Source organism: Myotis nattereri (genome assembly GCF_964212035.1).
Source record: "Myotis nattereri genome assembly, chromosome: 9".
Classification (NCBI taxonomy): domain Eukaryota; kingdom Metazoa; phylum Chordata; class Mammalia; order Chiroptera; family Vespertilionidae; genus Myotis; species Myotis nattereri.
The window spans coordinates 54,899,662-55,188,019 of NC_138084.1; the positions used below are offsets into that span (position 1 = coordinate 54,899,662).

A 288,358-nucleotide genomic window follows, 5' to 3' on the forward strand; every position below is an offset into this window, starting at 1 on the left:
AACAGTTAAGGCACATGCCAGAATTTTGGGATCCATCCCCAATAGGGGGAGTGCAGGAGGCAGCCAATCAATGCTTCTCTCTCATTGATGTTTCTACCTCTCTATCCCTCTCCCTTCCTCTCTCTCTGAAAATCAATCAAAACATATATTTTTTTTAAAAAAGAATGATCAGGTTAGGTTTAGTCCTAATAGATCAAAATTTACATTAACCCAAATGTCCTGGAATGAAAAAAATTGTGCTGTGTTCATACATGTATTACATAGCTATAAAAAAGAATGAATTACAGTTATACACACTAACATGCACAAACTCTTGAGTGAGAGAAGCCAGACATAAAGAAAATATTAATGTACTAGAGGCCCAGTGCAAGAAATTTGTGCATGGGTAGGGTCCCTAGGCCTGGCTGGTGATCAGGGCCGATTGGGGCCTTCCGGCTGCCAGCCAGGGCCTTCCTTCATTCTGTGCTGCCCCCTGGTGGTCAGTGCACATCATAGTGAGTGGTTGAACTCCCAGTCTGTCCAACTCCTGAGGGGACAATTTGCATATTAGCCTTTTATTATATAGGATGCTTTCATTAATGTAAATGTGAGAAAAAGGCAAAATGAAGCTATGGTGATAGGAGTCAGGATAAAGGCTATCTCTGTTCACAGGTATATTCACTGGGAAGGGGCACAGAGAACTTCCTGGCATGGTAGAAAACTCTTTTCTGGATAGTTGTCTCAGAAGTGAAGGTAAATGCAAAACATTCATAAAGCTGTACACTTAAATTTCTTGTATGTTACTATGTGCAACAACTAAAAATTATGCATAAAATAATCAAATAAGGAGGGAAAGCAACCACTGAAGGCCCAATAAAGATGGTATAGCTCAGTGGTCGGCAAACTCATTAGTCAACAGAGCCAAATATCAATAGTACAACGACTGAAATTTCTTTTGAAAGCCAAATTTTTTAAACTTAAACTATATAGGTAGGTACATTGTTATTAACTTAATTAGGGTACTCCTAAGGCTTAGGAAGAGCCACACTCAAGGGGCCAAAGAGCTGCATGTGGCTCGCGAGCCGCAGTTTGCTGACCACTGGTATAGCTTAACTTTCTTGGCTAATACCCACAAACTGCCAATGTCAGAAACCAGGTTTTGTCAGCACACCAAGGGAGGCTCTGTCACAAAACAAGGCTAAGCGACACAAAACAAGCTTATAAATGAACATATAAATCAAAATTCCCATTTATTAAATGACAGGGAGAGTAAAAAGAAGCCCTCTCATACAAACTAGGGTGTTGATGTTGCTATGATCAAGCCCTTTCTCTCCCTCGAGACAGGCCTGCATGGGAAATCAAGCCAGAATCAAAGTTGGTTTGGAGCACGTGTTCTCAGTAAAAGGACATTTGTTAGATGGATCACATGCTTAGTGACATCCTTCCAACAGAGCTTGCTTGTGTATCCACGTCATCGTATAGATGGTGTTGTCAGTGCGAGGTCCTTGCGCTGCAGTTTTCACTCCCCTAAGCATATGCCTGAATTGCCTCAGCAGCTGTCCCTTTTTGTGCTTCCATTCCTATCAACTTTTCTTTTAGGCATGTTATTGACGCAGTCTATTTTTTAGACAGACGTGACTGGCTTGTGAGGCATTACTTTTAGATATTTGTTTCTAACTATTCTATGTGGATTTTGTACTTTTCATCTCAGAGAATAATCATAAATCTTTTACTTTCAAATTCTGTGGTGGGACAGTAGGAGTTTGAAGTGGGGGAGGCTGGTATTCTCCAAGTGCTGATAACATCATCAAACTAATCCAGACGCTGGGAATTCTAAGGACAGTGTGCCTGGATATTTTGTAAGGTTATTCGAGAGCATTTTGTAGACTTCTTGAAGGCTTGGAGGACAGTGAGAAAATTCTTATCAGAGGATGGAGAAAAAGGGACCCTTGTTATGTAGTGGAGAAAAATTTGGCAACACTTTTGCCTGCTGAATTGTGGAAAATAAAAAATATCTCTGACACACTGGTGCATTTGGTGAAGGAAAGTTCCAGGCAGAATGTTAAAAGTATCAGTCGATTTTTAAAAATTATGTGTGATAACACATAGGTAGAGATAAGAATAAAGAATTATTTAATTTTTAAGAATTTAGAGGCAATATAAAAAACCTAGTAAAAAATAAAACTTGTTTTTCATTCCCAGTTTATTCAGATGCTAAAAAAAATAAAATAATAATAATGATAAAAAAATCTGAAAGTAAAGATTGCTTTAAAGCAAAGATTCAATCCAGGGTGCAGCTGTAAGACTCTTCTTTAAGACTAGAGATATTTAAGACTATTCTCCTTAGACTCCGTCAGCTTGATAAGAGGGCTTCTAAATATTTCAAGGGCTTTTTCCAACAGTTTGCTGACTCTCAGCTTGAGATGGAAAATATCTTCCTCAAAGAGATTTGTGGGTATGGTCTTTTAAAAATAGAGTGGTTATAATTTGATATATAGGAATCCCCCCAACTTTTAAAGAGCATTATATTGGCAGAAGCACTACCTGCTTGGACCAAAAGAGTATAAGAATCTCACAATACAAAAACTTTCAATGTTTATATGGCAAAAATTTACATTTACATCCTAAAATGGAATATAATATTTAAAATAAAATAGCGTAAAGAAAAATGTGAAGTTACGTTGCATCCAAAATTAGCAGCAAAATCAGAATTATATGCAGCTATTTTGAAAAGCTTGCCTAGTATCAACAAAGAGAATGTGTATCTGAATGCTGCTGGAATCGAGGTGCCCCCGTGGCTTTGTCATTGTGCTCATGCCTGATACACATTTTGTCAATGACTGCATGTAAAACTGCATGTTCTTTGGTGTTGTTAAGTCCTCTGCATGAGATTCTTTCCCATCGATATCTTCAAACCAGAATCTTTCAAGGGCAACAATTTTCAGCTTGGCAGATCTTCAAAGCCTTTGAATTCAGCCACAAATTGCCAAATTAGTTTCCTTCATTTGCTGTGTATCTTCTTTGAAGAAACTCTTTGCTGCACCTTGTTGATGAACCCCAAAGCTTTTTTTTTTCTTATTTTTTTTAATGAAGAGAAGCAACATTGAAGTCCCAAGAGAGTATCTAGTCAAGCTACTGGTCATAGGCACATCGGCAGCCTAAAAGAATAAATGGCCCATGCAGACACAGTCTGTAACATCACCATTAAATGTGGTGGCAACTTGATGAGGAACCTTTCTTTTTAAAAAAAACAAACAGCCTGCCCTAAACGAGTTGGCTCAGTGGATAGAGCGTCGGCCTGCAGACTGAAGGGTCCCAGGTTCGATTCCAGTCAAGGGCATGTACCTTGGTTGCGGGCATATCCCCAGTAAGGGGTGTGCAGGAGGCAGCTGATTGATGTTTCTCTCTCATCGATGTTTCTAACTCTCTATCCCTCTACCCTCCTCTCTGTAAAAAATCAATAAAATATATATTTTTAAAAACAGCCTGATAAGTCTTATATATAATACCATATAAAGCAATATACAAATGTAAACTACTGGTTTACAAACTGCCCCATTTTGCAATTTTTTTTTCCTCCCCAATCTAAAAGCACAGATAATCTTCCCTGAGACCTGTATCAATGCCTTCCCATTCTGGAGTCTCTACAGCAGCGACAGCAAAGATACAGAGTACCCTTTCAATTTCTTTGAATCTGAAAGTTGGTCTGAAATTGTCTCTTTGCCATCCAACTCATTAGCACTGTCATCTAACACCTGTGGCAACAATAACTGTGTCCTTCCCTTCTCAAATATCTTTAAGCTTCAAGTCTCCATTTAACAGTTAATTAAAATTAATTGCCTGCTTGTAATTGTGTATAAAAATTTTCCTTAGTTTTTGGTATTTTCTGTGCCACATGGTAAACATTATAATGTTTATTATCATGCACACAAACTACATGAGCTATTGCATTCAAAAGCAACTGATAGCAGCCATATTAATTGTTTGGTGATGAAAATGCTATTCTTTAAGTTTTATACATCTTAACATGTTAGTTTGTTATGTATATTTGGCATTTTACTTTATTTTAAACATGTTAGCAATTTTGGGGTTGCTGTGTAACGCATTTTATCTTTTTCCTTTTAAAAACAGGCTCCCATTTAGAAATTTCTTGCAGAACATCGGATTTTCACAGATGGATTATTGAAATTAGGTAGGATAATTGCTCTTCCTGTAATTTCTGAGGACAAATTCATGCTGTATTTCTGATTCACATCTTCATTGGAGAATTTTAAAAAAATCATTGTAATTATCTGCTCCTATCCTACCATTGTGTATTAGGTGTGCTACAGGGCGGGGGGAGAAGAACTTGAGCATGAGAGCTGTATTAGGTCCTGAGGAAGTTGCTGGAATAACCAGGGTAACTGCACAGGACTTCAGGTTGTCCCCTTGGGAAGGGGAAGGTATATTTATCTGTGGGAAGCAGGATGTGCTCTGATATTTGGGTAGCCAGAGGCATTGAACTGTGTAGGGCAATGCTGGCTGCCCCCAGCATCTGTTCTTACTTTGCTCAGTAATGAAACCTGAAAAGTTAGCTTGTGTTCCAACCAATAAACAAAGACTACATTTCCCAGCCTCTCTTGCAACCAAGTGTGGCCATGTGACTAAGCTTGGGCCAATCAGATGTAAAGAGAAGTACTTTGCATACATCTTTTGGGAAGTTTTCTTAAAGAGAAGTATGTCCTCTTTTGCTGGTTTTCCTGCCTAGCATGTGGATGTCATGGCTTGAGGTGAAGCAGCCCTCTTATAAGTCAGCGTGGAAATCACAGGTAACAGCAGAGCAACATGTCAGGACGAGTCTGGGATCCCTGATGGTTATGGAGCCACTGTCTTAGCCTAAGTCAGTTTATATTTACCCGAGTGAGAAATCTGTATGTCTTCACCACTGTTATTTTGGGCTTTCCATCTAATGACTTCCTCTTTCGTTTCCTTTAAACGACTATCTTGTATTATCTTATTGACTTTCTGCTATCTTATATTATTATTACATCTAGCTTATATTATCTTGTTTAGATTTCTTGTTTATATTCCATCTTCCCTCTCTAGAATGCTAGCGGTAGGGAACTCAATTAGCTTACCCTTTGCAGTATCCTAAGCCATCCACCTTGACAACCATATTCATTGTAATGCTTGCTGCAAGAGAGGCATATAACCAGTTGTTTTGGTTAAAATATGATAGAAAAGCATTTCTTGAGTTTTACGTTAAAGTAACAGTATTACTGTTAACAGTTTAATGGCAATCACTGATAGGTTGCTCAGATTAATATTTCCTTCATTCATTGTTTTAGAAGGGACTACTATTGGGAAGGGGAAAAAACCAAACCAAACCTAATACTATTCCAATGACTGAGCGGAAGAAGTGGGAGTTTCTTAACATTCAGATGGCATTTGACGGTCACTTAATAAAGGATTTTCCTTAAGCAAGGATACTACATGGCCTCCCCATTTCTTTCCAAGTGATGAACATCCTTAATATCATCCAAGCCAATCATGTTTACTACCGGCAATTTATTTTTAAATGGCATATTTAGAGCTAGCATAAATCACCATGCTTTTCAAAGGTGTACTTTCAGAAGCCCAGAATATAAACATTAGATCTTCTTTCTTAGACTTTAGTTTTGTGTGTCCCATCTTACAAAGCAAATCGACAGTCATTCAGAGGCAGCAACTTCACAAAAGATGTGTAGGGTTTCTCTACAGTGTCATCCACCAAGATCTACTCCACTTTCTCTGCGATGATTTGTCTTTTGTCGCTGCTTGAAGAGAAGAGAACTGCTTTCTTTCTTGTTTTGATCTCCTCTTATGTAAAAGATATTCTCAATTGCATATTGTGGATCCTAAGAAAAAAGATACCTACTGAGAAGGACTTGCCTGGGCTCAATTGAAACAAACAAACAAAAAAACAGAGCCTACAGCCATTTCTACACAGGGGCCTCTCATGCAAACCACACTTCAGGGAGAATCCTGCACTAAGGTGTCCGCCTTCTGCACTAGCTGGCTGCCTGCACTGGGTTCCTGTTATCTGAGCCAGCTCTTATAAGGAAGTTCCTGGAGTAGCATGCCAGCCAAAAGGACTGAGGCTTTCCCTGCCTAACTGGACCTGTGCAGCTATATATTATCATCCTCACCAATCACTCAAAGAGTCTCCATTCTGACTAACCAATAAAACTTAAACGATTTGGAGTCCTCATTTGCATGCGGACAAACTAATCAGGTACTTCTGTCTACATAAGTCAGCTCCTCTCTGCACCTTTCCTATTCGTGGAAGACTGAAGACTGTGTTCCCTGGCCCGGGAAGACCAGCACAGGGCAGAGCAGTGCAGACCAGAGCAGGGTGGAACTGCCCGGCAGGAGAGGGGCCTGGTCCCAGGGCCCCCTGCAGCAGTGCTGTTCCACAGGTAGTGAGTGCTGCTTTGTAATTGAGCTGTCACACTATTGAGCTGTTTCACAGCTGTGCTGTATCACAGTGGAGCTGTTTGCACTCAATAAAGTTTCCTTCTTCACCGCACACTAAACTGGGAATTCCTGTTGGTGTTGAATTGACACCGACAACCATCAGTTGACAATATCATTAAAAACTTTAGTGACTTCACCATTCATTGCAACTCCATAAGCCACAGCACAGTGCCTATGGCTGTAGTGGCAGCTCTGGCTCTGTGGCACTGGAAGGAGGAGGAGGGGTGGGTGGAAAACTTGTCTCTCTTGTTCACATGTGAACCTACGGTTCCTGTAAAATAGAATGTGCTCAGTAAATATTTGTAGAATGAATGAAGGAAGACTAGATTAAAACAGGGTTCTTAATGTTAACGTAAAAACCATTGAAACCTGTAAAGAATTTTTGTGAGTTTATTTGAGCCAAACTGTCCACAGATGCCGGGAAGCAGAACCTCAACGAATTGAGATAATGCTCCGGAGAATGGCGGGGTTACATTTGTATTTATACATTTGCAATCAAAGGAGGGACATAGGTGGGTTACATGAAATTCATTGGTGATAGATTAAGGAGGAGGGATAAAGCAAAGCAGGGAAACCCCTGGGATTGGATAAAAAGTAAAATGATGGATACATACTTAGGTGGGTGCAGGATCAATTAACATGATAATGAAGGAATTTGTGGTATCTGTCCTGGCGCCCAGTACATTTGGTTGTGCCCCAGGGGCTCCAGAAAAAGGAAAGTTACAAGTTTCCCAGACATTTCAAGGCCGGGTTATCATAGATGCAAAAAGACAGATAGGCTCAGTTATGGTAAAGCTTGACCTTGTCAGTGAAGATACTGGCCTAGGACGTAACTGCCCACCGTCACTGCTTTTAGTTAAAGTTTAATTTCAGACCATCCTTTGTGGTTACTTTAGGTCTCTGAGTTTGCAAGACTGCCATGCAGGCCTTCCCTGAGCTTGTCAGGTCAGCATGCGGCCCCTTCCGTTCACAATCTAAAGCAGTGGTTCTCAACCTTGGCTGCACATTAGAATCACCTGGGAATCTTTTCAAAATTCTGATTTCTGGGCCTCATCCTCCAGAAATTCTGTTTGTTACTAATGTTGTGGCTCCATCCCATAACAAAGAAACAATTTCTGGAGGGTGAGGCCCAGAAATCAGGATTTTATAAAGATTCCCAGGTGATTCTAATGTGCAGCCAAGGTTGAGAACCACTGATCTAAAGGTAAGAAGCTCCTGCATTAAGAAACTATAGAATTTAGAATTCCAAGGAAACCAGGAGGTTATTGTAGGTGAGGAAACTGACATGTAGAGTGGTTGTATGACTCGTAGGACACACAGCTCCCTTGTGTAATGCCAGTTGTTGGCAAAGCTCTCTAGTCAGGTGTGTACTAATTGGATGGTGAGCACTTGCCCTGGGTGCAACAGACAGGACTGCTCAGTGTCCCAGGGATTGTACAGGATGACCTATACAATCCCCACGCAGGAAGTGCATGGAGAGAGCAAACATTTCTCAAGCCCTCTCAGGCCCCACAGAGCTTAGAAAGCCCAGCAATTGGGAGCAGTGCGGTTGCAACCAGCAGGCCGCCTTAGCTAGCCATTACCTGGCACTCTAGAGAAGGGGAGCTGCCCAGAGTAGTTGTCAGGCTCCCCCCTGGCACCCAGCTTCCCTCCCCAGCTCCCAACAAAAACTTGTAATCCCTTTCTTCCACTGCCCTTAGTTCTACTTGGCCGTGCTTGGAGAGGACAGGGACTGTAGTGCAATGTGACCCAAGTCACCAACACTGCACATCCAACCCAGCCTTCTGTTTCCAGGGCGGGGCCGAGGGAGGCAGGCGCGCCCCAGAGCAGCGCGCGCACACCTTCGGCGCCGCGCGCCGGGCCGGACTTGGAGAGGCGGGCGCGCGCCTCCGCCGGAGGCCCCGCTGGCGGGAGCGCGCACGCTCCGCCTCTCCCCGCCTCCCGGTGCGCGCCCCGCCCCCTCGAGCTGCGATACGCCGACTGCTCAACATCCGAGGACTTCGGCCCCGAGTAACCCCGCTCGCGTGACCTTTCCCCTCCATCCCCCACCTCCCGGGGCCCGCCCCCGGCGCCCGCGGTGGTTGGGCGCGCTCGCCCGTCCTCCTTCCCACCTCCCTCCCAACTTCGGCTCACCCCTTGGCGTCCCCTCCGCGCTTCTCCTCGTCATGGCGGCGCTCAGCAAGTCCATCCCTCATAACTGCTACGAGATCGGCCACACTTGGCACCCGTCCTGCGGGGTTTCCTTCCTGCAGATCACGGGGGGCGCCCTGGAGGAGTCCCTGAGGATCTATATCCCTCTGTACTTGGTGAGACCCGGCAGCCCCTCCCCCGGGGCGAGCTTAGTGTGGAGGGGTGGGCCGGGGGTGCAGTCCTGCTCCCGAGAGGCTTGGGGGGACTCGCCCTGTGTCTGTTTCTCACTTGGAGGGGTCAGAGTGTTGGTTGTTGTTTTTTGGGGGGGGCGGGGGGAGGGTACTGGGGTAGGGGAGGTCCCAAGGGGGCAGATGTCCCAAATCCTACTCCGGGGGGGAGAAGGGGGAGGGGAATTAGAGGTTGAGCTGTCATCTAAATGCCTGTTTTGGGGGGAGAGGATGGGCTCCCAAGTCTGGGATTAAGTTTAGAACACTTAAAATTGTGACTACAGGGACCTGCGTAATTTTTGCTCGCTCCTGCCTGGAGGTGGAGAGGTCAGCGAGGCGACGAGAAATGGCCCGCAATCTTTCCTCATATAAAATCCCTCTGTTTCCCCCATCCTCATTTTTTTTTTTTTTAAGGACATATTTGACAGCAAGTCCATGTGACCACAGATCTTATCTCAGTTTGGAATGGCAGGATTGTGGCTTGAGGCTTTTGCACGTTTTTTGCAAGCTCACAGAGCAGACACCTGGTTGAGATTTTTTGCGTGGTGATTTAAAGGGTGTTTCCAATCTTAGAGTCAGTGAAGGTGATTAGAGTTAGTGAAGTTTATGTCAACTAGGTCCTCTAATTTATTCAGCTTTACATGCAGGGCAATCCGAGTTTGGAGTTTTTAATAGAGGATATTTGAAAATATGTGTATGTATCACTGAGAAATGGTAAGGAAGTTTGTTCTTAAATGCTCTCACCAGGATCGTTTTTGTTTTTTAATGCCCTGGTCCTTGGTATTAAAGATTTATTACTTTGGTTATTGAAGTTCAGTCTCTTTATTTTGTCGCCCAATAGCGTCTGTGTCCTAAGATGACAGAGGTCATGTTGTTTGTGTTTCCTGAAAGTTTCATTCAGTATTCAATGGGTAGTTAATTCTTACCTCTCATTCAGTAATAATTTGAATTTATACCCTACTGTGCCTAGAAATGTGTCAGCCATACTTGTAGTACTTTAACAGTTTGATTATTCATTACAGAGATAACACAGGAGAAGATGGTAACTATCTCTGAGATTTCAGAAGCCAGTTTTATTTTTATCATTATAGACTGATGCTTTTCAAACTTGACCATATTAGGAATCTCCTGGGCAAGCATGTTAAGATAGGGGTTCTGATTTAGCAGGTCTGGGTGGGGCCCTGGGATTTTGCATGCCTAACAAATTCCCAGGTAATACAGATGCTGCTAGACTAAGAGCCATACTTTGAATAGTAAGGATTGAGCATGGAGGCCAATAATAATAAACTTGTTATTGGAGCTGGAAATTTACCCCTTGATTTTCTTTGGCAAAGACTCTTGTTTATCTGCTTTTCCACATGAATGTGGTCAGTCTGTAGTTCAGTGTTTATTTGTTTGTTTTTTTTTCTTAATAGAACACCTACAAACATTTTTGAGCTCTTGGTATGTTTAATAATACAAAAAGGTTGTTTCTACACCCCTATAATGTAGGTGGGGAGAGAGCTTATGCTATGTAATTTCTCTTCTGGAAATCCATAATACTTTTATGCTACCCAACTCATTCATTTGACAACTGTTTGCTGAGTGTTTGACTGTTGTCATATCTACAGCCTAGACAATTTATTGGTATCTTCTATGATAGGGAAGTTCAGGGGAGCAACAGGTATTTCTGTTCTTCTATTCCAGCAGTTGAGGTGGGGGCAGGAAAGGTTTTGGGGAGAGGAAAGGTTTGTGTTTTACTGTTATGTCTTCAACTTAAGTAAATATTCTTGAGGGTAAATTCTCCATCTTATTTGGCCTGTATCCCTTATAGTTGTGTATTTCAAACTTTGGGTTGCTACTCAGAAGTGGTTGTGAAATAAAGTTAGTTGGAATTGACCAGTATTTTATTTTAAGTGAAATAGAAGAGAAGAGAAAATAATTAGAGGCCATTGCCGGCACTAAGCAGAAACATTATTTCAAGACAGTTTTATTTTAGATATATTTGTATGTGTGGCTGGGGCTACTTAGAGCATATATAGCAACACTTTGCTCTTTATCAGTGCTGGGTAGTTGTTGATTACATGTGTAACATCAGGTGTCATGATACAGGTTGGTAGGGGAAGAAGTGGCCTTTTAAAAGGGATTAGAGACGTGAATTTGAATCTCTGCTCCATCAGTTACTAGTTGTTTGACTTTTTGCATGTTACTTTGACTTTCTCTGTAAGAATTGAAGACATATCATTCATATATATATATATATATATATATATATTATAACTATTTATATATATAGTTAATCCTTACCGGAGGATATTTTCCCATTGATTTTTAGAGAGAGTGGAGGTAGGGGGAGAGGCACAGAAAGAGAAACAGTGAATTGATTGCCTTCAGCATCAGGGCTGGTACATGCCCTTGACCTAAATCGAACCCAGTATTCTTCAGTCCTCAGGCTGACACTCTATTCACTGAGCCAAACCAGCTAGGGCTGTATCACATATTTTCTAGTTCATAATAGGTCTTGAATAATTAGGCCATTTTTTTTTTTTTTTGCAGAAGATTATTATAACCATGTTTTAGGGTTACTGTGAGGACATAAATGGGGTAATAGTGTGTAGGAATAGCAGCTATCACATAGTAGGGCCCTAATAAAGTGTTGGAATGATTAAAATAGTGCATTCAACATAATCAATGTCTCTATCTCCTGTTAGAATGGTGGTTTGTATTCAGTGCTAGCACAGTCCCTCAGTGAGTGCTTAATAAGTGTCTGAATGAGTACACGAGTGAATGAAGGAGTAGCTCAGGAGTGAAGAGATAGTCCACAGTTCTAAAGTAGTGCAGAGAGAATGGAAGGACAGTCTTAGAGACATTTGACAAGAGGTATTTCACAGAAAGAATGAACAGGACTTACAGACCGACAATATTAGGGGTAGTGTGCTGACTGGTTTATGCTTCTAGGATTTCAAGTCATTGATGCTGTTGCCATCATTGATAGAAGTTTTGAAGGCAAACTGATTTAGGGGGAAAATTTTAATTGTGTGTTTTCTGGAGCTTATGAAAATGGGTCTTGTATATTGGCTTTTTGTTTGAAATATTAACCTTATGTTTTGTACGAAACTGATTGCTTCTGTTCCTTTTATATTTCTTCTTTTGTTCAGTGCACCTACTCTCATGCTTCTTTTTCATTTTGGCACCCACAGCTGTTCTTAGTATTTACCTTATAATGCTTAAGCCATGTTGAAATGTAGATGCACTAAATCCTTTTAATAGTGAACCTTTGTGTTTTCACCATTTGTAAAAAACATCCATCTTCATCATCAATTCATTTCATGTAGTTTTTTTTTTTTTAAATCCTACATATGTTGTAAAATATGCTAACATTTTATGCGTGTACCAAAAATGTATCTCAGGAAGTTATATTTTGTTTCTTGAATGTTAGTTATTGCCACATACTCACATATGAAACAGTTGTTAAAGTGTTTAAACTCTAGCCTATCACTAAAATTAATGAAAGCATAGTGCCCTTCGTAATTTGTGGCAAATTTAGAGTACACAATTGCCCATTTAGGGGGATTCTATGCTGTTCAAGTTCTTAGGTGCCTTCTCTAGGAAGGAAAACTTGTCCACTCATCTCAGGTTGTTTTAAGGCCTTTCTTACTTTTGCTATCCCTAGGTGACTTAACTCAGGACCACCAGATAAGGATATTGGCATTTACCTTTAGCTAACTCCAAAGTAGAGCCTTCTGCACTTCTGGGAAGGAATGAATTAAAAACCTGTTTTTAAAATTGACCTTTAGATGTTTGTTTACACCCTTCTTCAGAATATGAATATGTTTTCTTATTATTTACTTCCTTTGAACCTTTTAATCTAACAATTATGTTATATTATAGAGGTTCAATTAATCATCTCCAGACTGAATTAAAACTTAAATAAGAGCTGGAATTTTTAGGATTAAAAAATGATTTATGGACAGTCTTTAGTTGCTAAAGACTTGAAAAACATTTACTGAAGAAGTCAGTTCAGTGATATTGAATATGGTGTTGTTTTTTTAAATGTTCTCACGGTTTTATTTTATGGGAAAAATGGCAATTCTACAAAACTTCTAAAACTTAACTACACTTTCAAGAGACTGTTCAGATTTCTGTACTTCAATATGGCTTAGGTGGCAGGATCCTGGATTCTGGGATCAAATTGCCTGTTAGAATTCTAGCTTACCACTTACTCGCTGGGTAACCTCAGACAAATGATCTAACCATTCTTAGCCTCAATTTCTGTGTCTGTAGTATTGGAGGGAAGGCAAATTTTCACTCCAGATATCTTTGTGAGGATTTAATGAGTTATAATATGTAAAGTGCTTCTGGCACTTAGTATGGACTGAGTTTTTAAAGGCAGTGGATTAGCAGGATTTTTTTTTAGAGAAAATGAGATCAGCAATGAGACTTTTTAGATTTTGGTAATAAGCAGGACTTTTGTAGGCCATATGGAGAGAGAGAGAGAAGAAGATCATTAAGGAATACTAACTGCTGAGAATATCTGTCTGGATTATTTGACCTTTGGAAATCATGGAATTTTTAAATAATGTGGACTATTCCCCTTGAGATTTTTGCCTGAAGCCTACTTTAGGGGGTGGAATTGAGGGACACTTTTATCTTTCTAGTCAATGAGTAAATGATGATTATTATACTATTTGTTATTCCTTTGGAGATGTAACAGTCATTTGGTCTTTTTCTTTTAAATGAGCAATTAAATGATGAATTTTCCTGTTCATTAATGTGACATTTTGAGTTTGTTGAACTTGTTTTTATTTATTTTTTAAAAGATTTGTGTATTTATTTATTTATTTATTTATTTTGCTGCTGTTGTTAATCCTCACTGGAGGATGTTTTTCCATTGATTTTTTTAGAGAGAGTGGAAGGAAAGGGGAGAGACAGAGAAAGAGGGAAACATCCAGGTGAGAGAGACACATTGATTGGTTGCCTCTACCCCTACTGGGGCCAGGGCCAGGGCTGGAAATCGAGCCGGCAGCTAAGGTAATCTCAGACAAATGATCTAACCATTTTTACAATTCCTTGACCGGAATTGAACCTGGAACCGTTCATTCTGCAGGCCAGCGCTCTATCCACTGAGCCACATAGGCTAGGGCTGAACTTGTTTTTATATGTGACTTGTTTGTTATTCTTTCGCTGATCTCTTGAGTGCAAAGAACAGTTCGAGTACATCATTCACAGTTGGAAGTTGAAGATTTACTATTGCACTAAACACTTTCTCAACCTCTTTCTGTAGCAACTATCTCTGAGTATAGCTGGCCCAATCTGGCTTACTTTTGTTTGACCCTTTAGTTATCATAGATCAGGAAAAAACATTAATTAACATTGGAATATAGGATTTCAATAATTATGATTCATTACTGTTCATATTTCTGAGTTAGTAGATTCTTTTTTCCCCCAGCTTACTTTATTTTTAATTTTTTAAAAATTGCTTATTGTTGAAAGTATTACATATGTCTCCTTTTCCCCCCTTGACCTCTCCCGCCCACTCTTGCTCCCCCCCCACCACCCCTCCCAGCACAGGCCCTCACCCCCCCTACTGTCTGTGTCCATTGGTTATGCTTATATGCATGCATACAAGTCCTTTGGTTTATCTCTTACCCTCTCCCCCCCAAAAACAGATATTTGGTTGATTAAAAAAAATTAAAAAGCCCTCAAATTCTTAAGTATTTTTCAATGCCAACATTATTTCCTTTTGCCTGCTCATTAGAAAATTCTCTTCAAATCAAAAGGAGTGCTCCTCTGTCTGGGACCGTTTATCCTCTTCAATAAAATAATACGTTTTGGTAGAGAGAGAAACCCGCCTGGAGGAATGAGGGAGCCAAGTTCACACTGGTACTCCCTGTTGTAACAGATTTTCCATCAGGTTGTCTTTGTACCCAACTCTCTAGTTGGCTCACTGTGATACAGATTATTTTGATAACCAAACCTCTTATTTACTATTTAGGAAATTATATTTGTCATGAATTTTTGACTCTTTAAAACATAGTTTTGATTATCTGCTGATAAATATTGATGAAAAAAATAGACATTAATGGAGGAGGACTAAGATTTGATGATTAGGTTTAGTAATAGCTGAACCTGTACTATTAGTATTGGAATATTTGTTTCCTATTCAGTTACCACTTATTTAATGAGTCTGCTATTTTTAAGGTGCTGTGTATAGCACCTATGTGCTGTGTTGTATGGTGGAGAATAAGAAAATGCACCGGAGCCCTCACTGGTTTGGCTTAGTGGATATATAGCGTTGGCCTGCAGACCGAAGGGTCCCGAGTTCAATTCTGGTCATGGGCATGTACCTACCTCGGTTGCAGGCTCCTCTCCAGCCCAGGCCCTGGTCCAATCGTTGTGTTTCTCTCACATCAATATTTCTCTCTGTCTATCCCTCTCTCTCCCACTCTCTGTAAAAATAAATGGAAAAATATCCTCCGGTGAGAATTAATTAGGAAAAAGAGAAAAAGAAAATGCACCGGACATACTTCTTTTGTTGAGAGTTTACAGTCTAGGTGGGAAGATTAAGCATGTATTATCCTGTCATAAAAAGTCACGAGTTAAATACTGTATGCTATAGATAAAGTGGCGTGAGAGATCATAGGTAGAAGATCACATTTGACTGAGAGATAAGGGGAAACTTAATGGGAGAGGTGGCAGTTTAATACCGAACCTTGAAGGAAAAGTAAAATTTGGAAAGGTAGAAATGGTGGTGGAGTGGCTTGAGCAAAGACGTTCAGGTAGAATAGAATATGGTATGCTTTGAGGAATGGCAGATGAAATTTAGGCTTTACTTGATGTAGTAAACAGTCAATAAAGGTTGCCAACAGGGGGTAGTATGCTTGAAGTTGTTTCATAAAGTTAATGTGGCAGTGGTATATAGACCTGTGAGATTTAGTGGCTCAGATGTAAAGTAGGGGCAGAGTCAAATGAAGCTAGGAGATTTTAAGCCTTGTTGTTAGGATGGTGGAAGGTAGTGCCTTGGGGAAAGGTGCATATTTTCAGTGAAATATGTTGATTGCTTGCGGGCCTGTTGAGTTTTATCTACTAGTGCAGTATATGAGTGGAGAATGACCAGGAGGCATTGAGAAACTCAGAGCTGCCCTTTTAGAGAGAAGGTGGGGCTAGAGATTTAGGTTTAGATATCCTAAGAAAGTTGAAGCTCTGGTAGGTCAGCAAGGAAGAGAGGTCCTTCCTTAGGTCAACTGAATGTTTAGAAAGAGAAGACAACCGAGGAATGCTCAGTGTGGAGTAGAAGAGGAAGAAAGGAAGAGAGCAGCAGTTACATACGAAGTTGAGAAGAGAGCGTTTCAGAGCTGTCTTGAGCAGGGAGTCTTGGGAGGTATTGTTAAGAGGTGGGAAGAGCATGGACTTGAATCTAGGTCCTGCCACTTACTAACGTTGTAACCTTGAGCAAGGTTCTTAACATATGGGAATGTCAGTATTCCCATCGATAAAATGGGAGTAATATACCTATCTCATATCCTTTAAAAATATAAATCAGCTCTTGTTATTCTTCTGCTCAGAACTCTCAAGTGTCTTTCCATCTCAATAAAATGGGAAAATCTTTACCTCAGTAAAATGAGAGCCTTATGCAATCTGGCCGTTGCTTGTTTGATTGCATTTCAGACCATTTTCCCCTTTGCGTGCTCACTTCTAATAGACATAATCACACTATTTATGTTTTTTTTTGCAATCTGTTTTGTTATTTAGGGTAGATCTCTTGATTTCTGAGGAATATCTTAAATTGGACAACAAGTTGTCAAAAAAGCACACGAAAATCTCTAAGGAGTGAATGACTAGAGAAAAAGTATCTTGCCTCATCTTTGTGCATAAGCAATATAAGTAATACTGCCTTTATTGATTATGAAAGACGACCTGGGTTGAAAGTCTGAAACACAAACTTATGTTCCATAAACTTATCTGTATAAGCTTTACTGCTGTTAAAAATATGATAAAACTTTGATATAGATTTATAATTTATTCATGAAATATCTACCAGGCATTATGCTAGGTGATAATTAGGAAAGGGGAGTTAATTCAAGTGACTGCTTAACAAAGAACTAAATAAAAAGTCTTGGAAAGTCTTTTCAAATGTGTTGGTACAGTTTCTTGTATTACTTGTATAGTGAATGTGAAATAAGTTTACATCCCCAAGGACTATACTAGGTACATAGTAATTCATAATATTATTTGATGCTTTGATAATTAAGAGTCTTAAAATATTTTATCATAACGTGGTATTGTATTGAAGATTTGTTTGAATCTCTATTGACCCTAGGCCTGTGGTTAGCCAACTGCAGCTCGCAAGCCACATGCGGCTCTTTGGCCCCTTGAGTGTGGCTCTTCCACAAAATACCGACTTCTGCGCATGGGCCACGAAGTTTCAATCGCACTGTACGTGCACGCCCGCAGGTGGTATTTTGTGGAAGAGCCACACTCAAGGGGCCAAAGAGCCGCATGTGGCTCACGAGCCGTGGTTTGCCAAGCTGCAGTTTGCCGACCACTGCGCCTAGGCCAAACTTTTAAATTGTCTTTTGATTAATCACCAACCCTAGCTTCCTGTCTACTAATGGATCTCTTCTAAAAGAGTGTTGTGATTTAAGATATTTTTTTATTATTCATGCTTAATATGAGATGAATCTGTTTTATCTTGGGAAACTAGGAGTATAGTTAATAAGTATTTGTTAATGGACCTTATTTGTTATTCAAATTAGTATTGTGAATTGATAATGCAAATCACATGAGGCTCTCATAATTATATTTGAGGAGAATCAATAATTCAAGTGAATGAATACAGATTTTAAGTAATTTTGTTTTCAATAGTATCGAAAAATATTCAGTAAAATTAATTTATGTATGAAATTATGAAAAGAAGGAAGAATGCTAGATCAAGTGTCATCAGATTAGAGCAGGTTCCTTTCTAAGAATGCTGAATTTACAGTGTTTTCAGCTTATTACCACTTATTTTGTATAGTCTTTTGACTCATTACAGGTGTCAGGTTGCTTTTGTTTCTTGATTCCAACTAGATCTTTAGAGTTTGGATTGTGATTAGTCCGGTTTGGGAGTTGTTTTGAAGGATTCTGTATCTGTTGGCAGTGACAGAGGGAGGCTTGTTTGGATCGTTCTTGATTTCTAAACCTTGAAGAAAGTAGACCTGTATCTCAGAAACTTGCAAGCCCAGAAGACATTGAATTAATCAGGATCAGACTGAGTTTCAGACTGTGCTTACAGTTCCATTTGGAGCGCATGGAGTGTTACAGTAACTATTTACTTTGAATCTGCATTTCCTCTCACTCCCTCTTTTCTACCCTCATTTTATTGTTTTAATATTACAGATTGCCTACAATGTGTCAGAAATACCAGGGCATGGGAATGAGATGAGATATATGTGGACATTTATAGTTAAGGGAAAGATGTATACTGTGTGTGTGTGTGTGTGTGTGTGTGTGTATGTATGTGTGTATATATATATATATATATATATATATATATAAATTCAACTGTGATAAGTGCTATTGAAAAGTACAGGTTTTATATGAGAGAGTTACAAGAGGACCCATTCTAGTGTGGTGGGTTTGGGAAGGCTTTCCCAATGAAGTGACATAGTGAGTATATGAATATACAGTATATGAAGGAATATGTACTTGGCCAGTCAGAAAGAGGGGTTATTTGATGATTTCTTAAATCCAGTACCCTGACCAAGAATTTGATTTCTTCCCTTTAGACTTTGGGGTTTACTTAAACTTGAAGCTAATGGCAGTAATAAAGCATTTCAGACCATACAAATACCTTAACAGATTCTCTGAAATTGAACCTCTATTCTAATAAAATCTGTATTTTAAGTTAAGGTAGTCAGAAAATTTTAGTTACAAATGTTAGACAAACTGTCTTAATAAGTTTGTCTTCACCCCTTTAAAGGTTGTTGTAGACAAAATTGTGAGGTCTGGGTAGATAAGCATGTTTATAACGTCCGCCTGTCCCCCCCCCCCCTTTTTTTTTCTTATGGTTAAGTTTGTGGTTAAATTTATCTGTGGTTTAGGTAGGTGGTCAGGGTTCTCCATATCAAAAAATAGTGAGTGATTTTGTGCCTGTCAAATAATTGATGGCCTAATTTTTAGTCTTCAGTATAGTGAGTTTTAGCAAATGTGTGAGTACAACTGCAGTTTAAACCTTTTGAGAATGGCTTCTCTTCTGTTAATGTATTGAATATATCAGCAAATGGTGAAGCAGTTTGGTATTTTTCAGTCAGCATAGTCCCCTGATATCTGTGACTTATCTTGATCAAATTGTCTCTACTTCTCTGACTTGAATTCTTAGTTTGCTTGAGTTCTGTTTAGAGGATTCGATTCAGTACACCTAATATTCTTATTGGAGAGACTGGAATATTTGAAAGTGCCTTCTGTCTTTCATATGAATAAAGTTCTTCATTAAGATGTATATTATTAGAATTTTTCTTCATTAATAAAGGTATTTCTTTTTAGAGCTCATGATATTTGTACTTATGTCTGCAGAAGATAGTAAGGTATAAAAATGTTTTGGATTAAGATTATTGTATTGCATGGTGAGTTATATCAGCATGTTGAAGTAACAATTGTGTATTTCTAAGACTATCCCTACATTATGTAAAATATTAATATTGCTCAATTTAGAACATGGCTATAATGTATGCAGGACTCAATCTGAGTCATGTTTTTGATCATATTTTTTCTCAATATTATATCTAAAGTAGATTTTCAGATTTATCTTTAAAGTCTGTGTCAACTGCCATATCAGTTTGAAAGTGGCTCCTTTTAGAGAGTAAGGATACTATAAGGCTTATTTTGATGGTCATCACTAAAACTTAACTGCATGATTTTCATTATAGGGAGGCTTTATAGTAAGTAGCTAAAGAAAACTTTTGAAGATTTTCTTGTATTCTCTGGTATATAATATTAACAAAGTTGCCCTAGGTTTTTTGGTTTTTTTTTTTTGGGGCGGGGATTGTTTTTAATAATCTGGTTGTATACCATGAGACAGCATGTAGTGCATTGGATATAAGTTATAAGATCTGAGCCTTTTTTTGCGCTCAAATTTATAGTATGACTCAGTGTCCTTATCTATAAACAGATGACAATCTATATTTTCTAACTCATTTTATGAAGTCAACATTACTCTGATATCAAAACCTGGCAAGGATCACACACACACACACACACACACACACACACACACACACACACACTTACAGACCAATATCTGATGAATATAGGTGCAAAAATCCTAAACAAAATACTAGCAAATTGAATACAGTACATTGAAATGAGAACACATCACGATCAAGTGGGGTTTATTCTAGGGGTGCAAGGATGGTTCAAATACACAAATCGATCAATGCAATATACCACATTAACAATATAAATGATAAAAAACATATGCTTCTATCAATATATGCAGAAAAGCACCTGACAGTATACAACATTCTTTTATGATTAAAACATTCAATAAAATGGGTATAAAAGGAAAGTACCTCAACATAATAAAGACCAGATATGACAGATCCTCAGCTAATATCATACTCAGTGGTGAGAACTGAAAGCTTTTCCTCTGAGATCTGGGAGAAGACAAGGATGCCCACTCTTACCACTACTATTCAGCGTAGTACTAGATGTCCTACCCAGAGCAATCAGGCAAGAGAAAGAAGGAAAAGGAATCCAGGTTGGTAATGAAGAAGTAAAATTATCACTTTTTGCAGATGACATGATTCTTTATACAGAAAACCTTAAAGGTTCCACAAAGCCTTATTGTTTCTAATTGCTATTACAGTAAGCACATACAGTAAGGTTGCAGAGTATAAAATCAATGTACAAAAATATATTGGGTTTCTATATACTTAAAATGAAATTTCAGAAAAAGAAATGAAAAAAACAAAGAACAAACAAAAAACAACTCCATTTGCAATTGCAATAACAACAACAATATACCCAGGAAGAAGCAACAAAGGATGTGAAGGACCTATACACTGATAAATACAAGACGGTATTGAATGAAATTAAAGAAGGCACAAAGAAATGGAAAGATTAAAATAAATGGAAGAAGATACAAAAAATGGAAAGATATTCTGTGTTCATGGATTGAAAGAATTAGCATAGTTAAAAATGTTTATGTTACCCAAAGCAATTTACAAATTTAATGCAATCCCCATCACAATCCCAATGGTATTTTTCAAAGAAATAGGACCAAAAAAATTATCAAATTGGTGGGGAACCATAGAAGACTCCAAATAGCCAAAGCAATGCTGAGAAAAAAGAACAAAGTTGTAGGCATCACACTCCCTGACTTCACATTATACTACAAGGCTACAGTAATCAAAACAGTGGGTACCCTGACCAGGTGGCTCAGTTGGTTGGAGCATTGTCCCCTACACCAAAAGGTTGCAGGTTCCATTCCTGGTCAGGGCACATATCTAGGTTGTGGGTTCAATCCCCAGTCGAGGCATGTATGGCTGGCAACTTATTGAGGTTTCCCTCTCACATCAATGTTTTTCTCTCTCTCCCTTCCTCTCTCTCTCTCTCTAAAAAAAAAAAAAAAATCAATAAAAACATCCTTGGGTGAGGATTAAAAACACCACCAATGTTTTTTCCCCTAAGTAATTGGGTGGATGTGATGCTATTACTGGAGGTAGAAAACCCAGTAATAAAAGCATTTTTGGGAAATATAACAAGTTCTACTTTGGACATGCTGATTTTTTTTTTATGCCTATGGCATATTCTTATTGACATGCCAAAGACATTTAAAATATGGGGTAAGAATTTAGGAGAGGGGTTGGAGTTATAATAGGAATTCCTGCTTTTTGAAATAATAGATGATGCTGCAAGAGAGAGCATATGTAGAATGAGTAGAGATCTGAGGAAGATTATTAACAAGGAAATAGCATTTTGAGATATAATGGGAGAATGAAAAAAATGCACTGTCATAGAAGCCATAGAAACTTCTCTTCTGTCAAAATTCTACCTACTTGTCAAGATTCATCTTAGAAGGTTTAGTGACATCTTCCATACATCAGCATCTGCCCAGTCCCATCTCTTTTAAGTCATTCTCTAAATGTGTTTCTATAGCAGTTTCTTCTTCCTCTTAACTTAGCATTTACCACACTGCCATATTGTAGATTATTGTTTATGATTTTATATTCCTTGAAGGAAAGGGTTAGATTTTATTCATCATTATTTTTCCCGTGTATGGCATAATTCTTAGTAACAATTTAATTGCATAAAATTGGGGATAGAGTAGGAAATAACTCAAGAGGTTATTGGATTGGTTGGTCATACTGACCTTAGGGAAAGTGTTATCTCTAGACTTAGGGGAGAGTGAATAGAGAGTTCTCTAGTCTTCTCTCAAGTCAGTCTTGCTTTTTTCTATACTCTGTTCCTCATTCCCCAATTATGTCTTTTAAATGTTTGTTCCTTTGATACTACTATTTCATCATGATGGATAAGTATTCATTCATGGTGACCTGTAAGAATTCCACAATTTTTCCAATTTAGTTTGTATTCCCTTCTCAGTGCACTAATGCCTACAGTCACTGTTTACTAAACGTCCAAGGCTCTTTGTATTACATTGCTAACATTTAATCCTTCTTCAATTTCTCTATCCATTTCTTATCATATGTTATGATTGATAAGATTTTTACTTCCTAAACATTAAATTGTTTTGTTTTAATTTAGAAACCTTTCTTTTAAATTCAGAGTTCACATACAAAAATGTTTAAACACAACTATGTTTTCAATTTCAATTTAAAAGGTAAGTCAATGAAGACTCAAAGGTTGATAATCTTTATAAAATATTTCTGTGAGGATAGTATCCCTGATGAACATAAATGCTAAAATCCTCAACAAAATATTAACAAATTGGACCCAGCAATAGGGGATGCAAGGCTGGTACAATATTTGCAAATCAGTAAATGCGATCACATAAACAGATTGCAAGACAAAAATCACATGATGATATCAATTGATGCAGAAAAAGCATTCAACAAAATCCAACACCCTTTTTACTCTCAGTAAAGTGGGATTAGAGGGATCATACCTCAACATAACAAAAGCCATATATGACAAACCTACAGCCAACATCATACTCAATGGGCAAAAACTAAAACTATTTCTCCTAAGAACAAGCTAGGGATGCCCACTTTCACCACTCTTGTTTAACATAGTACTGGAAGTCCTAGCCATAGTTGTCAGACAAGAAGAAAATAAAAGAGATACAAATTAGAAAGGAGGAAAAACTGTCATTATTCACAGATGACATGATATTGTACATAGAAAACCCTAAAGACTCCATCAAAAAACTACTAGATTTAATAAATGAATTTGGCAGGATACAAAAGTAACACCCAGAAATCTATAACATTTTTATACACCAACTAGAGGCCCAGTGCACGAAATTCTTGTGTGTGTGTGTGGGGGGGGGTGTCCCTCAGCCCAGCCTGCACCCTCTTGCAATCGGGACCTCTCAGGTAGTGTCCCTAGGTCTGGCCGGAGATCAGGGCCTATTGGGGCTTTCCTTCCCCTGGCTGCCGGCAACTGACCCCACCCCTGCCGCTGCCACTGCTTGCCATCTGTGCAGCACTACCCCCTCTCCTCCACCACTGATTGCCTCCCTCTGCAGGTGACAGGTGTGGGGTGCAATCGCTTGACTGTCCTGGTCCTCCCTCTGCAGAGTGAACGCTGGCCAGCCCCGCGCACCCGCCACAGCGTTGCTGGCTGGTGGCCTCTGCCTCCCTCTATGGGGCGATCGATCATGGGGCCCCCAGACTGATCGCCCCACAGAGGGAGGCCCCGCCCACCTGGCCGAGGCTCTGTGATCAATTGCCGCGCAGAGGGTGGCCTGGGCTTCCCTCTTTGGGGCGATCAATCGCGGAGTCCCTCCTCCTCTCCAATTGATCGCCCCACTGGCTGGCTGGTGGAGCCCCGCCATCAATCGCCCTGCAGAGCATGGCCTGGGCCTCCCTGTGCAGGGCAATTGTGGGGTGATGGTGGGCCTCCCCGACCAATCATATCACACCCTCCTTGGCTGGCCTGGTGCAAATGCATGTCATAGCATGGTCATCTGGAAGGTCGTCTAGACTCATTCTGCTGTTTGGTTGTTTGGTCTATTTGCATATTATGCTTTTATTATTATAGATAATGAACTCTCAGAAAGAGAAACTAAAAAGAAATATTCCACTTACCATTGCAACAAAAAATTAAGATACTTAGGAATAAATTTAACCAAGGAGGTAAAAGACCTGTATTCTGAAAACTAAAGGACTTTGAAAACAGATATACTAGTAGAGGAGGATATAAACAAGGAAGAATATACCATGTTCATGGATTGGTAGAATCAACAATAAAAGATAAAAAAATAAAAGTGTTATTCTTAACAAAATAATTTCTGTGAAACTTCTGCAATCCTCTGTACAGGAACTTGTGCCCGTTTCTGTTTTGTAGCATATACCAACATATATTATGCTAGATTCTTAATATGTATTTATTTTTCAGGTCATTTTTTTCTTTTATGCCTTCGGTAGACCAAAATCATTCATTTTATTTTACTTTTCATACTTTTTTTTTTTTTAGTATCTAGCATGGTTTTTGTCAGACAATAACCATGTTTGAATAACTGAATGAATTTCTCTGGTTTCTGTCCTTGAGTTTCTCTAATATCCAGGCTGATAAGATCTGTAATGTATTTTTATTTTAGCATTCAACTTCAATTTGAGTTAACTTTATTTTTCCCCCTTAAAATATATTTAATTTTCTTATCTTGTCTTTCTTTTTTTAAAAAATATATTTTATTGATTTTTTACAGAGAGGAAGGGAGAGGGATAGAGAGTTAGAAACATCGATGAGAGAGAAACATCGATCAGCTGCCTCCTGCACCCCCCCCCCCCCCCCCCACTGGGGATGTGCTCGAAACCAAGGCACACGCCCCTGACCGGAATCGAACCTGGGACCCTTGAGTCCGCAGGCCGACGCTCTATCCACCGCGCCAAACCGGCTAGGGCTTAATTTTCTTTTTAAATATTCTTTTATTTTATTGAATTCAGAGAGAGGAAGAGAGAGGGAGAGAGAGATAGAAACACCAATGATGAAAGAGAATCATGGATTGGCTGCTTCCTGCATGCCCCCTACTGGGGATCAAGTCCACAACCTGGGCATGTGCCCTGACTGGGAATCAAACCGCGACCTCTTGGTTCATAGGTCGACGCTCAACCACTGAGCCACACCGGCCGGGCTATATTCTATTTTTCGTTTAAAACTTTTTTCTTATTAATCCTCACTTGATATTTTTCCATTTATATTTTTTTTTACTTTAAAAATATATATTTTTATTGATTTCAGAGGGAGGAAGGGAGAGGGAGAGAGAGAAATATCAATGATGAGAGAGCATCATCGATGAACTGCCTCCTGCAAGCCCCCCGGGGATCTGTCCCAAAACTGGGGCACCCTGACCAGAATTGAAACCTAACTTCCTGGTTCATTGGTTGATTCTCAACCACTGAGCAACAGGCTCCATTGAGAATGAAAGGGAGGGAGGGGGAGACAGATAGAAACATGGATGTGATAGAGGCACATCGATTGGTTCTTCCCACTAACACCCTGACCATCTGAGGGATGGACCTGCAACCCAGCTACATGCCCTTGACTTGGAATTGAACCATGATCCTTAGGTGGGCTGGCTGACATTCTACCACTAAGCAACACTGGCCAGGGCTAAAACTGTTTTTTAAGGCATCATAAGTATTTACCTCAACATTTGGTGGCTACTCATTATATGACCCATGTCATAATTTCTTTGTGTATTTTTTACCCATTATACCTTCAATAAATTAAAGTGTTTTCTGTTCCTGAAATTATATTTTTATAGAGGTGCCAGTAAAATACCAGTTTTCACTTTAATTTAAAAATATATGCTGTTATTCAGTAGCTTCCATCTAATTTAAGTGGAAAAGTTGGTTGGATTAAAGAAAAACTTTCTCTTTTCAGATTGCAGCAATTCTCCGGAAACGAAAATTAGACTATTATTTACACAGACTACTCCCTGAGATCCTGCAATCTGCTTCATTTCTGACTGCTAATGGGGCCTTATATATGGCCTTCTTTTGCATTTTAAGGTTGGTACTCATAATCGCTACTGGAGGTTAATGCAAATTCTTGTGTTGAAACGGAAATGAACAGATGTTTATATAAATGTTGTGCAGGTCACTGCTTGTATATTTTTTTCTCTTTGTGAAGTGACATTTATTTATCCCAAGGAAAGCTTGTAAAACCGGGAGTTGTGGGCCTCTTGGTCTAAAGATGTAACATAAACTTCAAATTATTGCTGTGATTAAATAGCAAAAGTATTTTACTTTATCACACATTTTCTGAGTGCTACTGTGTTTACCAAGTTGTTGAGGATTTCTTAACTTTTCAATTTCATAAATGATGAATTCAAAGCAGTTGTCCATGATAGAGGTTTAAGTCCACATGCAGTGAACAACTTCAAAAGGACTATAAACTGTCCGTGTTTAAATATAAAATAGTAAGTTAACTTCTGGCATATCCTACTGATGAAACTTTTGGTCCTGATTCAATCTTATGCACATTGCTTGGAGACATGCTTCAAACAATGTAGATGTAGTTGGAATTCAGTTTTTAGTCCTGTGATATGCCTAACATATTTATTAAATATTTACTTTTTATCTTTCCCCCCACTGAATATTGAAAACCCAAATTAGTGTGTTTTTAATCTGTCAAGTTTAAAATACTAACTTTATATTGCCCTCATATTATTGTGATCCAATTTAATGTCGTTCAAAGTTCTGCAGGTATATTAGCAGAAATTAAAAATATTTCCAAATGTCTTTTAGAGATATTTCCCTTAAAACATTAATATTTATAGATGTTCAGATTATGCATAAAATAATTGATAAGGTTTATACTATTGTGAGGACGTCATGTCTTTAAATTGACCTGGAAATCTGTGTAAGAAACTCTTTATCAGGTGGTCTCTGGAAAGTTTCTAACATTTGTTAAAACTCTAAAAATAAAGTTATAAGATAACTAGGTTTTTAAAAAATTACAGTAATAATAAATTGCTGTTGTAGCATATTTCTTTAGGTTCCATGAATCCATGAACCTGTTTGGTTAAGTTGTAGAAACATAAACTACTTACTTATAATAAGGTAACATCTGTATTTCTCCAGTAATTGAATCATTGAGTTATTTTCCTTTAATTTTTACATTCAGTAAGTTCTTAAGTTCCTTGTGGATTTTATATTGGATGGGGGACTACTAATAGTTTTCTCAGGCAGAAGGTTTCTGATGTCTGTTTCGGAAATATCCATGTTATATATGCTTAGTAGGTTTTCTAATTTTTTAAAGCTAAGCTTCATTTCAAAAGATCATTTCATCTTTATTCTTAGCCTTATCTGTGTATATCTCAGGAACATACTGTCTTTGAAAGGAAAAAAAAAGTCTTTCCAACATCTCCATTTTTTTTTCTCTTTAAAAATCTAAGCATCTAATGGTTTTATATAATGTGTGAGACAGTATGCAGAGTCTTACTTTCAAGGCACATATTGTAGTAAGTGAAAAATTATATAAACATATAACTAAGAGTAGGAAACATTTTTTTTAGTAAGTGCTGTAAGAAAGAGTTATCAAGGGTGATAGAAGCAAAGAGGGAGAGACATTTGTTGAATATTATGTGTAAAAAATAGTAATTATTGTAATAACAGTTAACATTTTCTTTGTATTTTCTATATGCTGTGTATGGTGCTAGGAAATATTTCATGTAGTCCTCATAACAATATGAGATCGGTAATATTTTTCTCATTTGATAGATAAGGAAGTTGAGAACGCAGAGGGTTTGTATAGTGAGTGATGTTGGATCCAGGAATCTCTAAATGAATATGATTGGCTAAATTATTAGAGGGAGAGAATATCTGTTAGTTTGCTATTGTCGTCTGGTGAGAGACGGTGAGGGTCTTATCTAAGACTAGGGGCAGTAGGTTGGAGAGGAATTTGAGAGGATAATTGCATATGAAATGATTTTTAATGTATGGGGTAAGGGAGAAGGAGAAGCCAAGGATGTCTCCAAGTGTCACATATGCGTGGATAGGTAGTTGTTGCCAGTAACCTAGGAAAATAGGGGAGAGAGAACAAGTTCATGAGGAAGGAGAGAGAGATCAGTTTGTCTTTGGATATGTTGAGTTGGAGGTGCTGTGGACATTTTGATAGAGTGTGGACTGAGAAGGGGAGCTTCCATTTGTAATAACTGAAATGACAAACCAGAAATTTCATATGAACATTCCAAATTTGAATTTCAGGAGGATACTTGGAAAATTCTACTCATGGAGTCCTGGTTTTGGTGCCGCTTTGCCAGCATCTTATGTGGCCATTCTAATTGAAAGAAAAAGCAGGTAAAAATTTTACATATCTACATATTTAATTGAACTGATTTACTGTCCCCCATGTCAACTAGATTTTTTTTTCTAGTTGCTTATCGTTTATTGTAGTCCAGGTATGAAAAATATTTCCACATATCTTTTTCAATCTTGCAGATATATTATGGCAAATTTAATTTTATACTGTCATTATTTATGTTTATTAAGCCTAAAAATATAAAGATTAACATTATAGAGCAATAATACCAGTTAGTCTTTATTTACTAAAAAATTAGAGAATTCTTTGGTGAACCTAACTAAAACATGGGATGCACAAATTGTAATTAAAAATCTTCTCCATGCCCTAACCGGTTTGACTCAGCGGATGGTGCATCGGCCTGTGGACTGAGGAGTCCCAGGTTCGATTCCGGTCAAGGGCATGTACCTTGGTTGCGGGCACATCCCCAGTACGGGGTGTGCAGGAGGCAGCTGATCAGCGTTTCTCTTTCATTGATGTTTCTAACTCTGTATCCCTCTTCCTTCCTCTCTGTAAAAAATAAATAAAATATGTGTGAATTCTGGAGCTGTTCTATTTACAGCTTAGCTAGCTCTGCCACCTATTATGTGACTTCTGTGGCTTATTCCTTACCTGAAAAATGGATAGTGATAATTTACTCAGATAGTTATCCAGAGAATTAAATAAGTTAATGTAGGTAAAAGTGCTTAGAACGGTGCTTAACACACGGTGTTATGTTAAGTGTTAAGTATTCTTATTGCTTTTTGCTCATGAGTAATGACAGTTATTCTGGTGGTTCCTGATCAATTTAAAAATGTGAATATTGGTTTTGGAAATATGATTTAAAAATATGTTACTCATACTTAGGTCTTATTTTTATAATTTTAGATTAAAGTAATTAAACGTTTCAGTGAAGAACATAATTTGTTTAACTATAACACCAAAGTAAAATTGTGCTATTGATATTAAAAGCTGTAACTATAACTTCTTAAGGTATAAGGAGGTTTCTTGTAAGTGATGTGATTACTTGGATTTTGGTTACTAATTTATTTTCTATTATTTTTTTTACTTTTGATAGGGAACTTTATTTAAAAAAAAAAAGCTTTCTGCTTTTATTACCTTTAAGTGAGCTACTGCCCTAGTGTTTTGTTTGCAGACACTAAGTATTCACAAAAATTTATAAACCTGTTTTAAATATTAATTGGAGTGGTTTTACTGTTTTAAAAACTTAATAAAAAATTTAAGTCTAGCTTCTCTGTAAGTACTATACCTTGGTTGCTGAAGAGAAATTGACCCTTACCTTAATGTGATTGTTACGTAGTTGAACTCTGTGATATATGTTGATTTACTTCTGTTTATTAGGTAATGCAATAAATGCCTGGAAATAGTTCTTTAGTTTTTTTTGTTGAGAGTTATATATGTATATGTATGTATCAACCACAAATCCTAGTTTGGGGTCTAATTAAAACTTTAAATTTTAGATTTTTAGTATTGGTCAGGAGCTAGTGACTCTTTTTATAAAGCAGGTTTTAAAAATGTTTTTGGGATTAACCTTAAAACATAACAAAGCAAGTCTTTTTGCTCTATTTTAAGGAAGCCTGGTTTGTGTTTATCTGGAATTGTGTAAAAGTTAACTTAGACTTTTTTTTGGTTTTGAAAAATTATTTTTTACTTATCACAAAATTTAAATATTTTAATAAATTAAGTAAGCATCTATATCCTTTAATAGATTATAACTAATTTATAAAGGTTGAAATTACTTATATTTTAAAATTATTATAGCTAGTGCCTAAAATGAAGCATATTAATGTTATAGTTTTTACTTTAGGGAAAAGAAGTTTATAATTATTAAAGAACTTACAAGGAAAATCAATGATATGTTGGTGCGGATAGCCAGGAGGCAGCTTGAAATGTGAGTGTAGATTTAGGAGAAGCATGGTAGTTATAAAAATAAAATTGGGGAGTTTTTTCTTATAAGTGGTCATTGAAGCTATGAGAGAAGATCACAGTACGAAAGCCCAGAATACGAGGTCTGAGGTTAGAAGTTGGTAAACAACAACATTTAAGGAGTTAGTTGTCAATTGAAACATTCTGTCTCTTTTAAAATAAATATTAGTAATATACATTGAGTGGCCAAATTATTATGACCACCTGACGTTTGTAGGCAAATTAGCTGTACATTGCATCGTATGGGATATGGAAGCCGAAGGCCTTTTCGAACACCTTTGCTGTCTGCAGTTACCAAGATAAAACGTCTCCAATTCGCACAGGAACACAAGGATTGGACAGTCGAGCATTGGAAAAAAAGTCACGTGGTCCGATGAATCACGTTTCCAGTTGCATCATGCAGGTGGCAGAGTGAGAATTTGGTGGAAACGGCATGAAAGCATGTACCCCACATGCATGAGTATAACCCTTCAAGCTGGTGGGGCAGTGTTATGGTTTGGGGCATGTTTTCCTGGCATGATTTGGGCCCTTTAATTCATGTAGAACAACGTCTGAATAGCACAACATACCTAAGTATCGTTGCTGATCAGGTTCATCCTATCATGTTGATGGTGATCCAAATGGAGATGGCTTCTTCCAACAAGACAATACGCCATGCCACGGTGCTCGTATTGTACAGGAGTGGTTTCAAGAACATGAGGGAGGCTTTACCTTGCTTAGGTGGCCCCCCAATCACCAGATCTCAATCCAATTGAGCATTTGTGGGACGAAGTTAAAAGAGCCATCAGGCAGCTGGTTCCACAGCAATCAAATCTCACAGAACTGGACAGTGCTATTCATCAGGCATGGTGTCAGAATCCTCGCATCACCTTTCAACATCTCATGGAGTCAATGCCAAGAAGAATCGCCACAGTATTGAAGGCAAATTGTGGCCCAACGAAGTACTGATGGGGTGGTCATTATAATCTGGCCACTCAGTGTATATGAAAGAGTGGAAGAAATATTATGTGGGGGGTTAGCATTATTTTCCAATTAGCAGCAATAATTCTAATTTTTAAATCTCTAAAGATTTTATTTAATAGTGAAATCATTACTATGAGATTATACATTTTGGACTCAGTTGTATAATTTTTAAAAAAAAATATTTAATGAAGTAAGAACATACAATGTGATTATACACACATATACACACATGTACACATGGCAGATATATATGTATACATATATACATATATATATATTCATAAATATATCTTCATCTATATTGGTTTAACTTATTTCCTCTCCATCCATCCATCCATCCATCCATCCATCCATCCATCCATCCATTTTTTCCAGTCTCCCTCTCTCCCTTTATGGAATTAAGCATGCTTTGCCAGCTAGCTCTTGACACTTTGTAAGAGGGCAGCTTACTTAAATCTTAATCACATCACGGTAGGGTTCTGAGAAGCTTTGAAGTTGTTTCCAGGGTTGCTTAAAAAATTTGTGCCACAGTGAACTGATCATAGTACCTCAGCAGGAAGCACTGGTAACATCTAGCTTATCTCTAGGTGGGCTGTTGAGAACTAGTCTTCTCTTTCTTTTTCTAGGAAGTGCTTTGTTTGTGGTTCAGAAAGAAGTTGTTCTGATGGATTTTGTTTTGTGGAATTGCTTTGGAATTTGCTTTGATTTTTAGTACTAGTTTAGGTAAATTAAAACTACAGGGTGCTCAAGAAATGGACATGGATTAAAATATCAAAAACTGCATATTTATTCTAAGCTTACTCAAGGGTTAGTTGTTAAATTTCACTGTTGTAGTTATGAAATTCCTAAAGTAATTATGACCAAAATGAATGGATTAAATATAAATATAAAAGAATACCATATATTTTGTCTATAAATTTTTGCTATCTTCAAGTTTCATGTCATGTTATTTGTCACGCTATCTTCATAGGAAGAAAATTAATTTACCTTGCAGCCTTCTGAAAAATTTAACGTATTATCTAATATATATATATATATATATATATATATATATATATATAATAATAGATTATGACAGGGGTCCTCAAACTTTTTAAACAGGGGGTCAGTTCACTGTCCCTCAGACCGTTGGAGGGCCGGACTATAGTTTAAAAAAAAACTATGAACAAATTCCTATGCACACTGCACATATCTTATTTTGAAGTAAAGAAACAAAATGGGAACAAATACAGTATTTGTATTTGCATGTGGCCTGTGGGCCGTAGTTTGAGGACCCCTGGATTATGATCTCTGACTCTTGCTCTAGACTATAAGTCTATCTTTTATACCATAAGAAAGTAATTTTATACTCTTCTAAAACATTCTGACAGATGAAAATCTATTTTATCTTGGAAGACTGAGATGATTAGATAGCATCTTCAGTAAACCGTTACAGTGTTTAGGAACTTTCACTGTTTCTTCTTTTTTTTTGTTTGTTAGGATTCTAGCACCACCAGAGGCTGATGCTATATAAAACTGTTCTCATTTCTAACCCCAATCAGTATATTGTTAGCTAGCTTAAAGTTTCATTTTTGCATCTTTGAAGTCTTTGTCATGTTAGATTGGATATGGAAGGTTCATTATGTTTTTCTTTAATCTCTAATTTCTCCTCATATGTAGATCACAAATATTTTTATAAGTATGTGTATATATGTATATATAATAAAAATATTTATAATTTAGAAGTTATTCCATTTCTACTGTACTCCCTAGTAACTTTAGTTATGAAATGTGTTACAAACAGTGTAACTGAGAAGTTTGAGAAGGTTAGTTAAAGCAATACATATATATGTATATATGTACATATATGTACATATATACATATATACACACACACACATATACATATACTAGAGTTCCCCCCCCCAAAAAAAAAATCCCAAAACATTATTATTCATCTGATTTGGTACAAGAATGTTATTCAAAGGTAATAATACCTGGAATTTCTGCATAATGGGAGGATACCTTTTAATCTAAGATGTTAAGAAAATTTAATTATTTAAATATTTTCTCACAGGAATAAAGATATTTTGATTATACATAGTTCCTGCAGCAGTGGTTCTTAATACTTTTGTAGGTAGTACCACTTTATGCACATACCAACTGAAATATTTCATGCAAATTTAAGAGATTTATCTCTTTCTCTCACCAAAAAAAAAAAAAAAAGAATCTTCTTTGTGGTTTAAAGAAATACTTGACTAACTAAGGTTCACCAATCTTTTGATCTAGTGGTTCTCAGTAGAATAGGAGTATTTGTGTATCAGAATCTCCTGTGAAATGTAAAGTTGTTGTCCTTGGCCCCAGCCCGTCCTCTTTAGCCTACACTACCTTTTGTTCTAGTTGGCAGCATTCCCTTTCCCATATTTGTTGGTGTGACATTTTAATATGTAACTTAATTTCCAGAGAAAATTTACTGCGGAGAGAGTGACCTGTTTGTCGTCAGACTTAGGTTAGATATAGTCAAGTGTTAAATAATAGAATAGCATTTACTTACCTTATTAGTTTCTTAAGATACGAACATCTCTAAAGATGTGATTAAACAAATTACTGTTCTGATGTTCTACCCCTACCAAACTGACATTGGAGAGGAGGCTGGAGACACTGCACCAGGGACACCTACCAGAGGCTACTGGCTATATCATGAGCATATCATGCCCTTCACAGATACTGTCCTCTCTTTCGTGAGGCTACAAGCTCTGGTTGGAATTTAGATAAAGCTGGAAAGGAGATAATTTTCATTATTTGGGAACAATAAATTGAAACCCGAGACCAGAAAAGACATAATCTAGTCACACTACATCATCTGCTTTTTCCCAATAGTAAGAGTATGTCCAAGGCTTTATTCTTTCTCAGAGCATAGAAGCCTGTTAGGATACAGAATTGCAGAACTTAAAGGCAGTTTAGTAAAGATTTTCTGCTTTAGAAGCAGTGCACTAGAAAGAACACAAAATGAGTTAGGTGAACTGACTCCTAACTCCAATTTGTCTTTTTTCAACTTTAATATTTTTAAGGAAACCACTTCTCTGATTCTTGGCTTTTGGTACAGTGAGGATAATAGTATCTGCATTACACTTCAGAGGACTATTTTTCTTTGCTTTCAAAAAATTTTTTTTAAATTACAGTTTACATTCAATATTATTTTATATTAGTTTCAGATGTACAGCATAGTATTAGAGGATCATATACCACTACAGAACTATTGAGAGGATAAAATCTGATTTCAAAAAAATCTATATATTGTAAATTGGTAAATATTATGCAAATGTCAGATAATTTGAGTGAGTCTGTGCTTGCTAATACGCTGTCTTTTGTGATTACCCAAATAATAAAAGGTTAATATGCAAATCAACCGAACGGCAGAACAACTGGTTGCTATGACGCGCACTGACCACCAGAGGGCAGACGCTCAATGCAGGAGCTGCCCCCTGGTGGTTAGTGCACTCCCACAGGGGGAGTGCTGCTCAGCCAGAAGCCGGGCTTATGGCTAGTGAGCGCAGGGGCGGTGGCGGGAGTCTCTCCTGCCTCCGCGGCAGCGCTAAGGCTGTCCGACTAACGGCTTAGGCCAGGAGCGGGGAGCGGGCCTAAGCCATCAGTCGGACATTCCCCAAGGGCTCCTGGACTGCGAGAGGGCGCAGGCCGGGCTGAGGGACCTTCCCCCCTCCCTGAGTGCATGAATTTCGTGCACTGGGCCTTTAGTATTTCTATATCTGTCTATAATGTGTTCCTCTTTATAAGGCTGGGTTCCTCGTAATATCTTGTTTAGTAATTTCACACTATTTGTTTAGTGCCCATTAGATGCCAAGTGAAAATGTTGAAGGTTGTGAAAATGTAAACAAGATAATATATATCCAGTAAAGACGAACAGTTATATTATCAGATAGTTGGAAGCTAGTGGTTGATACTGTATCTGGATTGAGTATTAGAGACAGAATTAGATTAGTGGAATAAATGTTTTTACAGATAGCATCAGACATTATTTCACTTAATGAGGACATGAATTATCAGGCAGTGCCACTGAAATTACAGAAATATTTTTATTTTGGTTTTATAATTAAGAATATTATCTTATTTGTATATAATTCTTTTAGTAAGAGTGGATATCACTACTCTTACTAAAGAGAGGGATTTAACTTTTCTGCTTGTGTGTGACTCTTAGATATTGATGTCACCCTAATTTTTCTTTATATAATTTATTTAAATATTATTAGAACATCTTTGATTTAGAATTTTTGGTAGGAGTTGGTAAGATTGGTAAAGACTAGTAGCAAACATTTCAATTCATATGTACAAATCATAGAGAAGAAGAGCTGAAAGGGACCTTACAGGTCATCTTATCAGTGATTTTTAAATTCTCTGTAGAGGAGCAGTATAATTCAGTTGTTCTGCTGAGGTGCTTTAGCACCTACTGCACAGGGACATTCGGGTGGGCTGGGAGAGGGTTGTGGCTCAGTGGCTATGCCCTTTCAACCAGAGTAGGTCCGATATGATGTTTATATATTGGTGATATATGAAAGTTTTTTTTCTTTAAATAGTTTTTATATTTAAAAATCTAAATTAGAAAACTAGACTTACTCCCTATTTTAATGACAGAGTACTGGAGAAATAAAGTTAACTGGAACCCTGATTTTCCAACTTCATTTCAATGCTGTTCACTTAAATCATACTGCCTCTATGTGGCTTTAGTAATAATAAAAATCTTATTAAGCCATTTTAAATAATGAACTATCAAGACTCTGTGTGACTGGATCTGACATCAAGAGGATTTCATTGACAGTGTTAATATCAAGACCTGGACAATTGGTACTTGTTTTATATACAAAGTTGTTGTTTTTTAATACTAAAAATGTTTATAATTGAAATTCATGTAAGTTTCAGGGTTTGTTATTTGAACTCTGCCCTTAAACTCTTAAAACACCTATTTCCTAGAGAATAGCATGTTTCATTCATGGTCTCATGCAAGATAAGTTAAATAAAGTAACTAAAGGCATAGAATTGTCCCTATTTTTGAGTTTCTAGCTGAATTCTTATTAAGTAAACTTGGTAAATATGCATTTTTTTTTTTTTTTGTAGAGTGTGTTTGAGCTTTTGTTTGTACTTTGGCATTAGAAAGTTTATTTAGTGCCTGACTTCTCACTTAACAGTGCAGGTAGAACCAAGGTGACTTAGTATGATTTGTAATCATATCTAATGAACAATTGTATTTTCTGTGAAACAAATAGAAGTCCTGATTTTTTTGAATAAATTTGTACTAAGTTAGAATTGTTTTGGCTTTCACTTTTTGGCAAGATGAATTCATTAGGATTCTTTATTAAATTTAGAATTCTCTAGTATACTGTAGAACAGCAATTTACAACTAATTACTAAAATTCTGCAGCATACCAAAACATATATTTTTCATCAGTCTGACAAAAGGTATAATTTTGATTCATTCACAAAAAATTTCTATATGTGACATGGCACCAGAGTGAAGTTAGGGTTTTTCAAAATGCTGACACGCCGACCTCAAAAGGTGCGCCATCATTGACCTATAGCCATGTATTAGTTTCAGGTATACAATATAATGATTTGATATTGCTATATACTTTGAAATATTCTCCACAATAAGCTTATTTAACAATTACTAGGCAATTAAAATTTTAAAGAATTTAAATTAATAAACATTAAACAGAATGACTTGTAGAATCTATTTAGATCCAATTATTGGGGTATTGAAAACTTAGCTCAGCATAATCTACCCCTTTTTCTCAACTCCTGATAATTATTTTGATATATTTTTCAAAAATGATAAAGTGATTATTAAGTCAAATTAATTCTTAATCTCTTTTTAAAATTATTTTCAGGAGAGGGCTGCTCACAATTTATATGGCCAACTTGGTAAGTAATTTTTTTTTTTTTTTTTGGTTTTGAGGGTTTTCCATGTGTTTTTAAATCTTTTTAAATATTAAGTTCCCTTAAAAAATAAAAATAAAGCTGCTAAAATTTGAGAATATTTTTTTCCCCTCTATTTTTAAAGGATATATACAAACATTTAAAAGAATCTTGATGCTATCTGGTTTATTCCTGTCACATATGACTGGATTTCACCTATTTCCCGGGGAAAGTGATTCACAGACCTGTGCCCTTTATGACATTTTTAAAAAGCGTAGACCTTCATCTTTGATAGGATCTATATCTATATCTGTGTATCTCTATACATCTTTATTTAAATGTTTCTGTTGCCATTTATTATGGGAAAAAATGGTGTAAGGGTGAACTCTTACGAGTTCTTCTTAGACATCAGCACGGCATTGATTCTGTCTTTAAACACTCAGCATAGCTATATAATAAAAGCCTAATATGCTAAGTGTCCGGTCGTCCGTTCAACCAATCAAAGTGTAACATGCTATTGATATGCTAAGGCCACTCAACTGCTGACTGTGATGTGCACTGACCACTAGGGGGCAGACAATCGACTGGTTGACCAGTCGCTACAACGTACACTGACCACGAGGGTACAGACAGTCGACCAGTTGACATGATTTGCACTGATCACCAGAGGGCAGACGCTCTCACCTGTAGGTTAGTTTGCTGCTGGGGTCTGGCTGGTTGGGACTGAGCGAGATAGGCCGGACATGCCCTGGAGGCCTCCCGCAGTCCCTCTCTTGTTGGCCAAGCTCCCACACCCCTCCCCGGCTCTAATTGTGCACCGGGGGGGTCTCTCAGCCTGGCCTGTGCCCTCTTACAATCTGGGACCCCTCAGGGGATGTCGGAGAGCCGGTTTCGGCCCGATCCCGCAGGCCAGGCCGAGGGACCGCACTGGTGCACAAATTTGTGCACCGGACCGCTAGTGTAATAAAATAATTAGCTAGGCTTCTAAATTTCTAAGTTTACAGAAGTGAAATTAATGTTAACTAGTCTGGTATTCTTTATGGAAAATATATAATCAAAATTATGTAATTTTCACTGTCAACTTCAGATTTAAATAAATATTTATATGAAAATCTTTTAATATTTAGAATTAAAAGGAAACATTGGAAAATTTAACTAAAAGATAAATAAATATTTACTTAATGATAAGTTCTTGAATTCTGTAACAAGGGACTATAATTCAGAGTTATATTTACCAATTCATTTCAGTTACAGACTATGTAATTTTTGCTCTGAATTTACCATATGTCAGTTGCTGTGTTCGTATGCTCATAGGCAACAAAGGGACAGTCCTTGTACTTATGGAGTTGGCTGTCCAATGGAGAAGTCACATATATAATAATAAAAGCGTAATATACTAATTAGACTGGACATCCTTCCGGACGACCTTCCGGACAGAAAGCCTGGGTCCTGGATGCCAGAGGGAAGCTGGTGCTGGCAGCCAGGGGGAAGGAAGACCTACTCTTGCACGCATGTCATGCATCGTGCCTCAAGTAGAAATAATAATGTTTGAAAAAGACTGAAAGAGGAATAAAAAGGTGCTGGGGGAACCATATTAGTAGCACCAAGTCATTCTGGGTGCTACTTTCCTTTCTTATTAAAAAACAACAACACTTAAAAATATTATGCTTGCATACTAGAATGGATTTGATTTTAATGTGTGTTTTTTTCCGTTTAGCCATGCTCATGCTTCTCTATACGACCACATGGTAGATACTTTAGTACCCAAATAAGTGATAGTTTAGTATCACTTATCTTTAAAGTCTAAGTAAACTTTCATGAACTTTTTTTGTATTGCCTGGTTAAGTTGTAAATTCCTGAAGGGAAGATCTTTGACTTCGATCTAATCATTATTGGAAAGTGCCCTTAAAATAATTGTATTTTTTAAAAGATTAAACTTTTTATTTTGAAATAATCCTAGATTCATCCGTGGTTCAAGAAATAATAGATTTGTACTCTTTACCTAGTTTCCTTCAATAGTGATATCTTATGGTAGCATCAAAATCAGGATATTTCCACAGATATTTATTGTAGCCAAGAGAGAGAACAGTTCTTTCACTGCAAGGATCCCTCCTGCTGCTCTTTGGTAATGATGTTCAATTTCCCCTTATTCTTACCCTCCTCCTCCCAGTTAACCTCTGGCAATCTCTCATTTATTCTTTACTCCTATAATTCTGTAATACCTGTAGTCATTTCAGGAGTGATATATCAATAGAATCATATAGTGTAGACTATTTGTGGTTAGCTGTTCACTCAGCATAATTTCCTGAAGATTTATTAAGTTGCACATACCACTAGTTCATTCCTCTTTATTGCTGACTACTGTTTAATGGTGTGGCTATATTCATTTAACCATTCACCCATTGGAGGACAGCTGGCTCATTTCAGGTTTTTTGGCTATTACAAATAAACCTGCTATAAATATTCTGATGCAGCTTTTTGTGTGAGTGTGAGTTTTCATTTTTCTAGGATAATTGCCCAGGAGTGTGATTGCCAGGTCCTATGGTAGTTGCTGTTTGGTTTTTACAGAAACTTTTTAACTGTTTTCCAGAGTGACCGTACCATGTTGTTTTGATAGTTTCCAGTTTAGAATAACCTTTGAATATCTAGTTCTTTCTAAATGAAAAACTTTTTTGGGGGAGGGGCATTTGTCTGTTAAGTAGATTTGTACTCTCTGTCCAGATTAATAAAATTCAGTATTAGAAAAGTTTTTCAGAAAATGAAAAATATGTTTTGGTCTTTTATTCTTTGTCAGTCAGTTATAAAGAGTCTGTTATTCAAAAATTTAATGAGACCAAAGGCTTTACACATAGATTTTGACTATGTCTAAGGGAAAGTGAATCTAATCTGTACATAATATATTCTGGGTACTAATTATCCTATAATAAAAGGGTAATATGCAAATTGACCCTAACAGCAGAATGACTGCGAATCACTGGTCACTATGACACACACTGACCACCAGGGGGCAGATGCTCAATGCAGGAGTTGCCCCCTGGTGGTCAGTGAGCTCCCACAGGGGGAGCTCTGCTCAGCCACAAGCCAGGCTGATGGCTGCCAGCTCTAAGGATGTCCGACTGCAGCATAGGCCTGCTCCCTGCTGGCAAGTGGACATCCCCTGAGGGCTCCTGGGCTGCCAGAGCGATGTCTGACTGCCAGCTTAGGCCTGATCCCCCAGGGAGCAGGCCTAAGCCAGCAGGTGGACATCCCCTGAAGGGTCCCAGACTGAGAGAGGGCACAGGCCGGGCTGAGGGACCCCTCTGAGTGCACAAATTTTTGTGCACTGGGCATCTAGTAATCTAATAAGCTTCATCTTCCCTTTATTTAAAGAGCCTTTTATTTATATTGATATTATGTAACTGTTACTTTTAGTAATAGGTTGATAGTTTCAGAATAGGTAAGAATGTAAATATTTTTAGAGGTACTGAATTTAGCTTTAAGAATTAACTTTGTTTTATAACTTGATATTGCTTAGTAGACTAAATTGAAATTGTTGATTTAAAACATCAACAATAAAATTACTAAATGTTGGGAGGTTTTATCTAAAAAAATTTTTTTTATCGTATTTAAAAAAAACACAATAAAAAAATGTGTTTGTGTTTCTGATTTGGAAAGCATAAAGAAGAAAGTAAAAGTTTATAATTTTACCATGTAGTAATTACTAACATTTTAGTGTTTGTTTTTTCTTATTTCTTTCCTTTTCCTCCAGTGTATCTCATAAATGCACGGACATAGATGCATACTCACATTTATACACTATATGCCTATTTTCTAAAATTGGGGACATATTGTTTTGTGACATTTTTGTTACTGTGCCATATAGTTATTTTTTTAATTGTATTGTTTTATTTAATTTATTGGGGTGACATTGGCTAATAACAACTATACAGGTTTCAAGTTATAATTCTATTACACATCACCTTTATTGCTCATGATGATAATATTTGGAGAGTTGTCTCCTACCTTTTCACTTCTTGACTATGTCTTCATTATGAGTTGATTCTATACATACACACATACACAGCCCCACTCAAAATGTTGGGAACAGTGAAATAATAACTATTTGGTTAGTAATAATATAATTTTGTTAGATTTGGTTGTGACATTTATTCTTTAGTTACCCTGCTATGCCTTTGAATAATATGAAATACACAGAACTGACTTCATATATTTTTATCATCTTTGTCTTTATTTTTATCTGTGAACATTTATTTATTAAGTACAAAGCACTTTGGTAGGTGTTGGGCACAAGTATAAGCCATTAATTCGTCCTTAAATTTAATTTAGTTGAGGGAACAATGTATAACTAGATGTGGATTTAAAATGAATAAGTAATTACTCATCCAAGATAACATATTTATGTCAAATATATGGTTAACAGTACATTTCTTAGGACTTTAGAAAAGGGAGTTAGCTTTTGGCTGGGGCAATCAGAGAAGGTTTTATGATTTACTTGGGACTTGGAGGAAGGAGAGGACTTGGAGGAAGCTCCATCTTAGAGATGTCATTGGTGACTACAACACAAAATTCTTGCCTTTCCAAGGATTGCCAAGTTGGGCCAAGGTTTAGGAAGAACTGCAAACAAAGGATAAGAAGTATTTATTGAGCATATATTGTGTTAGGTACCGTAGGTGAAACTGGAGTTACGAAAATAATAGTCTCTGCTTCCGAGGACCTTAAATATTACTGGGGGAGAGAAATAGTAAATCAGTGGGAGTAAAGCACATTTCTCTCTTTTTTTAGTGTTGATAGTTATCTAAAAATAGAAAACAGTACACTGTTTATACTGTGTAATTATGAATATAAATTTTGCTAGTTATGTTTGTGTTGTTGGGTCAGGTATATACTTTAAATAAGGGATATCTCTATGAATGCTTCTTTTTATTACAAAAATATCTTCCCTTGGGCTCCCCTGTAGTTACTCTTATTACTCATAATTACCTTTCAGTTAGCCTTGTTAAGTCTCAGTTATTAGACCAGTGGTATATAGTTGTAATAATTAACACTTTTAAAAATTAAAAACATAAGGCAGTTGAATTAATACCCATCTGAAAATGCTGTTTTTTTGTTATATGTTAGTAAACACATTTTGGAAGAAAAAGTATACAGTTTTTCAACCAGTATGGTTTTTTAGTTTTTAGAATTGTTAGAGAATTAATTGTTAAGGTGCAAAATGTATAAAAGGTATGTAGAAAAGGTATAAAATAAAGAATTAAACATTTTATGTGGCTTCTTCCCAAGATATTGCTATAAAATGATGGAAACGTTCCTGGAGCTAATGTCCCAGAACCAATTACCCATAAGCACACCAGCTGCTAGGATGCCACAGTGTGATTTAAGTGAGAGCACATAGCCTTGGCCAGTGTGGCTCAGTTGGTTGGGTCATGGGTTCGATTCCCGGTCAGAGCACATGCTCAGGTTGTGGGTTCAATCCCCAGTGGAGGCGCCTATGGGAGGCAACCGATTGATGTTTCTCTCTCACATTGATGTTTCTCTCTCTCCCCTTCCTTCCTCTCTCTCTAAAATAAATGAAAACATATCCTCTTTGAGAATTAAATAAATAAATAAAAGAAAAGAGAATACATAAATTTTACGTTCACATGATTTCCTTTTATTTTGTTGGTTGTTACAATGACTGAGGATTTCAGTCTTTCAAAATTCATTATATGCTGCCTGTAATTATTTAAAATGTAATGTCAAGTGTAGTTTATTTATGTTTATTTTAATTATAATTTATGACATTTAAAAGTCGTTCTATTTAAGTCCTTCTGAAAACTTCTCTCTGCAATTTCTTTTATGCCACTAACCACCCAACAATGCATGCATTTTAAGATTGTAAACATATATCTAGTAGGTTTGTTGCTAGCATTTGTTTTTTAATTTTAAACATGCACTGCCTTTGAATAAAACATCTGTACTTGATTTTTTCAAACATAGGGCTTGAAAATGTTGATTCAAATGTGTTCTTATAAGGCTACTTCAATTTAATTAGATTCAGCAGGCATATATTAAATCAGTGCTGTGCTAGGCACGTTAGGATACAAAAGAAATACAAAATGGATTGTAAACTAGTTGGAGAAATTTGACAGATGAAATAGAAAGATATAAACTGAAAGTATTAAATTTAAAAACAGTTATAAACACCCTCTCTCAAATCGCTCCGCTAAGTCTTTCCTATGCAGCAAATGGTATCAACCATCCATCCAATTGCTCAGGCTGGAAACTTAGGAGCTTTAACTCTTTTCTTCTCCTTATACTCCTAGTCCAATCCATTAGGAAATCTTATTCCACTCCTAAAATATATTCTGGATCATAGAGTGACTGACAACCTCCACAGTTAGTCCTGAGGCCTCCCATAGCCTGAGCCCTACCATCTCCTGTCTGAGCTATCTCTAGAACCTAACTGGTTTACATCTTCCCATTCTTGTTGTCCTATAATCTGTCTTCCAGATAGGAGTCAGAGTTTTGGAAATACAAGGTAGAACATGTCTGTCTTTTGCTTAAACTCAGAAAATCCTTCCCTTCCCACTACACCCCAAATAAAATTCAAGTGACTCACTGTGGCTTTTAGGGCTCTGTATAAGCAGCTTCCCCACACCTCTCTAATCTGTAATGCATAATCTTCTATTTTTCATGGCACTTATAAGTACTGAAATTGTCTTATTTGTTTATTGTCTTTCTTCTCTCACTGTCTATTAGCTGCTTAAGGGCAATGACGCTTGCTTGTTCACTGACATATCCCTAGAACCTACAAAGAGTACTTAGCATATATGCTAAGTGAGTAATTTTGAATGAATGTAGATTGGGAACAAATACTCGTGAAAATGGCAAGGAAGAGAGAGAATGATCCTTCTAAGTTGGTGAACATAAAATGCCTATTTTTCTCCTCTCCTTCCATTAGCTCCAAGACCCAAGTTCTTTAAGCCAACCAAATGACCATGTTTTCCCACACAGAGGTAAACAAAGGAAAAGTGAATCTGTCTTCAGCTGAGTAACTGAACTAGTAGATTACTATGTTGGAAGCTTTCTTAGAAGTTCCAGAATTAAGAATGATATTTCTCTCTCTGTTCTTACTCTAATTCTCTCAGTCACTTTGAGGAGAGTGTTTCTGATACCCATTATAACATTAGGAAATGTTGAGCTCTTATCCTTGCTTTGCAGAAGGTGAGATATTGCTGTCTAAGAATAGGCTCCTTAAAGTTTCCATGGCTCACTTGATCACAAAGGTGGGCATAGAGGGACTTTCCCAGAGACTACAGCCAACCTTGTGAGCATGAAAAGAGGAATTGTTAGAGACTCCTTTTTACTTTCTTTTGTTGGGTAATTTAATAACATGTTTTCAAGATATATCCATATTGTTGTATTTACTTTGAACTTGACACTGTTTTCAAGACCTGTGTGTGTTACTTTATATGCTTCCAATGCATTGCTTCTGATTGTGGCATAGTGCACCAGAATATCCATGCCCTGTTATCCTTTATAGTAGCTTTATTGAGATATAAATAACAAACCATAAAATTTACTCCTTAAAGTTTACAATCCAGCTGTTTTTAGTATACTTACAGAGCTGTGCACCCATCACTATTATCTAATTTTATGATATTTCATCTGCTACATTTTACTTGTTCATTCTTCCAGCGATGGATATTCAGATTACTTCCTTTTCTCAACATCGCAAACAATGTGGTGATGAATATATTTACACAACCATTTTATGAGTTTCTCTAGGTATGCATGGATACAGGCTAAGAAGATGGATTTTTAGAGTACGTACTTTCTGGTAAAAGGACAGAATAACTTGGGATGTGAGAAAATATTATTCTAGTTCTTTTGGAAGTAGATTTATTGTTACTTTCAGAGAGAATTTTGTCTTGTGTTACTTTGACTTCTATTTCTATTTGAATAATTTGACTATTCATCTTAGGAACTTTAGGGTTGTATGTTGAACTTTGAAACTAATAGGGACTCTGATATAAGTGGCTTGCAGGACTACTACAGGGCCAAAAAGACCAAAGGAAAAAAAGGTGTAATTTCTTTTTGGGCATGGATTATTATCATTATTCAACTAGTCTTTATGTACCTTTGCTTTCTGTTTGTCTTGTAAAGATAATATAAGATACCAGTATATATTAAAAAATTGAAAGAGACAAATGTAAAGGAAAATGTTAAATATAAAAAAGCAGATATAAAGAAGCAGAATTTTACAAAGGAATATAAATAAAAGAGATATAAGAAGGGAAAATACAAAATACAAAACAACCCATATAATCAGCATTTGGCTTTAATTGACACCTGAAGGTAGGGTGTGGCTCTTCTTTACTGCTGGGTAGGAGTGGTCTCTACTGACACCCTTGGTTGGGAGTAGTTACCAGCTGGTTGGGATGAAAGTCTCAGCTCTCTACCTGGTTTTCTCTGAACTTTCCCCGTTGGGGGTGATAGGGCACTTTGTTTACAGCCTTGTGAAAGTAGAAGTCTAGGCTCTCCACTTGGTCATAGCTTTTTTTTTTTTTTTTTTTCTATTGTGTTTGGCTGGAGTATAATGGTTATTGTCTAAAAGTTTCTGTTTTGATAAGCTGCCATTTTACTGGTCTTTTACTAAGACAGAGCAGGTTTTTGTCTGTGCTTATTAGGATTTCCAGTTTGTGGGCTTCTTCAGCTCCAAGTCTGGGATACATAAGGCAAAAAAACCCCTAGGTATTTACCATTGTGCCATTCTTTGGATTGTAAGATCTCTAGATGGTCTATCTTCTTCTTTCTACCTTTTAGCCTTTTAATATTTGTTTTATACATAATGCCTAGGATTTTTAGTTGTAATTAATGGGAGGACTAGGGAAAATATGTATACCTGATTTTCCCTGAAGCAGAAGTCCTATTTCACATAGAAATTTTATAAGGTAATCAAAAATAATCAAGCACACAAGGAAACAAGGCACCAAACAAGATCTGGCAAAAACAACAAAAGAAAAATAGACTTTCAGAGAGTACATGTATTGGAATTATCTGCAAATGTTATAAAACAAGTGTGTTTATTATGTTTAAAGTAAAAGATGACTTTTGATTCAGGCCAAATCGGAGTAATGGGGAACAGATTTACCTTTCTGCCTGAAACAACAAAATAAATGAAATAACAGTTTTCAAGACATTGTACATTAAGCTGTGAAGGATGATGATACCTTAGAGATTGGAAACTAGTGGGATGAGACCTTTGATTTCCTTGGTTTACTACCCAGACAGCATTTCTAGGCCGTGTAGCAGAGGAAGAGCCTGGCTATATTCCAGAGTTGATGAGACATAGCTAGGAGTCCAGAAAGACTCCTAGATTTTGCAGGTAGGAGATGAGAAAGGTAGAAAGCTTCAGAGATGTGCACAAGGTCCCATTAAGTACTCAGCTGAATTATGATCATTGCACACAAGTGAAGGAACTACCTGAGACTGCGCGAAGAACCAGCCAAATGCATCAAAGGGAAAAATCCTCTGAGCTCATGCAGGGCTAGGAATAGTTTCTGTTCCCATCATTGGGAATAGAAAATTTCATAATTCATGGGGTAGTGAATTTGGAGCCATAGCAATAGAAACTATCCACAATGAAATACCAAGAGAAAATAAAAAATATGAACAGAATATTAGTGATCTAATAGGACAACTTGAATTGCTCAATCTGTATTGAATTAGAGTCTCTGAAAGAGAGAGAGGGAGGGTCAGAGAAAATAGATGGAGAAATAATGGCTGAAAATGTCTCAAACTTGATGAAAACTCTAAACTCTCATATCCAAGAAGCATAATGAACCTCAAGAATAGGAACATGGGAACCTCTTCTGTTCTCTGTACTTCAATATATTTTGACTTTTAGTTTAGATTTCTAAGACATTTGTATGTGGTAGGAATTAAGAGACAGAGGGTAGCTAGGCAATCAGGAATTGGGACCATGTGGGAGGGAAGAAATAAAACCAGGAAACACAACTAGGTGGAGTGACTAAGGCACCTCAACTGAGCGGGGAAGGAAGGGCACACATGAAGGACATGAACTTTAAAATCCTATTTAATAAAGAGGTGATATGCAAATTGACCATCACTCTAACACACAAGATGGCCGCCCCCATGTGATCAAAGATGGTCAGCAGGGGAGGGCAGTTGGGGGTGACCAGGCTGGCAGGGGAGGGCAGTTAGGGGCAATCAGGCTGACAGGGGAGCAGTTACGCATCAATCAGGCTGGGAGGGGAGTGGTTTGTGGGTGATCAGGCAGGCAGGCAGGCAAGCATTTGGGAGCCAGCAGTCATGGATTGTGAGAGGGATGTCTGAATGCCCATTTAGGCCCGATCCAGGTGGGCCTCTAGTGTATGGATATTGCTAAGACAGGCAGCATGCAGATAACCAATCAAAAGGCAGTAAGGCTTATAAACCAATCTGAAGGATGTTGCTAAGGAAGAATTCTTTAAAAAGACCAATCAGGAGCTAGCATCACTGTATCCACCCCCTAAATTAAAAAGTGCACACGTCCTCTTCTGCTCTCTCTTCTCCTGGCATGCAAGGGGTTCCTGAGGTTTCTGTGGCAGGGAAGCACATCCCTGTGCCCACGTGGCTTATGGCCATGTGGGACTCTACCCATGGACTAATAAACTTTAATTCGCATGGATGCTCTCAATAAACTTTGGTTCTGCTAAAAAAAAAAAAAAAAAAAAAAGAAACATGGGAGAAACTAATCATGACAAAGTCAATTAAACTAATGACAAGACGAAAATATTTAAAGCAGCCAGAGAAAAGAGCAACATTTTATATAGAGAAACAAAATTGGTTACAGCAAATTTCTTGTTCAGAGTAATACAAACCAGAAGATAATTAAGCAGTATCTTTAAAGAACTGAAGAAGAATTGTCAATCTAGAATTGTATATCCAGCAAATCTACACTAATAAAAGAGAAACATGGTAATTGGTGTACGACCGCTACCCTTCCCATTGGCTAATCAGCGAGATATGCAAATTAACTGACAGCCAAGATGGCGACTGGCAGCCAGGCAGCTTAAACTGAACATGAGGCTTGCTTGCTTCAGTGATGGCGGACTCCAACCTTCCCCGCCTGCCGCTGCAGGCCTCTGAGCAGGCAGTTTGAAACATAGCAACATAGAGAAGCTAAAAAAAACTCCAGAAACCTGCTTTCAGCGAGCTGGGATCTCAGAGCTGGAGTTGATACAGAGTTTCGATTGTAGAACACAAACAAGTCTGGGCCTGAGGGTTTCCGCTTTCCCAGCAGCAGAGGCCGCAGAGCTGGAGCCACAGCTAAAGCTGGCCCAGAATAAAAAAAGAAAAGAAAAAAAGGAGCAGTTGGGAGCTTCAGTCACCCGACAGCCTGAAAACAGCCCTCAGCCCCTCACCCAGACTGACCAGGCACCCCAGTGGGGATCCCCACCCTGAAGGGTGTGTGACCAGCTGCAAACAGCCATCATCCCCTCACCCAGGCTGGCCAGGCACCTCAGTGGGGACCCCCACCCTGATCCAGGACACCCTTCAGGGCAAACCACTGGCCCCCACCCATGCACCAGGCCTCTACCCTATATAGTAAAAGGGTAATATGCCTCCCAGCACCAGGATCAGCGGAGCCGAGAGGCCTCCTGGCACCGGGATCAGCGTGACGGGGCAGCACCCAAACCCCCTGATCGGCCTTGTTCTGTGTGTGACAGGGTGCGGCACCCCCCCCCCCCCCCACGGGCCCTGCTCTGTGTGTGACGGGGTAGAGCCATAACCTCCCCATCAGCCCTGCCCTGAGTGTGACAGTGGCGGCGCCCCAACCCCCTGATCGGCCCTGCTCTGTGGGTGATAGGGGGCGGTGCCCCAACTCCCCCCCACCCCCCCCCAATGGGCCCTGCTCTGTGTGTGACGGGGTAGAGCCATAACCTCCCCATCAGCCCTGCCCTGAGTGTGACAGTGGCGGCGCCCCAACCCCCTGATCGGCCCTGCTCTGTGGGTGATAGAGGGCGGTGCCCCAACCCCTCCCCCCCGCCCCCCCAACGGGCCCTGCTCTGTGTGTGAAGGGGTAGAGCCATAACCTCCCCATCAGCCCTGCTCTGTGTGTGACAGGGGACAGTGCCACAACTCCCCTATCGGCCTTACTCTGTGATTGACACGGGGGAGCTCCCCAACCCCATGATGGGCCCTGCTCTGTGCGTGACATGGGGCAGCGCCCCAACCCCCTGATTGGTTCTGCTCTGTGCGTGACGGGGATGGCGCCGCAACCTCCCCATCGACCCTGCCTTGAGTGTGACAGGGGGCGGTGCCCCAACCCCCCAATCAGCCCTAGCCTGAGCGTGACTGAGGGTGGCATCGCAACCTCCCAATCCACCCTGCTCTGTGCATGACAGGGGGCAGCGCCCCAGCTTCCCAATCAGCCCTGCTCTGAGCCCTACCAGGGGCTGCACCTAGGGATTGGGCCTGCCCTCTGCCACCCGGGAGCAGGCCTAAGCCAGCAGGTCGTTATCTCCCGAGGTGTCCCAGACTGCGAGAGGGCACAGCTGGGCTGAGGGACCCCCCCTCACCCCCCCCCCCAGTGCACAAATTTTTGTGCACCGGGCCTCTAGTTTATTTATAAAAGTCAAAGGTGAAATACTTTTTCATAACTTCCAACTAAGAATACTTTACCCAGCAAAATTGTCCTTTAGAAAGGAAGGAGAGATAGATTGTGCAAAACAAAGCTTTGGGAGTTCATAACCATTGGACCTGCTTTACAAGACATGCAGAAAGGAGTTCTGTAAGCTGAAAAGAAAGGACACTAATTAGTAATGTGAAAACATATGAAAATAAACATCACAGTGGTAAAGGTAAATAGTTCAATTCAGAATACTGTAATTTTGTAATATGGTGTTTTGTCAACAACTTTAGCATAAAGGTTAAAGGATAAAGGTATTGAAATAGCTATATTTGTTAGTGGATATACAATATAAAAAAGATGTACATTATAACATCAAAACAAAATGTGTGGGGGGAGTAAAAGGGTAGAGTGTTTGTATGCAATAGAAGTTAAGTTTTTACCAATATAAAAAGACTATTTTACATGCAAAATATTTTATGTAAGCCTCATGCTTACCACAAAGCAAAAATTTACAGTTGATGCATAAAAGATGAAAAGAAGGAAATCAAAGAAAAACAGTGTGGAAAATAACCAATTTGGAAAGGAAGACAGCCAAGAGAGGAAGAAAGGTACAAAGAAACTACAAAATAGCCAGAGAACAATGAATAAGATGGCGTTATGTAAGTCCTTACCTATCAATAATTATATTAAATGTACTGAGTTCTCCAAAAGGCATGGATTAGTTAAATAGATAAAAAATTAAGACATAGCTATATGCTACTTACAAGAGACTCATTTTAGCTTTAAAGACACATACAGTATTTGTTTAAAGTGAATGGATGGAAAAAGATATTCTATGTAGATGGTAACCAAAACAGAGCAGGAGTAGTTACTCTTATATTGGACAAAATAAACTTTAGTCAAAAGCTGTAACAAGAGACAACAAAGTTTATTATATAATGATAAAGGGGTCAGTTCATCAAGAGATATAATAATTATAAATGTTAATGCATCAACATTGTAGCACATCAATACATTAAGCAAATACATACTGACTGAAAAAGAAAAACAATACAATATTAGTAGGGTTGTTCAGTATTCAACTTCAGCAATAGATAGAAAATCAATAAAGAAACAGACTAGAGACAAAATAGACACACCATTATAGACAAAATGGACTTGACAGACATCTTCAGAATAATTTATCCAGCAGCAGGATGCACTTTCTTTTCAAGCACACCTGGAACATTCTTCAAGACAGACCAAATGTTAGGTCATAAAACAAGTCTTAGCAAATTTAAGAAGATTGAAATCATATAAAATATATTTGCTGACCACAATGGTATGAAACTAGTAATCAATAACAGGAGAAAAACTGGAAAATACACAAATATATGGAAATTAAGTAATATGCTCCTGAAAAAAACAATGGATCAGAGAACAAATCAAAAGGGAAATTAGAAAATATCTTAAGATAGAAGATGGCGTCATAAGGTATAAACCTGTGCATGCTGCCTCCCACAACAACATTGAAACTACAACTATAAGACAAAACAGCTATCATCCAGAACCACGTGAAAGCTGGCCAAGTGGAAGTTCTACAACTAGAAGGAAAGAAAGGAGCACATTGAGACTGGGTAGGAGGTGCAGAGGCACCAAGAACAGAGGTACAAAGGCGTGCATGAGGCGGGCTGCACCTGGATGCGTGGTTTTTTCAATTGGATGGGGATACAGTTTGTCCAATGCATTGAGCTCGTTTAAAAAGAGATTCTGTGGTTCCAGACTCCTATGGGGAGAAACTGGACTGTCTTGCAGCGGGTCGGAAAGCGAGGGTGGCTTTCTCGCAGAGCTGCTTGTAAGGATCATTGTTGCTGTGGGGGCGCGGGACTCGGGCCACAGAGGGACTCAGGGACGCAGAGACTGTGGAGTTGCGGAGACACTGATGACAGCCATTGCTATTTGCTCCGCCCTGGTGATTCTCTGAGACCCCGCCCCACTCAGTTTACACCCCACCCAAACTGTGCACAGCGGCGCAACGGAATTACCTGCACTTTTGCACCCTAACCTAACAAACTACAGCTGGGTCAAAGAGCTCCAAAACTTCCAAACCCCAAACAAAGAGGAGAAATCTGCTGGTATCGCTGTAGCTCCTAATGGGTGGACTCACACAGTGGTTGACTTGGAGATCCAGGAGCCAGGGTACCCCTGGTCAGATACCAGATTTCAACTCCTCACATTCATAAGGGACACACTCAAGAAGCAGACTCAGTGAGCACCAAAGCCCCACTGAAGCAAGTCCTATCCAAAAAGGGTGTCTCCAGCACAGCAGTTCTTCTTATAGACACATTGGGTCCTTGCAGTCAGCCAAAAATGCGAAGACAAAGAAACATGTCACAAATGAAAGAAATGGAGGAAAGCAAACTAATGGAGGACATAGAGTTCAAAACCACAGTTATAAGGTTACTCAAGAATCTTCTACGAACTTCCGAGGAACTTAGTGAGACCTTCAAGGATCTTAATGAGAATGCCAAAAAAATGGAAAAGGACCAGTCAGAAATTAAACATGCACTGACTGACATTAAAAATAATATACAGAGATCCAACAGCAGACTAGAGGATCCCAAGAATCAAGTCAAAGATTTAAAATATGAAGAAGCAAAAAACACCCATTTGGAAAAGCAAAATTAAAAAAGAATCCAAAAATATGAAGATAGTGTAAGGATCCTCGGGACAACTTCAAATGTACCAACATCCGAATTATCGGGTTGCCAGAAGGAGAGAGAGAGCAAGATACTGAAAGCCTTTAGAAGAAATCATGACAGAAAACTTCCCCTACCTGATGAAAGAAATAGACTTACAAGTCCTGGAAGCGAAGAGAACCCCAAACAAGAGGAATCCAAAGAGGACCACACCAAGACACATCATAATTAACATGCCAAGGGCTAAAGACAAAGAGAGAATCTTAAAAGCAGCAAGAGAAAAACAGTTAATTACCTACAAGGGAGTAACCATATGACTGTCAGCTGATTTCTCAACAGAAACCATGCAGGCCAGAAGGGAGTGGCAAGAAATATTCAAAGTGATGAATAGCAAGAACCTACAACCAAGATTACTCTACCCAGCAAAGCTGTCATTCAGAATTGAAGGTCAGATAAAGAGCTTCACAGATAAGAAAAAGCTAAAGGAGTTCATCACCACCAAACCAGGATTTTATGAAATGCTGAAGGATATTCTTTAAGAAGAGGAAGAAAAAGAAAAAGGTAAAGATAAAATTTATGAACAGCAAAGTGACAACAAATAAATACATATCAACAAGTGAACCTAAAAATTAAGTTAGAATAAACTGGTGAATATAATAGAAGCAGGGGCATAGAAAGGGAGTGGACTGACAATTCTTGGGGGGAAGAGGGAGTGGGGTGTGCGGGAAGAAATTGGATAAAATTCTTACACCTATGGATAAGGACAGTGGCAGGGGGTAAGGGCATGGGGTGGGGTGGGAACCAGGTGGAGGGAAGCTATGGGGGAAAAAAGAGGAACATCTGTAAAAATCTGAACAATAAAGACTTATTAATTAAAAAAAAGGAACTATCTTAAGACAAACAAAAATAGAAAAAAAAATATGCCAAAACATCTAACTACAATAAAAAGAGTTCTAAGAGGGAAGTTTATAGTGATAAACACCTACATGAAGTAAAAAAGAAAGATCTCAAATAAAACCTAACTTTACAACTCAAACTAATAAAGGAACAAATTAAGGGCAAAGTTAGCTGAGTGAAGGGAATAAAGTGGAAATGAAATAGAAAATAGAAAAACAGTAGAAAAGATGAAAGAAGAGCTGGAAAAAAATAATTGACAAATCTTTAGCTAGACTAATGAAGAACAAATACAGAAGACTCAAATAAATAAAATCAGAGACAAATTGGATAACCTAGAAGAAATGGATATATTCCTAGAAACCATGTAAATTGACAAGACTGAATCATGAAGAAATGGAAAATCTGAATGTACTAATAATAAGTAAGGAGATTGAATCAGTAATCAAAAAGCCCAGAAACAGTTGGTGTCACAGATTGGTGAATTCTACTAACCATTTAAAGAAGAATTAATTCCAACCTTTCTCAGACTCTTTCAAAATATTTAAGAGAGAACACTCCCAAAGTTATTTCACAAAGCCAGCATTATCCTGATGCCAAAGCCAGATAGTGGCACTACAGAAAAAGAAAACCACAAGCCAATATCCCTTGTGAATAAAAAATTTTCAAAAAACAAAAAATAAAGTAATCAAATTTATCAGCACAGTAAAAGAATTGTTCACTATAACCCTGTGGGATTTATCCCATTGGAATACAAGGATGGTTCAACATACCACATCAATAGAATGAAAGATAAAAATCATATGATCACCTCAATAGATATAGAAAAGTTATTTGACAAAATTCAACATCCTTTTATGATAAAATTTTTAGCAAATTGGGTGTTGAAGGATTGTACCCCACTGTAATAAAGGGCACATATGAGAAACCTACATCTAAAATACTCATTGGTGAAAAGCTGAAAGCTTTTGCTCTAAGATCAGGACAAGACAAGTTTGCCTACTCTCCCTACTACTATTCAATATAGTCTTGGTAGTCCTAGCTAGAGTAATGGGGCAAGATAAAAAAAAAAAAAAAAGAAAGGCATGTATATCTGAAAGTAGAAGTAACATTGTCTCTGTTTGCAGATGATAATGGTCTTATTTATGTAAAACTCTAAAGACTGCACCAAAAAAACTGTTAGAACTAATGAATTCAATACAGTCTCAGGATACCAAATCAATATACCAAAAACAGTTGCATTTTTATACACTGACAACAAAATATCTGAAAAAGATATTAGAAAACCAATTCCATTTACAGTAGCATAAAAATAATTAAAAATTTAGGAATGAATTTAATTAAGACGGTGAGAGATTTGTACACTGAAATCTATAATACTTTGATGAAAGACATTGAAGAAGATGCAAATCGATGAAAACATACCTGATATTCATGGATTGGAATAATTAATATTGTTGAAATGTCTGTATTACTTAATACCATTTATGGATTCAGTACAATCCCTATCAAAATTTCAATGACGTTTTTCACAGAAATAGAAAAACAACCCTAAAATGAGTATGGAACCACAAGAGACCTCTTATAGCCATAGCAATCCTGAGAAGTGATAACAAAGCTGGAAGTATCACATTTCCTGATTTCAGACTGTATTACAAAGCTATAGTAATCAAATCAGTATAGTAATTAATTAACTCATATATAACACCTGAAACTATAAAACTCCTTGTAGAAAACACGGAAAATGCTCCTTGACATTGGTCTTGGTGATGATTTTTGGATATGACTCCCAAAACACAAGCAACAAAAGCGAAAATAAATAAATGGGTCTACATTAAAGCTTTTGCACAGCAAAAGATACATTAAAATGAAAAGGCACCCAAGAAATGGGAGAAAATATTTGCAAACCATACACCTGATGATAAGGGATTTATATTTAAAAAAATGTAAGGAACCCCTACAACTCAGTAGCAAGAAAATATTCTGATTAAAAATGGGCAGAGGATTTTTCCACAGGTACATGAAATGATGCTCAACATCTGTAATCATTAGAGAAATGCAAAGTAAAACCACAGTTAGATATTACCTCACACCTCTTAGAATGGCCATTATGAAAAATAAAAGAGATAAGTGTTGACAATGCTGCAGTGAAAAGGGAATCCTTTTGTACTGTCTTAAAATAAAAATTGGTACAGCCACTATGAAAAATGATATGGATGCGCCTCAAAAAATTGAAAATAGAACTACAGTTTTATCCAGCAATTGCTCCTTTGAGTATCAGGTATGTGAAAAAAATGGTATCACTATCTCAGAGATACCTCCATTACCATGCTCAGTGTAGCATTAATCACAATAGTCAAGACATTTAAAGAATGCTAGAGGCCTGGTGCACGAAATTCATACACCAGGGGTGTGGGGGGGGGGGGCGGTCCCCAAGCGTAGCCTGTGCCCTCTCACAGTGTGGGAGCCCTGTGATCAATTGCCCGAAAGAGGTAGACCCCTCCCACCCATCTGGGACTCCTCGATGGATTGCCCCAAAGAGGTAGGCCAGAGCCGCGGGACCCGCCTCTGCGCCACACACACAGCGTCGAGCCCCCGGCTACCTGTGCATGCCTGCTGCGCATGCAGCCTCCTGGTGATCACTCCTTATGGCGTGAGGGCGTCATGACCACATAGGCTTTTTTAATAGGATGTGTGTCTCTTGATGTATGAATGAAGAAAAGATCACACACACACACACACACACACACACACACACGCACACGCACACACGCACACACGCACACAAATGTTAGCCATAAAAGAAGGAAATTCTATTTGGGACTACTAGGTTGGTTATTGAGAACATTATGCATGCTAAGTGAAATGAGGTAGGGAACAATGAGTACTGTGTAATCTCACTTATCTGTAGATTCTAGACAAGTAGAAAATTATAGAACCAGAGTAGAATAGCAGTTGTAATGGGCTGTCCTAGTAGTTTTGGCAAAATTGGGAGATCTGGTCATAGGGTAAAAACTTACAGTTATAAGAAATAAGTTCTGAGGATTTATTGTACAGTATTTTGACTGTAGTTAACAATATTGTATTATATACTTGAAAGTTGTGAAGGTAGTAGATATTCAATGTTCTCATAAAAAAGTTTATTATGCTAGGTTATGGAGGTGTTAACAAACATTATTGTGGTAATCATTTTTGCATTGTATACATGTATGAAATCATCGCATCATATACCTTAAATTACATATTATTATATCTCTCTAAAGTTGGCCCCCCAAAAATAAATGTACAAGCAGATAGTGTAGATTTATGGTGATAAATCCACTGACTAGCTGAAGTCCTATAGTTAAAACAAATTTTGGGTTGCTAATTAGACTGGGACTAGAAAGATTCACTTTTATTTTTATTGTCTCTCTGCTTTTATCTATTTTTGTCTCTCTTCTTTATTGTTTTTATTTTTTTACCCAGGTATGGTTATAGGTTGGGAGTTCTCAGTATCAATGTCCCTGCTATTAGGATTATATAGATGAGCCAAAATTAGAATAACAAAATACTCACTAATTCTTACTCAAGCATCTTTCTTAGGTTAACACTCTCATTGTCCTTGTCAGTCTCAGATGATGTTGGATATTGCAGATATTTGACAATTCAATGAAGATTCATTCCAAATCATTGAAAAATGAAATTGCAGGTCTTGTAAAAGGGCATTTCATGTAGCCCTTAAAAGTTTATATTTCTGAACAAATTAAATCACAGAGAAATGTGGACCTGGCATTTAATGGCTAAAGAAACTTTTTGAAATTTATTTTTAAAATTGAGGTTCCAGTTAGACCATTTCCTCACTATTTACTCTGAAATCTTACTTCTTGCTTTAAGTTGACCAAAATTCTCTTTGTGGGTTTTTAAAAAGATTGTTCTTAGGTAATGTGGACCTTCTAAAGTCCTTTTTAAAAAATTAAGTTACATCAAGGAAAAAAAGAACTTAGATTATAGCTTAGGAGCCCAGCCATCTATATATATATAACACCCTAAGCGACTGGTCAACCATTCGACTGGTCAACCGTTTGGTCACTATGATGCACACTGACAACCAGGGGGGCAGACGCTCAATGCAGAAGCTGCCCCCTGGTGGTCGGTACACTCCCACAGCGGGAGTACCACTCAGCTTACCGAGCTGTGGCGGCTGAGGCCATATGCACATCGGGCCGGGGGCCAGCATGAGCGGAAGGCGTAGTGCTGGCCTGGTCTTGGCTCCTTGGCCACCTGCTGCTTCACTTTGCGCACTACTACATCCCTCGGGGTTGTCGGACTGCCCATTTCAGCCCCCGAGGGGTGCCAGATTGCGAGAGGGGGCAGGCCAGGCTGAGGGACCCCACCGGTCCTCTAGTAAGAATATAAAATCCGTGCACCAGGCCTCTATTAAGAATATATAATCATTATTCTGTTTTCTTTGAACACAAGAAAAGCAGCATTTACAAAGAATTTTTGAGTGACCTTGAATGTGCAGCTCTGTAAGTGAAGCCCTGATAATTAGTCAGCGATGGGGACTGATTATGTACTTAATGATTTAACTTATATTGTAGTTTAAAAAATATACTAAAGAAATTTGTTTTATTTTAAGAACTCTTATAAGCCAGATTTTAAGGAACATTTGTGTACTGTCTATATTGTATTAGTAAAATTGTAATATGATCAAGGCTTTCGACATTTTGTTGATACCTTCTTAAGAATTAAACCTAAATTCTAGATCATTTTAGTTTACGGATTTTTTGGAAGTGATTTTATTTTTAAAGATTTCTCTCTATATTTCAAGTTGAACATTTTTAAATGTAATAAAAAGTGATTTTATTTGTTGTGAGAGCTGTGGTTTATCTCTACCTTACCTCATTACAGTCCCTCTTTATTTCAGTAAACACTTTAGTCACCTTCACTTTTATACTTATGCAATTGACTTAACTAACTTTGAGGTCTACAAATTGTGTAATTTAACGGCTTAGCTGGCATGACTTTTCTGTTTTTTTTACATCTAGGTGATATTAGGTAGATAGCTAAATTTAGAAATATTCACTCTTGAGTACTTAAATTTAGAAATATTAACTCTTAATTCAGCTTTTTTAAAAAAAATACTATTTATAACAGGTTTTCTTGTAACTAATTTTTTTTAAAACAAAAGATAGTTTTATAATAGCATTTTGAGTTTCATGTTATAAATGAAAAAGAAAAAGAGTAAAGCACGTAGTATTTAAATTCATAATTGGGCTGGTCATTTTTGAATTCAATCTAGGAAGGTGTTTGGGAAACTTGTAGCATAATCTTAGAAACTTATTAAACTGATTTGTGTAGATTTTGGTTTATTTAACACATCAGCAAAATAAATAAAAATATCAATCTGTTGTTTACTTTTCATTTATATGAGTATAGATTAAAGATAATTTTAGTTACTTTAGTAAGTCTAAAGATTAAAAATAGGTTTATAAAATCATTGTTCAATTTTTACTCTTGAAGAAAATCAAATAAGATTAATTCTGTTATTGTTTTATAGTTTTGACTTCCCTCTGGCCATTGATGTTTATCTTAGCTGTTAATTCATGTGTTACAATTGAATATATTGACATAGTTTACAATGAAAAATTGCACATTTTCTAGATCTAGAATTGACAGAATTCATCTGAATAATTGCTAGTCTTTGTAGACATACTTGTGCTTAAAGTCAGAAAACAATGACGTTTAAAAACCTATGCGTTTCTAACATATGGCTTCAATTTGCATTCTAATCAGAATATGGAAGTCATTACTCTGACATCTGAAACTGAGGTAGCAATAAAAAATTCTCACTAACAGGACAGCAGACACAATTTAAGTTTTGTTTATTACTGGGTGGCCTTTTTGCAACTTTCCTGAATGTAATTGATTCCAGATATTAGAAAATTGCAGTTATGAAATTTACTTTGGATGCATTTAAGATAGACTGTCTTAATAGGATTTGTATAAATTAGTGATCAATATCTAGTACATAGGTGCACATATTAATATTAAAATTTATAGCATATGTGTATAAACAAACATAAATATATATATTCATGTGGGTGTATATAAATGTATAGATGAAGAACCAAAAAGATTACTTTGAAAATGCTAAATGGCTTACTTATAGTTAATATCTCTGAAATGGGAATGTTGATGAAAAAAGAATTTCAGGTTTTATCCTAAAATATTATTTTAAGTCATATAGTGGGGATATAGTCTATAATAAAGTAATTTATAACATGAGATTAACTTTTATTAATTTCTAAATTTTACTTGAACTAAAGTTTATCACAGTTATTTAAAGCACTGGTCAATAAATTATTAAAACAAATTGATCAAGAAAATAAATGCACATTGTTCTATGATCTAGAATGTTGTTGTCTTAAATTTTTAAGATAATCTTAATTTATGCATTCAGCAAGTATATTTTGACCACTCACATGTTCCATACATTGGGCTAAGTGTTGGGGGAAAATGATGAGTTTATCCTTGAGAAACTTGAGGTTTAATGAAGAGATAGTACCACCAAATATACATTACAATATAATGCGGTCAATAGTATTTTAGCAATGTGGAGGAAAGGCAGAACAACTTGATAGGTAATGTAAAGAAAGCTATTACTGAGGAGGCTATATTTGAAGGATTAGTAAAGATTTTCCAGGTAGATAAGCAAGACAAAAGGAATTCTCAATAAAGGGAGCATTCTGTGCAAAAAACTAGAATCCTGAGTTGCCTTGGCATATTTAGTAATCCTTTGCTCATTTATTCATTCTTTATTCAGTTATATTTATTGTGCGCCTATGTACCAGACACTGTGTTGAGTGCTGTGGATGTCATAGTGAACTTGATAGACATGCATCATAAAATTCACTTCAGTGTGGAAGAATAAAAAAGTAATTAAAGTCATAATGGGTGTTACGAAGGAAAGCATAGATTGTTATAAGGTGTACTAGTATGTGTAAGTACAACTATCGAAGAAACTTCTGGAATATTGTGAAGTGGTATAAAATGAGACTGAATAGGGGTTGGGGTCTATTGTGAAAGGCAGTATACTGAGCATAGGAGTTTAAATACTGTCTCATAAAAAATGAACTATAGATGTACTATAGCATGATGAAACTTTCCATTTTAAGATAAACATTCCGAAAGTACCAGAATGGCTTAGAATAGGAATACATTTATGCCATGGCCAATTGGGATGTTTTTAGTGTTTAGTCAGTAAAATGTTTTAATTGCTTAGATTTGGCATTTAGATTGGAAAGAGAAGATTAGGGAGTATCAATCTATGTCTGGATTTTTAAATTATGTTTTCAATTCCAGTTGATACTATTTTCAGGAGACTTCTGGATATTTTCTGCCTAACATAAGTGACTTATAAAGTGAATTAATCCTTCCTCTGTACCCAGCTTCTCCATAATGATTAATGTTATCTAACTTATTTCAAAAAATAAGACATATCAGACTATTCTTGATGAACACCTTTGCATTTTGCTAGTCTTTTGCCAAATTTTGATTTACATTAAAATATTAAACCATTTTGCCATGATAAAAATCCCTGTTTTTTTTTTTTTTTTTTGGGGGGGGGGCTTTTGTTTAGACTTTTATTTACTATCTGGCTACTGCTTGATCGTCTCTCACTGGTGCAAATCTGTTTTAGAGCTCTGTTATTTGTGACTTGGGCTAATGTTTAAGAACAGGGATTGGCCAGCTTGTTCCATGTAGAGCCAGATAGTAAATATTTCCAGTTGGGGAGGGGGGCATGTGGTCTCTGTGGTAACTATTCAGCTTTGAAAATGTAAGACAAAAGCAGCCACAAACAATATGTAAACAAATACTGTGACTGTACTCCAATAAAACTTCATTTATAGATACTGAAATTTGCATTTTATATAATTTTTACATGTCAGGAAAGACACTTCTTTTGTTTGAAAAAAAACCTATTTGTATTATTTGCCTAGGAGTGCTGCAACCAGTTCTCACAAAGTAGGGGGTTGAAGACAACAGAAATATATTTTCATAAAGTTCTGGAGGCCACAAACCTGGGTCTGCAGGGCCATGCTCCCTCCGAAGTTTCTTGAAAAAGAGTCCTTCCTTACCTCTTCCAGCTTCAGGTGGCTCCTGGCAATCCTCGGATTCCTTGGTTTTAAGCTGCATTGTTCCAATCCCTGCCTTTGTTGTCGCATGGCTTTCTTCTTTGTTTCTGTATCCAATCTCCTTTTCCCTTCTCTTGTAGACGCCAGTCATTGGATTAAGAGTTCACCCTAATACTATATGACTTCACCTTGCTTCCATTTGCAAAGGCCCTATTTCAAAATAAGGTTACATTCACAGGTACTGGGGGTTACAATTTCAACATATCTTTTAGAGGGCCAATATTTGCCCTACATTGCTATTTAAAAATATAAAAAACATTCTTAGCTGGTGGGCCATGTTAACTAGGTGGTGGGATGAATTTGGCCCATGACTGTATTTGTTAACTCCTGCTCGAGTCAGAGTTGGCTTTTCATTTATTCTCTGATTAAACCTCTTATCCTTATTGGGAAACAAGATGAGAATTAGCATTTATTGAGCCCCTACTTTCTTCCAGACATTTTGCATTGTGTCTTGACATTTATTATTACACTGGTAAGCTCTTCCAGACTTGAGATTTTATTTTAATCACCTTTTTATTCTACAGAAATAGATCTTGAGAAGATCTTGTGAAAGAGTATTCAGGGAGAGTGAACATTAAGTAAATAGACCACTTGATGCATTTGATTTGTAGCCAAGAAGACTATTATGGTCAGACAGAATGATGTGAAATGAGGTTGGAAAGATAGGCAGAGGACAGTTCATAATAGGACATTGTTGGCTGTGATGAGGAGTTCAGATTTTATTTTACGTCTACAAAAAACCATTGAAGACTTAAACAGAGTGATAGGATGTGATTTGCCTGTTACAACAGTTACTCTAGCTGATTTGGGAAGAAATAATTGTAGGGGAGATGGGCAGCAGTATAGGAAGCCTGGGCCAGCTCTCAGACTATTGGAGAGATTATAAGAGCTCCTGAAAAGTTTAGTGTCAGGTAAAATTGTTTCAATTAAACTTTACAGATAGTTTTTGTAAGTACAGATAAATTTTGGTTAGCTTTGAAAATTTATGTGAATTTGTTTGACTCGTTTACTAAAGACAAATTTGCAGTCAGTATGTGGACTATGTGTCTTCTCACTCAGCACCTCACCTCCCACCCATTCTCTTAGTGCGGAGAAAGAGTATTGTGTTGAGATCTGCTATGGCCATGCTCTAGTACCGTGGTCAGCAAACTGTGGCTCGTGAGCCACATGAGGCTTTTTGGCCCCTTGAGTGTGGCTCTTCGACAAAATACCACATGCAGGTGCACGTACAGTGCAATTGAAACTTGGTGGCCCATGCACAGAAGTCGGTTTTCGGCCTAGGCAAGTCTATTTTGAAGAAGTACTGTTGATATTTGGCTCTGTTGACTAATGAGTTTGCCAACCACTGCTCTAGTACATTTTTACTTGTAACAGTGAAATATACATAGATATATATATATAAAAGCCTAAGTGACCAAACAACCAGATGACTGAATGATTGGTCGCTATGATGTGCACTGACCACCAGGGGGCAGACGCTCAACGCAGGAGCTGCCCCCTGGTGGTCAGTGCACTCCCACAGCCAACCTCCCGCAGCCCCTCCTCCTGGCTGGCCAGCCCCAATGACCCTGATCAGACCAGCTGGCCAACCTCCCGCGGCTCCTCCCCTCTGGCCGGCTGGCCCAACATCCTCAATCCGGGCAGCCAACCTCCTACAGCCCCTCCCCCTGGCCAGCCTCCTGCGGCCCTTCCCTCCTTCGCTGTCTGATGGCCCTGATTGGGGCAGCCAACCTCCCGCAGCCCCTCCTCCTGCAGCCCCTTCCCTCAGCCAACCTCCCACCGCCTTGATCAGCTCTGATCGCCCGCCAGGCCAAGCACCCCTGCATAAATTCGGTGAGGTCCTGCACGAATTCGTGCACCTTTCCTTGAATTGCATCCTGATATCTTGAGCCAGGGATAAAGGGGTGAATTCTAGTTAGCATGATATTAATTATCCATAATCTTGGGAATACCCATGGAAGTATTGTTAAGTCAGCCATCTTAGCAGTTGTGATGCAAAAAAGGTTAAAACCCCTATTCCAGGTGAAAGGTAACCTTTTTGTTTATATATTGATAATTTTATTTTTATTATAGACAATTTATCTTTTAAATTAGAGCATTTACTAGTACATAAAAGTGATTTTTTAATTTTAAAGTGCTATACAAATATAGAGTACTAGAGGCCCGGTACAGATTTGTGCACTGGTGGGGTCCCTCGGCCTGGCCTGTGGGGATTGGGCCAAAATCAGCAGTCCGACATCCCCCAAGGGGTCCAAGAGTGTGAGAGGGCACTCTGCAAAGTTGCTCTCGTTCAGCAGCTACTGCATTGAGCGTCTGCCCCCTGGTGGTCAGTGTGCATCATAGCTACTGGCCAATTGGCTGGTTGGCCGGTCGCTTAGGCTTTTATCCTATCTAATAAAAGACAAAAAGGGTAATTAACCGTACCTCCTCTATGCTTCCCATTGGCTAATCAGGGCGATATGCAAATTAACTGCCAACAAAGATGGCGGCTGGCAGCCATGCAGCTGAAGCTTGTAGGAGGCTAGCTTGCTCCAGTGATGGAGGAAGCCAAGGTTCCCCGCCGGCCGCGGCCTGGCTCTGAGCTCCGAAAGCAACAATGTTTCAATTATAGAAGCTAAACAAACCCCAGATACCTGCTTTCAGCTGGCTGCGGCTTCAGAGCTGGGAGCGCCAGTGACGGCAACAATGTTTCAATTATAGAAGGTAAATAAATCCCAGAAAAGAAAAAAGAAAAAAGGAGAGGCTGGGGGCTTCAGTCCCAGCCAGCCTGAAAACGGCCCTCAGCCCCTCACCCAGACTGGCCAGGCATCCCAGTCTGCTCAGCCACAAGCCAGGCTGATGGCTGCCAGTACAGCGGTGGTGGTGGGAGCCTCTCCTGCCTCCTCAGCAGTGCTAAGGATGTCTGACTGCAGCTTAGGTCTGCTCCTCGCTGGCAAGTGGACATCCCCCGAGGGCTCCCGGGCTGCCAGAGGGTTGTCTGACTGCCATCTTAGGCCCAATCCCCTGGGGAAGCAGGCCTAAGCCAGCAGGTGGTCATCCCTTGAGGGGTCCCAGATTGCGAGAGGGCACAGGCCAGGCTGAGGGACTCCCCCCCCCCCCCAGAGTGCACAGATTTTTGTGCACTGGGCCTCTATTTTACATATATATATATATATATATATATATATATATATATATAAAATTCACAGGATTAATATAAATCTTCATTGATCACTTTGAAAAATAATATAATTCACATTTTTATCAGTAGGTTTGAAACAAATTTTTGTAGCTGTGTCTTTATAATTCTGGACTATTGCGCCTATGTATATAAGTGTATATTTTTACATATATAGTAGCACCAAAATTTTTAATCTTAATTTCACTTTTTATCAAATATTTAAAAATATTTCATCTAATAATTGTTGATAATTATTCTTTCATTAACAATGAGTTTAAGTGATCATAATAAAAATTACATTACTTAACTTGCTAGGAAAATTTAGTATACTGTATTCCTTTTTTTGTTTGTTTGTTTGGGTAGGAAATTTAGTCCTTGCTAACAGTGTACAGATTTAGAAGTGCTATAGATTTTTTTTATCATATAGCACACTATTTATATGTATACATACTTGTGAGAGAAAGGGACTCATTGATTGAACCTTTAAGAACCTGATATTTTTAAAGAAACATGTTTTCCATTTTTTTGTGTTAAAAATTGCTAATAAAGTTTCTGTTAAGTATAGTCTATGCATATTTGGAAGTACTAGAATGGCAGTATTACATTTAAAGAAGGCTAAGTAAGCGTTTAGTTTCTAAGTAGGCATAGACACTATGTGTTTACCAAATTTATGTTAGGATTCTGAATTCTTATTGGTGTAACTTATGATGGAAATAAAAGTCAACAGCAGAAGCAAACTAGTACAGGAAATAGTGAGAAATAGTGGAATTAAGGGGAAGGATTAAGAATTGGAGTCTATTACATTCTTTTTAAGAACACACATACAAGTGTAGATAAAAAAAAGGCTTAAGTTTATTTACAATGTATTTTTTATTAACAGCCCAAACCTAGTAGAAGCCAGCATTGATTGAGAAGTTTTGGATTTTTTCCAATTTCTGTTTACTTTGTTCAACCCCTAACAAGGTAATCTGGTTTCTTTTGACTTAAATAAGACAAAGAATTCCATATTGAGTCACTGTTTATAGGTTGTTAAATATTTTCGTTTGGTGTCTGAGGATAATGTTCAGCATTGTGTTCAATTAGTGTGAACTAACCAGTTGAAGTGCCAGATTCTTAAATGTTTTACTGCAATTAATACAAAATTCTAAGGGCTCCATTCATTACAAGTCACTTGCTCCATGGGTGCCAGCCGCACAGTCTCCGTAAGCAGGCTTTTCTGGAGAATAATCAAGGCTCATGGCCTCCAGGTTTGTGGCACCGGCATTTCACTATCTGACACATCACTGTTCCTTTTTATGAGCTTCTCCGTTTTCATTCCTAGTTCTTTCTCCTGTTTTAAATTATGTATGGAATTGAATTTGTATGATATTCCCATGGAATTAGACATGAGTGTAATTTGGTAGAGCATACTGGAAAGGTATAACAATAAACAAACAAACAAATAAAACTTTTATGCAATTTAGGATACTTATGCGTCTTCAGTAGACGAAATTTTCAGTCAATTAACTATAGCAGTAATGTTTCTTCCTATTGATGTTAAGGTCAGATGTCTGTAAAATGATGAAATAGGCAGACTTTTTGTTTGGTTCTTTCCAACTTCTTTTTCAGTATCTCTGTTCCTATTTTGTTTTTCTTCAGGTGCCTATCCATGTCAGCTAATTTTTCATAAGTTTCCTGTGTCCAGAGATATTTGCAATTTAATGCAGATATTTGTTAATGAATAAAAAATCCTGAGTGTCCAACAGAATACAATAATGCAAATGTGGTTTCAGGCACTGTGGGAGGAAATGAAGATCTGTTTTGGAGGTGAGAGGGACTTTCAACATCTTTTACATCCTAATAGGCAATTAAGTGCTCTGACTGTCTGATCATGCTGGATCTAAGGTTCACTTGAGTGTTATTGTGTCCAGCTCCAGTTACTCTCTGAATTTGTTACACAGAGAAATTGCTCTATAGTTGTATAGTCTAGTAAAACTCTTGGCTTTTAACCTTTCATAATTTCCCATTAAGAATATTAGAGCTTGCCCTAACCGGTTTGGCTCAATGGATAGAGCGTCGGCCTGCGGACTGAAGGGTCCCAGGTTCGATTCCGGTTAAGGTTATGTACCTTGGTTGTAGGCACAGCCCCGGTAGGGGGTGTGCAGGAGGCAGCTGATCGATGTTTCTCTCTCATCAATGTTTCTAACTCTCTATCCCTCTCCCTTCCTCTCTGTAAAAAAATCAATAAAATATATTAAAAAAAAAAGAATATTAGAGCTGGAAAACACATCTATAGCCCTTCTACACTTTGATGACACCTTTTATCCTGGTTTTGATTGCATGCATGTGCATGCATGTTAGCATGTATGATTGCACATGTGTATATGCATGTACAGAGATACTTTAATCCTTCTAATCCTTTGAGTAGGTCTTTGCTCCAGCTGTTCCAACTCTCTGAATTCTCTCTCTCCCTCTCTCTCTCTCTCTCTCTCTCTCTCTTTCTCTCTCTCTCTCTCCCTCTCCCCCTCCCTCTCTCAATTTTTTACCCCTTGAATGTTTCTTTTTAAGTATGAGAATCTTTAGCAGAACAAGTATCTGTGAGTTTCTTGCTATCAAGAGAAGGTTAAGGAAATGCATTTGATTACTGAGTTACCACTGTACCATTTTTGGTAACATTAAGTAGGTAGTAAAAAATATTTATTGATGAAATGAATAAGTTTGCTTCATAGTTTCTTAAGATATTTTCACGATACTTGATGAACTTTTTATGTTAAACCTGACAAAAAATATTACTAGGAAATAATGAAAACTGTTATCTGTTGTTGGTAGGAGTACAAATTAGTACAACAACTTTGGAAAACACTTTGGCTCTTTTTTCCTTTTCTTTTTTTTAATCCTCACCCAAGGATATTTTTTCTATTGATTTTCAGAGAGAGTGTAAGGGAGAGGGAGAGCCAGAGAGAAACACAGAGATGAGATAGCCACATTGATTGGTTGCTTCCTGTATGCCCGGGCAGGGAGCCTGCAACCGAGGTATGTGCCCTTGACTGGAATTGAACCCTGTACCTTTCAGTTTGCAGGCTGACACTCTATCCACTGGCCAGGGCCACTTCGGCTCTTTTTGATAAAATTGAACATACACACATTTTACAATTCATCGATCTGTTCCTTAAGTATGTACTGGAAACATTTTAACCATGTGTACCAGGAGAAAACAACAAGAATGTTAGAGCAGCAAGTTCATAATTATAAAATTTCATCTCAAGGATCCATCAGCAGTTGATAAGTAAATTATGTATTCATATACTTAATGGCTTAGAAGCCTGAGGTTGATTTTAAGAAACAGTAATTAACTATTTCTTCCAAATGCCCAAGCAATTTCCTTTTTGAAAATTAAACAGCTTTAAGTTTATTTTTCTTAGGTTTATAGCTTAACACTGTGAATATCTGAAGCTTTGGCATCTTCTTAGTTTCTCATTTTGTAATTTATAACCTCTGTTTCCCTTTAAAAAAGTATTAGTGCTATGGCTGTAGTTGAAAGGAACAGCGAAGTTTGTATGATCAACAGAGTTTGTGTGTGTGTGTGTGTGTGTGTGTGTGTGTGTGTGTGTGTGTGATGCATGTTCCTTACTGTTTTGTAAATAATCTAAAACTGTTTACATCTTCTTTTTGGACATAATGAGCCCCAACTTACTAAAATATAAGTATTTAGGAAACTATTTCATAATTCTCCAGAAATCTAGAACCCAGAATACTTAAGGACTAATAAATAAATGTGGAGTTCTACACCATGATAAAGATTTTATTTTAACAAATTCTGAGGCAGATTCTTCACTGGATTTATAAATACAAAACATTGGGTGAGATTAGATGACTCCAGCGATACGAATTTAGCTAATTTAAAACATGTAATAGCTACTTATTTCACACTTCTTTCATACTTGGATGCAAGTAGCTGGGTAACTGACTACTAGTGACGTAGTTTAAGTACATTTACTTTTTAAAAGTACGTTACAGGGAGTCTTAAGAGTAGCGGTGATGCCATCAAAAACTCAGGCTTTTAAAATAAATTCCATGATAATAGTGATGGTAGTGAAGAATATACAATTACTATTTTTTTTTCTGGGAGCACTTGGGTGAATAGATTAGAACTTAGGACATAACTCCTTGAAAGTAATGTTCTATTGATATTTTGGAAACCATGTGACTGACATTCTGACATCATAGAAAAGGAGTGGCCTTCAGTTCCCCAGTTCCTCCTCCTGTTTTGCCCTCTCCTTAGTGTCCTTTTCATGGTCTCTAGAGATTAGACTGTGCGTCTGGAAATTATAGTCTTTATTAATGTACTCTTGCTACCCTAGTGTGAAATGAGTAGCTGTTACATGTCTTAAATTAATAAATTCATATTGTTAGAGTCATCTAATCTCACCCAATTTTTTGTATTTGTTAAATCAATTTGGTTGTATAATAGGTGCCATTTTAAAAAATAAGTATTTTTATTTATTTCAGAGACGAAGGGAGGAGAGATAGAAACATCAATGATGAGAGAGAATCATTGATTGGCTGCCTCTTGCACTCCCCCTACTGGGGATTAAGCCCATGACCCTGACTAGGAATCCAGCAGTGACCTCCTGGTTCACAGTTTGATGCACAATCACAGAGCCACACTGGCCAGACGGTGTTATTTCTCATTTATGGGTTTTGTGAAAGTTTTTTTTCTTTTTCTTTTTTACCTTGGTATATGAACTTCTATTTTCTTTTTCTTTTTAGGTCGTATGTACAGGGGTGGATAAAAGTAGGTTTACAGTTCATATGGAAAATAATCCTATATAATAAAAACTTAATATGCTAAGTGTCCGGTTGTCTGGTCTGCCATTCAACCAATCAAAGCGTAATATGCTAATGATATGCTAAGGCCGCTCAAACACTTGTTATAATGTGCACTGACCACCAGGGGGCAGACGCTTTGACTGGTAGGTTAGGTTGCTGCTGGGGTCTGGCCGATCGGGACTGAGCAAGATGGGCCAGACATACCCTGGAGCCCTCCCATGGTCCCGCCCCGCTGGCCAACCTCCCGTGTCCCTCCCCGGCCCTCATCATACCCTGGTGGGGTCCCTCAGCCTGGCCTGCACCCTCTCGCAATCCGGGCTTGGGGACCGCCCCCCCCGCCCACATAGTGCATGAATTTTGTGCACCGGCCCTCTAGTACAATAATAATAATATAGCAATAAAATAAACCCTGTGTTTCATGGACTCACAACTGTAAACCTATTTTTTGCCCATCCCTGTATATACTTTTTAAAACTAGACTTAATTTTCAGAGCAATTGTAGCTTTATAGAAAAATTGAGCAGAAAGTATAGATAGTTCCTATATTTTCTCTTCCCCCTTTCCCTATTATTAACAATTTGCATTGATGTGGGACATTTATTACATTTGTTAATGGTTATTTGACAAACCTATATTGATACATTATTATTAACTAAAACTTGTAGTTGACATTAGGGTACTCTCTTTGTTTTGTACAGGTCTATGGATTTTGACAAATGCATAATGTCATATCTATCATTATAGTACCACTAGAGGCCTGATGCACAAAATTCGTGCAAGGGACTTGGCCCTTGCAGCCCTGATTTCGTCCAGAAGGTCATTTGGCTGTCCGGTCTAATTAGCATATTACACTTTTATTATTATAGATGGGATAGTTGTATTGCACTAAAAATCCCATGTTTTATCTATTCATCAGTCCTTGGCAACCACTGATCTTTTCACTGTCTTCATATTTTTTGCCTCTTTTAGAATGGAAAAGTTGTTTATTATTATTATTAGAATGTCATATGAAAAAAGAAATCATTTTACTTCTTTTTAATCTGGATGCCTTTATTTATTTTCCTTGTATAATTGCATTTGCTTGGACTTTCACTACAATATTGTATACAAATTGAGCTGACATTTTTTCCATTGAGAAAGTACCCCTCTATTTCTAGTTTGTTTGTTTGCTTTTTAAAGTCCTCACCTGAGGATGTTTTTCCATTGATTTTTAGAGAGAGTGGAAGAGAGAGGGAAAAACAGAGAGAAATATCGATGTGAGAGAAAGACATCGATTGGTTGCCTCCTGCACGCTCCCTCATCAGGGCCCAGGCTGGGGAGGAGCTTACAGCCGAGGTAAGTGCCCTTGACTGGAATTGAACCCGGGACCCTTTGGTCCTCAAGCCGATGGCTGAGCCAAACCAGTTAGGGCTCTATTCCTAGTTTTTTATGAAAGTTTTTATTATCAGGAATAGATGTCAGATTATGTCAAATGTTTTTTCCATATCTATAGAGATGATCATGTGGTTTTCTTTTTTAGTTTAGTAGTGAGAGTTACATATTTCAATGCTTGAATTTAAATTAACCTAGAATAAAGCTCACTTGATATATAATTCTTTTTATATGTTGTTGGATTCAATCTACTCAAATTTTAAGCATATTTATATCTGTGTTTATGGGGGTTTTCTTGTAATGTTTTTGACTGATTTGGCTAGAATAAGTAAGATGTGGAATTATTTCTTCTTTAAATGTTTGTAAGAATGTATTAGTGAAGCCATTTGGACTGGGAAATTTTTTTGTGAGTAGGTGCTTAATTACTATTTCATTTTTAAAAATAGATACAGAGTTACTTAGATTTCAATTTTCAAAATTCACTATATTGGGTAACATTGGTTAATAACATTGTATAAATTTCAGGTGTACAACTTTATAATATCATGTCTGTATATTCCATTATGTGCTCTCTACCTAGTATTTTTCTTTTTGTGTAAGCTTTGATAATTTGTGTCTTCTAAGCAATTTGTCCATTTCATTTAAACTGTCAAGTTAATTGGCATAAAATTGTTTATGTATTCCCTGATTATTTTTTTTTAATTTCTGAAGAATTTTAGTGATGTTACCTCATTCCTGATAATAGTAATTCATGCCTTCTCTCCTTTTTTCTAGATTATAGTGTAGCTTGAGAAATGTTTTGTATGGATCTGGAAATAATGTTTTTGCTTTTGTTTTTAGTGCTCTATAAACATAAATTAAGTTGATTGGTAAGTCTTCCAGACTCATACCTTTATTGATTTTTCTCTCTACTATCTTATCATTTATTGTAAAATCTCTGACTGTAATTGTGGATTTGTCTTATTTGTCCATGTGGTTGTATCAATTTTTGACTCGTGTGTTTTGGATCTCTGTTTTTAAATTCACAAATATTTAAATTCGTGTCCTCTTAATGAATTGACTCTTTTATTCTTATGAAATGGCCTCCTTTACCTCTGGTTCCATAATCCTGTATCTAAAAAAATCAATTGCAAGAGGAATGACATCAACATTATTAGTATTTTTTAAATATATTTTATTGATTTTTTACAGAGAGGAAGGGAGAGGGATAGAGAATTAGAAACATCGATGAGAGAGAAACATCCATCAGTGCCTCCTGCACACCTCCTACTGGGGATGTGCCCGCAACCAAGGTACATGTCCTTGACCGGAATGGAACTTGGGACCCTTCAGTCCACAGGCCGACGCTCTATCCACTGAGCCAAACCAGTTAGGGCAACATTATTGATTTAGTTAAGCCAGTAGCCTTGTAAAAGAACGTAGAAGGTAGATTACCTAACAAAATCAGCATTTTGTTGGAAGGAAGTGAATGAAGGGGCAGGTATGTTGTATAGTCATCTAACTATTACTTACTACATATGCTGATTAAATGAAAGATCATATTTATTTTCTTCTATGCTGTAAAATTTTTTATTGAATTTATTGGGATGGCATTGGTTAATAAAATTATATGGGTTTCAGGTGTACAATTCTATAATACATCATCTGTATTTTGTATTGCGTGTTCACCACCCTAAGTCAGGTCTCATTCCATCACCATTTTTCTCCTCTACTCTCTTCTACCTCCCCAGACCTCCCTTTCTCTCTGGTAATCATCATACTGTTGTCTGTGTCTATGAGGTTTTTTTTCTTTGCTTAAATTAATCCCTTCACTTTTTTCACCAACACCCCCACCTCCCATGAATGGTCAAATTTAGATATAATTTTTTATACCCCACTTTTGAATTTGAAGTTAAGCAGACTCTCAGTTATTATATAATGTATTATAATATTTGATATTATCATCATTCATTGATTAAGAAAATTCAGTTGAAAGGAAGAGTGACTCAATTCTATTATTTTGTTTTGAAACCAAATTGAAGCATAATTCTAAATTTCAACATTTGTATTTTTGTTTCTTGTTATTCTTTCTTAGTTTGAGTCTAAGTCCAAGAAGATGACTGTGGGAGAAAAATACGCCTTGCTTTTCTTAAGTTTTATCATGTTCAAAGAAAAAAAGTAGAACATAACACAGTACGCTCTTCCACCCTGTCACATTGGATAGAACATGACAGGACATTATTTACAAAAGTACTTTCCTTTAGAGCCAGATGACTGCTGTCAGTTTGAAAGCAAACCATCTGCTTATTGTTTAAATTCCTGGATAACTTACCAACCCACATCTGTAAACAGAAGTAACATTCTTTATAGCCTTAAAACTGCTGCTAAGGTCTGTTGTCGTCATATACAATGCATATTTGCTGTGCACTGAAGGAAAACAGATTTTGACATGTATGATGTCCAAAAAGATCAAATTGATTTCATTAACATGAAAGGCTAGTGAATTTTACCTTCAGCATTTACAATTGCTATAATAAAGCTTGGGACATATTTGTTCACACCCCACAGACCCCAAAACTGTCAATCAATAAGTGCTCAATTGACGTATTCCGAACAACTACTTATTCATTAGCTCTTAATTCTTGCATTCATTAAACATTTATTGTTTCTAGGTGTTAAGTGCTAGGAGTATAATGGTGAGTGAAATACAGCCTACAGTCTAGTGAGAATTTTAGGTGAATAAGAAATTATTATAATAGGATATTGTAATAAGTGTAATGTTGTAAGTATTAATTGTACATGTTATTGAGAGAAATGAAAGATTCAGAGATGACAAGTTTTTGCTTGGGCAAATGGGTGGATAGAAACACAGGTACAAGAACTGTGTATAAGAACAATTGGTCAGTTTTATATATAGTATTTTATATATACTTATTTTTCTTAATTATCAAGTTAAGTATATAGGAGAGCAATGGTGCTTAAATGGTAATATGTACAGAATTTTGAATGGAATGCAGAGTTTTCCTAATAGTTTACCCTTCTGGGATCCCTAAGTCTTCCTATGAGTGTGACAAGCCTACTCTATTGTCCTATCCATCCTAGATTATTCATCTCTCGCATTTATTGTTGACTTTAGTATTACTGCTAATTTTTTCCTACCTTGGTCACTCTCTACCTCTGCCTAAATTGATATGAATTTAAGATGAAAGGTAAATATATCTTATTTCTAAAGAAATTTTCATTAGGGTAATACCAGGTTTTTCCTAATGATTGGTGAGAATTAAATTTCCAATTAATTGAGAATTGCTTTGGTGAGGGGGACAGGTGTACATGCTTCTTAAAGACAGCTTTATTTATATTTAGTTAACATCACCTGTTTTAAGTACACAGTTTGATGAATTTTGACAGATGTTTATAGTTATGTGACTACAACCACAATCATGATGTAGAATATTTCTCTCTTCCCTAAAAAGTCCCTCTTTCTCCTTTGCAGTCAGTTCCCTCCCCCATATCCCTAGTCCCAACCAATCACTAATCTACTGTCTGTCAGTATAATTTTGGCTTTTCTGCAGTTCATACAAATGGACATATGTTTTTATTTCTCTTGGGTAGATACCTAGGGATAGAATTGCTGGGTCTTATGGTAAAGTGTATGTTTAACTTTATAGAAAACTGCCCAACTTTTTCCCAAAGTGACTGTATCATTTTTTATTTCCACTAGAAACATGAGGGGTCCAGTAGCTCTATATTCCCATTGTCACTTGGTATTGTCATTCTTTTTACTTTTAGCCATTCTGGTGCATGTTTAGTGATATCTCATTGTGGTTTTAATTTGCATTTCCCTAAAGATTAATAATGTTGGACATTTTTTGTTGACTTTTTGCCCATTTATATATATACTAGAGGCCCGGTGCACAAAAATTTGTGCACTCGGGGGGGAAGTGGGGGTACCTCAGCCTGGCCTGTGCCCTCTCGCAGTCTGGGACCCCTCGGGAGATAATGCCCTGCTGGCTTAGGCCTGCTCCCGGGTGGCAGAGGGCAGGCCCAATCCCTAGGTGCAGCCCCTGGTCGGGCTCAGAGCAGGGCCAATTGGGGAGTTGGGGTGCCGCCCCATCATGCACAGAGCAGGGCGGATTGGGAGGTTGCGATGCCACCCTCAGTCACGCTCAGGGTAGGGCCGATTGGGGGATTGGGGCACCGCCCCTTGTCACACTCAAGGCAGGGTCGATGGGGAGGTTGTGGCGCCACCCCCTGTCACGCACAGAGCAGGGCCAATCTGGGGGTTGGGATGCTGCCCCCTGTCACGCACAGAGCAGGGCCGATCAGGGGGTTGGGGTGCCGCACCCTGTCACACACACAGCCGCAGGGCTATCAGGGGTTTGGGGAGCTCCCCCGTATCAGGCACAGAGCAGGGATGATCAGGAGGTTGGAGCGCCTTCCCTTGTCAGGAACAGAGCAGGGCGGATAGGGAGGTTGTGGCCTTGCCCCCTGTCACACACAGAGCCGCAGGGCAATCAGGGGGTTTGGGCACTGCCCCCTGTCACGCTGATCCCGGTGCCGGGAGGCCTCTCGGCTCCGCTGATCCCGGTGCTGGGAGGCCTCGTGGCTCCGCTGATCCCGGTGCTGGGAGGCATATTACCCTTTTGCTATATAGGATAGAGGCCTGGTGCACGGGTGGGGGCCGGCTGGTTTGCCCTGAAGGGTGTCCTGGATCAGGGTGGGGGTCCCCACTGGGGTGCCTGGCCCGTCTGGGTGAGGGGCTGAGGGCTGAAGCTCCCAACTGCTCCTTTTTTTCCTTTTTTAAAAAATTCTGTGCCAGCTTTAGCTCTGGCTCCAGCTCTGAGGCCTCTGCTGCTGAAAGCAGGTATCTGGTTTGTTTGGGTTCTATAATCGAAACAATGTATAACTCCAGCTCTGAGATCCCGGCTCGCTGAAAGCAGGTTTCTGGGGTTTTGTTTAGCTTCTATATTTGTTACAATGTTTCAAACTGTAGGCTCAGAGGCCGGCTAGGCAGGCGGGGAACGTTGGTTTCCTTCGTCACTGAAGCAAGCAAGCCTCATGTTAGTTTCAAGCTGCCTGGCTGCCGGCCGCCATCTTGGCTGGCAGTTAATTTGCATATCGCCCTGATTAGTCAATGGGAAGGGTAGCGGTCGTACACTAATTACCATGTTTCTCTTTTATTAGATAGGATGTATATATGCATGTATGTATGTATGTATATATACATAATCCTAAGTGACCGAATAACCGAATGACTGATTGACCAGTCGACATGACATGCACTGACCACCAGGGGGTAAACACTCAACACAGGAGCTGCCCCCTGTGGTCATTGTGCTCCCATAGTGGGAGTGCCACTCAGCTGACCGATCCGTCCCAGCAGCCCACGAGCCTGGCAGCAGCCACTCACTTCCTCAGTAGTCTTGCAGGTCCAATCTCCAGAGAATGGGCCAGGCACTGACGGACAGGTGCCACAGGCACAAATCCGACAGTGCCGCAGGCCTCCTGGAAGTCAGCCTTGGGCACCATGGCTGCTTCTCTTCCCTTGGTGCCCTGTAAGGAAGAAACAATATGAAAGCGGCCACCAGGTGGCTCCCAACAACTGGCATGAACGTCAGTGGGCCGGATCTAGATCCTGGGCCGTTAGGGGTGTCCCACTGCCTTCTGGGAAAGCTGATTGCGTCCCGGCCCCCCTACCACCCTTGGGACAGATGCCAGATGTAGGGCTTGGGTGCAAGCCCACAGCAGGTGCAGCGGGGTCGGAATGAGCGGGAGCGGCAGGCAGGAGCAGCAGGTGGTTTTGGACAGCCAGTTTCGGCCCAATCCCTGCAGGCCATGCTGAGGGACCCCACCCATGCACAAATCCGTGCACTGGGCCTCTAATTTTGTGTGTGTATGTGTGTGTGTGTGTGTATGTATGTATGTATGTATATATCCTATATAATAAAAGGGTAATATGCAAATCAACCAAACGGCGGAACAACTGGTCACTATGACCCGCACTGACCACCAGGGGGCAGATGCTTAATTCAGGAGCTGCCCCCTCGTGGTCAGTGTGCTCAGGGCAGCACTGCTCAGCCAGGAGCTGGGCGAGCACAGCTGCGGTGGTGGGAGCCTCTCCTGCCTCCACAACAGTGCTAAGGATGTCCGGCTGATGGCTTAGGCCCACTCCCCACTTGCCTATTGTCTGTGTCTGTGGGGAGCAGGCCTAAGCCATCAGTTGGATATCCCCTGAGGGCTCCCAGACTGCAAGAGGGCGCAGGCCGGGCTGAGGGAACCTCCTTCCAAGTGCACGAATTTCATTCACCGGACCTCTAGTGTGTGTGTGTGTGTGTGTGTGTGTGTGTGTGTGTGTGTGTATTTGTTAGTGTATCTGTATATACGCACCTATGTATATTGAAATCTTTTGCTCTCTAATTTATTTAGTTGTATGTCTTATTTTTGAGTTGTAAGAGTTATTTATATATTCTGAATGCAAGTGGTTTGTCAGATATATATTTGCAGATATTTCCTGTGAGTCTGTAACTTGCTTTTTCATTTTCTCAATTGAGTGTTTCAAAGAACAAAGGGCTTTTAATTTCAGTGAAGCACTTTTATCAATATATGGTTATCTGATGCTGCATAAGAACACTCAACATTTAGTGGCTAAAAATAGCAGCAGTATTTACTTTGTATGGATCTGCAGTCTGGGAAGGGCTTGCCCAGAATAGACCATTGCTGCTCTACTTGACATCAGCTGGTGCAGCTTGGAAGCTAAGGGCAGGAATCATTTGAAGACTCACTCACATGAATGGCATCTGGGTTTGGAGTACTTGAATAGATGTATGTTGGAATAGCTGTGGCACCTCTCTATTTCTATGTAGTTTTTCTAGCATGCCAGTTTTCAATCTTTTTCATTTCATGGTCTACATGAACTAATCACTGAAATTCTGTGGCAGACCAAAAAATATATTTTTGCCAGTTTGCCAAAAAATAGGAATAATTTTGATTCATTCACACTGGATGACTATTGTTGTATTGGCTGTTGTCATTTTTGTTGTTGTTAATCCTCACCTGAGGATAATTTTTCTATTGATTTTTTTCTTTCTTTAGAGAGAATGGAAGGGAGGGAGGGGGAAAAAGAGAGAGAGAGAGCGAGAGAGAGAGAGGAGAGAAAGAAACATTAATGTGAGGGAGACACATCTATTGGTTGCCTTATACATGCACCCCAACTGGGGATGGGGATCAAACCTGTAACCTAGTTGTGTACCCTTGACCAGGAATTTAACCCAGGCACGGGCAAATGCTCTAACTACTGAGCAACAGTGGCCAGGGCTGTTGTCACTTTTTTATTTGACAATATAAGGGAAAAGAGGTCAGTGTCCTGACTAAATAGTCAGGTATTGCATGTTTTAAAAATTCTTGTGGCACACCAGTTGAAAATCTCTGCTCTAGCATGAGCATGCTGGCTTCAAGGGAGTTAGATTTGTTACATGGTGGTTCCTGGCTCCTAAGGCACATGTCCTAAGAAAGTGAGAACAGCCGTTAGAAGTCATTTTGCCATTAAAATCAGCATCATTTCTGCCTCATTATGTTTGTTACAGTTATAAAGACAGTTTCAAGTAACCTCTGTTTATGAGATATGGGAGAGGATGTATATTAGTGTGGCCATTTTTGAACAATACAATCTGCTATAATCAATTGCTTTTTTAAATGTTTTGTTCTATGTAACATATCTATGTAACATATCTTTGCCTAAGTGAAGATTATTAAATATTTTTCTATGTATTCTTTCAGTAGTTTTATGGTTTGAGTTCCACCATTAAAAATCTGTGTTCCATTTTGAGTTAGTTTTTGTATATGGAGTAAAGGATGAACTGAGGTTCATATATTTCTGTTTGGAAATACAGTTACTTCATTTCCGTTGGGTGACAAGACTATTCTTTCTCCAGTACCTTGGTACCTTTATAGAAAATCAGTTGAACAACACAGTGTGGGTCTATTTCTGGGTTGTAACCTTATGCTAATACCACACTGTATTGATTGCTGAAGCCTTCAAATCACATGGGATAGGTCTGCCAACTTTGTTCATTTTTCAACATTGTTTTGGCTATATTGTATTGTGGGGTTGTTGTTTGTTTTTTTGCATTTCTGTATAAATTTTAGAGTCAGATTGTCAGTTTGTACAGAAATGTCAGGATTTGGCTTACAGGCCATACTTTGATGATCCCTGGTGTAAAGAAATCTATTTCTTTTATGATGAATGTTTGGCCACGTAAACTACTATTTCTTAACCATGTGGGATTAATCTAAATGTCAATTTTTTCATGAGGAGGAAAGTATTACTTTCAACTTTCTAGTTTGAAGTAAACATTGGAATCCAGTCTATCTAACCCTGTCTTTGGGGCACACATTTTACCAGGTGTTCTTCAGTTGCTCTGTATAGTATTAGTGTAGTTTGAAAATGAATATATAAGCATAACATCCTCATCTACTGATGCAGTCATTCCAACATCAGTTCTGTGTTTGATGCTACTTTGGGTCTGTCCCATTTATGTGCCACTCATGAGTCATTCTAGGACTTGGTTGGTAGTTTTTTTTGTTTGTTTTTTAATCCTCACCCGAGGATATTTTTCCACTGATTTTAGAGAGAGTGGAAGAGAGAAGGAAAGACAGAGAGAAACATCGATGTGAAAGATACACATCGACTGGTTGCCTCCTGCACACGCCTTCACCAGTGACCGGGCCAGGGAGGAGCCTGCAACTGAGGTATGTGCCCTCGACCAGAATCAAGGCTCATGCTCTATCCACTGAGTCCAATCAGTCAGCTAGGGCTTGATTGGTAGTTTTAACTGCAGTTTTGTTCTCAAAGCCTTTGCTTTGCTGCTTGGGACTGTTCTGTGCCTACGCTCATTCGGGGTGAACCCTGTACTTGTGCCAGTTCAAACAGATTTAGGGTAACTCCTTTTCTAGCTGTCCTTCTTGGGATTACCCCTATGTTCTCTGACTCATTGGCTCTCCTTTTCCTCGTGTCTGGCCAGAACGATGGCGTTTCTCTTAGTTTTAGTGGCCTGCACTGCTGTCATAGTTGCAGAAACTCAACAAGCCTGCCATTGAGACAAAGTGGCTACAGAAAAAAGAGACTGAAATAGATAATGGGCAGTCTTCCTCTTTTCTTTCAGTTGCTAAGGTCCTCTTTCCTTGTACCTTTGGCCAGAAAAACAGCATATTTTTTCCAGTTTTAACTACTGGCACTGCTGCTTCTTGAGACCTATCCTTGGGGCTGAATTAAGAAAAAAAAGAAAAGAAAAGAAAAGAAAGAAGAGAAAAGAAAAGAGAAGAAAGGAAAAGAAAAAAGGAAAAGAAAAGAAAAGAAAAGAAAAGAAAAGAAAAGAGTCCCAACAACCAGGGATTAATTTCCTACATATTATCTGACCCTGACCCTTTCCCCTGTTTTCTGCCCAGAAAGATAGAGTTTCTCTCAGAGGGTTTTTCTATAGGCAGCCATTTGGAGAAAAGAGAATGATCATGGTTTGGGGACATCACAAAGGTCTTGGTTGCTGTGACAATGTGTTTATGTAATTTGAGGCATGTTATTAGATTTCTATCGTGCACTGCTTCTTGTGGGAGAAGCCGATAGCTAATGCTCAGTTTTCTTATTTTGTATTTTTATCATCATAAGGAAGGAAAGCAGCTGGTGTTTAAAAGCCTCAGTATTTAAAATTTTTTTCTATGGTCAGGAAAAAAAGCTAAGGAATGAACTTTGCATATGATTTCTGATGACTTTTGCTAAATCTTATTGAAATAATATAAGTTTTCTATTTTTTTCTGATTGACTTGTCATGAATTTTAGTAATAATGGCCATATAGCATTACTTGGTAATTGTAGTTGACTGTTTTATATACTATCCTTTAAATTGCCAATAGATGCAATTTTTAATTGCAATCTGATGACTGACTTTTAAAGTAGAATTGGAATTCTGCATTTTCTTTGAGATATTAATAGTAATATTATTATCATTTTTTGAGCATTTACAGTTTCCTTTGAGTTACGTACTTTTATTATCCTTATTTTGCTAACGATTACTTTGAGCTCAAAGAAGTGAAGTTGTTGCCCTGACCAGTTTCGCTCAGTGGGTAGAGCATTGGCCTGTGGACCGAAGGGTCCCAGGTTCGATTCTGGTCAAGGGCATGTACCTTGGTTGCGGGCACATCCCCAGTAGGGGGTGTGCAGGAGGCAGCTGATGGATGTTTCTCTTTCATGGATGTTTCTAACTCTCTATCCCTCTCCCTTCCTTTCTGTAAAAAATCAATAAAATATATATTTAAAAAAAAAAAGAAGTGAAGTTGTTTGGCTGAGGTCACACGTCTCACAAATGGCAAAGGTGGCATTTGAACCCAACAGTCTGTTTCCAAAACCTTCTCTCTTACTCTTCATGCTGTATATTGTTATATATTTCTCAAGGTACGGAACTCCTATATAATAAAAGAGAAACATGCAAATTACCCATCCCTCCGCTACGCTGAAGCCACGCCCACCAGCCAATAGAGTGACTATGTAAATTATCTGACAAAGATGGCGGTTAATTTGCATACGCAGGTGTCAAGTGCCCCAGGAGGTGATGGCGGCCGTGGCCGCAGGCTCCTGGGACTTTTGCTTGCCCCGGAGGCAAGGCCATAGCCATGCCCACGGGCTCCTGGGACTTTCATTAACCATCACTCCGCGACAAAGATGGCGGCACCCATAGTGGCCGGGGGGATGCTGGTGGCATTGCCCTGGCAACCGAGCTGGCATTGCCCCGGCAACGCGAGCCCAGCATCTGGCCCAGCTGTGTGGAGGGTGGGGAAGGGAGTGGCCTCCGGCTGGAGTCTGTGCTGAAAGAGGGGAGGGGAGGGGCCTGGGGCCAGAGTCCCTGGTGAGGAATGCTGGACTTGGAGACGTGCTCAGCTTTAGAAGTTTTTTACTAACCATCAGTAAGTAAATAACTTCTAAAGCTGAATATGTGTGCTTGGCCCAGTGAAGAGAGGGGGAGGGCAGGGGCCTCGGGCTGGAGTCTGTGGCGAGGGATGCTGGCATCGTTGCTGGCCCGGCTGAGGTACCCCCCCCCCCCAACCCCCCGCATGAATTTCGTGCATCGGGCTAATAGTACATAAATAAAAGATGTGATTCATGCCCTTCATGACCTCACTGTTTAACTGGTGAACTAAACAATAGAGAGTCATAAAACGGGGTAAAGTGCTGTGACTCTGTGACATAGATTTTGTTTTTCAGATTCACAGCTGTGATTAAGACTCATTTGTTTTTGATCTTTCATTAGTCCATTTCTTAGTTTTACATTTGAAAAATCAAAAGTAGCATTTCTCATACAACTTTGCATCTCCAGAAAGTGCTGTCCTAAACTAAGCCTTGGATTCATTATTTTACACATATCTAGCTCTTTAGAGAGCTTTTTATATACCTTGACACCTGCATTTACCACAGTGGGAAGAGAGGTTGGTATTAGGAGGTCAGAGCTTAGAGAGTTTAAATGCTCTGCCTAAGGTTGCCCAGATAGTAGATAGTGGAAATAAGATAACTAGAAATTTATTGCTTGATTAATAAACAAATATTTGCTAAATACAACAACTTCATGTTAAATTAACCCACTGAAATCTTTCTTAATATGATGCTTTACGTTATTACAATTATACTGCTTTTCAAGGTAAAAGTATATCAAGTATATATTTCTTCACGTTAATTTTACTTATTTTGTGTTGGTTTAATGAATTAAAAAGTATTATACTGTAGGAGCATGAGTCTCTATTGAATTTGGATTATTTTCACTCTGGGAGCTACTCAAGGTAGTACTGGCTGGTGGTATAACATTTTCCCGAAATGTTTTAAATCTGTTTTATCTTTTAGTATAACAAAAATTGATACTTTTAATTTTTTGCATCTTATTATTACCAAATAGTACATGTGCATGGTAGCACATTAGAATAGAAGAAGAAAAATACCCAGAGATTACTGCTCATATGAACTCATATATTTCTGCATATCTTTTTTGATTTGCAAACATACACAGACACAAGGATCCGGCCCAGAATCTTGCATTTGTTACAGCTAGATTTCATGCCTAAGTCTTTTATCTAGCATTCTTCTTAAAAAGTCTCTTTTGATAACCTGTTTTTAAACAAAGATATGCCCCCCGCCCTCCCCCTGCCATCACTGACAGAAAATGTTTAATGAATGTTTTTAGTATTTGTAGTATTAATCACTTTAGTTGTTAACAAAACTCAAGGAGAGAGAAATTTCAGTCAAGAATTTGCTGGTGGTAAACTTACAAAGGTTGAAAATTTGCCCTGTGTCTCATTGTTTTTGACATTTGTTAGTCATTGTTTGGGTACAAGTAAATTAAAAGCAATCTTTTTAGTGGAGGTCAAAAGGATGCTGTACACTCCAGTGCTTCCCTATAGAATCAAAGGAAGCTGAGCTCAGTTGACCAAGTGCTATTAGAATGAGACATCCTTAAAAATGTTGGTGATGAAATACATCAATTTAGTTGGAAACAAAAGATTGAATTTAGTGTTCTTCTTCTACTGGAGAAAGTGCAGAAAAAGAATTAGATCTTCAAACAGCCTGGGTTTTTGACACACAAAAATGTAAGTTATTTGATCTGGTTTAGTTGTTGCATACTTTATCCCAAGTGTTTGCTGCCTCTGCCTTTTCCCTTTTGCTCCTCAAATATACACAGTAACTAATCTGACTTAGGTGAGTACTGTTAACAGTCACATCACTAGATCAGATAAGGTCTAAAAAGGAACAGGAAGATGGAAGATATAATTTAATATTCATATCATTAGGAATAGAAAAAAAAATCATTGGTGAGATTTTCTTTCTTTTAATAACATTTCCATAAATAGTTCTTTCAAGTTTTGTGTGCTTTAGTAAAATCTGTTATAGCAAAGTCGTTCATTTATAATTTGATTTTTATTTGGGAATGTGCATAACCCCTTTCTCTTCCCATTACTAACCTGTGTAACTCTCAGTAAATTATGGGTTGGAATTATATTTATATTGTGCTACAATCACAAAATTTAATGTAGTGTTTGCCCTAAAATATTTTATTTTCTCTTTTGTTTTCTTTATTTTTCCTCCCTATAACCTCTTCCACCCCTCTCCCCCAGCAATCACCACACTGTTGTCCCTGTTTTCTCATTTAAAAAATTTTCTAACTTAGCATTTAGACACTAACTTCATACCACCGTGTGTGTGTGTGTGTGTGTGTGTGTGTTTTAAAGATTACTACCCCTCACAGCTAAGAGTGTGATTGTGTTACAGAAACTATGGGTGATTAATTTTCATCCAAAAATCTTTGGAGTTCCAGACCCAAGAGTAATTTTAAGTACAAGATTAGTGACATTTGGGGAGTTTTTCCCCCTTTCGGTTTTAAAGATAAAGTTGATTTATTTAATTTGAAGAGTTTCCTGAGTCTGAGATTGTCTCCACATTTTGAGTATAAAACAATTGTGACACTGTGTTGTTAACATTGACGTTGTTTTATTCATTTATTTATTTTTTATCTTTTTTGAAAATCTGAACTTTAATAAATAAATTCTGACCTGTGGGAAAAATGTTAGAAAAATTTGCTTTTATTTCTAAGTTATTGCTGTATTTTACCAATGAAGTTGAATTAAAAGGAGTTACCTTTTAATCCATATCCTCTCTAGCCTTGCTCATTTTTCCTTGACAATTCTTAAACATTGAATTTTGCAAAACATGATTTGCAATAACGAAGACTTATGATTTTCAACCTTAGCTGGGCTTTTAGTAATGCTTGGTAGTTAGTTCTGTGTTCCTTTCCCTTATGTTTTCCTTTTATATGCATGCCATACTCTCACCCTTGTCCTTAAGTTAGTATCTTTGTCATTCTCAGAAGATTATCCTGTCTCCTATTTCAGATGGGAAGGAAGGGGAGTGGAGAGGGATAAGAGGAGAATAGGGGTAAAGGCAGAGAGAGGGAGAGAATTTACCTACTATATTTGCCCTTTTTTCTCCTCTGCAGGAATCTCAGTCAATATTCATTTTCATCCTGTGTCTATAAATTCTCCCACCTTACTGAGTACTTAGTCATTAAGAACATGTTTACATCTCATCTATCCTAAAAATTACCCTGTTATCAATTTTCTCTCAACTCTGCTCTTTCTAGCAACAACTCCATCTCATTTATTGCCAATCTTTTGAGTTTACTTACACTGTTTGCCTTTATATCCTTCTATTCAGACCTCAACTATATTCTTTAAAAATTTTTTTAAATTGAATTTATTGGGATGACATTAGTTAATAAAATTATGTAGGTTTTAGGTGCACAGCTCTATAATAGCATCATCTGTATATTGTATTGTGTGTTCACCACCCCAAGTCAAGTCCCCTTCCATTACCATTTATCCCCCTTTCACTTACTCTCTTCCACCTCCTCCCACTCCTCTTTTCTTTACCTAATCACCAGACTATTGTCTGTGTCTCTGAGTTTTGTTTTTTTCTTAGTCTCTTCATCTTTTATCCATATATATAAAAGCCTAATCGGCCGTTCGACCAGTAGCTATGACGTGCACTGACCACCAGGGGGCAGACACTCAACGCACAGGCGTGGAAATGTGGAACAGACTGATGAATCTCAGAGGAATGTGGGGAGGAGGGAGGCTGGGAAGAGATTAACCAATGATCTTATATACATAGTAGAGACCCTGTGCACGGATTTGTGCACTAGTGGGGTCCCTCGGCCTGGCCTGCGGGGATCGGGCCGAAACTAGCAGTCTGACATCTCCCAAGGAGTCCTGGATTGCCAGAGGGCGCAGGCCAGGCCAAGGGACCTCATGCCCTGGGCCTCCACTATTCTTATAAACACCAGTCTGTGTGTGAAGTATTTGATTTCTTTGTAAGATTATACATTGATTTCTTACTCCTTTAGTAGATAAAAAAAGTTTTGATCAAGAATTTACAAGTAGTTTAAACAGTCAAACAGTATGCTGCAAAGCTAGTAGAAAAAGAGTACCCTTCTTCACGCCTTCCAGTGCCTGATCTCCACAATCCAGAGGCGGCCACTTGCAACCCCTTTTATCATTTCTTCTGTTACTGACTTTCTTATATCCAAATTAACATTTTACACTGACTTTTGTATACATACATCAATTTCCTTACAGTTTCCTCCAATTTTCCATCTCCTGGATTTCTTAAAATTTTAAATTTAAAATTTTCTCTTTTTTTTGTTCATATACTAATTCTTAAAATTGATGTTTAGTAGAGCATTCTTTGAATTTTATTTTCAATTATTAAAGGATGGTAATGCATTTCTCTTATGCCAGATTAAAAAATAATAGCACATATTGAACAGAGGAACTTACATCCTATCCTCTCTTTTCCAACAAAATTCTCATGCAATCTTTTCCTTTTAGCCTCATTGGTATCTTACTCATCTTTGATTATGCGAAGCATGATTCTACCTACTGGCCTCTGAACTTGCCCCTTCTGAATGGAACAACCCTGTTATGGACTGAATATTTGTGTTCCCCTCAAATTCATTTTGAAACCTTACCTCCCACTGTGATGCTATCAGGAGTGTGGCCTTTGGGAGGGGATTAGGGTTAGATGAGGTCATAAGGGCTTTGCCCTCACGAATGGGGTTTGTCACCCCTGGAAAAGCACAGAGAGAGCTTGCTTCTGTTTGCTCCCTGCCACCTGAGGATGCAACAAGAAGGTAGCCACCTGGGAGCCGGGAAGCATGTCCTTTCCAGACCTTGAATCATGAAGCTTATCCCTTATATTTTTTCTAAGAGTTTTATAGTTTTAGCTGTTACATTTAGTCTTTTCATCCCTTTTGAATGAATTTTTGCATATGGTATAAGGTAGGGGTTCAGTCTCACTCTTTTGCATGTGGATATCTAGTTTTCCCAGCAGCATTTGTTAAAAAGACTGTCCTTTCCCCGTTTGAAAGGTCTTGATACCCTTTACTGAATATTATCAGGCCATATATATTTAAGGGTTTATTTTGGGGCTCTATTCTATATCATTGTCCTATATTTCTGTCTTATGACAATATCACACTACTGTTTGATTACCAAAGCTGAATGTAGTAAGTTTTGAAATTAGGAAGTGTGACTTCTCCAAGTTTCTTCCTCCTTTTCAAAATTGTTTTTGCTATTTAGGTTCCTTATAAAATTTAGGATGGATTTTTGTATTTCTGCAAAAAACACAAAAGAAGAATCACACTGAATCTTTATATCACTTTATATCACTTATATCTTAGTGATATTAAATCTTCTAATTTGTGAACATAGGATGCTTTAACATTTGTTTATGTGTTCTTTAATCTTTTTCAGCAGTGTTTTGTAGTTTTCAGTGAACAAGTCTTTTTTTAGTTAAGTTTATTCTAAAGGTACTTTTTTATGCTATTGTAAATAGAATTCTTAATTTCCTTTTAGGGTTATTCATTATTAGTGTATAGAAACCAATAAGTCTTTTTGTGTTATTTAATATATTACATTACTGAATTATTTCATCTTTTGTCAGTATTTCACTGGCAGTCAAGTGATTTGAACTAAACTCAAATGGAAACTAAAAATCAGAACAAACAATTTCTTATTTGAGTGCAAGTATTGAATTTTTATTTTATTAAAACAATTTTTAAAATATTTTAATTGATTTTAGAGAGGAAGGGAGAGGGAGAGAGTGATAAAAACATGAGTGATGAGAGAGAGTCATTGATTGGGCTGCCTCCTGCATGCCCCCCCACTGGGTATCAAGCCTGAGACCTGGGCATGTACCCTATCAGGGAATTGAACTGTGATCCTCTGGTTCATAAGTCGACACTCAAACACTGAGTCATGCCAGCTAGGCTAAATTTTTATTTAATCTTTGTTAATCAAACTAAGGTTTTAGCTTATCTAAGTGTACTAATTTGGACTATAGATCTGGAAAAATACTAGCAAATCAAAATTACCTTAAAAATATTTAGTTTTAGCTCCTGATGTCATTAAAAGCTTCTAGAAATGATATTTTGGGAGTATAAGTTAGAGCTTATAGCTTTTACTGTGCCTTATTGATGTTTCTCTAGAACAGTGGTTCTCAACCTGTGGGTCGCTACCCCTTTGGGGGTCGAATGACCCTTTCACAGGGATTGCCTAAGACCATCAGAAAACACATATATAATTACATATTGTTTTTGTGATTAATCACTATGCTTTAATTATGTTCAATTTGTAACAATGAAAATACATCCTGCTTATCAGATATTTACATTATGATTCATTACAGTAGCAAAATTACAGTTATGAAGTAGCAACGAAAATAATTTTATGGTTGGGGGTCACTACAACATGAGGAACTGTATTAAAGGGTCGCGGCATTAGGAAGGTTGAAAACCACTGCTCTAGAAGTTACTGGAAATGTCTTTTACAATTTGGAGGTGGGATATACAGTTGAATCATTCTAGATTTTTTTTTTTTTTACAGGCCACAGAAACATTATTTAGAATGGGCGTAGCAAGAGGAACCATCACAACGTTAAGAAATGGAGAAGTAAGATGATAATTTTGATATAATTATTACTTCTTACAGATATATACATATTTTTAAAAATATGGTTTTATTTTAGAGAGAGAAGGGAGAGGGAGAGATAAATAGAAATATCAGTGATGAGAGAGAATCATCGATTGGCTGCCTTCTACATGCCACCTGCATCTCAGGCCCTGACCAGGAATGAAACTGCGACCTCCTGGTTCATGGCTCAACCACTGACCCACACTGGCCGGTCTAAGTATTAGTACTTAATTCATAGAATGACATTTAAAAATGTGAATTTTATGATGCTTTATGTAACAAATTGAGGAAAACCTGTTGTATCTCTGACCTAATAATCTATTTTAAATAATCCAGTCATATTGGAACCTGATCTTGGGCTGAAAATGAATTGCTGAGCCTTTTATTCTTTACTTGCCAATTGTTTTTATGCTTAAAAGAAAATGATATTTTGTTTAATAACAACTTCTGGAAATATATATTTTTTAATGAAAATGATCCCATACTCCCCCCCCCCCCTTTTTTTTTTCCTGTTTTATGCTCTATAGATCTGATACTTCTTTCTTAGGATAAAATAATTTGAAATGCTGATATTTATTACAGATTAAGAGAGATAGAAGGAGAGGGATGGGGAGAAGAAGAGGAAGAGGAGGGGAGAGAGAGAAATGGAATTTAGTCTGCTCTTTTTTATAGTAGAAACTCAAGATACAGATTTTAAATTTTGACTTTTATGTTTCTACCAATTCTTAAAAAAAATTCTACCACCTGAAATAAATTTTTATTGAAAACTATTACTAGCCTAATTATCACTCTACTTTATAAAATGTATTTGTCAATATATCTGCTTGCTAGGTGAAAATGTACAATCATTTGGAAATCATAGGCTCCTAAATGGCAAATCCCTTTGGTATTAATTTGTAACATTTTTTGTATGAAAAAGACAAGTGACCCCGTTGTATTCTCAGCAAACTGTAGTATGTGGTGCCAGTTTAAGAAAACATTCTCATTAATGAAGTCAGATATATTTATCTGCCCAGAATGTGTCAAAATGAATATCAGATTTTAGTAATTACTATGTATTTTCTCATGGGGGGAATGAACTTTTGAACTTTATCTTCTGTAATAAGAAGTTTGGGAAAATGTATGCAAGGCGGTTTTATAAGAAATCTTCTGAGGACACCAACACATAGTGCATATGCACCTATTTGGGGAAGTAGTTAAAGCAGTGTATTTTGATCCATTTCTTCCCCAGATTGCTACAGGTGACTTACCTGGTTAACAAGTATTAATGTTGGACAAAGTGTTTTTTAAATTTTTTTTTAAAGGACAGTTTATTGCTGGTTTGGCTCACTGGATAGAGCGTCGGCCTGGGGACTGAAGGGTCCCAGGTTCGATTCCGGTCAAGGGCATGTATGTACGTTGGTTGCGGGCACATCCCCAGTAGTGGGTGTGCAGGAAGCAGCTGATCGATGCTTCTCTCTCATCGATGTTTCTAACTCTCTATCCCTCTCCCTTCCTCTCTGTAAAAAATCAATAAAATATATTTTAAAAAAAAGAATAGTTTATTGATTTTTAGAGGGAGAAGAAGGGAGAGAAGCATCCATGTGAGAGTGCAACGTCGAATGGCTGTCTCCTGTAACCCCTTCCCCCACCCCAGGATGGAGCTCCCAACCTGGGCATGTGCCCTGACTGGGAATCGAACCCGCAATCCTTTGGTGCACGGGATGACAACCAACTGAGCCACACCGGCCAGAGCAATGTTGGACAAAGTTTCTAACATAAAATTGAAACTGAAAGAAGTACATTTCCCCCTTACATTTTCAGATCCCTAAAGATGGACTGTGTCTTCCAGCCAGTGGCACCTACAGTCACCATTCACTATTATTCACATTTAACCTCTCTTAAATTGTGAGATTTCTTATAAGACTCTGATATTTTAGAGTTGATAATGTATGGTAATATTTTGTAGTTTAAAAAAATAGAGAGTGAGATATAGTAAATATCCAGTAAATGGTAGTTAGGTTAGGCCACTAATTAGTTTTAATTATTTGCCTTTTAGAAGTAGAGTATTAAAACAAAGCAAATATGTTATTGAATATGTGTATGTATATGGGTGACATACCCATATTGGAGATGTTGGTGGGCCCGGTGCTATATAATATGGTTCCTGTTTTTAGAGTACCTCTCTTTCTGCTGGAGGAGACAATTGTATCAATACCTGAAAAAAAAAATCTGGATAGAATAGAAATGCTTAGTTTAGGTGGAGTCTGGAAGTACCCGGAGTGCAGATTCCACTTGGAATGTGCTAAATTTTAGTATGAAGGCAATAACAGAGATATCATTTGGGAGTATGAGATAAACTAAAAGGTTAACAATATAAGGGATTATTTAAAACAGAAGCGGAAATCACCATATTTATCATAATGGAAAACTTTTGATATGTTAAGGGATGGGAGTGGCAGTGGTTACTTATCCTAGGGCAGTGGTTCTCAACCTTCCTAATGCCGCGACCCTTTAATACAGTTCCTCATGTTGTGGTGACCTCCAATTTCATTGTTACAAATTGAATATAATTAAAGCATAGTAATTAATCATTGTAATTAATATGTAATTATATATGTGTTTTCCGATGGTCTTAGGCGACCCCTGTGAAAGGGTCATTCGACCCCCAAAGGGGTCGCGACCCACAGGTTGAGAATTGCTGTCCGAGGGGGTTTAAAAAATTGTTCTAGCCCATTACTACAAAATTATTTGTTAAACGGGGATTAATAAGTAACCCTATGACAATTATGTCAGGTAGGAGGAATAAAGACTGGTATATCTACATTATAAAAAGACCAGTTTTTGAGTAAATTTGTTATCTGGATGCATGACGACACTGAGCTCTGCTAGCTTACCCTTCACTGTAATCTGTCACTACGTCTACATTTTGTCTACCTAATTGGACATTTCTGCTTGGACATTTTAAGATGTTGAAACCAGAAAACATAGCTCCTCTCTCTGAAAGTAAGAAGGTGTTTTTGAAAGAGTCTGAAACATACTTTATAAATTATAATGAATCATTGGAGGGTTTAAGCAAAGAAGTGATATCTTTTAAAATCTTCATCACAACTCTGCAGTGGAATAATTATTATGCCCATTTTATAGATAAACTGAGGGTCAGAGAAGTTAAACATTTTACCTGTGATCAAACAGCCAGGAAATGGGAGAGCTGGGAATTGAACCCCAGTATGCCTCCAAAGCCTATACGTCCCACTCTACAATGCAATCTTTCTCGATGTAATTTACTTACTTGACTAAAGTTTTCTAATCATTCAGTGGTCTAATCATTCAGTTTGACAATTGAAAATAACATAGTAGCTAAGACTCCAAGATTATATAATCATCCAGATTTTTAATGCATTCTCATTATCACTATTATTTTTTCATATATGTAATATAGGACATAAAAATGAATAGAAAAAAATGCTGACCCTTTCACAATTCTGTTTGTGACTAAATGCCTAGCCATGTTGATGTGCACTTTGCACAATCCTGTATAAGAGCTAGCTGAATTTTTGTATCTTGATTCAGTTACATAAGCTAGAAAGCAGATAATTTTCTGGGTAGAAAATTTTAAAATGTGTTTCTTAATTTTGGGGCGGCAACTGAACCCAAAACCTGGGCACATGCCCTGGACAAGAATTGAACCAGCAACCTTTTGGTGCCTGGGACACTCTCAACCAATTGAGCCACAATGGTCAGGGCCATATTTATGTTTTTAAATAGCATATATTTTTTCTTAGTTATTTTTTTATTTTTATTTTTTTTTACTATTTCTCTTTTAATATCACCTTAGAAAATATGTGTGTTTAACAGGTAAAGTGTTAGTATTTAAAATTATATTTTTATTTGTGTTTCATTTGAGTTTTATAAATACATATATATAAATTATCATTCTGTTACTTTTTAGAGAAGAGAATAGGAACTAATAATTATTACATGGCCACTAAATGCAAGGCAATGGGCTTTACATACGCATATTTAAAGTGTTAGTATTTAAAATAGTGAAGTCTCTGAGGCCTCGTGGCTAGTAAAATGCCTGTAGCTAGTGGCTTGTAAAATCTAATCAAATGAGCAGATATTTACTGAGAGCATCTTAAAGCAGATGTGACACATGGCACTGGAATCAGGTCTAGTTCCCTTTTCTTTCTTCCCTAAATATTAATTGAGTGCCAGGCACTATTGTAGGTGTTGGTTTTTAAATGTAAATAAAACTAAAATGGTTTCTACTCTTAGGAAGCTTTACAGTCTAGTGGCTGAGCCCATAACCTGCCACTTGAACTTTGCCAGTGTTGTCTTCTGTAAATGGGATAAAAGCATCCACTTCATGCATTACTCTGTGAGAAATAAGTTAGACACTATGTATAAAGCAGCTAGCACAATATCTGGCACAAAGCAAGTATTTTAGAGTTTAACCTGTACTAAACGATAACTATTTTTTATGTAATTAAACATGATGGAGTGTTTCTTTTTATATTAAGAGTGAGTACATGGAGAGCTTGGGAGTGTGTTTATTTAGAACAGTGTGTGAACTGACACTTGGAAAGTAATAGACAGACTTTAGATATTATGGGGGTCAATAGCTGCGTTAATAGGAGTGTTAAAAGCAGTGGTACTTTTGAATGAACATTTCCTTCCTATGGGACTCAAGATATTCAGGTCAGCGTATATTGCCAGTGCCCTCTGCTGTCTCGTGCCAATAGCTCAGTAACAGAGAGAGTATATGGTCAGTTACAGACTCGTGGTATACTACTCAACCAACCAAATGCTGCTGATCAGGATTTTGTTTCTACATATAGAATAAACATAGTACGGAGAAGTGCATTGTTACAGGAAAACTAACACGTGCAAACAAATTAGAATGCTATTTAAAAGACAAGGTGAAGTCATTACTTAATGAAAATTTAGTTCTCCTGATAATTGCAAGATTTAGTTGGGCAAAAGTCCTACTGAGAATGGTAAGACACTGACTGACGGTTCAGAAATGCAGACTAAGGCTCAGCTAATCCTGTCAAGAAAAATGGGATTATCTCTTCTGCAATACGCTGCTTTATGTATTGTATTATAACGGAAGAAAATATTAAGATACTTTACACATGTAAGTTGCCATTGAAAGATACTCTTTGTTAACTTGATTAGCTTTCTCCCATATCTCCATATCATCTAAAGAAAAAGAAAAGAGTAATTCTCACCACTCTGGATGGTTCCCAAATAATTCACATCTGTTGTTATTTTCTTCTGTGAGTGATTTCCAAATTATATGTTTATTAATAAACTATGCAAATAATCTATCAGAATTTAGCCCAGAAAAGTTATTATGATTTTTCTTCAAGCAGAAGATAGAATATAGCTTTAAAAAATTATATATTTATGAAAAATGGACCATATCTAGAGAAGGAGAAAAGAAATAATATGGGAAAGTACCTAGACAGAAAAATTAAGGCCTAGAGAATTTTTATAACAAGCAAGGTATAGACAAGGAAGTTGCAAACCTGTTTCTAATGAAGTGGGAAGTTATCGCTGAGATAACATGCTGCTGGCCATTATTTCAGGATGATGAAACATTAACTGAGGCTTCAAAGAAGTTGTGGAATTGTTACCTTGCTCATTTATAAAAAGTTGTTTTCTTTAATAGCCATCAATCTGGATGGTATAGATATTGAACTGCCAGACACAGAAGACTGGTATACGTAACATTTTCAGTTCTCCAATTCTATGAATCCAAACAACATGTTACATTTTGGCAGGTGCTTAGAAAATTTAGAGTCCGTGCCAGAATTGCATTATAAAACATTGAGCTTCAGAACTTGTATTTTATTCTTGCTGAAATAGCTTATCTTTGTCACTAAATCTGCTTTAAATGGCTCATCATGTTATATACTATGGGATTTCATACTCCTGGTGAATAAACTGAGTTTATTTGGAAAATTCTGGTGAAGATAAAGAAGGCCAAGGGCCAAAGTGAGGTTTTAAAAATATCAGATCACAATGTTTAAGCTTGGTGGTCTTGTCTGTACCAACTTTGTACCTTTCTGTACGAGATAATTATCTTTTGAAATGCCCTTATTTTCTTCACAATAGTAACTCTTTTGATTTAAATACAAAAATAAATGTGCCACGATTTTGCCCTTAAACAAAATAAACAATATCTGGACAATACCTGGCTAACTATGGAACACTTAGGTTTTATTTTTCAAAAATTGGAAGGGTTCTTAAGATAACATCAATTTGTTTTGATCCTAATAAGAAGAGCTTTAGGCCAGGAAAGCAATTATTTCCACATGGGTAAGGCCAGTCCCAACTACTTCCTGTCCACCAACTGATCACTGAACTTAAATTTGCTTCCCTTGGTTTATATAGTTGGATGTGGTTGAATGCATTAGGAAATGCAGGCTCTACTTAAAATAAAGTCTTCTGAGATATAGAAAACATTTCTTTGTATAAAGGATTTTTATGTATAATGTTCAACAGCAAGTAATTTAAACTTTTTGAATTACCAAGGGAATTTAATTTCATACACATACATATGTATAATTATTACCATTTTGTTTGTACATCGTTTCTCTTTGTTGACTCTTGACTGCATTCTTAATAGGTGAGTTTGCTATGTAGAGACAAGTATTGCTTGTGGTGGTTAAGTAGGGACATGGCAGATCAGAAATGAAAGGATTTGTATTAAGTGATGTGGTTGATTATTCCAGTGATGAGCCTAATTCTAAAGCTGTCACCATGAATCACTCCATTAGCATAGCAGACACTCCTGTCACTGAGAAAATTTTAAGGATTTTTGAAGCTGTGTACCAGGAACTGGGAACAAAGACCAGATCTATTCCTTATTATAGCATAATCTATAGATTTGCCTTTCCTGAAAACTTTATATACAGGTGTCCCCCCAAAATGTATACACACTTCAACAGCTGATAGCTCAATTTTGAAAATGAAATGTATTTAAATAAACACTGCCTTTATAACTATTCAAAGTGTGTGTATAGATTTTTTGGGTCACTCTGTATATATACTCTTTTGTTTCTGACTTCTGTCACTTAGCATGTTTTTAAGGTTCATCCCTATCAGTTTTCCTTTTCATGACTGAATGGTGTTCTGTTGTATGGATAATATTTTGTTTATCTATTTAATAAAATTTGGATTGTCTCTTGTTTTTGTCTATTATGTATACTTCTGTGAGCATTTGCATAGAAGTCATTGTGTCGACATATGTCTAAATGTCTCTTCGGTTGCTACTTCAGAATAGATTTGTGAGGTCATATGAATAAATTTTTAAGAAAAGTGGCAGTACCATTTTACGTTTACAATGTCAACGGATAAGGGGTCCTGTTGTCAGATTTTTGTCAACATTTGGCATTATCAGTCTTTTTATTATAGCTATTCTAGAAACATGTAGTGGTATCTAACTTATTGTGGTTGTAATTTGTACTTCCCTAATGATTTTGGACATCTTTTTATGTGTTTTATTAGTCATTATTTTTATGTGTTTTATTAGTCATTATTTTTGATTATTTCTGTCTGCACAATGGATCCAGACAGAAAAAGCTCTAAGAGAAACCCTGTGTTCCTCTGTGTATGGCTAGAGAACTGGAAAGGAAGGCCCATTATGAAGGAGACTGTGCAGAAAAATACCATTTTCTTTTTATGTTCTGTATTTTGATTTCATTCTTCTGGTGGGACTGCAGATGGCCCCAGTCATGGGGTTGTCCTCCAGCTGTGGCAGTGGCAGCTATGCAGCCATTTAATACTGAGTGATAATCTGTCCCTTTGACCAAAGAGACTGAAAAAGGGGCTCCTGTCGTCCAAGAAGTGTGGGGAGACTATCTGTTAGATTTTCCTCCTTTCCCCTCATCACTTCACCCCTGAGGCAGATGTAATTACAGGAAATGTGCGATGACGGGAGTCAAAAAACCAGTGTAGGCAGAGGATCAAGAAAAGGGGCCTGGGAAACAGACTGTGGGAAAAGTCATAGAGAGGCAGGCGGTAGAGAAAAAGATGACCCAAGTCTGTGTGTGAAGTCTGAAATCACCCCTGTGCCGAGCATGTGTGGAACTCCTTTGTGGAACCATAATAGAGGCTTTGAGTAACTACAGTGTAGACCACTGCCCTTAGGTGGCACAAATGGGGATATACTGAATGGCACTGAAAAGACCTGGGAAATGGAAAATGATATTGAAACCACAGCCCATAGAAGGTGGGTCAGGACTTGTGTTTGGAACCTAACAGGGTTGGTTGCCTACAACAACAACAAAAATAGCAACAAAAATGACAACAAATCAATTTTCCAGAGGACCAGAAGTCTTTAACATGACCAAGAGTGTCATAATACTAGTCCCTCGGGTACAATCTAAAAATATTTGACATACCAAGAACCAGGGAAATTATAACTAATTGTAGGAAAAACATCAGTCAACAGATGCCAAACCTGAGATGATCTCAATTTTAGAGTTATAATAAAAAGTGCAAACCCTTTGACACGAATGGGGATATTGAAGTTTCAGCAAAGAAAAGAAACCATAAAAAGAACCAAATTCAAATTTTTGGATGGAAAATTAACACAAAAAATATTATTAAATGCTAAAGCAACTAAGAATTTACTAGATGACTTCAGTAGCAGAGTGGAGAAGGCAGGGAAAAGAAAAGTGAAGTTGGAGAAAGCCCAGTAGTAATTGTGAGTAAAAGACTGAAAAGCAAAGATTAAGAACCTAAATGACAATAGAAAGCTCTAACACTTGTGTAATAAGTGTTTTAGGAGAGAAGAAAGAAGTTTGTGCAGAAAAAGAATTTGAAGAAGTAATGTCTGAAAACATCCAAATTTGGTGAAAGACATACATTTACCCATTCACAAAACGTAGTGAACTTCCCTCCCACAAGGCTGCATATTGTACCAATTCAATCTATTTGACATTCTACAAAAACCAAAACTATAGAGATGGGAGATCAGATTAGTAGTTGGCAGAGACTGGAGGCGTTGATTCGGAAGGACAAAATGAGGGAATGCTTTTGGTGATGGAACTATTCTGTATCAAAGTACTGAATACAGTACCCAACTCTATGAAGTTTTTAAACCCATAGAATTACATACCTTAAAGAGTAACTTTTATTGTATGTAAATTATAAGACAAAAAGATAATGGTTAAAACAAAAAACCCATGTGTATTGAAAGACAATACTGCTCAGATCATTTTCATTCTTTTTTTTTTTTTTTTATCCTCACTTGGGGATATTTTTCCATTGATTTTTAGAGAGAGTGGAAGGAAGGGGGAGACACACAGAGAGAGAAACATTGATGTGAGAGAGACACATTGATTGGTTGCTTCCCTCATGTGCCCCAACTGGGGCCAGGGATTGAGCCTGAAACCAAGGTACCTGCCCTTGATGGGAATTGAACCTGTGACTCTTCAGTCCACAGGCTGATGCTCTAACCACTGAGCAACCACCCAGGGCGATCATTCTCATTCTTATAATTTTCCTTGGACTGTTGAAGATTAGGGAGGATAGTTCTATAGATTATTTTTTCCTTAGGCTTCTTTCAGGATTTTTACTTTCTTTAAAAAATTTTTTTTCTCCTCTGGTTTGAAAATGAGTTGCTTGGGTATGGTTTATATGGTATTTATCCTGTGTAGTGTTCTGTGAGCTTGCTGAAACTATTTGGTGTCTGACATTAATTTGGGGAAATTCTCATTATTTCAAATATTTCTTCCCTTTCTTCTTCTTCTGGTATTGCCCTTACACGTATGTTACACCTTTTGTAGTTGCTCATAGTCCTTGGATATTCTGTTTTTTTTCATCTTTGTTCTCTTTGCTTTTCAGTTTTGGAGGTTTCTATTTGATGTATCCTCAGGTTCAGAGATTCTTTCCTCAGCCATGTCATCTACTACTAAGCCCATCAAAGGCATTCTTCATTTCTGTTGCAGTGTTTTTTATCTCTAGCATTTCTTGTTGGTTATTTCTTAGGATTTTCATCTCTCTGCTTACATTGCCCATCTGTTTTTGCATGTTGTTGACTTTTTCCATTAGAGTCCTTAGCATATTAACCATAGTTGTTTTAAATTCCTGGTCTGATAATTGCAACATCTGTGCCATATCTGGTTTTGATGCCTGCTTTTGTCTCTTCACACTGTTTTGTTTGTTTTTTTTCCCTTTTAGGATGTTTTGTAATTTTTTCTTTTTTTTGATAGCTGGACATGGTGTTCTGGGTAAAAGGAGCTGCTGTGAATAGGACTAGTAATATGGCAGTGAGGCGGGGGAGGAGGAGAAGCATTCCATAGTCCCTAAGTCTCAGTCCTGTAGGGAGCCTGTGCCTCTGGACTGTGAACCGCACAGGTGTTTCTCAGGTGAGACAGGGTGGTCCAAGTGGGCTGGAGCTGCGTATTTCCCCTCCCCCAGGGCAGTTAGGCCCTGATGATACCCTAGCAGGTTAGGCTCTGGTTAACTAGTTTCTTTTGAGGGTAGGCATTTTCCCCCTGCTTGGAAGCACCAGGGGATTTTCTCTGAAATGTATTGTGTGAACCTAGTCAAGCTCTTGGAGGTAAAACTCACGAAAGTGTGAAGTCCCCTTTTGACTGCTTCCCCCGGAGTTCTTAACTCTCAGACTTCTCCGTATGAGCCAGCAGCAGTTCATTCAATGATCGTTGAGGTGTTCCTCCCCAGGCCCTGGTTTCCTGCCTAGGTGAGCCAGGACTCCCTGTGGCCTCAGTCAGGGGCAGAGGTTCCGTTCGCCTGCTTCCTCACCTCTCTTACAGATCCAAGAAGAGTTGTTGGTTTATTTAGCTCGTTCAGCTTTGTACTTGTTCTGGTGGAGTGGCACGTGAAACTGGAAATCCCCCAGATTTTATTCTTTTAGGAGAATTGAATCCTTGCTCTCAGTATTTCTGTATGATGTTTGAGGTCTTTAGTTTGTTTTACGTGAAGATGCCAATTTCTATTTTATTTTAAAGATAGGATTGGTATCGTGGACTGTATTTGAAATGGGAGTAATAAGCCTTGGGGTCCTTAATAAAGCCCAAGAAATAACTGGAAAAGCATTTGCCAACAATAAAGTTTCAGAACAGAATTTTGAATATGTAATGCTATTTAGCAGTGTTAGAATGAAGTCTTTGTTTATTTTTCCATGCAAACTTTGTAAATTTACAAGCCCAAATGAAACATATATAATGTTCTGTGTTTCCTGTTAACAGTAGGCATATACAATGTACATTTTGTGATTTGCATGTTATTTCTTTTTTAAAAAAATTAACATTCAAATTAGGAGGAGGAATAGAAACCAAAGTACTTTCTTACATGTGTGTTTAAGTTAAAGCTACAGTTTCTTGTTCGTTGCTCAGACCTTGTGATAGTAGGTAATAGAGGCTTGTGTTTTATGAAAATGAAACAAGGCAGATTAGGAGGAGAAATACAGACTCAAATAGATTTTATAGCTCTGACAGTTATTTTAAAGTGTTGTTTATCCTGTGCTTTAAAAAAAGGGGGGGGGGGGTTGCTGTCCGAAGAGCCATCTTTAGCTCTGGTTCAATGGGTTTTGTCTAGGCTACTTTGGTGTTACAGTTAAGTTTTTTGTTTTGTTTTTAAGTACATCAAATTTGCCAAACATGGTAAGAACTAGTTGCTTCCAAAGAATTACGGTAAAACCATATGAAGGAGTTTTCCATTTTCTTGTGCTACCTGGGCTGTGCAACAGTGTTGGGAGGCAAAAACCCGGGCATGCATCCTAGATCACCTCTTCTGTCGCCAAAGAGAAAGGATCAAGATGTTCGCTTACCCCACAGACTGCTAAAAAGCAGATGGTAATAGCTAGCTGTACTGTGCCAAAGATAATGAAAGGTTCAAAAGCCAGTAAATATTTGTTGAAAACAAACTGTGTGCCCTTTCCCATTTCTTCCACTTTTCATGTTCGAATGCTGCCTCTTCCTCATGTGAGTCCCATCTCAGTCCTTGCCTCCTCTTCGCTCTCCCCAGCTGGAAATCATTCCTGCATTTACATTTGTTACTTAGTCTCTTGACTTATATTTCCTGCTAGATTTTAAGCTCTCCAAGGGCAACTTTTGTGTCTGATTTTCCTTTGCATTGTGGATAGCACTTTGCACATAAACCCAATTTATATTCGGTGAGTCAATTAAAGACAAATTGACAATAAGTTAAGAGGAAAAATCTAAAAATGAATTTTAGATCTCTCCTGCATGTATGTTTGTTTAAGTTGCAGTTTGTTGTTCACTGCTTAGTGACGGCAGGTGGAAAGTTGTTCAGTACATGAATACTTTAGAGCAGTGGTTCTCAACCTTCCTAATGCTGCGACCCTTTAATACAGTTCCTCATGTTGTGGTGACCCCCAACCATAAAATTATTTTCGTTGCTACTTCATAACTGTAATTTTGCTACTGTTATGAATCGTAATGTAAATATCTGATATGCAGGATGTACTTTCATTGTTACAAATTGAACATAATTAAAGCATAGTGATTAATCACAGAACCAATATGTAATTATATATGTGTTTTCTGATGGTCTTAGGCGACCCTGTGAAAGGGTCATTTGACCCCCAAAGGGGTCGCGACCCACAGGTTGAGAACCGCTGCTTTAGAGATACATGAGTTTGGTTCCAAAAGGCTATAATAAAGCAAGTCATAATCTTTTTATTGGCTTAGGGTTCAATATGTAAAAAATGTAACATATTTAAAGTCCAGTAAAGTGAAGGTATGCCCGTGTAGCCTGTAATAATTACATATACCTGTATGATAAAATGGTTAAAATGGTAGCACCTTAATCAGGGTGCTGTGAATAGTAGGTGGTGAAAAATATGTGTTGGTGGGCAGGAATTTGTATCTCCTTAAATCTCCAACATCTAGCCCTATTGCTTTTCTATTTCTGTGGTGTTTGATTATTAAAACAATTGATTTTAATGTTAATGTGACAGGAATATCCAAAGGTACTTTGCATAATTTACTACTTATTATTTAATTTAATGAATATTAGATATGATTTAGGAAATATGTTTTGTTTAGAATATTATGTTTTTAAACTGTGTTCTAGATACAGGGGAATTTAATAAGTAACAAATGTAAGACATGGCACCTACTTCCATGAATCTCATGTAAAAATATTTTTTAAATTGATTTTTAGAGAGAGGAAGGGAAGATAGTGGGAGAGGGTGAGGGAGTGGAAGGGAGAGAGAGAGAGAGAGTCTCAGAGAGAGAGAGAAAAGCATCACTGTGAGAGAGAAACATCTATGGGTTGCTGATTATACTCCAACCAACTTAGCCACACTTGCCAGGGCCATAAATCTCACTTTTAAAAGTATTATTTCTTTTGGGTTTCTCTTAATTTTTCTTTTGAATATTTAGTGTTAAATATTTTAAGTGAAGTTTTTGTTAAATAGTTTTTATTTGGAATGTTAGTAAAATTAATATTTGGTCTTACTGTGGTATTTGTTGGACTTTCACATGTACATGACCTACTAGGTCTTAATTACTTTTAATTCCAATAGAACATAGCTCTGCAGAGTTGAGGTTAAGGAAGGGCAAGGAAAGAAAGCGATTGCTTGAAGCTGAAGCTTTCTTCTATCTGAATTGTAACTGTCTAAATGACTGATTTTTTTTTTCAACTGGCACGGTTTAGTAATCATTAAAATTTTTTGTGTGTTTCTTCTGTAATGTGTAGTTAAGTTAAAGGCAATTAAAAATTCCCCCTTAATATTTTTAATAACAGCAATTTTAAATAATGGTTGTTAATCATCTGATAAATGTAAACTCTTTTACAGATTGATTTCTTAGGATAATTGAAATGTGTATGCATTGATACTGAGACTTGCAAATCACATTTTCTTTGTGCTGTTTATATATTAACACTATTGTTTAAAAGTCCCAACAGAGTTTGATAAATCTTAATCTGTTTTGTATTAAGAGCAGGTTTAGTGAACATTCTCTAAATAGAAAGTTTCTGCAGTGTGTCTTTCAAATATTTTAGAATCTTTTAAATTCAAAAGGCACTTTGTGTCAGTTATTTTATTTGCTCTTTTGAAAAATTATTTGAGAGAAATTAAAACTTTTACTTTACATATTTCTTTGTGTATTAGAAGTGATCAAAAAAACTCATCAGGAAAATTAGAGGACAGTTGTGTGAATATCATATATGTGTTATATATAAGGACAGTTTAATTTCAGAATTAATCTTTTAAATTACTTTTTAATTAATCAGTTTTCAATCTTCAGTAGTAATAGAGTATGCCTTTAAATGTGGCTCTTTGAAAAGTGGGGAGTGAGGAGTTACTCTGTAGTTTTGCCTGGCAGAATAGCTTTTCGATAAGAATTTCATAGAAAGAAGTAACTTTAGGGTTGTTGTTTTCTAATACTCACATGAGGATATGTTTTCTTTTTTTAAAATATATTTTTATTGATTTTTTTACAGAGAGGAAGGGAGAGGGATAGAGAGTTGGAAACATTGATGAGAGAGAAACATCAATCAGCTGCCTCCTGCACACCCCCCCACTGGGGATGTGCCCGCAACCAATGTCCATGCCCTTGACCGGAATCGAACCCAGGACCCTTAGTCCTCAGGCTGACGCTCTATCCACTGAGCCAAACCAGTTAGGGCATGAGGATATGTTTTCATTGATTTGAGAGAGAGAGATCAGTTGCCTCCCATACGCTCCTTGCCCCCTCCCCACATCCCTCCCCTTCCTAGAGATCCAACCTGCAACCTTTTGGTATATAGAATGACCTTCCAACCAGTTAAACCACCTGGCCAGGGCTACTTTAGGTTTTGAAAAACAACAGCAATAGAGTGGTTTTTAGAAAATTATTGTTTAATTCATATAGTAAATGAAGGAGTTTCTAATGCTAAGTATGTTTTAGAAACTATAGACATGACAAACTGTGTTTACATATATCCCATAGCATTAGTTAGGTGTTCTTCTGTCTTTTTCCCCATAAATATTTTGTGTTATATAAGGGGCTTTACATCTAATGATGTTATCTTTAGTCTGTATATATTGCTTTCTATATTAAATGCCTGTAGCTTCTAGCCAAATGGCTTGAATGTGATATATGCTCAGTAAAACACTCTTTGAGACATCATTGCTTCTTAAGATTTAAAAATGCCCAAGATAGAAGTGTTCTTATACTTTGGCTTACCTCTTTTTATGAAAACCCAGTGGGCAACATCCTCTTTGCTAAATAAAAAAATTTGTGGTGCCGTATATATACATTACGAAAGGATTTTTCTGGTAAAACTTTCTTTTTATTATGGAAAAAATCACACTTATATATATATATAAAAGATAGCCATCTTCTAGCTTTAATAATTACACAATGTCTTTTATCTGTATCCCCACCTACTTTCGTATTATCTCCCCTCGGTAATTTTGAAGCAAATTTCAGACATATAATTCAATCTGTAAGTATTTTAGTATGTATTACTAAAAGGTAAGGACTTCTATTTTTAAATATAAGCATAATGTCATTTATCTCAAGTTTCCTTATTCACATTATTTACTCAATCAGTGTTCATATTTCCCCTGTCATCTCTCTTGTTTGCTAAAGTGAGAATGCAAATAACATTCTAATTGGTAAATAAATCGTAAGTTTGTTTTAATTGGTTGGTTCTGTCTCCTTCATTTCTCTCTAGTTTCCTAGAAACCAGTTCAAAAAAAATGAGTAATTAGGTATTGAAAATTATTATAACATCATAGATTTAAACATAATTTATATGTTTCAGTCCATTGTAGTTATCCCTTTTTTCAAATTTAAATTTTATTTTTTCCATCACCATTTATCCCCTCTATGCCCTCTTCCACCTCCTCCCATTTCCTTCCCCCCAGCAATCATCATACTGTTGTCCGTGTCCATGAGTTCTCTCTCTTTTTTTTTCTTTTTTGCCCAATCCCCTTCCCTCCACCCAGTACCCCTTCTCACCCACCCCATCTCCCCCTAAGCCGCCACCACCAGAGTTGTCTGCCTGCTCTCTGTCTATGAGTCTGTCTCTATCTTGCTTGGTAGTTCAGTTTGTTCATTAATTGCCACATATGAGTGAGTTCATATGGTATTTGTCTTTCTCAGATTATAGTAATCCTTCTTAATTGTCAGATTGTTCCTCAAGATTGCCAGTAGAAACCTCCACAAGGTGGGTCTTGAATTTCTTGATAGAACCTAGTAGTATTCTGGTAAGGTGAGATGTTCATCTTACAAATAACACCAGCCTTTTCTTCCAGGAGCGGTTAATTTACACATAGATTTTAACTTATAAAATGTTTCTGTCTTAAATCCCATGAGTTAAAATTTTGACTTGACTTAGACAGTTTTGACTGTGTAGGATATATGAGTGGATCATTTCTTAAGATTAATCCACAATTGAAGTTAGCAGTCTGGGATTTAGGTTTTCCCCTAGGAATTTCTGTTATTGACAGTAAAGTTTATCTTTAAAGTTGATAGATTTTTGTGATATGAAATTTGAATCAGTAGCTTTATAATATTTATTTAGCTTCATACATATATTTATAAGCAATTCTTTTCACTTATAAGTAGTAAAGCAGATTTATAAAATTATGATTTGGCTTTGTTTGAAACATTGTGAAATTTAATAATTTGAGTCACCCAATTGATGGTCCAATATTTTTCAGTCAGTGATATGCCGCATTTAGATTTAAAATTGGTGTGGAAGTGAACATAAAGTTATTTTATAAAAAGAGAGAGGGGGAAATTAAGGATTAAAAAAACAGTATTTGCCCTAGCCGGTTTGGCTCAGTGGATAGAGCGTTGGCCTGCGGACTGAAGAGTCCCAGTTTTGATTCCGGTCAAGGGCATGTACCTTGGTTGTGGGCACATCCCCAGTTGGGGGCGTGCAGGAGGCAGCTGAATCGATGTTTCTCTCTCATCGATGTTTCTAACTCTCTATCCCTCTCCCTTCCTCTCTGTAAAAAAATCAATAAAATATATTAAAAACAAAACAAAAAACAAACAAAAAAACAGTATTTAAAGATGATGTTCTAGAAAATGTGGTTATTATTGTGTGGTTAGTATTACATTTACTTTGTTCTCATGGTTTATAACTAAATGTCTTAGCCAAAATAATAGTTTGACCAAATGCTTGATTGATTAAGATATTTTATCCTATTGAGTTCTCAAACTTTTTTTGACTTTGATATTTTTCAGTGTTTGGAAATGTCGGTGCTTAGTTTGTGTCTTTGATATGTCAAACCAAGTAGGGTCATTAATAAAACTCTTGCAATTTATTTCCCACAGAGATTTAGCTGGAATTTATATGTCAGAGGTTACATAGAAGTACTTCACAGAAAAGCTCAGAGTTAAAGACAGTAAGTTAGAGGGGCCAGGCAGGGAAAGCATGTGTACCAAGTTGAGTATCTGAGGCCAGATTCTGATTAATGTGTCCACGTGAAATAAAAACAGGGAGTGGAGAAATAGTTACTGCCCGTGATGAAGTATTGTATTGCCAAATCTAAGAGATCCTGTTGAACTCAAAATAACCTTCCTATGGGCTTTGGGGATCTTTCAGATCGTGACCTTGCCTGCCATGGATTCTCAAACCACCTTCTCTCTGAGCCCATGCAGAATGTGGTCTGTTGTAACGATTGCAGTAAGATGGCCAGAAACATGCTGTGTATGTGTGTATCTCCATGTGCACTTGTGTGTGCGTGCAGGACCATTTAATTTACTTTATGATGATAGTATTTTGACTCTTGAGAATCGTTGACAAGTTGAGGTCTTTTACAACTTTAGATTTCAAAGATTGGAGCATTTTTTAACCAAAAGGTAAAACTGGAAAGAAAATGTCTAGTCACCATTATTTCCGTAGCTTCTTACTGTTTGTGGTAATGTAAACAAAGTCAGATTCCTTTACCATTCATTCATGAACCACAAAATGTTACGTATGTCTGGCTAGAGACTATTTAATTGCCTATCTTTGAAAATTAAACCTTCTTAGACTGTATTATACTTTGAGACTCAGTTAATGTCTGTATCTGACTTTGTTTAGAAAGAGAGATTTGTATTTATGCTACAGGATATTTTGTTTAACAAGGTTATTTATTCAGAATGACCAGCTACAAATTCAGACTTGAACAATGAGAGAGAGCATGGTTACAGACTCCTCTTTGTTGTGACGGTGAAATTTAGCGGATAACTACATGGTGTTCAGATGCCAGTTTCTGTAAAGTGTTGTAGAAAGGGAGCCAGTGCAGTTGGCACAGTCATCTTTTTGTTCATGGCCCACCCCCAATCTTATACAGAGGCTTTTATTAAAAAAAAAAAAAAAAAGTCATAGAAATTCCCTTAAGTAGTTGAGTTGAGCTAATTTAAAATCAAATCTGAAAGAAGTTATGACCTAGTATTTTGTACATTTTTTAAAATCACTCCACTTCTCCTTAAGTCTTTCAATGTTTCCATTGGACTTTAAAAAGTTATAAAAGTAACATATGCTACTTGACAATTTTAAAGTATGTAGAAACATATAAATTAAAAACTGAAAGTCCCTTTTTTCAATCTTTTTCATTCTCCACTCTCTGGGTTAACCACTGTTAATAGTTCATTGTGTTTATACACACACACACACATACACACACACAGTATTTATGTACATATTTTCACTGTTTTGTATTTATCTATCTATATATATAAAAGGCTAATATGCAAAGTGTCCCTGTGGGAGTTCGACTAGGAGACCAGGAGTTCTATTGCTCTCTATGATATGTGCTGACCACCAGGGGGCAGTGCAAAATGAAGGAAGGCCCCAGCTGACAGCTGGAAGGAAGGCCAGCGCACATCATAGCGAGCGGTTGAACTCCTGTTTGGTCGAACTCCTGAGGAGACAGTTTGCATACATCCTATATAATAAAAGCCTAATATGCTGTGTCCAGTTGTCTGGTCAGCTGTTCAACCAATCAAAGTGTAATATGCTAATGGTATGCTAAGGCCACTCTACCACTTGTTATGACGTTTACTGACAACCAGGGGGCAGATTCTCCAACTGGTAGGTTAGCTTGCTGCTGGGGTCTGGCCGATCAGGACTGAACGAGATGGGCTGGACACGCCCTGGAGCCCTCCCACAGTTCGTCCCTGGCTGGCCAATCTCCCGTGTCCCTCGCTGGCCCCGATTGTGCACCGGTGAGGTCCCTCAGCCTGGCCTGCACCCTCTCACAATCTGGGACCTCTCGGGGGATGTTGGAGAGCTGGTTTCAGCCCGATCCCGCAGGTCAGGCTGAGGGACCCCACTGGTGCATGAATTTGTGCACCGGGCCTCTAGTATATACATAATAAAAATGGGATCATGCACAATCTGCATATTTCCTTTTTAACATAACAGTAGGTTAGGATCATTCTTCCAATTGGTGCATATGCCACTCTGACTTACACTTTTTTTTTTAATCCTCACCCCTGAATATTCTTCCATTGATTTTTAGAGAGAGTGGAAGAGAGAAGGAAAGGCAGAGAGAAATATCGATGTGAGAGAAACACATTGATTGGTTGCCTCCTGCACAAGCCTGGACCAGGGCCCATGCCAGGGCAGGCTGAAGCTCTATCCACTGAGCCAAACCAGCTAGGGCTCTAATTTATTCTTTATAAACTGTTGTACAGATACACCATCATTTTTTTACTCATTCCTTTATCATTGAACATGTGGGTTTTCAGTATTTTAGTTCTCTAGTGGTAACATGAGCGTCCTTGAGCACTTTTGTTTATTCTTATGTTGTATAGATTTCTGGAGGAATTGCTGGGTGAAAGAGTGTGTACATTTAAAATATTGATCAATAATACCAAATTGCCTTCCTAAAGTTAGGATTAATTTATGCAACAGCACACATTATGACACATTCTTTCCCTTACACCTTTGCCAACACTGTTACTTTAATAGGTTAAATAAAAGTCACCTTCTTTTTTCGTTTTAAATTGATTCTTAGGGTTCCTGAATTATTCCTCTGATTTTTTTGTCAGCTTACAGTGAAAACCGGCTATATAGTCAGAGATCTCCCTGAGTAAATAAGAAATCTTTAACATTGGTAAAATTCCTTGTTGTTTTGGGAAACTTCCCTTTGTTACTTTCTGGTCAAATGTGAATGAAGCTTGTTATGTTCCTGCTGGAGCATCCAAACAATATTAGTTTTGTTAACAACTGTATATATAAATTTTTTTAATCCTCATGGGAGGATATGTTTAGAGAAAGGAAGGGAGGGAGGGAGGGAGGGAGGGAGGGAGGGAGGGAGAGAGGAGAGAGAGAGAGAGAGAGAGAGAGAGAGAGAGAGAGAGAGAGAAGAAGAAGAAGAAGAAGAAGAAGAAGAAGAAGAGAGAAGAGAGAAAGAAAGAAAGAAACATCGGTCAGTTGCCTCTTGTATGCACTTCAACTGGGGATTGGACCCAAAACCCAGATGTATACCCTGATCTGGAATGGAACCCACAACCTTTTGGTGTATGGGATGACACTCCAATCAACTTGGGCAACCTGGCTACGGCAACATTCGTATCTTTACAATTTATATCATGTTTTAGGTTTTAGAAGATGAATGACAAAAATGAGATAGTATTATAGCACATTTTTAAAACATAAGTTGATTAAAATGAATAGACTTTTGAAAAATTTTTAGTCTTTTTATTATTACTTTTTAAAAACTAGGGGATAGTAAACTCTCCAGGGAAGGATGTATAGTACTTCTGTATTTTTCTCCACAGAACTTTCCATACTCCTTAGTAAGTATTTGTTGACTCACAGTCAGTAATATAAATTCATGAAGGGAATGTATTTATTAGAAAAATTTTTAAATTTGAAATTTGAAGAAGTCAAGTCTTAATTTTTTTCAAACATGGTCAGCTCACCTGCCTGGGAAGATGAATTATCAATGTTGTGGAACATTTTCATGGCCAGTTTTGAGTCTTGATTAACTGCAACTCTCTGCCATTCCCCATTTTTAAGATATTTTCCTTCAATATTATTTTCTGATGCTTCCTGTAGTGTGTCAAATTAATTCAGACTAATCTTATGCGCTATGAGGACTATCCTATGAATATAAATTTGCCGCAGAAGGTATTTTATGTTGCTACCAAAACATAAAATAGATTCTAATGCAAATGCAAACTGTATGTTTAAATTATACACACATATATTTTATATGCCTCCCTTATAGTCTAAGTTTTAACTTTTTTATATACATTTAATCCTAAGTATTTTATTCCATATAGTCACTTTTCCTTAATTTTGTGTTGTTCTGTACTTGCTTTTTGCAGATTATCTCATTGCTTCATAAGTTCCCAAGAGCAAAGACTATCTTTATCAGTTTATGAGTTATATAAAAATTTACATTTTCCCGATGCAATATATTCTTTCCATGATTGTATAAAGTAGAAGAATGCTTTTTTAAAAAAAGTCTTATTATTGGATGGTATCATAATTTTTGAAGGCTTAACTAAGTCCCATGCACAGGATTATCTATATACTAGAGATCTGGTGCATGATATTTGTGCACTTGTGGCGGGGGGGGGGGGGGGGAGCTGTTCCTCAGCCCGGCCTGCACCCTTTCACAGTTGGGAAACCCTTGGGGAATGTCTGACTGATGACTTAAGCCTGCTCCCTGCAGGCCTAAGCCTCAGTCGGACATCCTTAGTGCTGCCATGGAGGTGGGCCACTGCGCTCACGAGCTGTCAGCTTGGCTTGTGGCTGAGCAGTGCTCCCCCTATGGGAGCGCACTGACCACCAGGGGAAGCTCCTGTGTTGAGCGTCTGCCCCCTGGTGGTTAGTGTGCATCATAGTGACTGGTTGTTCTGCTGTTCGGTTGATTTGCATATTACCCTTTTATTATCTATAATAATATAAGCCTAATATGCTAATTAGACCGGACAGCCAAACGACCTTCTGGACCTCATTCCGGATGTCCTTCCAGACAAGGCCTCAGCAGTGGGGGCTGAGTCAGAGGCGGTTAGGGGCAATCAGGCAGGCAGGCAAGCAGTGAAGGGTGATCAGGCAGGCAAGCAAGTGGTTAGGGGCTATCAGGGAGGCAGGCAGGGGCGGATAGGGGCAATCGGGCAGGCAGGCGAGTGTTTAGGGGCTATCAGGCAGGCAGGCAGAATGGTTCGGGGCGATCAGGCAGGCAGGCGAGTGGTTAGGAGCCAGTGGTCCCGGATTGTGAGAGGGATGCCCAGGATCGGGCCTAAACTGGCAGTCGGACAGCCCCCAAGGGGTCCTGGATTGTGAGAGGGTGCAAGCCGGGCTGAGGGACCCTCCCCCCATGCACCAATTTCGTGCACCGAGCCTCTAGAACAGGATATAAAAGCGACTGAATGACTGAATGACTGGTTGACAGGTTGCAATGATGCGCACTGACCACCAGGGGCCAGATGCTCAATGCAGGAGCTGCCCCCTGGTGTTCAGTGAGCTCCCACAGCAAACCTTCCACACAGCTGGCTAACCTCCCGTGATCCCTCCCCCCAGCTGGCCAACCTCCTGCATTCCTTCCCCCCAGCCAACCAGCCCCCGTCCCACCAGCCTTGATTGGGGGGGCAGTCGGCCAACATCCCGTGGTCCCTCCCCCTGGCTGGCTGCCACCCCTCCCCCCTCATTGGCCCTGATCGCAGGCCGAGGGACCCCAGCTGTGCACAAATTCATGCACCGGGCCTCTAGTTTCCTATAATATACCAGCTGTGACCATGGCCTTGTTCACATTTCCCTTCTAGGAATGCCAGACATTCTCAGCTGCATAGTAATAATTTTAAAGATCTTAAGAGTTTGTTTGGTCATGAGCATGGCAGATAGGAAATCTCAATGGGCAGCATCCCTCTAGTAACATTTACAGAGATATTTATAGGACTGGGAAGTCTGTATTCTGAGACTTCTGTTAAAATAGGATTAAAAAATCATTTTGAAAAGCCATAGATAGAATAGCAGATCCAGGTATCCTTTTTAATTAAATCATGCAGAACAAGAAGCTACTATTTTAACATTTTTGAATCTACTGATTCCTAAGAGAGTTGTCTTACAAAAATCTACTCACTTTATTTCATAACTTTGTTAGGACCCAAGTTGATCTACCCCTCAAATTCTTACTTGTTTACAGATATTCTCCAGACTTCAAAGCTCTTCTCCCTGATAAACATAATCACCATCTTTCTGAAGTACTGTCACTGCCTAAATCCAGTTTATCTTTGTCTGCTGTCTTTGAGGATTATTATAGATAATGCCATGGAAAACAGAAAACCATCTGGCCAAAAAAGTAGCAGTAGTGATAGTCGCACTGGGTGAAAGAGAGTGGGGTTGGGGTGGGAGAAATATGTATTTTTAATAAGAATCAAGCAATCTTTTTCTTAGCTCTTTCTTTTTTGGTGGTACTTTAGTAATTGGAAAACTCAAAACTGACTCTTAGACAATCACATCCAAATACTTGACAAATCTTTTGGAATTTCAAAGAATTTTTTTTTTAAAAAGGTACCCTAACAATCTCCAAAGTGTGTTTCAAGAGGAAGCAAGGAGGAAGCCACATGTCTTATATGTCCAATTTCTGAAGTCACACACCATCACTTCAGCCACATTCTGGTCATTAGAAGCGAGTTACTAAGTACAGCCAACACATAGGAGGAGTGTAAATAGGTTAATAGGTTCTACCCTTTGAAGGGAGGTGTATAAGGAATTTGTGCAATGTATTTTAAAACCATTACAATCATTATATATGATTTAAAAATTTTTGCTTTTAGAATATACTATTTGGGATTTTTGCAGCAAAGTTAACAGATGACATATGCTATAGTTTCTTTTTGATGAAGTTGTTTTTAGCTTTTGCAATCAGTGTTATACTCTTTACAGAAATAAATTGAAGTTTTTCTTATGTTTTTGAAGTAATTCTAAGTATGTTGAGTGTTTACAGTTTTTAAAAGTATGCTAGAATTCTGAGAATCCATCTGGGCCTGGGGCTTTTTTGTTGGGAGCTATATAACTACTTTTTCTATTTCTTTCATAATAATTGACTTCTGTAGACTTTCTGTCTCTATTAAAGTCATTTCTGGTGCCAATTTCAGTATTTTTAAAGATGATTTTGAAAGCAAATTTATAGTCAGAGGACCATATGCTTGTTTTTGTACTATAAGCCAATGAGAATAAAAATTAAATTATATACATATTTTATGTATAGGCAGACATTAGAAATATGTTTTTTCTTTAAAGAGAAGTATACCTTTCTTATTCATACCTGTTTTTGTAACCTGAAGGCAATGTTAATTAGGTAAATATGAGAGAATATAAAAGTTTTTAAGAAAACATACTTTTTTGTAGTATGTGCATTATTCGAAGATATTAGTGATCATAGATTGTAGAAGATTTAGCGCATGTAATTTGATATAGTGACTGAATTTGTTCTTTTTAGATCTATTCTTATTTAAACAATCGTGCTTAAGTTTATTTCTTTATAAAATCAGTTTACATATTGGCAAGAATGTGGGTATATGTGTGAATGAGTCATGTAGTATTATCCTATCTAATAAAAGAGAAACATGGTAATTAACTGTAAGTCTGCTACCCTTCCCATTGGCTAACCAGGGCGATATGCAAATTAACTGCCAGCCAAGATGGCGGCCGGCAGCCAGGCAGCTTGAAGCTAACATGAGGCTTGCTTGCTTCAGTGACAGAGGACTCCAACATTCCCTGCCTGTCTTGCCGGCCTCTGAGCTTGCAGTTTGAAACATTGTTACAAATATAGAAGCTAAACAAAACCCCAGAAACCTGCTTTCAGCCAGTCAGGATCTCAGAGATGGAGTTGATACAGTGTTTCGATTATAGAACCCAAACAAACCAGATACCTGCATTCAGCAGCAGAGGCCTCAGAGCTGGAGCCAGAGCTGAAAACAGCCCTCAGCCCCTCACCCAGACTGGCCAGGCACCCCAGTGGTGACCCCGCCCTGAAGGATGTGTGATCAGCTGCAAACAGCCATCATCCCCTTATCCAGGCTGGCCTGGCACCCCAGTGGGGACCCCCACCCTGATCCAGGACACCCTTCAGGGCAAACCAGCCGGCCCCCACCCATGCACCAGGCCTCTATTCTATATAGTAAAAGGGTAATATGCCTCCCAGCATCGGGATCAGCGGAGCTGAGAGGCCTCCTGGCACTGGGATCAGCGTGACGGGGGCAGCGCCCAAACCCCCTGATCGCCCTGCGGCTCTGTGTGTGACGGGGTGGGGCGCCCCAACCCTCCTCCCCCACGGGCCCTGCTCTGTGTGTGATGGGGTAGAGCCATAACCTCCCCATTGGCCCTGCCCTGAGTATGAGAGTGGCGGTGCCCCAACCCCCTGATTGGCCCTGCTCTGTGGGTGATAGAGGGCGGTGCCCCAACCCCCTGATCTGCCCTGCTCTGTGTGTGACGGGGCGGTGCCCCAACTCCCCTATTGGCCCTACTCTGTGAGTGACAGGGGGGAGCTCCTCAACCCCCTGATTGGCCCTGCTCTGTGCGTGACAGGGGGGAGCTCCCCAACCCCCTGATGGGCCCTGCTCTGTGCGTGACAGGGGGGAGCTCCCCAACCCCCTGATCAACCCTGCTTTGTGTGTGACAGGGTACGGAGCCCCAACCCCCCTGATTGGCCCTGCTCTGTGCATGACAGAGGTAGCGCCCCAACCCCCTGATGGGCCCTGCTCTGTGCGTGACAGGGTACGGAGCCCCAACCCCCCTGATGGGCCCTGCTCTGTGCGTGACAGGGGGCAGTGCCCTAACCCCCTGATGGGCCCTCCTCTGTACTTTACAGGGCGTGGCGCCGCAACCTCCCCATCAACCCTGCCTTGAGTGTGACAGGGGGCGGTGCCCCAACCCCTCAATCAGCCCTACCCTGAGCATGACTGAGGGTGGCATCGCAACCTCCCAATCCGCCCTGCTCTTTGCATGACAGGGGGCAGTGCCCCAACTCCCCAGTCGGCCCTGCTCTGAGCCTGACCAGGGGCTGCACCTAGGGATTGGGCCTGCCTTCTGCCACCCGGGAGCAGGCCTAAGCCAGCAGGTTGTTATCTCCCGAGGGGTCCCAGACTGCGAGAGGGCACAGGCCAGTCTGAGGGAACCCCCCTCCCCCCCGAGTGCACAAATTTTTGTGCACCGGGCCTCTAGTTTTTAATAAATATTTTAGTTATAAAATTTTCATTTACTGTTTATTCATTTCTTTTCATCAAATATTATAGTCCATTGTTAAGTTACGGTTGGGTGATATACACAATGAAGATAACATCGTACCTGCTTTTGAGGAGCTTGTGTCTAGTAGATTCTAAGCTAGGGTAGTGGTAGTGAGATTTGATTTGAGAAATATTTAAATGTCTGAAAATAGTCATAAATTTACAAAACCACCTTATCTACAGTTTTTCTTGAGATTGAGATATGGATCATTCAATAGTTTAACCTCTGTTAATTAAGAAAAATCTTTTTGTTGAAAGTATTATATATGTCTCCTTTTTCCTTATTGACCCCTTCTAGTCCACCCCTGACCCCTATCCCAGGTTTTCACCACCCTATTGTCTGTGTCCATGGCTTATGCACATATGCACACAAGTTCTTTGGTTGATCTTTTCCCACCCACTCCTGCCTTCCCTCTGTCTGTTCCATATTTCTGTGTCTCTGGATTATTTTGTTTATCAAGTTATTTTGTTCATTAGATTCCACATATGAGTGAGATCATGTGATACTTGTCTTTTTCTGTCTGGCTTTATTTCACTTAACATAATACTCTTCAGTTCCCTCCATGCTGTCTCAAAGGGTAAGAAATCCTTTTTTACTGCTGCATAGTATTCCATGGTGTAAATGTATCACAGCTTTTTTTATCTGCTCATCTACTGATGGGCAGTTGGTAGTTTTTTAAAAATTTTACTTTATTATTGACAATATTACAGATATTCTCTATTTTCTCCATTTTAACCCCTTCTACCCAACCCCCTGCCCCACCCCAAACCTTCCCTATGCTGTTGTTTGTGTACATTGGTTATACATATATGTTCCTTGGTTAATCTCTTCCTATCCCTCCCTCCTCCCCCCTGAGATCGTTATTCTGTTCCATGCATCCATACCTCTGGATCTATTTATTTCTGTCTCAAAGAGCTCTTAGCCCTTGAGCTTCTGTTAGGTTTTATTAATTTTCCTTGTATTTTATACAAATTTGAAAGGTTTTAACCATTTTGTTTTCCCATTTATTTTTCTGGAGACCTAAATGTTAATGAGACCATATACCAAAATTATTTTAGTTTGCTACTAATAATTGAAAATGAATCCTTTTTGTGGGTGTTGTAACAATTAATTGCTACCAAGTACTGAGGGGCATAACTGTTAAACTTTACAATTTTTGGTTATGACATTAAGAATATCTGAATTCTTTTTTCATTGTATAATCAGAAAAAGAGAATTAACTAAATGAGTTTTTTTTTCGTTTTTTTTTAGTTCATATTCATGTCTGAGGTGTTTATTAATGATGAACTTCTTTTAAATTTTTACTGGGCGTAGGTCATGCTAGAATATAGTAGGATGCCCAATAAATTTCTATTTAATTCATGTATATTGAAGCAGTGCTGTGGAAAATGATGAAATATTTTTGTGGTAAGACGTAGTCTTGTTATTTTTGCTTTTTTCCAGTTACTGGCAGGGACAGTTAATGTAGTAATGTTCAAATTATGATATTCATGCTTATTCTTTAAAACCTTCATATGTCTGTTTTGAATCAGCAAAACACATTTAAAATGTAGTATGCTCTTGTTTGAATTTTAAGTCTCTTAATGGTTTTTCCATTGCTTTTAATGAAATAAAGTAACCTTTTTTGGCTTCACACAGAAGGCAGCATTTCCCCTGCTGAAGTTTTAAAAAAACACACAATGGTTAGTGAATATAGACCTTCATTGAGTGTAGTGCTGGGAAAGCTACTATTTCTTGCACATATTCTTAAAATCAACAAAATACTTCCATAAGACAGCTAGTCCCCACTGTGGTGGGACTTACAAAACCCTGTGCATCATGGCTAAAGCATGCAGTATCTTAGTCTAGCTAGCTGTATTTCTTCCTGCAAATTTTCAAAAAGAATCTCTCAAATCATTTAGTGGAAAACACTTCAAAAATTCTCTCCTAACATAGTATGTAAATTCTTTTTTGGAAATATTTACTATTTTAGTTTTCTCTACATTTTATAGTTTTAATTTCTTAAAGAATAATAATACCAATATATTTATGTGTAGTAGAACATTTGATTGTCATAAAGCATACAAATCAAAGCAACCATAAAACTATAGATAAAATGATTGCCTTTTATTCCTAATCTACCACATCAAGCAAGGTTCCTGTTGCCCTTCACATCCTCTGTCAACCCTCCAGAATTCTCTTTGAAGTCACTGGTGGCTGCAAGTATGGGAATAAAGCGAGAAAGGGAAACCTAACCCAGGGTACTTAGTGCTTGCAGTGAAGTTGATGACAGTTAGCTGTGAACAAGTGTGTCTCTCTTTCAGCACTGAAATATCTGCTCTACATAACAAGTCACATGTGCTGTGGTGGTGTTTCTGTAGAAAATTTTAGTTAACTTGCTAATTTCCTGACACTGTCATAATTTTAACTTTTTCATAACATCATAAATAGATGAATTATATCTTCTTAAAGATATAATTATCTTACTATATCTTACTAAAGGTATGCATGCATATGCCATTTAATGAATATTGTATGCTATGTTTCTAACCTTTAAAACAATAGTATTATATTTTTTAAAAGCAAAGTAAGCCTTTTTATTACAATGTGAATCATACATTAAAAAGTAAGTCTTAGCTACCTATTACGTGAAGGAATTTTATTAAAATCTGAATACTCTTTGCAAGGTATCAAGTTAAACTAGCCAAACAGGTAATTTATTGACTGTGAAATGTTTGTCTTTCCTTCCTCTTTATCACTCGTCTACTCTTCTTTTCTTGCAAATGATGCTGTAAAGAATAAATTTTATTCCGTATGATTAAAAAGTCATTTCCCTACTGAGCACAAGTGAACATTATTTTCACATGTCTGTTCTTTCCACCGTGTGGTATGTTTCCTGCTGATGTTAATGTTCTGTGTTAATAACAGTGAGTAAAGCTTTAGACATTTCAACAATATGGCATTTGCTTGATATTATGGTAGCATTTTAAAACAATTTTTAGTATCTGGGCAAGACTATTTTAAAGCAATTATAATCATGTGTAGAATGATATTATTCTGTTGGTTAGAACTATAAAACATTTCAACCAGGTTTTAAAATCTGCTTTCATAATTTTTGGGAAATAAAATCATGTAAAAATAATATTTGTGCCAATTTTATTAGGAAATATTTCAGAATTATGCACTAAAAAGCAGTAAATAATAACCATCAACTGTTGCAATGCTGAAATATTCAAAAATTAAGTTAAATATCTGATTAAATGAAGGTACATTTATAATTTTTGTATAGTTAAAATCAAAATGGTTATTAAAATTACATTAACTATCACTTAACAGACTTTTTTTTCACTATAGTTGACTTAACTTGGCACACATGCTGATGAAATAAAAAGAATGATAAAGTAACTAAAATCTATAATATGTTTGATTATTTTAGGATATGCCAGTCTTTCCAGCCTAAAAATTGTTGTAATATAACTATGTCAGATATAGATGCCTGGCTGTTGGAACATTTTCTTTTTCTTTTGTGTGAGGTTGGGACCATTATTTTTATGGAAATTGGTGCGAGGAACCTGAAGTTGAGGCTTCATTTTCCAGGAAAAGTTTTTCAGAGTTGCCAGGAAGTAGATTCTAAATATAATTGTGCACAATCTGGCCACTTATTTCCTGACTTTCTGATAAGACAAAGCCCAGACTGAGTGAAATTTTCAGTGAAACCTGAACTTTTAGAAATGCATAATCCTACAACTGAGATAGTATATGATTTTAGGGGGCTTTAAAAATGCTAAGAGTTATTTTTGAAAATTACTACCCAAAAAGGATTTAAAATTACTTCATGAATAGATACATATTTTTGGAACACATAAATATGGGTGTTTATAAATTGAAGATTTGGAACACTGAGGGGATACTGAAGAAACATAGTTACATTTCTCCAAGTTTAAAAACATGAGCTGAACTTATTTATGTTACAATAAGAAAAGGAAATAAAATACTTTCAAGTTTAGGCAATTTTAATATTCAGACAAACAAAATTAAATATTTTTACTCTTTTTAGAAATAGCCTGATCTATACATATAAAAGGCTAATATGCAAAGTGTCCCCTCGGGAGTTTGATTGCTTGCTCTCTATGATGTGCGCTGACCACCAGGGTGAGGTGCAGAACAAAGTGAGACCTCAGCCGGCAGCCAGGGAAGGGAGGCCCTGGCCGGCAGCCGGCAGCCGGAGAAGGGAGGTCCTGGCCAGCAGCCGGAAGGCCCCAATTGGCCCTGATCACCGGCCAGGCCTAGGGACACTACCCATTCATGAATTTTGTGCACCAGGCCTCTAGTGTAAGCATAAGGTGCACTAGCTGCATGATTATGTATTATTTTAATTTAATGTAAGAAATTTCCATTTAGCATAAATGATAAAACATACCCAAGTCTCATACAGCATATTAAATAGTATAAAAGGAAAATTACACTAAATTCCATTGTGTTGTCACATAAAAGAGAAAACACTTTATTCTTATGTCAGAATCAAGAAAGGAGAGAGTAACCTGTAACTTGACATTAGATACAGATCTCTTTCTGAGTTAGCAAGCAAAATTTGCTAACTTAGTGCTACGATGGTATGGAATGGATTTTTTTTATGATGGTAATGAACAGTTTTATTAAAATTAGTAGTTTTTCATTATTTAATGGTTTATTGTGATGATAGTGGTTTTGCCTGTGGCTTGCCAAAAAATATCACTTCGGATTTCATGATTCTAAACGCAAATTTTATTTTCATATTTAATTGTTTAAAGTATTTCTTGCAAGTCTGTTTATCAGAGGTGTCATATAAATATAATAATTAGAATGAAAAAGTTACAAATTTTTTTATTTGTATGTTATCAAAGAAGAAACTTGACATTTTTATTTATTTGGAAAACAGTTAATGAAACACAAAATAATTCTATCTCAGAATCCATTTTTATTTTTTCATTGTACATTTTTGTTAGGATACCTCTTTTTGATGTACATTTATTTAGGAGGCGTCATACTGGAAGAGCAGGAGCCTTGGAAAACCTTGAAAACCATTAGAGTATTCTAGAGAAAACAAGGTGGAACAAAACAAAAATAACAAAGCAAGTTAATGTGGTTACTTTCCCAAGTTCAGATCATCCAATGCCAGAATTGGGTTGTTGGTCTGTTTTCCTTTCATTTCGTCCCTTTTTTGGTCCTTTCCTTCCTTTTTTCCTTTCTTTTCCTTCCTTTCCTCCCTCCCCTCTTCCTTCCCTACTTCTTCCATGTCTTTCTTCACTCTCTCACTTTCTTCGTCTTCTTTTTTTAAATGAATGGGCAAATGATGATTGAACACCTACCATATTCAGACACTATTCCAGGTGGAGAGGACAAGTAAAACTAATGGAAACAAGTTTAAAAAGATGCTTAGAAATGAAGAACATTTGACTGAGTACCTAGTTTTGTAAACTTAAGTGACAAATTTTGAATCCCTTTTTGCTTTGCTAGACACTGACTAGGGATTTTCTCACTCACAGGAGACTCATAAATATATCTGTTGCTATCATGGAAGTATGTGTAAAATGCCATGTGAGTAGAGAGACAGGAGCATCTTAGTTGGTCTTTGAAAAAGATTCTTAAAAAAAATATATTTTTATTGATTTCAGAGAAGAATGGAGAGGGAGAGAGAGAGATAGAAACATCAATGATGACAATCATTGATCGGCTGCCTCCTGCATGCCCCCTACTAGGGATTGAGTCTGCAACCCAAGCATGTGTCCTGACCACTGAGCAACGCCAACCAGGCTGAGAAAGATTATTTTATGGTTTGGAAATCTAGTTCAGCACCTCATGGGTCATTAACATTTATGTAATTAATATCAGATTTTATGAATTTCAAGCCTGTGTTTTTGCAGACCCAGCCTTAATCCTACCCCAGAACATTTAGAATTATGAGTCGGTGGCAGTGGCAAAACATACTTAAATGTTACTAAGTGATAGGGAAAGATGTATTTCACTCAAAAAAAAAGTGTTCGATTTTTAGTATATATCGAAGGATGGCTATAGCTGTGCTCAGAGCCTAAGTTTTCTTAGGCTCTCACACTGACTTCTTGCCAGGTCTCTGCTAAAAATATGTATGCTCCCCAGTTTATTACCTTCTTGCCACAGCACTTATACCCTATTAAAACTATTTTGAAAATTTTTAGATTTTTAAGGCTTGTTCTCAAAAGTTTATATTGGATCTGGGATATAAAGATATTTATATTTCCCCCAAATCAACTGAAATACACAAATGAAAACTCGTGTGGAGAGGGGTTCTTGGACTAGATTGTGGTGTTTGTTCTGGAGTTTTGATCGACAACAGATTATCTCTGACCAAACTAATGTGTAAAAAAATTCTTTATCATTTCAGGAGAATTTAAATAGTCAAAAATAACAGCTTTAAAGATGATTAACCACTTAAAAAATTTTATGCTTTCTCAACATGTTTATAATTGTCAAAGCAGAATCAAAGGCAGTATTCCAAATTGGAGTTTTGAATTTAAAATTATTTAAATATTTAAAAAACCAAAACACATTTAGACTTTTATCTGGTCCTTCTAGTTCTCACATTTGTTAATGTACCAATATATTATTCTGTAATAAATTCTATTTACAATAAATTAAAAGACATGGTTTCTGCCTTCAATATATTTATTGTATTGACCTCTGGGGTGCCTACAATCAGTATGTAGGGTATTCTCAAATAACTTATATTGCTGTTATTTAATGTAGCCTTCTTCATCTCACAACCAAGCAACTTTTTCCCTTTCTCCTTCTTCCTGCCCTTTGAGAGTGAACAGTGGGTTTGAAAACAGCCAGTTTCAGCTGGTAGACAATTTTGATGGTTGATATGATAATGGACATAATTATCTTGAGACCTCAATATAATAGGAAAATTTTTTGTTGCTGTGCTCTGTAATATGATATGCAAAAATAAAATATTAAATTACTCTTGTATGTAGAAAAAAATGCTGATTACAATTTATAGGATATACAAGGATAAGTAAGTCATTGTCCCTTTGCCCCAAGACCTCAAATTTCAGTTTTAAGAAATTCTAATACTACTAGAGGCCTAGTGCACAAATTCATGCATCGGGGGTGGGGGGTGGTCCGGCTGGCCCACCCTGATTGGGGCCGATCAGACTGGGCCAGATGCGGGGAGGGGCGCAGGCGGTTGGCCGGCCTTGCCCCCAATTGGGGTGGAGGGGCCAATCGGGGATGGAACCAGCCAGGGCGAGGGGCCGCAGGTGGTTGGTGGGCCAGCCCCGCCCCCTGGTCCAACTCCCAGTTGAGGGGATAATTTGCATATTAGACTTTTATTACATACTAGAGGCCCGGTGCATGGACTTGTGCACCAGTGGGGTCCCTCGGCCTGGCCTGCAGGATCAGGCCAAAACCAGCAGTCAGACATCCTCTGAGGGGTCCTGGATTGTGAGAGGGTGCAGGCCGGGCTGAGAGATCTCCCACCCCCATGCACGAATTTTGTGCATCGGGCCTGTAGTGTGTGTATATATATTTGCTTTTTTTATATTTGGAAAATGTTGTGAAATACTATAGGAACTACCTTTTGGGAAAATTAATTTATAATTCACTACTTGAATTACTTTCATATTCATGTATCACTTTTTTTTATATTCATCTATGTCTTTGTTGTATTAACATAATTGTTGGTATGAATGACCTTATTCATGATTTCTATTTTGATTAAGACAAATTACTAATTTATATTTTGAAGGAGAAGAATTTAACCTTAAATCCTCGGTTTGCAATCATTATTTTTATTTCTTAAGCTTTGTTTTGGCTGAAATGGTATGGCATCATCATTAGAAATTTGGGCTGTTGCTTGATAATAAACTTTTGCTTTTTCAAAAAGCTATTCATAAAGAAGGATGCATGCTCAGACTACCTTTTGCAGCATAAATAATGCAGCACTGCCGGTTGAGAACTTTCTTAGAGTCTAGAGTAGACGCTGGGAACTTGTGCAATGCTATTACAAGTGGTTTAATGTTTCTGAATAGCATAGGTTAGCGGGAGTGTCAAGAGGATGGAAACCTCCTTGTATTGACCTCTCTGAGACAGTGCATTCTTGTCAAAAACTAATCAAGTGCAGCTGCAAGATTAATTGTGTGGGGAAGCTATAAACACAGAAAGCTGTGACCTCTGCTCCAAGCTCTGTTTTATGTACAAGCATTCACTTTGGAACTACTGACTATGAACTTGAATGGACAATAATTTACTCAATTGAGCATACAGTAGTAGCATTTAATCATCACTGAACTTGTATCATGAGATGGACACTCCACAGATTTCTAGTTGAGGCAACAGAGGAAGTTAGAGGAGGGCTGAGTAAATGAGAAGAGGGGGGAAAAGAAGTTAGGTTTCTTGAGAGAGATTTGTCATTATTAACCTTTGGATTTTTTTCTTGAACACATTTAATTATAATGGAATTTCACTTTAACGCTCAATATAACTCATTTCCCTCTCTAAGTCTTAATAATTGTCAAAAATCCCTCATTAAAATATGTAAGTTTTAGTAATTATTCGCTTGATAATTATCTGATAGAACTGAAAAGTTTTAAAATTATGATAGAATAGTTAATTTTATTTTTGATAGGCAATTGTTTATCCACCTCATATTTATAATTAAGATGGTCATTCACAGAGCATTGGGTTTTGTTTACATACATACAAAACTCTTATTATTTGGAAAGTAACCTATCTGGATATTTGCATTATCTTGTTAGGATTTTGGTAATTGTAGAATTCAAGATTGTTAAAGTTGCATAATGACTTATCTTTATAGTGTAAAAGTTATTTTAATAATTATTTTAGGTATTTTGTTACAGTAATAGACTTTATTTTTTAAAAAATATATATTTTATTGATTTTTTTTACAGAGAGGAAGGGAGAGAGATAGAGAGTTAGAAACATCGATGAGAGGGCAACATTGATCAGCTGCCTCCTGCACACCCCCTACTGGGGATGTGCCCACAACCAAGGTACATGCCCTTGACCAGAATCGAACCTGGGACCTTTCAGTCCGCAGGCCGATGCTCTATCCACTGAGCCAAACCGGTTACGGCTAGACTTTATTTTCTAAAGCACTTTTAGGTTGAGCAGAAAATATGGAGAGTTTCTATATTACCCCTTCCTCTTATAGTCTCCCTTATTATTAACATTCCCCCACCAGAGTGGTAAATATTTTATAATGGCAGAACCTATATGGACACATCATTATCAATGAAAGTCCATAATATACTTACTTTAGGGTTCGTTCTTGGTATTTTTCTTTCTGTGGGTTGTGACAAAACTATAATAACATATATCCATCATCATAGTATGATGCAGAGTCATTTCACGGCCCTAAAAATCCCACGTCCCACCTGTCCATCCCTTTCCACAAACTGCTGGCAACTACTGATCTTTTTACAGTCTCCTGGCCTTTTTCAGAATGTCATATAGATTAGCTTTCACTTAGTAATATGCATTTAATGTTTCATCTTGTCTTTTTGTAGCTTGATAGCTTTTCATGTTGAATAATATTCCATTGTATTTTTTTAGCTTTTAGGAAGAGAAAAAAGTTTACCTATATTGATGCTGTTAGTTTAAAATATTTTCATTCCTGCTGAATGAAGTACCTGTTTTCACCTGAAGAAACTGAGGTACAGAGAAGTTATAACTTTCCCCAAATCACATTGCTAAGAATTATAAATCTAGGAATTGAATCCTGGAAGGCTTTATTCCTGCTATGTCATCCTATCTTAGAGAAAGAATATGTAGCATATATAAAATATTAATGTAATTTTAAGTGCTTAATTTTTATTAAAATAGTGTATTTTTACATCTTTCATGTCCCAAAAAACTCTTTTAGTGTGTGATGAAAGTAAATAAACTGCTTTTGGAAAAGAAAATGTAATGAGTCTGTTTAGTATACTATAGTGTCATTTTGCTGAGGTTTTAACAAGGGTCTAAGTAGTTGCAGTTTAAATTTCACTAACTTTTAAGATTTCATGCAGTAAAAGTGTTTCTTGGCTTTAATTCTTGTGTAATCTTGTGAATTGTTAGCTTTCTTGGTATAGCAGTCAGTTACTATACCATAGTAATTGTTAAGGTCATTGTTAAGAAGCATGCTACTTGGAAGAGTTAATTTTATCATGTGATGACAGCTGATGTCAGCTGTACGTAAGAAAGCTCCTACTTTGGGAAATCTGAGAAGTGATTTAGGTTCATACTTAACATGCCTTTTCCTCCTATTTTCAGAAAACTGATACTTGAGAAAAAATTACACATATAATTAATACATTGACAATTTTTATTCAGTTTTCTAAAATATGTTACTACTGAATTTATATTAAGCCATCCAGGAACTTTATTTTAATGACCATTAAAGAGGTATTACACATACGTAATACTGTAATGGAACCTATCATATGATTACATTTTCTTAGACATAGTACAAGATTAAAAACACATTTTCTCATATATTCACACACACAATTCTGTTTTTTATTATAAAGAAAATTCTGTAAAAGTATTTCTCTCATTACCACTTTAGTAGTTTAGAGTTTTATTAATCTGTGTAACTGCTGAGGGACAAGTGGCAAACCATATGTGTATGTATGGAAGACACTTTTATATTGTGCATGTGTGTACAATGTGTTGCATATAAATAATAATGACAGAAATTTATTGTCAAGCACTCTGCTAATTTATTTATATGTATTTTCTCAATTTGTTTTTAACCTATGAAGTGGATGTCATTATTTTCATTTTACAGAAAACTGTGGCTTGAAATTGAATGCCACATGATAACATTCTTGATAAGTGGGATATTATTAAGAATTATAATGAGATTTTACCCTACTTGATGGCTAACAAGTTATCTTGCCATAGTTTCATGGATGTGGGCAGAAGACATGAGATTTCTATTCAGAGACAAAAGACTTTATGATAGTAATAGCAGTTGACAGAATATTATCATTTTCTTGGGATGGTTCCTTGAGCCTCATTCCTTTCCTAGGGTGAAGTAAAGAGGGCCAGGTGACGCCTGCAAACATGGTAGATTAATGACAGGGAAGAACCCTGAGGGAACCCAAATCTTTTATAATCAGCAGTGAGCATGCCTTTTTGCTCCAGAAAAAAACTGTACGTTTCAAAGTTGTTCACTATATACGGAAATCCTTGATAGATAGCCTGGAACAAAATATGGGTATCTTCCTTGTAAGTAAGATGTGCTAAAACATGAAAGGTTTATGCAGAATCCTCATGCCCCACAATTGTATATTGATAGAATGACTTCAGAGAGAATCTCTTAGCTATTTCTGTTATATTGTCTCCTTGACTAAAATATTTTTGTTTTTAATTGTTCTTTTCCTTTTCTCCCTATGAAGTCTTTTCTAGATTTTTTTTTTCTTTTCAATCAGTCAAAAAAGTTTTGAGAACTATCCCTTTCACTCCAACTTCAGTGCCATTACCCATTTCTGGACCCTTGTACTCTTTTGATGCAGCTGCTGCAGATGACTTGGGAGGTCTTTCCCCTTGCTTTACCCCTCCCCCCTCTCCCCTCCCCCCCATTCATTTTATTTTTGGCTGAAATGCCTCTTTCTGAAAGTCTCTTATGACTCTGTAATAGGTTTACTTAGCTAATCTTTGCTCAGTGAATGAATCAATTGAATATTCATACAAATGATCCATAAAATCCAGGCCCTTTGGCTTAGTATTTAAGGCCATTTATAATTTGTTTCTTTCTTGTCTATTCAACTTTTCTTCCTAATGCTTCCTACAGAGTCTAATATAATACTTATTCCTATAACTATTCTTTCTTCATATAGTTTCTCCTGTCTGAAATGCTCTTTGTAGTTCTTTTCTGAATTCTATTGGTTAGGCTCTGTCTCCTCCATGAAACTCTCAAGATAGTACTGAATGTGCATTCTGTGAGCTGTTACTGTGGTTTTCCTTTTACTGTGTTTTTAATCAATAGTTATTGTTTAACATTAATTATTCTTGAATTAAAATCATTTTTGTTTTGCCTTTGGCAAAAGTCAAAGACTACGTCATCTGTGTTCTTTGTATCTCTGCTGCTGAACAAAATGATGGCTGTGGGCTTCAGAAGAAGAAGTGAGAAGTAACAGATGGGAAAAAACAGAGCTGTGGAGATAGTTGTAAGGAAGACATGGGGGCCTGGGTGAGACACGTTGTTTTAAGGAGTAATGTGAGAGGAGATGGGATAGATAGACAGATGGAGTTGTGGCTGTGGCTTTTCACTGGGCAGTAAGGACCTACTGTTGATATTTGAGTAAGAATCGTATGATGAAAATGGTCCATTAGGAAGATGTATCTAGTTTACTATGTATTGGGATAATTAAATGCTAATAAACCAGCTAGGAGGTGTTTGTAGTTATCTGAATATTAGTGGATGTCAGCACTAATACTTGGAGGGGTCAGAGGCTGGAGGAGAGCGCAGGCATCACCATTGCTGTAGAGAGACATAGTTAAACACCACAGTTTAGATATTCTTTGCAAGTTTGATACAGCAAGCTATATTATAGCCAGATTTTAAAAATCAGTTAACATTTGTGATGCTAATGTTGTTGGCCCTTGAGATAGACAGATGAGTAAGACACAGTCTCCTTTATCTCAAACCTAAGGTTAAAAGTGACTCCAGACAAGAACAAAATCTAACTTAAATTAGTTTAGATATTGTTGTTGTCTGGAGTCCATATCACATGAGTTCGTCGCTGGCAGATAGGTTCGATGGGATGGACATGGGCATTCACTTTCTTACTAATTATAATCTTCATTTTCCTTTTATCGTTAGCTCTAACTGGTCACTTAATGTTTGCACAGGTGGCTGTGAGCTACTGTTCTAGTCATTTAAAATGTGATTCATTTTGTAATACTTTTACTGAAATGTAACTTTGTAGTAACATTTCATAAAGTGAGGAAATGATGTGTATCTGGTTTGAAAAGTTTATGCTCTGTTCCAGATTGTTGGCAAAGCTTCAGATACTGCATCTGTGAGTAATATGTAGTAATTCGTGAAGTCCTGTGATTTAGTGTTCAGTAAGGCTAATAGTACATGTCGGTAGATAGTGGATAAAAACTGAGAAATGTGAAAAGTTTTTATAATTACTAATCTCAAATTACTCATGACTATCGAAAGGGAAAATGATAGTGCATTTGACTCATTCAGGAATGTTTAAATGTTATGCTCTTTTTATCTTGGGGTACAAATTACTTCCATAATTGTTCAGAGATGAAGATTTACTAAATGGAACAGTGTAAAAACAAATCTCACAGTGAAGGCAAATTTTTCTGAATTATCCATAGTATAACCTGTGATAGTGTTACTAAGAGGCTAATCAGAAGCACCTGTTAGGGATATTCACATTTAATGTTAGTTTAAGAATAGTCATTACATACATATAGTATACTTAACTGGTATAAGGTGTTTAATCTACATGAATTTAATGTTTCAAGGTACTTTGGCAGGGTATTCAAAGTTTAAAAACTTTATAGCTGGAATCTTTATTTTGGCTTTAGTGTTGTTCTGAGTCTTAATTTCTTAATTCCATTTCAAAGTGCTCTGAGAAGTGGTTGAGAACCTCTGTTCTAGACTGCGAGGAATCCTCAATGTAATGGACTCTGGCTAGGGGCCTGTGGGGTCACCAGGTCATCTTCTGCCGGTTACTCCAGGTTACCAGTGAAAAGCAGCCTGCTTTCAACCTTCCATGCACTTAGTAGGACTACTGGTAGGTATGCTAAAGTCCTATTCACTGAAGACCTGTATTAGGAAGTTACTTTGTTTTAGGCTCTCAGTGGTTGCCATTCTTTTGGACCTCATGGACCACTGATTGCCGACCACTGCATAGATTATCAAGTAAAGGAGAGCTTTGAAGGAAAGCATACTACCTACGTAGAGCAGACCATGTAACACTTCCTTTGTATTTTCTTTTGGCTACAGCAGCAGGTTATGAGACCAGAAATACATAGATGCTAGTAATTATGGTGTTTGCTTAATTAAATGGTCTTATTTTAAGTATTTAAAACATTTTCCCCTATATTACATCACTATGGAATGTTATGGGGAGGAAAGACTGAATCTATGATTCACTTAATGTAGAGTTTCAGCTGTTATAATAACTGATTAGTTATATTTTGCAGCCAACATTTTGAATAAGGTATTAGCTAAAGATGGGTTAGCAGCCAAAATATGCATCTTTATTAGTCCAGTAAAAAGTATGTTCTAAGTTTTATATACCCATAAATGACTTCCTATTTAACACTGATGGAATATTTAACGAAATATAGGTGCTAAAGAATTGTATTCTATTACCTATTATAATTTCAGTTGTATTATCTAACACCAATAGAAGTTATTGCTGTTTAGTAATGCAAAACCCCACGTTTTCTCTGTTTTAGATTTATTAAAAATATTCAGTGATCTTAGATTATGTTGTTTCTAAAAGGTATCAGACATTTCTGTTTCTTATTTAGAAAATGTCAAGTTACATTGCTCATTATTAATATCGTTAGTATGAAGCCTTTTTTAACACCTTAATATTTATACATTTAGGACCTATCAAATTGGGTAAGTCCTAAATGTATTCTACATTAAATGCTCTCTAGATGACTATTAATTTTGAGTTTAACTTATAATTATTATCTATTGCTGTGTAATGAGCCGCCCCAAACTTAGTGGCTTTAAAGCAGCAGCAGTTTTATTTACTTATGATTCTGTGCATCAGCAGTTTAGTCTGGTCTTAGCTGGGCAGTTCTTCTGCTCTTTTGGGATCGCTCACATAACTACACTCTTCTGGTGCCTTGACTGGGGCTTCATGGTGTCAGATGATGTTGAGCTAGTTGTTCACTTCTGTCTTTTCCTGGTCTCTCCTCCTCAGGTTGGCTAGCTCGGTTCTTTACACAGTGATCTCAAGGTTCTAAGAGGTGAAAGTGGAGTGTAGGCTTGGGAGTCACATAGTGTCACCTTTGCCACATTCTGTTGGTCAAAGCAATTCATAGGGGGTTACCCTGGAAGGATGGGGAACTAGTCTCTAGCTTTAACTCTAATGAGTAGAGCAGAAAAGTCATATTGCAAAGGGGTAGGCATACAGGGATGTAATAAATTGTTGTGGCCAACTTTGCACACAATGTATCATTCTTACCAATTTTTTTAAATTTTACTTTTAACTATTCATTATTGTTTTTATGCCTCTCTCCGCTATCCCCTCTTTTCTTTCCCTCCTATGCTGAATTTGCTTTGTTTTTGAAAATCACTTAACCCATATAGCTAGGGTGATATGTGAACAAGGAGAGAATTACTTGGAGAGAGGACCTGGGATATTTTGCTGCACATCAACTGTGTGGTTGTGGTGGCATCGCTCTTTTCTGTCTCTGATGTTCTTTTAAGGTTGGGTTTAGGAGGAAGGGTACAGTGACTTTCCCTCCCCGCTCCCTTACCCCTCTTTTTTACTCTCTGTAAAGATAGTATTTTCTAAGATATTCATCACACATTTCACAGAGGTTTGCAGAGTCTCCCAGGAACTACTGTGCAGTGTGGTATGGGGGACAGTGTAAGCAGTACCTCAGGCAGAACATTTCTACATTCATTTATCTTACTTATAATTTTTTTTAGGTTTGATTTTATTTGCACAAAGAGTTCCTTTGCTAAAAGAATAAAACCACCATTTTAGGTAATTAGACTTGCTGCTAGTTGAGTTTTGGATATGTGAGGTTAATTATATACTTAAAGCACAAATGATTTAAGGTCTTATAAGAATATTTTTGCCTTAGGCTATTTCTAAATATATATTCTAACGTGGAATTTATGTGTTTTGATTTTATCAGATACTTTAAAACCATATTCTAGAATTTAACAGCTCCGAATTCAGAGCATCATTACACACACAAAAATATTTATATAAAATTAAGGGCTAACTTACATCTAAAAAAGCAATGAATATAGTAAACCAGCAAAGTGAGAAGTGTTTAAGTATATTGAAGGAGGTATATCATTTAGTCCACCAGTGAGGGAGTAGATATTTTTTTAAGAAACGTAGTACTCTTTATCAGAAATTTACAGACTATTTAAATATAAAGGAAACAATTAGAAAAGAAAAAAGTTATTTCATAAGTTAAAGGTATATTTTTGAGGATATAAAAGTTTAAATGAAACAAACAAAAACATTTATAAACTTTGTAAATGCATGTGTGATCCAGGATTGGACCTGCCTGGAGTTGGGAGATAGTCCAGTTTCTCTCTATCCCCATCAGATGGCTTGGGGGCTCTTTGACCACTGAATACTTAAATGTTGATTGGAATTGTTTAGTGCTCCTTGCAGTTCTGACCTACACAGGGCTCAAGGCTTAGAAGTTACCTTATATTTGAAGGACTGTTTTGTGGAAGAAAGATTTGTTTTCTATGAAACTAGGCATTACAGGTATAATTTAGAGAAAGGCACATTTCACTGTAATAATGAGAAAAAAATTTCAAATAGAACTGTCCGAAACATAGATTCAGTTGCCTGGTAAAGTTGAGAGTTTCCCATTATAGGCATTTGTAAGCAAAAACTATACGGTGACCTTTTATGGTCATTACAGAAGGTATTTATGTGGCAGAGAAGGGTTAGAGCAGACTGTTCTCCGGGTTTTATCAGTGCTTAAGATTGTAAGAGTGGTCCAAGTAAAGAACCTCTAGGCTTCCTCTAGATCAGCAGTGACAGCTGGGGGCAATTTTGTCTATCCTTCAAGAGACCTATGGCAATATTTAGGGACATTCTTGGTGAGGGCTGCTCTTGCCATCTAGTGTGTAAAGGCCAGAGATGCTGTGAAACATCTACAATGCACAGGGCAACCATCTACCTCCTCACCCCCCACAATTAGGAATTATCTACTCCCAAATGTCACCAGTGCCGAGAGTGAGGAACTGGGATTTGGCTGAGTGAACAACTTAGATGGTGGCCATTTGATCTTTGAGAGCCCTCTGGGCCTGAAGTGATCAGGCTGCCTAATACTGGCCTTAGGCAAAGGGGTGAAGTAGGGAACATTTCTTTCCAACAACTCCTTGCCATGCCCATCACACCATCAAAGCCATTGCTTTTAAGCCCTGTCTCTGTACCCGCTTCTGGGCCTGTCCTCTCTACTGACTCTTGGTCTCATCAAATTTAGCTCCCTTGGGCCCTGTTTCTTCAACATCTGTTCTCTGTTATCTAGATAATCTGAAAAATGAATACACCTACTGATATTAATACTCTTTCCTTTCTTGGTGATAATGCCTGAATCTCTCTTTCTCTCCCATTGATCCATGGTGATCTGCTGGAGGTTTCCAAGTGGCTGGTTATCTACTCACAGGTTTATATAATTGTAAAATTTGCAAGATAATGTGATACTTATAGCATCTGTTCAAAATTATTTAGATAAAAATTCAAGCGAGACATTAAAAATATTTACTTGCATATTTATGAAGCTAATTAGAGCTAGTAACTCAGAGATGGACTAAAATATCAATAGAAGCAGTTCAAATACTGGAAATTATTAATACTAAGAATGGTCTACAGCAGTGATGGCGAACCTTTTGAGCTCCGCGTGTCAGCATTTTGAAAATCCCTAACTTAACTCTGGTTCCGTGTCACATATAGAAATTTTTTGATATTTGCAACCATAGTAAAACAAAGACTTATATTTTTGATATTTATTTTATATATTTAAATGCCATTTAACAAAGAAAAATCAACCAAAAAATGAGTTCACGTTGTCACCTCTGACACGCGTGTCATAGGTTCGCCATCACTGGTCTACAATTACTTGGGTAGAGTTCATTTAACTTTTGAAGGTAAACTAGTCTTCAGTTTTATTTACATATATATATAGAAATGAAATAATCTGGCAATAGTTTGTGTTGAAATTTAGTAGATATAAATAAACTGCTCTGATTTGTAGTTTGGCATAAAAATCCAAAATAAAATTCATAGGTGATGGGGCAAGCTTTCTTCTATACACTCATACTATACTCACTACTAAGTACTGCCTATATTTAATTGGAGAATTTATTTTTATTTATTTATTTATTTTAATATATTTTTATTGATTTCAGAGGGGAAGGGAGAGGGAGAGAGAGATAGAAATATCCATGATGAGAGAGAATCATTGATCAGCTGCCTCCTGCATGCCTTTTACTGGGGATCGAGCCTGTAACCCAGGCATACGCCCTGACCAGGAATCAAACTGTGACCTTCTGGTTCATAAGTTGATGCTCAAACACTAAGCCATGCCGGCAGGGCTGGGGAATTTATTTTTTTGCTCAAGTAGGTCTCAATATATGTCAAAGTCTAGTTATAATGACATTTTTTGAGGCAGAGTAATTACCAATATTTTAATGTTTAGTTTTCATTAAAAAATGGTTATTTTACCCTCTTTCCTTTTTGTAAAAATGAAATCACACTTTCACAAATGCCAGTTTATACTTTGGCTTCTAGTTTGATGGAGATGAAGGAATGTGTACTTAGGATAGCTCAGATGGTGAGACTGTGTGCCAGGAACCACCTGCTTTCCTTAGGGGCCTTTCCTATTAAAATATTAATCAGACTACTAGTAGTTATAGACAGAATTTTCATGTAAAAATTTGGCTAACATACACACATACCTAATTTTTGCCATGCCTCACATTTAATACACTAAGAAAATTACATTTAGAAAAGCTCTTTAGAACTTTGCAGCTTCCACCCCTAATTAGTCTGGTTTATTGTTACTAATTAAATTTTGAAGACAGGGAAAGCCAATTTATCTTAGTTTCAAAGTTCTTTGGGTGTTGTGAGGACTTATTTTTGAGGGTATTACTCCATTTTACTCCTAATCGTCTTCCCAGCATAACAATATTGAGTTGTTCTGCTTTGCTGATATACTGTTAGTTTATCTCATTCTAACTTTGTGGGTGGACAGCAATGGGATTTAGACATGGTGTTTTAGAAATATCCCAGGGAGATCTTTGTGTGTGCTATTATTTGTAGAAAGTGATTTTGAGAAGATCTAACATTCTGAACTGTAAGAAATAAAATAGCCACTTGAAAAAATCGGAGTCAGATGAAAGAAATAACTAAGTCTATAATTTAAATGAATGAACAAAATGACTGTTTCTTTTGCTTCAAAATAGATAAACATTTACCATGAAATCCTGTCCCAAATGTCTATACATCCAATAGCCTGCATTTTCAAAGTACTACTTTGGAATGTAACCTAGAGTAAGTATGCATTTATGCTATTGGTATTTTTAAGTAAATGGATGTGGATGTATTCATAAAATACTGGAGAAGCGAAAACTCTGCAGCTATGCTAATTGCTACTAAAACAGACTGTGGGACCATTGGGAATGCTCTTGTGAGAAAGCTTAAGAAAACCTTTGTTCAGTTCTTCCCATGGCTTTTGATGACATGGAGGAAAAAATAAGGAAAAATACCAAAACTATCTTTTCTTTCATGAAAGTTTCTATATGAGTGTATGATTATCAGATTGTGAATATAATTGAGGGACTAAAATATTGTATGAGGGTCACATTCTTCATTATGAAACCTCCTAGTTCCCATAGAAGCAGGCATTGTGAAAAAAACAAGTAATATGGAGAGAGAGAAACAAGCTAGAGCTTTCTTCCGGTACAGACTAAATTTACAGGTACATTGTTTTGAGTTTATTTAGAAAGTTCAGGGACTACTGTCCTTTAATAAGAGGATTCTGAATAGGTATTGTACATACAAATCTATCTATCTATCTATCTATCTATCTATCTATCTATCTATCATCTTTCATTTGTCTTCCATCTATCCATCCACACATGCATACATACAATGTGTATTATTGCCATTAGCAATGTAAGAGTAATATGCTTTTAATGGGTGAAGAGTTTGTGCAAACATTTCCAGATATCAGTGCCTAAAATTCTGATCTTGATTTTATATTATTTTATTACTAGAGGCCCGGTGCATGAAATTTGTGCATGGGTAGGGTCCCCAGGCCTGGCTGGTGATCAGGGCCGGTCAGGTTCCCCGCCTCCCTGCCTCTTCCTTCCCTTGCTCCCTCAGTGCCCTGCGGCCACTGCTGCTGGTCGCCTGCCATGTTCTGCGCTGCCCCCCTGGTGGTCAGCGCACATCATAGTGAGTGATCGAACTCCCGTTCTTCCTGTCGAACTCCCAAGGGGACACTTGGCATATTAGCCTTTTAAATATATAGGTTATTATTTTTTATTTTTCTAATTTAAAAAGTATTTTTATTGATTTCAGAGAGGAAGGGAGAGGGAGAGATAGAAACATCAATGATGAGAGAGAATCATTGATTGGCTGTCTCCTGCACACCCCCTACTGGGGATCGAGCCTGCAACCTGGGCATGTGCCCTTGACTGGAATCGAACCCAGGACCTTTCAGTTGGCATGCTGATGCTCTATCCTCTGAACTGAACCAGCTAGGGTATGATCTTGATTTTAGACAGACACAGAGTGCCTCCTTCGTTCTGTGTCATCATGTAGATTGATCTTTGAACCTGGCTATACACAAATTTCATAGAGGTGTGGACCACATGCAACTAGAACACGAAGCTTCTGCTTTGCATGAGGGAAGTAAGCCCAGTCTATAGCTCTCTTCTCTTTAGTCATTTCGGTATTCATAAGTGTAGCTAATCCTGGATAAAATTTGATTTTACAGTTGTGCTAAGTTTTTATCTTTCTTTTTATTCTTAATTTATTTTTACTGTTTGAACAGAATAGATAAACATTTAAGATCCTTCTCTTTGCCCTAGACCCATTAGATGTTGAGCAAAATTGACGTTGGTTGTAAAAAAAATAAAATATTTTAAAAGTATCAATAGTGATTTTTTTTTATTTTTATCACATTCTTACCTATAAATTGTTAAGTACTTTTGTAGATCATTTGAAAAGCTATGTATTTCAATATCATTATGTCTCTTAGTGATAAATTTGACAGTGAATCCATCTTGGTGATTTGGAGGGGAAAAAAAAAGCATAGAAAAAAGGTGGTCCAACAAAGCTAAGAGGCCTTGACCTATAGCAGCAATTCCAACCCTTTTCACCTCGTGGCACACGTAAACTACTAAAATTGTGCAGGATACCAAAAAATATATTTTTTGCCGATCTGACAAAAAATAGGTATAATTTTGATTCTTTCACTCTGGATGGTTGTTGTTGATATTGGCTGTTGTTTTTTTGTTTGACAATATAAGGGAAAAGAGGTCAGTGCCCCTGACTAAATAGTCAGGTATTGTATGTTTTTAAAAATTCTTGCAGCACACTAATTGAAAATCACTGATCTAAAGTGTTTCCTTAATAAGGATGGGGGTTCAAAAGGAAAAATCTTATGTGTGTATAAAGTTTAGAAGAGATGACTGAAATATATCTTACAGTTTATTTGAGTCAGAGTTTAAGCATTTGCTACCCTGCACCCCCCCCCCCTCCCTTTTTTGTAGAGGTAATGATTACTTTAATTGTCCTTTAAAACTTTAAAAATTTTCATTAGCAAAAGAAAACCCATTAGTTCTGGACCTTTCCTTCCTGAAGAGTTGGGAGTCGGTAGGAACTGAGAATGCAGAGAGGAATCTGCAGCTGGATAGAAATAGTGAGAACCAAGACTCATCTGAGCAATGCCATGCCTAATTGAGGAGGGATTTTCTCAGATGGATTCTGGAATGAGCATATGCCCAAAAAACTGACAGCTGGCTTGAGTGTGGGCTCAGAACACACCATTTTGGAGAACTAAGTGACATTCCATTATACCAGGACATGAGTACAATTTTCATATGCTGTGTTCAAAACAACAGTAAAGATATTACATATTTTTCTATTTGTTGCTGGTGGCCATGTTTAGGGGGGATTATACATTGGCATTGAGTTGGTTCTCAGTGGACAGTTAAAATGTGGAACTCAGCTGGAGAGCAGTTGTTGGCTTTTTGTCCATAGTACAGTGTGGCTTGGTGGAATAGTGAACAAGTGCTGTCTTACTGGCCACCTTAGTTACATTTAAAATAACCCTCACTCAAATAGTCTTTCTTGCCTTTATCAAGTGATAGATAGACATTTGAACTGCCATACTGCCTCGTGTTATTTGTGGCCCTGCTGTGATCTCTCTCAAGTAATCTGGAAGCTCTTATTTATTTATTTTTGTAATGTCTTTGAGAGAAAAACATAATATCACCCTAAGCCTGGTTCTTATTTGAGGTTAATGGGAATGCTAACCTTTGGATGAGAATAACTAACTTACTACAAATTGTCTTACTTATAATAATAAGGTTTCACTTGGGTGACCCGTCTACTTTGCCCTGCTGAAAACACAATATTTTTTCAGCTTTAACTTTGCTCTGAGTTCATTTAAAACCTTTCTCTTCCTCCTCCATGTGCTTAATGACATGTGAGGTTTTTGTTTGTTTTGTTTTCTGAATTGAAAAAGTAACTTGTTTGGCAGCATTAAGGTAAAGAATGATGGTGTCTTACACATAGTTATGTAAACATATTGGAAAACGGGCTCATGCAACTTTTGTATCTTCTCACTTTATATGTAAAGGTTTTTAGTTTTTTATTGTAATACTTAGATTTACTTATTTGGAAATTCAAAAGTATATTTCTTAGATCTGTGTTTCTTTAGTAGGATAAGTACTTTATAGAAGTTTTGAGGATTATGGAGTTTTCTTATCACTTTTTCTTTTTAAAAAAATATTTTTATTGATTTCAGAGAGGAAGGGAGAGGGAGAGAGAGATAGGAACATCAATGATGAGAGAGAATCATTGATATGGCAGCCTCCTACATGCTCCATACTGGGGATTGAGCCCACAATCAGGGCATGTGCCCCGACTGGGAATCAAACCGTGACCTCCTGGTTCATAGGTTGATGCTCAACCATTGAGCTATGTTGGCTGGACACCTTTGCTTTTCTTAAACCTGGTTTGTAATGTAAACAGTGAGTTCTTTGACTTGGAGACTATATCTTAACTCACTGGTTTATCTGTTGTGATGAAAATATTTCGTAAAAACTGTAATTCTTTAATGGGAGATTTCAAAGGAATCTCAGAGAGAAATCCAAGACAGCTCATGGACCTTGGAATTAAACACATGATGTTGTTGTTACACTAATATTTTAATGACGTAATACTGAACTTTGAAAGGTTCTCCCCTTACTTCCTTTTTAATGATAGATACTGGTAAAAAAAACACAAAGGAATCATTATGGGGACTAACCTTGGAAGCACAGTAACCACTAAATCAACATTAATAAGAATAAAATATTTTCTAAAGGCTGACGGGTGTAATTAAAAGCCTCGAATTTGAAATCAAGTAGTCCTAGCTTTGAGTCTTAATTTAGCTTCTTTTTTTTTTTTAAATGTATTTTATTGATTTTTTACAGAGAGGAAGGGAGAGAGATAGAGAGTTAGAAACATCGATGAGAGAGAAACATTGATCAGCTGCCTCCTGCACATCTCCCACTGGGGATATGCTCGCAACCCAGGTACATGCCCTTGACCAGAATCAAACCTTGGACCTTTCAGTCTGCAGGCCGACGCTCTATCCACTGAGCCAAACCGGTTTCGGCAATTTAGCTTCTTAAATATTCTGTGGTTTAGGTGAGTAACTTATCTTATGAGTCCAATTTCCTCATCTTTAAAATGGGAGTGATTTAAAAAACCCAGCTGAAGAGCTATTGTTAGGAGTAGAGATAATATTTTTAAAACACCTTATACAGTGCCTGGCACTATCTATATATATTAAAGCCTAAGCAACTGTTACATCCGGTCGACCAATCGACCAATTGCTGTGACATGCACTGACCACCAGGGGGCAGATGCTCAACACAGGAACTGCCCCCTGGTGGTCAGTGCGCTCCCATGGCCGGCCAACCTCCCACGATCCCTCCCCCCAGCCAGCTGGGTGGTCAGTGTGCTCCCACAGCCAACCTCCTGCAGCTGGCCAACCTCCCGCGGTCCCTTCCCCTGTCTGGCAAGCCGCAATTGGCAACCAGACCAAGGGACCCCACCTGTGCACAAATTCGTGCGCCAGGCCTCTAGTTAACCAATAATAGTTTATTATCTATTTTATTCCTCTGCTTTCCTCTTGTCCGTGTTCTCTAGTCCTTTTTATTTTCTTGATTTACCTTTACTAACTATCTAAACTTTTCCATGGTTTCTCTTGGCTTCATACTGTTCCTCTACATATTTATTTCCTTTTCTGTTTATTTTGAATTGCATTTTAATGACTTTTAATGACCAAAGAGAGAAATGGATATGCAAAAGGAAAGGAGCAGCTGACAATGTTGATAATTTTTAAATATAAGTCATTGCCATCCTTTATTTCCAATAACTGCATTTTCTTTACATGATAGAATAGAAATGGGAATCAAGTGAATAACTGACTTTTATAACTTCAGTTCTAAGAATATACTTTCAGTGAGTATTTTGTTCAATGAATGAATTTGCATATTATTTTTTAAGTTTTTAATGAAGACTGACGTTTTCTTCATATGATCTTTTATCTGTAAAGTTTAAAATAGTGAATTGTTTTAAAGCTGTATATTTTATAAAAATCTGCCAGCAGAATTAGACTTTTGTTGTAAAGAGGAATGTAACTTCTAGGCTGTATTAGTTATTACCTATTGACATTTTCTATAGTTATATACATTGTTTTATTTTCATGGAAGACAAGCAGCTTACCCAGTTACCATAAAAGGAAAGGGTGTCATATAGTCTGTACTCCCCAGTCACTATCTAACCTAACTGTTTCTACAACTGGAAAATTTCAAGGTTAATATGTTGTCAGACTCTGTTTGCTGACCTTGAGGTATAAATCAAGAATGGTGAGCAGTGCAAGGCAGAGACAAGGCCCAAGCGTTTGGCATATTTAATGTAATTTTCCTTAATTACATTCAGTTCAGTAAGAACAAGTACTTTCATCTGCTTAACATATGTATAGGTGAATATATGTACACGTTTGTTTATATTTTTATGTAAAATATACGTATTTTTATGAGATTGGTCTCTATATTAGTGACATTTTGCTTTAAAATAATTTGGCTGTGTACTAAAAAAAAAGGACTTATAGAATCATAGAATTGTGGAGTTCAGAATTATCATACAGATTAATCTAACTATTTAAAGATGAAAAATTTAAGGCTTAAAAAATGAAAGTGATTTGATTAAGTTTATAATCTTAAATTTGGAAACCTAAGACATCTTTCTTAATTCTAGTCTGACGTATGTGGCCCTGAATTCTTATAAGATATTTTGTATTTTTCCTGTATTTGTTTTGTCAAGGAAGGGAAACCTTAAAAAAAAAATCAATAATAAAACTGCTAATTTGAAACAAAGGGGCAGATTAAAAAGATGGGCTATATATTAAGTGATTTGAATTATGTAAGGATTTTTATAATTACAGAATAATATATAGCTTTTTAATTTGAGAATAGTGCTGCTGAAAATTATGTGTTAGCTGAAGCAAATCAATATTGTGGTAATATGTTGTGTGTTCAAAGTCAAAATAAATACCTTACAAATTGTGATAATGCTTATTTATCCAATAAAAATGTTTTCCCCCAGAGACCATGTGTTTTCAGAAAAGTTGAAAATGTTTAATGGACATTAAAGTACAGTTTATGAATGGGAGTACTATTTAGTTTTATTTTTAATTTAAAAATATATATATTTTATTGATTTTTTTACAGAGAGGAATAGAGAGTTAGAAACATCAATCAGCTGCCTCCTGCACACCCTGTATTGGGGATGTGCCCACAACCAAGGTACATGCCCTTGACCGGAATCGAACCTGGGACCCTTCAGTCCACAGGCCGACGCTCTATCCACTGAGCCAAACCGGTTAGGGCTACTATTTAGTTTTTTGAAAGATGGTTGCTATAAATGAAAACTAACATCATTATGGAAAGCCTTATATATCAAGAATCACACATGCATGAAGTTTGGTAAAGTAAAGACTCTGCCCTTTGGGACTTTATGTTCTAAGTACAGACAACCAAAAAGAGCATTGCCTAACATATTGAGTAATCTAAATAATAATCAGATGTATTGGTGCGTACCTTTATAGAATGCAGTGTAAATATTCTAAAAGTATATTTTATTGGAATGATTTGCTAATACGCCTGCATTTCCACTACACTGACCACATAAGGGCAATAGGAATTAAGTATTATGTGGATTTGTTTTCCTAATATGCTGGCAAAATAGCAAGTACTGATAAAATATATAAACGATGGTGAGAACTTATGGTTCCTTGTCTATTCTGTTTCACTCAAAGATCTTGTGGGCTCATGATAGTCCAGAGCATACCTCTGTGTCTCTCTCCCTTTGGCTTGCTGAGTCACAAAGTAGTGAAAACACATAGACACCAAATCAATTTTTGTGAATGGGTGGGTGGTTACCTTGCTAAAATCCTATATAATAAAAGGCCAGGACCATAGGGTAATGAATGGAACGACCGCTTGACCAGTTGCGGTGAGGTGCATTGACCACCTCTCCGTTCCTCCCCACCCTGCCCTGCAGGCTTCACTCCCAGCATGGTGAACAGGGCATGGAGGCAGGGTGGGACTGGGGACTGTTGAGTGGTGATAGGCAATGGGTGGCAAGCAGTGGTGAGCGTCCAGTGGCGAGCTGCTGTGAGCATCACAGGGCAGCAGCAAGCGTCGCAGAGTGTCATGGGGCGGGGAGCGTCGCAGGGCGGGGAGCATTGAGGAGTGTCACGGGGTGACGGCGGCAAGCAGGGCGGTGTGGGGCAGTGGGCATGGCCCTGATCGCAGGCTAGTCCTAGGGACCCTACTCGCACATGATTTTGTGTGCTGGGCCTCTAGTATGAATATAGTACACTTGGGGCAAAAGGAGATGTATTACTTCTTTTCCAGAAAACAGATAAGATTCAAAATTTGTTTGAATAATAGATAGAAGAGGGCTCAATGAATGTGGGGGGAAATGGGCTTGATGAGTATTAAAGACCAGGCAGCAAAGGACATCATTGTCTTTGGACACTCAAGGAGCAGTCAAAGGCACTGTGATCAGGGACAAAGACCATTTAATTGATTATGCTGAAGAAAAGCAGAAGAGTTCTGTGGTAGGAAGTAGTTAAATGCACCATCTATTAAGGTCTCTAATAGATGTTAAAATGCTTTCAGTTTGTATGTTTTAACCATTTTGTGGCATAAATGTTAAAAACAGCTTTCTGTATGATGCCATATTCACATTGAGCTGTATTCACATTTGTTGTGTTTCTGGTTATTTTTAGGAATGTAAAGTATTTATATATTGCGATATAGTTTCTTTTTTAGAACATTGAAAAGGGATAATTTTCATATAATTTTACATGCCACAGTTAAGACAGCAGTAGTATAGGGTGGTTGTTTTTTTTATGTGAGTTTTGTAAGTTCTGTAACAGGAACCCATGTATTATAAATCTGTCACTTCCTGAAAAGTCATTCCAGAGAAAACAGTATTTTTCACCTAAATGAACTTTACTTTCACATTATTTGTTACTACAGACCCAGTGCATGAAATTCGTGCACGGGTACAGTCCCTAGCAGCTGCTGGCTGCCGGCTACCAGCCAGGGCCTCCCTTCCCCGGCTGCCGGCCGGGGCCTTCCTTCATTTCACACTGCCCCCTGGTAGTCAGCGCAAGTCATAGCAAGCAATGGAACTCCCAAGGGGACACTTTGCATATTAGGCTTTTATATATATAGAGTAGGAACCCAGTGCACGAATTCATGTACGGGTAAGGTCCCTTTGGGTGACCTTCAGGGATCAGTCCGAAACCCAACACAGTCCAACACCGCCTGCAGCTCCTACCTGCCACTCCCACTCATCCTGGCCCCACTGTCCTTACCGCGGGCTTGCACCCAATCCCAATCAGGAGAGGCTGGCGCTGCCATAGCAGCACTCACTAGCCATGAGCCTTGCATCTGGTGCCCTCCCAAGGGGAGTGGCTTGAGGGATCAGGCTGAAACCAGCTCTCCGACATCCCCCGAGGGGTCCTGGATTGTGAGAGGGCACAGGCCAGGCTGAGGGACCCCACCGGTGCACAATCGGGCTGGGGAGGGACCACGGGAGGGCTCCAGGGCATGCCCGGCCCATCTCAATCAGTCCCGATTGGCCGACCCCAAGTTAACCTACCAGTCGGAGCATCTGTCCCCTGGTGGTCAGTGAACGTCATAGCGACTGGTTGACCAGATGACTGTCTGCCCCTTGGTGATCAGTGCATGTCATAGCGAGCGGTTGAGCAGCCTTAGCATATCACTAGCATATTACGCTTTGATTGGTTGGTTGGTTGTTCTGCCATTTGGTCTATTTGCATATTACCCTTTTATTATATAGCGTACTTTCTGTACACTATTGACTTAAAATGTTTTGACTTAATACTTTATGAGATTTCCTTTACATGATTACTTTTATCTAACCACCCATATTCTTCATAGAAATAGCTAATAATGAAATTATTCCTAGGATTTCATAGAAGTATAATCAGTTTTTTTTAAAAAAAGGTTTCTGCTTGGCTGGTGTGGCTAAGTGGTTGAGCATTAACCTATTAACCAGGAGGTCCCAGTTAGATTCCCTGTCAGGGCACATGCCTGGGTTGTGGGCTTTATCCGCAGTAGGGGATGTGCAGGAGACAACCATTCAATGATTCTCTCTCATCATTGATGTTTCTATCTCTCCCTCTCCCTTCCTCTCTGAAATCAATAAAAATATATTTAAATAAATAAATAAAAATGGTTTCTAAAAGATCAATCCTAAAATAGGCAAATGATATGAAGAAGTTAAACCAGCTGATCAAACAACAAACAAAAAGGTTTATAAACCTGCAGTGCTCATTTCACTCATAAGAAGAATAAACCCATAATGTATCTTTTATTTTACCCATCAGTTTGATAAGGATAAGACAGTTTGATAAATCTCAGTTTTTGTGGGCATAGGGAAATTCTAGTCTAAGGAAATAGCTATTTTCATATATGTTAATGGGAGTGTGTCACATTAAAAATGCACCTGTCCTTCTATGCAGTGAATCCAGCTCTAAGAATTTAAGTGATATAAGTGTACATGTTTACAAAGTGTACTTTGGTATTCAATATTTATTTCATCTCCTCTAAATAGCTATTTGTAGACTGTTGAGTAAACCAGCATTTTTTGTATATGTGCAAAATCAAAAAGTATAAAACATGTTTTTATTAAATTGGTGTCTGTGTACAAATGTATGTACATATGAGAGAGAGAGAGAGAGAGAGAGAGAGAGAGAGAGAGAGAGAGAGAGAGAGAGGAGGTGGGAGAATTCTACACAGATATGATACCAGAGATCTGGAATGGAAGGGCACTTTCTTTTCATTGTACTTTTATTATTGTTTTGAATTTAGTGTCAATCATGTACATGCCTTAAAAGTGTCAGCTTTAATAATGTTTTTTGAGATGAAATTTATATGCTATAAAATTTATCAGTTTGTAGTGTCAATTTCATGGGTGTTTAGTACATTTACAGAGCTGTGCCGCTATCCATACAACCTAATTTTATAACATTTTCATTGGCCCCAGGAAAAACTTTGTATCATTAGTAAACAAACCCTATCACCCTCACTTCCTTAGCTCTAGACCAGTGGTTCTCAACCTTCCTAATGCTGCGACCCTTTAAGACAGTTCCTCATGTTGTGGTGACCCCCAATTTCATTGTTACAAATTGAACATAATTAAAGCATAGTGATTAATCACAAAACAATATGTAATTATATATGTGTTTTCCGATGATCTTTGGCGACCCCTGTGAAAAGGTTGTTGGACCCCGAAAGGGGTTGCGACCCACAGGTTGAGTACCGCTGCTCTAGATATTAATTATTCCACTTTCTGTAAATAGGTTTGTATAATCTGGAATTTTATATAAATGGTATCATATGGCATGTGGTCAGTTGTAACTGGCTTCTTTCACTAAAATAATGTTCTTGAGGTTCAGCTATATTGTAGTAGACCTTACATAACTTTTGATTTTTAAAAATGTTAAAAAATTAAAGTGATGCTGAACTGGTTTGGCTCAGTGGATAGAGCGTCAGCCTGCGGACTCAAGTGTCCCAGGTTCGATTCCGGTCAAGGGCATATACCTTGGTTGCAGGCACATCCCCAGTGGGGGGTGTGCAGGAGGCAGCTGATCGATCTCTCTCATCGATGTTTCTGACTCTCTGTCCCTCTCCCTTCTTCTCTGTAAAAAATCAATAAAATATATTTTTAAAAAAATTAAAGTGAAAATAGCAATTTTAAAATTACTTATCCAGTTTAAGTATACCGTACAGTGGTTATGAAGTGGAAGGGAAGCACAGAGAAATTATTTCATGTTAATAGCTTTCACTTATTGAGCATTTACTAGTCACTCTATTAGGCTTTACATATGTTATCTCATTTAATTTTTACAATTTATGTAATAACTTGTATTCTATTATTTTCACAAATGTGTGAATTGTGATATTAGTGTTAATTTTAGGTGCTTAGACATAAAAGTGTAAAATATAAAAATAGATGTGTGCAGATTTATACCTGATAGCTAATGTTTGAATATTTTAAGTGTTATAACATTAGCACTTAAATGTACAGTGAAAATGTGATTCACTAGCCAGACAGGTCTAAGGGAACTCTTTGCAATTACAGATAATGTCCTGTGTCTGTTTTATATAGTACAGTACCTACTGCCACATGTGGCTGTTGATTATATGAAATGTGACTAGTGTGAATGAGAAACTGAATTTTAATATTGTTTCATTTAAATTAATTTAAAGTTAAGTAACCACACTCTGCTTCTGCCTATGAGCTATTAACAGTTCTGTGGCAAGTGAAACAATTCAAATGCAGGTAAAACATCTGAAACAGTGGACATTGAACACTGAAGGGAAGAGATCCCTGAGAGATAGGGAACAGAAAAAATGAGCCCTATGGTTACGCTAGCCATGCATTGAGAGAGTTTCCAGGCATGGATTAAAGAGGAGGCGTGCAGACAAAGTCTAGAGGACTTTCTGAGTTGAGGAAACAGAGTGGAGAGTAGACCATGCCAGATAGAGTTTACAGAACAAAAGATTAGAGAGAAAGTACTCGGCTGATTACTAATTAGGGCATGTAACTGAGGAAAACGCCACAGTACAAGGAAAGCTAACCTGGAAGCACTGTAGATCCTTACCTAAGTGCTTGGTACTCAAATAGCAGCAGCAATAGTGTCTGTTTCTACCAGCCAGACTGGAAACTGTTACTATCAGATAAAATAGATTTCAGAGTAAAGAATATTATCATAAATATTGAACAAAGGGAACAAATGGAAGAATATCAGTAGTATCGCAAGTTTCTGTATTACATGGTAAGTGGTATACTATCACTTGAATGAAAACTATCAATTTAAAGATGTAAACTATAAACCCTAAAACAAACACTAACATAAGCCAACAATGGAAAGAAAATGGAGCTATAAAAATATTTAATTACAAAATTAAATTGAAATTAATGAAGTAGGTTGATTCCAGTAAATTTGAAGGCATAACAGTAGAATGATCTAAAATAAAACACAGAGAGTAAAGAGAAAAACTGTGTTGGAATAACTCAGGTTTTGTCAGGACTTGGGTTCTGGATTCTTTCCATATACATCTTAGTATATTGTGTACTTAGTATGGTAGGTTTGAGGGGAGCTTTAATCCACATTTACTATGTTCTGATGCCTGCTTTTAGAAGAAATTTCAATAGCTGGTTTATATCCCACAAAAGATGATTATATATTTTAGGAGCTTTTCTTATTGATTAGAATTGGTTGACAACTGGACTGACTGTATTTTACATTTTAAAAAATATGGTCATCTTAATGTAATAGTGAATAAATATTATGATATACTAGAGGCCCGGTGCACAAAAATTTGTGCACAGGGGTGTGGGGGGGCAGAAGGGTCCCTCAGCCCGGCCTGTGCCCTCTCGCAGCCTGGGACCCCTCGGGGGATGACTACCTGCTGGCTTAGGCCCGCTCCCCGGGGGATTGGGCCTAACATGGCAATCAGACATCCCTCTGGCAGCCCGGCAGCCCTCTGGGGGATGTCCACTTGCCAGCAGGGAGCAGGCCTAAGCTGCAGTCAGACATCCTTAGCGCTGCTGAGGAGGCAGGAGAGGCTCCCACTACTACCGCTGTACTGGCAGCCATCAGCCTGGCTTGTGTTTGAGCAGAGCTCCCCCATGTGGGAGTGCACTGACCACCAGAAGGCAGCTCCTGCATTGAGCGTCTGCCCCCTGGTGGTCAGTGTGTGTCATAGTGACCAGTCTTTCTGCTGTTAGGGTCAATTTGCATATTACCCTTTTACTATATAGGATAGAGGCCTGGTGCACGGGTGGGGGCCGGCTGGTTTGCCTTGAAGGGTGTCCGGGATCAGGGTGGGGGTCCTGCTTGGGTGCCTGGCCAGCATGGATGAGGGGCTGAGGGCCGTTTTCAGGCTGGTCAGCGACTGAAGCTCCCAGTCTCTCCTTTTTTTTTTTTTTTTTTTATTCTGAGATTTATTTACCTTCTACAATTGAAACATTGTTCCCTTCACTGGCGCTCCCAGCTCTGAGGCCGCAGCCAGCTGAATGCAGGTATCTGGGGTTTGTTTAGCTTCTATAATTGAAAGATTGTTGCTTCCAGAGCTCAAAGCCGGGCCGTGGCAGGCGGGGAACCTTGGCTTCCTCCATCACTGGAGCAAGCAAGCCTCTTGTTCGCTTCAGCTGCATGGCTGCCTGCCGCCATCTTTGTTTTCAGTTAATTTGCATATCGCCCTGATTAGCCAATGGGAAGTGTAGCGGAGATACGGTTAATTACCCTTTTTGTCTTTTATTAGATAGGATTTGCTGATTTAATTATAAAAGCCATTGTCTTTTTAAAAACTTGCTTCTTTAGGCATTCTTTTTTTGTTTGTTTGTTTTTACAATTACAGTTGACATATAATATTGTATTAGTTTAAGGTGTACAACATAGTGATTAGATATTTATATAACTTAAGAAGGGATCAACCCACTAAGTCAAGTACCTACCTGATGCCACACATAGTAATTACAATATTATTCACTATATTCCCTAAACTGTACTTTTCATCTCCATGACTATTTTTATAACTGCCAATTTATACTTCTTAATTCTTTCACTTTGTTCACCCCACCTTCCAAACCCCACCCCCTTCCAAAATCTGGCAACCATTATTTTGTCTTCTCTATGAGAGTTTGTTTGTGTTTTGTTCTTTCATTTATTTTGACTTTTAGATCCCTGATATAAGTGAAATCATATAGTATTTGTCTTTCTCTGTCTGACTTATTTCACTTAACATAATACCCTCTAAGTCCATCCATATTGTTGTAGATGGCAAGATTTCATTATTTTTTATGGCATTCTTAGAGATAATTTTAAAAATTGGCTGTTCTTTTTTGAACTGTATTATCCTTCTGCTCAGTCTATATACAGACATACATGTAATTACAGCATGCATATATATATATATATATATATATATATATGTATGTATATATATATATATACACTCTTTATTACCTTAATACAGTTTATTTGAAATGTAGAGAATGAAAGATGTATGACTACTTTTGCACATCTTTAAATTGTCTCAGGTACAAGATTTAATAGTAGGCATTTGGCTTTTTAGACAGCCCGATGACAATGTCAGTGTTCATTTGCAAGTAATGTGTTTTCTCCTTGTTATAGGTCCTTTTGTTCTGCATCACAGCTGCCATGTACATGTTCTTTTTCAGGTATGTTCTGTTACACCTACTCATTTTAATAGAAAAAACAGTGCTTCTTTGTAATTCTCATCAACCATGTAACTAAAGTGTTACCCAAATAATTGTGTCCCATGAGTGGCATGGGTTTTGTTTTGCATTGTTTCTAGAGTGGTTGAGGTAAATCACCGCTCCTTAGTAAATAGAGAAAGAGGGAATGGAGATTTATTTGTTCACATTCTACTTATAGAATGTGAGAGCTGAATATGTAAATTAGTAGTCCTCAAATTCTGATAGGTGTTTTTTTCTGACCTAATTTCAGATATTCTTATAATACAGTTAACAGTTTAAATTTAAAGAAGAAAAAGTGATGGTAGGGTTTAATCTAAGTCTTCTGTGAAGGTAACCTAGCACATTAATCATAGCCTTTCAAATATTAAATTAGCTTGTCAGAGCTGTATTTTTCTTTTCTTTTTTCTTTTAAAAAATATTTTATTGATTTTTTACAGAGAGGAAGGGAGAGGGATAGAGAGTTAGAAACATCAATGAGAGAGAAACATCGATCAGCTGCCTCCTGCACACCCCCCACCGGGGGTGTGCCCACAACCAAGGCACATGCCTTTGACTGGAATCGAACCTGGGACCCTTCAGTCTGCAGGCTGATGCTGTATCCACTGAGCCAAACCGGTCAGGGCCAGAGCTGTATTTTTCATTGACACTGAGACTTTGAGGAATAAGGGGGAGTGTTAGGATGGCTCAAGATTTTAGTGCCAATGAAAAGGATGTCTGTCATTGTTACATAACCATAGCAGCATGATAATAGGATTTTTGTTCAGGAAGAGTCCACTTCTTCATAGTCTTCCTTTTCAGTAAGACCGTAATTCCCATTTAGTTTACTCCTGTTGCACTCATTTGAATAGACCCTTTCTTGATGTTTCTCGATTTAAGCAGAATTCAGTCACAGGAGGAAAGACCAGGCTTTTAAAATTAAAATTTGTATTTAATTGACAAAGGCAGTTATGGATTTTAATAAGACATATTTGGTAGATATTTTACTTTTTTTAACCTAAATGAGATAATTTAACCATACCAGAATTTTTGAACAACTAATTCCCTGCCAGAACCTCCTAAACAAATATTTGTTAAGCACATTTTAACTTCATAAAAAATGTTATGCAAATATAAAGTGATGATGTTATTATTTTTATAAAGGGACAGCCAGGCTGTTAGAAGGAAGAAAAATAGATAAAGTTTCAACTTGATCTGCAAAGGGTTGGTAATGGGATATGTAATATTTTATGGCGGTTAATAATGACAGAAAAATCATTGAAGCTATCTGGTGGTTTTTGTGAAATTGTTTGACCTGCCATTTTAATACAGCCTCATGCATACCGTACAGTTTCTGTTGTCTCATATTTTAATAATTTAGGGCCAGGGTAGAGGAGTTAATAGCAAACTATTTGATTTTTGTCAATTTTCCCAAACTTCATAATCATATAAAGACACATTATTAGGACAATATTGCAAAAGTTTATGTGGTTTATTTCTGTTCTGTTTTGTCTGAAGATAAAGCATACCTGGTGGGGAAAATGTAAAAAAGATATAAACTTAGAAACATATTTTTTATATATACACAAGAGAAAAGTATAATATCAAGCAAATTTTCTTTTTGTTAAAATTCCTAACAGAACAGGTAGTTAAATAAAATAACCCTTTCCAATATGGCACCGGAAGACAGCATATTTCGTCAACATTTAGCATTTTTCAGTCATCAGAAGTTTTTGAGGCTTAACAAATAAATTGTGTGTTGAATATAGTGATAATGCTCAATTTTTAGCATGGTTCTTTGAAAATTGCTGCCATCAACCTAGTATTTTTGGTGTAGAAAGAAAATCAACCCTATAAATATGTATTTTGGTGCAGAGCTGCAGAGCCTTTTCCTGTTTCAGTAACAGAAACAACAATTTAAAATACTTTCCAGAAGGCTCAATATAAGGTTTTACTGCCAAGATAAACATTTTCAATTTTCTGAGGAAAGGGGTTGTTTTTCTCCTAAAAGAAGCACTATCACCAAATTCCTAATGTTCTTGGCAGAAGTTAGTTTGAATAACTCAACCAAATGTGTTTGGTAAATGGTAAAGTAAAACTATTTATAAAGTACTGCAACCAAATAAAACAATGTTATATGTTTGTTTGGAATGAACAAATAATATTGTACATAACAGTTAGCAAGTCCAATTTCATTACAATATTTTATTGTTAAGATTCATTTTATTGTAAATATAGATATTTTGAGGACACATTTATTCCATTTATTAACAATCATTTTAGTTCTAATTGCATGACATTTGATAAGTAAATATCAAATAATATTGTCCCCAGGACTCCATTTATGGTCATCTCTTTTGCGAAGAGGATAAGAGAAATATTTTATGTTAGAAATGAGTTAACTTGTGTTTTTATTCTAACCCATAAATGTGGAAAAAGGGAAATGAGACCCCCTTTCAATATAGAGAAAATGGTCCAATTTTTTTTAAAGAAAAACTTGAGGAAATCGTTCCATAAATATTTATTGTATGAATTTACTTACAATGTTTTTAGTAATGAAATATTGGTTATTAAAACGTGTAGAGAAAATATACTTTTGCAGTTTTTAATTGCTTTCTTTTACAGGTATGATTATTTTCACATACATTATCTCATACAATACATGGTGATCTCAATTTTCAATCTGTATGCCAGAAATAAGGCTCACATTCAGATGGAATCCTGGGAACTCTGTAGAGGCTTGGGTTAAATAAAGGTCACATGTGAAGAGAGAGTTCTAGTTTTCTTCTAGCTCTTAACCAGCTGCCCATCCAGCCATAGGCTGTCTTGATACCAACACATACTATAATATTTGGAAGATGTTTTGAAAGACAAAGGCTCTCTGTGTAACCCTAGTGAGCATACTTCATAATTGCTCTGACGCTTTTGTTCAATGATTTATTATTTTGTATGTTGTTATCTTAGCTTCACCATAGAGCATTGTCTGTCACTTGCAATTCAGGCCAAGCAGAAGTCATGGTTGAAAACGTGATAGAATACTTTGTCTCATGCACCCCTTTAAAACATTTCTTTACTTCCAAATGTGTGTTTATGGGTAAAGCAACCCACATTTTCGCAAGCCAAAGAATTCATCATAGTCGTTGATTCAGGCTTCACTAGGATCTTCCCAGCATCTTGTGGAGAAAAGAAATGTTTCTTCTGAACTACTAGCTCTTTTTTGTTTTAATTGAGAAGCAAAAGAAAGACTCAACAACACAAACGCTGTTCTGAAACTATTACAGTGAATCTTGCTCATAAAAAATAATGAAACAAGCAATACCTTTAAACATCATAAGTTTTATTTTCAACATTAAGTTTCTGTGTCTGGAGAACACTAATATTTTTTGAATGATATAAATAAGCTTCATTTTTCTTCTTTTAAAAATTTATTTTTATTGTTGAGAGTATTACAGATATCCTCTTTTTCCTCTTATACCCTTCTCCACCCAGCTCTTAGCCCACAGTAGGCCTTCACCTCACTATTGTCTGTGCCCATGAGCTGTACATATATGCATGTAAGTTCTTTGGTTAATCTCTTCCTGCCCTCCTCGCTCCCTTCCCTCTGAGATACCTGATAGTCTGTTCTATGCTTTCATGTCTCTGGACCTATTTTTTCAGTTTATTTTGTTCATTAGATTCCACATATAAGTGAGATCATGTAATATTTATCTTTCTATGACTGGCTTATTTCACTTAGCATAGTACTCTCCAGATCCATCCATGCTGTCTCAAAGGGTAATAGATCCTTCTTTTTTACTGCTGCATAGTATTCCATGGTGTAAATGTACCACAGCCTTTTTTTCCACTCATCTACTGATGGGCACTTGGGCTCTTTCCAGATCTTAGCTATTGTGAATACCATAGGGATGCATATATCCTTTCTGATTGGTATTTTGGAATTCATAGGATATATTCTTAGAAGTAGAATTTCTGGATCATAAGGCAGTTTCATTTTTAATTTTTTGAGGAACTTCCATACTGTTTTCCACAGTGGCTGCACCAGTCTGCATTCCCACCAGCAATGTACTAGGGTTCCTTTTTTTCACATCCTCACTAGCACTTGTTGTTTGTTGACTTATTGATGATAGTCATTCTGGCAGGTGTGAGATGATACCTCATTGTGGGTTTAATTTGCATTTTTCTGATGATTAGTGATGTTGAGCATTTTTTTATGTCTATTGGCCATCTGTTTATCCTCTTTGGGGAAGTGTCTATTCCAGTCCTATATTTTAATTGGATTATTTGTCTTCCTCTTCAGTTGTGAGCTTCATTTTTCTTTATATAATTTAATTTAAAATAGACAGTATCATAAAGCATATTATGACAACTTTGATCCCATCCTAGTGAGTACCTAGCTAGAAATTTTTTCCACCTGCCTTTGCAAGAACAGCAGCAACAGTTTAAACATGTAGAACAAAAGGCTCAGACTTGTCATAGCGCATAATCTACAGACTATAACTGATTCACAGCAGACTTATCTCAATCTATATAAACATTGAAAAGCTTTGCATTTTTAGTTAGAAACCAGTGCAAATTAAAATGTATTTTGTTTTAGACAGAAACAGTAGTGATGTGGCTGCCATTTAATAAATTCTCATCAGCTGTCTGGAAAGGCACAACTAATAAAGCATTTCATTAGTCTCAAGATAAAGATGTAATGTTTGTATTTAAGAAACATGAAACTATTTATTGGCTGAATAACCAACAGTTATTAAGTGTAATACGTTTGATTGTCCTAGAATCTCTTTACACAAACTTAACTTAATATCTTTGAAATAACTTTAAATGCAAGTAAAGAACTTTTGATCTGGGTCTTTCAACCATTTTCTGATTTTAATGAAAGTCTTTTAAATATAGAGGTTCTATTTCTTAAAGGATTGCCTAGACATACACAAAATCTTGTCTAGAAAATTATATATGGCATTCAGATCTTAAATGTTTTACTTTAGGGTTAGGAGAGTTTGCCCTAAAAAATTAGATTTTTATTTAGAAGGTATTACTTCAGCGATGTAGGGAGTGTTTTGGGAGTTTAGAAGGGGGACACCATGACAAGTAATGGAAGAGTATTATAGCAGGTATCCAGGAGAGAAATGGTGAGAACATGACTGAGTTGTGATAACGATATGGTGAAGAGTGGATTTAAGATATGAGGATTGCTGCTTGGATGTGGAAGAGCAAAACACTGGAAGCTGAACAAATTAGAAAATGTGTAGAAATTGAGGACAGATTCTGCAAACACTGAGGTCGAAGTATTTTTTTAGACATTCATATAGAGTCATATATATATATGTCAGTGGGTATTTGGAGTTTAGGAGATAAAATAGAGTCTTTTCTTGACTGTCACTCTAGCTCAGCCGTGGGCAAACTACGGCCCGCGGGCCGGATATGGCCCGTTTGAAATGAATAAAACTATTGAAAAAAAAGACCGTACCCTTTTATGTAATGATGTTTAATTTGAATTTATATTAGTTCACACAAACACTCCATCCATGCTTTTGTTGGGTCAGAGGCATCAGGCTTGGGCGGGGGGTGGAGCAAGCGATCAGAGGGAGATGGGGGTCCCCTGCCCAGGCATGATTCTTGGGCCAGAGGCCTCAGGCCTGGGCGGGGGCCAGAGCCAGTGATCAGGGGGAGATGGGGGTCCCCTGTCCAAGCCTGACACCTCTGGCGGAGGCGTCAGGCCTGGGCAAGGGGCTGATCAGGCGATCGGAGGGTGATGGGGGTCTACGCCTCTGGCCGAGGCATCAGGCCTGGGCAAGGGGCAGAGCCAGCAATTGGAGGGGTCTGGGGGTCCCCTGCCCAGGCCTGATGCCTGGGCCAGAGGCATCAGGCCTGGGCTGGGGGCAGAACCAGTGATGGGGGGAAATGAGGGTCCCCTGCCCAGGCCTGACGCCTCTGTCCGAGGCGTCAGGCCTGGGCAAGGGGCCGATCATGTGATTGGAGGGTGATGGGGGTCAACGTCTGAGGGCTTCCAGTATGTGAGAGGGGGCAGGCTGGGCTGAGTGACACTCTCCCCCCCCCCCCCACCCAGTGCACGAATTTCGTGTACCGGGCCCCTAGTATCTAATAAAAGAGAAACATGCAAATTGACTGTACACTTACAAGCCATGCCCACCAGCCACGCCCACCAGCCAATCAGGAGCGAGTATGCAAATCAACCCAACCAAGATGGCGGCAGACATGGAGCTAGAGCGAACAGGAGGCTTGGGTTGCCCCTGGCGATGGAGGAAGCCAAGCTTCCTGCCTGCCCTGCTGGCCCTGGGCTCCGCTCAAGGCTACAAACTTTCAAATATATAAGATAAATAAATCCCAGATACCTGCTTCTAACCGCTGTGGCTTCTGCTCAAGGAGGGTCTGGGAGCCTGGGTTGCCCGGGGCCATGGCCAGCCTGTAAACAGCCATTAGCCCCTCACCCAGGCTGGCCAGACACCCCAGTGGGGAACCCCTCCTGAAGGGGGTGTGGCCAGCCTGAAAATAGACCTCAGCCCCTCACCCAGGCTGGCCACACCCCCATGGGGTGAGGGTGCCCATTGGTGGGCTTGACCAGACTGCAGACAGCCATCAGCACCTCTCCCAGGCTGGCCAGGCACCCCAGTGGGACCCCACCCACCCTGAAAGGGCTGTGGCCAGTCTGCAAAGAGCCCTCAGCCCCTCACCCAGGCTGGCCAGGCACCCCCGCGGGGACCCCCACCCTGAAGGGGCTGTGGCAAGCCTGCAAACAGCCATCAGCCCCTCACCCAGGATGGCCACACCCTCATGGGGTGAGGGTCCCCTCTGGGGGGCTTGGCCAGCCTGCAGACAGCCATCAGACCCTCACCCAGGCTGGCCAGACGCCCCAGTGTGACCCCCCGCCCCCACCCTGAAGGGGCTGTGGCCAGTCTGCAAACAGCCCTCAGCTCTTCACCCAAGCTGGCCACACCCCCATGGGGTGAGGGTACCCGCTGGGGGGCTTGGCCAGCCTTCAAACAGCCATCAGCCCCTCACCCAGGCTCGCCAGGCACCCCAGTGGGGACCCTCACCCAATGGGGGTGTTGCCAACCTGGGTGAGGGGCTGAGGGCTCTTTGCAGACTGGCCACAAGCCCTTTCACGGTGGGGGGTGGGTCCCACTGGGGTGCCTGGCCAGCCTGGGTGAGGGTCTGATGGCTGTTTGCAGGCTGGCCAAGCCCCCCAGCGGGGACCCTCACCCCATGGTGGTGTGGCCAGCCTGGGTGAGGGGCTAAGGACCATTTTCAGGCTGCCCACAGCCCATTCAGGGTGGAGGCGTCTCGCTGGGGTGCCTGTCCAGCCTTGGTGAGGGGCTTAGGGCTGTTTCAGGCTGGCCATGCTCCCGGCGACCCAAGTTCCCAGCCTCTCCTTTTTTCTTTTTTTTTTTTTTTCAGCACCTTCTTGAGCAGAGGCCAAGGTAGGCTGGAAGGAGGTATCTGGGATTTATTTATCCTATATAATTGAAACTTTGTAGCCTTGAGCGGAGCCCAGGGCTGGCCAGAGCAGGCGGGAAGCTTGGCTTCCTCCATTGCCGGGGGCAACCCAAGCCTCCTGCTCGCTCTAGCTTCGTGGCTGCTGCCATCTTAGTTGGGTTAATTTGCATACTTGCTCCTGATTGGCTGGTGGGTGTAGCAGAGTGGTGGAGTGATGGTTAATTTGCATGTTTCTCTTAGTGTAGATAATGAGTAGAGAGACTTTTTTAATTTGGGAATTTATGATGAATATAATAATTGATAAAACTTACTTTATAATGAGACAGGATGTATTGCAAATTAGAAAAACAGCTAGAGTTTTGTGATGCACATTAGAGAACAGATTGCCTCAAATTAAGATTATATTAAAGTGATTTTTTTTGGTAAAAAAAGACTTTTTTTTCATTGTAGAAAAATACTGCTAAACAAAATCATCATCATCATTAATATACGTATTAATACTAGGCGAACAGCTACCACTGTTGTTTATATTCTTACAGGTCATCTGCTAGGTCTTTTGTCTGTCAGTCTGCTCTCTCTTCTCTTACCTGCCTGCCCTCTTTTCCGCCCTCCCTCTTCTTTCTCCTCCTTCTTTGCTTGTTTTCTTCCTCCTTCCTTCACTTCCTTCCTCTCTCCTTTACTTACTTACATATTTATATGTAATCAAGTGAGATCACATTATGTAGGCTGTAGGGTGAAATGCCTTTTCTTGGCATGTCTGCATTAGGAAAGACTAAGAATTTTCTGTGATTTGTAAGTAATAGGCACCATGAAGCGGGAAGCAGGCAGTCCAACACAGACAGCCCGAAACACAATGCCTTTAATTTACACACACTCACATTTGCACACATATCCATTTTTAAAGACAGCACATTATTTGAAGTAATAGAAAAGATTCTGCTACCAGTTCAGTTCTTCACTAAGAAATTGGTGATAACTTTTAACAGTGTGAATGTGACTAACACTGTTTCTGAGCACCATTCTTCCATGTCCTGGAAATCCTCTTCTGTGTGCTAAAATGTCCGCTTCTTGTTTAAGGAGCATTATTACCAATCACAGAAAGTTTTAGAACAGACTTTGCTGATACAGATGTTCAAACTCAAAGCCATTAAGTTTAATTACTCACTTTACCAGCTATGAGGTATGCTATAATTCACAATGGGTTTTTTTTTTCAAGCCCTTCTCTTTGTCTATTTTCTGCTTGAATTCTCTTAGAAGTAATCAAGGGACACTATTGTGGAGCAGAGTTCATTAAGAGCATGAACTTTGGAACCAGACTGTGTAGGTTCAAATCCTCATTCCATCTAACTTATTTTGTGATTTGGTTAAGTGATTTAGCCTCTGTGCCTTGGGGATGATAATAGTACTTACCTCATGGGGTTATTATGTGTATCAGATGACTGCCACATTGTAAACAATAAATGTGAGCTCTTTTCATTATTTAAATATGAGCTGTGAAGATCACACATTATATGTTCCATTTATATGAAATGTCCAGAATGATAGGCAAATCCATAGAAATAGAAAGTAAATTTATGTTGCCTGTGGAAGGGGACTTGGGGTGGGGCATTGTTGGGGAGTGACTACTGATGGGTGTGGGTTGTTTGTTTAATGTTGATGAAAATGTTCTAAAAGTAATTATGATGATGGCCACATAAGTCAGTGAACATGCTTAAAAACACTTTTTGTTGTTTTGTTTTTTTAATCTTCACCTGAGGATATTTTACCCATTTTTTTCAGATAGAGTGGAAGGAAAGGAGGGAGGGAGGGAGGGAGGGAGGGAGAGAGAGAGAGAGAGAGAGAGAGAGAGAGAGAGAGAGAGAGAGAGAGAGAAACATTGATGTGAGAGAGACACTTCGAATGGTTGCCTCCGGCATCCGCAACCCGGGTACATGCCCTTGACTGGGAATTGAACCTGCAACCCTTCCGTGTGTGGGCTGACACTCTAACCCAGCTGTAGGCAAACTATGGCCCGCGGGCCGGATCCGGCCCATTTGAAATGAATAAAACTAAAAAAAAAAAAGACCGTACCCTTTTATGTAATGATGTTTACTTTGAATTTATATTAGTTCACACAAACACTCCATCCATGCTTTTGTTCCGGCCCTCCGGTCCAGTTTAACAACCCATTGTGGCCCTCAAGTCAAAAAGTTTGCCCACCCCTGCTCTAACCATTTAGCAACACTGGCCAGGGCTAAAGATCACTTTAGTGAGTTCTATAGTATGTGAATTATATCTATTAAGCTCTTATAGAAAAATCTAGTATGGAAACATCTAGTGTACAGTGTCATGGTGTTTCTTGTGTTACTACCATTAAACCTTCCCCTGGTTTGAAAGAGAATGAGAACATCAGGAAACTTCTCTTTCTCGGGTGAATTTGAAAGAGGAGTGTTACCTTGGAGAATGACAGAATGGAGAACATGCAGTGTCCTGCAAGGCTTGGCAGCTCTCTCTCTAGACTGACAGAACTGCCGTGTAGAATATGCATTGTTCCGAGACATTACATTTTAGAATTAGAAGGGAAATGATAGAAGTCACAAGTATATATAAGATTGTCATTACAACATTGTCTTAATAAGAATGAAAATTTTTTGGTACTTAGGAGTTAAGATGTTTTTTGCTTGGTAGTGACGTTTAAAAAGTACAGTTAAAAAAGCTTTGGAGGATTATCAACGAAGAATAATGTCAGAAATATATGCAGATATAGTACAACATTAAAGGTACTTATTAATTGGAGAAAACAAGATTGAAGAACCAAAATAAATTTATTTATATGAAAAATTTAGGCTTTTAGTGAATATATTCTCAACTATAAGTCTGATGCATTCCTGCTGGTCAAAATGAAAAGTCATAGATTACCATTTAAAGACTGACCGCAAGAATGCACATTAACAGTGAAATCCATTTCTAATACATTCCAATTTAGTTTGATTGAAAATTAAATTTGGAAATATAAATTATCATTTCATAACTTGATTATATTTTGATATATATTTCACAAATTATATTTGATTATGTGTTGATTAATTTTTTGAAGAAGAATTTTACTGTATTTCTTTTTTATTTTGGGGAAAGTGCTTTAAAATCACTTTCCTTGCAATAGAAAATTATTAAAACGAATAGAAGGACATAGAAGGAAATTGTTTTAATATTTATATGCCATATTATATATTTTTCTCCTTGCATGATCTATTCTAGACATTTTTCAAAATATAGATAGCAAAAATTGGAAATCTTTGGATTTATTCCAGTCTGTATCCTTAAAACTTTAAATAAAATATCCAGGTATGTAGGTTTATTTTTCAGGCTGTGTAGGTTTAGTGACAGGGCTTACTGGGAGAGGAAGTACATTACAGCTGTACTGAGCTGAAATCCACAGTAAAATAATATTTTTTCACTATTACCAATTTTCAGCCTGGATTCTGTTTCTAACGTGTGACTGAGTCACTGAACCAGGAAGGTGTTCACCTGCAAGGTGAACTGGTTGAAATAGGAGAAGCTTTTAAGTTCTAAAATTTCAGCCAGAGTTTTCCCTAGAGAAAGGAAAAAGTGGGTCTCCTCCCTCTTTTGTGGTCTCTTGTCAATCACAAAGCCTTCTTATACTGGTAGCACCTCGATGGTGACTGAGTGCTGGCTGTTTGTCTTGTTCCTGTCACCCTAAAATGCATAATGAAAGGAGGGGGAGAACAGGCCTTTGGGATCTCAGGCCTTAGGGAATGAGCTGCTTGTGGCAACCCAGGCCCTCTGAATCCAGGCTGCCCTGGAATGCTTTCTTATGTGATTTTTCACTGAAATGGAGCATGTAATTCTTATGGGTTTGAGTTCCTTAGGTATATTCAGGGCAAGAATGATATTCAGAATCAGATGATGGAAATCAGTTGAGTTTATGAGATTCGATTTCTTCTATCACAAAAACATCAGCTGTAATACTGGTAGCACAATTGCTGTCTTCTGTTTCTTGCTTGAATGTTAAAAAGTGATTTTTGAATTAGATAATTCTAAATTCTAAAATTTTGGATAAACCTCCCTTATAGGATGTCATTTTAAGATATTTTCAGGAATTCTTATGAAAGGTAAGACTCTCCTCACTTCAACCTTTTCAAACACCAGCAACTTCTACTGGTATGAAATATTTATTATAGCTAGCCAACCTTACTGAAATCACTTGAGTCCTAAGAATTTTATAATTATTACTGAGTAGCCATTTGATTTCATATCTTCTACCCATTTCTTATTTTTTTAAATTTATTGCGCTGATTTGTAGGAGCTCTTTACATGCTGTTAATATTTAGTATTCCCTGTTATACTGTTGTACCAATAAGCTGTTTTGTAAACAACAACCTCAAAATCTTAGTGGCTGTAACAAGCAAGCTGGCTGGGCCGGCTCTGTGTCACCCTGCAGGTCTGTGGGCAGTTGGGGCAGGTCTGCCCTGCTGTATTCGGGCTGAGGCCCAAGCTGTGCAGGGAAAGCTGTCCTCATGGCAGTGGCATGAGATTTGTTTTCAAATCTCTAAAATATCAATACGAGTATATCTCACGTACAAAGTATCACACATAAGCATCTGCTCATTTACAAAGCATTTTTTTTGTATATGAGTTCCCTAGCTGTTGTTCAGAGTTGTTTTTGTTGTATGAGCCATACTTATTAGGTGTTGTCTTCCAAGCATTCAACTCAGTTTTCTTGGAAGCTAACTTTATTCCTATTTGGTTTATGTAATATGTAGGCTAGTCACATAATTACATTAACAAAAACAAGTGATGTAAACACATTTGTAGAGAAACAACTGACTATTGGCAAGCATATTACTCAACTGGTGTGAGTAGACATGTCTGTGGTCATATTTGGGCATGGCATTTTTATCTTTGAGCAATCAATGTGAATATTAAAATATATTACAGGAAGAAAATAGGGAAGCTAAAATAAATTTCTCTTCTGTATATAGTCTCTTACAGGGAGACTGCATTAGAGAATTTTTACTGCAAAGAGCACATTTAAAAAAATATTTACCAACACTGGATTCTACATCTTTGGTCTCTGTAATATCATCATCTCGATCCTTTTTTCCATTTTTTTAGGATTTTTTCCATGACTTAAAGCTTTCAAGATTTGTCTCCTATTTTTTGTTGTTGCTATTTATTATAGTAAAGCCAAACTTTTAAGTCATCCTTTTACTGTAGAAATCATTTTATATATTTGACCTATATATTTTTAATTTTTTTAAAAATATCTTTTTATTGATTTCAGAGAGGAAGGGAGAGGGTAAGAGAGATAGAAATATTAGTGATGAAAGAGAATCATTGATTGGCTGCCCCCTGCCACTTCCCTTACTGGGGATCTAGCCTGCAACCCGGGCATGAGTCCTGACTGGGAATCGAACTGTGACCTCCTGGTTCATAGGTCTACACTCAACCAGTGAGCCTCGCTGGCTGGGCTTGACCTATATCTTGATGCTTGTTTATTCTAACCTAAAAATAACTGAGGTCCAAGAACTCATGAAGTCTAGGCCAGTTGCATTATTTTAAGTTAATTTGGTATGTTGCAAAATTCCAAAAGAAGTATTTCCTTTTAAGTGAATAATACTGTGTAGCTATTGATATTTATAATCATTTTTGATATTTATCATTAATTGATCACAGATTTATAATTGTTTCCTTTATGAAATGTAAACAGATAGGTATTGACAATTTATTTGAACAGCAATTTGTACATATTAAGGATTTTAGTGGTTTTAATTTAGGCAATGTAGTTCCAGCCTTAAGCACACTGGATATAGTCAATTGTCATTTAAATGCGATCTCCCAAATTTAAGGTGTAAGAATTTCTTCTAGGAAATCAGAAATGTCTTAAACTTCATTCTGTTTATTACGTTTGAGGACATTATTTTATTTCTACTGTTAATGTTAATTTTGTTGACTAGATTTCCAAAGAGATTATAATTTTTAAAGGTATGAGTTACTTGAAATTTTATGAGTCTGAAACTATGTTGTAGAATATAAGTTTTACTTCTTATTTTTTCTGATCAAATTTGCCATAGTAAGAATAAGCTACAATTGAAATATGAAACTTTTGACATAAAGAAGAAATTGGATGTTACTAACAGCTGTTGTCATAAAAAAGATTGACCAGAATTGTGTGTGTCTAAAACATTATCTTCTCACAAGTCTCCTTTTTAGCTTACTGAACTTAAGTTCTAATTCTGCTCTGCTTAATCTCACTTCAGCAGTCAAATATCATTTCTTTTTGTTCCATACATGAATTAAATAGATACTAAGCTGGTCACGTCTACCTTGTATAGGTTCTGTTTTGTCTAAAAGTATTCTTTTCAAAACATAATTCCTCTGGCTTTAACTATTTTTACTGGTTAATAACATCCAGATCTGATCCAGATCTTGACCTCTCACCCATTTCTAACTCTATAAATCTAACGAAGTTCCCTGTTTTAGGCTGTTGGACTTCTTGTTTAAATTCAGCGTATTCCTTCTTTTCAGCATTCCCTTCTCTTTTTTTTCACCCGTCAGTTATGTCTTCTCTGAGTGGTCATCCACTGGGTGGGGATAATGACACAGGCAATATTTGGGGCACAGCATACTTTCTCTCAGTGCCCAAGCTTATTTTAAGTGTAAAGTAATTGAAAAAAAACTGCTAATGTACCCTAGGTAGAATCTGTTTGTATTCTCACATATTTGTAACACTTTTCTATAGGAAATGGTGCAGAAAGTCAGTGAAAGAAACTTCAAATTCTTAGGGGAAGAACTAACAACACACTAGCGAGAGAGACAAACAATGAATCTGAGGAACAGGTAACTATCTATATGTAGTCAGCTTTGACGGAGTCATATGTTAATTGGGGTTTTACATGTAAATAGCATATAAGTACATGTGACTTAAAAAGGCACCATATCAGTCTGTGCCTCCCGGAGCTCGAGAGCCAGTTTGGCCCTTCTTCCTGCTGGCGAGGCTTTGATGAAAATGAAATAATTATAGCGAGGTGCTAGTAATATTTAATGAGTGCTTGCTTTGTGCCAGGCTTTGTGCTAAGGGCTTTACAAACACTATTGAGTTAATCCTTACCACTACCTGCTACCCACTAGGTTAAGTACTGATGTGTTCTCCATTTCACATGGGAAGAAGCTGAGGCTTTGAGAGGATAAGCAGCTTGCCAAGGATTGTACAACTAGAAACCACTTGGATTTGAATTTGAGTCTTCCTAACCTCAGAGCCTGTTCTTTTCATTTCTCAGTCTACTTGACTACACCAGGACCTCCCAATCTTTTCCACTTCATGTTCTACTTAGAAAGTGTTAGTGTGGGTTTTCACAGCATAAAGGGGGGGTGGGGGCAGGGGAGGGCGGGGAATGGCTGAGGAAATGATGATTGTTGCTATGGTCTGGGAATTTGTGTGTCTCTCCTCCCCCCATCTTCCCCCAATTCATGTATTGAAATCTTAACCTCCAAGATGCTAGTGTTAGGAGGTGGGGCCTTTGGGACTTGATTAGGTTATGCAGCCTCAGGGGTGGAGGGGTCGGGGGCTGTTCTTAAATGGGATTAGTGTCCTTATAAAAGAGGTTCAAGAGAGATCCTTTGTTCCTTCTGCCTTGTGAAGACACAGCAAGAAGACTCCATCTCTGGATCAGGAAGTGGGCCCTCACCAGACACTGAATCTGCTGGTGCCTTGATCTTGGACTTGTCAGCCTCCAAAACTTCCAGAAATAAATGTTTGTTGTTTATAAGCTACACACTGGATGACATTTTGTTAAATCAGTTCAAATGGGCTGATATTTGTATATAAATTACTTTAATATGGAATGTAAAGTGTCATAACATAGTGGCAAGAACAAAGTGCAACTAACAGGAATGGTGCTGTGATTAGTGTAACTAGGAAGTATAGTGAATATTTCACTAACGGGCATCTTACCCCAGCCTGGAAAGAATGAAAGAATTAAAACGCAACAGGCCAGTAGTTTGGTGATGGGGACAGTAATGCAGATTGAGTTGATAGCATCAGGAAAGACTTAGATGTTGCTTATAACTACGTTTACATGTGGGAGAAGGGAGGGAGAAAATAAAAGAACCCCATTATTCCTTCCAGTCACTACCTTATTTCTTTCTTCCTGTTTATAACCAAATTTCTCAAATCAGGTGTCCACATTTGCTTTCATATGTGCCACTATAATCTGATTTCTACTGCATCGTGCCTTTCAAATTGATCTCACTGAGGTCATCAAAGACACCCTGTAACTAGATCTACTGGACACTTTTTTGTTCTTATCTTACCTGGTCTCTCAACTACTTAGGATATTGTTGCCCATTTCTCATCTTTTAAAACACTCTTTCCTTAGTTTCTCTTAAATCATGCTCTCTTGATACTTTTTGTCTGGCTGTTCCTCCTCCTCTTCGTTCTTCTTTTTCTTGTACTATTCCTTAAATGTTCATATATTCAGTATTGTTTTCTAGGACCTCAGCTTTTCTTACTCTTTATATTCCCTGTGAGTTATCTATGGCTTCAGTTACATTTACATACCAATGACACTGTAGTCTATATCTGGAGCTCAGATTTCTCCTGAACTTCAGACCCACATATTAAACTGCTTACTTAGCTGTCTCACTGTCCCTCGAAATAAATTTGTCCAAAATTGAACTTATTTTCTCTGCCTCAGCACTGCTCCTAATCCTGTCTCCCTCGAACTATTTTTCTTTGAGTATTCATCTTAGTGAGTGGAATTGCCACTTACCCAGTTGGTTCCAGTTGGAAATTTGGCCAGCATCCCAAACTTCTCCTTTTCAATTACTTGAATATCCAGTCACCAAGAATTATCTATTTTACCTCCTTACTGTATCTTGAGCCCCCGAGACTGTCTTCATGCTCACTACGGGTGCTGTATTCTCTATTTGAGGCTGCCATTGCCCTGGTTACAACTACCTTCTCATAGGTCTCCACACATCTACCGTCTCTTCTGTCCAGTTCATTTCCCAACTGTGACCAGAGAGCATTCCAATTCAATGATACACTCTTTCAGGCAGTTTATAAGGCCTTCACAAAGGTCTGGTCTTATCTGGGGGACTTTGAGTGCAGGATTGGAGTCTGTTGCTTGAAATTGAATACCACTTACTAGCTTGTGTGATTTTGGGACAAGTTACTTACCTTCCCTTTGCCTCAGTTCTTTCCTGTTTTAAAAATGGGGCTAATAATGTGACCTAGGACTATTGCTATAATGAATGACTTGTTAGAACAGTGCATGGAACTGTCACCAGAAAGGGACCGGGACCAAGGCTGGTCCACCTTAGCAAGCTCTGGAATGTGTTGGTTCTTGACTTCGTGTGGGAAAGATTTCACAATATGAGTCCAGGTGATGTTGAGAGTACATTTATTAAAGCTGGAGACAGTGACACAAAGATAGAAGAGGCAAGATCATAGCAACAGGAGTGAGCCTAGGCCAGGGGTGGGCAAACTTTTTGACTCGAGGGCCACAATGGGTTCTTAAACTGGACCGGAGGGCCAGAACAAAAGCATGGATGGAGTGTTTGTGTGAACTAATATAAATTCAAAGTAAACATCATTACATAAAAGAGTATGGTCTTTTTTTTCGATAGTTTTATTCATTTCAAACGGGCCGGATCCGGCCCGCGGGCCATAGTTTGCCCACGGCTGGCCTAGGCAGAGCTGCCTTGGCCCCTTGGAAATGTAAGGAAAAGAGTTGAGCCTAGGTGAAGCTGCCTTGGCCTTTTAGAAAGAAAGGCACAGAGGCAGAATAAGTGAGCCAGTTGGGCTGTGTGGTCGCAGGAAACAGTTACAGAAGCAAAAGGAGGGCCCTTGGAGACAGGTTCAGGGGATTAGCCTGGGACGAGCTGCCACTGCCCACTGCTTCCCTGATTGCAAGTCTCCTGGGAAACTTTAGAGCAGTGGTTCTCAACCTTCCTAATGCTGCGACCATTTAATACAGTTCCTCATGTTGTGGTGACCCCCAATTTCATTGTTACAAATCGAACATAATTAAAGCATAGTGATTAATCACAAAAACAATATGTAATTATATATGTGTTTTCTGATGGTCTTAGGCGACCCCTGTGAAAGGGGTCGTTCGACCCCTAAAGGGGTCGCGACCCACAGGTTGAGAACCATTGCTTTAGAGCTTAGGAAAAAGAAAGCAAAGATACAAGCCTGAGGAAAGGGGTGGGGAATGGCTCAGGCATGCTTAAGAGAGAGTGCACACTGGGTTCTTTGTCTTATGGGTTTTTATCTGTTTTCTAAAGGCAGCAATTTTAGGGGAGGGCTCAGGGGAGGATCTCAATAGAATTTTCACCATCTTTCCAGGTGTGTCCTTTAATAATGCCATTTCATCAAAATGAGCATAACTGGGTCAATCACTGGTCAGTTTCAGCTTCAAAGAATGTCACCCAAGGAACCAGGACTGAGGTGAGTCTGCCTCGCAAGACCTGGAGTGTGTAAACCATTTGCTCCTAAGTGTCCTTGCTTACGAAAGATAAGACCGGGCAGTTTATTACCTGACTATAAGATTCTTGGCTGTTTATCTACCTCAGTTTTTCCATTTCACTTGCCAATGAATTTTCCTAGCTTCTTACTGTCCTGCCTCAGTACATACTCATTAGTCAATAGATGTTAACTCTTCTTATTATAACTAGAGGCCTGGTGCATGAAATTCGTGCACTGGGGAGGGTCAGACCCTCAGCCCAGCCTGCACCCTCTCCAATCTGGGACCCCTCAGGGGATGTCCGACTGCCAGTTTAGGCCCGATCCCACAGGGATCCTCTCACAATCCAGGACTGCTGGCTCCTTACCACTCCCCTGCCAGCCTGATTGACACCTAACTGCTCCCCTGCCAGCCCGATTGCCCCCAGCTGCCCTCCTCTGCAGGCCCGGTCGCCCCCAACTGCCCTCCCCTGCAGGCCCGGTCACCCCCAACTGCCCTCCCCTGCAGGCCCGGTCGCCCCCAACTGCCCTCCCCTGCAGGCCCGGTCGCCCCCTACTGCCCTCCCCTGCAGGCCCGGTCACCCCCAGCTGCCCTCCTCTGCAGGCCCGGTCACCCCCAACTGCCCTCCCCTGCAGGCCTGGTCGCCCCGAACTGCCCTTCCCTGCAGGCCCGGTCTCCCCCAACTGCCCTCCCCTGCCAGCCATCTTGTGACAATGTAAGGGGTGGCCATCTTGTGATGATGTGGGGCGTGGCCATCTTGTGACAACGTGGGGGCGGCCATCTTGTGATGACACAAGGGCGTGAGGGTTAATTTGCATATTACCTCTTTTTTTAATCTTTTTTCATTTTATTTTATTGTTTAAGGTATTACAAATAGTAATACATATGTCTCTCTTTTTTCCCCCACTGACCTTCCTCTGGCCTCCCCTATCCCCTAACACTTGCATATTACCTCTTTATTATATAGGATTATTACCTTACCCACATATATTATTTTTAAAATTTAATCTTATGATATTTATATGGTCATTCACTGGTAAAGCATAAGAATTTCTGTGATTTCAACATATATGAGGAACATGTGGTAATCAATGTTTCTTTTAGACACATCCTGGCAAAAAATATGCTGGGTATTAAATGAGAGGATAGACAGTTACACACCATAGGAGTTCAAAAGAGGAAGAACATATTTTGTGAAAATTTGATCTGTTGTTTAAAAGCATAAGGCAGTGGCATCTGCAGCAGCTAATGTTTATTGGGCCCTACTATGTGCAGGGCACTGTGTTAAACACTTAATGTGCGTTATTTTTCTTCAAAGAACTTTAAGAAATATTATTGGTAGCTCTATTTTACAGATGAGAAAACAGGCTGAAAAGATTAGGCATCCCTATCCAACAACATAAAGCTAAAATGTAAATCCAGATAAATGACAAAGAAATTCTCCAATTTTTCATGCTTTAAAATGTTTTTTTCTTATCTGTCCCATATCTTTTGAGGCAATGTACACACACACACACACACACACAAACAAACATGCACACACAACCTCTTTAATGGTTTTAAAGAAAGCTAGTGTTATTTTAAAAGTATATAAAATATACTGTTTATCTGAATTTTCTCATACGTGAAGTATATTCTGCAAGTAAATTATAGTCTCAGAGTAGAAAGAAAAAAAATGCCAAGCTTCAGCCTTGTAACATGAAAGATTTTGGAAGAATAAGATAGTGAATTTCAGTTGCGAAAAAAGAGAGAAAGAGATATTACTGATTGTATTACCTCAGGCTTTTTAAGTGAGACACTCTGAATTATGTTTAGTGGAGCTTGTGTTAAATATGTGCATCTCTTTGGTGGTATTTTGTAGTTTTGCAAATGCACAAAAGAACTAATATCCTATTGACAGTTCAGAAGTTCTGTTCAGGCTTGATTTAATCTGACTCTGGGCTGAGTGCATTTCATTGAAAGGAGAGCATTTAGAATGGAACTTTCGTTTGAAGATTTGGAATGTTTATATTGGGTTTTTATTTTATTTGTGGTAGACTTTAAATGGTGTTACATCAAGTACTGTATTTTTAAACACCAAACAGGCAAGATTTTCTTGTGAGAATAGATTGGCTTTGGTTGCCACCTATCTGGTAATACCTTTTTTCTTCAGTTCTCTGGAAAAGATTATCTAACAATTATTATCATTCATTCCAAATTTAATTTGGTATCATGCATACCAATTGCATAGTTTACTTTTTGTCTCTCTTTTGAAGAATCTTTAAAAGTTAATCTCGATTTTTTTTTTTTTGATAGCTTGCCCTAGCAGGCCAAAACTATGAAAAATTTTGTTTTGTATAGGTTTTTGTTTTTTTTTTTGGTATAGACTTTTGCATAGTCTTTTTTTGTATAGACTATACAGAATGTATAAACTTTTGCTCTTTTTATTTCTTTGATAGAGAGATTACAAACTATGCTTTTGACTGTCAAGATGTAGGCAACACAATTCATAAGTTAATTGCCTCACTGCTTCTTTACTAACACCAGGTAAAGGAAGACTTTTTCTTTGATGATTTTTCTTACAGACATATTAATTTGTATTAGTTGGTATTACTCCAGGTGACTTCTGATTTTTAATCCACTTTTAATAACATCTTGGAAACTGTGTCTGTACTGGTGATTTCAGATCATCCATCCTGGCATTTTAGTTTGAATTAGACATAGGGGAAAAGATAATATTAAACTCCTTTTTGTTTTCTTGAAAACACAGATTATACTTTATTTTAAATACTGAAATGAATTTCAATACAGAAAATAAAGACAGCATTTTGCAAAGTTATCACTCAAAGGGATATCTCTATTTGAGGGAATCTGCATGTTACACTTTGAGAGATGAAATGTTAGTTTGTACACCAAAATTAAAAAATGAAATGGTTACCTAGGTAATGGAGGTCAGGGAATCAAAAAGGTGAAAGGTCACATAAAAAAGAACTCCAGAGAGACTGCTGCATCATGATCTCTCATTAGTGTTCCAGACCTGCCTCTCTTTGGGTAGACTTGAACGTGTAGGCAGACATTCAAGCAGCTCCTCCTCCTCATCTTCTTCTCCCTCTCCCCCTACACCTTTCTCTTCCTCCTTCCCCTTCTCTGAACAGAGAGCTCTCCTTCTGTGAACTTCTAAGTGTGAGCAAAAAAATAAACTTTTATTGTATTCCACTGAAATTGTGGGGTTGTTCCTTACTGCTGTGAAACCATATCTTGAATGATACAGAACTACTAAAAACTTATTTTCAATATTAATGTGAATAAAGCAGTCTTTATCTATAAATGAAGATATGACCTTTAGAAAATCAAATTGCTTATGATAGTTCTTTACCTCAAAATTAATCTTGAGTACGCTGGTCTTTGAAAATATGGAATATATTTTATGAGAATGTGGTGTTTACATGGCATGTTGGAGTCTAGAAGTTAAATTGGTAACCTGTGTGCTTAGGGAGTAGCAAAGAGCTGGGGCCTCTGGGTTTCCTTTTGAGTACAGCACCCCAGGCCTGAGTAGCTGTTTAACACCACTGGCACCACAGGTCCTATGAGAAAGGTAAAATAAGATTAGGAACTGTAGATAAAGTCCATCAGTATTTCAGATTACACTGCTAGTGGTTGCCACTTACACTGCTGCTGTGGTTGCCTGTTGAGCATCTGCTTTGCATGCTTTGGAAGTTGGGACAGAAAATGGCTCAGTTGACAGGAATAGTTTGCCTACAGTTGTGAAAATATACATCACTTGTTAGCTGCTTAATTTTTATTCCTTTTGATTTTGTTATTTTACCCATAAAATGGTCAGGATAATGTCTACTGATAATGTAAAGATATGAGATAATGTATTGGCATAATATATTAAACTAGAGGCCCAGTGCACAAATTCGTGCACCATTGAAGTCCCTCGGCCTGGCCTGTGGGTTTGGCCCAAAACTGGCTCTCTGACATCCCCCAAGGGGTCCCAGATTGTGAGAGGGCTCAGATCAGGCCGAGGGACTCCACTGGTGCAGGATCGGGGCCGGAAAGGTATGCAAGAGGTTGGCCAGCCAGGTAGGGACCGTGGGAGGGCTCCAGGGCATGTCTGGCCCATTTCACTCAGTCCTGATCAGCTGGACCCCAGCAGCAAGCTAACCTACTGGTCAGAGCATCTGCCCCCTGGTGGTCAGTGCCCATGATAGTGACTGGTCGACCGGTCGACTGTCTGCCCCCTGGTAGTCAGTGCCCATCATAGTGAGCAGTTGAGTGGCCTTAGCATATAATTAGCATAGTACGCTTTGATTGATTGAATGGACGACTGAACATTTAGCATATTAGGCTTTTATTATATAGGACTAGAGGCCCAGTGCACAGATTCATGCACCGGTTGGGGTGCCTCAGCCTGGACTGTGTCCTCTCCCAATCCGGGACCTCTCGGGATGTAGCAGTGCGTGAAGCGGCAGGCGGACAGGGAGGAGCCTGAGCTGGGCTCAGCGCTCAGTGCTCCTAGCCTCTCGCCACTCACTCCTTGCCACCCGCTCCTTACTGCTTGCTGCTTGCTCTTTACCTCCTGAGCACTGCCACAGAGCCTCTCCCGCCACCACCACTGCGTTTGCCAGCCGTGAGCCCGACTTCTGGCTGAGCGGAGCTCCTGCTGTGGAAGCGCACTGACCACCAAGGGCCAGCTCCTGCATTGAACATCTGCCCCCTGGTGGTCAGTGCACGTCATAGTGACTGTTCGTTCCTGTCATTCCGTTGTAATGGTCACTTAGGCTTTTATATATATAGACTGGAGGCCCAATGCATGAAATTTGAACACAGGTGGGTCCCTAGGCCTGGCTGGCGACCAGGGCCGATCTGTGGGGTGACTGGCAGGGTAATCGGGGGGCCCCTGCTGGCACCCGCCGTGGCCGTACTGGTGCTATCCGCTCTATGGTCCTGCCCCCCACTGCCACCACCAGTCGCCTCCCTCATCGGAGTGCCCCCTGCTGGCTCCTGCCTTGGCTGGCCTGGGGCCTGCTGGCTGGGGCAGCTCCTGCATTGAGCGTTTGCCCCCTGTTGGCCAGTGTGCATCATAGCGACTGGTTGTTCTACTGGTCATTCCATCGTTTAGTTGATTTGCATATTAGGCTTTTATTATCTAGGATGCTTAGCTCTGTGACTACAATTTAGAAGGTGCTAAAAATATCAGAGTTCCTATCCCCTTTTGTTCACTTCATTTGAGAAAGGTAATGCTAATACATTATCAAGATCTCTCCTACGTGATATTAGAAAGGAATAACACTGGTCCTTTGCTTGTGAATAGTATCTTTTATAAATCCCTTTATTTTCCTCAGTAGCACATAAAACTCGGGAGACTTTGAGTTTCTTGTAGGGCATGAGCTCTTTTTTATTCCAAAGGCTTTTACCAAAGTACCGTATCAAAATAGTTCCTCATGCCCTTCTATAGTATAGGCCCTCAATCAATAAATTAGATTGTATTTCCTTTTTGTCATGTTCATATTTATCCATTTAAACTCTGCATAAATTAATATTATAGAGACATTATTTTTTTGCACATAGTGAAATCTATATGAATAAGTATTAGACTAGTTGTCAAAATGCTGTTTATCTCATGCTCATCTAATAATAAAAAGTTGTTGATGGCCCATCCGGGTGGCTCAGTGGTTGAGCATCAACCCATGAACCAAGAGGTCACCATTTCTATTCCCAGTCAGGGCACATGCTTGGGTTGGGTTTTGGGCTCAGTTCCCAGTAGGGGGCATGCAGGAGGCAGCCAATCAATGTTTCTCTCTCATCGATATTTCTGTCTCTCTATCCCTCCTGTTTCCCTTTCTCTGAAATCAATAAAAACATTTTTAAAATGTTGATGAAGCAAATTTCTCATGTCAAATCCTGCTTTGTCCATTGTCTTATATTTGAAAATTCTTGGTTCCTTGTTCAGAGCTCCTTGAATATTGTTGCCACATGAGAGAAGAGTCAATATTCAGCAGAAATTGCAACAGAGGTTAAAAAAAATCCCATAATTGCAAGTTTATCCTAATCTAAGTAAGGTCACTGTTTACTGGTACATTACTGATTCTGTAGAAGTGACAAAATTTATAGATTTAGTAATACATAGTTGAAACATCTTTTATGGTAAATGTCAATGTAAAAGAAGTTTAAAACAAACTCTAGTTTAGTTTTAGAAATAGTCTTGCTTTATGTTGGAGTATCCTTATATTTTTTTTCATGAATATTATGCCATGTAAGAATTGGATTTCTTACTGTGATTGAGATAGTCTTATAATCAGAACATTGACTTCTTGGGTAATTAATTCTACCCTTAAGTAACATATAAAATGACAGTGAATTATCTAGAATTTTGATCCACTTGAAAAAAACAAAATTTTAATTATCATGTTATTGTTTTCATGGTATTTTTTGTATACTAGAATTTTGTATGATAATAAACAGAGTAGAGTATGAGTGACATAAGTATTAAAGAGTGCCAACCTTTAAGATATTTATAATAGAAAACATATGCTCTTCCAGAATGCTCAGATCCAAGGGCTGATGAGATATTTGTTTTATATAACAGTGATGAGATGTTTGTTTTATAAAACAATGATGAGATGTTTGTTTTCTAAAACAATTACTAATGTCTAGATAATAACTTTAAAGTCTACTGCGTGTACATGAAAGGTTTCTGTATTGCATGCTCATGCTTCTGTTAATAATGTTGTAAGATAGGGAAGAAAAAAATCCTTTGTTTTTTGTATTGTAACTAGAATAATTTAAAAGTAGCATGTGTTCTTTATTTTTCATTGTTATCTTTTTAAAAAATTACATACTTGCTTAAAATGTACAATTTTTCCCTTAACATATTATATTAGATTTCTATTTATTTAGACTTAATAGCATAATTTTTGGATTCAAATTCAAGCTAAATTTTATCCTCCTCAATATTAATGATACATAGCTGTTATCTACCAATTTTATTCAAATATAGTAAATAATTTTACAGTTACAAGATGGCTATTGTGTTTGTGACAGTCTCAGTTATTAGAAAAATGACACTATTACTTAAGAATCTGTGGTAAAAGTTTCTATCCTATATAATAAAAGGCTAATATGCAAATTGACGAAACAGCAGAATTACTGGTTGCTGTGACGCACACTGACCACCAGAGGGCAGACGTTCAACCCAGGAGCTGCACCCTGGTGGTCAGTGAGCTCCTACAAGGGGAGTGCCGCTCAGCCAGAAGCCCTGAGCCGGGCTCATGGCTGGCGGGCAGGGCAGCAGTGGCAGGAATCTCTCCCGCCTCCTCTGCAGTGCTAAGGATGTCCGACTGTGTGGGCCTAAGCTGTCAGTCAGACATCCCTCAAGGGCTCCTAGACTGAGAGAGGGCATAGGTCGGGCTGAGGAACCCTCCCCCGCAAGTTCATGAATCTCGTGCACCGGGCCTCTAGTCTATACTCATGAAAGGGTAATATGCTAATTAGACCAGATAGACCAGATGTCCTTTCGGACGTCTTTCTAGACAAAGCCATGGTGGTGGGGCTGAGGCAGAAGCGGTTAGGGGCGATCAGGCTGGCAGGGGAGTGCAGTTATGGGCGAACAGGCCAGCAGGGGAGAGCAGTTAGGGGCGATCAGACAGGTAGGCAAAGTGGTTAGGGGCAATCAGGCAGGCAGGCAGGTGAGCAGTTAGGAGCCAGCGGTACCGGATTGCGAGAGGGATGTCCGACTGCTGGTTTAGGCCCAATCCCATAGGGGTCCCGGATTGGAGAAGGTACACGCTGGGCTGAAGGACTCTCCCCCCCCCCCCCCCGCACGAATTTCATGCATCAGGCCTCTAGTTTAGATAATAAAGTGAAAGGTATCATATTAATTGTTTAGGGAATGAAAGCATTGTTGGTATTCAGCCACTACTGAAGCTCTGAGAATCGAATTATATAGGAGTTGAGCAAACATCTGAGTCCATATGCAGTATCTGGAAAACAGCCAGTTGCAGCTAAAACATTTCCTCATGATGTTCATTAACTTTCCATAGAGAAAGTGTTTCACACTTAGATCAGCTCTTTTAGAATGAGAAAATTTAGAGCTAGGACAAATAATATTTAATGCTCAGTTTATAGACCAGACAGAAGCCAAGATTTTTGGTTCTGCACATCTGGTCATGATGGTTTTGGAATCTTTACACTCTGATGATATGTCTTTGTTATGACTTTAGAATATTTTCTGGCCAACTCATTAAGCAGGTATGGAAACAAATCCTGAGTCAGACCAAGTTTCTATCATGCATGAAGAATACTGGACTCTTTTTATCCTGAAAGAGAAAAACAATTCTTTGTCTAGTGTCAGGGAGCCATTTTGCCACATTGTACATAAATGAAAAGTTTTATTCCTTGATGTTTTCTCCTCCTTGTCTTCCAGAAAAAGAAAATCTGTTACCTTTCATTTGAGTAGTACTTTTCCGTATACTTAGAACAACTTTTGATAAGGATCTGAAGACTTATTGAAAATAATTGTCATGCATAATTTATAAATTATTAAAATATTCTGTTAAAGGCACATTTAGCCTAATTAGCTCTCATTTTGATATATTTTTAAAAAATGAAAGAAACACTAAACTTTCTTCAGATGGCTTGTATAGTGTGCCAAATAGTCAGTAATAAATTATCTCTGGCATAAGAACAGGAGCATAGGGCATTTGGTAGTTTATTTCATCCCTTGGGCATAGCTTATTATTGAACGCTATGCAAAAATATAAGTGATCACATTGTATGCACAGAGAGGACTTCTCATTAAACATGTTTCCAGTTTATTTAAGAGCACTCCTGGAAATACTGAGAAAATCATTTAAGATCTTTTTATATGCATTTAATGAGGAGTAGTATCCTGAACTATACAGACTTATAGAATATATAGACTTACAGTTAAAAGGTTGTATTGAAAACCTTTCTGTTTCTGAACAAAGATTGAATCTCTTCCATGACTCAAGTAATGAAAAAAGAAATATTTTTTTTGAGGATAAGCCAATTTATATATTATTGGACATAACACAGACCACCCAGGCCTGAAGCCTACTGTTTATAGTTAAGGATCTTAAGTCTACATATGCTCTTGATGAGCAAGACTTATCTTTGTTCCAACTAGAAAGTTTTATGTCTACAAAGGGTAATAATTTCATGTTTCTCCCCCTATCCTTGGCTAGTAAAATTCTGTCATGTAGATTATTTTATTTACACAGGGGAAAAGATTTCTTTGGACCTCAGTAATAATAACATTGCTAAATTTCATCTATCAAAGGACTAATGTTTAATATTGTTGGAGTTACATTTGCCTTCCAAACCAGTTTCTTGTATAAATATATATGTGTGTGTGTACATATATGGGAGTGTATGTACACACACATAAAATGTAGCTGAAATGTGTGAATACACACACAAAAAAACAATGTAACTGACTTACTTTTAGTGCCACATATATAGTTTGACTTGAAGTTTCATTCTCTTTTACTCAGCCATCCAATTTTAGAATTCTTCAAAGTTGGTTCTAGGCTCTCCTCTTGGCTCTCTATTCTCCTTGTAAACAGCTTACACATTCATAGCTTTAACTGCTATTTAATTGGTGGGAAGAAAGAGAAAATGGTACAAAGCAGAAGATACCAGTCATGGGTTTTCTTTTTTAAATCTTTACCCTAGGATATGTTTTTCATTGATTCTAGAAGAAGAGGAACATGCATGTGAGAGAGAAACATCAATCGGTTGCCTTACACACATGCCCTGACAGGGGCTCAAACCCACAACCTAGATATGTGCCCTGACCGGGAATCGAGCACTCGACACTTCAATGCAGGGGATGGCACTCTAACCATTGGACACACCGGCCAGGGCAGTCATGAGTCTTCTTAACTTCCCATTGGAAAGTCATGTCTGATAGTATCTATGTTTTTCAATAAAGGTAGGCTCTTTGATGTAACTAAGGATAGAGAGTCAGAGGCCAGAACAATTTAGAGCATTTGAAATATTTGTTTTGTATAGATCAGAGGAAAATGGTAGGATTGCCAGGCTGTGTTCAGGATCCATTTGAGCTTGATGATCATATTTTGTTGTGTAGTTTTCCCTCATTAGCACACACTTCATTATAGATATGGAGAAAGTAGTCTCATACAGGGTTGCAGTTTTGCCAGTGGAGGTGATGCAAGGACTCAGTGGGAAAGGAGCTTAGGAATACAGTGTTTTCTAGGGTTATTTAATTGAAGCTGGATAAGGAGAAGAGTGAAGAAAGGAAGCATTGATAGATGGAAAGAAATATGAAGCTAATGAATTGGAAGTCTCTAAAGAGGCCCGAGAACCTTCCTGGTGGGAGTATGCCATCCTCAGAATTAGAAGTAAAGGAGAATGTGGTTGAAAGGTGAACTGTTTGAATAAACAATTCAAGCGCAGTTAGGATGACAGGATTACGACAGTAACTGTGGAAGTAGATGGTTGAAGTGAAGTGGAGTTATTCAGTGGAATTGAGAAGTCTGGAGTACTCCGTGGATCACACATGTGGATGTTTGAAGTCACCCAAAACAATGGAAGGATTTGGAATTGAATGAAAGACTGTGAATTAAAGTCCAAAGCCTTTGATGAATAAGGGAGAATGGCAGGGAGATTAGTGCATACACAGGGATGAGGAGGCACAGAGAGGGGTGTGACAGCGGCATGAGCCTCAAATGATTGAGACCTTTACTAAAGAATTGGGGATAATGGTATAAAGCTAGAAATAGTGAGCAAGGAAGAATGTGGCCCTTAGTTTGAGATGGCTGCAGGGCATATGTGTCTTTAAAGAACAACTAGTTTTCACTGGAGACAAACAGGCAAAGAAGAAACAAATAAAAAACCTGTTTTCAGATAGGGTTGGGATTATAGAACAAGGTAAAACAGATAGGATGTACTCAGTAAATGTACTATATATATTGAGCAACAATAAAAGTTAATTGAGCCCTAGTCAGTTTGGCTCAGTGGATAGAGACCGAAGAGTCTTAGGTTCTGTTCCGGTCAAGGGCATGTGCATGGGTTACGGACTCCATCCCCAGTAGGGGCCATTCAGGAGGCAGCCGATCAATAATTCTCTCTCATCATTGATGTTTCTATCTCTTTCTCCCTTTCTGAAATCAATAAAAATACATTTTTTTTAAAAAAAGTTGACTGAAACACTGTGTCCACATACATTTTGGTTTTCATGTGTATTGGTGTTTGGGAGGGAGAATACATGTTACAGACGGATTTTAATAATCTCAGCATTAATAGGAGATGAAGTCAAGAATACTAAGGTGAGTGGGAGAAAACATCAGAATTATGGGTGAACAATCAGTGCAAAATTTTAAAATTATTGACACATTTACTATCTAAGGAATATAGAATTCTATTTGTAAATGTGATAGATAGATAGATGTACATGATAGAATTAAGTCTTGGTAAATGTCAGGTACTGCTTAAAATGCTTCAAAGTTGCCCCGGCCAGTGGTTAGAGCACCGACCTGTGGACTGCAGGGTCATGGGTTTAATTCCTGATCAAGGGCATGTACCTCAGTTGCAGGCTCCCTAGTGGGGGTGAGTGGGGGAGGCAACCAATAGATATGTCTCTCTCACCTTGATTTCACGTCAATGTTTCTCTACCTCCCTCCCCCTACCTTCCCTCCTCCTCCCCCCGCCCTCCCCCCGCAAACACACACTCTGTCGCTTCCATTCTCTCAATGGAAAAAATATCCATGGGTAAGGATTTAAAGAAAAAAATGCTTCAAAGTTTTATATTCTTTGAGTTAATGATCATGTTTATAAATTATCAAGATAATATAATAGTTGCTTTCTATTTAAAATAATGATTCATTTAATCTGTAAAGTGGTGAAACAAAATACAAATTGTTTTCTTAATGAACAATGTCATTGGTCTTTCTTGGAAATATTTTGTTTAAATTTCCTACTGGAATAAAGTGCCTCTTATTAAACAGATATATTTGGCTGCACCCATATTCCTTTATTGGACTCTGTATATGTTTGAGGAAAGCTCTATGTGTTGAGCAATTTTCTCAAATCCATTTAGTATTTAAATATAAATGTAATGAAGACTGTTATCAAAAGTCTCAGTGGTAGTTATGATAGCTTACATATATATACTAGTGGCCTGATGCACAAAATTTGTGCATGGGGCGGGGTGTCCCTCAGCCCAGCCTGCACCCTCTCCAATCTGGGAGCCCTTGGGGGATGTCCGACTACTGGTTTTAGGCCTGAAACCCGCATTTGGACAGTCCTCTTGCAATCTGGGACCATTAGCTCCTAACCACTCTGCCTGCTGGCCTACTCGCCCCCAACTGCCCCCCCTGCTAGCCTGCTTGCCCCCAACTGCCCCCCTGCCAGCCTGATCACCCCCAATTGCCCTCCCCTCCTGGCCTGATCGCCCCTAACCACCTCTGCCTTGACCCTGCCACCATGGCTTCGTCTGGAATGATGTCCGGAAGGTCTCCTGGTCTAATTAGCATATTACCCTTTTATTAGTATAGATAGAGGCCTGGTGCATGGGTGGGGGCCAGCTGGTCTGCCCTGAAGGGGGTCCTGGATCAGGGTAGGGGTACCCTTGGGGGAAGGTGTCGTCCTGGGTGAGGGGCTGGGGCGGTATGCAGGCCGGCCACACCCCCATTGGGGTGGGGATCCCCACTGGGGGGTGTGGCCAGCCTGGGTGAGGGTCTGAGGACCATTTGCAGGCTGGCCACGCCCCCATCAGGGTGAGGGTCCCCGCTGGGGGGCGTGGCAGGCCAGGGCAAGGGGTTGAGGGCCATTTGGGGGTGGTTTGCAGGCCAGCCAAGCCCCTGGCTTTGTCCGGAAGGTCTCCTGGTCTAATTAACATATTATTCTTTTATTAGTTTGTATATATAAAACTCTTAATATTATGCCAAGCACTGTTTAAGTATTTTACATATGTTAATTAACTAACCTTCAAAACAACCCTTTGATGGTAATAGATACCATTATTATCATTTTCACAGATGGGTAAACTGAGGTACAGAGAGTCTTAACTAATTCATTGGTCAGTAGCAGAGCCAGGACCTGGACACAGTTGTCTGGATCCAAAGTCTATGCTCTTAACGATTGTGCTAAACTACTTTATGTGATGTGAGGAAGAGTATGACTCTTAAAAAAACCCTTTTCCTTTCTTACATTGTTTCTTATTTTCTCAGCCTCTATGGACTACTTAGGATTGGGCTCAGTATTTAAGGTGGAAAATACAGTGGCTTAAACATGAGAGAAATTTACTCCTTACACAAAGGAGGACACTCCAGGGCTGATACGGGAACTCCACAGTCATTGTGCCCTGACCAATCACTGCCTGTACCACGGTGGCTGCTGGAATTCCAGCCATTGAATGAATCTGTTTTACAGGCCAAAAGGAAGGCAAATGGTGAAAAAGAAAAAGGGACGGTCCTACAAAATGAGCTTTCTTTAAAGAAAGCCCCACACAACATTTCTCTTCTCATCTTGTTATTCAGAACGAGCTGGGAATTGTGGGTTTTTTTTTTTTATTCTGGGTAGCAGCATGCCTAACTAGATAATGGGTTTCTGTTACTAAAGTAGAAAGGGAGAATGAATACTGGGTAGGTATCTGCAGTCTGTGAGACATCATCCTTGGTATCCACATCTTTTCAGACTGGTCTTTTACACTGATTGTATCGGCACATTTTGAACTGAGAATTTAAATAACTGACAGGTGAAGACAAGAATTGAGAAAGAGTAGAATGGGGTATTTTGTCCCTCATGGCATACAGTGAGGGTAATAGTCATAATTGCTGTCGTTTTCAATTAGAGTAAAACTCTTTTCTAAAGTGATAAGTGACGTCTCATTATGTATTCACATAACATGCGTTATACTTTTAACAGGACAATAAGAAACAGTATTTTAAAAGTGAACTTCTAGTTCCTGTGTGGGGGAAGGGATTCCCTTCTGTTTCATTTCTTTAGGTTTATAGGAAGAATTGATTATTGAACTGCGAAAGTCCTAAATGATCAGTTGAAGTCCCTTCCTGATTCTCCCTCTCTCATAGGAGAGAAGCACTTTGTCCACTGCATTTTGAAGAATGGAGGGCCTGGTATATCTGATTTCACATTGTTGTGGGAGTTTCATTACATAGAGAAAGAAAAGAAGATTTATTGAAGAAAAAAAATGTTTCTTTGGAAAGATTTTCTTTTTCCTACTGAAGAAAATAGTAAGCCTGAAATAGTTACTTAAGCTTATTTCTTGTTTTAGTCACAGCTTGGATTTCAAGATTGTTTTTGGTGATGCATGAAAACTTTTTATGAAAGTAGATAATTTTATGCATTATGTACATTTCAAAAATAGTACATGAAACTAAATGTCATGATGAATTCTTAATTTCCCCGTAAGACAGTGTGTTCTGGAATACAGGATAGCTAAATAAGTCTCCTTTACTTTCAGGGGAGATCAAATACCTACTCTTTAAAAGATGGTCTGAATATGAATAGTTACATGACTTGTTCATTATACACACTCTGTCATTTGTCACATTTTAGCTGACTCAAGTTTCCAGTAAATGATTTAAGGATTTGAACTAGAATGAGAAAACCTCCTGTATCTTTTTTACAAGAGTGTATTAGGAACAAAATTCTGACCTCAAGGGTCGATGATATTGAATGGACAATCATGGATTTCACAAAGAATTCTTTTCTGTCTCTTCCTTGCTATTGTATTTTCACTCTTGCTGCACAACTAGTTAAACCCAGTTTACTAATGTCGTTAATGTTCTTCATTTGTTTTGTTTTGTTTCGTTGCTTGTGGAAACCTGATTAGAGGTTTTGAGAGTGGAGTTTAGTCAGAAGTGATTTATTTTCTGTACCTAAGCTGGATTCCAGCTGTTCAAAGTTTTTGTCTTCGAAGTCTAGGTTTCAGATGGCATCCAGATTGAAAAGACAATTCTGGTTAAGATGCCTATCCTTGTCTTTCTTAAGTAGTTGAAATTCTTTGTTTTTCTAAGAATTTTTCAGAATTTTACTTAGATTTTCATGTTAAAAATTACTATTTGTTATACTGGTAGGATTATAGACTATAAAAATTTTTAAATGGTTAGTTTTAAGGAAGGATTATATGTGTTTAAAAAGTTATTTATATTTTCCTAATTTTAAGTAGCCAAATGAATAGGATTCAGTAGGCTGTCTCTGTGAAAAGTCCTGCCTACTTGTAACAAAACAGTATTTCCTTCATACTTCTGATTCAGAAGTCACAAGCTCTGCCTGTGTGGAGAGACAGACTCCTGTTCATGCTTACCATATGATTTGTCACACCCTGTATCTTTCCCTGAATCCTTACTTTTTTATTTTATTCACCAAAGTGTAAGCAGTTTTACATCTAGTTTTGACTTACATGGCTTGTCAAACTCCTGTTTATTACTAAAATTATGTTTCATAGCCTTCTTCCTAATGTTATAAATTTTAAAAGTTCTATAAAATAACATTTTCTGGAAAGGTATCAGCCATCATTATTTTTAGACTACAGATTTCTGTTGACTCTCTCACAAGTTGGTTTTTTTTTTTTTAGAGGAACTTTCAGTTTTTCTCATTAAAATTATACCTGAAGACACATCTGTAAACATCTCAATTCTGTTTCTCTTTTGAGAACTCTCAGTTATAAAGTACTTTTCATGAAACTTGCTGTATCAGGTTACCTATCAGTTTTCCTTTAGAAAGGTCATTTGTGATTGCTTCCTTCTTGACTATAATCCTTAGAAGAAAAGCCCCCTTGAAAATTATACACCAGCACTAAAAAAAAAAAAAAAAAAAAAAAAAGTCTGTAATCATAGTCTTATTGGGTTCAGTTGATCCATCACCAGCTCCCTAGCGCTACAGTATGGTTACATCGACTTCCTATGGATTTCTATGAGGTTTTCGTGGTTCTAATAACAATGAAAAGAAGAAAGTTGTATCGCACATTCTATTACCACCCTATTCATTTTAATCTTTAGATAGAAAGTGACTTAACTTATACTGGTTGCAGTTACCTTTGTGGTTATCTAGAGTTGCATTGTTCGGTATGGTAGCCACTGGCCACATACAGCTGTTGAGCACTTGAAATGCGGCTAGTTCAAATTTAGTGTGCCATTAAGTATAAAGTACTGCAGATTTTGAAGACTTAGTACAGAAAAAGGTATACTATCTTATTAATAATTCTTTTTGTGTTATTTGTTGACATGATCATATCTTGGATATGTTGGGTTAAGTGAAATATACTATTGAAATTGATTTCACATATTTCTTTTTACTTTTTAAAATATGGCTGCTAGCAAATTTACATCTACAGCTTGCATTATGTTTCTTTTGGACAGTGCTGCTCTGGCAGATACAAGATTAGAAATGATCTCTGTGAATCCTCTGATCCCAGCATTGTGATGATTCTGGCTGTTGCTCTGATTAATTCTGGAACCATTATTTTGTCTTTGATGGTTATGATATTTTGGCCTCTGTGGTTGATTTTTGCAGTGTGCTCTTTTGGAATGTAGAACTCTAGAGAACCTTCCTGTTCATCAGGGCATGAACCAAACTACCTTTGTTTTGAAAAAAGTTGTATTTTAAACCTTTCATTATGCTTAGGTCTTGTCATTGCTGATGTTGGACTTTTCTACCTGGTATAGCAATTATCCTGCCTTTATCCTTTTATTATTAAAAACCTTAAGTTTGTTAATTTTATCTCGGTGATTCCATTTATTCAAAAGTAAATGAAACTTGAGTGGTTTGTTGTTTTTTTTAAAGGATATCAGCTAATGAGATTGATGAAATGTAGTTTTTACTGTTTGGGGAGACAGGTCTCTAGACCAGGCTTTAGAGTGGGTTGAAGGGGTGGATGCAGCAATTCAGGAAGCCTTCCCGTCCCAAGCTGGAAATGTCAACAGAACTTTCAGGTCTGAAGCTGCGGAACACTAAAAATGCAACCCTTCAATGTCTGACGTTCTTTACCACATTCCCTGGGGCCCAGCTCTGGCTCTTCAGCCAGCTAGCTACTCCCCTTACTGGTAGGCAGAGTTAAAATGGTACTTGTAAATTTGTGAATTATGCTGAGACTTTCAGAGCTAAATCCAGACTTATTTGAAATGTCTTCACAAGTGTGATTTTTAGCAGTCTTTGCCTACTTCCCTGGAAGCTTTCCTCCCTGTCAACATTTGCCTGCCTATTAGCTCCCTAATGCTCTACCCCTTACTGTCCTTCTCACATTCCATCAGTGCATTCCTACCTTCTGACTTTCTGGCCAAACTATGTTAAGTATCTTGTGCTTTAGAAGTCTTGTGGCAAGTATTCTGTCCTATAGACCTAGTAGCAGGAGTGAGTGAACTCCTGAGAAGTAAATACGTATTTTCAGCTGCATGTCTTCATATTAAAGAAGGTTAGACAAGACATTTATAAGATATGATTTGTAAGTGCACTGGTTTCTAAAGAAATCTCCTAACAAAGGAGTTCTAAGAGGCATCGGCTGTGTTTCTAGAGCAAAAATAACCTTTAACCTCACCTTCATTTCTTGTTTTAAGTGAATGAATATTTGAGAATCTCTTGTCTCCATGTTCAGGCCCCTATACTTTTTCTATTTAAAAAAATACGTGAAGTGCTACTATTACATTAGGTAATTTTATTTCAAATGAAAAAGAAGAATGTTATTTTCTTCTACCCTGCCATATGGTTGTCTTTTATATTTTCACTTTACTCTCCTTCCTCTTTTAGCCTTTTAAAATTTTGACCCTGATGCTTGAATTCCCTTCCTTTCTTTCTACAAAAAATGGGATGCAGAAAAAGGCATGGCCTGAAGTCAGAAGTAAATTCCTACACTTAAATGCTAGCAACCATGACAGGCTCCTTGAGGCAAGGCTTGCCTGCCTGTCAGCCCTTTGGCTGTTGGGTGACCACATGGCCACGGGGATGACTCTAAGAATGGTCAGTTGTAATACACTATTGCCAAAAAAAAAAAAAAAAAAAAAAAGAACAAAACATCACTCTGTGTTAAGTATTTGTCTTGCAGGATACTGAAAACCTAAAACATAGGCTACACATATAAACTTGCAAGAATTTTTCACCATGTTGGAGTCTCAGAATGAGAAAAGCCAAGCTAGTTTGGATTTTAAAGTTTTCCACCCACTTTTCCCCGCTGCCAATCTCTACAGGGACCCCTAATCATGTAGCACTGAAAAATATTAGCTTTTGCATTTCTAAATAATAATATGTTTTTGACTCAACATCATTTTAATTTACATATGCAAAGGAAATATGAAATTAGTAGCTAGGGTGGTATTCAAGGAGGGGATTAAAATGTAATTAAAATGTAAACCCATACATTAGCTTTGCCCATCTTTAAAAAAAAACAAAACATCGGAGTTCAATCTATAGTGGGAGCAGAGATTAGACCCCAGGGAACCCTGAGCAGCCCACTGCTGCAGCCACTGGCCTAGTTACCATCACATCCTCGGAGGAACCACAGCTACCTCAGCCAGCTCCAGTCACCATCACCGCAACCTGAGCATCAGGCCAGGACCCTGAGCCTCCCACTGCCCCACCCTCAGTGCTGCCAATGCCAAGCCTGGTACCGTAGACAAGCGGTACAGGGAGAGGCCAGAGGGCCTCTCATTGGGGGCGCTTGCCATAGAGGACAAGAAAGTCATTCCAAGAAAGGTTTTGGAAACAGTAAAATGGTTCAGTGTAAGAAATGGGTATGGTTTCATCAACAGGAATGACCCCAAAGAAGATGTATTTGCATACCAGGCTTCCATAAAGAAGAATAACCCCAGGAAGTGCCTTCCTGTATAGGAGATGGAGAAACTGTGGAGTTTGATGTTGTTGAAGGAGAAAAGGGGGCGGAGGCAGCAAATGTTACGGGCGCTTGTGGAATTCCTGTGCAGCAGTATATCTGCAGGAGAACAAAGTAGACCAGTGAGACAGATGTGCATTGGGGTATAGACCACAGTTCCACAGGGGTCCTCCTCATCGAAGAGCCTGGAAAGGACAGCAATGAAGAAGACAAGGAAAATCAAGGAGATGAGGCCCAAGGTCAGCAGCCACCTCAGTGTTGGTACCCTAACGCTGCAACTTCGGTACTGATGCGGTGCCCAGAAAACCCTAAATTACAACATGGCAAAGAGACAAAAGCAGCTGATCCTCCAGCTGAGAATTTGTCGGTTCTCAAGGCTGAGCAGGGCCAGGCTGCGTAAATGCCAGCTTACCGTCTCTACCATCATCCCAGTTTAGTCATCCAACAAGAAGAAATGAATATGAAATCACAGCAGTAAGAAATGAGCAAAAGATTGGAGTGGGAGACTTTAAGTGCCATATTCTTGCCCCGTTGACCAGATTACTGGAACTGTCTGCATTATCTGTGCAGCATGGGGTTTTTATTATTTTTGTCTCAAGATGTATTTTTGGTAATGACAAACGTGTTTTAGAAAAAAGCCTGGTTTTTCTTAGTACATCTTTAAAGATTTTTAAATTATTTCATATCTGGTCCAATTTGAAATATAGTTATTATAGAATATAGTATTTGAGTTATCACACAGATAAAAATTTCTTATTGAGTGACCCATGTGCTGTGCTCTGATGTACTAGTAGGCACTAAGGATACATTAATTGACAGTAGCACTGTGTATTTTATATGAAAGTACTTTGTATAATGTACTGCACTTTTCAGATATATATATTCCCCGCTGGATTGTAAACTCCTGGAGAACATGCTCAATGGCTAACCTCAGCACTTGGCAACCTGCCTGGTATTTAGGCGGCTCCTAGTAAATATTTGTGAGATAGCTACCTGTGTGAATGAGTAAATTAATAATGAATGAATGTGACTAATGCCCCAACCTACAGACTTTATAGTCTCAACTTGTTTACTCAATTACAATTCCTAGTACGCTGACAAACATGCCTATATCAACATCCACAGTATCCTGCTTTTAGGACTTGATAGTTTTATATTAGAGTCATTGTTCTATTTTATCTGGGGAATTTAAAAACTGTTCCTAATTAAAAATAAAACAACTATTTAGACCCCAGTTTATACATATTTATGTCTAAGGGTAAATTCATACTAAATTGTCAGTGTAAAAAATCAATAAAAAATTATATTAGGGATGATCACTGGGAGTTGTTAATAAGTATTGGGATAGCCGAAACCGGTTTGGCTCAGTGGATAGAGCATCGGCCTGCGGACTGAGAGGTCCCAGGTTCGATTCCGGTCAAGGGCATGTGCCTGGGTTGCGGGCATATCCCCAGTAGGAGATGTGCGGGAGGCAGCTGATCGATGTTTCTCTCTCATCCATGTTTCTAGCTCTCTCTCTCTTTCCCTTCCTCTCTGTGGAAAATCAATAAAATATATTTTTTTAAAAAATAAGTATTGGGATAGCTAGCTAAAAAATAAATTTCCTTAGAAACTAAATAAGAAGAAACCCTTAAAATTGTTGTTAAAAATGAGTCTAAGAACATGGTACCCAATTGGAAATATAATTACTATAGAATACAATGTTTTGAGTTACTATACAGATACAAATTTCTTACTAAGTGACTTATGTGCTTTGCACTGATGTAGGCACTTGGGATACATAATTGAACAATGCAAAATTGATGAATGCTTTAGTAATTAAAAAAATCTCAGAATACACAGGTGTTTATGCATACATGTAAAATGTTAATAATATGTTGTAGGACAAACCTATTTCTGAAACCAGTTGCAAATATTTTAAGATTATCACACTTAAAATGAAATATTGAAGTTATTGTAGAAAAGATTAAATGATGTTAGGATTTGAGAGGAAAAGGGGCATTGTGCTTTGAATTTCCTTAAATGTAATGAACAATTAAGTATAATACAATTGATCTTCAACAATAATATGCTTGGCCTGAGTGTAGACTATGTTATTGTTCAAAGAACTTTGCTTTTCTTCCCTGGGGAAGCATTATACTTCCCTGCCCTATTGACATCATGCCTGGCCTTGGATTTGCTTTGGCTAATTAAATATGAGTGGAAATGATGTATGTTTACTCTTGAGCTGAAGCTTTGAGTCAAAGCCTAGTGTCCTATATTCTTTTTTTTTTTTTTCTCTCTCTCTCTCTCTCTAACAATCAACCAAACTGAATAGATGCTTCTCCATAGTCCTTAGGTCCAAAATAAAGATGACATGTAGCATGAGCAAGAAATAAAGTTTCGTTGTTGAAATCATTGAAATTTTCCCACTGCATCATAACCTAGCCCAGTGCTTCTCAAATGAGAGCAGACATAGGATCATGTGGAGATTTTGTTAAATTATAGATTATACAGCTTGTTAGACCCCAGTCTTAGAGTTTTTGAATATAATAGGTCTGGGGTGAGGATCAAGAATTCATATTTTTGACAAATTACCATCGGATTTGATGCTGTTCCAGGGGCCACACTTTGAGACTCACTGGTCCTAATTGATACAGCCCGTTAAATTATATTCCTGGATACCTTAATTACTCAGTCAATGCCATGACAACAAAATGCAGAATGTTTCCCAGCCTCATTATTAAAGAAGTAAACTCTATATCATTTGCTCCTTTGATCCTGAGACATGGGCACACAAAGTGTCATAAGAAACCCTAAATTTAGTAGTGGATTAGATAACTATGGATATTACTATGATATTAGCCAGAGTCAATTAAAAGCCTCCCCTTTTCTCCTCCTCTCCCTCCCCCACACAAAGAACAAAGTCTCAGAAAGAGACAGTCACATCTAATTGTAAGAGAAATTGCCATTCCTGGTGACTTGGCAGGAATTCTCTTGGAAAAGAAGGATAGGTGAAGAGGCCATTGCATATGGAAGGACCAGGATGAGCAAGGACGAGGTGAGGAGACATACAATGTGTCTGAAAACAATGAGACAGAGACACAGATAAGGGAAAGGTGACCTCATGAATTTCTCAGAAGTTAAATTTCTTGCTTTTTGTATAATATGAAACAGTGAAGCTTCAATTCAGTACTGTTTTTTTGTGTTCATGTCTGGAATTGAGGTGCTTTTAAATTGTAAGTTCCTAAAGGTGGCAAATTAATACCAAGGTGGGCCTTCTGATTGTCCAGGAAATTCTGCAGGGAGTAATGTGAAAAATAGCCCTTGTGAGGAGGAGGGACGCCTGCTCAGATTTCTGGCCAGAACACCCTTTCAGGCACATCATGTTTAGATAGGAACATGGGTGGAAGTGAGATATTGGAGCCTTTAACTCTATCCATACCTTTAGGTCCCTGGGAAAGTCTTAATGTAATGTCAGTTGGAAGAGCATAGCTCTCTCTCTCTCTTCATTCAGGTGAAATGTGGTTTCTATTCTACTACCCAGGATCCCCTCCTTCTCTGTAGTATTTCTTCTCCACAGTGAGCCCTCAGTGGGCAGTTAGACGATTGGGATGTAAAATGATTTTACTGTTGTGTAAGGGTGTCTGAGACCAAATTCTGTTTTCTGGCAGATCACTTAACTTCCTTGGGCCTTGGTCTCCTAATCTGTAAAATATAAATCTCAGGTTACTCGAGTTCAATATTCCAATTTTCTAATACCATTTACAGGCCACAAGATTCCAATATGTGTTAACTTGCCCAATTTCTGTTATACACACCACAAATTAAATAATCATCTTTGCGATGAATAAAGTAAGCTGAAGTATTTGAAATGGGTGCTTTCTTTTAGAGTTGGGTTACTCTATAGTCCTCAGTTAATTAGAAAATAGTTTTCCAAAAGTTTTCAAAAATGATGTTTTTGCTCCATTACCTGTACATGCATATTTTACTTATTTTAGATTTGAACTTTGATGTAAAATAAGTATCAATTTATGCGAAAGTATCTCCTGATGTTAGAGTTTCAAATAGTTGCCACTTTTTTCACTAGTAAAGCCAGATGCCATCTTATTATTTAAGATCACAAAGAGGCCACATTTTTTAAATTGACAACTCAGTCACTGTATATATTCAGTATTGTATAAATTATAAGTGGGTTGAAAATTATATTAATACGAATGCATGAGCTGTTATAGGTTTTGTGACAGGGACAGGGACTTTAGTAAATGTGACAAACATCAAGGAATTCAACTACTTCTATTCATAAGAATTGGCTAAATAAAGCATATATGTCATGTCATAAACAATATGTCAACCCCAGGAAAATCAATAGTTAAATGACGAAAGGAACACTTAAAAAGAAAAATCGGTGATAAAATGTTAAGTTAAAATATTAGATTTAAAAATTTTAGCAGTTGGACTTAGGATCCAGAAAGTTTATGCCTATTGGGAATATTTGGGAAGTCTTTGTGTGATATGTTCTGCTTCACGCTCACTCCAGCATTCCAAAAGGGTGCTTCTGGGTTGCCACAGTGTCTTCCCTGCTGGTATAAATCACTGCTTCATAGTTTAAAAGAAACAACACGGTAATTCATATAAATAGGTTTTAAAATAAGATTCTTCTAACTCAGAATGAAAATACGACCTCCTTCAAATTACACAGAAATCTTACTGAAGCGTCAGTCAGTTAGAGAAGCCAAACCAACCATTACCTTCACTGCCTGCATCAGAGTGCCTGCCTGGTGTCACCTACACAGAAGGGAAGGTGTGAGCAGGCCCCGCTCTGCAGTGTGTGGGTAGACACAAGCCCTTCTGTGTCCCTGGGGTTTTGCTTCCGCAGACATAGAATTGAGGGGTGTAGGCTAGTTGCTTGTAAGAGCCCTTTCAAATAAAGGCACCTAAGTGGGCTTGAGATCCCACCTTGAGCAGAGGTTTAGGGTGGCAAAAGAAATGGATGAAAAATGGTGGGGTGGGCACAATATTTCTTACCTTTCTGTGCCATCACTCAAAACTGATCTACAACACAGTTCAAGGAAATGTTTGATACTTTCATCTAATGGCTGATATTGCTAACGGGTGAGCAAATGAGGCATCTGACATGAAATTTTGGATAAGACTGTAGAAAGGCTGTGCCAGTCTTGTGTAGAAAAACAGTGCAATACCATGTCAACCCAGAAGTCAGGACTTTGGCCTCTGAAGTTTAAGAACCATCAATCTGGTCTGGAGATACACAAATCTATAGGGTGCACACCTATTAAGAAGGTGTTTCCAGAAATCCTCCTAGGCAGGCACCTTCCATGAAACTGGTTCTAACAGAAAAGATGCAAGGTAGGCTTTTTTCTTTACAGAGCAAAAAATCACCCCAAAAGAGTGATGGCTTCTCACATTCTGGCCCCTAAAAAGATTACAGATATCACTTCTGAAATCTAATACTTCATTTTCAAAATGCATCTCTTTACTGTCTCATAAGGCAGCCATGCATTATAAACCTTAAGCACGTGACAGTCACATGATTTCTTCAGTAAGCCCTGGGCTTCCACAGCTGCCCCAGAGCTCCCAGCCAGAACAGTCCTGAGGAGTCAAATATTAAAGCTTTCTCCACAGCCACACGCTCCTTTGATGTTTGGGTTATTGAACACAACTGCACTGGGTAATTTGTCTTCAGCATAGTCCATTTCTGTTCCTACAGTGTTAGCTGTGCTTTCTTTCCCATGAACCCTCTGACTCCACCTTGAACAACTTCATCAGAATCTCCCCTGTCTTTGTGTATTCTAGAGCATAAGAAAGGCCATTACAACCCCTGGTTCAACACCAACCTTCACACCTACATGTCCAGACTTATCTAAGAAGTGTTTTATCTTGTTTCCTGCTATAGGTGTCAGGGTGAAGGCAGCCCTGGTGGGCTGCAGCTTCCTCTCTCACAGCCTGGACAGTGGTCCAGACTAAGGAAGTGACACCCTCGGGGTCCGGGCACACGGGTGCCTTGGGTGGGAGCCCCACCGCTGCAGCCTCTCTCCATGGACACGGCGGCCACATTGGCACCGCCATATTATTTTAATGACATAGATACCAACATGCATTTGAAAACAAATTTATGTTGATTCAGAGATTCTATATAATTGAAAACATTTGTTTTAATCCTTTTCACCACCATTATAGAAGGGGAGAAAGTGAAAATACTTGCCAGTCTTGAGGACTTAAAAAATAGATTAGTTCAGTATTGTGGTTATCATTTTGTTTAACGTAAATAATTTTTGCCCATAGCAATCCCATCTTAAAAACTTGCTAAGCTTTTTCTTAGATTTGCATAAAATACCATTTCGATTTTTTTTTTAAATATATTTTATTGATTTTTTTACAGAGAGGAAGGGAGAGAGATAGAGAGTTAGAAACATCGATGAGAGAGAAACATCGATCAGCTGCCTCCTGCACATCTCCTACTGGGGATGTGCCCGCAACCCAGGTACATGCCCTCGACTGGAATCGAACCTGGGACCCTTCAGTCCGCAGGCCGACGCTCTATCCACTGAGCCAAACCGGTTTCGGCCATTTCGATCTTAAATTTGGTTTTTGCCCCTAGTAAATTTGTCAAGTCTAAACACATGACATTTCCAGTTTGACTAGTACTGCTATTCCTTCATTTTGAAACGGAATTTCATCCTAATTAACATTTCTCTTAGACACAGTCTGAAGGTAACGCTTGGTTCCTTAGCAATTGAAGACAGCTTGGAGCGTGACCTTCCTTAGTTTGGATTTTAAAGCAAAACAGTTCGAATCTCTCCAAGTTTAAGGAGAAATCTGATTCTATTGGAGTTGTTACTGTAAGTTTGAATCCAAATGTTTAGGCCACACTAGGAAAAAGTACACAATATTCATCTGGAGACTTAACTATCACACTTGATTACCCATAACTGCTGCCTTGCTTCAGCAGCTTTCCTGAGGTTCTTGAGAACAAACAGTATTCCATTCTGTAGGAAATAAATGTACTGTGAAATATTTACCAGAATCAAAAGTAATATTTTTAATGCACTGGGAGAATTTACCATTTAAAGAATCCAATTGGAAATTATTTTGTAGATTTCTAATGTGTTCATGAAGCTAACAAAATAATCTTCCCCAAATTTCTTAATTTGCTGCTATTCCAACTTCATATTTTTGTATGTGAGTTTTCTTAAAATAGGAACATAACATTAGTTATTTGGTTTTCTCTTATTAAGTGCCATATGCAGGCTGAAACTGAAATCTCTCAGTCTGTTTTGTTTTCAAACAATAGTAGGCGTAAGAGGAAAAACCTGTTGTGTGCATGTAAGCAATGTAATTTGTTTTAGTCACACATTACAGATTCTGAGTAGTAAATCCAACTGACTGAGTTAATCTGTTGGAACATACTAGTATATATGTGATTAGGAAACTGAAGATTTAAAAAAAAATGGAGGGATCTCTTACCTTTTGGAACAGCATGGATGGACCTGGAGAATATTATGCTAAGTGAAAGAGGCCAATGTGAGAAAGACAAATATCACATGGTCAAACGTATTTGAGGAATTCATGAACAAAATGAACTGGCCAACAAAATAAGACCCACACCATGGAGGCATGGAACAGACTGGCATACCTTGATGTGAGGTTGGGAAGACGAGAAGAGATAGACCAAAGAACTTATATACTTATATGCATCACCCATGGACATGGGCAATAGGGTAGTGAACACCTGGGGCAGTGGATAGGAGCTGAGAAGAGGGGGATTGAGGGGGGATGGGAAATATCTGTAATATTATCAACAATAAAAATATATATTGAAATAATAATTAATGAAATTAATTCCATGTCATTATTTTTTATATTATGATAAGTAGGTGTCAATAAAAATCTATAGTTGTTGATCACATTTTAATTACTAAATTATAACAAATTTAAGGTGAACTTCAACATTTGAAAATGGATAAGGAAAATTAATTTTAAAAAGTGATTAATTCTTTTAAGTGGGTTTTTTAAAAAGTAAGAAAATTCAACTTTAAAAGAAACTACATAAAATTGCATGAGTTTTTCTTTAAAATGAAGACAACTGTGGGTAACAAATTTAAGGCATTTAAATATATTTTGGTTTTTTATAATTTTCAAATTAAATTTTCAGTTGTGTTATTCCAAATGTATTTATGTTTTTAGTACCAATGGTAATAAGATAATTAAACTTTTGAAGATCCAGCTATTGTCTGTAACTATAATTTATCATTAAGTTATGTCATTCTTTTCAAATCCCCAATATATTTGAATTTTAAAACAAAATGTCTCTATTGAATTCAGAGAGAGGAAGGGAGAGGGATAGAGAGACAGACACATGGATTGGCTGCCTTCTGCACACCGCATACTGGGGATTGAGTCAGTAACCACGGCATGTGTGCCCTGACGGGGATCAGGACTGGCGACCTCCTGGTGCATGGGATGATGCTCAACCGACTTGCTACACCAGCCGGGCTATACTTGAATTTTTTAAAAAAATTCTGTTAAACAAAAGAATAACTTTTACTTTTAATACTGAGTGACTTAGATGATTATGGTATCAATATATTAAAATATTTTAAGAATTATCACATTTGCATGACTTTTAAATTCAACTTGTCCTTTTTGTGCCAATCTTTTAGCACATTTAATTGTGATTTTTGTATATATTACTTTTTGCAAATCATTTAAGGAGTTAGATAATGTAAAATGCTGGACTAAGGAAATATGAAGCTGAATTAAAGTGCAAATACAGTAATTAAGCCTCTAGAAAGAGCTACTGATAAAAGAAATTGTATGTTAGAACTTTTAGTCAAGATTATTTTCACTTATTTGGCAAACATACAGATAACTTTACAGACTCCCTTTTTCATGGTCAGATGTGGTATATAACTTATCTTTGCATTTCTGAAGTGATCAGCAAAACAGCATCATCTGTATGTATGATTGTTAAGTGAAGATTAATAAATGATTGTTAAGTGAAGAAAGATAGATGATGTAATATTTAACCAGTATTTGAGTTTCCTTCTAACCAACTCAGTGAGTAAAAAGGGACAAAAGAACTCTGAAATTGATACTTAGTGAATGTTTTTATCATTGTAATGACCTAATTACCCATGTTTATTGGGATCATAGTTTCAGAAAATTCTAGTCTAAACCATTTATTTTAGTTAGCAATTTTTTGTCTTCTAGCATAACTTTTACATCAGTATTAATTAGTAAAGTTGACTAATTTGAGATTTACGTCTCTGCAATTGTGCTGATGAAATGGAGATGATACCTTTTATACTGTTTAATCTGTTCTTAAATGTTTAGGTATGGATGTTTTGAATTAAACTACACAAATAATATATTAATGGTACCTGTAAAAAAATTCAAATGATGTATAAATATAGAGTAATACTGAAAACTATTTGAGTTATATCCTTGTGAAAATTTCTATAACTCTATGCTTTCACTCATATGTGGAATATGAAACAAGAAACAAACCAAAAAAAACTCTTAGATAGAGGCCCAGAATGGTGGCTACCATAGGGGAAGGGAATGGTGAAGCGGGAAGGGGAATTGCGTAAAGGGGGTCAAATATATGGTAACGGAAGGAAACTAGACTTTTGATGGTAAGCATACAGCAGAATATATAGATATCAGGTTATAATGTTGTACACATGAAATTTATATAATATTATTAACCAGTGTTACCTTAACTTAAAAAAAATCAGTATTCTAAAAAGGAGTGTTTTGGTGTGGCAAGTTCTGCTCCCCTATAGAATAGGAATCACCCATCATTTAAAGTTTAATATTACCATATTTTCTTGGGAGAACTTAATGCAATTTAAGATTAGAAACATTTTGATGTATTTTTAAAGGAAAACATACAACAAAATGTTTGATATAAAAATCACATCAAAGAGCTACACATTGTTCCAAAAGTGGTTTACTAGCGACATCTGCTGGTACAATGCTGTTGTAAAGCTAATAGTAACTCATGGAAGTAATTTCATGGAAATTAAGCAAGATAAAAAATTTTAGGGGGGAATTGTTATTTTACTATCATTTACAATAATTCTCACTGAAAAATTATTGTGTTTTTGTGGGTTTTCCCCCCACTGGCATTTCACCAATAATATTATTTTAATAACAATAATATTAAACTTTATACTTTCTTGTATATAGTCTTAAATTCTACCTTGAACCTCTATGATTAGTTTTGTATCAACTAAGTTGTTTGATGTAATCTACAAATTCTTTTTCCTCCTCTTTTTCCCTGGCTTTGTTTTTATGTCATACATAGCAGAGAACTTTGCAAATGTAGAGAGATTCAGTAACTATGAATTTAATCATACTACTTACTTATTTGTCATTTGAATAGACTAACTTTAGTAGAAAGGTCTATGTATACATGAATTAATTGCATTATATTTATGTACACTCAAAAATAAAAATGAGTGAATTTATTAGGAGGAGAAATTCTTTTTTTTTTTCATAGAGATTTTTCTGCACTGCAAATTATGGAGGAATAAAATATACTCGGTCTTTGGATATTTTCTCTATTGACACTGATTGATTGTATCCAGTCCCATGGATTTAAGTATTACTTATATATGAATCAGACTTCATTCATTTTTTAATCCAAACCTGTATAGCCAGCTCCTTGCTTCCTTAACATTTCCATTTATAGCTAATATGAACCTCAAACTTAACATGTCTAAAACAAAACTTTGATTTTCTCTTGAAACCTATTTCTCCCATAGTCTTTCTCACTTCAGTACATGGACATTTTTATCTTTCCATTTGCTCAAATTGGAAGTATTTCAATAATTTATAAATTCCCTCTTTTGTTCATAATCCACGTTGAAACCATCAAGAAATTTCACCAATTTTGCTTTTGATATACATCCAGAATCTTACCACTTCTCTCCACCTCTACCACTGTGATCTAGACAAGCCACACCTTTTTCCTGGGAATTAGCCTCCTTGCTTCTAACAGTGCCCTCCTGTCTCCTATTTCCCAACCAGCAGCCAAATGATTGTCTTCAAATTTAAAACACATCTTGTCACTCCTCTGCTGAGAAGCTTTCAAGGTTCTTAACGTGCCTAGAGGGCCTTATAAGATTTGTAGACCACTCTCGCCCTCCACAGCTATTACTGTGACCTCATGTCCCACCACTGTTTCCCTCTCCTCCTCTGGTCCAGCTGCAGTAGCCTTATTCTCCTTACCTGCTACGAAGACTCCTCATCAAGGGCTATGTACTTGCTCTTCCTTCAAACTGAAATGCTCTTCCCGCAATTCAATAAGGTTTCTGATCAAATTACCAAATTCCACCTTCTCGGAGAGGCCCTTTCTGACCACACTATGTACAAAGATAAGGCCTGACTCCATCATTGTTTCTCCCCTTATTCTGCTTTTCTTTCTGCCATAGCAATGATCATCACATGACATATTTACTTTTTCAATGATATCTCTCCCCAACCTAGAATGTCAGCCTTTTGAAAGGAGGGATTCTGTTGTTCACTGTTACATCCTTAGAACCGAAACCAGTGCTTACACATAGTAGGTACTCAGTCAATATTTATTGAATAAATCAGTGAGCCTCCATACAGGAATGGACATTGCGATTTAATTTACATTATAATAACCAAACCCATGGAACAGTGAGGAACCTTCTAATGAGGTCTGCTTTGTAGAAATCTTTATGTTGATATACTTTTTACGTTTAACACAGAGTATAATAGTGTTTCACAGTTAGGTTAAGGCTCAAACAATACTTGGTGTCAAAATGCAGGGCAGTATTACTATTTTAAAGATTCTTTTTATGGGAATAATTGCTTTTTTGTTCTTTTGACATCGGCATCTGACCCTCAATTACATTAACAGACCTTACACACATGAATGGAAAAAAGAATAGCCCCTTTGGAATCCAGGCTAAGACTTTATCAATATGAAGTGCTTCCCACAGGGTTCAGCTGAAAGAACCCAACTTCCATCATAATGAAATTGCAAATTCATTTGTATATGCCCTTTTATATTTGAAAGCTACTTTTTGATGTTTGGTCTGCAATTAGATTTATTGTTGAAGGTCACAATATGCCATCCTGACTAGACCAAGTTGTCAGAATCCTTTATCTATTCAGCACTGCACAAAGACAAATGGCTATCTTTTAACAATAACACACTAAAGCTGCAATTTGTTCCCAGTTGTATATAATCTTTTCATCAATCTGCTGCTTTCTCTTTTCCAGTCAGTAGACCCCCTCAGCACTACACCTATCTAGAAATTGCTCAATTATGGGTTTTAAATTACTGAGAAACACTTTCTTCAGATGGAAAAAGATAAGTTTAAGATTTATTTTTTTAAGTTTAAGATTTTTAATGCTACAGTTTTCCCATGCACTATTTTTAGCTTAACATATAAATTCTTTTGCCTTTACCTTCATTCTGTAGGTAATTATGCAGTGTGTTAGCTAAATTCTGTGGTTACATTTCTCACTGTTAACATGACCACAGAGTAAATTATGTTGCTTAATTGAAATGAATTCTTAAGTGTTTTAAAACATCTCTGTGCACATGGATGAAATTCTTTTCTGAGATTTTATATGCTCTCCAATAAACTGTACTTATCTAAAATTGTAAGATAGATTTCTTATGTTTTTGTACATTTTCTTTGTGACTTGTTATATAAAAGGTATACAGAGATAATTGCCCAATTAGACTTGAGGTTGTATTTTTTGTCCAAGAATAGCTAGGGTCATATTAATATACATTACAACATTATTATATCACCAATCTTTATAGTTTCTCCAAGGGATTTTGATACTAGATACCCAAAGATTCTTTAGTAACTTGATCATAACTATAAAGCAAAATAATGTCCTCATTTTTAATTTTGTTACAATAGTTTTTGCAGATCTGACCGTCTTTTTTTTCTTTTCTTAATTGTCATGTGATTTGAGCCTCTCTTAATTAAAAGGAATACACGTTTTCAGGAGGAGGTATGACTTTTAAGTTAGATGAACATTTTCCCCCCCAGAATTCTATTTATTTTGTAACATATGGGAAGTTGCTACATTTTGGGGGCCCTCTGCACAGCTATGGAATAGAGAAACAGCTATTCATACAGTTGTGATATAATGAAATGAAACAACACATATAAAGGCCCAAAACAATGCCCAGCAATAGGAAGTACTCATGAAACATTATTTGGAATCCTCGCTCTGTGCTCTCCCCACACCCGGCCCTGTTCCCCATGCTCTGTGATATGAGTGGGCTTACTCAGAAGTTAAAACTATGGAACTAAACTTGAAGCTGTGTGTGTGTGTGTGTGTGTGTGTGTGCGCGCGCGCGCGCGCGCGCCTGCCAACTCTGCATTGCTCTGCATTCATTGCATTAATAAGTAGGGAGAAGTCAGGACCTTGAACTGACCTTTGCATAATACCCAGCAGGTGTATGTGTCCTTTTACTTCAAAACAAATTGCTCCCCTATGGATTGAGTAGAATGAAGAATGTTCCGCTCCCAACCTTCATTTCAAGTCCACATGGAGCCCTGGGAAGATTTGCTTAAATCTCTCTTCAACTTGAAAATCTCAGAGTTGAGCCTTAAGTTATGGCAATATGATGTAGGAAAACATCATTTTATGTAAGATAGTTTCACTATAGTTTGTTTTGACCACTTGTACTGCTCTGATTATCAGCCTAAAAGTTTCACCTTTAAAAAAATAATCATTTTTCAGAAAAATTTTAATAGCTAATTAATATGCTACTTTATATCTCAAAACATGTATTTTTAATCATTGCACATTTTTGTTGTTGTAGGTGCAAAGATGGTTTGAAAGGATTCACGTTCTCTGCACTTAGGTAAGGAGCATATTTTACTTACTTTAAGAAGTAAATAAAAAGTAATGTTATACATAATTATAATATTTATTGACTCAATTTTTAAGTTTGTAAGTAATTTTAGGAGTCAAAAAAGTGACTGTGAGTATTTCACTGAAAGCATAGTTTATTAGATTTTCACCTAAATGATCAGTCAGTCAGCATCTACTTTGGGGCCTATTGTGTTCCTTATACCATGGGGCATTAGAAAATAATTACCAGAACTCTCTCCTCAGGTGGCTTAGAAAGACAAAGTTTCGCATGAACAATTATTGAAATATTAAGTACTTAATAGTGTGGTACCAAATTTTGGGCTTTTTTAGGGCAAGATTCATGCTTTGACAAATATCTTATAGCCCAGTGCTTGCCATGGTAATTGACACATGGTGGACACTCAGTGTGGAAATGTTGGTTAAAATTAGTATTGTATTTTGTAGTTTACCAAGCACTTTCACATAAGATTAGAAAATTGAATTTTCACAACAATTCTATGAGATGGTATTTTTATGCCCATGCGACATGATAAAAAAAAATCAGAGGTTTAGAATGTTTGACTAATTTAATTTAACATCACACAGTCATTATATATACATATTCCAAACCCAGTGCTCTTCCAGTTTATGTCATAAATGTTGCCTATTTTCTTCCTCAAAGTACACACAGCAAATGCTTAGTGAAGGTTAGTAGTGTGGTATTTACTGCAAATATGGGAGGGAAGCATTAGGATGGTCTTCCATCCTAGAAACTTTTCTATGATTGTCTCATCAGATTATTTTGAGGGTCAAATGAGTTAATGTAGGAAATGTATTTAGAACTATATGCATGGCACATAGTGCTCAAAACATTGGTTATTATTATTTAAATTTTATTTATCAGTTACAGTTGGCGTGCTATATTAGTTTCAGGTTTATAACATAGTGATTAGACATTTATGTAACTTATGGTGTCATCATCTGGATAAGTCTAGTATCCATCTGACATCATACATAGTTATTAAAATACTAGAGGCCCAGTGCACAAAATTCGTGCACTTGGGGGGGGGGGCGTCCCCCAGCCTGGCCTGTGTCCGGTCACAGTGCGGGAGACCCACGATCAATTGCCCCCAAAAGGTAGGCCCCTCCCACTCATCCAGGGCTCCTCAATGGATTGCCCCAAAGAGGTAGGCTGGACCCCCCCAGGACCCCCTGGCAGGCTTCACCGTGCAGAGCCGGGAGGAGGTGGTACTCCCAGGCAGGCCTTGCCGCATGGAGGCGGGACCCCCAGGCAATCCTCGCTGGACCCCCAGGCAGGCCTTGCCTCGCAGATGCAGGACTCCCAGGCAGGCCTTGCCACATGGAGGCGGGACCCCCAGGCAGTCCTCGCTGGACCCCCAGGCAGGCCTTGCCTCGCAGATGCAGGACTCCCAGGCAGGCCTCGCCATGTGGAGCTGGGGGAGGCGGGACCCCCAGGCAGGCCTCGCCACGCGGAGCCAGGAGAAGGCAGAACTCCCAGGCAGGCTCCATGCCTTGCACACAGCATCAAACCCAGCCCCGCCCACCTGCACATGCCCACTGTGCACACAGCCATTTTGTGATGGCATGAGGGCATCACGACATGACGATTACTTAGGCTTTTATTAGTAAGATTATTGACTATATTCCTATGCTATACTTCACCTCCTGGTTACTGTTTGTATAACTGGCAACTTGTACATGTTAATCCCTTCACCCAATCCTTAATTCCTCTTCCATCTGGCAACCATGAGTTTTTTCTCAGTATCTGTTTGTTTGTTATGTTTGTTCATTTTTTTTTTGTTTGTTTTACATGTGAGTGAAATCATATGGTATTTGTCTTTAACTTATTTTACTTAGCATAATACTCTGTAATTCCATCTATGTTGTTCCAAGTGGCAAGATTTCATTCTTTTTTATTATGGCTGATATATATATATATACATATATACATACACACACACACACACACACACACATACAAACACATACATATTTTGGTGGAGCAATATTTTGATATATGTATATGTGTGTGTGTGTGTGTGTGTGTGTGTGTGTGTGTGTATATATATATATATACACACACACACTAATAAAAGACAAAGATGCTAATTGACTGTACCTTCGCTACACCCCAAGCCATGCCCACCAGCCAATCAGAGCAACTATATGCAAATTAACCCAACCAAGATGACAGCCAGCAGCCACGTAGCTGGAGCAAGCAGGAGGCTTGGTTGCCTGGGCGATGGAGGAAGCCAGGCTTCCCGCATGCCCTGAGCCAGCTGTGGCCTCCACTCATGGCAACAAAGTTTCAATTATAGAAGATAAATAAATCCCAGATACCTGCTTCCAGCCAGGCTCCACTGGGAGCTTGGGTGGTTGGGGGCTGTGGCCAGCATGCAAACAGCCATCAGCCCCTCACCCAGTCTGGCCAGGCACCCCAGCAGGACCCCCCACCCTGAAGGGGCTGTGGCCAGCCTGAAAATAGCCCTCAGCCCCTCACCCAGGATGTCCAGGCACCCAGTGGGGACCCCCACACTGAAGGGGCTGTGGCCAGCCTGCAAACATCCCTCAGCCCCTCACCCAGCCTGGCCAGGCACCCCAGGTGGGACTCCTACCCTGAAGGGGCTGTAGCCAGCCTGCAAACAGCCATTAGCCCCTCACCCAGGCTGGCCACAACCTCATGGGGTGAGGGTTCCCACTGGGGGGCTTGGCCAGCCTGCAAACAGCCATCAACCCCTCACCTAGGCTGGCCAGGCACCCCAGTGGGGACCCCTACCCTGAAGGGGCTGTAGCCAGCCTGCAAACAGCCATCAGCCCCTCACCCAGGCTGGCCAGGCACCCCAGTAGGGACCCCCAGCCTGAAGGAGTTGGGGCCAGCCTGCAAACAGCCATCAGCCCCTCACCCAGGCTGGCCAGACACCCCAGAGGGGACCCCCCACCCTGAAGGGGGTGTGACTGGTCTGCAAACAGCCCTCAGCCCCTCGCCCAGGCTGGCCAGGCACCCCAGCGGGACCCCCTCCCTGACCCAGGACACCCTTCAGGGCATACCAGCTGGCCCTTACCCATGCACCAGGCCTCTATCCTATATAATAAAAGGGTAATATGCAAATTGACTCTAACAGCAGAACGACTGGGAATGACTGGTCACTATGACACACACTGACTACCAGGGGGCAGACGCTCAATACAGGTCAGTGCACTCCCACAGGGGGAGCTCTGCTCAGCCACAAGCCAGGCTGATGGCTGCCAGTACAGCGGTGGTAGTGGGAGCCTCTCCCGCCTCCTCAGCAGCACTAAGGATGTCTGACTGCAGCTTAGGCCTGCTCCCTGCTGGCAAGTGGACATCCCCCAAGGGCTCCTGGCTGCCTAAGCCAGCAGGTGGTCATCCCCCAAGGGGTCCCAGACTGCGAGAGGGCACAGGCTGGGCTGAGGGACCCCCACCCACTGCACAAATTTTTGAACACTGGGCCTCTAGTGTGTGTGTGTGTGTGTGTGTGTGTGTGTGTATTATATCTTTATCTATTGATGAACATTTTGGCTATTGTAAATAATGCTACAGTGAACATAGGGGTGCATATATCTTTTTAAAGTAGTGTTTTGAATTCCTTTGGATAAATACCCAGAAGTGGATTTTCTGAGTCATATGGTAGTTCTACTTTAATTTTTTGAGGAACCTCTGTACTGTTTTCCATAGTAGCTCCACCAATTTGAAATCCCACCAGTAATGCATGAGGGTTCCCTTTCTCCACATCCTCGCCCACGCCTGTTTATTTATTGATGGTAGCCATTCTAACAGATGTGAGGTGATATCTGATTGTGGTTTTAATCTGCATTTCTCTTGTGATTAGTGACATTCACCATCTTTTTATATATGTACTAGAGGCTCGGTGCACTAAATTCGTGCATGGTGGGGGGAGTTGGTGTCCCTCAGTCCAGCCTGCACCCACTTCAATCTGGGACCCCTTGGGGGATGTCCAACTCACAATCTGAGACTTCTGGCTCATAACTGCTCGCCTGCCTGCCTGCCTGATTGCCCCTAACCACTTCTGCCTGCCAACCTGATCATCCCCTAACCCAGGGGTGGGCAAACTTTTTGACTCGAGGGCCACAATGGGTTCTTAAACTAGATCGGAGGGCCGGAACAAAAAGCATGGATGGAGTGTTTGTGTGAACTAATATAAATTCAAAGTAAACATCATTACATAAAAGGGTACGGTCTTTTTTTTTTTTTTAGTTTTATTCATTTCAAACAGGCAGGATCTGGCCCGCGGGCCGTAGTTTGCCCACGGCTGCCCTAACCACTCCCCTGCTGGCCCGATTGCCCCCAACTGCCCTCTCTTGCCAGCCTGTTTGACCACAACTGCCCTCCCCTGCCAGCCATCTTGTGGTAGCCACCTTGTGACGACATCACGCAAGGGTGTGCCGCCACCTAGGCTTTTATTAGATAGGACTAGAGGCCTGGTGCACGAAACTTGTGCATGGGTTGGGGGATGTCCCTCAGCCCGGCCTTCACCCTCTCCATTCTGGGATGCCTTGGGGGATGTCCGACTGCCGGTTTAGGCCCGATCCCAGCAGTCGGACATCCCTCTCATAATCCGGGACCACTGGCTCCTAACCACTCGCCCGCCTGCCTGCCTGCCTTATTGCCCCTAACCACCTCTACCTGCTGGCCTGATCACCCCCTAACTACTCTCCCCTGCCAGCCTGATCATCCCCAACTTCCCTCCCTGCCAACCTGATCGCCCCCTAACTGCTTGTTCCCCCGCGCTGGCCTGATCTCGCCCCTAACTGCTTGCTCCCCCTTGGGCCTGATCACGCCCCTAACTGCTTGCTCCCCATGCTGGCCTGATCACGCCCCTAACTACTTGCTCCCCCACGCCAGCCTGATCTAGACCCTAACTGCCTCTGCCTTGGCCCCCGCTACTGTGGCTTTGTCTGGAAGGAAGGCAAGACGACCGGAAGATGTCGACCCAGTCTAATTAGCATATTACTATTTTATTAGTATAGATTGGCCATCTATATGTCCTCTTTGGAGAAATGTCTATTCAGATCCTCTGCCCATTTTTAAAACAGACTGTTTTCTTTTTGGTGTTAAGTTGTATGAGTTCCATATATAGTCCGATTATTAACACATTGTTGGATGTATCATTGGCGAATATCTTCTCCCATTCAGTAGGTTATCATTTCATTTTGTTGGTGGTTTCCTTCCCTGTACAAAAACTCTTTGGTTTGATATAGATCCATTTGCTTATTTATTTTTCTTTTGTTTCCCTTGCCTGAGGAGATATATCCAAAAAAAATTAACTAAGAGTGATATCAAAGAGTTTACTGCCTATGTGTTCTTCTAGGAGTTTGGGTTTAAGTATTTAATCTATTTGGAGATTATTCTTGTACATGGTATAAGAAAGTGATCCAGTTTCATTTTTTTGCATGTTTCTGTCCAGTTTTCCCAATACCATTTATTGAAGATACTGTCTCTATTGTATATTCTTGCCTTCTTTGTCATAGACTAATTCCGTATAGACATGAGTTTATTTTGTGTTCTTTATTCTGTTCCATTGATCTCTGTGTCTCTGTTTATGCCAATCATGCTGTTTTGATTACTGTAGCCTTGTAATATAGTTTGATATCAGGTTACATGCCTTCAAATGTGTTCTTTCTCAAGATTGTTTTAGATATTAGCCATACTGTGTCCTTTGATTGAAGCAGTTAGTCCACTTACATTTAAAGTAATTATTGATAGGTATTATTTTATGACTATTTTTGTATTTCTTCTCTGTTTCTTTCTTATTTATTTTGCTCTCTTTTCTTGTATGCTGTTGACTTTGTGTAGTGTCATATTTGGATTCCTTTTTATTTCTTGTAGGTTTTTGGTTTGTGGTTACCATGTGCTTCATATATACCAAGCTATGTTTATAGCTGTCTACTTTAAGTACCTAAGTTCAAACACATTCTAAAATAACTATAATTTTTACTCATCCCCTCCATGTTTATGTTTTTGTCATTGTTTTTACTTTTTATATATGTATTTGTGTGTATTCCTTAATTTATTGTTGTAATTACTCATCATCTTTCTACTTTTGTCTTTTAACCTTTGTACTGGCTTTATAGTTGGTTGATCCCCTGCTTTTACTGTTTACCTTTGTGAGAATTTTTTTTCTTATTCATAGTTTTGATCTTTTCTACTTAAAAGAGTACCTTTAACATTTTCTTTACTACTGGGTTAGTGGGATGAATTCCCTTAGCTTTTTCTTGTCTGGGAAGCTCTTTATCTCTCCTTCTATTCTAAATGATAGACTTGCTAAGTATAATAATCTTGGATGTAGGTCTTTGCTTTTCATCCCTTTGTATATTTGTGCCAGTGTCTTCTGGCCTGCAGAGTTTCTGTTGAGAAATCAGTTCACAGTCCTATGGGAGCTGCCTTATACATAATTAACTGCTTTTCTGTCACTACTTTTATGATTCTCTACTTATCTTTCACCTTCAGCATTTTAACTATGATGTGTCTTAGTATGGGACTCTTCAGGTCCACCAAGTGTGTGACTGTGCTTTCTGGACTTGTATGTCTATTTCCATCACCAGGTTAGGGAAGTTTTCAGTCATTATTTCTTCAAAAATGTTTTCATCCTTTGCTCTTTTCTCCTTCTGATATTCCTATGATGCAAATGTTGGTATACTTGATGTTGTACCAAAGGTCCCTTAAACTATTCTATTTTTTTTTTCTTTGCTGTTCTGATAGGGTGTTTTCTGCTACCTTGTCTTCCAGATTGCTCATTTGATAAACTACTTCATCTAATCTGCTCTTGATTCCCTCTAATATATTCTTCATTTCGAACTGATTTTTTTTTTAATGTTTCCTGTCTCTTTGTTGACATTCTCAATGAGTTCATCTACTATTTCCCTAAGTTCCTTGAGCATCCTGATAACCAATGTTTTGCATCTGGTAGATTGCTTGTCTCCATTTTGTTCAGTTCTTTTTCTGAAGTTTTTCTCCTGTTCTGTTCTTTCATTTGGGACATGTTTCTTTGTCTCTACATTTTGGCTGACTCCCCATGTTTGTTTCTGTATATTAGGTAGCTCTGCTATGTCTCCAACTCTTGGCAGAGTGGCCTTATGTAGTAGGTATTCTGTGAGACTCAGCGTGTAGTGTCCCTGTTCATCTCGGGCAGGTGGTTCAGGTGGTCTCAGGCGTTGTGTGTGCCCTTCTGTTGTAGGTGAGCCTTGATTGCTATTGGGACATCAGTGCGTGGGATTGTCTCTCAGGCTGACTGGCTGTAACTACGTCAGACCATCCCACAGTGCAGCAGTTGCTTTAGTGGGGCTCTGGTGCCAGCCAAGTCTGCCTTTTGGGTGTGTTGTTTGTGGACCTGGTTGGGTGCTCCTGTGGTGCTCCCTGGGTTTGTTGATTCTGCAGGCTCTTGGGAGAGGCTGTGGTATAGGCCAAGGCCAGCTACTCCTGGCTTGGGCTGACTAGTGGGAGCTACAAAGTGATCTGTGGTTTGTTGCTGCTTTTGCTAAACTTGGAGGTGTTTGGGAGAGGTTATGCTGTGAACCAAGACTGGTTGCCATTCTGGGCCTGGGACCCTTTAGTGGGCCCCAGAATATAAGTTGAGGCCAGCTACCTTGTGCTGGGTTTTTGGCCACTTACTTGAGTTATATTCAGGCCAGCACTGGACACAGCTTATGTCAGGCTTGAGGCCACCTGATGGAAATTGCAATGTATATTGAGACCAGTTACCCCTTATAACTGGGCTTGGGGCTGCTTCTTAAGAGGTGCAGGGCACACCAAGCCCAGCTGCTGCTTGTTTGGGGTTTGTGGATCTTAGAGAGATCTTAGGAAAGTCCGCAGTGGAGCTGAAGAGGCTGCTCATGTAGAAAAGTCTCTGGAAGCAACTTGGGTCAGGTGTGTGTATATACTGTAGACGGCCTTATACGGCACTGCAACTACTTAAAGTGACATTAGGTTTAAACTTACACTAAAAAATGAGAAACACATTAAATTGTAACTAATAAGATTTAGAGATAAAATGAATTTTTGTCATTAACTAGTTGATCCAAGTTAATAGTTCATCTGCTTCTTTGTTTGAAAAAACTTTGTGTGTAATAGCTTAGAAAAGTGGTGACTTAATTTAAAAGGGTGCTTTATAAAAAGCACTGTTATATTTTACTTGGTTTATTTAATTTTTAAAAAACCTGCATTGTCAAACAAGTGACTATTGACATTTTTTGAGTATTCAGATTTCAAAAGCCAATTTTTAACTTTTAATACATTGTTTAGATTTGACATATATTGTGAAAAATATTTCAAATGATAAGGTATTTTCCATATTTTATTAATATATAAACAAAATCAGTTTATTTTCTCATTGATATTAAAAAAAAAAACAACAACGGTGAAAAATGCCTCACATTGTGCTTTTTTCTTTAGGTTCATTGTGGGGAAGGAAGAAATTCCCACACATTCTTATTCCCCAGAGACAGCATACGCAAAAGTGGAACAAAAGACAGAAAAACAGGAGGAAAAATCTAGAGGAATGAATATAATTGCTCTAGTCAGGAAGCTTGTGGATTCAATGTGAGTTCTTTATCTTGATATTTTAGCACACTTTGCCTTGTTTTATATAATATTTGTACTATGCGAAGGTATTTTTGTGTTTGTTTTTCAGGTGATGGTAATTTTTTGTGCAGAATTTTATAAAAGGCACATGATGGCAAGTGAATGTTATTAATATTTCTGGCACGACTATAGATAACCATATACCTTTAAAATAGGTTACATGAAATTGAAATACTTTTCTATTGCAAACAAGACAGAATTGCAGGAGTCTAGAGTAGGGAACTTTAGGAATAATTAACATGTGCTAATCAAATGTGCCAAGTGTGGAAAGGAGAAAGAAAAGTTCTGAGAGAGATTCAAGAAGATGCAGGAATAATAAGGAGCAAGCTTTAAGTAAAGGATATTTTGCAAGAGTGGAAGTGTTTAGGGCTTTGGAAAGAAAATAAATCTTTAATTGTATTTTTTACAAAGAAGTCTGTATTTCATACAAATAAGCCTTGATTTGTATTTCAAGTGTAAATACTTAAGAAAATAAATTTAATGGTTTAAAATTAAATCAGCTGATTAAAATAATATTGGTAGTGATGTTTTAGAGAATATGACATGAGTGGGCAATATAGAAAGTCAGGGGATCAGTTAAGGGAATCTGAGGCCCGTTAAGGAATTGGAAGACCTACGTTTGGCTCTCATTTTGCCCCTGCTGACTGTATCCCAAAATCCTCCTGAGTTAACCAGGGTTTATAATCTCTATTGAGGCGTGTTGTGTGCATTAAATGAAGTAGCATATGGCTTGCCTCACATTCATGAGCACAAAGTAGGTGCTCAAAATGTTTGCTGGATTTAAAGACTTTCTCTTCATTTTGGCGTACACCACATACAGAAGCTAAGAGAACAAAAAGGAATAGTAGAAGGCAGGAATAATTATGGTAGTGATCTTATTAAGATCAAGAATTTGCTTAATAGCAAGTTCAAAATAGTTAAGGGTTACCTTAGTGGAGAGAAGGGGGATGGGGTTCCTCTTAGATTTCAGCAGGAATCGTAGGGGAATGCAGAGAATGTATCCTGCGGGCGAGTGATGCCATGGGCTCAGAACTGATCAGGTCATGGCAGGACTTGTCTAGTAGCCTCAGGGAGTGCACTGATATGAGAGCAGATGCAGATACTACAGAAGCAGAGCAGAAAATGCAGAGCCTGGGCAGTCCAGAACTGAGGAAGCCATTGTAATGAAAGCATAAGGAAAGAGTGAATGACAGTGCAGTTGGTATCAGAATTTAACTGCACTAGCAAAGAGAGTTTAATAACTTCTGTTGTAGTTCTGGTAGCAATGGCTGAGAAATGTCTTTGAGAGGACACTTAGCTGTGTGAAGAGTGATGGTTTACATAAGGCACCTCTTCTCTGATTCACGTCTTCTCAGGCCCCAGCTTTCATCACTCAGCGACTTCACGTGACCAGATATGTTCCGTCATCCTAATGATATAAGGGCTGTGGTCCATGTGAACTATTGCTGTCACCCTTGAGTAGAAAAGGCTGCCTGTAGACTCCAGCCACAGAGCAGAATTGGATTTCAGAAAAAGTCTTGCTAATCAATTTGCACATGGAACTACAGATGTGTGGAGCCGGAATATCACTCTACAAGTAATTGTTATAAACAGGAGTGAACCAAGAAGCTAATTTATTACCCACCATCGAAGAGTTATAAAAACTACTCTTCAAAGAGAAAGGGGGATAGCTAAACCCTCGTTAGATGTCCTCCTTACTTTCTTATGCCCAGAGTACATAAATGGTGCTGGAATCAGCACACCAAAAATCACAATGAGTGTGTCTTGAACAGTAGTCCTCCCAGCAGAAATGTTTATTAAGTACTCGAGGACTAAGTGCTTTATGGTTAAATCACAAATAACCTACTTTCAAATTCCCCCACGATCTATATCTATATTTATTTTAAAAACTGAATTTTGAATTCCAATACTGTATCATGTTTCTTTTCCAGATGTTTTCTCTCAAATATAATTAAGTATAAATTCCTGTAACTTGAACACATTCTCATTACGATTTTTGTTCAAGTGCTGACTTCATGGATGATTTATGGCCATTATATTCTACAACAAGTGATTTAAAGCTTCCAAAAGCTCTGGCAGAGTAAGGAGATATATATGCATATTTTTAATATTTAGTCACAGATATTTACCACTGTGGTTTTTCTGTTCCACATTAAAGTGTTTTGACTACAGTCACGTATTTTATACAATGTGTCAAATGGTGAGCAGCAAAGGAAAAGAATCTGTTATCTTTGCTTCTGTATGTCCTAAGAAACCAAAAGATGCACACATTTAGAAACAAGTAGGTAATGATTTCTGCTTTTTTGGTTAAAGAGGTTTATGCAGATCTACACACATTTTAATTATAATTAGTGTTTTGCTTTAATTTCAGATGTAAGCATGGACCAAGGCATAGATGTTGCAAACACTATGAAGATAATTGCATCTCTTATTGCATTAAAGTAAGTACACAAAAGAATCTTCTTTATTAAATAAACCAATTTCTATATTTCTAAATTAAATATAGAAATAACTTATTTATTAAAATATAATTTCAAAGTAAATTGAAAAGATGACAATAATTCCTATCATTCTTTGCGTTTGACTTGAAAAATAAGAATTTTGTGATATATAATAACAATTTAGTTTAATATTCACTTGCCAGATCTTTAAATAATTTCAAAATTTGCTTATTTAAAAATTAGTGTAAAACTTACAAAGTAGAAGACAGGGCGAAACAACACAACAAAAAAGACAAGGCCCCTGGACTGTGTTGTGTGCTGGCCGATCAGCAGTCACCCACGCACACGCATAGTCTGGTACAGTAGCGTCTGATTTTGGACTTGTAAAGCTGCTACATTTTTTTAGACATGGAGTAACTAGAGCATTCCACAGTTGCTCTGCATTAAGCAAGTTAGCTGTGCCCACTGGCATAAATTCCTTGCTCCCTAATATATTAGTGTACCAGTGTGACTCTCCCTACCCACCCCCATCACCACCCGCTCTGGGAAGGAAGTTATTTTCCTTACACTTAGTCTGGCACAGATGGCACCACCTGCTGCTACAAGTTCTCCAGTTTTAGATGGTACTCTAACAATTCTGATGCTTTAAAAAGTTTATGATCTTTCTCACAACATCTAATCTGCACTCAGTTGCTGATAAGGGCAGAGTTGTTCAGCATCCCCAAAGACAGCCTCCTGACGGTCACTCGAGAAGGGAGGGACTGTGTCACATTAGTGCTTCTGAATGCGTGCCTGTGGCTCAACGCTGATAGTGGCGTTAGCCCAAGCCAATACCTTACCCTTGGAGTCCCCAGAGACATGACCAGGTGTAAGAGCGGTGGAGTATTTTTTGAGTTGTGCAATGGTTTTTGACACACTCCTTCCAAATCTGATTTCCTGCTTCACTTTTAAAATGGCAAAAAAGAACAAAAAACATCATTGCTGGCAGCCTCAGAGTCTGCCCCTCTGCCATTCCCAGAGTTATTCTTCCCTCCAACTGGACATCACTCTTTTTCAAGGGGAGACTTCAGGAGGGAAGCATCTGATTAAATCAGAAGTACTTGAGAAAGTTTGGGAAGAGGAGGGTAATATTAAAATTATATGAGAAAATTAATGAGCATTGCTAAGCAATGAAAAAAAAATGTAGTCTTTCTTTCTAATGCGTACCACTCCTATAAACTTGGTAATTTATGTATAAATTGGAGTATTTTGTCTATGAATATAAAATTTTGAGACCTGTGGGCAAGGAATTTACTACACAAATATGGTAAAATATTTCAACAGTGCACCTCATGATCCCAAGGACTCCGTTACACCACATTAAATCATATCCCTGGGTAAATAATCAAATGATTACATTCCTCTCAGCTCACTATACTCCATTCACAGTAACTTTTGACGGCTTTCTCCTACCCAATCTCATTTTTGGCTTTGTGCTTCCTGTCTAAGCTACCTGAAATGTTTTTCTCACGTTAGCTCCTCCTCTTTTGTGTCTACTTAAATGCCACATCCTCTGTAGCCTTCCCTTACCAGTCAATCCTAGTGCCCTACTTCCCAGAACACTTACTGCAGTCTGTAATTATTGTTGTTTTATAAGCTTCCTTACTTATTTTCTCTTCCTCTAATGAGCATGAAAGCCTCAATGAAGGCAAGAACTTTGTATCTTCTTCGGTTTTCCCCCAACATAATGCTTGGCACATAAGAGGCATCAGTGAATATCTTTTGAATACAGAGAAGGGTGAATGGATGGAGGAATGAATGGCCTCTTGAAAACCGGGTGAAAAGACTGAACATGAGTGTGATCCTTGAATCTTTAGATTAATATTATAAGGTTATCAAAGATAGAAGTGTGAACATTTCATGCTTCAAACTAATACTAGGCAGTTTCAGTTAAGCAAATGCTTAATAATTTATACTAATTGATTGGACAATTTAATTTCCATTTTTTAACCAGGTATTAAATAGTTTCAGGTAAATTAACGAATGTTTCTTCATAGTAAATTTTTTTTTTTCTAAAAAAGAACTCCGTTATCTGGAAGATACAGACCTGACCTCTGGCACTTAGCAGCCAAGCACTGCTAAGAATGTAGACATTTCCCCATTTTACTGGGGCGAGAAGAGAATGGGAGACCAGTATTAAAATGTATTGGTTGAATCATGTATAAAATACTACTCTTTTTGATAACTTTTGTTTTGTGCTAATTGGCATTTTTTAGCCTATCAGTGTTAAATGACATCTAAACTTCATTTTCCTAAACTCTGAAGTAAAATTGACTAACACGAGGGCTCTCTCTGTTCCCTTTTGCACTGCAGAAATAGTTGCAGATAATATGAAGGAATGTTGGAAGCAAATATGGATTTGTAGCAGATTTGCTTTTTCAAGTTGTGTTGAGTATACCTCAAAGCTACCATTCTCTAGAGATGTTTGAGCAGAAATATAAACCTAGATATAATTACTTATTTTTCTAGGAAAGTCTTTTAACCTGACCATTTAAAAAGTTGATACCAAAGGTCTAGATAAATAATAAAATTCTCTTTCTGTCAAAAGAATCCCTGCTCATACTGATGCGTAAGGAGTTGCCAAAAGGATTTGGTTTTGTTAACTTCTTTTTATTTCAATGCTTTTGTTTCTAAAATTTTGACGTGGTTTAGGAATTACGAATCCTGATTATTATAAACGAAATGTCAGTTTTGGTGCATAGACAAGCTTGGCCAGGTGCCTGTGAAACTTTTTGTAAATCAAAGAAAGTCTACTTACTGCAGGTTTTGCCCTTATTTTGAAGGTAATTGTTTTAAAATTGAGGTTTTAACATTTAATTTTGAAAGTGGCTGTTAAATATACTTGTGTTAATTTTTTGGAATCCTGTTTTATTCTGAGACAGTGAAATTCAGATCTATCAGACATCAAACTTGGTGGTAAATCAGAATTTCCTCCCGATTTTCTCCAGGGTTTCATCAGGATGTTTAGCGTGGGATACTTGATCCAGTGCTGCCTCCGGATTCCCTCTGCGTTCAGGCATCTGTTTACAAAGCCCTCACGGCTGCTTTCTCTCTTCTACAATAAAGAGAATTTTCAGCTTGGAGCTTTTCTGGGCTCCTTTGTTAGTATATACAAGGTAAGGCTTTCAGAAGAGAAAGGAAAAATGGGAAATAAATAACATGGCTATTGTTAGTATGTGCTCTGTGTACTTAACTCATCTATCATTTTTTAAAATGCTTCTTTTTGTAGTATTCACAGATGTATATAATATATTGGAAATTAAGGTTGGAGAAATTTCTTATTTTAAAATGTTATTTAATATGCTTGAAAGTACATACTTACTTGGCATTTATACATAATTTTAAAGATTTTCAGACTCACATTCTTTTTTTCCAATAATGGAGACACTGAGAAAATACAAACTTTCTCACATTTCTAATATAAGAAAATTACATTAATATGCTTGGTCTATTTGTTTTAAATTATTTTTAATGCCTGGTTTTAATTTAAACATATTTCAGACACTCCTAACTGATGACAACACTTAATGGAATCAGAATGATTTTCTGTTGTAACATACATATAGGCAATAACTTATTTTTCTTTTCCACTCACTATTCCTACTACACTCACTTACACCCCTTTTTTGCATGTTCCTATAAATGTACCCATACATATATAAGCACATTCCTAAACACATATTAACGATACAGTACTCTACAACTTTAAATAATGGCCTTTTGTTTAATGAGAATTGCTAATATGTAAATAATATTTCTGGCACATTATTAAGCAGCTAAAATTTAGATTCTAAATCTAAATATAGATTCTAAATAAATGTGACAACTAAGGTCGATCTGTATGCATACACCTGCAAACACATGTTAAACTCAAAATTATTTCTGGAAAAATGGAATTCTGGCACTATTTTGGGTAAGAAGGCTGTGTACAAATTTACTTACAAAAGGTAGATACTCACATTCTTTTTCATTTCTAATTCTAGTGTTTGTACTTATTCTTAATATAAACTTTTAAGTGCTTACAGGTGGACTATCCAACACTTTTTGCTCACGTAGGTTATTCTCTACCATCTAGCATATCTCAGAGCATGTTTTTTTTTTTAATTTCTGTTACTATTTATTTGCTTAGGTAATACAAACTAATGATATTAAACTAAGGAAAATACAAGTGGGTCAGAAAACCTCTTAATAGAAAATATCTCTACAGTGTGTTCCAAAGCTGTATGTAATTTAAAAAATACATATTATCAGTGCCTTTAGAATCGTCATAAGAATGTAATCAGGAGAAAGACAAACCGGCTTATTTCTTCTGGGTCTTCTTGGTGAAGTGACCCTTTCTCCATTTGGTAATGTTCCTTTTTATCCCCGGTGATAATCCCTATTCTGAAGTCTACTTTGTCTGGTATTAATATAACTACCCCAGCTATTATATTTGATAGTGTACTGTTTCTATCTTTTTATTTGAATTTTTCTGTCTTTAGTTTAAAGGTTGGTTTCTTTTAGACTGCAAATAGTTGGTTCTTTTTTATCCAATTTGATAATCTCTATCTTTTAACTGATGAGTTTAGACTGTTTATACCTAATGTATTTATTTGTTATGGTTGAATTTAAACTTATCTTCTTGCCAGTTGTTTTGAATTTGTTCCATATTTTATTTTGTTCATCTTTTTCTATTTTCTTTTTCTGTCTTCTGAATTTTTAAAAATATTTTTTAATTTTTTAAATTTATTTTAAAAGCTTTATGTATTCTATCTGTACTGTAGGCTTATTATTTATACCTCTTTTTAAAATTTAGTAATTGCCTTAACATTTATAATAAACATTTTCATATAATATTATATCACTTCATTATAGTGTAGGAATCTTACAACACCATAATTCTAATTTTTCCTTTCCATTTTTTTGTGCTACACTTTTATCTTTTCATATGTTATAAACACCACAACACAATGTTACTATTTTTGTTCTGCATAAGGAGTCAGAAGACTTTTTCTGTAAAGGGCCAGATAGTAAATATTTTTTTTAAAATATATTTTTATTGATTTCAGAGAGGAAGGGAGAGAGACAGAGAGACAGAAACATCAATGATGAGAGAGAATCACCCATTGGCTTCCTCCCGCACGCCCCCAACTGGGGGCCAAACCCGCAACCCGGGCACGTGCCCCTGACCGGAACCGAACCTGGGACCCCTCAGTCAGCAGGCCGACGCTCCGTCCACTAAGCCAAACCAGCCAGGGCCAGAGAGTAAATATTTTAAACTTTGTGGACTACGTATATGCTCTCTGTCATGACTACTCAACTGTCTGTTGTATGGAAGCAGCCAAAGACAATACATAAATGAATGAGCATGGCAGTATTCCAATAAAACTATTATCACATTGTAATTAGAATTTTATATAATTTTCACGTGTTGCAATATATTATTTTTGTATTTATTTTTATCCATTTAGAAGTATAAAAGACAATCTTAGCTCACGGACCATATAAGAGCAAATGGCAGGGCAGATTTAGCTAGTGAGCCGTACATAGTTTTCTGACCTCTGCTTTAGACAGTTAGTTCAGTTTTACAACAGTTGAACATTTGCCTTCATTTTACCATTTTAGGAGCTCTTTATTTCTGTTTGCAGATCTAATTTTTTTTATCTGGTATCAGATTCCTTCTGCGCGCAGAACTACCTCGGTAACATTTCTGGTAGTGCAGTTCTGCAGGTGATGATTTTTTTCAGCTTCTGTCTGTCCGAGAAAGTCTTTTTTCACCTTCAGACTGAAAAATGTCACTTCTGGGTATAGAATTCTGGCTTGACAGATTTGTAGTTTATCCAGCTTTCTCTCCTTGTTAGAGTGGGATTGATACTTTTCCCCAGTATTCTGCATGTAGACCAAAGTAGAATCTACATGCATTTTTTTTTCTAGAAATGAAACAACTGAAGTCACTGTATTTTCTTTTTGACACAGGGTACTAGTTGCTTCCTGCGCTGGGTCAGAAACCTGGATGATGAACTGCATGCTATTATAGCTGGTAAAGCAATGATTAAAAAAGAATCATTATTGTATCAATCAGTGGTAGAAAGGAATCAGGACTAGTTTCCAAATTTATCTGATCTCTTTGTATCTTCTTTTCTCTGTAATAGAATCCCTGTTGAGGCATTAGTCTAAACATTTTGTATTTGTGAAGTTTAACTATCAAGGCACTCTTGCCATCTGGTGTTTTGAGTTGACAATATATCTGCCCTCCTATAGGCCAGAAATCCTAGGGAATGTGTCACAAAAGAACATGAAGTCTTAAAATATTATAGAAGTGACTATGGTACTATTTTAAATGAAATTAGATTTCTTAAGATATTCTGTTTTTACCAATGGTAAGTGACATATTTTAATAATTTTTATTATTTTTTAGGCATGTAAATAATTTTATAAAAACTAAAGAAAATTTTCTACAAGTGTATTATATGTACTATTTAAGTTAAGTAGACAATTTTTTCAGGCATTTATTGGTAATTTTCCTATTATTAGAATCTCAGGTCTCCTCCCACCTTGGTTTTCCATTTATAAAATGAAGACAGTAATATGGAAAGAAGTGTGATGATAGCACTAAAAATAATTTGAGCTGTTAGGAGAACAGATGAGTAATTATTTTCATTTACAATTAGAAATAATACCAATAGCCTTTAAAAATTATTTTTGAAAATTATTATGTTTGGTAAAATCACCACTGTTTTAAAGTTAAATTTAGAATGTGAAGTTTCTTGTAATATATGTATCAGAACTGTGTGTCGCTAACTCTGAGGTCAATTTCTTAATTTAAAAATATATGATAATAAGAACTCACCCATTTTAATGTTATTAAGTATATTACTGCCTTTGATTTTGATGTAACAAGAGGCAGTGCTATAGATCAATTTTTTTCCTACTTAAGCAAATTTAAATTTCCAAATGACTTAATAACAGATACTTCAAGGTCTGATGAGTTTTGCTTTATTTGTTTCAGGATTTTTGGCAGGAGTATCAATGATGTTTTATAAAAGCACAACAATTTCCATGTATTTAGCTTCGAAATTGGTGGAGGTAAGCAAACATTTTTATCCATGTATAGTACCAAATTATATATAGCTGTTAAGCTGCTTTAGCAACAAATATATATCCTAATTTTTAAAAGCAAATTCTATCCTATAAAAGTATTTACAAAGTCAGTTGCTCTATTTACTCTTCTTTCTTTGTATTTTATTTTTAAATATGCACAAATGGAGAAAGAATAATGTAATTAACCCTCATGTACCCATTACACAGCTTCAACATTAAAGCATTTGGCCAATCTCATTTCATCTACCCACCCCAACCTCTCAGGTACTGATTTATCATTTTTATTTTTAATAATGTTTTATTGATTTTTTTTTTTTTTGAGAGGAAGGGAGAGAGAGAGAAAGAGTGAGAAACACAGATGTGAAAGAGACACATTGATCAGCTGCCTCCTGCAGACCCCCTACTGGGGATTGGGCCCACAACCCAGGCATGTGCCCCCAATGGGAATCAAACCGGTGATCTTTTAGTGCATGGGATGATGCTCAGCCAACTGAGCCACATTGGCCAGGGCAAGTACTGATTTATTTTAAACCAAATCCAGAATCACTTTGTCCATAAGCAACTCAGGATAAAGACTCCTGAAAGAATAGGCCAATGGATAAGAACTCCTTAAAAATAAGTAAATCAACAATATCACCAAAATATAGCCAGTGGAGTCCGTGCAATTGGAAGCCATTGGAGTTTAAAGCATGGAAATAATATTATTTAATTCATATTTTTAAGGAGAACATTCTGGCTGTTATATAGAAAATGGGTTAGAGACAAGGCTGGAAGCTGGGCAAATAAGCAGGAGATGCTGGTTTCTGTAGTAACGGAAAAGATTGAGAGAAGTACACAGATTTAGCACGTTTAGGAAGTAGAGTTGACAAGTCTTGCTAATGGAGAGGAAAAGGGGAATGAGAGAGAAAAAATAACCCCTAGCTAGCAAAATATGTTCTTTGACACTGAGGGAATCCACTATTGACACCTAGTTTGTAAAAGGTGTGTTTCAGTAGTACAGCCGCTAACCTAAGTGGCCAGAGCAGCGGTTCTCACCCTGTGGGTCACGACCCCTTTGGCGGTCGAACGACCCTTTCACAGGGGTCGCCTAAGATCATCCTGCATATCAGATATTTACATTATGATTCATAACAATAGCAAAATTACAGTTATGAAGTAGCAACGAAAATAATTTTATGGCTGGGGTCACAACATGAGGAACAGTATTTAAAGGGCCAGAAGGTTGAGAACCACTGGGCTAGAGGTTTTTTTTTAAGCCAAGCAATGGTATTGCTCTTTGTCTCGTATCAGCAGCTCATATTTGATCTTGGCCAAATGTGCTTCTGAGAGCTCTTTCAAATATAGGAAATTATCAATTTAAACTTACCAGGTCCTTTGTTGGATTTACTTACTATGGTGTAATAGGCGATTGTTTCCCTATGATTGGAGTTAATTTTATATTAAAGTGCTGTATTACTATATAATAAATATTAAATAAAAATCGGTTGTATAAGCAACTTTTTTTCTTGGAAAAAAGTATTTCCAAGATATATTTATTGAGTATCTATTATGTTCCCATTGCTGTGCTATGTGCTGTTAAGCATATAGAAATGTAGGATATGGTTCCCTCCCTTCATCAACTTAGAATCTAGTTCAATAGATAGGTTTTATCATAAGAAATTAAGAACACAATTATTCCATATATCAAAAGATACCTGTTTCATATAACATATCTATGATGCCATTTTACCACATCTGAATTTCATTTTCATCACTGTGAATATACTGCAATGTGTCTGTACCTTGTAAATGTATTGTCATATTACTTTCAAAATAATGGTCAATGTTTATCTTGATTCCTAAGTAGATCGATCTACTTAGGATTTTAAGTAGATTGTAATTCTTTGCACATATCTTGCAGATTGAAGTTAATTGTATATTAAAATGCTGTATATTTAAATGAAAATTAAAATGCTTATTAAAATGAATGTTAATTAAAAGTCAGCTATACAGATCACTTTTTTCATGGAAAAAGTTATCTTAGGCTCTTTATTTTATGAACCACTCACATCTTCTTGAACATCCCTCCACCCTTTTATAACATCATTCTCTTTTAAACTAGTTTTACTTTATTGTTCCCATGTTCTAGAAAACCAGTTTCCATGAATTATTCTGTGTTCTGTCCATATAAGTTAACTGGCTGTTCCCCATATACATTGTGTACTTGCACCTGCTTGTTAGCCCTGCTTTTTCTCTCTTATCTAGTTGTTGATCCTATGCCTGTTATAATTCAACACTATTAAAACTAGGGGCGTAGACCAGTACTAGTCCATGAACTGTTTCCAGTGATGACAGGATAAATAGAGACACTGAGAGTCAGAAATTGGACCCTTTTGTAGCCACTTGACAGAGTAATTATCTTTTGAATATAATAGTGAAAATTCAGTTCAGTTTTGTGTGTTTTAAATTTGTCTTTCTAGTAATTTGTTTTTGTTGTATTATAAAAGTATCAAGTCATAACAACTGGACATATTTTAAAGTTTTTGGCTTGTTTGTTTGTTTTTATGCAGATGGTTTGAGAAGCACTACTCAAATGTAGTCATTTCTGAAATTCTCCATGGTCCTAGACAGACTGGTTGCTTTCTCCTCTGGGGAGCCAAAATATATTTATTTATTATTAATTTATATGCACAGACACATGTCTAATGAGGCTATATCAGGGGTGGGCAAACTTTTTGACTCGAGGGCCACAATGGGTTCTTAAACTGGACCGGAGGGCCGGAACAAAACCATGGATGGAGTGTTTGTGTGAACTAATATAAATTGAAAGTAAACATCATTACATAAAAGGGTACGGTCTTTTTTTTTTTTTTTTTTAGTTTTATTCATTTCAAACGGGCCGGATCTGGCCCGCGGGCAGTAGTTTGCCCACGGCTGGGCTATATGATATCTATATATACCTGTGTAGCTATCTTACAGCCTCAGTAGAGTGCATTAATAATTTCTGTTATACACTAACCATTTTCATTCATTTTCAGACCTCAGCTCCTAGCATAGTGTCTAGCATATAGTTAAACAAACACCATTAAATATTTAATGCATGAATGAATAGATATAACAGGGAATGGAGGACCTGAGCATTTTGCAAAAGCATTGAAGAGTAAATGATGTAAAAGAGGTAGAAGTAAAGTGCCATTGAATTTTATAGGAAAGTATTATTATTGGTACCTGGGGTTTGGAGTAAGAAAATGAGGGCATGGGGGGAAAGGCTAACACTTAATGCTGTTTTGGAAGATGTGACCTATGATTTGAGCCTTGAAAGAATTGTTAGGATTTTGAAAATTTAGAAAAAGACTTAGATAGGAAGCATATTGCTCAACTACATTGTTAATGCTATTTAAAGTTGTTTTCTTTATAAGCCTTGCATTATGCTTGTTTTGCAGACAATGTATTTCAAAGGCATTGAAGCAGGCAAAGTTCCCTATTTCCCCCATGCAGATACTATCATCTATTCCATCTCTACAGCAATTTGCTTCCAGGCAGTAAGTATAGCTTTTTGAAATGAGAAAATAGAATTATTTCTCTTTTTAATGTTCACTGAACCAATGGGGGGAAAATAAAGGCCTAGGAGCATTTTTATTTATTACATTTTATGCTTTTTTTGTTTTTTAGCAAGATAGCTTGCAAGTTTCAAATCATTGAACATATTAACTTAATGGGCCAGTTCCTGTTTATGAGCACAATTTTTAGGTTTAAATAGAGTGCAATTTTTATAGGTAAATTATTTAGTACCTTGGCTAGAATGGCCCAATTTAATTACACTTCTTTTAGAAAAAAGATACCATAGTCATAAATAAGAATAATTGCATTTCTACAATATTACTCAGGCAGTGAGGATAAGGGTAAAAATCTTGCTTAATAGAGGCATTGTTCAATCTCTTTAAATCCTTTAATCATTATTGATGTTAATGGTTTTAGGGCTGTTGGAAAATTTTGGGGACAGCTTTTATTTGCACTTTCAGCGCAATAACTTATAACTAGTGAAGTGCCAGCTACCTAGTGGGTATTCAGTAAATGCTTCCTGATAATACTGACTTAATTAACTCAATGATTATTTCCCAAGCAATATTTTCAAAGATGATAGTTATCAACTTAAACATAAATACATGTTTTTTATTATGGTCATCACTGTCATTTTTAAAACACAATAAGCAATAAAAATAGAGGTAAACTACTCTGTGGCCTAACACTGCTGGTAATCTTTGCCATTTACTGAAGGAAGTCTAATACCAAATACTCTCATCTTAGGCCGTCATGGAAGTTCAGAATCTGCGACCGTCTTACTGGAAGTTCCTTTTAAGGCTCACCAAGGGCAGGTAAGTGACGGAGATGTTTTAACTGATCATAGAAACAAAGTAAGATGTGTTTTTTTCATAAGAAAGATCTTGAATCTTTTGGTCTCTTTACAGGAATATTCTTTTATTCGTAAAGTAGGTTATCTAGATATAAATAAAATATGACCAACTTAATAAGAATAACATGGGGCATTCTTTTAATGAACATTATTTTGATTACTTTCCCCTATATTATTTTAGATATTTTAAGTGTTGTAGATTAATATCATGTTGATTTGCAAATTAGTTGCTACATAACATACTTAAGTCTCACTTTTAAAATGTCTGATCTCTTCTTTTTGATTAAAAATATTAAACAGCTTCATAAGAAATGATGCCTAAACAATGAACTGATTACTAATTTGGAAAAACAATGGCATTCTTTTCCCTAATAGTGTAACCATACCATCCTTTATCTTTATTATCTTACTAGTGGCCTGACACATAAAATTAGTGCAAGAGTAGGCCTTCCTTTCCCGGCTGCCGGCACCGACTTCCCTCTGGCCTCTGGCAGGCAACTGGGACCTGGGCTTCCCTCTGGCCCCTGGCAGGCAACTGGGACATGGCTTCCCTCGCAGCCCTGGCTTTGTCCAGAGGGACGTCCGGTCTAATTTGCATATTACGCTTTTATTATTATAGATTCTGTATTGTCTTTGTTAGCATTTCCTTATCTTAATCTAGTTCTTTGGGAGGCAGCTTGACCTCCTAGAATGACCACGGGCATTGGAGTCGGATAGGCCTAGGTTTGTCAGCTCTGATTCCTTTAGCTGTGTCGCTGGTGGGAAAGTTGTTTACTCTCATGAGCCTCAGTTTTTTTCTTTCAACCATGAAACAATAATACATACTTTGTAAGGTTATAGGAAAATCTAGATGTTGATAGTAGCACTTAGCACTTAATAGATACTCAGTAAATTGTTGCTGCTATTAATGTTACCACCATTAGTAGTAATAACAGAAAACAGTTGTGTAGTGCTTATTATGTCCCAGATATGGTTTTAAGATTCACACATATGTACACATACAGCTTCCATATCCATACATGTGTGTTTCACCCTTAAAATAACTATGAGGTAGGTACTGAAATCACCCCGATTTTACATATCTGAAATGCACAGAGATGTTAATAGCTTTCCAGAGTCACACAGCTAGTAAACAATGGGCCTGCAATACGCGCCCAGCAGTCTGGCTTGAGACTTCCCTTTAGCTTAGAATAATGATGCTGGCTAATGACTTAAAGGGAATTTCCCTGCTCTCTTCTCCAGAAGGAAGTGCTTTAGACAGGCCCACCGACTCAGGGTCCTTCCCACACGGCAGCTAGATCTGCATCTTTTAAAAACTTTGTATCTCTTAGGTTAGGGGACGGATAAAATGAGGGTGTGCTTTAACTCTGTTGAGCCTATTAGACTTTTGAAAACCTGTGTGCTGATTATCTTTTAATTATTAAATATTTGCTCATTTCGATGTGTTTTCTGTTGGCTGTGAGACATTAAAATCACTTATGAGAGAAATTACATTTAATATCGTTGCCTTGGTAAATGTTAGCCCATTCGTTGTTTATTTAGTTTCTTGTGATTTCATCCATCAGAAAAATGGTCATGAATGTATTTTTTTCTGTTGGCATTATCTATTAGAAAGGGTTTGAAAGAATGATGGTAATCTCTGGGGTTTCCGGCCTGGGGATTAGTATCTTCTTAAAGGTACTTCCTCACCTTGAGGAAGAGTATCAGAGAGTCTGCCGGTGAGTCTTTTGCCATGTCAGCCTTTTCTCTTTTCATCTTATAAGTCAGGTAGAGTGAATCATCTCATTTTATAAACTCATTAAATACTTGTTTACTGTGTCCTCTGTTTTACAGATTTGCTGTCATGAACCGAAAAGTCCTTGATGTTTTTGGTACTGGTGCATCTAAACACTTTCAGGATTTTATCCCTAGGTTGGATCCAAGATACACGACTGTAATGCCAGAGTTGCCCATCGAGTTTTCTTGAAGATGGCTGTAATTTATTCATTGTGTCTTAACGTTCCATTATTTTATCCTGAAGAGTTAATTATGTTGAACAAAAAGAAGGGGGCCTGAGCTTGAATTTCAGTGTTATTTCAATGAGAGATGCTCTTTTTTGTTTGTTTTTCTTACCAATCAGAAATACAGAAGCTTTTTAGGAAAGTGTTGCTTAATAATTAAGCTCCCTCTGTAGCCAGAATCTGATTCTAGATCACTATAGTGGTTGACATTATGATATATTATTGATTAAATTATGTCAACAAGCAATATTAAATAATCTATGTAAAAAATAAGATATACTTAAAATTACTTTAAACGATGATTTTAGTTCATTCCAGGATAATTCTTGGTTAAAACTGAGAATATTTCTACATTTTAGGATACAAGGCTCATGGGTACATGGATTTGGTCTGTATGTTTTTGGAACTTTTGACTTGGTAACTTGAGTAGTGAAATGCTATGGGTATGAAGTGACTCTTCACAGACAATGCTGCTTTAGTGTAGAGCGATTTAAGTGGCCGTCCTTACTGCAGGGATTCAGAGGCGGGTCTCTTACTGTCTGGATAAATGCCGTGGCATCCACACTCTTCTTCCACGGGCACCCTCATCTCTCTCCAAGGTCAGCCGGGCTATTTTGCAGCCCAGAGAACCTATGTGCTGATGGCAGATTAGGTACAAATGGAAGTTGACATAACTGATAAAATTGAAATGTATGTTTTAATCTTTTGCAGAAATATTACACTTGAATACTTAAAAGCAAGTGAAATTACTTTGAAACCTCCTGTAGGTTTATTATGCTTGCTTTCATTTATAAGGACTGAATTTTTCATAGCTAAATCTGTATGCCATTGTCGACTTTAGAAGGGATCAACATTCTCTGAAACAAAAATAGTTTGGGCAGGTTTGGCAGTTCTGTTTCCTCTCAGCTCTTTCACCTACACAGTGGATGTTTTACAACTAAAAAGTGTAAAAATCCAGTGGTTGTTCAAGAGTTCACGATATCACTAATGGCCTTCAGGTTCTCTAGCCTCTTTTCAAAAAAACCATTGTCACCGTTTTTACCCCTGTTAGAATAAAGAAGTGACAGAATCTGTCACTGCTGATTTTGAGTTAGTTCAAGACAGATGTGATTGAAAAAGCATCACTCTTAGGGTTTTTCAGAGGCTTAAGTGGTTGTGATGTCTACAGTCAATATAGTGGTGATGGTATATTTTTAAATATAATTTTGTTGCCAAAAAGTTTTAAGCCATTGTAAAATAATTATGCAGTGGGACTTGTGTCGCAACAAGAATTATAACCCAGAATTTAAAAATGCTTACTCCTCCATATTCAATTTCATCAAGCCTTGTACACTTCTGTTTACATGTAATCCTACCCTTGGTTGTTATGGAAAATTGAAACCCAACAACAAGACAGACTCTGGTGTCATGGTAACAGAGAGCGACTCTTTAATTTGGGCAAAATTTTGCATTATGGTTAACTTTTTAGAATTGATTTGTCTCTTAGGCAGGACTGTTTAAAAGATCATTTTGGTTTCAGACTTCAAAATTGATTAATAAATTAAGTTTTAAGTTTTTATTCACTGGAATCAAAATGGTGATTAGTACTGGGTTTACTTGTAAAATGGAGCATGACAGCAGGGGAGAAAGCCCTGCTGCCGGTACCTCATTTTCTCCATTTGGAAACTGTCTGTAGCATCGTTCTGCTGGTTCAAAGAAGAGACATTTTCATCCATAAGTTGTTCTTATTGACATTAAAAGGCTATGATATTGGAAGACAAATCCTACTGAACTATGATGGGGTTGGTGAAATTTTACTGGTTTAAAAGGTGCATTTTTATGATTTTTTTATTTTATTTTTTTTACACATGACAGTCATCTTTTATTTTATATAAAATGTGAAATGAAATAACCATCATGAAGCAGAATACAATAGTGAATGTACAGCTTGAATGATTACTTAACTGATTTGCACTGGTGAATAGAGAAGGCGGGTTTGACTTGATTGGGACCGACTGCGAAGTGGAGTTGTTTGAGCAAACACACAGAAAGTATTTTTGCGTTCCTGAAGACAATCAAAATGAATCTCTCTCTACCTCTAACGAATCAGGTATTGACTGACAACTTGGCATCATAAATAAAGGCAAATATATGTCTCCATTCCAAAAATATGTTTCTACTCCATTTATACGCTGAATAAATTTTGCGTATGGTAACTTCCCACCAGAACTGATTATATTAAATATTAATATGCCCCCTTACATTTCTTACATCTTTATGTCAACTGAAAAACAGAGCATTGGAGTAATTAGTAGTAGTATGGTTGTTTCATTGCCATTTCCTGTATTAATAAAATCCTAAAGTTAGTACCAGCCAACTACAGACTGAACTTATAAGATAACAAATTGTCTCAAATCTGTTGGATTCCTACCAGTTTTTCATCAGATAGTTTAAGTCCATTTTATTACTCATTTCTGCAATAAAACCTTTGGTTCAGTTATCTTTTTTATAAATTCCACGTTTACTTCTATGATTTTTTTTCTTGATCTCTAAATATTGTCACTCAGCTGATACTGAGTTTATTTCTTGCCTTCATTTGTTGTTTAGTCGACTGTTATTAATTTAAAATTTTATTCTTTGGTCTCAGATTTTACAATTTACTTTTTTCTAGAATGAACATGTCTTTTGTGATAAAACCCAAATTGGTTCATTGTCACGCAGTGTTTTCTTGTTGAGCTTGAGTATCGTCTCCTTGTGGATAGGCTAACGTTTGATTTAGTTGTTTATGCGACAAAATTCCTTCTGCGTGTATTTCACCACATCCCTGAGTGTCTGAGCCCTCTGCCAGCGCATAGTTAACGGGAATCAGTTTCCCTGACCCTCGGGGAGCCTCATCGCTTGCTCACGTGGCATCCTCCTGTGGTGGCGTCCTCCAGGCAGGGCAGAGGGTGCGCGCCCCCGGGGAGCAGTGCCCCGTGTTCTTGCTGCCTTTGAATCCGAGAAGCCACCAAGTTCAGAGTCCTTGAATGCTCCCTGTGATTTATTTCCATTTGTGTAAGTAGAAAGTAGTTTGACTGGGCAACAAAATCGTACTTACATGGATGGCGTTTTGTTCCCTGAAGGCAAAGGTGTTCATTCCTGAACTGTGACCTCGCTAAGATACCTGATGAACTTCATCTCCCCCGGCACCTGAACTGCTGCTGACTGCCTCCTCCATACTCATTTTCAGATAGAGAATTTTAACTGAAAATGAGTGACCAAGAAAAAACAAACCGTGAAAGTATAAGAAATGAATATTGTTTATATACATAAAGGGTGTCCCAAAATTCATGCAAGAAGTAATTTTGATAGAAAATACAGGTTTATAATTAAAAATTGTAAATTTTTTATTGATTCACAAAGTATATAGAATAAGGTTATGTATGGAATAGCACATTGGGTAAATGGCCTCCATGGCTTTGTTGGCACATACGCAAAGCCGTGGTCTTCATTGGTCTTCATTGTCTCTGCTCCTGGGCCATAATTGGTGCTTGGTAATGCTTATCAAATTGAAGGGATTGAAATCAAAGGGCAACAGATATTGGAATCTGATTCAATAAACCAAGTGAAATTAGGCTTTTATTTTTTGTTGTTGTTAATGCTCACGCAAAATTCACCCTATCTATCTGTCTGCCTATCTATCTATCCATCCATCTATCTATCTGTCTATCTATCTATCCATCCATCCATCCATCTATCTATCTATCTGGTCCACAGCAGCAGCATCAAGCCAGGTGCAATTTGTACTCTTTTTCCAGCACACAAGCCACTGTGCTTGCCTGTTGGTTTTGTTGTTGTTCAGTCTGTTGCCCACCGCTACCTACCCCTCCAGAGCCTAGCATTCTAGTTTTGTCAGAAACCCCCAGGCAGGAGGTAGTTCCCTGCCAGCCTCAGCATCTCCAGGGCGAGGAGGCCCAGGCTTGCACAGGGGGCCTGTGGACCTGTGTTGGCTGAGGTCACCCAGCAGCATTACTTTCCTCTGCCCCTGCATTTGGACCAGGCAATTTCTGAACCCCATTCCCTCAGTGCCTATTAAACTCCTCAGTCATCAGTCAACCCCTGGAGTGTATTTTCTTTTCAGATGATTTGGTCCACAAGAGGACCCTGTGGCTAGAGAGGGATTGGCGCCAACAGTCTAAAAAGGCTTAAAGCATGACGTCATCCTGTTGTTGGTCATTATGGGATGGGGTGCCAAGAGGGATGGGTGAGGAGAGACAATAAACACGTTTTCACGTCTTCCCTCTTCCCCTCTGTGTCTTTCTTTACCTTCCCAAGCCCGCGCTTTTCTACCACATCTTGGCCGTTCATTTCTGCAGTTGGAGACGTACTTACAGGGTGGGGCAAAACTAGGTTTCCAGTTGTTCCCAAGGAAAACAATAGCACAATAGTAATAATACAAGAATAACCTCAGTGTTCCATCTACTCACAACTGTACACCGACTTTTGCCCCGCCCTGTATTTTCTCGTTTGCTTCAGGGAGAATTGCAGGGGCCACATTGGCTGACACTTGATCAGGGAAGAGCCTGCAGGAATGTTGTTGAGTCTGTAAAGACCCAGGTCGCTTCTCTCCTCCTCTTCCCTCAGAAGTGAGCCGGAGGGGTTCATTCAGAGCAGGAGTATTTGGAGCCGGGTCCCCGTGGCATGTGTGGCAGGAGTATGCTATCAAACTTGGCTGCTGAAGAGACGGTCTGTAAAGGGGGAGGAAAGGGATCCCCCTTGGCGCTAAGACAGCAGGGGCCATGTCTGCAGCCTGGTTACCAATAGAAACCTGCCTGGAGGCCAGTGGTCAAGTGGCGGGATTGACTGCTCAGGTGCTTGGCTTTGCCAGTCAGTGTTGGTGGCATGAATGGTTGGACGGCCTTGTGATGCTTAAGAAAAAACAGCAGTTATTTCCTCACCAAGTTAGAAATGTACTGAATGTGTTGAGAGAGGTTTTATACGAGTAAAGCTTTTAATCATTCTTTTGAAATTTAATTTGTAATATAGGCGAACTCTGTCCTTGCAAACAGGAAAACTATAAATTTCTTCAAAACTACAGAAATTCAGTCGCATCTGGGTCTGAGCCTGCAGTTTTTGGGAGCCCGTGGTTCTCAGGGAGAGCAGTAAGGTTCTCTCAGATCCTAGGAGGGCAGGATACATAAATCTAAAAACTGGAGGGATAATTGAATCATCAGCATCTTTTTTTCTCGCTAGAACTCTTTCTGTAACTTGGATTAACGTTCAAAAATGGGATTGCAGTCAGTTATTAATTGCCCAACTACTGGCTGTTTAATCCTCTTCCTTGCTGATCAAGCTCTGATTTTGTTTAAAGCAGCAAGTTGCTGAGCCCCAGGGGAGGGATTACATTTTTTTCTAGGCCTTTCATGTCACGTCTTTCTTCTTGTCCCGACATGTTTCCCACCTTTCCTCTGATGATGGTCACAAGACCCATTTTGGGCCAATAAGATGGAATGGAAAACCGGGGAACTCTTGGAAAATTTTTTCTCCCTTGATTTCTTGGTCAGAACACCAGTTAATGGGATCTGGATCTGTGGCAACAATCTTGCAAATAGGAGGTGAAAAATACAAAGATGAAAAACCACCATGTCAGAGATGTCAGATCAGAAAAATGGAGGGAACCTGCCTCGCAGATGACATTCTTGAGCCACTGAGTCAGTGCCAGTAACCACATACCTCCGAGCGTTTAGCGAACACAATCCTCCATAGCTCAAGACTGTATTAGTAAAGGATTCTTATAGCTAAAAACGTTTCTAAGTGACACATTCCAATCCTACATAGATCAGGCCTCAGATTCGTTTCCCATGGTATGCCTCCCTCCTTTGATTTGAAAGCTCCCTTTCCCTCCCCTCCTATATGTTGTATGTATCCTAAAATATTCAGCATATCCTCTTCGAAGGTTCTGCTGATCTTTCATCTCTGTCTTCCTGAAGCAGTTTGCCAGTATCCCCCCACAAAACACGTTCCAGTTGACTTTGATTAGCTGTGTACTCCCCTGTTGCTTCTTTAGATTGTGGGATATATTTGAAGAGCAAAGCCCACAGCGTATCCGCCACCTCTGTGCCTCAGTCAGGTTTGGGGCGGGTTATGGTGGGAGATGGTAGTCTCAGCAACTGCCTGTTGAATACGTGCTAACTCTGTGGCATCTGCAACTGAAAGTCTGTCCTCAGCCCGCTCCGTAAAAGTCTGGAAGATATTACCCTTACAAATGACTTTGTAAATACTCCGGGAAATTGGCTTCTACTGCCACTCCAGCAGCTAAGCCAGCTTGGCTCCAGGTCTTAGAGAAATGATTTGTCGTCTGTTTCATTTGTTTGCTTTTTCCTGACACAGCTGGAATTCTGGATTGTTCCCCACTTAGGAAACTGCCAAATCCAAACCACAAGTAGACAGGGCAGGACACAGGCTCTTCTTTCCCCCTCGTTTTCACAGGGTAGAAAGTCACAGGCAGCTTTCCTAGGGCTACCCTTCATGTGTGTGTTTCTCAGGAGCACATTAGGAGTATTATTTTCCTGTAACAGAGGGGATCTTAAGATACTTGAGAGGGAAAGGCTTGGGATCATTCTTATCCATGGAGGCAGGTCCCTTACAAATAGCTTCTTGTCTCACTTTTAGGGGGAAAAGAAGGAAACCACAATGTCTGAGGTGCCTTTGACATATAACAAATTGCTTACATCACATTCAGACCTCACAGCCTATGAGACGGATGTTATTAGTGCTGTTGTACCGATGGGAGAACTGGGGATCAGAGAGGTGGTGCTTTGCCCCAGTTGGCAATACTGGGATTTGAGTTCGGATCTCTAAGAGTTGAACGTTTGCTTGTTTCTCTTCCTTCAGAACATGACTGTACCTCTTCAGAAGTGGCATCTTCACTCCCCTTCCGTAAAAGTAATCATATAACATTGTAATAAAAATCTTGCCTTTGAAATGGTTTTGACATTTACTTTTACCTCAGAGAGAAGAACAAGAACTGGAATTATCTTCTCACTTGAAAAAAATTAAAAAGAATTCCTGATACGATATTTAAAACAACAGTTTTAAGACACTAGACATCAGGCACTGCAGGGCAGTGGGCTCAGAGAGAAGGAAAACAAATGGGTTGAGCCCTGTGCTTGCCCCAGCTGATTGCAGCTCCGGGAGAGAGCACCACAGCAGAGCCCACAGGTCTCCCTGAGCTGAGGAAACAGGCCTGGGGTCCAGAGAGGCCAAAGTGGGTGAAGCTCAGAGGCTGGAGTACAAGAGAGGAGTGCGCTGCACAGAAGGAAAGCAGAGGGCTCTGAAGAGGGTCCCCTGTGAGACTGTGCACGGGAGGAGACCGCTGAGGCTGCAGAAGGAACCACCATAGAAGTTCACACTAAGCAACGCCGAGTTTGTGTCCCTGCTAGCCAGAGTAGAAAACTGTAATTCAGAGGGCTCTGGATAGGAGAGTCTGACATGTTTTGCTTCAGTAGGAGAGCAAAGTTAGCCATGGTCTAAAGGCTCAAAAGTATCAAACCGTTTCTAAGTAATAATCTCCTAGAACAAAGTATAAGAATATAGGGATACAGGTATGTTAAATATGCAACAAGGTAAAATTCAAAATGTTTGGCATCTAAAAAAATGGCCAGGCATGTGAGAAGTCAGAAAATACAACTAAGAGAAAGGGGGGTGGGGGGGAGGGAGAAAAGGAAACAGACCCAGAAATGATACAAACAATACAATTATTGTTTGTACAAAAGGGTATTGTAACTGCATTCCGCGTAGTCAAGAAGGTAGTGGTCAAGAAGTAGAAAAGCCGAAACCGGTTTGGCTCAGTGGATAGAGCGTCGGCCTGCAGACTGAAAGGTCCCAGGTTCGATTCCGGTCAAGGGCATGTACCTGGGTTGCGGGCACATCCCCAGTAGGAGATGTGCAGGAGGCGGCTGATCGATGTTTCTCTCTCATCGATGTTTCTAACTCTCTATCTCTCTCCCTTACTCTCTGTAAAAAATCAATAAAATATATTTTAAAAAAAAAAAGAAGTAGAGAGGAGATTGAACGTGTTAAGTAGAGGCACAGAAGATATAAAAAGGATGAGAAAATAACATGAAAGAGATGAAAAATACATCTGAGATTTTAAAAATACACTGGGTGGAATTAACAATGGAGTAGAAAGCAAAAGAAAAGGTTATAGAACTTGAAGACTTCACAATAAAAACTACTCCAGACTATTTGAGTGACACATTACAAACTGGTCAGAGCTTCCATAAACTGGGTCACTTCAGGCAGCTGGAAAACAGGAGAGGATGTGGATGTGAGAAAGGAAAAGGTATGGAAAATGTTTTTATTGTGTGTTTTCATTGTCCTTCAAGCCATTTGAAGACATAATGTCCAACATTTCAAAAAATTTGATGAAAACTATAAATTCACAGATCCAAGAAGCTTAATGAACTCAAGGACAAGAGACGCGAAGACAGTTGCACCAAGCACATCTTAAGTTAGTTTAAACCAGTAATAAAAAGAAAATGGCGTTGGGGAGGGGCAGTGCATGTTACATACAGGGAAGGAGCTCGGGTAAAAATGGCAGGAAACTTCTCATCGGAAACAGTGGAAACCGCAACACAGTGGAGCAACATCTTTAATAAAATGATAAAAGGAACAAAGCCAAACCTGTCAACCTAGATTCCTGTATTCAGTGAAGATATCTTTCAAACAAAGAGGCCAAATGCTTTCTCAGATATCCAAAAGCTGAATGACTATATCACTGGCAGACCTGTACTACAAGAGTGTTTTATATCTTTCAAACAGATATAAAATAATGCCATGTGGAAATATAGTAAATATATGGATAAAGATGAAAACCTTTATATTGTTATTTTTAAATTTCTTTGAAAGATAATTGACTACTGAAAGCAAATAGTAACAATTTATTGTGGAGTTTATAACACATTTCAAAGTAAAACATAACTTCACAGTTTAGGAAGGGGAAATGGAGGTATTGTATGGTAATAGTCTTAGACTATACATGAAGTGGTATAATATTACTTGAAGGAAAATGGCAATAAGTTAAAAGATGTATAGTATAGCTCTAAGGTAATTTCCCCCCCACCCCCCGAAGAAGTGTTATAGCTAATAAGCCAACAACAAGAACAAAAATATAATGGAAATAATAACTATTCAGTTAATCTGAGTGAAAAAAGAAAAAGGTGGGGAGTGGGAACAAAGGTAAAACATAAAATAAATAGCAAGATAATAGATTTACTGGTAAGCCCCAACTATATCAATAATCACATTGATTGTAAATGGTGTAAACACTCAATAAAAAGGAAGAGATGGTCACATTGAGTAAAAAAGGCAAGGTGAAACTATGCTGCCCACTCAAACCCACTTTAAGCATAAAGACACTAGGTTTAAAATAAAGATATAGAGAAAATATATCATGGTAACAATAAAGAAAGCATATGAACTGAAGTAATAGTAAACAGTTCGATTTCAGAATTTGAGAATATTGCCAAGATTAGGATTAGCATGGTTGTTTATAAAGGGTCAGTTTAACAAGAGCAAATTACAATCTTCAATGCTTATGTGCATATTAATTTCTCAATATGTGAGGAAAAGACTGATAAACTACATAGAGAAAAATAACCAACCCACACATATAGTTGCATGTTTCAACACCTTCAATAAATGATAAAATATGTAGACCGAAAATCAGTGTTTTGAAGACTTGAAAGCCACTACCAGCCATCTTGACCTACTTGGCCTTTAGACAGCACGCTACCTAGCAGCACGATGCACATTCTCTTCATGTACGTCCAGAACATTTCCAAAAGAGACCATATTTGGGGCTACAAAGCAAGTCACAATAAAAGGTTCAAATCATACAAAGTATATTCTCTGGCAAAAGAAAAAGGAAAATTAGAAATCAATAACAGATCTGGAAAATCCCCAAATATTTGGAAACTGAACAACATGCTTCTAATGAAGAAATAAAAATAACTTAGAAATATATTGAGTTGAATGAAGATGAAAACAATATATTGAAATTTATTAGCTACAGATAAGGTAATACTTAGAGTAAAAATTATAACACTAGCTGCCTATATTAAAATAGAACAAAAGTCTCAAATCTGTGATTTCAACTTTCATCTTAAATATCCAGAAAAAGAGCAAGTTAACCCCAAAGTAAACAGAAAAAGAAAGTAATAAGCATAAGATCAGAAATCAATGAAATAAAAATGGGAAAATGAGAAAAATTAATGAAACCAAGGGCTGCTTCTTTGAGAAGAATCAATAAAATTGACAAACCTCTAGCAAAGCAGACTGATAGAAATAAAAAGACCACACAGGACTATCAAGAATAAGAAAGGAATATCATTCCATAGTCTTCAGAAATTAAAAGTATATTCAACTTTATAAACAACTTTATGCCAATAAAATTTATGATTTAGATGAAATGGGCAAACATATTGAAAGATACAAATAAACAAAGCTCTTGCAAGAAGAACTTGTCAGTCTGAATAGTGCTGTATCTATTAAAGAAATGGAATTTTTAGTTAAAAGCCTTCCCACAAACAAACCTGTAGTATCAGCTGTGCTCATTGCTAAGTTCCACCAAACATCTAAGTAAGAAATAACACCCAAGTCATACTTTTCAGGAAGTGAAAGAGGGAAAAATTCCCACCTGATTCTATGAGGCCAGCATTTTCCTGATACTAAAATCAGGCAAGCAAATTACAAGAAAAAACTAAAGCACAACATCCTTGCTGATCATAGAGACAATTTTTTTATTTTTAATCCTCACCCAATGATGTGCTTAGAGAGAGGAACTGGGAGAGAGAAACATCCATGTGAGAAAGAAACATTGATCAGTTGCCTTCCATATATTCCCCTCCCCACCTCCACCCGCCCCCCGGGATCGAACCTGCAACCCACGTATGTGCAACCGTTCAGTGCATGAGGCAATGCTCCAATCAACTGAGCCACTCTGGCTGGGCATAGACAAAAAATTTAAACAAAATTTTAGCAAAGTGAACATAATATCTAAAAAGATAATACATCCTGATCAAGTGGAGTTTTTCAGAAATGCAAGATTGGTTTAACAATGGAAAATCAATATAACCCACTAAAAGAAGAAAAACTATGATCAACTCAATACAATCAGGAATAACACTTGACAAAATCTAGCCATTCATTTCTCATAACTCTCAGCAAACTAGGAATAGGAAGGAATTTCCTCAAACTAGTAATAAAAAGGAATTTTCTAACAGGGCATCTACCAAAAAAGCCGTATAGCTAACATCATGCTTAATTGTGAATGACTTAACGTTTTCCAATAGCAATAAGGCAAGAATGTCTGCTCTTAACTACCAATTTCTATTCAATATTGCACTGCAAGTTCTAGCCATTATAATCAGATATGAAAAAGAAAGAAAACCACCCAAATTGGAAAACAGTAAATCTTTATTGCCAGACAACATTGTGTATGTAGAAAATCCTATGATATCTACAAAAAACACGCACAAACCTATTCGACTTGATAAGTGAGTTTTGCAAGTGACCTCTAAAATGTATACAGACATGCAAAAAGATAATAAAGTGGCCAAAACTACTTTTAAAAAGAACAAAGTTACGGGGCTTAAACTATTTGATTTCAAGACTTATTATAAAGCTACCATAAGCCAGGTATCCTAGCATTGGTATCAAGACAGAAATAATCAAGGATAATATGTAGTCCAGAAATCAACCTAGATATATTTAGTTAACTGATTTTTGGCAAAGATGCTATGGTTATTCAATGGGAAAAGGAAGATCTTTTCAATAAATGTGCTAAGACAGTTGGCTGCCCATATGCAAAAATAAAACAAAAAGAACAGCAAAAAACGCTCACAAAAACAAACACTTTGACCCTTAAAAAAAATGAACTCATACCATATATAAATTTTTAACTCAAAATGTATCATAGACCTAATTATGAAACCTAAAATTATAAAACTTCTGGAAGAAAAAAATAAGACAAAGTCTTTGTGACCTTGGGTTAGGCAAAGATTTCTTAGCTACACCAAAAGTACAGCCCATAAAAGAAAAAATTAGTTCCATCAGAATACAAAACTTTGGCTCATCAAAAGATACTTTTAAGAAAATAGAAAAGACAACCAACATATTGGGAGAAAATATTTACAAATCACATCTCCAATGAAGAAGGCTTTATGCACAGCATATAACGAACTCTGGAAACTCAGTGGAGAGAGATACTTCTAGTATGACAGCATAAGCAGGTCTGCTGACTTGCTCTCCAATGAAATTGGTGAAAATTATTTTTGGAAGTTCAACTATTTAAAACCTTAAGAAATGGTCCTAAGGACAAACAGTAAATGAAGAACCACTCCTTTAAGAAAATCCATGAAAATTCATTAAGAAAGATGAATCTTACTTTGAGTAAGAAAAGTGAATCTTAGTGTCAGTAAGGAAGTCTGTGGTATTTGAATCAAGACTCCTCCCACTCCCTCCCATCCCAGTTCAGCAAAGTGCACACTCCAGACTCCAGACACATGGTCCCCGCTTTCCAGCTCCACACAGGAAGGCCTTCTTCCAGGAATTGCAGGATTTCAGTGATTCCCATCCTGCCTGCAGCTGCTGGTTCATGAGGCTAAGTCCCAGGCAATTGCAGGTGAGTGGCTGGAGCTCCCTTCTACCCAACCTCCACTCAGGCGATGGATACAGCATGTAGGCAAGACTGGGGCCCTGATGGTCCTTCCCCATCTTAGGTGGTGTTTCCATGCTGTGAAAGGCAAGCGAAGAGGCCCTCAGGCTGCTGCCCATCCCCTCCCTCACTGAGCACTCGCTCCTGGAGTGGAAGTGTCATTCCATGAGAAGCTTGCCATGGTCCCCACACCCAGCTTCAGCGTCAGGGAAAGGTGGGAGGGAGCCCCATCAACTGGGCATCCCCAAAGCTGCACTACCCTGCGGAGGAGCATCGGCAGCTAACCCTGTGGGGGAGAAATGGTGTTCACTAAAATTCAGCCAGTCGCTGAGAATGATAAGCCCTGGAGGTAGGGAAGGGGTCCATTACCCAGAGCTGCTACAATATTTTATCTAAAAAGTCCAGTTTCCAACAAAAATGTATTAGGCATGCAAAGAAACAGGAAAGTATGACCCCTATACTAGTGAAAACAGGCAGCACAAACTGCTTGTAAGAGTGACTAGGTATCAGACTTAATAGGAAAGTATTTTAAAGTAGCCATTATAAACATGCTCACAGTAAAGGAAGGTATGATAACAATGTTGCATCAGATAGAGGATACCAACGAGGTCAAAAATTTTTAAAGAACCAAATGGAACCCTGGCTGGTGTGGCTCCGTTGGTTGGGCATCGTCTTGTGCACTGGAAGGTTTCCAGTTTGATTCCCGGTCAGGGCACATGCTCGAGTTGGAGGCTTGATCCCTGGTAGGGGCCATACAGGAGGCAGCCAATCGATGCTTCACTCTCACATCAGTGTTTCTCCATCTCCCTTCATCTCTCTCTAAAGATCAACAATAAATCTTAAAAAAAAAAAAAACCAAATAGAAATTCTAGGGTTGAAAAGTACTAAAACTGCAAATAAAAATTCATGGGAGAAACTCAACAGTATACAGTTGACACTTGAACAATGTGGGGGTTAGGGTGCCAGCCCTCTGCATACACAGGTTTCCAACTGTGGAACTGACCCTTAAACATGACAGGTTTGAACTGCATGGGTCAACTGACCTGTGGTCAGTTGGGGAAAAAAAATCATGTATAAGTGGATCCATGCAGTTCAAACCTGTGTTCAAGAGCAGACTGTATTTGAACTGGCAGAAGAAAGAATACCTGAACTTCAAGATAGATTAACAGAGATTATATAAACTAAAAATAGAGATTAAAAAAAAGAAAAATGAACAGAGCCTTACAGGAAGATGGGGCGTCTTTAAAAGCACTGTTATAATAGGAGTTCCAGAGGAGGACAGAGAAAGGAAAAAAAAATTGAAGAAATAATGGCAAACCCCCCAAATTTCTTTTTAAAAAAACTAACCTACATATTTAGGAAGCTCAATGAACTCCAAGTCGGATATACTCGAAGAGATTTTTAAAAACAGACACATCATAGTAAAAATGCTAAAAATCAAAGACAAGGGGAAACCCCCCACAAAACCAGGAAGAAAAAACAATGCATCACAAGGGGACCCCAGTAAGATGAACAAAATACTAATCAGCAGAAAAAAATGGAGAAGGAAGTTGGATAACTCAATATAAGTAAAAGATCTGATTTTTTAAATGAGCAAACATTTGGATACATGAATGACAAGCACATGGAAAGATGCTCAAAACCTTTGCAAATTGAAACCTGAATGAAATACCACTATACACTCACTAAATGAATATACAGGTTCACCCTCAACAATGCCAGGGTAAAGCACACCAACCCAGAGTACAGTAAAAAACCCTTGTATAACAAGTCAGCCCTCCCAGCTGCGAATTTAAATGACTTAAATAGACTGACTGCACTAAGCATGTATACATACCAAGCGAGGATGGCAAGGACGTGGAGCAGCCTGAATACTCAGATACAGCTAGTGGGAATGTAAAAGGAAGCAACTTATTTGAAAAAGATTTTTGTAGTTTCTTAAAAAGTAAACATACAGTGGCATTTGACTCGGGCATTCTAATCATAAGTACCTAAGAGAAATTGTATATCCATACAATGGCCTTGTACATGAGTGTTCATAGCAGGTTTATTTGTAATAATCAAAAAGTCGATACAAACTAAATGTCTTTCAATAGGTGGCTGGATTTAAAAAAATGTAATAAAATACTATGTGGTAATAAAAAGAATGAACTGATACATGCAACAGCATGGTAAAAGGTTTGTTAACCTTTTAATTGTAAAACATACATACATAAAATTGTACCCTCCCCCACTAAAAAAATTCAGTTCAGTGATTATTTACAAAACAATTATGAAATCCCCACCAAAATCAAGAAAAAGAATGTTGTTAGCACTGCAATAGCCTATCTTGTACCCTCTTGCAATACAAAGCTTCCAGCTCCCAACGGCAACCAATGTCCTTTCTATAATAATCATTTCTGCCTTAACATGCATTCTCAGGCACTAGAGATTACATTGGCGAGTTAATTGGGCTTAATGTCAGTGGAATTATGCACTATGTATTCTTTGCATCTGGCTTCACTCAGCTTTAGATTTATTATTGTGTTGGTCTAATTTATTTTCAGTCTGTACAGTATTCTGAACATACCATGGACATGAGGTGTTTCCTGTGTAGGGCTATTGTGAAAATGCTACTGTGAACATTCCCATATATGTCTCTGGGAGCCTTGCAGGCACTTTTCTATGATTATGCACCTGGGAGTGGAGTTACTGGGGCAGAGGGTATGTTATATTTCCAAGTTTATTAGATCAAACTCTTCCAAAGTGGTTGTCCCAATTATACTTCCATGGAGCTCTGTGGTGGTCAAGCTTTGTCCGGCCTCACAGTCTTTGCTGAAGTAACTCCAAATGCCGCCCACCTCACCCAGATTGTCTTCCTCAGGGAATGTGGCTCATTCATTATTTTCTTGTAAGCCCTCTAATGACTTCGGGAAGTCGTTTCATTTGTATTTTGTCCATTTTTGGTAAATGTCTTTATTTGGAGGGTTGTTCTGCATGATCTATCCCACCATTATGGGAAACAGAACGTCTATTTATGGAAACATTTATTGTGCATCTACTGTGCACAGACACTCCTGGGTGCAAAGGGATCTTAATCTTAAAAGAGTAATTCTTATAGTTATTGGGGATGGCCTCCCTGATCCCGAATGGCTCTTCATTGGAACCACGTGAGATTTCTTAAAGCCTTGTGTTTTAACCCAAGGAAGTGGTTGTGTACGATATAGAAAAATTGGGCGGACATCCGTTAAAATTTTCTGAGCCACATGACCTCCTGGGAACTTCACATAGGTTTCTAATAAACACCAAGGCCACACCTCCATGTGATCTGAGACCCACAGATACACCAATCACATTGGTAGTATGAGGAACCTGCAATTTATAACCCTACTTGTATAAGGCCTGGGAGCAGAAGTTGACATGAGTGAGAAAAACGGCTGGGACTCAGTAAGACTTTGCTGTAAGAAGAACCACCTCAGAGGCCCACCTTGATGGTGTAAACGTAAGGCACTCTTGTCCTGGGAGTTTGGGCTTCTGTGGCTTCACAAAGCTCAAAGTCACCTTCAAGACTTTGCTTAAATATCACTCCCCTCAAGGCTTTGCTTAGATGTCACATTCTTAGGCTTACCCTGTCTTAGCATCTCAGACCCACGGAACCACCTTGACGTTTCTTATCCTTAACGCTAACACCCTTCAACATGCTCATTTAGTTATTTATGAAAGGTGTTGTCTCGGTATTCTCACCCCTCCCCCACTGCTAGAGGGTAAGTCCGCGGGGGATGGAAATCTTTGTTTCATGCACCGATGTATCCCCAGCACCTAAGAGTTTCTGGAACCAAGCAGACCTTGGGGAAAGGGCTACTGCACTTCCTGATCATAAGAGTAATCAAGCAGAAAACCATAAGCCAGTTATCGCCTCATCTGGGCCCCCACAGCTTATTGAAGCTCTTCTGTCACCCTCTGTCTTGTACGTTGGTTAACTCTAAGTATCTGAGCATAGGAGTCCTTGAAGGAAGGGACCATCGCTTGGTGAATTTTAATCCCTAGCTCAGTGCCTGGCAGAAAGTCCCTGCCAGGTATATGGTGGGGAGTCGTTATTTTGATGTAGATGTTACCCTTACCGTTGCAATTAATACGGTTGTGAGGACAGAAGGACCAGGGGGCGTGGAGTACAGGGTGGCTGGGGAGATGCGTGGTGTCCATAAGGTGTTGCCATCTTTACAGTCGCTGTGGAGGTGGCATTTGTGATCCCTGCCACCAGGGCTGGTTCTTTGGGCGCTGATCACGCCAGATCTGGCCACTAGGTGGCAACCGCGTTCCACGAGTGTTGGGCACAGCGCTAAGCTCGGGCTCCGCTTGGTGGCCAGGCTACGGCCTGGGGAAGCCGGTGCCAGGGACATCCAGCACTCGACAGGCCAGAGGGAGGTCTGCCCTGCCCCACGCTGGCGCCCTGGGCCTGCGCGATCGAGGTGCCACAAACCCAGCCCTCGGCTCTTCCAGCCACTGTGCCTTCCGCCAGTCTCCGCCCCAGTCCCGTTCCAGGCTCCTCCTGCCAAGCCCCTAACTGTGCTAATTCTGGTCCCTGCAGACTGGGTGCTGCCCCTTCTCCCAGGCACCCTACCTGCCCACGACGAGGGCTGGCAGGAAGTGCAGGGGAGGTCCAATCTCATCCCCATCCCCGCGGGACACAGTGAGCTCTCAGCCCCTCCGTCAGGGGTCCGCCCGTGAGAGGTACATACCCAGAGGCCCGGGTCTGAAAAAGCGTGTTCTCCAGGCAGCCTCCACGCCCTGCCTCCCTGCACAACGCCCCCCCCCTCCACCACCACCCCCACCCCCAAACGCCACGCACGTGCCTGCGCCTGTTACTTATGACGGCCCCCGGCTGGCTTTTCCTCTGAGGAACATAACTTGGGAGAAGTGGGTGTCAGTGCGGTTGTGGGGAGACTTGGGGAGCCTTGTCAGAGGGAACGCCTGCTGAGCTCCGCCAGGTGGAGGCGCCTCTGGAGTCTCCTCATTGTCTCTCCTCCTGGGCCCAGGCTCTGAGCGCCCCGACCCTGTCCCTCCGCTGTCAGTGGGCACCACACTGCAGGCACCACGCCTGGCCTGTCCACTCCCCAGGCTGGTCGGAGCTGCCAGTTCTCGCCCGGATCTGAGAGATCTCACTCCAAGCCCGCATCAGCCCTGGGAACAGCAGGGTGTAGTTTGCTTCGTGTCAAGCACACAGCGGTGGTTCCAACCCTCATATAGTCACCTATTTATGCATTATACCAGCCACAGCGGGCAAGGTTCTAAAGAGGATGCTTTTGAGGTGTTTATGCAGCCTATCTGACAGAGGCAATGTACTTAACCCTGCCCCCCCTCCCCCCCCACACACACACACACATGGGGGAGGTGGGGGCTGTGTCACACAGGAGCCCAGCCAAGGAGCCTCTGCCTTGGGCTTGGTGTGTGGAGCAGGGAGGGGCTGGAGGGAAGTCGGGTAGAGGGAGCCATTTAGTGCCTGGATCACAGCCAGGAAATGACTCCGCTCCCCAAAAGCTTATGACACCTTCTCCCCTCTGAAGAAAACTTGCAGGGCGAGAGTGCATCTGAGAGAGGACCCCAAGACTTAGGGGTGGGGCTGCACTGGCTCCTGGGTTCTGGGCCTTGACCCAGGAGGACCTCCCAAGGGAGCCGACCTCCTGGAAGCTCCCACAAGCAGTGAACCCTGAGAACGAGGACCAGCAGAGGCATAATTTCTTCTGTGAATCCCGCCCAGGCCCTGGTGCTGGGGCAGGAGAGCAGCCTGAGGAGAGGAAAGAGTTAGCAGAGCGTGGGGCCTGCTAGGAACTGGGGATGGCGAGGACCTCAAAGCAGTGTCTGCATGCGGAGTGGGGGGGCGCTCACCAGCCCCGGGAGCTGATATCAGAAATGCCTCTTGGAAAACCACAAAAACAATGGACACATCGTTTCTTTCTAAACTCCAAGCAGAAAGAGTTTTCAGAACTTCACACAGATCACCCCCTCCATGCACTTGCGCCCCCTGTCAGTGCTCACCTGCCAGGTTCATCATCCCCATCGCCCAGCAACGGTCTGTCTGGTTCCTGCTCCTGATGAGCCTGTAGGAGGGTCACATCTCCCCGGAGAGCCCCAGCCTGGAAGGGCCTGAAGAGCTGTCTTCTCTTTGGCACCCAAAACATGAGCACCAGCCGCTGCCTGAACTGCCTCCTAGAGGTGACGCGAGGTAAGACAACACTTGAGAAAAAGCGCTTTGCAAAGCATGGAGTATTGCTGTTGCTCACTGACAGGGCTATATCTGTTAGGTTGTGGGTCCAACACCTGCAGGCACTTCTTTAATTAATTGCTTAGCATTTATTTGACTTCACCTGTCGTTTTGGGCCTCTTCAAACTACAAGTATCTTATAGAAGTCCAAAGTTGCCCCAAAGATTTTTGCAAGTTCCCAGGGAGTGAGAGTAGCTCATTTTCTCACAAACACTTCTACCTCCAGACAAGAAACTCAGCTCCTCCTCCAAGCTCTTTCAATCTAAAAGAAAAGGAAAAAAAGCCCCTCTCAAAGGGCTCACAAGTGTGACAGTTTGCTGAAATTGTTTGTTTTTTTTGGGGGGGGGGAGGTGGGGAGTCAGCCAGGTTTACACCACAGCAATGAAACACTTTTGGTTGAACATTAGGCATCCTTATATTTAAACTTTTCTGGCACTAAGCTATCTCTGGGCCAGGGTCTGGACCCCCCTGCTCTGCGGCTCTAGGCCTGGGTTTAATCTCCTGCTTCCACTCCTTCCCTCTGTTTGCTTCCCTTCCCTCTCTGAGAGCAAAGCAAGTTCCCTTGTCCTCATAGGTCCACATTAGCCAATGGCTTTTCAAGTTCTGGTCAGTCTCACCTCTACCCCCAAGGTATTTTCTCAAAACAAAAGTAGTTCCCTCCCTACCAGGAACTCTGAGGCCAGATGTTTTCACCTCCTAACGTTCACCTTAACAGAGTCCAAAAATTATTTTCAATAGCTTGGATGTTGGGGACAGATTTGACCTGGGAAAGATAACCTGTGTATCTATACTAATAAGAGGGTAATATGCTAATTAGACCAGATAGACCGGACATCTTCTGGACAAAGCCACAGTGGCTGCGAGGGCCGAGGAGGGCTGAGGAGGGCCGGCGGCTGGCAGTGGCAGCAGCAGTGGGGTGATGGGGGCTGCGCCTTCCCCTGATTGGCCTGGTCGCCTCCTGCAGAGGGAGGCCAGACTGTGGCCATCAGTAGGACATCCCTTGAGGGCTCCCGGACTGTGAGAGGGGGCAGTCCGGGCTGAGGGCCACCCCCTCCAGTGCACCGGGTCTCTAGTTTTATTAATAATGAAATATAAAGAAAATGCATGAATAGCATGGAGGGAAGGGGATAAAGTACTTCCAGAATCCAAGGAGCCCTTTCCAGTAGTTCAGGCTAAAAAGGAGGCAAAGCCTTCTCAGCTCAGCACCCAACCTCCCAAGGCCCCACGCCCCAAGGCCCAGTGGTGTGGGGAGGCCTTCTGGGTTCTGTCCCCTGCAAGCAAAAGTTTCTGGAGGGACTGGAGGTCAAGGTTACCTGGGCATCTATGGATACGGGTGATGGGGGAGCTGGGGTCTGCAGGCCCCCTGGGATGGACGCTCCTGGGGCCAGCCTCAGGGCTCACTCCTTCCTGTGTGACACACACCGGGCAGCACAGAGGGTTCTCTACCCCCTCTCTGCTCCCCAGTCACACACACTCACACACACACACACACACACACACACAGTACCCCCTCTCTGCTCCCCAGTCACACACGCACACACACACACACACACACACAGTACCCCCTCTCTGCTCCCCAGTCACACACACACACACAGTACCCCCTCTCTGCTCCCCAGTCACACACACACACACACAGTACCCCCTCTCTGCTCCCCAGTCTCACACACACACACACACACACACACACACACAGTACCCCCTCTCTGCTCCCCAGTCTCACACACACACACACACACACACACACACACAGTACCCCCTCTCTGCTCCCCAGTCTCACACACACACACACACACACACACAGTACCCCCTCTCTGCTCCCCAGTCTCACACACACACACACACACACAGTACCCCCTCTCTGCTCCCCAGTCTCACACACACACACACACACACACACACAGTACCCCCTCTCTGCTCCCCAGTCTCACACACACACACACACACACACACACACAGTACCCCCTCTCTGCTCCCCAGTCTCACACACACACACACACACACACACAGTACCCCCTCTCTGCTCCCCAGTCTCACACACACACACACACACACACACACACACACACACACACAGTACCCCCTCTCTGCTCCCCAGTCTCACACACACACACACACACACACACACAGTACCCCCTCTCTGCTCCCCAGTCTCACACACACACACACACACACACACAGTACCCCCTCTCTGCTCCCCAGTCTCACACACACACACACACACACACACACACACAGTACCCCCTCTCTGCTCCCCAGTCACACACACACACAGTACCCCCTCTCTGCTCCCCAGTCACACACACACACACACACACACACACACAGTACCTCCTCTCTGCTCCCCAGTCACACACACACACACACACACACACACACAGTACCCCCTCTCTGCTCCCCAGTCACACACACACACACACACACACACACACACACACACGTCACACAGGAGGCTCTCCTGCCCTCACACTAGACTGCACCCCGTCCAGCAGGCAGCAGGCCCAGGTTATTGCTGTGTACTTAGAAGGTGTGCAGAAGGTATGGAAAGAAAGGGAGACGTTATCAGATCCCTGACTGGTGTGGCGGGGGGGGGGGGGGGGGGGGCGGGGAGCGGATGGTCCTAGGTCTGACTTTTGCCTTCACCACGGACTTACTCTGAGCCCTTCGGCAAGTCTGTAAACTTCTCTAAAACGTCGCTTTTCTTAGACTTGCATTGGAGGAGGTGCCTGTCATGAAGGGAGGATATAGATCTACTGACTACACAGGGAAGTGCTAGGAAAGTTGAGAGGACAAGGAACATGGAATCCAGTCAGAAGCTCTCCGCCAGCACCACCTCATGTCCAGTGCTTGACACAGTGTCACCTGTGTACCCCACTTTCCCCCCAAAGAGTGCAGCTTCACCCCCTACTGATTCAACATGGGATAAATGGAGACTCAGAAGGACAGGTCGCCTGCCCTGAGCCACCCAACTCTCTCTGGAACCAGGCCTGTACTTCTGGGTCCCCCCCCTCCTCTCCCACCCTGGGGAGGGGGTGGGGGGGGGAGAGTGCTGGGAATGTGGGCAGCGCCTGGGAAAGGCAGGTGCAGAGCTGTTGTTGATCGGAGGATGCTGCAGAAGCCACAGGCTGTGCATGCTCATGTTAGAAGGCATTTCCAGCCTAAACTCCAGGGCTCTGCAATTCAAGCAGGCAGGGCCTGAATGTGAAGGAAGGAAAGCTGGGAATGTGCTCACATTTCATTTATTCCCCCCACTCTCTCCTCCTGAACCCTCCTTCCTTCACTCCCTTCCCACTGCTGCCATTTTCATCCTGTTGGTGCCACACGCGGTACCGAGGCCTCTCACGTTGTCTCTCCCACGCAGCCAGGGCCAGCGGGCCTGCCATACAGGAGGGAATGATTCACATTTGAGGATGAGCAAATGAATGAATGAATAAGTGAGTGAGTGAGCGAGTGAGTGGGTGAGTGGGTGGGTGGGTGACTGGGAGGCAAGAGCACCAACGACAAATGGACCCTAAACCCTTAATAACAATGCGTTACAGCCCCTCCCTTCGAAAGTATGGACATTCACACAGCTCTCACAGGGGAAGCTCAGCACTGTGACACCTTCGTGAAGGAAACTCTATTTAAGGGATTCTGTCTCTGTGCCCCAGGCTCCTCTTTTGAAAAATAGGGGCAATATTACTCCTACCGCATAAGCTTTTGGGGGGTCCAAATGGGCTCGTAGACACCAAGGTGCTAGGTCCATTGTAAACTCTCAGTATTGCATGTTTTGTTTCGGGAAAGGCAGTCTGCTCACCTCCTTCACCAGTCTGCTCACCACCTCCCTCTCCACACAGCAGACACCTGCATGCACACATATGTGTGTGCATGTTTACACTGGCACACACTGTCTACACTTACACGCATGCCCCAGAACCTACGCACTGTACACATGCTCCAACTCAGGCCCAACAAACCTGGAAATGTGACCATCTCCTGCTGCCACCTGCATTACATGATCGATAGATTTTTTCCAGTATTCCCTTTAGGGCCGTTTCTTGATAAAATATTGCTAGACATTTTCAACAGTAAAAACTGACCCATTTTTTTTTCCTCTCTCATAAAAACCACCTGGACCTCCTGAGGGTGGGTGTCATGCCTGCCTCCCCTGCTTGGGGTGAATATTGATGTACCCCGAGACCCTTGGTCTGGGATAGGCTGAGCTACAAGAGTTCCCAGTGGGGTTTGGCCCAGAGAGGGTCCCGGTGTGTGGCTGGGAGTCCTTCCTTCCATAACTCGCAGCAGCCAGTAACTTCCTGGCCCCAGTGCTCATTGCTTGTCAGCTCGCAGTTCCTCATGCCCCCCACACCCCAGGCTGAGGAACAGGCTCACTGGGCATGCAGTTAGACACAATGATCATTAATTTGGTTTTGAAAATGTTGGGTTTGAGACAGTTGCCACATCAGCTAAGAAGGAAGCTTTGGAGCTAATGGGAGAGATCTCAACTAAAGATAAATAAATGTGGGGATTTTCTGCATATTTATAGTGTATTTGTTAGGAGATACATTTAGTTACTGGAATCAAAGACTGGAAGAAACAGTGGCTTAAATAAGATGAAAGTGTACAGTACTTAACATTAAAGGACTGGTGTGTTGGTTCCATGGCATCTTTTAGGGACCAAGGAACCCTTCTGTATTTCTACTTCACCATTTTAGCACATGGCTTCCATCTTGGAATTGCTTCCCAGTCAAAGATGGCTGCGAGAGCACCGGCCATCATCTTTGCGTTCCAGGCAGGAAGCAGGAGAGAGGGCGGAGGGCTGAAAATAAAACTGCCTGCAAGTGTCTGCCTTCTCAGCCCTACTCGGCAACTTCTGCTTACACGTTATTGGCTGAAATTTAACCAAATGGCTACACCTAAGTGCAAGGGGTGCTGAGAAATGTAATTGTTTAGCAACTTACACCCGGCCCCAGTGCACCATTGGAGGACCCAAAACACCCTTGTTGTTTTTCAAAGAAAACACTTACCTCCTTCCCAAGGGAGACAGCTCCAAAGTGTTGACCGACTTGAAACACAAGATCTCCCGTGATGGGCAGTGTGTGCCTTCACACTGGGATGTTCTTGCTTTTCAGGGATTTAAACACTAGAGTGCGACACCATCTCTGCACCTCCACAAGCTCAGTGCAGCGGTGGAGTGGGAGCAGAACCACTGAACACACTGATGGGTAAGGAGAGACTGGGGAACGTGGTCCCGTCACTGGGCACTGGTCTGACACAATGATCAGTCCTCCAGGACAGAATCTCTGAAGACTCCCTGCCCTCGTAGAGGAGTCAGGTCCTTGACTCTCTCATCTTTCAGCTCCCTTACTGATTGTCTCTGTGTCCCCTGGGTCTCGTTGGTCCTTATTCCACTTTGGTAGAGATTAGAAAAGGGTGCTCCTCTGGCAGGTTGCAGCCTTGCCGGTGTGTGGTCTTGGCAGCAGACAGCGCCTCTGTGCTAACGAGGAAAGGAAGGTGTTCTCCCCGGCGCATGCAGCCCTGTGCCAGGCAGCTCAGAGAGTGCAGCTCGGGCTGCATTCCGCCCCTCAGCTGGATTTCCACCGGGCATTTTGGGGCAGTGCTCAGCACGTCCATCTGTAGATGGTGCCCTGGTGGTCCCTGGCTCCCCCATCAGGGGAGTTCTTTTTGTTCAGAATTCTCCATGGAAGTATCTGCGTCTGTTCAGAGAGGGTGCCCTCCCTGGATGGTGCGGCTTCAGCTGTAGGTGTGGGTGTGGGGACTCTGGGATTGTACTGGGGGTGACAGTCGCGGGCTGTTGCTGGGCTGGTAAGTGAATGACGTGGCCCAAGAAGAGTGTGTAATGAAAAGAGAAGAGAATCTCAGGTCTCTGAGAAATGCTACAATTTAAGAACTTGGTGAGGGAACAGAGAATCATTAAAGAATACTCAGCAGGTGGGGGCAGGAAGCCAGAGGACAGGAAGGGGGGAGTGGAAGCAGAAACTGAGAGACCAGCGTCAGGGGGAGAGGCTGAAAGTCAAGTCAGATGAAGACAGAAATGGCAATGCAATCTGGCCTTTGACCCTCAATTACACTTTAACCCCTCATGACAATGACCTTACTTTCCCTCACAGTTTTGATGGGGCGGGTGTGTTTCCAGTTTTCCTGAGAGGTGGCCATCCTTTTCACTTCCTGTGACGGTGGCACTGATGAGCAGTCCCTCTTCCTCATGCTCTCCTCCTTCAGCTTCTCATCCATTTCTCCTTTTCCTTCCATCTCTGCTGGCTCCTTCTCCGTCTAATTGGCAGGGTGCCCGCTCGCTGCTCTGCCCTGGCTTGGACATCAGCCAGTCCGCTGCCCTTTGACACACCTGCCCCACTGACAATGCCACTCGCTCCTGAGGGCTCACTCCCTGCAGCGATGTTTCCAAATTTATTGATGCCTCCTGCCTTGCCTCTTGAACTGCAGACACATTTGGGACACACCCATCTGGATGGCCATCTGTATCTCAGACTCACTGTCTCAGGACAAAAACAAAAAAACAGAATTTAAGCAAGAACGCTAAATTATTGCTTCATATGACTGGGAAGTCTAAGCAATGTCAACTCCAAGTTTCAGGCTTGACTGGATCCAGAGTTTGAAGCTGTGTCCCCTGGGTGGTCTTCTCTCTCTGTTTCCCATTCCCTCCGACAGCGATGATTTCACCATGGCCTTAGCTGCTGACAAGCTTTCTCCTAGTGGCAAGGCGACCCTGGCAGCCTGCACTCACATGCCACCAATTTAGCAACCCCAGATGAATGAAGACTTAAAAAATAGATCTGGAAGAAAATTATCCAGGAAGGTATTGTTGCTTCACCTTGGGTCATGTGCCTGCTAGTGGCCCATTCGCTTTTGGTTGGGCTACAGTAGCTGGCAGAGCTGAGTCATGGTTGGCATCCTCTGGGCAGGGCTGAGTGGAAGGGGGAGGTTAGGCCTCCTCAGCCACTCTGTGTGGGTTCTTTCCCCCTCCCTCCGGCCAAACAGAATCATCTGTTGTTTCTGTGTCCTTAACAGCTCTTTAGTATTCCTTTGGATGTGATATTCCCAACGGTTTAGTCCTGAGTCCCTTTCTAGCCAATTCCTACTCACCCTGTACACTTGGATGGACTCCCCTCCTCTGGGAAGGCCCCTGCCCGCATCTGTTGGATGAGAAGCTGGTGGTGATCCTGCAAGACCTTGGGAGGCCCTCTATCCAGGCACTTAGTTCTGTAATTATTGCTTTCATGTCTGTCTGTCCCCTGTTCTGTGAGATACTTCAGGGCCAGAACTACCTCTTCAACTGTGCATCCAGGGTCGAGTCCAAGCCCAAAGGTGCGTTGAATTGAACTGAATCAGTGGTTGAATTTCAACGAAGTAGTAGAACACGGCAGTAAGCAACCCCATCATACTTTTCATGGAAACCTGCATTGTTGGCCCAAAGGTAGTGAGGGCATTCTACGGCAGATTCCACCATTTTTGGAACCCGTATGATGGCTGTGATGAGAATGGATATTAGAGTCAGACAGACCTGGGTTCAGATGTTGACTCCTCCCCTTACTGCAGCGGTTCTCAACCTGTGGGTTGCGACCCTTTGGCGGGCCAACGACCCTTTCACAGGGGTCGCCTAAGACCATCCTGCATATCAGATATTTACATGACGATTCATAACAGTAGCAACATTACAGTTATGAAGTAGCAACAAAAATAATTTTATGGTTGGGTCACAACATGAGGAACTGTATTTAAAGGGCCAGAAGGTTGAGAACCCCTGCCTTACTGCCTCTTCAAGCCTGGACAGGTAGGTGACTTCATTGTCTGGGCCTTGGGCCTTTATTAGTAAAGTGGGAATAAGTGGCATCTACTTCGTCAGTTGTGAGGGTTAGCGTGAGAGGAAGCTTCTGTGGACAGCTGGTGGAGTGTCACACAGCAGCACAGTGTACCTTATGGCCCCTCCATTCCTGCTGTGGGTACTGACTCTCCTCTTCGGGGCAGTCTGGATTACAGCTGGTGTGTTGTCTCTTGTAATTACTAGCAGTTACTCTTTCCCTCTAAACAGTGTCCCGGTGGAGATGATAAATTATACGTCACCCTAGTCACAGACCCTGACCTGCCATCCAACCTGCTGCCAACCGTGCCGACCTGACTTCTGCGAAAATGACGATTGGGAACCATAATCCCAAATTAGACAGCACAAGGTAACTGGAAGCCATAGTCCCAGGGCGGGACATCCTGTACACAGAGACCTCTGCAGCCAGCTCGGCTCTATGTGCACCTGAGGGCTAAGCCCCAGAGTCACCAGCCAGCCAGCGGCATTCAGAGGCTTCGTTTTCCTAAGTGCGGCAGAGAGGGCTGTGGCTTTCTGGCTTTAAGAGACAAACTCCATTCGTTCTCCCTAAATCTCATCCTCTGAAACCTCAACTGCCTGCCGGATGTTCCCTGCCTGGGAATAAAATTACTTCACTGCCACTCAGCTCAATCTTTAGTCTCGTGGTCTTTATTTTTATACTTATAACAACACTTAGTAGAAAACACTGTTTGACTCTAAATGAAAATGCTTCTGGGATTGTAATTTTTGCACTTGTTGCCACCTGAGTTCCTCAAGAATGGGACCACGTTTCACTGCCATCATGTCTCTACCGCCCGCCACCAGTGCCTGGCACATGGTGGAGGTTTGACACGTGTGCATTGAATGGATGCTGCCGAATATGAACGAGATGGACAAACCTGCCTTTGGCCCTAAGTGAACTTTCCAGATGGGAGTGGGCTTTGTGCCTTTTCTTCATGGCCCCTGTAGATTCAAAGGCTGGATTTATCTGGAAGCAGTTCCAGGAAGTGGGTGGCCTGGGTTCAAGATGTCCCAGGGACATGTATCAGAGATTCCCTTTGGCTTATTTCAGGGGTTGGCCACTGCATCCAGGAAACCGAACTTAATTGCCCACATGAGATCTTCCTGGGGAGAATCAATATTTATTAGCAGTTGTTTATAAAAACCCACATCACGACTTTCTCATTTCTCTCCACGGTAAAGAGGCAGAGGGTTTAGAGCAGGGGTGGGCAACCCCTGGCACGTGTGCCAAACATGGCATGCCAATAACTTTTGCTGGCATGTGAAACCCTCTCTTATAATCTTCCATTTATAATTTTTGTGAACATTTGAATGACTTAAATGTTAAATTACAAGGAACTGGCAAGACACTTGATGTTATGTTTGGTTACATAAAGGCTTTTGGAAAGAAACTGGAAGTCTTTAAGAGGGATGTGGATGGTGAGAGACTTAGATATTTCCCAAACCTCAAGAGGCACATCAAAGACCTCCCAAAAGATGACAGAAAAGACTGTCAAAGCCTTCAAAAGCTGTTTTTAAACATCATCGAGTCCACTATTGAGCAGTTCTTCTCAAGATTTGCGAAATTCAGAGAACTGGAAGAGACAGCAAAATTCATGAGGTTTCCAGACAGCATGAAACTGGAGGAACTAAACTTACAAATGTTTTCATGGATAGACATGGCTGACTTTGAAATGCAGTTGATCGAATTTCAGAGTAGCTCAATTTGGAAGCAGAAATTTATTGACCTTAGAGTTGACTTGGAAAACATTGAAAAAAAGCGATTAGAGACAGGAGTACCAGAGAGGTGTCGAAAACGAACTATTGAGGATTTGGAATGCCATTCCAGAAAATTTTTTCTGTTTAAAAAACTTTGCAACAGCGTTACTCTCCATGTTTTCATCCACATACGCTTGTGAATCTTTGTTCTCAGTGATGAATTTTGTTAAGTCTCATAATAGGAGTAGCTTGACGGATGAAAGTAGTAGCTCGTGCATATCTCTGAAGGTCACGAAATATAAACCTGATGTAAAATCTCTGTCATCAGTGATGCAGCAGCAGAAGTCCCACTGATAATATCAAACAGAGTCATAAAGTTTTCTGTCCGACTATCAGTGTACATGTATACACTAAAAAATAAATGTATTTTTCATCATCATATACTGTGTTTTTGTCGCGCGAATGAATTTTATTATTTCTTCAAGGTTCTTTACATACGTACACCTTAAGAGATATCAAGTAAGCGTAACATGTTCTCAAAAAATTAGGTTGGCACGCAGAAGAATTTTGAGTCAGAGATTTTGCTGGTTTTGGCACGCACTCACAGAAAGGTTGTCCACCCCTGCTTTAGAGAAACAAACAAACAAACAAACTTGAATGAGTGAGGGAAGGAGTGAAGGGAACTTCGAGTGAAGTAAGCAGGAAGGACAGTCGTTCATCCCCATGCATGTAACTCACATGTCTGTTTGGTTCTTCTAGCTTAGATGGGATCCTGTGACCCAGACTTTGCCAGCATTCCTAGAGCTTGCAGAATTCCAGGATCCATTCAGTCTTGCATGTCATCCGCTATGTTAGCCAGGGTTTGGTTGGAACAGAAGTCACTCCAGATATTTCACGTGGGACAAGGTTTGATACCGGGAATTCGAGATTGCCACGGCCCCTGGATGGTGGAGATTCTGCTTTCAGGAAGTCACGAAAGACAGAGATCACAGAGAAGACCTCAGCTGCTGCTCCCGGGGGAGTAATTCCCACATGGCTGCCAGACGTGTTGGGAGCTGTGGTTGGTGATTCAGCTGCTGGCAGCACCAAAAAAGGTGATTCGCAGGGTGATACCCCCAAAATCTGCCTCTGCCAAATGCCCATTTGCCTGCAGACCGCTGCCCCTGGGACATAATAACTTCTCTTTCTCCTCAATCTTCCTGAGCCCCTCTGTAGCCTCTCCTCGACACAACTGATCCTTGGAAAAAGATTCTGGGAAAAGAAGTTCCAAGCTTTCCCCCTGGGTAGATGAGGTAAAGATCACAGACAGTCCTGACTATGTAGTCCACATAGACATTCATTCATTCATTCATTCATTCATTCATTCATTCATTCAATGAGTAGTTAATGAGGACCTGCTACATGCCAGAGTCTGCATTTGTACAGGTTTTGTTTCTCTTAAGACTTTTGAGCACGGGTCTGTATCTTCTAATTTTTTTTGACCTTTCACAGTATGTGGCATAAGTCCAGACACACACCCAGATGTGCATTGATTGCCTGTTAACTTACTTAAATATGTTTAGCCAGCTGTTTCCAATGGGAGAGGGTGCAGCAAGAAGCACCATTTACTTATGTCTATATACATAGTATCTATATACTTATATCTATCTATATAGTGTATATCTTAGTGTCATGAAGGTATAACATGATAATTAAAGACAACTTGAAAAAAACTAATTAAAATTTTTAAATTGTTTTTAATTCATCATTATTTACCAACATTTGAAATATATTTGCCTTTTCAGTTATTTTTCCTGTTTTTTCTTTTAGATAGTATTAATATGTTATTACTTTATATTTTCTCTTCACATTTATTATAGGCTTTTTATGTTATTATATTTGTAAAAACTTAAATTGCTCAGGAACAGTCAATTGAGTGGATTTATTATTAACTAGTCATTCTCCTAGTGTTGGCAGTTGAGATTGTTTCTAATATCAGGCATTGTTTAAGCCTTTCTTTTCCTTTGGAAGTTGGTTGGTAGATTGGGTACTGGCTTAGTTAGGCTAGGTCCTCTTTCCTCCCTGCCAGCTGGTGATACGACCAAGAGGGCTAGTGGGTGCTGTTGGCTCAGGCTTGTTAGTGCACAGTTAGTAAAACCCTCCTTCATTGGCCACAATGAACATCTTTGCCCCTCAGGGCTCCTTGCTTTAGTGCGGAGAAAGAAATCCATGCTCCATGGCCAAGAGGAAACCTGGCTTCCGGTCTTGGCTCTGGGGGTTCACTGCTGTGTGACACTGGGCATGTGTCCTCACCTCTCTGACCCCATTTTCCCTCATTGGAGAGAAATGGCCAGTTAGTCTAGGACCCCTCTAACCTGCTGCTCTTTAGCTTTATCTCGGCTCTAACCTGCTTTGGTTTGGAGAGCTGCCCTGCTACTCTCCTCCCATTCTGATTGGTCAGGCCAGCTTTTCTTCCTGGGGATGTCCTGTGGCTCAGCTCCTACCTCCACTTGCATTGGCTCTTATCCCGGGTCAGAGATGATGTTTGTACAGGGCCCATCTCAGGGTGCCCATTTCACTTTCCCCTCTCCTATCCATCCAGTGCACAATGGGGCTCAAGTGTTCACTCCTAGAAGAAGTTGGCACTAACAGTCTGTGCTGCTGCAACTCCGAGCTGCCCCTGCTCAGCCCTGACCACCGCATCCTGCCGCCTGCGCTTGCCCCAGTTGACTGAGTTCCAGGAGGCCCACACCAGCTCACTCCTCTGCAGCCAGGTGCCTGGCCCGACGGGGTGCCCAGGGTGCCTGTGACTGTTGCATAAAGGAGAAGTGTTCCACCTCGCAGGCCTGCTGTGCACGGACACGCCGGAGTTGGCAGAATTCAAGCACAAGCCCCTTCCTTCGCTGACACAGGAAGCGACTGTGGAGGTTTCCTGTGCTTTCCTCGCGGAGCAGGATGCACATTTTAGGAGGATTTACCTTATCAGCGATATCGTTTCCAGCATCTTCAAGTGCTAATTTGAGTTTCTCCCCAGGGAGAGCTGTTAGATTCAGCTTCACTTGGATTAATTCTCGGCCTGTTTGTGCAGCGCGGGCGGGATGGGGCCAGGGTATTACCTGGCCAGCTCTGAAGCCCTCTGACCTGCATTTGAAGTTTCTCATTTCAGTCCCCTCCACCTGTGGCCTTTGCAGCCCCCCCTCCCTGCTTACGAAAAAGGCTGCATTGGCGTGCCTCCAGGTAGAAATAAAAGTGAGTAGCATTAATTCATTGACCCTCCATGATCACCTCTGCAGGTAGGTTTTATCATCCCCACTTTACCAGGTGAGGAAGTTGAGTCCCAGACAACTTAGCAACTTGCCCAAATCACAAAGGCTAAGTAGCTGAGGTGGGGAATCTGTGTGTCCAAATTCCATGGTACCCCCCACCCTCCCGCACTCAGAGAAGGAAATCAACACTCTGGGGGCAGACTCTGTGCTAAATAATGCTGTGCACATATTAACTCGTTTCCTTTATATGAATCCTCACGAGACTCCCTGAGGCAGCTACATTGGCCCCATTTGTCAATAAGAGGAAGAAACCAGAGCAGCTGGGGCAAGGTCGCAGGGCTCCCCCCCCCCCCCCAATCATGTCTGACTGGAACTGTCTCTGCCTGCACTGCCTCCTCTTCTGCCAGGTGTTTCGCTCACTCTGGGGCAAGAGCTGCATTCGGGTCACTGCCATGTAGTGCGGCTCCCTAAGGATTTGTCCCCATAGAATCACATGGAGCAGCCTGCAGGCAGTCACCCCAGCCCTCCAGGGGGTCTCTCTGAACCCCGAACCTTGCACTCCAGAAATCTCTGTCAATGAGCCACATGGCTCTGACCTGGTGAACAGTAGGCACCTTCTCCCTAGGAGCTCCAGCTCTCAGTTGAATAGGATTTTCCTTCGTGTGGGCTCCAACGCCCCCAGGAGGGCATCTGCATTGCTCCCCAGGTTACAGTAATGCCTCCCAGAGCCTCTCTTGCCTCCTTTCGGCCCATCCACCACACAGGAGCCAGAGTAATCATTAAAAAATACAAGCTGATGATGTTACTCATTCCCTAGAAATGTGTTCATGGTTTCCCATTGCTCTTAGGATAACGACCCAAATCCTTAACTTGATCACTACATGGGAGTGCCAGAGTGCCTTCTGTGCTTCAGCCAGACTGACCCTTCAGTTTCTTGGTTTGCTCCTTTCCACCATAGGACCTTTTGCTCTTGGTAGTTCTAAAACTAGAGGCCTGATGCATGAAAATTTGTGCAAGAGTAAGCCTTCCTTACCCCAGCTGCCAGCACCGGTTTCTCTCCAGCACCTGGAACCCAGGCTTCCCTCCTCCGGCCACCCGCAGTCACCCGGGACCCTGGCCAGCTTCCCTTGGGCCCAAGTTTTGTCAGGAAAGACGTCTGGAAGGTCGTTTGGCTGTCTGGTCTAATGATCATATTACCCTTTTATTAGTATAGATACCCTTTATGCTATGGCAGGCCCACTTCTCATCTTTCATATCTTGGCTTACATGTTCCTTTCTCAAAGATCCCTCCCCAAATGCACAGATCTACACCAGCTCTTCTTGTAGCTCCTTGCACTTCTCTTCCATGATATTTGTCATCATTTGTCACCACATCGTTACTAATCTAGGTGATGTTTCAGAGCTGGTACCTCATTGGCATGTAAGCTCCCTCATGGGTAGGGACTGCCTTGTCCTGGACCCCTAGCATCCAGCATCGCACCATAGACATAGTAAGCCTTTGACAGATATTTGTTGAATAAAAGTTGGAGTTGGGCCATTCATACCTTGAAAGCGACTTCCTGCAGATCCCTGAAATTTCCAATGCTGGTTTTATAGAAGCCCTTCCTGAAAACTTCGTTTCATCCAAATGAAGTTGTCCTTATACTCTGAACATCAACAGCTATGGGGAACATGCAACTGGAAAGAATTTCTGCTTGTAATTAAGTTATAGCTAATGAAATTAGCGGCACGTTGATCGCATATCCTGGACTGTGTGTTGCATAATAATTTCTGGTCTAAGTCAATTAAACTGATTTGGAAAAAACTCTTTCTCCCTTTAGAGCCAGAAGTAAGTGTTCAGAGGATTGTAGAGACAGTGGGCTCTGGGAGGGACTGGGAGGGACAGGAGGGAGGGGAGCTGTTCCCTGGTTGAGGGAGTGGCAGATGAGTAAGATCTGGGTTTTGAAACCTTAATCAACTTGGATTGTAGAAACACACCTTACAATCTACTGTGAAGCTTCTTAGCCCCCTGGAGAGGCAAAAGACAAGAAAACAATGAGATCCCAGGGATTTCCTTTAAACATTCAGAGTCTCCAAAGCTGTCCCACAGTTAATACAGCTTCCATGCCCTTTTTTCTTCTCCAGCTACAGTGGCAGGTGGAGGGACGGATGCCGACAGGGAGGACCTGGGGCTTATAGCATCCTCCGACACCGGGGGATGGTGCAACTGCATGCAGAATGCTCTCACTTACTAGGACAGGAAAGTCATGAAAATTTTACATCTGTTCTTGCCAATTGCTGTATCAGTCATTCAGGAAATCAGTGTTCAGTTTATACAAAGAGGACCCAGATGCTGTGTGTGTCCTTGAGGCCTGCACCTGGTGAAGGAAGTAGAAAGTGCTCTCGACTAGGCATGATTATGGTTTGGAGGTGCTATAATAAAGCCTGCCCCACCTGCTACTATATATGTGTGCCTCTTGTGATAGCTGGGCTTTCTTGGGTTGTATCCTGATAGGATTCATCAATTTAATCTGAAGGAAAAGGTCTTGTATGTAGACTGAGAGCTCTCTGATATGTTCACTGTCAATCGCCTGTGGAAGAGGCAGGGTCCTCAGATTAGAAAGTGAAACTTGGAAAGCATTAGGCAGAGAGATAGAGACTCATTGAACGTACTCACCATGTGCTGGCTTTGGGCTAAGTTTCTTTATACTATACTAGAGGCCTGGTGCACGAATTTGTGCACCAGTGGGGTCCCTCGGCCTGGCCTGTGGGATCGGGCCGAAACCAGCTCTCCAACGTCCCCCAAGGGGTCCAGGATTGCAAGAGGGCACCAGCCAGGCTGAGGGACCCCACCGGTGCACAATCGGGGCCAGGGAGGGACAACAGGAGGGCTCCAGAGCATGTCTGGTCCATCTCGCTCAGTCCCAATCTACTGAACCCCAGCAGCATGCTAACCTACTGGTTGGAGCATCTGCCCCCTGGTGGTCAGTGCACATCATAGTGAGCGGTTGAATGGCCTTAGCATATCATTAGCATATTACGCTTTGATTGATTGAACAGCCAACCAGACGACCAGACACTTAGCATATTAGGCTTCTATTATATAGGATACTTCCTTTAATACTCTGAGCCCTAACAATGAAGAAGTTATCATCTCCATTTTTATAGAAGGTGGACATACTTGGAAATATTAAAAGTTTTCTAGCTAGTAAGGGATAATTTTGGGATTCAAAATAAGGTCTGTTTAAACACATAGCCTATGCCTTAATCATGGAGCTATTATGCATCCTGAGCGGTGTGTTTAAAGCAATGATATGCTTGTAGTTGGACAACCAGCTCTCCAAAAATCAATGGATAACACCTCTATTTTTGCCAATTTCTGTGGTGTAAATATTCCCACTGTTGCCAATTTCCAGCTACCAAAATAAAGACACCCACTGAGCATGGAGTTGAAAAGAGATATTTACAATTAAGCCAGCTTCAGCACACCTCTGGAGTGGTCACCTGTGCCATAGCAACAAGCTAGAAGCTTTCATGGGGGTGAGGCCTACAAGATCTGGAGAATATAGCCTATTGTTGAGCTGTGTGAAACCTTGAGAGCTAGTTCATTTAGCTACATATTGCTCTCTTTCTTCTTTGTTCTCCAGAGCCTGTACTGAGGCCCTGAATGAATGCCTCTCCTAGCTCAGTTCTACCACGGGAACTGGGGGTAGGGGAAAGCGCCCCCTTGCCACCATCAGTCTCAAGTGGTGTAGCAGAGTAGGAGCTGCGGCTGCCCCTCCCCTCATGAAAGGTTTTTTCCATTTGACTATTTAAGGGAGATGGCAGTTTTCCCGTAAAGAAGCTCTGAAATTATTCTCTGAGATAACTGAGCTCTGGCTCCCTCTTTTTCTTCATTGTATGTGGCTACATCTTGACCTTCAAGGCCAAGGTCATCATCACCCTCATTTTTCCATTACTGTCAACTTTCCCTAAATGTGATTCTTTACCACCTGCATCAGAACCACCTAGAGACCCTGATGAAAATGCAGGTCTCGGGCCCAGGAATCTGCATGTAGCTGGTCCCCAGATGATGATTACGTGCAATGCCTGAGAGCCGTTTCTGTAAACGGTATTTTCTAAGTGTCTCTCGCAGAAGTAGAGGTAATGGCATTGTTAGTAAGCAGTATGTAAAGGAAGCATGAGAGAGGCCTCTGTGGCAGGGGTCTGCAAAGAACACAGAATCAAGCAGTGGCCCGTTTCCGTACGCCTCCCCAGCTAAGAGGTTTTTACACCTTAAAGTGTCCACAAAGTAAAAAAGAAAGAAACTCGCCTGCAGGAAGACTCGGCCCTTTCTATGCTGACGAGCATGGGCTCTTTGAGAGGGTGCGCAGCATTTCTCAGTCTTGTTTGAACATGTACTTCCTCGGTCCTGATTTTTATTTGTTGTTTATGGAGCATAGTGTGGGACCAGCGTTCTGTGGACTAAGCTCCAAGAAGCACTGTTCTAAACAAATTAACTCCAATCCAGACTTGGTGGGCAGTTTCATTTCCTTTTATCTGGGCCAGGAATGCCATCCCTTCTCCTGACTCCATGGATCCAACCCATCCTTCCAGGCTTCCTCTTCAGGTAGGTCTTCTCTTTTTCGTCATCTACCTGCCGTCATCATTCAGAATTTTTGGACCGTTTAGTATTTGTTCCATAAAACACTGACTTTCTGAAGCTTCAAGAAAAGGACGGGTTCCAGAAAATGGGGTTTTCTGAAGGATTACCATTTGGGGCATGAAAATATTATTTAATATAATTTTTTCAAGCAGAAAACTTTTGAACCATACTGAATAATTCCCCCACTAATTGAAAAGAGAACATTGAACATAATTTAACTTCATTTTTTTTTTTTTTTTTTGTTTGTTTGTTTTTTTTTATTGCTTAAAGTATTACAACGGGTATTACATATGTGTCCATTTTATCACCCCGCCCTAGACAGTCCCCTAGCCTCCCCTATCCCCCAGTGTCTCATGTCCATTGGTTATGCTTATATGCATGCATACAAGTCCTTTAGTTGATCTCTTACCCCCCTACCTCCTGCCCCCCAACTCTCCCCGGCCTTCCTGCTGCAGTTTGACAATCTGTTTGAGGCTGCTCTGCCTCTGTATCTATTATTGTTCAAAAGTTTATAATGGTCTCTATTATCCATGAATGAGTGAGATCATGTGGTATTTTTCCTTCATTGACTGGCTTATTTCACTTAGCATAATGCTCTCCAGTTCCATCCATGACGTTGCAAATGGTAAGAGTTCCTTCCTTTTTACAGCAGCATAGTATTCCATCGTGTAGATGTACCACAGTTTTCTAATCCATTCATCTACTGATGGGCACTTAGGCTGTTTCCAGATCTTAGCTATGGTGAATTGTGCTGCTATGAACATAGGGGTGCATATATCCTTTCTGATTGGTGTTTCTGGTTTCTTGGGATATATTCCTAGAAGTGGGATCACAGGGTCAAATGGGAGTTCCATTTTCAGTTTTTTAAGGAAACTCCATACTGTCTTCCATAGTGGCTGCACCAGTCTGCATTCCCACCAGCAGTGCACAAGTGATCCTTTTTCTCCACATCCTCTCCAGCACTTGTCGTTTGTTGATTTGTTGATGATAGCCAGTCTGACAGGTGTGAGATGATACCTCATTGTTGTTTTGATTTGCATCTCTCGGATGATTAGTGACTTTGAGCATGTTTTCATATGTCTCTTGGCTTTCTGAATGTCCTCTTTTGAAAGGTGTCTATTTAGGTCCTTTGCCCACTTTTTGATTGGATTGTTTATCTTCCTTTTGTTGAGTTGTATGAGTTCCCTATAAATTTTGGAGATTAGGCCCTTATCAGATATGACATTGGCAAATATGTTTTCCCACACAGTGGGTTTTCTTGTTGTTTTGTTGATGGTTTCTTTTGCTGTGCAGAAGCTTTTTATTTTGATGAAGTCCCATTTGTTTATTTTCTCTTTAGTTTCAAGTGCCCTAGGAGCTGTGTCAGTGAAGAAATTGCTTCGGCATATGTCTGAGATTTTGTTGCCTTTGGATTCTTCTAGAATTTTTATGGTTTCCTGTCGTACATTTAAGTCCTTTATCCATTTTGAGTTTATTTTTGTGTATGGTGTAAGTTGGTGGTCTAGTTTCATTTTCTTGCATATATCTGTCCAATTTTCCCAACACCATTTATTGAAGAGACTATCTTGACTCCATTGTATGTTCTTGCCTCCTTTGTCAAATATTAATTGAGCATATTGGTTCGGGCCGATTTCTGGGCTCTCTATTCTATTCCATTGATCTATATGCCTATTCTTGTGCCAGTACCAGGCAGTTTTGAGAACAGTGGCTTTGTAATACAACTTGATATCTGGTATTGAGATCCCACCTACTTTGTTCTTTTTCAGGATTGCTGCAGCTATTCGGGGTCTTTTTTTATTCCAGATGAATTTTTGGAGAGTTCGTTCTAGATCTCTGAAGTATGCCGTTGGTATTTTAATGGGAAGTGCGTTGAATTTATAGATTGCTTTGGGTAGTATGGACATTTTAATGATGTTGATTCTACCAATCCAGGAACACGGTATGTTCTTCCATCTGTTTATGTCTTCCTCTATATCTTTTTTCAACGTCCTGTAGTTTTCTGAGTAGAGGTCTTTTACCTCTTTAGTTAAGTTGATTCCTAGGTAGCTTAATTTTTTTGGTGCAATGGTAAACGGGATTGCTTTTATAATCTCGCTTTCTGAAAGTTCACTACTGGTGTATAGAAATGCCTCCGATTTCTTGGGGTTAATTTTGTATCCTGCTACATTGCCAAATTCATGTATTAAGTCTAGTAGCTTTTGGATGGAGTCTCTGGGGTTTTGTATGTATAATATCATGTCGTCTGCAAATAAGGACAGTTTTACTTCCTCTTTTCCAATTTGGATGCCTTTTATTTCTTCTTCTTGCCGAATTGCAATGGCTAACACTTCCAGTACTATGTCGAACAGGAGTGGTGAGAGGGGGCATCCCTGTCTTGTTCCTGTTCTTAGGGGAAATGGTGTTAGTTTTTGCCCATTGAGTATGATGTTGGCTGTGGGCCTGTCATATATGGCTTTTATTATGTTGAGGTATGATCCTTCTACTCCCACCTTGCTGAGAGTTTTTATCAAAAATGGGTGTTGAATTTTGTCAAATGCTTTTTCTGCATCAATTGATATGACCATGTGGTTTTTTTCTTTCAGTTTGTTTATGTGATGTATCACATTTATTGATTTGCGGATATTGTACCATCCTTGCATCCCTGGGATAAATCCTACTTGGTCATGGTGTATGATCTTTCTGATGTACTGCTGGATCCGATTTGCTAAGATTTTGTTGAGGATTTTGGCATCTATGTTCATGAGGGATATTGGCCTGTAATTCTCTTTCATTGTGTTGTCTTTACCTGGTTTTGGTATTAGGGTGATGCTGGCTTCATAGAATGAGCTTGGAAGTGTTCCTTCCTCTTGAATTTTTTGTAGTAGTCTGAGGAGGATAGGTTTTAGTTCTTCCTTGAATGTTTGGTAAAACTCCCCTGTGAAGCCGTCTGGTCCTGGGCTTTTGTTTGATGGAAGCTTTTTGATGACTGCTTCAATTTCTTCCATAGTTATTGGCCTGTTGAGATTTTTAGATTCTTCCTGATTGAGTTTTGGAATGTTGTATTTTTCTAGGAATTTGTCCATTTCCTCCAGGTTGTCTAGTTTGTTGGAGTAGAGCTGTCCATAGTATTTTTTAATGATCATTTGTATTTCTGTGGGGTCTGTTGTTATTTCGTCTCTATCGTTTCTGATTTTGTTTATTTGGGTCCTCTCTCTTTGCTTCTTGGTGAGTCTGGCTAGAGGTTTGTCAATCTTGTTTATCCTTTCAAAGAACCAGCTCTTGGTTTCATTGATTTTCTGTATTGTTTTTTTGGTCTCTATGTCATTTATTTCTGCTCTAATCTTTATTATTTCCTTCCTTCTGTTCACTCTGGGGTTTTCTTGTTGCTCTCTTTCTAATTCTTTGAGTTGTAGAGTTAGATGATTTACTACCATGTTTTCTTGTTTTTTGAGATAGGCCTGTAGAGCTATAAACTTCCCTCTCAAGACTGCTTTCATTGTGTCCCATAGGTTTTGGATTGTTGTGTTTTCATTGTCATTAGTTTCCAGGATGTTTTTAATTTCTTCTTTGATCTCATTGGTAACCCAATCAATATTTAATAGCATGCTATTCAGCTTCCAGGTGTTTGAGTATTTTTGGTTGTTTTTATTGTAGTTTATTTCTAATATTATGCCATCGTGGTCTGTGAAGATGCTTTTTATGATTTCAATCTTCTTGAATTTGGGGATACTTTGCTTGTGACCCAATATATGGTCTATTTTTGAATATGTCTTATGAGCATTTGAGTAGAATGTATATTCCCTGGCTTTGGGGTGGAGTGTTCTGAAGATGTCTATTAAGTCCATCTGATCTAGTGAGTCATTTAGGATTGCTGTATCTTTGCTGATTGTTTGTCTAGAGGGCTTATCCAGTGCTGTCAGTGGTGTATTAAAGTCCCCTACTATGATTGTATTGTTGTCGATCTCTCCTTTGATATCTTCCAGGAGTTTTTTTATGAATTTGGGTGCTCCTGCATTGGGTGCATATATGTTTACCAGAGTTATATCTTCTTGTTGTATTGATCCCTTTAGTATTATGATTAACTTCATTTTTATGGCATGGTGTAGATGGATGATAATTTGATAGAAAGATGAGAAATGTTGCGTTTCCAGCTTAGTTCTACCCCCAATGAGGTGAGAGGCCCAGGAATTCACTGATAAAATGAGCTCATTGGCCTAGGTGGTCTTTAAGGTTCCTCATAGCTCTAACATTCCATGATATTCTGGGATTGCAGTTTCAGGAAAGGGATTGAGATGAAGCAAGAACACTCAAGTTTCTATTAGATTTATTTATGCTGATTTTTTTACTAGCCACCCAAATCCATTAGTATTGCTAAATTGTGCTTACAATACAGATTTAAAAACATTCTAATTGGCATTTAATTCTATGTGGTGGGCAGAACTCAGAGTTTTGCACAGCAACAGAGTTAGGAATCAAAGATTTTCCTAATCCTGCTAAGTGGATTTTCTTCCTCATGAGTGAGTCTGCAAGCCTTTGATCGTGTACTTGGAGAGAATGTTGGTATTTTTATGTCTTCAGAAAGTCCCAGCTGTCTGAGACACTGTGTCCCTGAGGTTTCACAACTCCGATTTGATCACTCTTAATTTATTTTCCAGATAAAGCTATTGACTGTGGGCGGGCTGCTTTTTACTTTACAGGAAGGTCACAAACTTCAATTTTGTGTAGTTCTGTTTATTAGCTGATGGCATTGGCATGCAAACTTCAGCTCGGCTCTCACTGTGCTTCCAAATCCTTCTATCATCTCTGACTTTCCATTGAATTCCCAACAGAGACTGCATGACAGTTCTGCTTCCTCCTCAAGCTTCAACCCATCCATCCTCTGGGCCCAGCAAGGGGCTGTACTTTTCTTTTCCACCTCAATGGCCCTAAAACACCCAGTGACTTTTCCTTTCTTTTCCTCTTTCTTTCCCTCCTTCCCTCCCTCCCTCTCTCTCTCTCCTTCCCTCCTTTCTTCCCTCCCTCTTTTTCTCCCTCCTTCCCCCCTTCACTGAATATATTTTAATTTACTTAAAGCAAATCTTTCCTCTTTTCCCTGAACGTTTATGAAAGGTCAGTGGCTTCTTTAATTCCAAGGCCATGGGGATACTCGTTTGGTGCAAAGGCTGAAACAGAAATCCCTTTTGCTTTATTCTCACTCAAAGAACTGTGCAGTAATGGGAAAGCAGCAGAAGCAAACGAGAGAGAGAGAGAGAGAGAGAGAGAGAGAGAGAGAGAGAGAGAGAGAGAGAGAGATGGTTCAAACTGTCAGGGGACAATGCCATAAGTGCTACGTGTGCCCATCTGTGCAGTGGTCATCCTGCCATTCCAGCTAATTCACAGACATTTGATAGGTGTTACTATGTGCCAGGCGGTGGGGATACTAGCAGGCAAGTTACACTTCCTGAATTCATGTGTTCATAGTCCGGGGAGACAGATCAAAATGCCAGAGGTTGCAAGCTAGCGGTTTACTGGGGGCAGGAGGGGAGTGCAGAGAACAAACACCAGTGATATGAGCATGTGAGGTAGCCTTGGTGGCTAAGGTGTTTTGAAGCTCAAATAGGAAGATGGTTCTAGGCAGAGGGAATAGGATGGAGCAGGGCATCTAAATTCACAGAGATGTGAGAAGGTGGTACATTCAGGGAACTGCAGTTGGTTTCATTGCTTCTTGTGGCTGAAATTTAGTGTAGCCGGTTTGGCTCAGTGGATAGAGCGTTGGCCTAGGCAGGGGTGGGCAAACTTTTTGACTCGAGGGCCACAATGGGTTCTTAAACTGGACCGGAGGGCTGGAACAAAAGCATGGATGGAGTGTTTGTGTGAACTAATATAAATTTAAAGTAAACATCATTACATAAAAGGGTACGGTCTTTTTTTTTGTTAGTTTTATTCATTTCAAACGGGCCGGATCCAGCCCGCGGGCCGTAGTTTGCCCACGGCTGGCTAGGGACTAAAAGATTCCGGGTTCAATTTTGATCAAGGGCTTGTACTTTGCGGCTTTGATTCCCCAGTAGGGGGCGTGCAGGAGGCAGCTGATCGGTGTTTCTCTCATCCATGTTTTTAACTCTCTATCCCTCTCCCTTCCTCTCTGTAAAAAATCAATAAAAATATATATTTTAAAAATTAGTGTAGAGAAGTAGACAAAGGCTGTGTAATGAAGATCCGTGCATAAGAGACTAAGTCTATCCTTCAGTGACAGGAGCCCCTGAGGGGTGTTAACTGGGGGCAGTCATGTGACTCGAAAGGTCTTAACTGAAGTGTTAAGCCATCCTTTCCCTGTCTTACCTTGGATATGCTCCCTAATCTTTATATTCAGATTCTTGTTCTTATTAAAATACAATACATCTGTTCATTCTTCTTTCCCCAACCCCACCCAAACTTGCCATTTTTCTTGGTTTTCTTGTTTAATGACTAGGTTCTGCCATCCCTCCCTCTCTAGGCTAGAAACCTCCTTTTTTTCACCTCCCACATTTAAATCTTCCAGACTTCTCGCATTCATTTCCTCTTCTCTATCTCCCTGATAGATTTTCTGATTTTACTTAGGCTCTCATCATTTCTGGGTTAATATAACACCCACTGAGCTGATCTTTTGGCCTCAGTGTGAGCCTATGCAGTGGAAATCAGAACATCTTAAATCCCTGGTGAAAATCACCACTCTTCAGAAAGTAGACTCCCACAGCCCTGCTTGAGTGGGCTGACAGAGATCATGGGTCCAGTGTGGGGAGAGCATCAGACCCCTACCCCCCAAGAAATTGGAAATGGGCCTCAGAGCCATGAGCTGGTCTGCAGGGACCTGAGCTGAGCACCGAGAAACAACAAATTCCAGGCAGCACCAAGGAAAATTGCTCTGCAGAGAGATGTGCAGAGGGAAGAGAGGTCGAGAGATCATGTGGCCCCACAGAGAAGGGGACTCAGGGGTGGGTGTTCCGTGGCCTTGTTTGGAGGGTGTGTGTCTAGTTCCTGGCTCTTGGTCTTCCAGGGGCCTATGCACTTCTTGACTTTGAGTTTAAGTTGATATTTATCTTCAGCAACAAAACAATACCAGGCCCACCTGCTGTGTAATGTTGCTCAAGTAAGTGGGTGACAGATGGAAGCTAATTCACACTTAGGCTTCTCTGACCCTAAAATTTGTGGTTTCTTCATGCCCAGTGGTTTGCCCAAGATATCACAGAGTCAAGTGCTAGCTTGAAGCAGAATCTGTCACATTTCCCATTGAATCTCAGGTCTAGGCACAGGCTTTCATATGCCCAGGACTCTTTTCATCATAATTGATGGCTGTTACTGCCCTGCAAAGCTGTTGATGATGTCAGGGGGTTTGGATATTTCTGTGGAAGTCACAGTTTCAGAGAACCTTAGATATGCATTTATTTAAATTAATCTGATGCCTTCTATTCTACATAATAGTGTTTTCTATTGGAGATACAGAGAAAATGAAATGCAGTCCTTGACCTCAAAGGACTCTCAGACTTTTAGAGGATAGATAAATGTTTAAAAAAATAATGCGCATAGTACTGAGGCCTAGAATAGAAGATGTTATTTAATGAGACTTTATGCTCATCTCTGTGTTTTCCATGCCGAATATATATCTTTTTTGGGCACTGAATTATTCTCAATCTTTTGGCCCAATTGGAATAGGCAGTGGTGGAAACTTAGAGGCTTGCATTAGTGACTTCAAAGAGAATGTGAAATCCAGCATTCTTGGCAATTTCATAAGTGTTAAGAGTGCCAGCCATTAGGCCTACCTTTGGGAATAACCAATTTAAGGTAGTTCTATGAGGTCACTCTACTTGGTAAACATGAAATAAATAGGTGCAATTACTTTCATAATTACCTACTCAGTTGATTTCTGGTAAGAGTGAAGTGCAATGACTAGGTCAACAACAGTGGTATACTTGTTATCCTGAACTCATGGATTTTTGTAAAATCTGGACAAAGTATATTATTATAATACTAGAGGACCAATGCACAAAATTCGTGCAAGAGTAGGCCTTCCTTCCTTCGGCTGCCGGCACCGGCTTCCCTCTGGCACCTGGGACCCGGGCTTCCCTCACAGCCCCGGCTTCGTCCGGAAGGTTGTCCAGAAGGACATCCAGTCTAATTAGCATATTACACTTTTATTATTATAGATGGAAGAACAGGGTCAGCAGAAAGGGAGGGATGCTCAAGAGGGATGACTCGCCTGGTACTAGCTGGGCTGAAAGAACAGACAGGAAGGAGACATTTTACAGTATACCCGCTTTGCTGTGGGATTGCACGATGAAGCTTGTGGCAAAGCTACCCAGGCTTAGGAATTGGATGGGCTGTCCAGAGGAGCTCCAATCCACTGAGCCACACCAGCGGGCAGATATTGCTTTTGAACCAAGCTGTTGGCCAATCTACCCATAGTTATCTTTGGGTCAGGTAGTCATTCTTAGATCAGGAGGTCATGTTAGAGCCTGAGGTTACATGCTACACAGGATGGAAACCTAGGGGTAAGGAAGTTCTCAAAAGATAGAAGTGTGCCAGGCTTCTCATGGTTTTGCTTGGATATTCAATATAAACACTAAGAGGAAGAGTATTGTGGGATTTACATATCCATTTTGCAAATGAGGAAATGGAGCCTTGGGGACATGTAGTAACTTTCCCCAAGTCATATGGCTTACTGAAATCAAGCCCTTGTGTTTCAGAGCTGAGATTCAGTCCTAGGGGTTGAGTATAGGACATTGTGATCCTGTATTAACTCATATTCAGTCTCCATGGGTATTTTGATCTGGCTATTTTGACCTTGAGCATATTTAACATCCATATTAAAGATATAAATATTTAAACCAGGATTATGCCTTAGTGATGAATGCCTATTGAAAAAACATTTTTTATTTTGGAGGATGCTGCACTAATCAAACTTATTTTTTTTTAATCATTTTTTGATTCACTACAGTTAACCCAGTTCCAGTTTCACTTTTATTTTACTGTTGATGAATTCTTTCTGTGTATATTTTATAATAAACTTTGATGTAGCCATTAGTTTTTGTTATTGTCATTTGTTTTGCTATTGAAAAATGTCATTGATTATGGTTTTTTTTCCATTTCTTGTCTTCTTTGGCCTTTATAGGTATTAAGTTCCATTTTCCCAGGTAAAATTATGTAGATGTAAATTTTGCAAGACGATTTGACTCTTTTTTTTTTTTTTTTAATATATTTTATTGATTTTTTACAGAGAGGAAGGGAGAGAGATATAGAGTTAGAAACATCGATGAGAGAGAAACATCGATCAGCTGCCTCCTGCACATCTCCCACTGGGGATGTGCCCGCAACCCAGGTACATGCCCTTGACCGGAATCGAACCTGGGACCTTTCAGTCCGCAGGCTGACGCTCTATCCACTGAGCCAAACCAGTTTCAGCAGATTTGACTCTTTTTGCTAGTTTTATCCAGCGCAGTTTTAGCTTTGACAATTTTATTTTTTACTGCTGTTGATAATTTCTTTCAAACAAATCTTTTTGTCCTCAGATCAAATTTTTTTGCATAGTACAATATGCTCAGTAATGTGTGATTCTTCAATTAGTTTTTGCCTGTAACAAATTTTGCCTGTAGAGTTTTCATTGTCATCAGTTTCAATGCTGTGTTTTGTGCCAGTTCTTTCAATCAGCAATGCTTATTATGAACTGGAAAAAGGACTGAAGATTTGTATTACTTTCTTGGGGCAAAGCAAAGCATATGCAAAGGGCAAGCGCATAGGATCTGAGTGAGCAGCGGGTTGAAGTATTGCATGTGGCCAGGAGTTTGGATCGTATTGGCAGTGTTCTTCCTCTTCAACTGCAGGTACCACCTGGATACCTGGCATTTCTTCTTATCTTCCAGGAAGGGTTTGGGGCTAAAAGGTTAAGGATCAAGCTTGTTGCCCTACACAGCTGCTAATGGAGAGGAGGAGAGGTCACCTTGAATTTGTGGGTAAGGGTTGAAAAAAACCCATGTAAACAAAACAGCTCCCCAGGCCCTACTTGCCTCTGTCAGGGGATAAACTATTCCTGACCTTGGCTCCCAAGGTCCCCAGGCTGCCTTGGGGCTGAGGTTGGAGCTGGAAAGAAATGACCTTTCATTCTCCTCTGGATCCGTCCAAGTTCCTCCAGGCTTGGAAGGGCTCCCAGGCCGTTCTCGGTTCCCCTGCAAAGCACAGGCTCCCTGCGGGCCTTGCTTGTCTGAGTTCCTGGAGCCGCGTGTCAACTAAAGTGCTCAGAGGTCACAGACAGATGTCTCCCTAACACATCCAACTGCAACTCCCCAAACTATTGCATCAGGTTCAACCCAGTCCATGGTTGCTAGGGCCAAGGTGTCCAGTGGGATATTTATCATTAATAAGAACATAAAAACGTGGCTAAGAACCAGACAAAGCAAATAAAAGCTACCATGTTCTTACAGTCAGCTTTTATGATGAACTGAGCACCATATCCCATGATTCCAGCCTTGGCATTCTCTGGAGATAAGGTATTTCATGGCCTTGTCCCGAGGTGACCCTCCCTGTGTGGATCAATGGGTTACACTCAGCAACGGCCACTGTATAACACTCTTGCCGATGCCCCACAGGACCAGCCGAAGGGGCTCATTGGTTGGCTAATATTTGTGGTAAAACCAAGCGTCTTTCTCTTTCCCATTATCCATGGAAGCATGGTATGGCCAATATTTATTGCAAAATAAAGTATATTTCTCTTCCCTTTATCCATGGAAACATGGTGTTTACCAGGCTCATCACAAAGTCAACAGAAATCGGTTGGCTCTGACTTTTTCACAGCTGATCACTGAAACTTCTGACCTCCCTTTCCAACCTGTTTTCCAAGTGACTCCTGATCTCAGCTCTGCATCTCTTGCTCTGTATATGGACTCAATCCTTCATAATACTGATTATTATTTTTTTAAAAAAATATATTTTATTGATTTTTTACAGAGAGGAAGGGAGAGGGATAGAGAGTTAGAAACATCGATGAGAGAGAAACATTGATCAGCTGCCTCCTGCATACCCCCCACTGGAGATGTGCCTGCAACCAAGGTACATGCCCTTGACTAGAATCGAAACTGGGACCTTTCAGTCTACAGGCCGACGCTCTATCCACTGAGCCAAAGCAGTCAGGCTGATTATTATTATTATGCATACTGATGTGTGCTTTACCCTTACCTACACCTTGGATTACCTCACTGGATTGTAGTCTTGGGGTGGCTCCCGGGAAAGGCCTGTCCTCTTTCTGTCCAGTTCCTGGAACACTCTGAAAGCCACGGCCGCTACTGGCTTTGCCCTGGACTTGGAAGGGGAACCAGAGAGAATGGGAGGAAAGTTTGCTACTTCCACTCTGCCTTCCACAATGGTCCATTGGGTAGCTAGGTGAGTACCTTTCGAAATCCCACAGCCTAAAGAAACAGGGTCAGTGGATACGACTGACTGTGAGGCCTAGTAGGGTCCTATTGAAGTACGGTAGCAATCATCTCAGGTAGAAACTATAGTTTAACTTTAACCCTGCTGTTTGGCTTCTGTACTTATTTGCTTTGTTTAACAATAGAAAAGTTATTTTGATTTTCTGAATTATATAAATCATCCCATTCGATTGAATACTTTATTGATTGTAACGTGAATACCCCATTGTTGTGGTCATACTGGTTTTAGAAAGCACATTCCTCTGTACCTGGGAACCAAGACAGCACAATTATCCCAAGACCCGAGGGTTCCAGATAATGTGTCCCTGTCAACTCAGTGGTCCAAAGACACAAGGGCTCTAGATGATGTGTTTCCGTTGATTCAGTGACCCCGAGACCCAAAACTATAATTTAGCTAACATGCTTAAGTCTGCTTCTGGAAAATGCTTTCTGCAAACCAGCTTCCTCATTCCAAACCCTGGGATGTAATCAATACCTTTGTGATCTTTGCCGATATAAATCTGGTGTTGGGGCTGGGTAAGGCACTGCGAGATTTGGAGTGCATGGCCCCCTCGTAGTCCCGGATTTGCAATAAATGTGACTCCTTAATTCGACCTCTTGAGGCGTCCTTGTGTGATTCGCGGGGTACATTATAACACTATGGTCTTGGAATAGACTACTTTCTGCTCTTTACCTTTGAGGGATCTGTCCAAAGTCACTCAGAAAACCTGTGTTCACTCTTCCCAAAGAAAGAGCATAAGGGGTGCAGGTGCATATTGCAAATCTGAATGGAGGACTTGTGCTATACATGTCATTCCCAAGAAAATGTGCTAGGCTAATTGAAGCAAGAATTGAATGTTTTCCATCTCTCTGACCACCACAGTGCCGGGCAGGTGCTCAGTAAGTATCATTTGAACTGCACTTGATGTGATGTATAATTATAAATCTACCTTCATGTGATCTCTTCAATTACAGCTGTGTTGATTATATACACTATTGACATACTATATAGAACTTGCACAGTAACATATGGCTTGGCAGCCCTTTTATAACTAATATTTATCTCACAGCTATTAATATTCCTGGTATGTTGATGGTAGGCCTATTGGGAAGTATGTGGGCTCTGGGGCCAGAAACACATAGGTTTGAATCCCTCTCTATTGCTTCCTAGCCATGTGCTTGCATTTCTGTTTCGGTCACATAAAGGAATGACACCTGTCCTGCTGGACACACATGAAGATTGAGAGGCAGTGGCTAAACAGAGCCTGGTATTATCTCACAGCGAGTATCCCATTTGTTCCTCACCCTGTTTACCTCAGAGAAGTAAGCAATACATGTCGTCCCCCCGCCCCCCCAAATGAAACATGAGCAATGTAATGACTTGCTACATTTACTTAGCTTCTGAGGGAAGGAGCCAAGACTAGGAGCCAGACCTACTGACTTCTAATCATGTGCTTCTAGCAAAGGTGATGTGAGGCAGAGGAGTGGAGTTGGGCTCTCCAGCCATCTGCTCCCTAGCTGTGTGGTTGTGGGTAAATCCCTTCATGCTTCTGAGTCTTGTTTCCTAATCCTTAAGACGGGGGCAGCAATAACATGTACCTTATGAAACTATTTTGAGGACCAACTTCCCTACCCTGAGCTGCACCTCAGATTATCCCACGTGGTTGGGGGTCTTGGGATGTCTCCCAGGAAGGGCTTCTCATCCTTTTGTCTGCCTCCTGGGCCCTTTGAAAGCCATGGCTGCCCTAGGAATTCCTAGGTCAGGTGTTGGTATATGTTTGGAAGTGTCATCTATCTTCGGATAAAGCTTTCTCAGGTAATTCCGATGCACCCTAACCCCTTCCAAACTCCTGCCTGGAGAGAAGTTACACTTCTAACAATAAAATTCTACACAAATGTGAATGATTATTAGTAATCAAGCCACAATAGGTGTTTTACCCTGGCATCGCCACAAACACATGGGTCATGTGTGTGTTATGAAGATAGCACGGCTACAACATCAGTAGGTGACAGGGGTTTCTCAGCTACATTATAATTTTATGGGATCATCATTGTGAATGTGGTTTGGCGCTGACCAAAATGTTGCCATGGGGTATGACTACTAATGACTGAAACTTGCGGTGATTGTGCCCCATTCAGGGTGTGTGGTTAGAGGATGTGAGGAGGAGAGCATCCAGGGAGGAATGTAGCCACTGTCCTAGTCTCTAGGACACCTTTTAGGCTGCCCTAGATGTCTCCTTGTCACCATTTTCATTTTGGCAGAAATGGAATGAATGGGAATCTATCTCCGGCTATACAAACCCAGCAAAATGGGCATAAATCAGGAGAAGGTCCAGGTTTTGTGGGGATTAAAACAATACAAGTTGGGAACTCTGTTTAAGAAAAATAATGCAGCCGAAACCGGTTTGGCTCAGTGGATAGAGCGTCGGCCTGCGGACTGAAAGGTCCTAGGTTCGATTCCGGTCAAGGGCATGTACCTGGGTTGCGGGCACATCCCCAGTAGGAGATGTGCAGGAGGCAGCTGATCGATGTTTCTCTCTCATCGATGTTTCTGACTCTCTATCTCTCTCCCTTCCTCTCTGTAAAAAATCAATAAAAATATATTAAAAAAAAAAAAAAAAAAAAAAAAAAAGAAAAATAATGCAAAATTATGAATACAAAATTAGTTACAAAGCCCATATTTAAAAATGAGAAAACAAGTCACTATAACTACAATCTTAAAAAAATCTCACAAAAATACCAAAAACATCATATAATTTAGAAAAATAATATGCTATTATTATTCAACTCCCTGGCGTAACTCTATAATATTCTTTTTTCTTATTTTTTTGGCTAACTACTGTCTGATTACCTTTTAATAGGACAATGGTTTTTGTAACATCTTTGTTTATAGAGAGAATAATAGAAAGAAACTGTATTCTTCCCTCTTGCATGCTGACCAATATTTTAATTTATTCTTAAGAGCATTGAGAGTTTTTTTTTTTCTTAGCTTTACTAATACTGTGTAAATTTTTATAACTGTCAATTTTGGGAAACCTATCAAGTTTTAAAAATCTGTATATATAAGCTGTATTCAAGTATTCTTGTGTAGTATTTGCATGGTATTAAAGCACTATTCAAGAATATTTTCTGAAATGGGAATATTCTTTAAGCAGTTGTCTTCAAACTATTCTACATTGTCATTGTCAACATGTCAATCAGCAAAAAATATTCGAATGCATTTATATTACTTGCCCCTCTTTACTGATTGAATTGTCAAGTAATCTAGGAGCCTATTTGTTATTCCTACCTGGAATCTATCTCTTGTTTTTCAGGATTAGCTATAATTTATTTAAATCTGAAGTTTGTTTTTTCATGTCAGTGTCAGAATAATTTCTGTTGATTTTACAGTTCATGAATGGTTTTGACTCTTCTCTCAGTTGTTTAATACACGCGTGATCTGTACTGGTCCTGCTGCCTCAGGGAGCTATTGGATACTTGCATGGCATGGGCCTTGTCAATGGCCAAATGTTATGTTTTTAAGAATCAATAGAATTCTCTCCTGCCAACTCTCTGCTCTCACCACCCAGATGGGAGACTAGCCCTGGGCAGGCAGGGCCCACCCCACATTTTCTCTCTTATTTCCTCCCAGTGAGGCTCCTGTTCCTGAAACCTTTTCAAGTACCAGTATACCTCCCCGGCAGGTTTCCTGCACAGCAGGGACCCTTCTGGAGCTTGGATTACATGCCAAGTCTAAAGCAATCCACCTTTAAAAGAATTTTTTTTTTCTACTTGAAAACCCACCCCTCAGGGATGATTTTATAGGAAAAAAAATAGTGAGGAAAATTAATTTCAATCGGTGATTCTTTTTAAATTGAATAATGGACCAGGCTTACCCTTACAATGTGCTGTTTTAGCATCTGTTTGTTTTTCTAAATGCAGTTAGTTAAGCCCGGTGATTCCAGTGGGTTGTCTGGGGAACAGAGTTATCACCTCCCCAGGAAGTCTCCTCGGTTCCCCAGGCAGAGTTAGGAGCGTCTTCCTGTCTCCCCTCTCCTCCCCCAACAGCACTATATATTCACTCCCATCACAGGACTCAGGTTAGTACCATAAATCTACTCGCCTGCGTCCTGTGCTAATCCACCTCCCGAGGGCAGGAGCTGTGGTCTTCATCGTCTCTCAGGCTTCACAGCCTGTAGGTGCTCGCCAAGACCTCCCACCCGCACTCCCCCTCCAGTGGGCTCCTGTACTTGCTTGAACGCGGCTGAGCTACAGGGCCCTCTGCACTCTGCCCTGGGGCTCGGCTGTTCCCAGGTGGGTCAGCCCTGCCATAGACACGGACTCTCCAGTCCCCCAAGTCTAGGCCCACACTCACTGATTCCCTCTGGTCTGGAGGGCAGTGGCCCTGGCAGGCTGGATGGCGCCCTCTGAAGAGAGGACAGGTGCCACCCATGGCAATAAAGGTAGGTGGGCTGGTTTTCCTGGTGAGGCCAGGCTCTTTGGTGCCAGCATGGCACCTGGAGACTGGGTTTGCCAGGATCTCCCTGGAAAAAGACGTCGTGTCTGTTGCCCAACCAGTTGCTCCTGTTGGGGTTCAACTAGAGGGTAGGGAGCCTAACTCTCAGAAGGCCTCGCCCAGGCCCAGCGGGAAGGTTTTGCAGGGGGAGGATCCCAAGACCTGAGCTCCGGCTGCTCTCGGGCAGCCTGACTCCGGAGGACCTGGCAGCCAGCCGAGATGGTGACAGATTGCTCTTGAGAGCAGAAGAAATTGGGTTTTGTGAAAAGTCATTTGTTTCCCCCATCCCTGTATCCCCACAGCCACAAATAAATAAAAGCCACTCAATAGTTCATCCAATTGAAGAAACAACAGAAAACCCAAGTGCAGTGCAGACAAAGATACCCGTCTACGATGCGTGCCTCCTTCCCAGGAGAAACACTGGGCAGGAAAGGTGGGTGTTGCTTTCTGATGAGCTGCTCCCCTCAGAAGTTGTTCAGTAGTAATGATGGTCTCCCACGTGTCCCAGTCACTGCCCATTCCCGGGGCTCCCCCTGCCTCCAGGGGCAGAACTCCATTCACAGACCTTCCAGTTCCATCCAGTGTTATTCTGCACGCGGTGCCCCATCCACGCCCCAGACCACAGCCTTTGCCTTCTCCTAGGTCTCTCTTTTCCACTGCGACGCTTCAACCCCTCACCCACATGGAAACCAGGGCAGTCTTTTAAAAAATGTAAATTAGATCCCATCACACTCAGCCACACACCTTTGCTGTGCCCCTGGGTGGTGCAGTCTCCTTCCCACATGAGCTATTTGCACATGTTCTTCCTCCCCCTCTCTCTTCACTGGACTCACTTCTCTTCCTCCCTCGGGCCTTGTGTTTTATATATTTGTAAATTATTATATTTTAGTGCAGTAAGACCTTGATGTAACAGGCTAATTTGGGCTGGGGGTGGGGGCTCTTCGTTAAAACCCAAAGTCCGTTGTATAATATAGATTTTCGGAATATGTATGTTCGAAAATTGACAAATTAGTTAGTTTACCTGTTTTTACTTATTTACACACATTTGTGTAATTAAAATTAGGTATGTATGAAAAGTTTAATTTCACAGAAAAGTTTTCTATATGTCTTACAGGAATTTTAAATTTATTCTGAATGGGTCTAGTAAATGTGTGCACTCACTAGTCACCCAAGTAAACAATGCACAGGGCCGGGGCGTGGCTTGGCGCGCGTGGGAACATCAGACTGCACACTTTAAAACGGCCGCAGAAAGTCACACCCCTAGACAACAGAACCAATTACTGCTGGAGATGCGGTGTGAGCACGTGCTAATCATTCACCGAATATGGTTTATGAGCGATGACTCTTGGATTTAAATACATAGACTATAGCTGTAGATATGTAATATTTATTTGTGTCGGTGAAATTACTAGTGTTTTTTCCCGACATATGGCCTACTCGCTAACATTTGTTAAAAATAACAGCAAATTAATAACAAAAAGCCTGTTAATTTAATTATAAGCAAATCTTAGTTAAAGCATTTTAAAATTAACAGTGTTAATTTTCACATGTGACATACGGACTGGAAATTTTGTCTGTTAAATCCAAAGTCCATTAGATCAAGGTCAACAAAATCATGGGGTTTACTGGATCTAGTTCTTTGTGTATATATTCAGAAAATATGTGTTGACTGAACAAATAAATGAATAAATGACTAGCATGAATTTATGTGCTGAGCTGCTACTGGTCCATCCTGGTGGTGGGCTATGGCCGCAGTGTAGGGTGGCCAGTTGTCCTAGTTTCTCCAGGACTGAGGACTTCCTGGGGTTTGGGACTTTCAGGATTTGCCTTGAGGTGAGCTGTCACCCAACCATAATAACTGTTTTAATGTGATGTCCAACCTTCCTTTCAGCTTGCAGTTTAGTCTGTAATTGACATCAGAACCAAAATATCCAACGGGAATAAGAGGAGTAAGTGGTGTGTTTCAGGAGAAAATGTCTGTAATTATTGGAATTGGGACAGGGAGGGAAGGAGCGGCAGCCGATCAGGCCAGGATGCCTGGGTTAACTCCTCAATCCTTGTTCTTTCCTCTTCCCTGAGCCTGGCTCATGCACACTCGGCTGTGTGTCTGGATTAAATGTTTCTCTCCCTGAGAGGCCTTCCCTCAACACCTCAAGACTAGCTTCAATTCAATCGCTCAGTGTTCCTTCTGCGTTACCTCTGTGATGTGTTTTCTACTTTCATTTATTGGTTTAACTCTCTCGGTTATCGGCTGCACGAAGGTAAAGGCTGGAATTGTCTCACTCATTGCTTAGCCCCGATGGCAGCATAGTGCCCAGTATACAGTAGATAGTAGGCAAATGCCTGTTGCATCAATTTCTCTGAACTGATCCCTCTTTCTGCGAAAGGGTAATGTTCCCCTGGAAGAATTGGGCAGAGAATGGAAGTTGTACCTAGAAATATATGAGATGCCATGTCAGCACCAGGCAGCTAGGAGCTCAGGTATAGAAAGAACTAGATATAAAAAGTTGGTAGAACTTTGAAGTAACCTAATAGAAATTAACTGGCAAATGTTTATTTTGTGCTAGTCCTCCATCTTTCTATGCATTAATTTGACAAGCATGTGTTGAAGTCTTTCTCTGTGCCAAGCCGTGGTCTAGATTAGAGGAACAGGATGAATCATCTAGTCTCTACCCTCGAGCACCCCATGATTAACTATTAATTTAGTACCTACACGTGCTAAGCTTTATGCTGAAGGTGATTCTGTAACAGTGAGAGACACAAAAGATGTCATTAAGATGCTCAGAGTTCAGAGACACATGAACTAATAATTCCCTAGAAGGGTACTAAGAGCTAAGACAACTGCAGGTGCAAGGTGTGCAAGACAAGGGTCCTGAAGTTCAACCAGGTGGTGATCAGGGAAGACTTTCAAGAGGAGTGATGTTGAAGGTTAAGCAAGTTAAATAGAAACTTGCCAATTTAGGAAGGGAAATAAATGCGGTATGAGAGAGCTTGGCCCATCTGGAGAGGTAGGTGTGAGACGAAGCGTATCTATGGGGAGATCCCGGGAGTTGGGCTTAAGGGGTGACCAGGCACCAATGGGGAGAGTGAGTGGATCCATTCAGCTGGCATGCAGACAAGGAATGGGACATCATGGGAGCAAAGGTTGAAAGTATAGGTCAGGGCTGGACCATGGTGACCATGAATGCTGGCTAAAGAGTTTGAACTTCATTCCACTGGAAATGGGGCTATCTATGGAAGGATTCAGCTGCGATAGACTCAGAATTTATTTTGTCTACCTTGACCTCCTCCCTCCCACGCCCCCAACCAAGCTCTCCACAGCCAGTGTTCACAGCATCCATTCAGAGCTAGGACCATTCTGTTGCCCCTTTCTTTCTCTCTTCTGTCTGTTGCACATCCCACTCCCCACCCTCCTGCTAGTGTGTCTTTTTACAGGTGTCAAAGCTCCTAACAACTTTCAACAGATACAAAAACTCTATAATGATTTTCTGGGAGTGAAAAATCACCCCAGAGGTGGAAATGTTGAGCTCTTTAACTTTTGCTAAAGGCGGGGGGTGGGGGGTGGGGGGTGGGGGGGGGGCGTCTAGAGTGTGAGATTAGTGCATGGATGACCTCACTCTCTGCTCTTTGATACAACTTTGGTGAGCCCACAGGCTTCTGAGTTTCCATTGTATTATTAGTTCCTTACACCAATCCCTGTCCCTGGGGCAGTGTTCCTGAAGGAGGAGCAGGGAGAATGCCTGGAAGTGAAGGAGGTGCTGCTCTGGGCTTGGCCAGCTTGCAGAATCACTTACCCAGCGAAGGAGACTGAGCCAGCAGGGCCTGCACAGAGCACAGAGCATGGGCCGGGGGGTGCACATGGCTCTCTTACTGGTGGCCTGTGCCCCTGTTTCCTCTCTGAAAAAGGCCTCCTAAAAATCCAGTGGCTTTGTAGTAGCTTAGTTTAGCAGGTGAAGTGTTCATTTACTCACTCAAAATATATCGTTCACTTCCACTGTGGTTAGTTTTAAGGATATGATAAGTGAAAAGCCACATCTCTGCACTCAAGGTAAGATACACCATGGTGATTGTATGTAAATGGAGAATGGGGCAGGAACCTGCTCATTGTCTCATGCAGGGCAATGGGGTCCAAATAGACTTCAATACAGTTTCGTACAGATAGGAAAAGCCTTCTTTAAGCTTAAAGGAGCCGGCCTCTTCGCCTGTGCTGCTCCATCAGCCTAGAATGGCCCATCCCAGTTCTTTGCACCCTCCTTGAGCATCTTTCAAGTCTCAGCCCAAATGCTGTGACTGACCTGACTCCTTCCCCTCCACGCTTGTGGCATGGGGTCCTTCATTTCAGCACTTATCACCAGGTTGTGGTAATACTGACATGTCTCCTGTGAGCTCGTGAGGGAAGGGGATATACCTTTTTTCTTTGTGTTGTCAGCTCCCAGCACAGGTCCTGGCGCACAGCAGGTGCTCAGTAAATTATGATTGAATGAGGATGAAGAAAGGGCTGGGCCCATTAGCTCGGGCAGATGTGCACTGCGCAGGCCTTGTCACTGGTCAAGTTTACCAACCTGGCATGCAGGGACACAGGTGTGCAGACACCTGTAAATAGTTGTGTTGACTCTTGGAGGGGAAGGGTCCAGAAAGGTAGATGTAAATTAGATCTCAATGCCTCAAGAACCTAAATCTGTGGGAGAGTTTCCAGTTAATCTGGTTGAGAATTTGAGAAGAGGATTTTGAGGTGGGACAGTGACATCTAGTGGTTGAAGAAGGAAGGCCTAGGTATCAGGTTCCCTATCCAGTTCATGGCAGACCTCCTGTCCCCCTGGCAGGTCAGGATTCTATGATGAGGCTGGAGGATACCTGCCGCCAGATGTGTGTTGTCCCGGAATCCAACTGGACCACTGGTCTCCAGGGTGGAGTGGATAGATAGGTGGTCAAGAAACACCACATCGTGTCCACAGTTAATGATACTGTATTGTACAATTATACATTCGTTAAAAGTTCTTAGAACAGTTACACACACACATACACAGAGAGTCTCATTCTATGACAGGGCCAGCACAGATGATTATAGAGGCTCCCTGGTCAACCATCTTTGAATCCAGAAAGCTAAAAAGAGTGGCCACAAAACACTCAGCAAATTAGTTCCAAGTCAGACTTAGAATCCAGGTTTTCTGATGCTCATTATTTCCTCTCATGATTCTTCATCTCCTGATGGCAGTTCTCTCTGGGAAAGTACCCTAGAAGGTCACTTTGTAACCAGACAAACAATGGGTCCATGCTGCCTGCCACTACTTGAGCCAATTAAGCAGAGAGTTGAATCATACATGAGCATTTATTCCAGTATTGACCACAGTATGGGAGAGCAGCAGGTCAGCCAAAGAAATCTGCTCTGCAGCCCCCCAGGAGCCGGCTGCTTATATAGGTAGAACTACAAAGGGAAAGTAGGCAGAAGGGCAGTTTACAGATATGCAAAAGAACTGGAGGTCCTTTCAAAGGGCTTAGTGATATCCTGGGGTTACACAGGAAATAGCCAAAGGGAGTGCCAGATGGGCAGTTAACAGGTAAGCAGACTGGAGGTTTGCAAAGGCCTGCAGGTGTGCAAAAAGAGCTGGGGTCTTCAAAGGGCTGGCGATTCTGGTTTCTGCAGCAAAGTTGTTCATCTTTCCATGATAATAGGCAGCTCCAAATGGGGAGGGAGGGCTGCATTTCCAGGTGAGCTCCCAGGTTCTGAGTGCAGCTGCCAGCCAGGTTAGAATGTGCTTTCTTTAATCAGAATAAAACAATTATGGTTAACAGAGCATGATTAATATTTCTTACAATTCTAGCCGGTTCCCCAACATTCTATTTCTGCCCCCTTTCACCTTTATTTGGCTATCAGGTATTTTCAGAGGTAATCAAGTTAAAATGAGGTTATTAGGATGGGCCCCAATCCAATGTCATTTATACAAAGGGGAAATTTAGAGGCAGATCAATATAGAGGGAAGACAGTTTAGAATGTGGCACTCCAGGTATCTCTTTACTACAAAACGAGGAAACAGGGGCTCAGAGAGGTTAAGTAACTTGTCCTAGGAACACAGGGATTAGTTTAGGACCAAGACTTAAACCCAGGCCTGCATTTTTGTAAGAGTACCTGATTTTTCTACTTTATCATAATTATTTTGGTGGGAAGAGGCAGATTCCCAAGGTCCCTTTAGGCAGCACAAAAAGAGTTTAGGGGTCTGGAGGAGGGGAGAAGAGAAGGATGACCAGGCATGCTCAGATGGTGAGAAATGAGGGTGAGTTGAAGTGAAACATAATTGTCAGATATCGTTGTGGGTTGAAGCATGTCCCCCACGCTGCACTTCATATGTGGCGTTCTAACTCCCAGTACCTCAGAGTGTGATCTTATTTGGATACTAGAGGCCCAGTGCACGGAATTGTGCACTGGCGGGGGGGTGGGGGGTGGGGGGGGAGGTGCCTCAGCCTGGCCTGCACCCTCTTGCAGTCCAGAAGCCCTCGGGGGATGTCCGACTGATGGCTTAGGCCCGCTCCCTGCGGAGAACAGGTCAAAGCCAGCAGTCGGACATCCTTAGCTCTGCCGCAGAGGCGGGAGAGGCTCCCACCACCGCCACTGCGCTCTCCAGCTGTGAGCCTGGCTTCTGGCTGAGCAGCGCTCCCCCTGTGGGAGTGCACTGACCACTAGGGGGCAGCTCCTGTGTTGAGTGTCTGCCCCCTGGTGGTCAGTGCACATCAAAGTGACCGGTCATTCCACTGTTCGGTCAATTTGCATATTAGTCTTTTCTTATATAAGATAGGGTCTTTTCAAAGGTAATCAGGTTAAAGTGAGGTCATTAGGATGAGCCCTAATCCAATATCACTTTTAAAAGCAGGATCTTTGGAGGCAGACTTGTATAGAGGGGAGGGATGTGGAGAGACACAGGGAGAAGATGGCCCTCTAGAGCCAATGGGAGACCCCAGAACACATCCTCCCCTCCCAGCCCTCCAAAGGAACCAGCCCTTTCGACGCCTTGAACTCAGACTTCCTGCCTCCCAAACGGAGACAATGCATTTCTGTTGTTCAAGCCCTGTGTGTGCTACTTTGTCACAGCAGCCCTGGCAAACTAATACAGACATCTTGGGCTGAAAGCATTCTGACAGAGCCCTAGCTTCCAGAATGTGATAGATCACATCATTAAAGATCCCTGAGATGCCAGGTTCCGCGGTGGGAGAGTGGGTGAGAGAGAGGATGGCATGCCTGCTGGGATCGTGGGCAGTGCCTACCCCATTAGCATTTACTCACAGCCTGTCATGCAGAGGGAATGAGGCTGCTCTTTTCAGGCCCATCAACTTCCTAATCCAGTTCCACCCCCACAGCCCTCCTCCTGATACATTTCCAGCCATCAGTCACTCTTCCAGCCCAACCTCCATAGCCCTCTTACAGAGAGATTTTCACCAGACACAACTCTGTTAGTCTTGGATGTAGTTTAAGCATTGCTTTGCATGGTGCATACTTTTATAATAAATAGCACTGTTTTAACACAGGCCCTTATCCGCTTCTTTAGGGGCAAGCTGACAGACACTCCATCCTCTGCTACCAAGTTCTTTAGTTCTAGTGGAGGAAAAGGCTACTGAGAGCGAGCAGGTTACTGAGGAAGGAGCTGTTTGTGGTCCACGGGGGCTGAGGAGCAGGGCTCTGCTGGCCACGGGGAGGCCCGGGGATAGGAAACCAAGGCAGGTTAAATGTTCTGCTCAGAAGGGAATATTTTAATTAATGTTATATTCTAGCTGGAGGGTCCCCCTGACTACATGTGGAGGCCCGCTTGTAACCGGACAAACAATGGGTCCAGCTGCCTGTCACTACTTGAGCCAATTAAGCTGAGTCAGGGTTGAATCCTATATGAGTGTTTATTCCAGTATTGCCCGCAGAATGGGAGAGCAGCAGGTTAGCCACAAAAATCTGCTCTGCAGCCCACCATAAGGCAGCTGCTTATATAGCAAAAGGGCAGTTTACAGATATGCGAAAGGACCAGGGGTCTTCAAAGCACTGAGTGATATGCAAGGGCTGGAGTTACATGGGGAAATAGCCAAAGGCACTGCCAGCATTAACAGGTGAGCAGGCTGGAGGTCTGCAAAGGCCTGCAGGAGTGCCAAAAGGGCTGGGGATCTTCAAAGGGCTATGGATTCTGGTTTCTGCAACAAATCTTTGTGAATCTTTCCCTGATAATAAGCAGCTCCAAATGGGGAGGAAGGGCTGCATCTCCAGGTCAGCTCCAGCCAGGGTGGGATATGCCTTCTTTAATCAGAATAATACAATCACGGTTAACGGAGCATGACTAACATTTCTTACAATACTAGCTGGTTCCCCAACATTCTATATCTGAGCTTTTTCTGGAAGCTTCCCGAGGACTTCCTCACTCACCTTATAAAACAACCATTTACCTTTTGGGGCAGAAGGGTTTTTCTGGAGGAATATTTTACCTTCCTTCAGGAAGTGGGCTTTGTCTGGCGGTGTGCTGAGGTGGTGAAGGTCATTGTCGTTTGTCCTCTAGATCAGCTGCCTGTGCACCAGCTGCATTAGGGTCGCCTCCGAGGTTAAACAGTACACATTCCTGGGCTCTCACTCCCCGAAACGCTGACTCAGGATGATATCTAGGAATTTGTATTTTAGAAATGTCCCAGGTGACTGTGATATGCAGCCAGGTTTGAGAAACTCAGCCCTCTACATCGTGGTCCTGTATGTCTTTAACAAGTATTCATCGAGCACTTTCCCCGTGTTTTGCCCTCAGGTGTTCCACAGTTTAATGGGAAAGGCAGGCTGGTAGCAGTCATGTGCCCATTAGGTCCAGGAGGGCTGGGAACATTCAATCTGCTTTTGGGAGTGGGAGTGAGAGTGGGATTTGGGTGTTGGCTTTTAACTGGGGACAGTTTTGTCCCAAGAGATATTTGGTAACCTTTGGCTGTCGCAAGTTGGGAGGGGGAGCCTAGTGGGCAGAGGGTGGAGAAGACTGCTCCTCAACATCCTCTAACACGTTTCTCTTGTTTTGGAGAGCATCTCAAAACAAAGACTTATCTGTCCCCAAATGTCAGCAGTGCTGATCTTGAGAAAATCTGGGATAGGGAAGGCTTCCTAGGGGTTGAAATGGACAGGCACCCAGGTGAGGAGCTGGTGATGGAGAGGGTACAGCAGAGCAGAAGAAACAGCGTGCCTGAAGCCCCAAGACCCTGAGCAGGCAGGTCCCGAGGGCGCTGGGACAACATGCAAGGCAGCACAGGCAGTGAGGGCAGAGGCCAGGCAGTCGAACGGGACTAGGGTCCCTTGCATTGCAGAGTAGATTTCTTCCTCAAGGCAAGGGCAACCCACTAGAGCTACATGGTCAACTGCAAGAAGTAAACTTGCATTTTAGAAATATTATTCTGCTGTAAGTTTGAGGGACACACATCAAGGTGCAGGGTTTGGGGGCCCTGGGAGGACTCAGGTCTCTGAACAAAGAGATAAAGACAAAACTTTCCAAACCCAGAGTAAGTCTAAGAGCTGAGAGGATGTGCTGGACAGGAAAGCAGTGGGGTGATGGGGGAGACTGTGGAGAAGCCCAGAGAGGTTGAGCCACTTGTTTAAGCGTTGCTTTTTGTTTTTTAAATATAATTTTGTTCATTTCAGGGAGAGGAAGGGAGAGAGAGATAAAACCATCAATGATGAGAGAGAATCATTGATCGGCTGCCTCCTGCACATCTCCTTCTGGAAATCAAGCCTGCAACCCGGGCATGTGCCCTTGACTGGAATTGAACCTGGGACCCTGTAGTCCACAGGCTGACATTTTATCCACTGAGCCAAACCAGCTAGGGCTTAAGCATATGCTTTTAAACAACATTGGTAGACCTGAACATCTATATATATAAAAGCCTAAGCGACTCTTAAGACTGAAGACCAGATGACCGGGCGACTGGGTGACTGGCTAGTTACTAAGACACGCACTGACCACCTGGGAAAAGACGCTCAATGCAGGAGCTGTCCCCTGGTGGTCAGTGTGCTCCCACAGCCAACCTCCCTCAGTCCCTTCCCCAGCCCAATCAGGCCGAGAGACCCCACCCATGCATGAATTTGTGCACTGGGCCTCTACTTACAGATAAATGTACATGTAACAATTGTGTTACATCATGGGGCTGCACAAAAAATTGCTGAAGTCCCTTCCAACTCTTTCCCAAAACACAACCTGTAATGCAGTTTCCTCTTTGATAGTAAGAACTGGGCTGTCATCATTAGGACAATGATTTTATTTCTCACAGTAGTCCTATATAGTCGATATTATCCCCAACTTACAAATTTGAAAATTGAGATGCAGCAAGGTTAATAATATAAATATTATAGTAATAATTGCTGCATAACAAAATCTCTGCATCTCCCCTTCCCCAAATCATTTATTCCTTACTATAGGTGGCTGAATGATTAGATCTTGCCTGGGCTCTCTCACATGGCTGGAGACTTGATAAGTCAGCTCTGGTCCACGTGGTCCTTTCCCCAGGGTAACCTGAGCATGTTCTCACAGTGATGGCAGACTCCACAAAGAAACTAAATGTGGAAGCGTTTTTTTTAAGCCTCTGCTTCAACTTTGCGACTGCTGCATTGGCAAAAGAGGTCACACTGCCAGGAGGGGCTAAGGTTACAAGACTGTAGGCACAGCTAGAGGGGATGCAAGTTAGGGCCATTAATCCACTCAGTTTTTCTTAGCAGGTCATGGCAGAGCCAGGCTTTAAACTGGATTCTTCAGATTCTAAAGTGTGTGCTTTTCCTCCCAGACTCTGCTGTTTAGAAAATAAGAACGGAATCAGAAAAACAATGTACATCAGTTAGGACTTTGCATCAGTAAAGACAATATGATCTTAACTGAGGCTTAGAGGGACCCCATGCAACTGGCAGAACTGACATCTTTGTTCAAAGAAAAATGGCAAATGAATATTTGGAAACATAAAGGGCTAACCTTCTTGACAAGCACAGGGTGCCTGGACATCAATAGGAAAAAGGTAACTCAATAAAAAAGTGGGCAAAAGGCCACAAACTAGCAATTCATAGAGAGAAACATAAATGGACAATGGGCAAAAACATATGAAAAGATATGTAGTATCATTCAAAATAAAATAAACGTTAAATGCAAAAAGTAAGATATCATTTTTCTCTATTGGATTGACATACACCTTGAGGTTCTGTGACACCCAGTGTTGCTTAGGGACAGGAGTCTGTCTGGAAGTAGGAAAGCTTCTATGTTGTTGGTAGGAAAATAAATTGCTGTGATATATTTAGAGGGTAATTTGGGGAATAAGAGTAAAAATATGCATGTGAAATTTGACTCAACTATTTTATTTTTAGGAATTGACCCTGAAGCTAGAGGTACATGAGTCTGCGAAGGTATACACAGGGCTCTCCATTGCAGCAGTGTTTGCAATAGCCAAACTATGAAAACACTGTAGGTCAATAATAGAGAATGGGTTAAAGAAATTTTCCTTCAACATTGTCCAGACAAGAGTGCGGGTGTCAGGAGCATGAGGTGCATGTCCGTGTGCTGACGTGGAAAGCTCTGAGACACCCAAGAAGCAATTAGCTGTGGCTGATGCTGAGGAGGAGCCGCAGGGGTGGAGGAGGAAAGGGTAGCTCAACTTTTCACTTCTTTCTCTTCTTGGCTGTTTGAATTACTTCCCCAGGAACATGTACTACTTTTAGCCAATGAAAAATAAAATAACACAGAACAGAACAGATTGAGAACAGGGTTATTTTATTTGAGTATCTTTTTTTTTTCTTTACTGGCACATCTCACCTTTATAGTTGGCCAATTTGCTCAATTAGCAATTCTTTTTTACTGCCCTCATCTCCATCTATGGAAAGCAGTCTGGTTATTCCTCATACCCCAAAACTGGAAATCATTTATTTGCAAAGATATATGCACCCCTATGTTCATTGCAGCATTCTTCACAGTGGCCAAGACATAGAAACAAGCAAAATGTCCTGCAATTGAGGACTGGGTAAAGAATACATGGCACATATACACGATGGAATGCTACTCAGCCATAAGAAAGGATGAAATAGCACCATTTGAACAACATGGATGTTCCTTGAACATTATGCTAAGTGAAATAAGTCAGACAGAAAAAGCTAAGATTTAATTCACATGTGAGATATAAAACTAAAACTTACAAACACAAACAGCAGTATGGTGGTTGCCAGAGACAAGGGGGTGGGGGAGAAGGAGTACTAATATGAGGTGACAGGAGAATATTTGACTTTGGGTGGTGGGCACATGGTGCAGCATATAGATTTTGTAACATAGAAACCAACACCTGAAACCTATATATTCATGTTGACCAATGTCACCCCAACCAATTAAATAAAGAAAGCAAAGAAAGAAAGAAAGAAAAAAAAATACCCAGGGATTGTTTCCGAAGGAAACGCATCTATAACCAGAAGTCATTGGCATGAGCTCCTATGGCCACAGATCGGGTCTTGTTAGCAAATTACCCAAATTTCCTCATTTTCATTCAGGTCATTTATTCTTGTTGATGAAATTCACCCCTTGAAAAAAGTCTTCGATGAATGTGAAATGAAATTTAAAAAACATCCTCCATGCAAGGGTGGCCTCTTTGTTAAGGGCATAAAGCTGTCCCTGCTTTCTACCCTCCTATGATCAGCCCAGTGTGGGTCTCTGCCTTTGGCGTCCATAGGTCAAGTGTGTGA

At 39.5% G+C, this 288,358-nt stretch overlaps 1 protein-coding gene and 1 pseudogene across 2 annotated transcripts; one reads left to right on the plus strand and one right to left on the minus strand.

The window, feature by feature from the left end:
* The first annotated feature begins 8,437 nt into the window (after positions 1-8,437).
* TMEM135 (transmembrane protein 135) lies at positions 8,438-225,019 on the plus strand. Its single transcript, XM_081100133.1, has 15 exons — positions 8,438-8,780; positions 25,857-25,984; positions 28,184-28,276; positions 37,046-37,079; positions 88,229-88,294; positions 148,199-148,245; positions 198,827-198,868; positions 207,308-207,454; positions 209,868-209,937; positions 212,925-213,092; positions 215,932-215,995; positions 216,965-217,041; positions 220,479-220,577; positions 221,344-221,411; positions 223,283-225,019. The coding sequence occupies exons 1-15, from the start codon at positions 8,640-8,642 to the stop codon at positions 223,413-223,415; spliced, it is 1,377 nt and encodes a 458-aa protein (XP_080956259.1). The 5' UTR covers positions 8,438-8,639; the 3' UTR covers positions 223,416-225,019.
* Positions 190,596-191,064, minus strand: LOC308524695 (iron-sulfur cluster assembly 1 homolog, mitochondrial-like; annotated as a pseudogene). Its single transcript has one exon. The product of its transcript is annotated as an iron-sulfur cluster assembly 1 homolog, mitochondrial-like (transcript).
* Positions 225,020-288,358: the final 63,339 nt, after the last annotated feature.

Bases quoted from the DNA above. Each gene is read 5' to 3' on its own strand.
- TMEM135 (XM_081100133.1), top strand. From the start codon at position 8,640: ATGGCGGCGCTCAGCAAGTCCATCCCTCATAACTGCTACGAGATCGGC. The intron at 25,985-28,183 runs GTTGGTACTCAT...TTTGAATTTCAG, and splicing joins GCCTTCTTTTGCATTTTAAG to GAGGATACTTGGAAAATTCT. The intron at 148,246-198,826 runs GTATGTTCTGTT...TTGTTGTTGTAG, and splicing joins ATGTACATGTTCTTTTTCAG to GTGCAAAGATGGTTTGAAAG.